General features: G+C 36.9%; 8 protein-coding genes across 19 annotated transcripts in view; 5 read left to right on the top strand and 3 right to left on the bottom strand.

The window, feature by feature from the left end:
- Window positions 1-583: 583 nt before the first annotated feature.
- LOC108667296 (E3 ubiquitin-protein ligase TRIP12-like) lies at window positions 584-7,702 on the top strand (the record flags this gene model as incomplete). Its single annotated transcript, XM_018154303.1, has 8 exons — window positions 584-881; window positions 1,092-1,620; window positions 1,849-2,040; window positions 2,290-2,436; window positions 2,820-2,915; window positions 3,283-3,423; window positions 4,020-4,098; window positions 4,880-7,702. Coding segments are annotated over 8 exons (1,679 nt in total), but the record flags the coding sequence as incomplete, so codon positions are not given.
- A 17,453-nt stretch (window positions 7,703-25,155) lies between these two features.
- LOC108667288 (tyrosine-protein kinase SRK3) lies at window positions 25,156-37,121 on the bottom strand. 2 transcript variants are annotated; one of them, XM_047885448.1, is made up of 12 exons: window positions 37,027-37,121; window positions 36,755-36,811; window positions 34,648-34,734; window positions 34,436-34,535; window positions 33,311-33,409; window positions 31,955-32,087; window positions 31,474-31,591; window positions 30,655-30,813; window positions 29,927-30,183; window positions 29,352-29,505; window positions 27,604-27,735; window positions 25,156-26,819 (listed from the first exon to the last, which is right to left on the bottom strand). In XM_047885448.1, the coding sequence occupies exons 1-12, from the start codon at window positions 37,070-37,072 to the stop codon at window positions 26,590-26,592; spliced, it is 1,572 nt and encodes a 523-aa protein (XP_047741404.1). In that variant the 5' UTR covers window positions 37,073-37,121; the 3' UTR covers window positions 25,156-26,589. The 2 variants fall into 2 exon arrangements, with proteins under 2 accessions (XP_047741404.1, XP_018009785.1); XM_018154296.2 differs by having other exon boundaries at window positions 34,654-34,734.
- Window positions 37,122-54,922: 17,801 nt separating this feature from the next.
- On the top strand, window positions 54,923-140,109 carry LOC108667304 (extracellular serine/threonine protein CG31145-like). Of its 2 annotated transcripts, none has more exons than XM_018154319.2 (10): window positions 54,923-55,163; window positions 100,705-101,598; window positions 120,222-120,352; window positions 121,211-121,289; window positions 123,880-123,972; window positions 124,273-124,416; window positions 125,543-125,703; window positions 126,508-126,641; window positions 131,785-131,924; window positions 135,839-140,109. In XM_018154319.2, the coding sequence occupies exons 2-10, from the start codon at window positions 101,021-101,023 to the stop codon at window positions 136,038-136,040; spliced, it is 1,662 nt and encodes a 553-aa protein (XP_018009808.1). In that variant the 5' UTR covers window positions 54,923-55,163; window positions 100,705-101,020; the 3' UTR covers window positions 136,041-140,109. The 2 variants fall into 2 exon arrangements, with proteins under 2 accessions (XP_018009808.1, XP_018009809.1); XM_018154320.2 differs by lacking the exon at window positions 54,923-55,163 and adding an exon at window positions 90,414-90,646.
- On the bottom strand, window positions 81,634-93,365 carry LOC108667295 (protein FAM133B-like). Its single transcript, XM_018154302.1, has 3 exons — window positions 93,345-93,365; window positions 92,258-92,619; window positions 81,634-81,817 (listed from the first exon to the last, which is right to left on the bottom strand). Exons 1-3 carry the CDS (start codon window positions 93,363-93,365, stop codon window positions 81,634-81,636), a joined length of 567 nt encoding a protein of 188 aa, XP_018009791.1.
- A 16,345-nt stretch (window positions 140,110-156,454) lies between the features above and the next one.
- Window positions 156,455-170,210, top strand: LOC108667310. Of its 2 annotated transcripts, none has more exons than XM_018154328.2 (15): window positions 156,455-157,077; window positions 157,860-158,295; window positions 158,508-158,621; window positions 159,106-159,249; window positions 161,687-161,808; window positions 163,697-163,838; window positions 164,126-164,309; window positions 165,101-165,214; window positions 165,586-165,699; window positions 166,157-166,216; window positions 166,541-167,018; window positions 167,341-167,429; window positions 167,721-167,934; window positions 168,245-168,497; window positions 168,691-170,210. In XM_018154328.2, the coding sequence occupies exons 1-15, from the start codon at window positions 156,472-156,474 to the stop codon at window positions 169,407-169,409; spliced, it is 3,789 nt and encodes a 1,262-aa protein (XP_018009817.1). In that variant the 5' UTR covers window positions 156,455-156,471; the 3' UTR covers window positions 169,410-170,210. The 2 variants fall into 2 exon arrangements, with proteins under 2 accessions (XP_018009817.1, XP_018009816.1); XM_018154327.2 differs by having other exon boundaries at window positions 164,123-164,309.
- Window positions 170,211-174,186: 3,976 nt separating this feature from the next.
- Window positions 174,187-188,609, top strand: LOC108667313 (G patch domain-containing protein 1-like). The gene is made up of 15 exons (XM_018154333.2): window positions 174,187-174,399; window positions 175,693-175,762; window positions 178,360-178,513; window positions 178,980-179,134; window positions 179,502-179,623; window positions 179,901-180,136; window positions 180,290-180,424; window positions 180,608-180,735; window positions 181,061-181,160; window positions 181,558-181,768; window positions 182,045-182,162; window positions 184,681-184,750; window positions 185,057-185,244; window positions 186,313-186,502; window positions 187,152-188,609. Exons 1-15 carry the CDS (start codon window positions 174,339-174,341, stop codon window positions 188,508-188,510), a joined length of 3,297 nt encoding a protein of 1,098 aa, XP_018009822.1. The 5' UTR covers window positions 174,187-174,338; the 3' UTR covers window positions 188,511-188,609.
- A 23,199-nt stretch (window positions 188,610-211,808) lies between these two features.
- Window positions 211,809-257,147, top strand: LOC108667293 (integrin alpha-PS2). The gene is made up of 22 exons (XM_018154301.2): window positions 211,809-211,853; window positions 212,750-212,854; window positions 226,532-226,653; window positions 227,760-227,848; window positions 231,518-231,635; window positions 232,500-232,561; window positions 233,048-233,096; window positions 236,916-237,214; window positions 237,725-237,833; window positions 238,494-238,621; window positions 239,216-239,310; window positions 241,336-241,489; window positions 241,865-242,040; window positions 242,662-242,804; window positions 245,149-245,300; window positions 245,763-246,607; window positions 247,265-247,496; window positions 248,219-248,430; window positions 249,761-250,049; window positions 250,369-250,902; window positions 253,495-253,788; window positions 254,359-257,147. The coding sequence occupies exons 2-22, from the start codon at window positions 212,850-212,852 to the stop codon at window positions 254,449-254,451; spliced, it is 4,200 nt and encodes a 1,399-aa protein (XP_018009790.2). The 5' UTR covers window positions 211,809-211,853; window positions 212,750-212,849; the 3' UTR covers window positions 254,452-257,147.
- A 1,806-nt stretch (window positions 257,148-258,953) lies between these two features.
- The window catches only part of LOC108667302 (carbohydrate sulfotransferase 8), a 26,323-nt gene continuing 17,185 nt past the window's right edge, over window positions 258,954-268,091 (bottom strand). For 3 of the 9 annotated variants that reach the window (XM_018154316.2, XM_018154318.1, XM_018154311.1), the window contains exons 4-8: window positions 263,298-263,425; window positions 262,905-263,018; window positions 261,430-261,654; window positions 260,211-260,304; window positions 258,954-259,685 (exon numbers count right to left, since the gene is read on the bottom strand). In XM_018154316.2, coding sequence (XP_018009805.1) covers window positions 259,584-259,685; window positions 260,211-260,304; window positions 261,430-261,654; window positions 262,905-263,018; window positions 263,298-263,425 — 663 coding nt within the window. In that variant the 3' untranslated portion in view covers window positions 258,954-259,583. Of the gene's footprint in view, window positions 259,686-260,210; window positions 260,305-261,429; window positions 261,655-262,904; window positions 263,019-263,297; window positions 263,426-265,726; window positions 265,812-266,179; window positions 266,249-268,091 lie in introns of those variants that run through there. The other 6 variants (XR_001930547.2, XR_001930548.2, XR_001930546.1 and 3 more) reach the window with 5 other exon arrangements.

Genomic DNA, 268,091 nt, shown 5'->3' with positions numbered 1-268,091 from the left:
TATGCTAATCTTGAGGAAAATAAACTTTCTTCTTTATGTACCTCCATTACTCATTTATTTTGCATCAAAACTGTTCAATCAGTTCTGCCCCACCCTGTATAAGCTAGCTAACACATTTAAATTGTATATTGTAATCAATATATAACAAATAGTCAAATAGTTAAAGACTACTTATAGCCTTATAAGAATTAGCTAAGCTGCTAGCTACGTACAAAGTATTGCACACTTGATGCCTCTGTACCAAAAACATTTAATTTATTGAAACCTAATACACACTAAAGGCAACAAGTTTATATACCAATTTGTCATTCATAGTACATTTATACTAAACCATGAATAACAATACCTCAGTATAAATTAAAGACTGCCACTTAATATATTTAAATATATGAAAAAATCAAAAAAATCAAAAAAATCGAAAAAATCAAAAAAATCATGATTTTTTTATAAAAAAATCAAGTGATTTAATCACATGATTTAATCATTTTGATTTAATCATTGCCAACCCTGTTTCTAATTCAATTTTTTTCATTTATATCACTGGTTGCAAATGGTTTGATTAACTTGTTATAATTTCCCATAGACGCCGCGTTGATTGGCGGCAGTTCAGCTGTGCTCGACTCGCTTCTTAGCAATACTCTGCCTGCCTCGGTGACTGTGAAAGATCCATGTTTGGAGGTTCTGGCGCTGGTTAGAGTGCTGTCAGTGCTTAATAGACACTACCACAGCCTCTATCCCCCTGCGCCTACCAAACTGCCTCTGCCCATGACGGACTTCCAGAACGTCAAGCTGACCGCTAAAGCGAACCGGCAACTGCAAGATCCACTTGTTATTATGACTGGAAATCTGCCCCCGTGGTTACCGCAGATAGCATACGCCTGGTAAGATCGATTAATTGTACTTAAGGCCAATGGGTATTCCAGTGCAATAAAATTTGCTCTGTAGCAAATAGGTTGCTCGCTAAAATTATCTTGCTCTTCGGAAATATTGTAGAACTGTCATTTATTGCGATTTTCGTTTTATTTTTCATTTTCAGATTGGTGTAAATGATTCTAGCAAATGTTTCTTTATGGTATTTTCTTGCTGTGCAGCCCATTCCTCTTCCCCTTCGAGACCCGTCAGCTGTTGTTCTACGCGGTGTCGTTTGACAGAGATCGCGCTATACAGCGCCTGCAGGAAACCAATCCTGAACTTAATCACGGTGACTCGACAGAACGTGTCACTCCTCGTCTCGATCGTAAAAAGAAAACTGTTAGCCGAGAAGACATCCTCAAGCAGGCGGAAAGCGTCATCAACGATCTTGTGCCATCCAAAGCTTTGTTGGAAATCCAATACAGTGGCGAAGTTGGTTCGGGTTTGGGCCCAACTCTTGAATTCTATGCCATCGTTTCCAGGGAAATGAAGAAGGCGGAACTAGAATTGTGGAGAGGACAGTCTGTTGCTGTTGAGGAAGAAACTGTTGAGGGATCTTCAAAAACTGTTAAATATGTCCATGCTACAACTGGTCTTTACCCAACGCCTCTGCCCAAGACGATGAAGTCTGCTGCCATGAACAAAATTAAACAAAAGTTCAAATTCCTAGGCAAATTCATGGCAAAAGCCGTCATGGATTCGAGAATGGTGAGTCGAGCATTATTATCTGCTGTCATGTATTAACGTTTTTTTTTCTCGGTAATTCACCCTCATTGAATGCGTATTATTTTTGGCTGGCCTTTGTGATGGCTTATTGACATGAAACTTGTAAATTGCTTGCATGTCAGTGTTTTATTTTTATTACAGTTTTAACGTTTTAAGAGGTGTGGCAATGCGCTGCAGAGCGTCGGCCTGAATGTCATGTTTTTGCCGCAGGTCGACTTGTCTTTGCACGAGTGTATGCTCAAGTGGATGCTGGGAGAGGAGCGTTCGCTTGGCCTAGCAGATGTGCTCTCGTTGGACCCAGAGTTCGGCGTTACGTTGAGACAACTGCACGCTTTAGTGTTGCAGAAGAGGCGCGTTCAAGACCAAGCCAGAGTTCAAGGTTACTCCACGCAGCAGCTCGAGGTGAGGACAATTTCGCAATGCATTTCATTTAATTCCGTTTGAGCTGGTATTGCATTTAATTGTCGTTTGCATTTGCGATATCCTTGTGTACCATCTACTATTCTCTACTAACAGATATCTCTTTTCAACATAGTAGGTGATCTAAAATTCTTTGTATTTATGGCTTTTGAAATTCATTTATTTTATTATTTCCATTATTTATTTAATGCCTCTTGTTTCCTTCTTATTTTTGTATCTTCATGCACACAGAACGATGTTAGAAACATAACTCTGGACGGCTGCAGCGTGGAAGATCTGTCTTTGAACTTCACACTCCCAGGCTACCCAAATATTGAGCTCAAGAAAGGAGGCGCTGACATATGCGTCACCATCGATAATCTCGACCAATATCTCCAGGTTTGCTACTTTTAAACATTAGAATCATCGAAACCAAATTTAGTTAATTGTTCTCTGAAGACAAAGAGTCCTTTTTTAGATAAATGCAGGCATTGCGTTCTGAAGAGTTTTGGTTTACATTCCTAGGCTAGGATGTCTTAAGTGATCATCAAATTCTCGGTGCTCAATTTCTAATTTAATACGACGGTGTCTTGTTTCCAGCATCAGAAGTTTTTCGCTAAAATCTTGGTATACCTCGTGTTCGCTTTGTTTAACCATAGGTCCCTAATTTGTTTTTGATACGTAATTTTAAGTTGATGAATTCATGCGTTTTTTTTACAAAATTTACTTTTCATGGTTACGATTGGAATCCTTTGTTAATGTCTAAAATTTTGCATTAACAGTTGGTTGTTGAGTGGCTGTTGCGGGAAGGAGTCTGGCGTCAAATGGAAGCCTTCAAGGAAGGTTTCGACAGCGTGTTTCCTATGAGCCAGTTACAGGTGAGCACTGAGCAGCTAAAGTAATTTAAATAATACAATCGATCAATCACATGATGATTGAATTTCACGTGATTACTTATACATGATAATTTTACAAGTGTGAAAAGTCCGATTGCACTATTTTTGATCAAGCTGGTGCAAGTGAAATACGTAATCAATATGACTTGAGTGTCACCAATTCAATTCTTTATTACAACTAAGGTACGCTGTAATTACTATATTAAATACACCTCTATCATGCCATCATTTCTTATTGCGTCGCACCTCGGAATGATAGAACAGTACAATTATGCTACCTATATGTTATGTTTTTCCTAATGTTACTTCGGTACCATAATGTAAAATCATTTTGTTCTGTTTGTTGCAGGTGTTCTACCCGGAAGAGTTGGAGCAAGTGTTCTGTGGCAGTAATGCTCCGTCACACTGGGACATCAAAGTGCTGGCCGAGTGCTGCAAGCCCGACCACGGCTACACTCATGATTCTCGGGCCGTCAAGTACCTCTTGCAGGTCGGTTTTTGCTTTAGTGAACTAAGGGAGGCGAGGGATGCATTTACATTAATATCAAAGCAATTTTTTATGACATAAAATATTACCTATATGCGTTAGTCGTTTAAGCGAATCGTATTTATTTTGTATGAATCAGTTTCAGTTTAATTCCATAGAAAGAAGTAACTAGAAGTGCTCAACATGTATTGTACCTATATTCATTTTTTATAGATGGAAATCTTGCCTTTCATCAATTGTGTAAAAATACGCTGAAATCTCGTTCATAAAATCGAAGCACATTGGCATTTTTGAAGCTCATTAATATTGAAGTAATATCTTGTGAATTTCCTAGTAGACAGAAATTTTTCGCACTGATACTTATATTTTAAGAAACATTTTTCACTAATGTTTTTAATGCTATAGATTTTACTAAACTTGTTGGATTGGTATACATGCATTTTTTAATGAAGTTGTAACCAAATTATTTAGAACGTTTAGAATACTGTTTATTCATGGAATACGTATCTCATGGCGCATTATTAAGGTGCGTAAAGTACTTTACATTGGATGTACAGTCTCTGAACATCTCTCATAATCATGATATGTTCGATGTGCAGATTTTGTCCGAATATTCGGCTAAGGACCAGCGGAATTTCTTGCAGTTTACCACTGGGTCTCCCAGATTACCTGTTGGAGGTGAGTTACGTGTTACTTATCTTCCATATCTGCATTTAAGCTTTAAATTTTTACTCCTTCTCTACATTCATGTTTAAATATTATTGGTTACCATATTAGCAATTAGCCATTGCCAAGCAATTTAAATGGGTGCTGAAAATGTGTTGCCATTTCTGGGTGAGATTATCTTACGGATCTTTTCTTCATGCTGGCTAGTAAGGAAGCGCTAATCTAGTACCGTAGTCATTTCTGTGAAATTTTAAGTAACCGTACTACTCACCTATATGTACATATGAAACTGTTTTTTGAATTATAACTTTTGAAGTACACGATTTTATACTGTGCGATTGATGACCAGAGAATTCGTTGATTTATATTATCAGGGAGTGGATCGGCGATGGCTGAACCCCTCATCTCTACATATTGGACTCCAGCTATCTATTTTCTGACTACCGGATTTGTCTGAACTCTGAAAGAATTTTCCGAGTAATTTTGGTTCAAAATTTTACTGTTGTATGCTATTTACATATATTATGTATTTATTTCCACCAAAATTTCAATATTTAATGATTCTTCTAACTTGAAAATGAATGTTAGTTGCATTCGAAACGTCGTTAATTAACAAAAACAACTTCCTGAAACTTGCCTTTTAATCTACCGTCATCTGAAGAAAAGTTCCACTCCCTGATAATATAAATCAACGAATTCTCTGGTCATCAATCGCACTTGTATAAACAAGATTTTATACTGACGAATGAATCTCGTTTTTTTAATTCTTATTCAACATTCTCTAATTTTTCAGGATTCCGAAGTCTCACGCCGCCTCTAACAATCGTTCGTAAGACGTTCGAAGCCAATGAGAGCCCTGATGATTTCCTGCCATCAGTGATGACCTGTGTCAACTACCTCAAGTTACCCGACTATTCTACTTATAAAATTATGAAAGATAAACTCGACTTTGCCATCAGTGAAGGGCAGCACAGCTTCCACCTATCTTAAAGGCATTTTTTATTACCAGGCATGTGTGTTCAACTGCTATCTAATGTGTTAAAACTTCTTATGGTTTGGCTTTGTCTTGTGTTATTAGGCGAACCTATATTAATGCAGAGGTTGAAAGATGAGTTGTGTGCAATGAAAATATTGTAAAATGTTGACATAGGATGTTCTAAATGACCGTGACATGTTTTGAATGTAAGTAGTTAGTATTACTTCCACTGATCAATTCACAAGGGGTTTCTGCTTCAATGTTATCATCGGAGGAGAAATTGCCTTTAAGGATTCAGTGTTGCAGGCACTATCGGTAGTGAACATTAATCAGCAGCCATCACTAGCATGTGTCGTCACTGTGGCAAGTCAATGCCCCATGTTTCCGGGTGCAGAAATTTATACGAAAACGAGAGAAATGGGTATTGTTTTGGTCTCAGCAGCATTACATCGTCGATTGAGTTCAGATGTTCCAAGTAGTATTAATTTTTGTAATTTACGATATAGTATTTGTTTTACTTGTGTACGGTTGGTTTCCACCTAGAAAGGATCTAATTAACTCAACAAAAGGTCGATCAAACCATTGCTTTTCGTCCTACTTCATGAAACTGGCATTTAAGTTAAGACAAAAATCTCAGTGACTTCAGTTTTTGCATCTCGTAATATTAGTGTGATTGTGGCAGGCTTCGTTAAGTCATCGTTACTTCTACCTAGTAAACTTTTGTGAATATTTAATCATGATAGAAGCAGTCACGCGTTGTACGCTGGATCTGCAATGTACAGTTCTTCATGCATTGTAGTGCTGTCGTAGACTTTTTTCTTCGCTTCTAAGTTGTGTAAATGCTGTAAATAAACTAGCATTAAAGTGTCTTTCAGTGCACCAGGATATTGGTTTACTGCCACGCACTTTACTCCACAGAGTTTAATGGGCGAGAAACTTTCTCGGTTAGCGAACTTCTTCTGCCTTATTCTCCATTGCCAGGCTCATGGTCTATCGCTTATGCGCTCGACTCGTGAACGATTTTTTCCGTCATTGCTGAATTCATATTCATTCTGTTCACAAAGACCAGCAGCAATTGATTCTATGCGTGGGTGCCTAAAATGGGAGTTGATTATAAATATAAATGAAGTCAAAATTTCTGACACGAAAGGAAAAGAAAGTATTCATTGTTTATTTATCATGGCATAGCTATTGTTTAAAACTATTGTGATATTTCATGTTGCTTCTCATTGTTCGTCGTTCTTAAAAACATTTTTTTTGACAGAAAATTTGTGATTGCTAATTATCATTGTCGGACGCGCTTCCTACAGGATTTGACAGCAACTCAAAGTATTGCAATGAAATTAAAAGCTACCTTCACTTGAGCTTTCTTAGCTTCATCTTATATGAATTGTTTGAACGACTTCACTATTATTTTAAAGTATCGGCTAATAACAATTTTTAAGCTCGGATCATTTTTTCATCGTACTTCACCGTGACTTCGTTTTCAAAATGAATTTTTCAATTCATTGTACGGCTTGTTTCAGAATCTCGTTTGCATCGTCTTTTTTTTCTCGTTTCTAATGCAGTTCCCTATAATCCGACGGTTGACTTCCGTTGCAGTAAAGATTGTGCATTGTAGCTTTCCGATATTTTAGTGTTTGTGGAAATATATTTTACTATCATCTGCAGGCGGTTCAGCCTGGAGTGGGTGGAAGCCTTGGCTAAACGGTTATCCACTACTTTTGCTGTCTAGCAAACAATGAAGTTCAGTGAAAATGGCCAATACTTGTAGCACTGTTGGCGTGTTCTTTCTCTTGAACTGAGTTAGCCGCACGAGTGAGTGCACTGAGGAGTAATGCGATAGTTTCTATTTTTCATTTTATTATAGTATTTGGTAGGATAACTTGAACAGGTTGAGGGATTCTTGTTCACGGCAAGTTTTCTACTGTCTGGTCTGAATTACGCAGTTTGAATTGAATTAGTATGGTTTTCCGGCTTCATTTCTGCGGATTGATTTTCAACGTTTTCCGTTATTATTTTCGTAAGTTTGCAAACGACTTCCCTCGCTGGCTCGATGCGTGCTATGCGTTCAGAGCTTGAACGCTAAAAACAATATGGCTCCAGCTCTAGTGTGTAATGCACTTGAAGAAAGATCGTTCCATTTCTTCATTTGAATTTCGCATTTTTGCTTATTTTGTAGAATTTATTTGAACTAAGTTATCGCGTGTTATGACTTTAACCCTGCTGTTGTATACTCGGGTAAACAGCTCATATCTATTAGTGCATATAATTGATGACAGCAGACGTGTCCCTTTGCATCTGTACCTTATGATAATGTAAAGGTGTGAGTAGCTTTTCTAGTTGTCTTCACCTTTACTTCTTGGTTACATTCGCTTGCATTATCACCATGTATTGGTCATCAAGTGCAACATGTTTTCGTTCATTTCAGAAAGTTATTTCGCCAGAGTTTTAGATTCCTTTGCCGTCTGGAAAGCCTGATCTTAGGCCATTCATTTGAATACGTTTTTGCTTTGCTGTTTGGCTGGAAGCGTTTACTCTTGCCATTTTACTGTGTTGGAATAAAATTCATTTTATTGTGTATGCGAATAGCTTCTGTTTGTATCTTTGGCATTACATAAATATACAGGAAAACTCTAATTGTTATTTTCATTTGTTGCATCCCAAGCTGGAATGAGAGGAGTTCAAAAGCCAATTTTACTATAGGTAAGAACTTTTATTTATCAACCTAGTAATAGCTATCTTACTAGGCAAAAAAATCATGATAATCAGTGTGAATCGGGGGTTTCGAAAGAGTAACTAAAGACGAATACGGTCTCCAAAACGTTTTCAGTGGAAAAACGGTGATTTTTAACTTTTGTTTTTGGATTATTTTTTAATAGGCGAGTCGAGTAATAAAATGATCTTAATTACATTTCAAGCATCGATTTTAAATGTATACATAGTCGTTATTGTTTGCATAGTTGTCTATAAAACACTTAGTCGCCTATTGCGCAGTAAATCGGTTATGAATTACGCGTTAACTCTTACCATCCATGGAGTTTATTCATGACCCGTGCAAAACTTGAATGCGGACGACGCTGAAGTGCCGGACAACTGATCAACGGATTTCCGCGGCGAAGCGAATTACGTGGGTACTGGGTAGCATCAGCTCGTGTCGAGTCGTATATAACATAGATGGTGCAATATTGAGGACAATCCCCTAGGTGAAACGAAAAAGAACGCACCTGATATGTGATATATATACATAAGTAGAGATCAAAAGCTGATACTATCCTGGTTCGGTGTACCTAGCACCACCAGGCCAATACAGCAATACTTTGCTCTGTCTAACCGTGCTTGGATCAGCACAACCCGCGCCATGTTTTTGAACACTGGACGCTTGTATCTCAGATGGAATATTATACGGAGAGTGCGGTTTGGTCAAATAACAAAGAAAAATTAATTTTTCACTGCATAAAGCCACTCCGATAGAGCAATACTTCTCACGCTCTTACAGTGATTATAAGACCAGAAGCACAGCCGCGTCGACTTTAAGGATTGCTCAAGTTACTTGTTGATTGGTTTGGTAAACGTTCGAAAAATTATTACAAAAATCCGCCGCTCCTTGGTGCACGAGACAATCACATTTGTTTTCATTCGTCACTACTCGCTCGTGGAGCAGCATGTATGTGTAGTAGGCTCTACAGCCTACACGGTGCAAGTAGCTCGAAAATTATTGGTCGTTTAAAGTTACTCACCCAGGTTACTAGCGGCTAAAACTCGCCCCGTGTACAGGCACTTTCATGGAATAATGAAAGTCGACGCGAACCCATACATGTGGTGCTGTTTTAAGCTCCCGGATCATTTTTTTAGCTAGGATAATTTTTTAGCTCGGATCATTTTTTTTAGCTCGGATCATTTTTTCATCGTACTTTACCGTGGCTTCGATTTCAAAATTAGTTTTTCAGTCCCGGCACACACAATTTAATATTATAGTGATCGCTGCAGTATATTTGCCCTTACAGGACTTGCCCATGCAGTTGGTACTTTCAATGATGAATTAGTTCATCTTCATCACTCCGTATTTTCTATATTACGATAGGAGATAGAATTGATCTTCCAATCACGTTGAGCAAGTGCCTGGTATTAATATAATATACGAAGTTGTGCTTAGTATAGATCTGGGATAAAAATGAAAAATAAAATTTAAAAAAGTTCAAAAAGCAATAAGTTGAAAAACTAAAATCCTTCCAAAAATCTAAGGAACCGGCACTAAAAAGACGTAAAGCATAATTACCTTCACAAGATTTTTATTATTGTTTAAACTTTAATAATCTATGACGATATTGTATGCTTGATCAAAATGTTCTGCATGCAGTAGACGATAAATAATACTATACGTTTAAAAATTACTTTTTAAAGACAACACTTCTAAAGAATCCAGTGTTTCCAATGTTACAGGTGTAAAATGAATTTCTAATTTTATTTTCGAATATTAAAAAAATTAATTTTTCAATTTTTTAATATATGAAATTATTACTTCTGTCAATTGATTCATGCATTGCCTCCAACTTCACACAAGTGTGCAAAATTTCAAATCAATTGGACAGGTAAAAGTCTGTCAAATACCAATTATAAGATTTGTAGCTGACAAAACTATTTTTTCAGTTTTTTTAATATTGAAAAAAATTTTTATTCCTAAAATTATTTATTTTGTCATTTGATTCATGCATTGTCTCCAACTTTACGCAAGTGTGCAAAATTTCAGATCGATAGGATAAGTAGAAGTGTATTAAATTTCGATTATAAAATTTGTAGCAGACAGACAAACAAGAAGTAAAGTTAAAGAGAAGTGTTGAAAAATGGAAATGTTTAAGTTTTAAGGGAAAGCCACCAACCACCAACGCCAAATAAATGATCGCCCTGGCAACTCGCTACAAGAAGCTCTTCAAAGACGATCAAGAAACGCCAGCTGCCGCAAGTTACAAGTCCATAAAGCTGAAGCAATCTGCCGCTCTATCGCCATATCGAAGCTCCATAAAATTAAAGAGCTCGCCAAGTAAAGAGATAAAGTTCAACAGATGCCTTCAGCTGTTCCAGGCGCCTATGAGACACGGAGCTTTTACGCGCAAAATTTAAGGCTCACCAATGCCGTCTCAAAGCGATGCCGAGGCGAGAAAATGGCGACAAACTGAGACATCGTTGTTAAGTTTTTGCGCATACATAACGCCGTAGCAAAGTGAACTTCTTTCTTTCGCCATATACTATTTATTTATACACCAGAGCCACTGGCATCTCGAGTGTATTTATTTTTTAGAAGCAATGGTCATTTAATAAAATTTAGTGCACTTTTTGATCAAAGGATTTTATTAATGGGGCCGTTTTTCGGACTTACCCATCGGTTGATGTACAAAAATGTGTCTTGCTGCGTTATTTGCTATTAACAAAATTGTATTAATGTATTTCCTTTCTGTGGTATTTTTTAAATTATGGATTATTTATGAAATTAAACGTTGACTGGTTTAACCTCAATTTCAATGATTCAAACGAAAAGACATGTAACGCATCTCAAGGGTATGAAGTGTGAATGATTTTTAAAAAAATACTATAGTCGGCTGTTGATTTATATTAAGACAGGTTTTAATTTTTGACAAAAAGAAGTCATCAGACGAAATCTCTCTGCTTGAATATGAGTTTCTTGAAGATCCCAGCAGCCGTCGACCTCCGGTCGTTTCGGATATTGTCTTGGAAAATCTTCATTTCGGAAACTATTTCCTCGTCCAAGATTTTCATTTAGATGTTTGAAGCACTTTTCAGCTCATGCATGGCTTACATTTATCACAAATTTAATTCTTGGAGAAAAATATTTGTGAATTATATACAATGGACTTGTCGTGAAATTTATTTGTAGTCAAATTTATTTACATATATTTGAATTTCACTAATTCGAAGAAAAATCGAATCCAAGCAGTCAATTGACAGAATTTTGCGGTCTTAATGCACTAAGGTTCTTGTCACTACAGAGATGATAAAATCTGCATCTCTCTGTAGAATAAAAACTCTGAGGGGTCACATATTTCATGACAGCAAAAATATGAGATTTTTGTACTAATTCTATAAGCTCTTGTTTCAATGCATCCTTCAATTATACGCACTAAAAATTGTTCCACTGAAAGTGCTTAAGGGTATTTTTGATAAACGCAAAGCGAACAGCTTCTACACGCGTTTCAAAAATTGGAACCTTTGCGCATGACGTCGCCTGTTTTTGGTAACGCAGGAAAGGCGAAATCATATCGACACAGAACTCTGGCCATTTGTTTCAAAGTGCAGCTGCTGGGTCCATGCAAATTTGTTCTTTCAAAAGGTCCTTTATTTTTGAGCCTTGAAGACGGTCGTACCGAAGGCTGCTTTATATTTCCGTGTTCGGCTCCGGGCCGATGTCCTCATTTACATTTAATGAAAATAGCCGACTGATCTCCTTAGATGTAACCGAATCTGTGCAAAACACTTTTCGTGGGAACGGGCCACGTGCTGTGACAAAAATCTGAAATTTGAACTGAACGTGTTGCGTAGATTTTAGGCTTCATAAGAGCGACGACAGGAATAAAAATTTGAAAGAATTTCTTTTTGATAAATGCTGCTTCATAATATTTTCACGTTAACGGCTTATATATCATTCAGGGCGCTCTAACTTTCATTGAATAAAATTATCGCAATTGAAGGCATTACTTATCTTTGATTTATAATCTCCATAGAAATAAGATGATCATAACATGAGTAGTTCGGTTCTAAGTCAATCTACCGGAAAAGGTAAATGTGTAGCGTCCTCCTCCAGCCATGACAAGCCAATTTGACAATATAAAATGTAGAATTGCCTGCATGACACCAATCAATATGACAATCAACATAAAATGTAGGATTGCCTGCATTAAACCAATCAATGACTTAATTAAACACAATTTGCTAACATGTACATTTTAAGCTCGTGTTCAAAACGTGTAAAGTGAAGCACATTTTTTGGTAGAACTACAATAAACTGTTACTATTGTACTGCTGCAAGCAATATAATCGAACAATTTATTCGTTATGTTTTCAAGTTCCAACACCAGCTGTTTCTGTTGTTAACATTTCACAATGTTTGTCAATAAATTTGAAATTTATTTTTCATTCACAACGCATTACGTACTCCTTCGACAACTGACATCTATGAACCGGAGAAACATCAGTGAACACAACCAAGTTAAAAAATATTCAGATATTGTTCTCTGAAATTTAAGTAGAAGTGATTTCTTTTCACGGATAATAAATTTCCATAGAGGTTGAAGAAAATATTTATCGTAAGATAACAAAAAAATACACTTTCAAGTATATGTGAAATTTGTCCGATCGTTAATGCGTTATTTTCCAATATTTGATAATATAACAATTACCCTACAAGGAGAAAAATTGAAATCGTTGAAATGCTGATAGTGTGATGAATATTATAGGACTACCTAACTGAAATTCTGGAAAGAGATTCATTGCAAGGCATTTTTGTTAGTGGGCCCAGAGGCACACACTATTTTATATTATAATGATCGCTGTAATTAAATCTTAAAATATATTGTTTTTTTTCTACGCTTAGGTTTAATTAAAGTTTTAATATTGAAGTTCGTCAGTATTATTTTATTGTTAGGGATTTATCTTATAGTGTAGATGTTAATAACAATGAATATGAAATTTATTGCAATAGCGATAAGCTTATTAAAACATTTGTACCTTTTGGTCACATGCGAGGCGCAAGTACAATGCAAATTTACATCTGATGTTCGCATGCATGAGTGACCAAATGTTTGTAATCATACACTGAATGACAAAGTAAATGAATATGAAAGATAACAAAGGAACGAAAGATTGTCAAAATATAATGTAAAGACTAGTGAATGCGAATGATTTGGTACGGTAAATGTTCACAATATTGGGTGAACTTAATAAAACAATACCACAGCTCTAATCGCGAGACAAAAAATTTCCGGATAAAAAATGATAAAATTACCGGACGTCGAGCCTCGTACGTCGTTTCTAATGCGTCCTGAGTTTTTGCAGTCATTTTGCTGACTCAGCAAAACCTTTCGCTAATTTAAAGTCAGTTGAGCACAGCATTGTGCCGGTGTCTTATAACTTCATTTTAACTGAGACACGACTCCTGAACTGGCAGTAATGTCCTGAAGTTGGCAAAAATTCGGGTAAGATATATTTGAAACGAAATTGCTCATGCAGGTAAATCTCTACCAATATTTCGGCGATTTTCGTTGCACGATCGTTAACGACAACAATAAAGTGTGTGTGTAAGGTCTGGAAATGGCAGAGAAAATCTTGTGCAAGTCCGACATTACTGAAAGCATCGTCAATTTGAGAAATAAGTTTACGTTCTAATTTGACAGCAAATTCTTCGCATTTAATTATTCAACACAAAAATTTGCCCCTACAGGAATTGCCCAGTTCAAAATATGCCAATGCATATAGTACATATTTGTAAATAATACGGTTAGTCCGAGCTAAATATATGTTTAATTAAAGCTATATATTTAATTAAAGCTTTTGTATATCAAAATCGAAATTTAGGAATTTCTTGTTAAATGCTGTGTACAATCTGTACATCTTTCGAGTTCGCCTAATAGACACGTGTTTCCTTCTTAAAACAGCGCGATTCATCAAATCCAGACATCGTGCTTGCATCATATTCAGTCATACAGTCGTAATGTTAATATTACAATAATTATCCGTGCACATGAATACTTGCGGAATTCATCCCTCTTCCTAACATGATAATTATTCCGCGCAAAAATCAACAACATGTTGTTAGCATGAAAATATCCGACCAACGTTCAGAATTTCCAGGTTCAGGAGCAGATGAATAATTTGCTCTGAGTTTCTAGAGTCCGATATGTTAGAGGGAGAGTCCCCGTACAAACGCTTTGTGGAGAAATTAACGTAGTAAATATATAATCATCATTATAAAAGTAGAACATAGGAACTGCTTTTTTCTAGGTTACTATGATGTGATACAAGGCTAAAAATGAATTTAGTTATGAAATATTCCGATATTTGTTCCATCTTCAGCAATTTAGATATAAAAATATTATGGAAGAATAATATCAAATAAGGAACCTGTAAATAAATAGGAAAGAGTAGAGTACAATATTGGTATTGACATGCCCAAAGAATTAATTGACTCCAACAAATAAGATAATACAAGCAAAACTATTTTATAAGTTGAGCTGGAAATGGTTTCATATAATGTAGCAACTTTAAAGCCAATGCAAGAGAAATCTTGCTTTGAAAGTCGATAGATTCAATTTCTACTTAGATGATTAGAAGTCATGTTATATAGACTGAACATAGAGTTTCGTTTTATTGCCATTCGAACGATTGAGCCTTAATCCGTGCGTGAATGCTAGATTAATTCTCGACATAAATTGAATGATGAGATAAGTAATTTATGATTACAATTTTCAAAAGAACTTCTATATCAATACCATCGATAATTAAAACTTTAAAAATATAATAAAGTAGATAGAGGATTGTTCAGGATAATTTTAAAACTTATAAATAGCAACTATTGTCCGCAATCGAATAAAGGAGTGAATAAAGTTCGAATTTTTTTATGCATTTTTAATACGCCGTATTAATCGTATACCGTATACATACACGGTATACGATTGCAGGGAAAGCACGAAAAATATTTTTTCATAACACAGGTGAACTTTGAATTGGCATGTATAACGTGAGCACAAGGACGACGCATTGCGATCGACGGATAACTACAAAATGTTTTCCTATCTGTGGGCAAAGGAGACACTCAAGTTATCGAGGAATATTTGGAAGTTATCACTATATATTGTAAGGTTATAGGCAAGAAGGGTAGTTTGGCTCTGCTCCAAAGATCTAGAAGCTCCGAGTTGCAATATCACCAGCCTCGCGCCCGTCCAGTTCCCCTGAAATACGAGGTACGTCCTATCAGCCACTTTAACTTAGCGCTTGCTTCAATACCAGGATGTTGCGTAGAACGCTCTAATACTGGTAAGAATGTTATAGGTTATAGAATTAGTACTATCAATTATACTATCAATTAATATTCTACTTCGCCATTAATTACATTTGTATATTATAATAATATACATGATATAAGGACTATCAGTAATCGGCATCTTCATATCACAACAAAGGTACAGTCGTGCGGTAAAGCAGTTGAGACAGTCAATATAACTTTCGGTGAAGGGGAAATTTCATTTTTCGGAAAAGGATTCTAAAAAATGACTGAAACTTGTCTTAGATTCTTTTGTAAAAATCTATATAGACGAGCTTATGCTAAAGTTATTGCTAATTATTTTATGCAGTAAATGTCGTGACGATGTGATGTTCATTTAGCAAGGACCTGGATAATATCATCCTGTTTCTCTAGTATACAATTCTTACGCTTTTGAAATTGGGATAAAGACTTTGCTTCCCGCAGGATATTATTTTTCTGGTGGCAAAATTACAAATTAATTAGCTTCGCGGGCGTTGCGCATGAATGCCAAAAATCTAAGATTTTATAAAATTAAAATTGAGCTCCTATATATTACATTGCTAGATTAATATGAATAATTTTTTTCATTTTAGAATAAAAAATCATTTAGTCGACGAGGGAACAAAATCCGCATTTACATCGCAGATTATTCTTCGATAATACCGAAAACATGAAGAGTGCCTTCATGTTTTGGCCGAACTGAAGTACGCTCGAGTCGATTGTTTGAGAGCAATTATCCGGACAACATATAGGGCTGGAGAGCACCTCTCGAAAATTGAACAAACGTTCCAAATATGCTGTCAACGCTTACTCGTTTCGTTCTTATTCAAACACAAATTCAAGTGAAGTTGCGGTTTATGAGTGAATAAAAGCAGCAATTTGAGCTTCTAGTAAAATCTGGATAACAAGTTTCATTTTTAGTAAACTTGATTTTTTGGGTCTAAATTGTCTCTATTCAATAAATAAAAGATTGAGTGAAAGCTGCTGTCGTTGTAGTGAGTTAGTTGTGAGACCAGCGTTCATTTTCCAAACTTAATAGAACATAGGCCAAATTTATTCAGTGGGAGAGCATGTTAGTATGCATAGCTTCAAATTGATATTTCTTGCAATATTCGCTTCCGAGAAGTATTGTACAGCTTCATTCTTTGTCATTATATTGCCATGCAATGTTATAATACAAAGTGTAAAGGCAGCTCTTTGAAAACAATTCCAACGTCTATGACCTATTTATTATCATTAAGGTAAAAACATTGTTGTGAGAGAGCTTCCAACATGTATAGGCTGTCAATTTCTGACGCGATAGTGATAATACAAACTTTCTGGGGTCTAGTGGTCAAAGTTTTATTGGGAGCTTCAACAACCTTTGCGTACCAAATGAAGGTAAATGTAAGCCCTCAACAATCAGACGTTAAATCGGCCACAAACACAAACCCAGCTCGCCTTATAGGAAATTCTTGAACCACAATACAAAGCGCATGCACCAACTACAAATTTTGAGATTAAATACCCGATTTTGCAGTAGAAGAATTGGCCTACAGATGCATTCTCGATAAGCGAAATCTCTTCGACTACCTACACGAAACTTGTGTTTCCGCCCGCATTAATTAAGTGTGTGCTCTTCAAATCTTCCAATCCATTGGGAAATCCAAAGTGTCTCATTCGAAGTGCACTTGACCCTCTAGCTAGTGAGTAGTTAAGTCTGATGCCAGCGTCCCTCTGAAATATGCTCAAAATACGCGAAATGAAAGATTATAATCTTTACCTAAATTCACCACCACAAAGACAGCAAACATTGAATAGGGATTCTATATACCAGCATTTAACCTATCATTGTTTCACGAAAAGAGTGCTACAAAACGACCGAGCTTAAGTCCTAACTATAAGTAATCGTGCATTTTCTTGCCTGAACCATTGGTGCACGCAAGATTTAACAACTATTGGTACTACAAGCACGTAAGCGATTATAAAACAAAGAAGCTAAAACCTATGCCAGGCTAACTTGTGAACCCGCCACAAAAAGGGAGTCCAAGAAACAATCTTTCAGTAAATTGAGCTCAACATAGAAAATTCAACAACGAGTCAGTTCGAATTTATTGAAATATTGACTCGCGTATACCAATTTCATAATTACTGTACAAGGAAAAATTAGGAGCCGGCCTCTCCAAACGCTGACCGAGACCAAACGGGAACGAATGCTGCACTTTCTACTCGTCATTAGCGTGAACCTGGACAACAATATACGAGAGTATAGCGCAGCTACAATACAACAAGAAAATATTCTACTACTGTAGCAAATCCATCACAGAAGGCAACGAGAAATGTGTTGCCATAACATCTGGCTTGTGCGAACAATGAGCGACGAGCGCATGTAACGTTCGGCACCCATCATCAAGATTGAGGACACTTCACGCAAACAATATTAAAAAAGTTGCCCATTTCAGCGAAACTTAGCGTCACTCAGCTCGTCCTGGAAATTAGTAAAGTCTTGCCACCAATCACGGCAATGGCATCTTGGTGTGCAGAAAACGCCGTTCAACTTGAGTACCATCAGAGGGACAAAGGCAGGTGAGAAACTAAAGACAAAGTTTATCAACAAGATGTTGCTGGATATTGATAATCAGCTTTCTGAGTACGAGGTTTCCTTTGAAGAAATTTTTGGTCGAGGCTTTCTCTTCGTAACATTAGAGGATTCATTTGAGAAAGAATACACGAAAAATTAGTGAATGCAGCAACAATATGTTGGTTGAAAAAAATAACACTGAATATTTGCTCTGTAAATGTTTTAACACATATTTTTCTCACTTTTTAGCCTGGTGCACATTTACACAGATTTAAATATAAATTTATGAATGTGAACCTTATTCTATATAAATTTTACTAGTTTAGTTTTCCCTCTAAGAAATAATTTTTTTTCGAATTCATGCTTTATTTTCACTCGATTTTCTGCACATCAAGCCCGTAAAATTAGGCCTCGAAATTTCGCGGTCTCACAAACTGCACCGAATACAAATTGAAAATCCATTGAGACGGATTGAGCACATGACCGCGCAGCACCACTAATTACGATTTTTAAGACCTATAATTAGCAGAGAACTTCAAGCTCAGCAAGGGTCCTCCAACTCGTGCCGCGAAGCGAGCAGTAAAATGCGATCGTCGGAATATTTCGTTGCCCAGCGACCAGCAATGAATCTTGACTATCAGAGGTAAATCATGATTTATGGGAGATGGTAACGGTCCCCAAACGGCGGCTTCAACTAGAAAGAAAGAAACGAAAGGGGTATCTTGAATCGGATTATCTGATCCCAAAAATGAGACCTTTAAGTGTCCATCTTTATCTATGGCTGTGGGAGAACTGAACAGGGTATTGCCTCACTATTAAATTCAGTAGTTTGACTGATGCTTCGGGAGGATTGCGTGCCGATGATCGATTTGATACTTCTCTTTTATTTATGATTCTATTCGGATTTCGATTTCGGTTTGTAGAGGCTTCTTATTAAATATTCATCTCAACCCTAAATGCGTTTCCGGATTTGTAGTTCGAAGATCGAAACAACCAAACAAAAGTCAGAACTCTACCTTATTACATACGAAAACACACATTAATCTTTAACTCATATATTCTATGACTTGAGTTCTTTGCACTCGGTTTTTCCGACAGTGCCGTGAGCTATATATATAGCGCTTAGCACTATCCGACATTCGAGTATCTATATACTGGGATTTTTTTTCATAATGGCGCCCACAAAATGTTTTAAAAACCACGCTAGCAGCCTCTTACTCGTTGTATTCTGAACTTGTCAACCTTATTTCTCAGATGTGAATGTGATAAGATTTGTGAGCCTCGACGAAAAAGTATCCTTCAGATGAGGCATAAAAACTAATCACATTCGTTTTGAAATGAATCGGGAAAACCATTCGTATTCGTTCCCTTTACTACCAAGCGAGTAGTGTATAATATCGAAGAATATAGCACCAAAAACTGATCCAATTTTTACAAAATTCTTGTTGGTGTCAATTTAATAAGTATTATTTTTAACATTTGTGCACAATAAAATTTGAACGTCACTGAATTATTTCACGATGTTTTTATGTGTGAAATTGCACGAGACTGCATTCACGAGACGGAATTATTCTTTTTAAACATGATCTGCTTCTTTACACAAAGATATAGTATCATGATAAATATTATACATTTAGGTAGAACAGTTGGTTGCATTTTATAAACTACTTATACTGTAGATAAATTAAACAATCTCCTCAGTCATGTCCTGCTGTTTCGATGCTCCGACACAGGCGACTGGCGACGAGGCTTTGCTTAAAGCGTCTCCTATTACAAGCAATTAATATTCTGAAGTTTATCGGGCAAGTTCTGCAAGGCTACTTAAGTAAAGTAGGCCTATCAGATCCTAAGTTGAACAATACTAGCGACTTGTGTAGGGAAGACGGTTTCGACGCTGAACAGAACGTAGCAATCTTGGTTCAGGGAGAAGCTACACCGAACAACACTAACTTGGTCGCTCTCACTTTGTGATTGTGTAATAAACCAAAGGGAAAATGTTTTCATATTATAGTGTCGTACAATCGTATAGTACGAAAATAACCGTTGTGAGGCCAATTATACATGATTTTTGAGCACAGTTATATGGACTAGTAATACATGTAAAGTCCAGACCAAGTCCGATTTGACAGTTTATGCTACTTGCAATCACATGGTCCATATTAACGGCAATGTATTACCGATAATGAATTCTATATTCAGCAGGCAGCAAGCCCCTTTCTTCAGCCAAGCTTGCTGCTGTGAAGCCAGTGGTGCTTTTTACTGCGCAAGTTACATCTCGATACGTATACGCACCCAAAGCAGGCTAATATTTTTATTTTCTTAGACATGCAAAAAAAAGGAAATGCCCTCCTGAGAATCTCCCGCAGCCAAGCATATATTCAAAAAATAGCTTATTTAAAAACATAGAATATTGTTTTTATTAGTGCTTTCATATTTATATCGGAGCCAGAGCTGATATTTAACGAAAAAATTAATTTCAACTTATGATCAGAAAGGAAGATCGTCCAAGTTGAAGTTTATACCCTACCCGAGTCAATATTTAGTTTCAAGGGATGTGTGCTTGAAGGGCACACGTTCTAAAGCTTTTCTGATGGCTTTGAGTGCAATTCAGATATGTTTACTCATAGTTTAGTTCATAGATAACAATTTTAACGTATGTGACGATTTCATTGTATATGGAGGTATATTGTATAAGCTCGATTGGAAGAAACTGATATTGTACAGCGAACATGAGAAAGATTAGGGAAATTTTTAGCGACTCGACCAATGGTTGTAGTTTATAATATATTCTAAAGTTATTATAGTTGAATTTATTTGAATCTGCATCGAAAAGAAACTGGTTATTCTAAATGTCTATATTCAAACAGCATTGAGTGCTGTACGTTAAGCAAAATATTTCACACTATCTACATAATTCATCTTTGGAGATGAACTCGAGTCATGCAACGCTCGAAAAGTTAGATTCTCTTTCAGAAACTTGTGCCGCAATTTGCTGCTCAAATTATTTCTAATGAGGAAGTAAAGCGGCGCCATCGAATTTTTCAAATAAACTCTGCGGGAAGTTTACGAAACATTTGATCGGACCGCGCCGAAGTTTTGCATAGGTGCCTTCGTGTAATCTTGGCCGGCGTTTCATGAGATAATTTCTTCTGATAGTGGATGATGTATGTTTACCGTGCTAAGAACATGAGCGTTTCTATCTAATTATAATATTTTGTTCACTAATCCTGCGCTAAAAAATCACTTTTGACGAGATTTTGTGATGTCAATTAAGGCCTGTTAGTGACACGTTAAAAATTGAGTAGGTCCAAAATTAGTGAGTAGCTGGATATTAGACAAGGAATATATAAATTAATTTTTTAGATATTCCTAGAAATGACGAAAAATTAATTCAGTAAAATCCGTTAATAGGAAGCACTATATAGCTATTCGTAATAAAATCTGACGAGATAAATTTTCAGGTCATTTCTTATTCCGTTTTACCCTTAAAATCTGGTCATGTGTTGATATTCACCAAGATCCCTGTTATATTGCCTGCAATTAATTATTAGTCATGATGTTGATTACAACTGTAGTAATAATGGGAACTTCCTGGACTGAAGTTCGATGTCAATGTTGCAATCCCTATTTGAGAAATCATATTGAAATATTGATGTGTTGCCATACCAAGTATTTTTTTCTGATAATTCAAGGCTTCAAGGTAAAGGTATGGATTTATTATTGTATTTAAGAGTGTGTAAATAGTACAAAATGTTTTAGTTCAGTAGAAGGAGGTCCAGAAATAATACATATTTTTGCAAACAGCTATAACAACTAAATGAATTGTGAAAAGGAGTTTGTCGGGTGTTTTGCTTAGAATGGTCCTCAGCATAATACCTAAAATATCATTCAGTCTTTATGAATATCGTCATTGTTCTTTAATGATCTCTTCTTTTGCCACAAATTGCAGAAGAAAATGATTCAATATTCAATATCGAGATAATTCATCCACATTGTCTTTTTTTTCTTATTACTTAGTTATTAGTACAGCTATTGTGGGGATCTGACAACGTGTGTTAGGTAACTTCGCAGGCAATAAAAAGCAAAGGAAATTTGTTACTTTATTAGTACATAAAGCCGCAGAGCATTTCCGGCGCTTGTGAAGTTTATAGAGGAGGGCTGAGATGCCTGGAACGGCGCCAGAAGGCATTTTTTCCAGTATCAATCTGTTTTTGGCTCACCTATGCTAGTTTATCATTAGTTTATAATCAGTATGAGCTTGTGGCATTCAAATAGAACACCCACATTTAGGTTTGGGAAGTTAATCGCCACCTGCTATTTTTCAAGCCATATTCTATCAAAAAAATGTTTACGTTATTGATGTGGAGAGCTTGAAGTGAAGTTTCGGATGCTAAAAAGGAATTTACTCGAAATGAATAACATTAACAGCTATAATGAATAATAATGAATTCTTATTATAGGATGTGGATGTCAATAACGAAAAAAGTTCTGGAATGTTCTGGAAGGATAAGAATACGTCGGATCTATCATGACGGTCCTTCATGAAAGTCCTGAGAAGAACGATTGTAGATTCTGATATCGCTCTGGTTTGCCTATAAAACTGCACAGTAAATGTTAGTTGATTCCTTCTCTGTACTAGGACTAATTCTGCACATGAAGAATACTTTAAAAAATATTGCCTACGAGGGTGCACCGAAAAAACAGACTGTTTTTTTTTTTAATTTATTTATCTATCTAAAATCTTCTTTTAAAATTTGCTGGAGTAAACTCCAACGTCACTTGGGACAGTTCCGCGAATTCGTCAATACTTATGCGTCGATATTCAGAAATTTTGCCACTAATTTTCACAACATTTTCTTCAATGTCGTAAGTGGAAGGACGACCTGAGCGAGGTTGGGCATCAATTGACATTTCCGTATTTTTTATGCGGGAAAACTACGCAAAAACTAGCGTTCTCCTCCTAGCATATCCTTGTAGGCTGTCTGTAGCATTTCCATCCCAGTTTTTCACTGAAGAAAACAAAATTTGATGGTAGTAAATTGCTAACGATAATCAGGCATCGTTAAAAAAGGACGAGCGCGCAAAAGAAGTGTCACGAAAAATTCGTGATAATGGTATACGGCCTTTTATAGGCAGCAATGCCATACTAAGTGAGGAATGTCAGTAGCATATGTACGAGTACAATTGCACATACTTGGAGAATGAATACCGAAACTTCGCCCACCACACCGGCAGTCGGTTTTTTAGTTGCCACTCGTGCAATTGAAAGGTAATTTGCAAATATGGAGAAACTAGGATCGATACTAACTCATATACTGTACATTAGCTGCCACCCAGTCGGTTGTCTTGTTGGGAGCTCGTTGTTGTATATGAAAAACTTTCCAATGAGAAGATTTACAAATGCGAAATGTTTGATTTTCGTTCAATTAATAAACTTATGTTGTCCATGTGTGGTTGCCCCTGTTGGGCAACAATTCATATCCAGATTGAAATTTTGATTCCGAAGTACTATATAATTTCACGGCAGGCTCACTGATTGAAATTCAGAAGGTGAATCTATGCAAATATTCTAGTCAGCTGAGGATAGCTGATTGCTTCTCTTCTCGACTTCAGAATATTTTTGCTCCTGAATTGATCGTGACGGCGACATTTCCCTGATTTCCAGGCTATAGAAAATATCATGATCCAATTTGTCTTATTTGAATAGTGCTGATAAGCTCCCAGTGATTGAATTATTTTAGATGAGCCAAAGTCTTCTGTTACGCTCTTTGAAATTTATAGCATGTAATTTGGCATGTCTTTCAAAGTTCACTGCGAAAATTCTCCTATTAATATGAATGTGAATGGTTCATTAATTGAAGGAAAATATTCAGTAGCTTTGAACTGATGGAAATGGAAGTTTTTTGGAGAAACTCGACAAGCCGACCAGTAACTCAGTAAAGAATTTTATATTATATTGATAGCATTTGTAAACTAAATTATTGAACGAAGTCAATATGAGAAAATAATTTGAAAAGGGAACCTTAAACGGAAGTGCACAGAATTATTAGTTTATATTAGTTCTGTTTTAGGAAGTTCTCAATATAGTAGTTTATTTTATTTTCACAAGGCCTTCCTTCTACCTCGGACATTTATTACCTCGGACAGCAATTTGGCGTCGGCTTAGTTTCAAAAATTGAAGTTTTATCTGTAATTGATCGCGTTACTTTTCATCCACATGGAGACCAGCTATGCTCATGGATTTGTATATTGTTAACAATTGTTGCGGGTTTAGTGACGCTTTCGTTCTGGATTATATCAGGCCTGCAAAATATCTCAATTCAATATACTTCCTTCGCATTTTTGTAATTGCTAAACGACAGAACTGAGACCATATACATCCGAATAACATCACACTGCATTTTCTTTAGAAATAATACAACTCTTAATTAAAAACGGAGTGGCCTCAGAATATAATCTTAAATACATGCCTAAATTACAATGCATTAATCATAATGATATTATCATATTAAATATTATATTATTAAATTTTTTTATGAATTATATTTATACATAACTATAACTGTATATGTGTGGAAGTTATTTCGTTCATGTTTGAAGGTCTGTTCAAAGCCTGACACAGTAAATACATGATGGTTATAAACTCGAGTGTGTATCTACAAAATTTTTCGGGTCGGGACATTACCTGGACCGACATTGTAATTATAGTGGTTGGATAATGAGACATTGCAAATCTGGGAGAGGGAAGAGGGAATTACGAAATTGAAAAGCGACTTTTCAAATGTACTTATGAATTCTGATAAAAAATAAGTTTTTATTATTTTAACATGGATGTTAATTGGAATTTCTCCTCTGTTGGTGTTAAATGCTTGCTAGAACTGGACATTTTTCAAATAACGCACGTTTGTTTCGTAATCGTTTACTTGTATGGGATGGAGGGATTCAGAACGACGGGATTCAAAATGAAAGAATTTCAAATGATAGTAATCGGGATAACGGGATTTCTATATTGAATAGAACAATTATATAGCTCGGGCAACACCGAGTTACCATGCGAGTTCATTAAGGAAGCTCCTTATTGATAACTTGTAGAGCCTTCAAAGTTTGATTTTCACTTAATGCACAGATCGCAGGTACACATTCCTGCATAACATTCTTTAGAAATGAATCGCTAAATGACTATATCGAAATAATGACTCGTACAGTAATTATATTAAAACACAAAGATTTGCTAAAAAAAAACACGAACCTAGCAGTCTCGGATGCTAGACTAAAACGAACTTAACGCTTTATAATTAATAATTTAACCTAGCAGGACAGAAAACGATTTAGCATTGACTTGTGCAACAATGGTATCGAATTTGATGCTAAATTAATTTTTCTGATTTCTTCGTTAGTAAGAGCAACCATAGTGCCGAGAGAATAGATATGATAAGTTGTTGAATAAATAAAGAACTTAATTTGCCAACGGATAATTAATAAACAAAGTTTTGCCAGTTTACAATTAGTTTATTTTAGCCTCTATAGACATTATTATTTAATTCTAAAGAATCATTCTAACAAAAATTACCAAGCATAACAAATTGATTTTTTCACTCATGTTTAAATACAAAGCTGACCTTTAGGTCATTACACTAGTTAGAATGTAACTAATACGACAATATCGTAAATTTTCAACAAGATGTTGAAATTGACCGAAAAAATATTTTGGATATAGTAAATGTACATTTGAAATTTGCATTCGACTTAGCAGCGTCACAGAACTGAAAGTATTTTATACTTTAACACCGTCATCGGGGATCCGGGGTGACATGCATCAGTGCATCCTCAAATTATTCATCAGCAGCCATCATGTAGCTTGAGTCTTGTAAGTCGAAAACAGTAACAGTGGCTAATAGGTAATGGAAGAAAATATGATGATATGTTTGGCCTTATCTGCATCACATTTTCAATGGCGTTTAGATTGTGTCGTAAAAACCTATTTCTTAATTTTTTTTGTTATTAGTGATTATTGACATTAAAAATTACTGATCGTCAATATTATAGGGCTTGCTCTAACATTAAAGTATTTCAATTACTCAGCTTAAATGAGGTGTGTGAAACTATCGCTCGACATTTCCCTTTATACGTCCAATCTTTAAGCTAAGACAAATAACTTCTTCAAAGTTCGTCAATGTTTACTTGAAATTTACACATGAAATTTCTTCGTTTTCAATCACTTAGGTCAATGAAAAATTGGATATTACTTCAATCATTTGCAACCATCAACATTTCTCTTCAAATCCCAAATCATTCATGATGCATTCGCAGTTTTATTGCAGGAGTTCATTTAAGTCGAAACAATTATAGCAATAGATTTCTTATACAATAGACAGAAAAATGAATTCTAAAATTGATTGCAATGCATTGTTTGCCCAGTCAATCAACGATATTATCAAACACTATTAAGAAAAAATAAAATATTTTTAAATAGTTAAACTCTATCATTACTTGATATTACAGTACCTTCAATGCACGACCGAAGCAAAACTATACAGGGAGTATGCCTACGTCTTCCAATTTTGTCTTATTCTCCGTGGGTATTTGTTTAGCTACAACTTTATGACGAATAAGTGTTTGATTCTTCTCCATAATTATAGTACGAACTTTCCATATTGATTCTCGCTTTGATTTGAATTTTTTTGAATTTGAACACATCAGCTCACGTTTGACTTTCAGCCTTTCAGGAGTGGAAATATATACATGTTCTTGTTAACCTTTGTTTTGGAGTAGAAATTCAGTTGATTTATAGTAAATTTTACTTTCTGGAACGAAGGTCAAGTGCGGCGTAAAGACTTTATTGTTTGAGAATACCAAATTACTGAGATGGCAGGTGCGTATTTTCAGCACAATACATTTGTAATAGCTTGGAATGTTCCTTCAAATAAAACAGCCTCATTGGTCAACAGCATTCTCCGGCTCATCATAATTAATGTCGGTACTCATATCCCATTCAGAGAGATACGTCTCCAGAAACTCGAACGTGGGTCTGTCTTCGATGTTGGGATATTGCCAACATTTCGTGATGACGTCGAAAAGTCCCTCGGGGCAATTAATGGGGTACGTTGGTCGGGGCATTCGGTGGCCTTGGGGCACTACTTCCATCACATTGTTGTTGCTCATTCCTTCAGATAAAAATCCGGTAATTAAATTTAAAATGTTTTGGCACTGAAACATGTTCGCGAAAATGTAATAATATACGTTTAAAAGTTACTTTTTATAGACAACACTTCTAAGGAATCCAGTACCTCCAATGTTAAAGATGTACAATGAATTTCTCATTTTATTTTTCAATATTAAAAAAATTAAATTTTCAATTTTTTTAATATATAAATTTTCTTTTTTCAAAATTATTTATCCTGTCAATTGATTCATGCATTGCCTCCGACTTCACACAAGTGTGCAAAATTTCAAATCAATTGGACAGGTAAAAGTGTGCCAAATATCAGTTATAAGATTTGTTGCTGACAAAATTATTTTTTCAATTTTTTTTATTATTGAGTAAAAACATTTTTAATTTTTAAAATCATCTATTTTGTCATTTGATTCTTGCATTGTCTCCAACTTTACGCAAGTGTGCAAAATTTCAGATCGATAGGATAAGTAGAAGTGTGTTAAATTTCTATTATAAGATTTGTAGCAGACAGACAGACAAACAAGAAGTGAAGTTAAAGAGAAGTATTGTGAAAATAAACGGAAAATTTGTCACATATAATTGAAATCCTAAGCATTTATTTGCTATGACGTTTGTTTTTATACGTTCGACACACAATAAAGTTTTGACCACAAATAAGAATGTTTCTGGATCAAGAGCATTGATAGTGCGTATGATGTCGGATTTTTACAATTTGAGTTTTGACTTTTTTATTATCCTATTCAATAATGAAAATATATAGATAACTCGCATACCAGGATATGGGTTTGCCCCCAGCGTAAGAACTTCCATCATGACGATACCGAAGCTCCACACGTCACTCTTGATGGTGTACTGCCCGTAGAGGCTGGCTTCTGGCGCGGTCCACTTGACAGGAAAGTTGACATCTGCAGTCATACAAATATGCTTATGCTGAGAAATGAAACACTTCAATTGTATCAAGAATTAATATTAAAGTATGTAAAAATTCTGGCGGGTTCTATATTTTACTGCGCTTTCTCGGAAATATTAATGGATCATACTGTACGAGTAGCGACACTTTCTGTAAGTACCACTGATGTGCACTCTTTCCGGATCGAATTCAATCAGGATAACCCATAAAAAAGTTAAAAGTCACTAAAAACTTAATAGCAAAGAAAACTCCACAAAAATTCATAGTATCTTTAAAGAAAACGTTTCGGAGTCCAGCTCCATCGTCAGTTCGAAAATTCTAGTACACAGATAAATCAGTGATTAGTACAGTCGATCAAGAATACAACGAAAATCCTAAGCTGCAAAACATACCTATTTACAATTTCAAGCGGTAAGAGCTAAAAGCTAAATTCAAACTAGGCCTCTTTTTAAAAATATACAATGATTCTAAAATGCGCAAATCAGAAACACCGGAACTGGAAGCTAAAACTTTGAAGTCACTGTCAGAAACTGGAACATCGTACTGCTCGGCGTGAACCCACACAGCCGAATGAGGTGGGCGCGACAGTAAGTTACCAGTTCTACAACTCCTGCCCCTATGTTCTGCGACCCTAGAATATAGATTGCGAGACGTCATCCCGACGTACGCAGATGCACATCGTGCACAACTATATTTATAAACTAGGGACGCTCGCATATGCACAGGGAGAGTATCTTTGTACCTAAAAAAAGAACCGATTTTAAAACGGTTGACCAATATGACACGAAGATTAACATTTGCGAAATACTTAGAAAACTTTTGTTTTCTTAATGACATTTGCGAAATACTTAGAAAACTTTTGTTTTCTAAGAACTTTTGTTTTCTTCACGACATTTGCGAAATACTTAGAAAACTTTTGTTTTCTAAGTATTTCGCAAATGTTAATCTTCGTGTCATATTGGTCAACCATTTTAAAATCGGTTCTTTTTTTAGGTACAAAGATACTCTCCCTGTGCATATGCGAGCGTCCCTAGTTTATAAATATAGTTGTGCACTATGTGCATCTGCGTACGTCGGGATGACGTCTCGCGATCTTTATTCTAGGGTCGCAGAACATAGAGGCAGGAGTTGTAGAACTGGTAACTTACTGTCGCGCCCACCTCATTCGGCTGTGGGGGTTCACGCCGAGCAGTGCGATGTTCCAGTTTCTGACAGTGACTTCAAAGTTTTAGCTTCCAGTTCCGGTGTTTCTGATTGGCGCATTTTAGAATCATTGTATATTTTTAAACAGAGGCCTAGTTTGAATTTAGCTTTTAGCTCTTACCCGCTTGAAATTGTAAATAGGTAGGTTTTGCAGCTTAGGATTTTCGTTGTATTCTTGACTGTACTAATCACTGATTTATCTGTGTTCTAGAATTTTTGAACTGACGATGGAGCTGGACTCCGAAACGTTTTCTTTAAAGATACTATGAAAGTTAACAGTGTATCGATATTTGAACAAATTCTCAACCATTTCACTATGTGAAGCATTGAAGATGAAATGCATCCCTACAATTTTTATGAATGAATCCCTACAAGTCATCAACGACATTTTCATAACTCCGAACTCACTAGAGTTGGGACTGTACTCTCCGTGCTCAACAATTCTGGCGAGGCCGAAGTCAGCGACCTTGCAGTGCTTGTCCGAGTCCATGAGGACATTACGAGCCGCCAGATCGCGATGAATAAGTCCTTTGCTCTCCAGGTGCGCCATGGCGGACGCGACCTAGAGGCGATAAATTCATGGTTAATATTCGAAGTTTTTGTACAACATACACTCTCTCAACTACTGATGAGAGTTGAGTGCTTTACAGTCTCGTCGGCAACAGACCTATATTTGGACAATTTCAAGAAGGAAGGACCTAATCTGTCTGGCAAACACAATTTCATTAATTTTTGCAGAGATATTTTTGACTCGATAAAATTAATTTATTTTCGGAAATAAATTTATTTTCATGTGATGAGCGTGGTTTCGTTTTATTCATGCGTGAGTTTGCATATCGAGCAAAATGCCAGAAGTTTGCATGACTTAATTTATCCACTGTTGCATTGATATTTATGATATTATTTGATTAATAATAAGAAGTTTGCAAATATTACGCAATAAAGACAACGTAACGTAAATACCGTCAATGATGAACTCTTACCTGGGTACAAATGTCTACCAAATCTGGCAGCTCAAGACTCTTTCCATTTTTCCTGAGCACATCGAGCAGCGCTCCCCTGTTCATATACTCGGTGACAATAAGGATTGGTTCCTCCAAGGTGCACACGGCGTATAAGATGAGAATGTTACGGTGACGAAGCTTCTTCATGATGCTCGCCTCCTGCAGGAAGGCTTCGGGTGACATCATGCCTGGCTTTAAAGTTTTGATTGCAACTTCCCGAGTACCGTTCCAAACGCCTGCAAACAGGAAAAGGCACTGACAAATAATATTTGAACTGCTCGAATATTCGAAGATTAATGAAGTGTATTTCCTATAACTGAACTCGTAGCTTACACAATACTCAGTGTTGCCTTTCAAATAAGTAAATAGTGGATAAGCTCAACTAAAAATACAAAAAATTAAAGTCATTGTGGGCGACTGGAAGCTTTCATTAACCGATGACGCACACTATTTGAAACACGAAATTGAGAGTATCTTGAGGTCACATGTATCATTGCTAAAATGAATAATATTAATTAAAATTTGACAATTTATGCAATGGTAGGAAACAACAAGTGTAGATTATTGTCCATAATTTTTTTTTAGCGTCCATGTAGGTACGTCTTTAGAAAAGGTATGCTCTAAAAATTGCTATAAAAATATAGAAAAATTTTCTACTTATTTTTGAAAAACCAATGACTTAAAATTATCTTAAGTACTATACTCACCATGCCACACTTCCCCGAAATTCCCCGCGCCGAGTTTTTCATCGCAAACGAGGGTTCGTCTGTCAATCTCCCACTCGTCTCTCATCTCCGGAGACAGGTCCCACTGGGTGGGCTTAGGCTTGGGGCACGCTTGCTTGAGCTTCAATGGTGAGGAAGAGGCTGTAAATAAGAATATTTTAAAGATTAGGGTGGTCAAATGTTTGTAGTTTCGGAAAAATTAAGCTAATTGACAAGACAAAAGACATTTTCAATTAATGTAAAGAGGGTTTGGCTTGGGGCACGCTTGCTTGAGCTTCAATGGTGAGGAAAAGGCTGTAAAATAAAGGTTGAAAATATTTTTAAGATTAGGGTGGTCAAATGTTTGCCATTTCGGAAAAACTATGCTAATTGACATGACAAAATAAATTTTCAATTAATGTAAAGTGGTTTAGGCTTGGGACAGGCTTGTTTGAGCTTCATCGGTAATGAATAGGCTGCTGTAAAACAGAGGTTGAGAATATTTTTAAGATTAGGGTGGTTAAATGTATGCCGTTAGTATAGGGAAAATGCTGCCATTTAAACAATCAACATGTCAATCAATGCAAAGCGGGTTTGCTCTTGTATCTTTTATTATAGGAAGATTGAAAATTAAAAAATTAATTTTTCTTCCTCTAAGAATTTTTAATTACTACTTGCTGGCGCCCGGATTGCGAGATCACTCTGCAAAAATCTCTATTACTTATTACAACTGGTTGGCTGTAGTTGTTCTTACTCTGAATGAATATTTTTTCAAGGTGCTATGTATAGAATTGGTCATGAGTATATACTCTATATACTCACAAGTGTAGAAAGTGATCATGTCATTCAGAGTCCGGAACTTCCGATTATTTTGTATGTAGACTCCATCGTTCGAATAGATTCGATGATGTTTCACGGATGACTTGCCTTCAGCGGTCACCTGGAAGCCGTCATAAATTTTCTGTCATTGTTGATCCTGAGAGGCATGTTTTTAGAACTCTGGTCTCTTGTTTAAGAGCAAAATCCACAAAATATAATAATGGTTAACTTTATTACATTCAACTACAATTATTAATTGTTGAAAATAAGCAATCATCAACTTATTATTTCCTTCGTCGTGCGAGGTCTAGTGTTTTTGACGAGGTCTAGTATAAGTTGTTCAATGGTAGACGCTTAAATGCTCATCGAAATTTGTACGCTCATCATTAAAATGATGGTACAGAGGGCTTTAAAAAACTAAGAATTTACCTTCAATTGGTCTGATTTGTGAATGACCTAATACTTATAACATTTTATTAGCTACCTTGAAGCTGAGCGAGTACGAGTGTACGCTCGACGACTCGGACTTTCGCACCAAGAACGTCCCGTTGAGCAGAGTCGGGTCATTTAAGAGCAACTTTTCTGATTCCTTGCGCGATATGTCCCCGAAATACCATCTTTTTAGGGGAAAATTTTTGGAATGAATATGCGCAAGGAATGAAAATAAAGCTAAATGGTTTGAACTCTGAAACCATTTCAGAGTTCATTCATGGATGGAAATTCTAATTCATGGATTAGAATTTGCAGGACGAGGGAAAATATAACATTAGTTTTTTTTAAATTTCATCTCATCATACATTGATTTGCGAACTTGAGATTTCTAAAAAACTCAATGGTATTGCTCAAAATTACAGTATCGATTACGGACTTCTTTTGAATGCTATTTCAAATCATGTGTGAATGGAAAATGTTTACACTGGCAAACTAATTTTCTCCTCATAATTATTTGTTGTCTTTTATGTGCCGAATAGGATCGTTCGGCATAATTTATATATTCATAAGTATAAATACATATATTTATATATATATATTTATAATTCCACTTTACCGGACTTTAATTAATTTTTTTTCTAAATTGCAAAAAATATATGAAAAAAACTTGACCTGGCTGGACTTAACCTCAGTAAAACGGTCTCTAGCATCCTAAAGAAGGGTTTTAGACACTTCAAACTCTAACCCTAACCTAACGAGGTTGGCGTTTTTTTGGTGTCCGGTAATGTAGTTCATTTATTTTCGTGTCCGGTTTTTAAGTACAAACTAATTGCAGAGTTAATTACCGGACACGATTTTGTCCGGTTTAGTACTATGTACTATGTACTATGTATATACAACTATATATATTCTATATTATACTATATAGACAACTATACAACTATACAACTATATTATCACTATACATGATATATACATAAATATATAAACTATACTATACAACTATATATTTTAGATTATATATATATTTTCAACTATATATATTCTATATTATACTATATAGACAACTATACAACTATACAACTATATTATCACTATACATGATATATACATAAATATATAAACTATACTATACAACTATATATTTTAGATTATATATATATTTTCAACTATATATATTCTATATATTCAACTATATATCTAGTTTATACATAAGAATAGTTGAAAAAAGTGCAAATTCCTATCCTATTTTTAGCGCATTTTCTCATTTATGTTAAAATGCACTATTGTGCTCGCCATGTCCGTCTGTCTGTCTGTCCGTCCGTCCGTGACCTCAAGTTTTCGTCGACGAGAAAATGCGCTCTCTATCACTCACTGCCCTGAGTACTGAGTTATATTTTTTACTTACTCCTGAACTTCCAAGGATGTTGCCGGCACAACATAGCCGGAAAAGGCGAAACCTTCAGCATTCGTTTTCAGGTTCCTCATCCACCACCAGTCCTCGTTGCTGTGAAAAATGGATTAGTGAATAAGTTACGTAAAATGGATTAGTGAATAAGTTACGTAGAATGGATTAGTGAATACGTTACGTAAAAATGGATTAGTGAATACGTTACGTAAAATGGATTAGTGAATAAGTTACGTAAAATGGATTAGTAAATAAGTTACGTAAAATGGATTAGTGAATACGTTACGTAAAAATGGATTTGTGAATACGTTACGTAAAAATTGATTAGTGAATAAGTTACGTAAATGGATTAGTGAATAAGTTACGTAAAATGGATTAGTGAATACGTTACGTAAAAATGGATTAGTGAATACGTTACGTAAAATGGATTCGTGAATACGTTACGTAAAATGGATTAGTGAATACGTTACGTAAAAATTGATTAATAAATAAGTTACGTAAACATGGATTAGTGAATATGTTACGTAAAAAAATGGATTAGTGAATAAGTTACATAAAAAATGGATTAGAGAATAAGTTAGGTATATTCCAAACTAAAAGAAAGATGGAGTGCCAGTTAATGTTATATTGATGCAAATTGTTAAAATAAATTCAACCGGAATAAAATTTTTTATGTATATTCGAATCAAGACAAAATGTGAAGCTCAAATTATTTTTACAGTGATGCAAATATTGACCAAACGTACTTCTCGTTTCCAAAACATCGCTCAATTAAGCCTTCTTAAAAAGTTTTGATGAGAAGCTTTATCCGGGATGGTAACGTTTTGTTTAAAAATATTTAGGATCGCGCTATATTTGATGTAAATTTTGTTCTCTCATTTGCATTCTATATACGTAATCTTCATCTATTGTTAGCATCACCAGAGAAGCTTCTAAACCAAGTTGATTCTGGTTGCGCGCCATTACTTACTATGTAAGTAATATGCTATTACTTACTATGTACGCCATTACTTACTATGTAAGTAATGCCATTACGCGCCCCATTTTTACTATGTCATAAGTTATGCATTGAAAACAGAGAGAATTTATTTCATGTAAAAATCAAAACAACAATCCGGTACTCACGGTTTGTCAAGGACTTCGAACCTCTCGCCCTTGTCGAAAGTCAACTCGGTATTGACACGTCCAATGTAAGAGTAAATGGTCACGACAAATCCCAAGCTCTCTGTACAATAATAATATTATTAATTACATGCAATAGAATATATGCGTGCGCATTAATTATAGAACAATATAATCAGCATACTTTATACCAAATAAGATACGGAATAACGTGCCGGTACTTCGAATTCGTCCATTGGCAGGAGGCTCATCGTCTAGCTTCGTGTCAGCACATCCCTGCGGGTCATCGGGAGCCGCCTCGTCTGTAGGATAAATATTTACGAAATATTTTCAATTCTGGGCCTATACTTTCAAAAAAGTTAGGAGATTGTAAGTTCATCAGCCAATCATTGACAGCCTTTCAAGCAAAATCCACCAATCATAGACAAGAAAATAGAGCGTAAGTACTTGCGTTCACTTAGCAAATTTCGAATGTATGGCAATGGCTAACTCTTCTGCAAGAGTTAGCTCATTGAGATATCGAATCAAAATAACTTGCCTTAATAAATGTGAAACAGTGTAAAAGGTATGCCGGTTTACGGCTTGAAAGTGCGTTAGGGATTAAGCTGTCTGTTTAAGTTAGGCTGTCATCCAAAATGAATGGTAGATTAATGAGTGGAGAGTGTTCTCGATATTTTCATTGAGTTTCCTGGAATTTTCATTACCATTTTCAAATTCATGGAAAATGAGCCAGAAGTCATGAAAACGGATTTTGTTTGACTAAACCAGTTCATTGTTATTTCCGGTGCATTTCATTAAGTTATCAGCATTGTTAGTGAGTTCAAGCTGATGATCTTAAATGGGAGCGTTCGCCCTAAAATTGAAAGTTTTCACTTTTTCGGTTTTTATACTCATCTTCTGAGCTATCCAACGGTACCAAAACCATCTCTGTACGTTGATTTATGCATTCACTACAGATCCCAAAAGGGGGGCGGGTGTCCGGCCCCCTTCAGTAAAGTCAAGGGAGTAATTGCACGGCCGTTCACTATAAATTATGGCCAATTATGACATTCTCCAGTTACTATACTCATCTTAAAGCTGCTTTTCTGACGCATTCAACGGTACCAAAACCATCTCTGTACGTTGATTTATACGTTCACTACAGATCCCAAAAGAGGGGTAGGGTGGGAGGTTCTTTAACTATTCCCTATGGAAGTAATTAGCTACCAAACACTTGAAATAGAGCGTGTACACGAACACGAAGTGCACCTCAGTTACCCAGCAGACAGCATACGGGGAGGTGTGCATGCAGTCGCTCCCACCACCCTTGAGTGGAATCGAGCTCCAGTAAAGTTTAGTTTCGGATCCTTGCTACATTTAGTGCCTGTTCGCATGCTCCCGCGACTTAGTCGTGTCCTAGTGAACACTCACACTTATTGTCACTGCAAACCTATCTCCTCCTACAGTTTTGAAGCTATATCAATGAGACATATACCGTTCGATTTGCAAAGAAAAGATCTACAAACTGGGCGTAGGCATTTTTCCAAGTTCGTTATAGTTCGGATTTTATTTTGCAAAAAGGGGGGAAAGTGGAGGTAAAATCTAGAATTTCGAAAAATTTCGGACAAAATGCTCCCACACACACACACAAAAATGAGAAATTAAAAAAAAACACAACCAGTTTGTAGATATGGTCTTTACGCATCGAATGATATGTGTTTTGATGTTGTAGCTTGAAAATCCTAGGAGGAGATAGGTTTTCTAAAGTACCCTTTTTTGGCCGTTTTCTAAGAATTTCACGTTTTTTTCAATTTTTTTCGAAAGATTGACATTAATAAAACCTGAGTTTTTTTTAGGGTTTACACATATGTACCAAATTTCAAACTGATCACTCTGTAAATTACCGAGATATAATTTAGGGTGAACGCTCCCGTTAATAACCATAATATCCTATTGAACTGTTCTAACACAAAGGATATATATCCTAATATCCTATTTAAACTGTTCTTTCACAAAGTATACTCATTTAATCGCATGAAATAAATTGCTCATTAGTGACAACTTTAATTTGAAACTCGGTTATTTTACTGCCTTTCTTGGTCGACTTTTTCTGTTACATGAGGGACTTAATATTATTAACATTATTTAACATTATTCTTTCTAAAGTTCAAACCTCAAACCTGAACAGCAGGTGATTCTTGTGCCTGTTGATATATAAAAAGAGTATTTCTTCCACAATTTACGAGCCGCTATATTTCATCACAGATTAGTATGTAAAGAACCATTAATTATATTCACACCGCGCACCACAAAAATTGCATATCGTGAAGTTTGGTCACTCACCGTAGGTTTGGGTCTCTTCTTTACGAAGCGTCTGTTCTCTTATAGCCGTGTTTTCTTCTGAAATTAAAATCCTATATAAGCTCGAATAGAAACATATATTAAGCAAAATTATTCATCTATAGTGTTTTCGTATATACGGTTATATCACTGTATGAGCTGCCAAACTATGAAAGTTCTTAATGAGAATTTTCATAAAATTTAAATGTAGTACAAACATGTATGGTAGTTTAAAATTAAATTATGCTTCGGAGGAATATGCTAGGATGACTCACCTTTACGTTTTTCTTTTTTCTTCAGTTTAGAAAGTGGTGGACCCATATTTGAGTTAATTTAGAATGATAACTGAAATCATACAATTAAGAACGCTTGTAAAGAAGAGGACATTATTTGATAACACATTCATGACTTCAAAAGTTCAGTTTGGCCAGGTGATCATTATTGTGATAAAGGTGGATGCTCTCGACATCATGAAACCTAAATCTCGACATCATGAAACCCAAATCTCGACATCATGAAACCCAAATCTCGACATCATTAAAACAAAATCTCAACATCATGAAACCCAAATCTCGACATCATGAAACCGAAATCTCGACATCATTAAAACAAAATCTCGACATCATGAAACCCAAATCTCGACATCATGAAACCGAAATCTCGACATCATGAAAACAAAATCTCGACATCATGAAATGTACAATATGTTTACAGATCGAATGACACGTGCTTTACATAGACGGTGTAAAGTAACACGTGTAATATAGGACGAACACTAGTAATAAATGCAATATTTGGACGAGCTCGATTAACACGAGCCCATAAATGAAAAATGATGAATGCGTGCCAGACATTGCCTGAGAAAAGTAAAATGAAATGGACAAAGATAAAGAACAAGGGTAACAAATCTACGAAGTAAAGTACTATTTAAATACACAGACAGGGGTACGCAACACGTGTGTGCAGGAATTGTGCCAATAAACTCAAGCAGTATGCATTGACAGTCCTTTTAATGCCTAGGGTAAATGCGTATGGTCTAATAACACATGATATATACGGACAAAGTCAAGTAACATTTTCATTACATACGCGACCTCGGGTAACAGGGGCCTTCCATGGGGGTTAATTAAAGTGAGAAATGCATGGACAGGGGCAAGTAATACATGCAATGCTCGAAGATAGCCAATTAGCACATGCAATACTAAGGTAAAGTCAATTAATACATTCAGTAGTCGAATATAGTCAATTAATACATTCAATACTCGACTATAGTCAACTAACACATGCAATACTCCAGTATATTCAAGCAACACGTGCAGCATATAGTGTAAAAACGCAGTATATAGTGTATATATATATTAGGAGCGTTCGAAGATCACGTACGCGGTCATGTAACATGAGCAATACATGGGCGGGGTTCAGTATCGGGTGGAAGACATATATATAGATATATATATATATGGTGGGGTTAAGTAAAATGAGCATTACACAAGAGGAGTCAAGTGACACGGGCAATATAAGATCGGGTTCAAGTATTACGTTCAATATATCAGCTGGGCTTAGTATGAGGTAGCATTTATTATAGGAAGAGTCGTTTAAAGTTGGTAATACACGAGCGTTGACCAGTAGCTGAGTTACTTGCTTGTATGCACTGGACGTGGAATAAATAGGCGGAGTTAAGTGAAGTAAGCGATAAATTAATGAAATCAAGTAACATGTGCCATGAAAAAGAGAAATAACATGCGAAATGATTAAATTTTTATACATCGAAGTCCTATCTCCCAGAAAATATACAGTTTTAATATAGTCAAGTTGAATTAAAAGTGTTTCTTGGGCTTGAACATTTTCACGAATGAGTATGATTATGACGATGCAGTTAAGCAATTTATTGACATTTTTCTAAAATCAACTCGAAATTTTCCCTTCTTTACAATAATATTTTAAAATTCGACATCGCACCAAAACACCCATCATTAGTAAGAAAGTAAAAAAGTTTTCAAAAGAGATATGCTAAATTTTTGTGGTGTTTTCTTCGCTTTTAAATTTCTACTAAACATCATTAGTAATTATACGTTTGGCAAAATATTCGATGACGGATAAATCCTCCAGTTTCACCGTTTGAAAGATAAAATATAGACCGACCGTCCGACCGACCGACTTCTCATCCTCTTGTCTCAAGAATAACTGACAAGTGTACTACTTAAAGGAAACGTACTGAAGGAAACGTGCATATCTCGAGTCTCGTATCGCACTTATTCTAGGAGCGGAGCTAAACCTATCGCCAAGCAACATCCGCTCGCTGCTGCTTCTCACTGTACATGTGCTGAATCATCGCTCCTGTAGTCTGATTGCCAGTAAAATGTATTCATGTGCTAAAAAATTGGGAACCATTTTTTTTTGTAAATGTCGAAGCTAAGATACAAATTTACAAATATTTCTAAATGCAATTTACAAATGTCAAACATACGAGACAACGTATGGTTTCGCTGGCTATGCAATTCTATTTTGAATAAAACACTTTTTTGCTAATTAACAAAATAATAAATGTAGGAATTAACTTAGTTATAAATGTTAGGAATTAACTGTAGCATGCATTATGTAATGTATTTCGTGCGAAATTCAATTTTTTATCTTCTAAAGGAATCGCCCATTACACCAAAGAAATTAATATACCGTTTTATTGACATTTTTAAGCTCCATAAAATCATAGAGCAAACTAATGAGTGTATAAATGTATTTTTGTTTAATATCAAGCTACAACAAAATATAAAACTAAATTTCCCAACAGCCAAAAAGTTTTATATTATGAAAAAATGGATGGATTCTATTTATAGGTAAATATTCAATATAAATTCTTGCGACGTGAGTGAACCAAGTTCTCAGGTGAACGCGAGGAACTTCGGTTCACCTGGTAACATTGTTTTCATGTGAACCTAGTTATCAGGTGAACCTTGTTATCAGGTGAACCTTGTTATCAGGTGAACCTTGTTAACAGGTGAACCGTGTTATCAGGTGAACCTTGTTTTCAGGTGAAACTTGTTATCAGGTGAACCTTGTTATCAGGTGAACCTTGTTATCAGGTGAACCTTGTTATCAGGTGAACCTTGTTATCAGGTGAACCTAGTTATCAGGTGAACCTAGTTATCAGGTGAACCTAGTTATCAGGTGAACCTAGTTATCATGAGAACCCAGTTATCAGGTGAACCTAGTTATCATGAGAACCTAGTTATCAGGTGAACCTAGTTATCAGGTGAACCTAGTTATCAGGTGAACCTAGTTATCATGAGAACCCAGTTATCAGGTGAACCTAGTTATCATGAGAACCTAGTTATCAGGTGAACCTAGTTATCAGATGAATCTAGTTATCAGGTGAACCTAGTTATCATGAGAATCCAGTTATCAGATGAACCTAGTGCGTACGGGTCGCCAGTTTTGGGGCATCTCGTCATCATTCTTTTGTATGCTTGGCAGCAGAGATTATATGTACACAGGACGAAAAAAATATAAATGCTAATTGCCTTGAAGACATCATGTCCCTTTAAAGTCTACGGAGTTTACTACATACATTTGATTATGTAAAATTCCCTCACATTTATTCGATTCATCTTGTAGTAAAATTTTAGTTTATTAAACTTTTGAAGAAATGTCTGAAAAATAAATGTGAGAAACGTTGCAAAAAACATGAAATAGGCAGTTGAGAACACGCAATCAGCCAACATAATATGTTCACCATAATAATAATAATGTCAGAATATAGGAAATATCAACGGAACAATTAGTTCACAATTTATCAATTTATTTCGCCTGACATATTATCTATAATGATTAAAATTTAACTCTTACGTTTTCTTAATTTTCATAAATAATTAAAAATTGCATAAAAAATATTCGTGATAACCCTTCAGTTCGAAATGGGTAATTAATTTATTTAGAATTAATTTTTTCTTCAATATGTAGTCAGACTGCAAATTTTAGGTCCTTTGAGAACAAGAAGAGCTTGGGACAAAACCACCTTAGTGCCGGCACAGGCTGGAGACGAGACTAGAACCTCATGAAAGAGCAATCAGCTGAGAAAGTCTTAACAATAAAGTAATTGAATTCGTTCCATACTACGGGACACATGGCAGGAGGATTTGGCACTAAACTGCTTTATGCGAAACTTTTTTCTCAAATAAATTTCTTGAAAGAATTCTTTAAGGAGTACCTATCATGTAGCATTTTTATAAACATTTGACTTTCCAGTAGTTATAGATTTTTTCTGGAATTAGGGAAAGCTGATGTGGGGTTTTGATGATTTATGTTGGACAATTGTACAAATGGTTGGTGAAAATTACGAAATCGAAAAAAGTATTCGGAAATTTTGTAGGGAACTTTTCAAACTTATCAGGTTTGACTGTTATAACTTATCAAAACTGTAAAAATCTAAGTATTTTAACAATTTTGTTTGAATGAATTTCTATGTATAAAAATAGGCGCGCAACGATCCATCAATAATTTGAACTGAAACATTGTACAGCGCGGGAAAATCAGAACAATAAATAATTATAGCACCCATTTTCTGGCTTAAATTTACCGTATATTTTTAAATCTTCCATTTTTTTGTTACTAAAATATGTATATATTTCTTTAACAAAAAGCACCATATCTTATTATTTCTCTTTATACAGGTTCGGGCTCGTGTTTGTAGCCATGGCATCGCAAAAATATATATATATGGGGGTTCTGGCACGTATCCAGGATACGGCTCGTGTCGAGGTAATACATGTGAATGAAATTATATTTTTTTATGTTGCGATAATTAGGTATTCAAAAAAACTGTTAAGAGATAATTCAATGAATTAATGAATGAAAGTTTCCATTAACCTTGCGTTGGTTGGGAGTACCATTCTAAATGTGGTTTCGAACGGGACACAAGCGTAAGTTAGATTAAGAAAATAAATGAAGCAGTAAAGAGGTGAACAAATAAATGAGATCGAACGTGATATAATTTTGGAAATTTTGTACATCTATACATTGTTTCCGAAACATCAAGGAAAAACAAAAAGAAGCTAGGTTGGTAGGAACTATACAAATACATATAACATGCATGTACACTGACTTACACATTATATTTTCAACAAACACATCTACTCTATCTTCATAAATCAACAAATTGTCTAAGAAATCAGTCAATAGCGCTTCTTCACAGGACCCCAGCAATGAGACTTTCTTCCTAACGTCTTGAAATCGGGCCGGTCCTTGTGTGAGAGAGCCTCCAGGACCCACAAGTCGGGCCAGTCACCCCTGTTGTGACTCGGTCAGCATAGCGACTAATCGGTCCAGCCACCCCTGTTGGGATTCGGTCAGCATAGCGACTAATCGGTCCAGCCACCCCTGTTGGGATTCGGTCAGCATAGCGACTAATCGGTCCAGTCGCCCTGTTGTGACTCGGTAAGCATAGCGACTAATCGGTCCAGTCGCCCTGTTGTGACTCGGTAAGTATAGCGACTAATCGGTCCAGTCACCTCTGTTGTTATTCGAACAGCAATGTGACCAATCGGTCCAGTCACTCTTGTGACTCGGTCAGCATAGCGACTAATCGGTCCAGTCACCCCTATTGTGACTCGGTCAGCATCGCGACTTTTACCAGGTGAACCTAGCAGCATCGCAACTATTCGATCCAATCACTTCTGTTGTGACTCGTGCAGCATCGCTACTAATCGGTCATGTGCCAGAGCGTTCATGATCTCGTCTTTAAAGGGACCGATCGGGGACCTTAAACTCGGTCTTCTCTTTGAGTGCGATCGGGCCGTCGAAGCGTGTGTTATTGCAGCCAATATGGCACAACTTGTGATGTCAAGTCGATCAGAAAGCTCGAAAATCTCATTATCCTGGAGCTAGTGAGTCGGGGAGCTGGAGGAACAATCGGCGCCTTTGTATTTTATACAGAGCATGAACCTTACAGCTAAAATCATTGTGTAGGAAAATAAAGATGATCTTTGATGCTTTATTATATTTATGCTAATTTTTCATAATTTGTTGTATTTATTTTCGTAGATTGATTGAAATAAGTAGAGATTTTAAGAGGGGAAATATAAAATTAAAATTCAAGAATACTTATAACTTTCTTTTCCAATCTACACTCTCAACTCAAAAGGTGTTCATTGTAAACAAAATGTAACTATTACTATTTAACATAATGAAGCGGGATTTGAAATTTGAAAAAATCCCACTTCAAAATTAAAAAATAATAATAATTTTTAAAACGGGCAAGTGAATAAATAAGATTTGAAATTGACTTTTATTTATTTAAAATTATGTGATATTGAGCATGAAAATTAAGAAATTATGTTTGAACACGGAGTTAGAAAATTACTATAATTATTACATTTCTAAACAAATTTTATTATGGATGCACATCATTATATTGGCTGTAGATAATAAGGAAAAGTGCTTGCAGTAAAATAATAATTTTCAACCAATGAAGAAAAGATCGACCTTTGATTTTGTTCTTCTTTGACAGACTTTATGCCGCGTGTGCTTTATCAAGATGCATAAAGAATCAATTTTTAAGAGTTGAGAATTGTCCAATTGAAATCCTAAAAAAATAAAGAAAAAATCGTGAATGTAATTAAAAAGAACATATCTAGTGAATGAAGCGGGATTTGAAATAAAAATTTGAGGGGTTCAATTTTGATAGACTCTTTCTCAACAATTACGCTCAATACGAAAAAAATGTAAAACATGAATAGATGTAAATACATAAAATTCGTAATTTCCACATTATGAGTCATGCTTAAGTTATGGTGAAAATTGTCCTAAAAAAATTCTCGAAATTCGAGCGTGTGTGGATGAAATCCCTTTCGCATCATTGAGGTGGAATATTTTAATGCCCCCAAAAAGGCTGGAGAAGAAAATTTAATTTTCTTATTGAACAACGTGTTTGAATTTGTTGAGTTAAAATAAGTGAAGAATGTGAATGCTGAGTGCGTTCAAACGGGAAGTTCAATTTAGGCGACGCAAAATAATGTGCAGGTATCGGCGAGCGACGTCGTAGCTTAGGAATGTTATCTGATGGTGCAATAGCGGCCAGCCGGCGCGATTTAAAGGCTTGCAGCGCGGAATGCTTAGAGAGCGATAAACCGAGCAAAAGAGCCTAATAAATTACCTGCTTCGAATACAAATCGCCGGGCACAGAAGCATGACTCGAGCGCGTTTGTAAGGAGGCTTCGATGCGGCCACTGAACTTGAGCGGAATTATTACACGACCTGCTGCTTCCTTGATGGTTTTTTTGAATGGGGTGTGGACAATGAAAAACTCATGAGTTTGTTGAAGTTTTATCGTATCAACACTCGAAGCTATTAACAGTCGGATATCAACTTGATGGAATTTAGAATCCCGTGATAAGGCGGCAAAGATAAAAATATAAAACAACCAATTCGTATTCCAATTATCAGCAATAAGCTACAGCAATTCCGTTGAGGACACTGTTAGTAAAATATAAAAAGTAAAATATAAAAAAGTAAAAAGTAAAATATAAAATTGAAAATAATAGTATCAACTGCCTGCAAAGCAGTAGTTATTTTGATTCTTAGAAATTAAATATATATTATTTTGCTAATGTTGTTTCGGGTTTTAGTTGAAATAATGTTTTAATTGCTAATAGACCACAATCGACCGTCCCTAAATAGTGGTTGAAGGCCTCACTTAAACCAATCGGTCTTTACAGCTAATTATTTTTAAACTCACTCATCTTAGGCTGGTTTTAACGAATTATATAAATCAAACTATGATACGCAAGAATCTACGCCGAGAGATTCCGATGAATAAAAATACGCTTTATTGCTATTGTTTTGCTTCGATTTGCACCGCGCCCACGCGGCGTTCTTTTCGACAGCTGCGAATTGAAGAGGACCAATTAGCGGACACCGAGAGACAATCTTCAGCCTGGCTCACGTCTTTTAGCCTTTGTTTAGAGACGGTAACTTTCGTTGCCTGGAGACTAGATTGTGCACAGCAATCCTGCATGCAGTGATCCGTGCACAGCAGAGGGTCCTGCAATTGCATTGAATTACCGGTTTCGCATCTCTTTTTAAAATTTGCGCATTTTCGTACATAATTTACTAATAAATTAAAAAATAAATACAACTTGAATTATTTTATGTTCTTTTAATAAGCTATGAATGGCAATATCAGAGAAATATTTTTCTGGTTCCATTATACGCATTGGAATTTAACTGGAAAATAGTTTTCGCATTAGTAAGCATGAAACAATTGAACAAATGTTTTAATAAGGCATCCAGATTTCTGAAAAAAATTTTTGTGTAATTCAAAAATTATCATGTGATATTGAGCATGAAAATTATGAAATTATGTTCCAACACGGAGTTAGAAAATGACTTTAATTAAGGGAGTGCCAAAATTAATTTTATTATAGAGAGATGTTTTAATTACAGCGTTTTTTCATCGATCGGATGCTCATCATTATCTTTGCTGTGGATAACACGGAAAACAACTTTGAATTACTTGCAGTAAGAAGATAATTTTTTAACCAATGAAGAAAAGATCAACCTTTGATTTTGCTCTTCTTTGACAGACTTTATCCCGCGTGTGCTTCATCAAGACGCGTAAAGCATAAATTTATAAGAGTTGAGAATAAAAAATTGTTTTGATCACCAAAAGAGTTAATTACATATCACTTCTGAGCGACGTTTCTTCATATCCATGTTGATTATTGCGAGGCGGACATGAGAGAAAATACTGAGTGTTTCCATTCCGAATAGATACAAAAAGATAAAGCTGAATCTGTATAAACAATTATCTAATGACAACTTAAAATAATCAGAAAAATTATATAAAATCTACACGGAAAGTCCGAATTTCAGACAATTGGCTGGCGACAGAGCTGATCCAATGCTTCATCGTACTAATTTCGAAGACAGACTTAATAAATATCAGAGCGGCTTAGCTGATAAATGGACTTGCATTGAAGAACCGCGTTTTGTTCCCAGGTGCCAAATTTTTCTGGCCACCTGAAAAATGGTTTCGTTCTGAAAGCGATTAATTACATTGTATTCAGCTGCGGTGTATCGCTCCCTAAAAATAATTGCTGTTCTTGTGATGATGGACGAGGGCTAAAGTTAGAAGCGGAGAGTGAAGGATGAGGGTTATAGGTTGATAAAGCATGCGACTTTTAAAATGTTTAATTCCACTTGAAACCTTGCTTGACTTTGATGATTTATGCTTCAGGTTCGCCATCGTTTGTTTATTAAGGATTTTTACCGCAAATTAACCAGAATAATATTGTAGGCCGTCTATTAGGTAAGTTTCTTGATTACCTGGTCAATGTCCCGAGAAGAAAACAAAACAACCTTTAACAATATTCTCTAAAAAAGGTATAATATACACATGATTTTACTCCAAGATCATGTAAACACCGAGAGATATTCAATGAAATAAATCCAAATTTGATTGATCTAATTTGAGAAGAGACATTTTATTCACAGTAATAAAATCAGATAAATTATTTTTTAATAAAACTTTGCACTTGCTTTCCACTTAATTCAACACGTTCTCGCATCTAACTGAAAAATTACCTTATTTCTATCGCAATAAAAAATTATTATAACACCTTTACGACGTGTGGGTATGATGGTGTGGTTGCGATGATGGTGGTGCTTTATAACATTCGAGGTTACGTGAATATGAGAATGGATCTTATTCATGTTCACTTTCAGTGAAAGTAACTAAATGTAGGAGCTTTGTTTTCTCGTTTAAATGCGCAAGAGAGTATTTAAATATACCAGTGAGTACGAAAATTGACGAAAAAATTATAAATAAATGAGAAAGGCAGTTTATTCACGAAGGACAGCGCCATATGTGAGATAGAGGGCTTGAATGTAAGAACCTGTTCCAACCTACGAGCAAGTGATTAAAACAGTGTGAAGGATTATGTAAATATATTTGGGATCTGTTTTAAATGAAGTTATCCGAGACTGTATAAATAAGCTGGAGATACTGTGTAGGTGTATGACAGAACTTTCAAATGTTTGACAGACACTGTATAAAATGAACGATAAAATATTTGATATGCGAGAATTTTAAAATGAACGAGAGGATGGATAAATGTGTGAGAATGTGAGTGTATTTATTATCGGGTGAGCAATGTGCGTTCTGGAAGCCTGATTGACATGAAATTATAATTTTTTTGCGCATTTGATCGTAAATTACTTATTATTTAGTGAAATTTAATTCGTATAAGAAAATCAGGTATTTTTATAAATGGATTGCATTTCATAACCCAGACATCAATAATCTTTCTGCACGCACGCTTGCTACGAAGACGCTTGCTAATTAATATTTACGGACTTGATTATCGAATCAAGAGATTAGTGCATTAAGTGATTAGTGCATCAAATGATTAGTGCATCAAGCGATTAGTGCATCAAGTGATTAGTGCATCAAGTGATTAGTGCATCAAGTGATTAGTGCATCAAGTGATTAGTGCATCAAGTGATTAGTGCATCAAGTGATTAGTGCATTAAGTGATTAGTGCATTAAGTGATTAGTGCATCTAGCGATTAGTGCATCAAGTGATTAGTGCATCAAGTAATTAGTGCATCAAGTGATTAGTGCATCAAGTGATTAGTGCATCAAGTGATTAGTGCATCAAGTGATTAGCGCATCTAGTGATTAGTGCATCAAGTGATTAGTGCCTTTAGAGTTTAGTGCATCAAGTGATTAGTGCATGAAGTGATTAGTGCATGAAGTGATTAGTGCATGAAGTGATTAGTGCATGAAGTGATTAGTGCATGAAGTGATTAGTGCATTTAGAGATTAGTGCATCTAGTGATTAGTGCATCAAGTGATTAGTGCATTTAGAGATTAGTGCATCTAGTGATTAGTGCATCAAGTGATTAGTGCATTAAATGATTAGTGCATTAAGTGATTAGTGCATCAAGTGATTAGTGCATCAAGTGATTAGCGCATCAAGTGATTAGTGCATCAAGTGATTAGTGCATTAAGTGATTAGTGCATGAATTGACTTCCAGGCGAAGAAGTTCAATTACCAAGCGGGCCGACTTTACTATGGAGATTTCCAAGTATGTTGTTATAGCGAGTTTCTGATGAAGTATGTCAACGTCTCATATCTAGGATGATATCGAAGAGCAAATGATAAAATTCAGAGTCATTATTATTGTTTGGAAGGTATAACAAGATTTGCTTATCCGTAAAGTCCCCATCGCAGCTAATAAAAAAGTTACGCGTTAACAATTTTATCAATCCTTACATAGTCGATTTGCCAACATTATTGCGTAAAAAAATGAATAATAATTGATGCATGATTGAATTATATTTTAAAATATTACCTATTTATTTATTCAGTGTATCATCACTAAATTAATTCACATCAAAATATAGTACTTCCAGATAGTTTTGGCAATTCATTCATTCAATTCTAATTTTTTCTTGTCAATTCACGTTTCCTTGCAACTCTGTGTGTGCTGGAGAGATGGTATTTTCATCTCCCTCGCTGACCCTACCTGGCAGATAATTTAGAACAGTTCTGATGCTACAAAGTTGCATCGTTAAACGCACGAAAGGAGAACCTTTTTTCCCTCGTGTTGACTGAGACAACACTGCTAGAGTCCGGCACAAAATACCTCCTATTGGCGGCTCTGAGTAAACAAATCTACGGAACCACTCCGCTAGACTCTGCCAAATGCCTGCCCCGAAAACAAAGAATTGCTGCACGCACGATGAAGCGATGATTACGTCAGAACTCAATGCTGAAGTTTTAAAAGAAATTCGCAATACAATTTTCACAAGCTGTAATAATGGGTTCCTAACTCTACTGCATTGCCTCATCAACCTTGATTGCTATAATATTTTTGCGGTTGTTATGAACCTTATTTCCAACAACCTCTAATTATTATAAGTCTTAAATTGATAGCTATATAGATTTCACTGTAGAATTATCCATGTTTTTATAAGTAGAATTACATTACATTATTACACATTCTTGAACAGTTTTGTGGTATTGTGCATGGAATAGGGTATCAACCATAGAGATTTAACCCGTAGTTGCTTTAAAAATGAATAACATTACACTTCATCTCATTGAAAGGAACAAGAAAAATATTTCAGGCACTTTAATTAGAGACACACTTGAATTATAGGTATGCCTTGATACACGCAACAGCCAACGTAAAATAAAAAATCTGAAACAATGCATGTCCTCGAAAAGTTTTCGCCATTATTTTTGGAACATTGTCGCTATGAAAAAGTGTAAAGAGTACGATTTTTGTCTAAATTGCAAATGCATTTTTACCTTAATTTGCTTTGTTCATCCTGACCGAGTTTGGTCCGGAAAATGGGCGTATCAGTGCTACGTTCAGAAAGTGTGTCACTATTATGACTATACAACCATTTAATATTTGACTGCGTTACTGGCACGGAGTTCATTCGTCCCCAATTCAGTTTTTACGAAAAAAGAAGCAAAAGTAATCAATAAATTTGCATGCATATGTGAGTCTAGTAAGGAATCATCGTTGTAAATGATGAAATGTCGGTGTTGAATAATAAATAAATAGTGCTGAGGGCAGATGTAAGAAACTGAAAAGAAAAATGAAGGCTGCCTGATTTTTTTCGTTGTCCGATGACAGAAAGAAAATAAATGACTTTCCCTCTGCAATATTTCATTGGCATTCAATACTACACTATAATGCCCGTGACTGACCAACACGTGCATTGATTTGATAAATTGCAACTTTCAAGGGAATTCACAGAGGAAATAAATCAGATTAAAAAATTCGTTGCTTTTCAAAGCATCGAACGTAAGATTTAACTGATAGGCATGCTCTAGTGGTGATGGCCAATTAAATTCGTTTCCTGTGTAATTAATAGGCATAACAGAAATATTTCATGCAGATTTTCTAGGGACACGTGAATTGTAGATCTGCCGCCATACACTCGTCAGCCATGACGCGTTGGTGGTGACTTTGTTCATATCAATTTTTTATGCGTTTGCTCGTAAAAAAATTATGTTTGGTAGTTTTCTGTATGTATGGTTGTAAGAAGTGGCATCATGTTTTGTTAATGTTGTATTTGGTTGACCGTAAAGAGTTTTGTTGTGTTGTTAGTTTCGTATATTTTATACTTTGGACAGTAAAAAAGGTTTGCTATGTTTCTTAGTTTTGTTTATTTTGCACCGTAAAAAATTTGCAATGTTCGTTAGTTTTGCATATTTCGGACCGTAAAAAGTTTGCTATGTTTGTTAGTTTTGTGTATTTCGGGCCGTAAAAAGTTTGCTATGTTTGCTAGTTTTGCATATTTTGGACCGTAAAAATGTTTGCTATGTTTGTTAGTTTTGTGTATTTCGGGTAATAAAAAAGGTTTGCTATGTTTGTTAGTTTTGTATATTATGGACCGTGAAAAGGTTTGCTATGTTTGTTAGATTTGTATATTTTGGACCGTAGAAAGGCTTGCTATGTTTTATCAGTTTTGTAAATGTTTCTCTCTTAAATTGAGCGAGTGAGTGGCAGGGCGGGCGTAAGCTTTTGCAATTGCATCACGGCTCGCGAACATCAAGCTTATCATCCCCAATCATGCCGAAAATTGAGCATCTAATTACATCACAAAGTTCGCCATCGTGCATCAGAACCGCGAAAGAAATTTCACGGCTTTTGACGGCCGTTCAACCGAGAATTGATCCCTTCAGTGAAAAATTTAGTTTGGTGTCTATTGTATTGGTTGATAAAAATCCATCTGTAAATTCCTGAATTCAATCATTGAGTGAAAAAAGTAAGTGGTTAAATTAATATGCTCACTCGTTTTACATTTCCATTCCCTTGGTTTCGATATTAAATGTAATTAAAGTTAAATATATTTTCTTGTGTTTTTTAGGGGTTCTATCATTTTTGTTTTGCAAGGTTGCTTATATATTGTATGACATATTTATTTGAAAAATATTTTATCGTTCGCAGTTGAAAATATCTGCAAACATACCTCGTGTTCCGTAATTGCTAGAAGGGTAAATGATGAGGTTCTAATTAAACCCTCTCTCTATAGACGGTATGGAGGCAGGAAAGGTTGTTTTTAAATGGTGTATTTTCTATAAAAATGAGAATCTCGTTGGCTTTAATTGTTCTGTGAGTTTTTTTTTTGCCGTGGACTAGTTTTGTGCACAATAATATATTTTAAATAATTATTGGTTACACATGATATTTTTGCAAAAATGTTTTATTTTAATAGAATTAAAAAAGGATAAGGATTTAGATAGAAATTAATTAATATGAATATCAATTGCAGTTCCTTTTGTTGTTTAGACTGAAGGCGAATAAACTTCCCGGCAAAAATGCATTAATGCAGCATTTCTGCATGTTAAACTTGTTTCCGTACTTCTGCCCCTACTTACGAGACGAGTATATTACTGTCAATACTGCCTAACCCATGTTGCGGTAGCAGAGCCGAAATATGAATGAATGTAAGATTTTAGAAGAAATCGGACCTGTTGCTTAGATGCATGGGAAAGCATGGTCATTGAGTGAAATTTTGTGCGTAAGGGTGGAATGTGAGGATGAGTTTTGGTGCGTAATGGAGGAGTGAATCAAATAATTGAGTACGTGATGGTTGAATATGAGGCGCATGAGAAAGAAAACAATTTTTGATGTTAGTGATTCTGAATGAGCTGGGGGGTTGTAATTACAAGTGGCGTGAGAGAACAGGTGAAGGGTGGATTACTGTGATTGTGGGTTGGTCAGAGGATGTAACTGCGGCTGTGATTAACATTGTGGAGATTAATAGGGGGCAGAGAGAGAAGAATGACACGAAATGATTCCTGCTGATTGGTGAAGAAAAAAGAAATACAAGTAAAATAGAGAACTTAAACCATACCAAATGTGTAAACTGTTATTCCTGTTTTTCTTCGCAAAACGTATCTTAGTGTCTCAGGATGTTAATGATATAGATAGAATGACGTAATGATATCATTATTTCTTAATGAATGGGTTTCTCTTTAACTAGAGAAATTTTTCGCTTCAGGAAGATTTACTGACTGAACTCTTTGAATATACGACTATGAAATGCATGGCTGATAAACGCAAATTAAGATCAGTCATGAGGTTTTTTGATATATCACATCTTCAGTTTAGACGTGGGCCATCGATCTCATACAACTGTAAATTCGATTATTATTAATTAGAATCACATTTCTATCCATGCGATTACAAATCCTTGTCTATTATGACAACGTATGACGACATCGTTGATCCATCATTGATATTTTCATATTGCTAGGATGTAATTTTTTATAATCTACAGGTATGAATATCATTAGAAAAGAAATCACTCAATAAAAGTTTACTTCCTTATTGATAGAGACTTAACAAACACAAATAGTTCTTTAATGGAGAAAATTCTTCAGTAAAAGTACTCTTTTATTTACTTAACATCGCGTGTTTTTTCAGCCGCATTGGCAATAAACGGTAAGTCATATTAGCAGGTGCCTTACAATAAAAATATACTCCGTCAACCTAAACCCACCAATCACAGCAGAGAAATCGGCAGCTACATGAACTCAAGTGAGTTTATACTTTCCCTGTTATACTTTCAAGAGACTTATACTTTCCCTGCAGTAGTTTATTTCTGCAGGAGAGTATTTTGGTAACGGATTCAGATCCTGTTCGCCCAGGCTTAACCGGTGAGCCATATAACACCAATAAAACACTAGAATAATTAGGATTGGATGATTAAGATCCTCCCGTTTGTTTATTATACCTCATTTCCTTTATATGGAACTGATCCGTCACGGAAATGAGGCATAATATTTTGAAATGAGGTACAATTTTTTTTAAATGAGGTATAAAAAAATTTTTTCCGTTAGTTATATGGAACTGATCATTGCTTGCTGCCATGCTTGAAAAGCCGTAGTATGTGTTAAACGTATTTCTTTTTAACAGGTCAAGCCTATAACGGCTGCACCTCCATTCCCACAAGTTCACATCTTAATTTTGTTCCGTGTCTTAGTTATTATTTTTATGAATTTGTTGTCTTCGTCTATATTGTTTTGTTGAGTAACTGATCATAAATAAATAGCATAAATTAATTTTGCATTGTAATCCTGCATACCACCCCAGATAACTAAATAGAACCTGCTTCCTTGACAATTAACAACGATAGTTAATGTATAGGGAGACAAACAGTATATGAACAAATAGCAGGCAATCCCATGCACTGCTTAGTATAGATAATCTCAGCTGTTTAAAAAAATAGCATTACCAGCTCTCACATTAATTCTAACATTGAAGTATTCTCACTGAGAGTAATTCCTGTTCAGCCCCTTATTTAATCAAAGAGCAATGTTCAACAAACGTTAATTTGAAAGTGAAATTTGAATACCTAATATTCTAATTATTAAATTAGCCTTTGAGTTTTAGGCTTAAATCAAGTCCCTAAAGAGTAAACTCAAAAGGACAGGATAATAATTTTGAAGTTATTACAGTGAGCTCTCCAGAATAGTGACATATCACAACTAAAGGAGGAGGAGACTTTGCAGGTTTCCTCCATTTAATAACCGTGCCGCGGCCAGAGTACAGACTCTTCGTGAGGGATCACTGTCCGTGGTAGGACCGAGGCTGTTTAATGCCTTGCCAAAGCGCTGAGAGGAGGGGAGTTTACCCTTGCAACATTCAAGAGACGACTGGTCAAGTGGTTGAGAAAGATCCCGGATTGTCCAGTAATGGGAAACTATATACCCTCAGCAAGTGACAAACAACAGCATCTTGCAACAGCTGGCCCAAAGGAGGGCAAATAGACGGAACACGTCCAACGTTACATCCGGGACCCGAGAGCGGGGTGACCTGCCCTAGCGACGACTCGGAGACAGAGGACGACGAAGGCGGCGCATCAGCGTGACCGGGGACTAAGAAGTCGTAAACTCATTATAAGGTAATAAGGTATAGGGAATATTAAAGTGCGTAGCCACCATGCCTTTGATATCGGGATATTATATAAATCTGACGTTATATTATCACAGGTGGAATCATCAGACATAAAAAATCGAGGTATATGGAGATTGGAGCACAAAACTGAAATGTGATTTTTTTATGGTTTCCTGTGAAATTTGTTAATAAAAATGCATTAAAGTTTTCCCATATCCAAATATTAAAACTGAAATTTTATACATGCTGATGACAAGTTTGCAAATGTCTCTTGTCAATAACCATTTTGTCAGTTGAATTGAAAAAAAAAGGATTATGCGAGACGGGATTAGGAAAAACTGGATAAGGGAAACGGATTATGGGAAAGGGATTTTTGAGGACTGGGTAATTAAATGTTGAGGATTATCGGTCAGGAGCAACGCCAGATTTAGCCGATTTAACCACTAGTCTTCAGTTATTTAAAATGTTCATGAAATGTCAATGAGTTCTCTAAAACCATGATCGTGAATTCATGGTATTATTGACCAGAGTTTTGAATATGATGGCGAGTGAATCATAACGAGATTTTTAGACCATTGCGCCCTTCTTTGCATGGCAACGAACGACTACGTATCGTGGCGCTACGACCTTGACCCTGCGGGCGTTTTCCAACTTTCAATTTATCACACTTACATACTAATATTAATTATGATGCGTCATAAAATGCGCATCATAAATTGTAAAAGAACATCTAAATAACAGTTCAGTCTATAATGAGAGCTGTTAGTGAACGTAGCCTGCTTACCGCTCATTATTAGTTCAGTGTGAAGGTAGGGAAAAGTCACTGGTTTGAAACTCAATAAAAACTTGTTCGTTGCGCTCACAAAACCCCCGACGTTGGAAGTTGGATCTCGCCAACTCAGTGCATTGCCAGCTTTCATGAGTAGTGGTTGTGCGTGAGTTGTCGCGGAGGCCGTCACTGTCGTGCTTCCGAGAAACCTTGAATTCTGCATACCATAGAACTTCTTAACCCAATGAGAATTAATAGCTTGAATCTCTCACGTAACAAATTTATGTCAATAATTTACAGCTGTGTTTCATTCGCATAATTTTGAGTTTGTTTATGAGTTTCGTTTAGTATTTTTTTGTGGTTTACTTATGTGTAGCCTCCACGGTCGAGTGCAACCCGTCAGCACTCAGCAGAAGGCTGATTCTCTCAAGATTTTATCACGTTTCTTCACATCCCGTGTTTTTCATTTCAGTTTTATTCGTTGAAGAATATTTGAGTCAACTTTCTTATGAGTGTCTTTTCTAAATAGACCGATGTGGGTTTTGTTGCTGCAATTTTATTTTCGGATAACTTCTGTTCAAAACTTTTGTTCCAAGTTCACTTAAGCGTTCTGGTTGGTAATCGCGCTTATTTGTTCATATAACGTTCTATTTTTCAGGTTCTGTGTTCGATTGTCATAAAAATTATACGTGATACGAAACAGACCTCGAGTTGTGCACACAGGTGAGTTCCATAACTTCCATTCTACCTTTTACTGGACTCATTTTAATTTTAAATCTCTTGGACGTTGTGTGTCTTTCCGGTCGTAGTCCGCATCACATTTAATTCAATGATGTCATAAGATGTTAGTGACAGATGCTTGTACTTGATTTGAATTATTTTCTATTTTTCGTGATTCTACGCAATTTTATACTTTATTTTCCTACTCTATACACATAGCGAAACTATTAACGAAAGTTTGCAGGTGGTTTGTAACTTACGTACGTATGCTGGCCATTGCAATTGAATTGGTTTTTGCTTATGATCAGTACGTGGTGCGGGATTGGTGTGTTGTGGGTGGCGCGAAGCAATTCGCCTTGGCTTTCAAGCTCTGACAGCATCTAAGCAATGAAATGTCAAAACCAGTTATGTACGCATGGTATAGTATTAATTTGACAATTTATAATGGGCATCTAAGTATTTTGTCTCACGTCACGCGTACTTGTCTCTTGATGTAGAATACCGGAATTTGTTCTCACTGGCGAATCTGCAACATTCTATTTACGATCTCAAGTCGAAAAGATCGAAGAAGTGACTTTGACACTTGAAGTTCAGTTTCGTTACCACGCTTTTAGACTTTAGTAACCGTGGGTACTTATAGTACTCAAAATAAATATGATGAACATTTATAAACCATTGGCTGCTTCTACTGTTATAGTGCCCGATGTTTGTTGAGGATATAAGTCATATAACACGGTTTGGCAGCTCAGTGAACCATTCAGTTACGGTCTTGCGGAGCTGATGCCTGAAGGACTATATATATAGGCCGGCAATTGCGTCTCGTTGAACAGCGATCACTCAATGAGACGCCTGTGCCTGACTCCGTACAAGGCTTGTACTCAGCATCAAACTTCTCTCACCCTATGGCAAAATGTTTAGAAAATTATTTAATTTTTAACATTGATATTTCTCATTGATATGCATGTTTTTTTTTATATTCAGTAATTTTCCTATGGAATGCATGAACTAGAAAGTACTGAGACGTTTGAGTTAATTCATCTAGGAGTACTGTAAGGTAAAGAATATAATTTTGAGTGTGCAAACACAAATAATTACAAATATTTCTTATGAAATTTCCATTACGGTAGTGGAACTCTCCTGCAGAATGTCATCGTTGTTGCCAACACTTTCATTTGAATTTTTCCTTTTCTGCGAGGAAGGATATCGGCGCCATGAGATTCGAGTATCTAACGACGTAATGTTGAATCATAATATGCAAAGAGGCGTCTTAATTATAAAGAAAAAAACGTTTAATGATTATTAAACGTTGCGTCTCTTGGTGGTGATCAGCGCCATATCCTGGTCAGGCGGCGCTGGCTGAACGCCGCTCCCTCTGTCGTCAGCTGCGTGCAGGTCGTTCCTCTAGCCTGCACATCGCCAGGTTCTGAACAGATGACATGGCGCTGCCAAGTCTGCTCCAGAACTCACGCGTGTGCAGGTCGTCCCTCTACCCTGCACATCGCCAGGTTCTGAACAGATGACATGGCGCTGCCAAGTTTGCTCCAGAACTTACGATGCGTTTAGAAATATAGAACGCTGCTCTAAGGCACTTAATATAGCCGCGTCTTGCAGCCTCATTAAACGTTTTCTGTATATAATCTAGTTCAATCGTAGAAACTTTGTTCAGTTTACTACCTATTGTTATAAGCATTGTCAACCAGGTACTTAAAACAAGTCAGTTATTAAAATATTCATAAAATGATAAAATTTATAGTCTAATGGTTATAAGTTTTAAGTGCTCGTCTATGTCTAATTCTAAAATTAGCTTCCGTTGTACTTATGGTTAATTATAACAGAACCGATGCGCTTCCTCCCGTGTACCTTGCAACTAATTTCGACGTTAAAATTCGATGGAAATTAGTATGCTTTTTCAATTTATTGGGATGGCTTTTCCATTTTTTTGTAATAAAAGAGACAAAAAATTTAAATATTTAATCGTTTTTTTTCGTGAATCATTTATTAAAAAAACACCCAATACTGCAGAAAATGCTACGTTGAAAACTGGACTACACTCTGAGTTTAATTACAGCAGCTCTTTTGAGTAATTTCCTGTGTGGTAAAAAGAACCTGTCAAGCAGAGTGATGGCTGCACAATTAAAGCTTCCGACTACAAGTCACTCGAAAACCCCACACTACTTATATTCTAAATCGAGAGATGGCATTTTGTTCCTCGGAATTGATGAAGCTGTTTTAAATTAGAGCACAATGCTTAGCACGATCTTCAACAATCACTGCAATGCTTCCGTGGCGTTTGTTTCTTTCAATCCAGTTTTTCGTTTTGTTCGACTACAATTAAGATTTCGAAAAATTCTAATAGGTTAACTTACAAGAAATCGAGAGACCATCATAGCATTTTGCAATAGAAGGTCATTAAGTACCTATACAATATACATATTCAACGTATGCGAAATTCCTGCAATTTCTTGAAACTAAAACAAGATTGCAGGTTGGAAAAAAAAATAAAAAAAAATTTTGGTGCATATGGTGAAACAACAGCTAAAGGAACAGCTAATTTTAAATTGGAAGAAGTGAGTTCAAACACCCCGAATAAATGCGTGCTTGTGGTTAATGGAAAAGTCTTAGCCTAAGGCAGTGAGTTCACAAGGCTTTCACCGCGTGACTCGTTGCTGTTTAATATAGGACATTAGCTAGGCTGTCCAAGGTACGTTCTATAGCTATAGCGCATATGCTGTATAGGTATATATGTTGTACAGCGTATATTAGTAGTCAGGCTGATGTGTGAAGGCTAGTTTCCTTTACGTGGGTTTGATTCCTTGAGGGACTGTAAATTGAAGAAAAATTATTGACAGACGAATAAGCGTTCTGAATAAGAGTTCTCAATCGAAGGTACATTTAGTTTGAAGCAACTCAGCTTCAGTATACTTGCTTGCTAGACGTAAAATGCGAGACTTAGGTTTAGGTTTCTTTTGAAGATCTTTACCGCAGGTTAAATTGTAAAATTTGGTTTCGAGGCACGATCAAAATAATTTACCTTGTATTTATATCTGTAATGCTGATGCCATGGAATTTATTCTGGTATTGACTTAGTCATCTGGACCGCCAAATAATCCAAATGTGTTTCCTTTTTATTTTTCCAATGCAACGACTCATTATATCATGATAATTAAGAGCGTGATTGTCGTCTCGTTATCGAGGCGCTGGCTATATGAAGGGACCATCACTAGGAACCAAACTCGTTATTACTGATGATATTGTGATCCTGATGTCGGCCGTGAGAGGCGATTGAGATACTCGATGGACACAACGAGCTCTTGCTCCAGTTCCTGTTCTTCTAAATACGCCAACTGCTTACAAAGACTCGGCATACTAGGCCACGTGTTTTGCTTTGCATCGACTGTTTTTGCGAACTCTGTGCGTTATGAGAGTAGGTTTGATACCTTTTGTTTTCACTATTGTTATGTTAATGAGATTCGTCCTATATCTTGTTGCCTTTGTAGGCGTTTTCTTTGCTGAAATGTAGATATTTTTACTTATTTTTTGGCGCAAAATAATAAGAAATGGCACTTTCTTATAACAAGAATGAAGGAAGAATCAACGTTTTAATGAAAGAATCATTCATTTTTTAAACATTTTCAAATTGTGCCAGTCCATCGAAAAAATTATTGTAAAATGGGATCAATCTCTGTCGAGGCAACAAACTACGACGTGTTTCTTTATTAGTGGACAAATTTCCAATATGAAAGCTTTCTCTTGTATCATGCTCTTGGTGCATAAATCTAATGAACAACTTAGCTTACTTGCTTGCCCCGTTTTTGTGTAACCTCCCCCCCCCTCCCCTCCACTTATGTGGATAGGGGTCTCAATTGTTATTGAACGTATTGCTGCGGTGAGGTAAGTGGTAAGTTCAGTGCGTGCTTGCCATTATCAAGCAATCTTCTTTCTGGTGGTTATTAGTCAATATAACAATAATGATGACGAATGAGTGTTGTGTATTTCATCATCGAGTCCAAATATTAAATGATAAATTTCCTGCAGCAGATGACGCCATGATTCGATATTAATCCAGGAACGAGTATTGCATGTATGTATATGATTGTGATTTTACCATCGATGCCTCTACAACAAGATTGTACGTCTTAAAAAATTAGGGGTTAATTGCAACCTGAGTGTTTATTTTCTGCTTGTGAAAGAAATAACACCATTAGTATGGTGTGTCCAAGATCAGCCATTTTCTGCTTGTATAAGAAATAACATCGTTATTATTAAGTGTCCACTACCAGCCGTTCAAAGCTGCCGTCTCCGGTTCCCGCTCGCACCGCTTTGTCATGCCGGGCCGGTCACTGCACGCGGTGGTCGACAACTCCGGTGTTCGACAGCTCATTTTCAGCGTTCTTTTACAAGAAATTTAGAATTTTATCTGCAAAAATGCGATGAGAAGTTTGACCGCTAGCGATGGCTGTGGCTGTGTGTGTCAGTTCTTAGCGTTTTTTAGGTTAAATGCTATTTAATAAAAATTTAGATGCCATGAAATTCAATCATAATTTTCTTTCTTTTTAGAGGTTCCAATGGGAAAAAATATATAATTTTACTAGAGACAGAACATTTACCCTAAAATCATTCAATTTTCCTGCGTTTACTGTCGTTGTAAATACTCTGCATAAATTAATTAATCCAAGAATAGGTTCAAAATGAGGTGCAGTAGAAAGGCAACGACGATGACGAGGCTACAGGCGTTGTATCGATCAATTTGATTGGTCGCTAGGGCGTTGTCTGTGTTGATGTCATCGTTTCTCGCTTTTTTTTCTAGCGCACACATAATTTTTCATCGAAATTAGCGTCACATGAAAGAATCCTAGTTATTTAAATTTGTTGAATTAAAAAAAATTTTCTGAACGGTATTTAACTAAAAAAAAACTGTTCCACATTACGGAAAAAATATAGTGGTGATTCTGAGCCGGCATGCAAGACATTTAGCGTGTCAAAAAAGTATAAAAAACGTATCCAACCATGCAAAAATCGATCATGGACAACAATTATGAACTTTTGTCCGTACTCCCTCTATAATGCAAATTCATATAGGCAATACATTCACCCTAAAATTTGGATATGTTGTGCATGAGAATTTCCTTAACGAAGGCACTCAGATTTGGTTAAATGTTTCAGAAATTAATAACGAAAATTAAAAGAGCTTGAAATTAATTGTGAAACTTCTGACACGGTTGACGTGTTCGCTGCAACGGCTCACCTTATCTAGCATTTGATCTCTGATAGGTTATCAGGCGTCGAGTTCTTATCAACGATCACACATCTCTTGGTTTCTGAACGTTGTACCCGGCACTTGGATACTAATTTTCACGTGGATCTTACTTGTTCTTATAATATTATTCTTTTGGTTTCATTTGAGAAATTTAATGCTGGCATCGGGCATAATTCTTTACAGAATTTGAATTTCTGCGTCATTTCCTTCTTACAACACCGTACCGGAATTTTCGATGGAAAACAACAAAAATACAATAGTAAAAAGAACTTATTGGCTATTGCATTTGCAAATATTTTATGCGTGGTTTGTCAAGTTCATCAGAAAAAAGTGTATGATGCCTTTTTCCATTCAAATTTTTATTTTTTTTTAATTCTGTTCAATGTTTACATTGTATTTCGCATCTTTTGCATATTCATGGAGAGATCAATACGATTAAGTGAATTTCCCCTTCTTTGTCAGAATGAAGTTTCTAATAGAAATGGCCCTCTAAACCAATTACATTACAAATAATTATCCGTTTTGAAGCAGCCATGTTGTGCAGCGAACTCCTTGATGATACCCCTTATCATTACGAAGAGGTGATGCTTGACACGTTTCTCTGATAATAATTTTTCACTAAGTTAGCTTTCAATTTTTATATGCTGTCTACTCTCACTCTCTCACTCTGATACCACGCGGAACTTATCTCTTTGATAACATTGTAGTAATTATTTTACAGTGAAAATTCGCTTCATGGAAAGCTGCATATCATCAATGCGTGAGACATGCATCAGTGACAAGATCTTCGTGAATACAAGTCGATCATCAATGTGTGGTACACGAAGCATGTGCCTATATAGCTGTTCGTGGACACAAGTCGATCATCGATGCGTGGCACATGAAGCAGCGCATGTAGCTGTTCGTGGAAACAAGTCGATCATCGATGCGTGGTACACGAAGCAGCGCTACAAGTCGATCATTGATGCGTGGTACACGAAGCAGCGCATAGCTGTTCGTGGAAACAAGTCGATCATCGATGTGAGGGTCGTCACGCATCCATTCCTCAACGTTCATTGATTGAATATTTCATGAACCCTCGATCAAGGTGCTGCGTGACCGCAACAAATTAAAAAAAATGCGCCCTCAAATTATGCAGCCTAGATGTTCAATCTGCAGGTATATTTGCCTTCAACAATTATTTAATTGCATAAGTTTTATTTTGTAATTTCATATTAATGTTTCAGTGATTCGAAGATTTTGATAAAATGATTGAGTTTATTAAGTTATGAAATCAGTACTCCTAGATGCTTACTTTATTTGTTATGTAGACATGGAATGTTAGGCATAGAAAAAAACAACTTTATTAAAATTAATCATTACATTAAATTTTACATTTTCTAATCGGTATTTCTTGAGTTACATAAAATATTTTCATTCTTTTTCTTTGTGGATAAATTGAAGGCACCAAACAGATAAACACTTTCATTTTAACACGCACCTTGAAGTTTAGGAGCCGCGCACATCTAGCTAATTTTAGGTTTATAATAATTGTATTCTTATCAGTTCAAATCAGTTCAAAGCACATGGAGAGTGCGAGCGTTAGGGCCAAACTAACATCTGATAAGATCATGTATGTGAGGCCACATCTTGTTGAGCACTCGGAACCTTATGGGTAAACCCCTTGAAGATGACGTGCTACTGGAAACTGCTGGAATACTGCCACCGTCCTTCTTTAATTTTTCGTATAAATAATTTATGATTTTTTTTGATTAACTAGACGAGATATTTTAAATATGAAAATTTAGAGTAATAACGCATCCAATGCATCACTAATCCCAAAGACCTTGGTAAGTGTCGTCTGTTTGCTCGTAATCTTTGGATATTCGCACCTGCATTTTCTGCTCTCGTTTTGTTTGAAATAGTATGGTTTTTCTGATTTCATTTAATGCATGCAAATATACATAAATGCAAGTCTTTAAATTGATGGAAATATGCATTCGAAACGCATAATTTGGTGTATCAAGTAACGTTAATCAGTAGAAAAATTTCGGTTTTGCATTATTTCCTTCTTAATCGCCGCATTTGCTTCCTTTACGTCCGTACAAGGTCAAAATGTAACGAGTTATCCGCCTTGCCCTTTGCAAAACGATTTAGTTCAGTTTTTTTCAGCTCATAGAAGGCGGCTTTTAAATCGTTGAGATCGTTTCTGTAATGTACGACCATTGTATCGCGATAGGCCGCCGTGCTGCTGCTGGCTCCAGCTAGGCTGTCGTTATCCAACGGGTCCAAAGAGTCAGCTCACCGATGGTTATCTGCCAAAGAGCTCCTGAAATTGTTGTGTCCTTGCCGTACGAATTTTCTCCTCGCTTTAGGTCCTTTGCTGCAGTCTCTTATATAATTAAGTACGACGTTTTTTTGATGCTCGGTTTATACGACACGCATAGTTAAGTTATTCATTTCCTTCGTTCTAGAAGTGAAATGATTTAATCGGTAATGTTTATAGTGTAATGGAGTCTTTCTCATTGTTTATTTAAGTAAGAGTCACCCAATGATATTCTATGTGTAACCGTTATACGTGACCTGTTCCCACAAGCGTTTTTCATTATAAATTTCCTCGACGAGACTTCTTAATATATTCTCGTGCAATATGAATAATTTTTCATTCAAGAATTACTGAATATTAGCATTATTAAACATTTTTTATGACACGTCTATTGATAATTATTTGCTGTGTATTACGTTATCATTCTATGTATACAGGACCTTATGAACTGTCCATACGCACAGAAAGGCCTATTCATATCTTGTTCGTATAAGTTCCTAAATTTAAGCCTATACTATAGTGAGCTTTTGCCTGTTGTTTAGCTACGTAACGCCTTTATCGATAAAGAGTTGCTTTTAAGCACTCATGCGAATACTAATTACACAAGCTGCGAATATTTTGCTATATATCGCAATACGTATTTAAACCTAAAGGTCTATTTTTTGTATTTGACGATATTCAGCATTGGTTGCTGCTTGTCCAATTGGCCTGAGTGCGTCACTTGGGCAAATATGCGCCTCTAAGTGTTGCTTTCAACTCAATTGTGAGTCAGCGCGGGAAAAATCACGTCTATTGCCTCTCAATGAGGCAAGAATGAGAAGCTTCACGACTTCTGGCTGTCGCTTGAATCTGCCCGATGTGGCCTGCCACTGCTGTCCAAAAAAATATCACCTGTATAGCTTTAGAGGCTCGTAATAGAGACTGCCAATGTCTTTCTTTTGACCTGCGCGCGAGAGTTATTGGGTGATAGAGCGCAAGAAAAGAAGAAATATGCTTGTTAAGAGCAGAATGCCAATGCGCAGCTTATTTTCACTCTCTGGCCCTATACTTGCGTGACACTTTGGAAGAGGACAATATGCATGGAAGTGACAGGTATTTCTATCGTTTCTGGCTACTTTCATCACTTAAGTTATTCTTTCTCATAGATTTGAGGTGTGTTATCTAGGTTTCAATAATTGATTCACGACTTTAAAGTAAAAGGTAGCTAAAGTTTCGCAAGTAATGATCGAACCCACCTATTGTAATGTTTTTGTTGTACTTAATTTCTCTTCCGTATGATTTTTAGTCAAATTCGTGAGTCATTAATGATTTGGCTCATTTTCCATGTCGTTTACCATGAATTAAATTTTTTCTGAAGCTGTATACTCCTATCCGTTTATATAATTAGTAATTACAGTTCGTTTCGAGGTGTTCAAGGATGCAAGAAAACAGAGCAATATGAAGTTAGGTGACTATGAAAACGTTGGAGCGAATGTAATATGAGTGGGAGTGAAAATGTTTAATTTGCGTCCTAAATATATAGTTTCCGCGGCTACAGGTGTTGGACCAAGTCTGTGCAGCTGCAGATGTTTGAGCAAGTATGTATATGCGACCGCAAGTGTGGCAGCGGATGAAATTTTGTGTATGAAATGAAAATGTTCAAAAAATGTGAAACATGTGTAAGTATCGTGTGTAAAGTCTGAAATAGCACAGTGTGGAAATGTATGGCTTTCCACGCGACTGGTATAAGGTTTTAGAAATGTCGAGCTCCTAGCATCGGAGAAAAATGACTGGACGTGAAGACTGCTACTCAACTTATCGTAATCGTAAAAATTTATTGGCAACTCTGTCTGATTACATGGCCTTTGCAGCGATACTCAGACGTCAGAGAGTGGAGCTATTGGATAGTTCCTTTTCTCAGAGCTACTCGGCTACAACTCTGTAAAACTCCAAATACTCTGTAAAGTATTTTATATGCGTGCAGAATTTCTGCCCTGGTGGCGAGTAGGTAAGGAGTTCATATATAAGGAGTGTCAACCTAAATTTCCATGGGGTGGCTTTAAAAGAGATGTGCCTATAAATTAAGCGCAGAAACCCAGGTGGAATCAGAATTAAAAATAGTATAAGTAGAATTGGTAGCGAAATTTTGATTCTAATTAATTGCGACCTGAATGTAATTGGTGTAAGCTGCAGTAATTATACGGAACATAATAATTTCAGCCAGTTACTTAATTGACATATACCACGCCAGTGCTATCTCTGTCATTACGTATCAAATATTTGACAGATTTCCCCGATTATGTTTCATGCTTGACTTGGTGCGTTTATCAGATAGAAGAAGTGTGTTGCGTAACAGTGCTACATTAAAGATAACTGTCTTTGCCGGTGTAGCATTTCACTATTTCGGACGCATTTCGAAGCTGATCAGCATTTTTGCGCTCATACAATGAGTCAATTTCTTGGAATCATCTGAAGAATTAGCAATATTTATGCTTGCAGAGTCCCCTATTATTTTTCGCTAAATATTCAAGTATTCATTTGCGTTGGTATGAGTGAAATATTGATTATTTTTCTTATTCTCGTATTCGTCGTTGACCTGACATGATCAAGGACCGCAGCCGTGACGGGACAGTAAACAACTGATCGATGACTGAAGTTTCTGATCCAGATGTAGTGACTTCTCCGGGAGTTGTACTGAGTCTGTTTGGCCTCATAAAATGAGTGTTGTGATGCAAAATGTGTATAGTACTTTTCATATTAGAACTCGAGTTCTAATCGTGCGTAAAAACGTCGGCACATTATGCCAAATATTAAATATTTTTTACATCATGCCAAAATATTTTCTATTCTTTGATTTAAATTGTAGCTTTAAACTTTAGGGATAGAATGGTGTGATTTTATCCATACCCCCATCAACTTTGAATAAATCTAAACCCTGGAAGTTATTCGGGAATTTTGCAGAAAGTTTGCAGCAGTTAGTGTGTGAGCATCGCTGTTTAAAATTAAGTTCTTGATTATCATAATTAAACAGTAACAATTATAATTATTAGTTCATTGTGCACTTTCGAGCACTTTTTTGCAGTTAACCAAAGCTTGCGAAACCTAATGCCAGGTTTTTGTTTGTTAATCAAACTACTCGAGGATTTAATGTTTACAAACTTACTCATTTTTGTCCCTAATTAAGCACCGATGCTCATGTTCCCACAGCTCCACATGAGTGCGGAAAATAAATAACTTTATTTAAAACAAGCTTATGAAAAGCTGTTTCAATTGATTAATTTACAAGTACGTAGTCGTTATGTAAATGTGAATGAGCAACCCATTACTTTTTGTAAAAAAACTAATTTTTACATATGATTTCAATGAAATGCTATCCAAGCCTCAAGTATTTATTAGAAAATAAACATAATATTCTCTCGTATGTGCTCTTCTATACAAATAGAATCCTTCGAATCGGATATTAAATTTCTTTTCGATATAGCTTGGCATTTAAAATCGTATACTTGCTTGCCTTGGATCCAAGGACCAACACATAAAGCTTCTTTCTATCATAGATCATATCTGATTAGCGCATTTATTTTCTTATAGTTTACAATAACAACTCGATGCAACGGTTAATTTTTATATAATTCGTTATAACTCCACTTACTTCTGAAGCAGTTATTCCCATTGTGTTCGTATTTATATGCCACTCGCTTTGTGTCGATTTAAGGGCTTCAGCTTTTTCTCGATCGTGCGTGTAACTATGAATTTAAAAAAAAAATTAGAGACTTTACCTCTTCATCAAGTGTTAACATATCGTTGTCTCGATAAATTCAATCGCCGTGCCGCTTAAGTTTATAATAGAAAACATTACTGGTTTACAATAGTGTATATGACTGGGATGTTTTTATGTACATATATTTGATTTTGATTTCATTTTGTCTATTTGCTTTGAGATGAAGTAAACTGACATCGTTACTTTCCGGCTCACCAATTATAGGCACCTAATAAATAAATGTTTATAATAATGAATATACAAGAATTTGCAAAAACATTAGCCATTTGTTTAGGTGGGATCAGGGTCGAACTATTCGCACTATACAAACACTCAGGAAAATAAATGGGTTGTATAGTGAAATATTGACGCTTTTGTGTACCCACAGCACTATAGAGCAGAGAGCGGACGCATAGCATTGATACGCCCATGTGCCAGGCTACACTGGGTCAGGACGACCCACACAAGAGCAGAAAGTGCATTGCAATTTGGACAAAGTCCTACTATGTTTATGAGTGTATTTAACTAACCGCCAGCATGAGAGGCAAGAAAATGCATTTCAAGCGGACTAGGCATCTCACTCCTGCGCACGCTCAAGAGCGCCTGCCGTTTTTCTTGCGAATATGTACTGATGCCGCTCTTTGTTTGCCATTACAGCTAACCAACGACTTTCTTAAAGGAGAAAACACTACCGTTGAGAGAGTCGCTTTACCTCAGGCGAGGTCTTCATATCGCTTCATCGCTAATGTCAATTCTTAAGATAATTTATTTCTTCTCTTCTTACATTGGCGGCCAAAAATATATTTGCGATTTTTTATAGGTATTTTATTTGTACATGGTATCAGAGTTATCTGTAAAATATTTCCGTGATGTGTGTGAATGTCATTCATATAAATGCACGCTGATCGTTTCTAACGTCTAATATTTAAAAATCTTAATAGTTGTGCTAATGAATTTTTAGGTTCAAATTGTATGGCATCTAATTGTAATAAAATTAGAACCCATAACATTCTGTGTCAAAAGGTTCAGGCTTCGTTTAAATCGTTCACCAGCAAGTATTCCAGCGTTTACTTGTTAAGTCTCACGCTGAACATGATATTTAACTTGAATTCGTTCATGACAATTTATCGCGTACGAAAAATAAATTTCCAGTGTTTGTGCAGACATTAATTTCACTCAATTTCCTCTCAATTGGTGTTGCTGTAAATAAATGAATGAATAAATTTACGCAAGAAGGTATTAGGTATTTTGTGGCCGCTAGTCGTATATTCTGAAGACACCGATGGAACTATGTTTAAATTTACATTCCAGATGAGAGTTGAGATGAATTTTTCTCGGAAGAAATTCGGTTGAATTCGGTTTGAAGGATTTTTTTAGCGAGATTGAGCAAAAAACATGGTTATTCATTAATTAATTTGGGGTCAACAAGTTAACACAGCTTGATTGCAGACTTGAGAAGATCGGGAAAAGTGATCGTTCGACTGCAATTTCTTTTATCTTTTTCCTCCATTGAGAACGTTTCACTTTTTGTGTCACCTTCATGAAGGCGAAGAATGGAACAGTGTGTGTGACCCCCGCTGGCAGACGACGTTGAATCGACCGTCCTTGAGGTTTTCTTAACATTTTTGTTACCTTGTCTTGCATTTTTGCGTCGTTTCTTCCTTTGATGTTAAGCTTTGTTTCTTACAACTCTGTGTCTATTTCCCGTGTTGCATGGTGGCCTCCGCAGTGTGAAGGTGTTTCCGGATCACGTTTTCGGGACGCATGGGCGTGTCTCTCGCTTGATGATTTCGAAAATCCTTGGTCTTAAGTTTGATACACGATTCGTGAGTGTGATGATAATTATCATTCAAATTTTGTTCCCTAATTGTTGATAATTTTTTTATTCTTCATCTAAGAACTTGACTTTCACTTTTGATGAAATTATTATCTCCATGACGGTGAAGGCAACACGAGCTTGGTGAATTTATAACGTTGTTGTACAGCCGCTGATTGATTGCGCGAAACAATGATTAAAATTCTTGTAGTACTCAAGAAAAACATAAATTTTGTTGGAAGGAAATAGTACAATTAAACTGAATGTTGATTACGTATGTTTATCTTGTAAATTATTATCTTCGATTAATGTTTATCTTGTAAATAATTCTCGGTCTCGCTCATTTTCTCATTCAACACACGTCCTCAAATCTCCTTTTGAGGTGTTTAATTTGAGTGATTTAGCAGTACTGTGACTAACTTCAATTAAATATATTATCTTCTGACCTAGGCTTTGATTTGTTCAACCTCCGCATGCCCCTAGAATTCAACACTATCTACCTCAGCTCGGGATGGCGCTTGCCTTGCATTGTTTGCAAATAATTCACCCATGAACAGCTTCTATTGCCTCGTTTATACGGCAATGCATGCTTAGGATGCACGTATTAATAGTTACGATGGACACTGCGCAGTGGTAATGCGTTCGAATTATTAAGTTGTTTTAAAGGTGCGCTGGTGCACTTTTTCTCAGAAGACTTTCAATGTGTTGCATGCTATAGTTTCGCTTTTGTATTTTTGAAAGTTTCAAATGCGCTTTAAAACGCATTGTAGGAAAAATGTTTTTGTCATAGTTAATGGTATTGCTGTGGACATTGCTTAATTTGGTATAAAAACGCACAAAACGGTTAGCGTAAAGAGATCTTTATTAACGTGAAAACATAATTGTAATCATGGAAAATCCAACGATGTAAATGAAATAATGAACGAGGAATTTTAGTCGGTTTGGAAGCAAGGAATGTGATAGATAAATGTCCTTAATTTTTAATATATTCGTGATATACAGACGTATGATGGAATGTGTTGTGGCCTTTTTAGATGGGACCCATGGTTGAACTATTTTATCGTATCAGTTCAACCATGAATGGGACCCATTGTACTGTGGCAGCAGATGGGTTTAATATAAATGTAGGTTGACCCTGGCGGACTGAAAGGAAGAAAGATGAGTGTTTTTTTGCTCGTGATGGAAGTGAGAAAAACTGCGCATCCTCTGATAAAGGGACGTGTAAGCATACAAGAAAGGGAAATACGCCGATGATGGAAATGATTCTGAATGAGATAGGTGGTAGCAATGGCGTTTTGTATGAAAACAATTGCCTATGAATATTATAAGTGACAAGAAATAGGAGCTATCTCAGCTGGAGTGACTGTTAGTATGGTTGTAACTGAACAGCCACGTGATTATCAACGAAGTAGATAAAATATAATAATAATATGTTATATATATATAAAATATTTTACCACAAACTTATTTCTGTTAAACTAAACTCGCCCTATCCTTGCTGTGATGATGTTGGGTTCAATCGATCGATATAAAGTTTTTATATTTATTCAAGAACAGTTTAGAATCGCGATCATTACTAGGTACACTATTAAACTACAGAGAGACTATAACTATAGAGAGGAGAGGGACTTCGCTCTGTCCTGCCGAGACAAACAAATGACACAAATAAATACACGTCGAAATGTGCAATACAGAAAGATAATTCAATAATCCAAAATACAATAATTCATAGACACTTAAAGAAGAGCACTGATCCAAATTCACTCGTACCTGAGAATAGCGTACTGCAGCCTATAATAGCTCAGTCAGCCTCACAAGGACACGCAGAGACAATTAAAGTGCTCTAACTTGACTGGCTAGGCCTTACAACAGGTATATAAGGTACTATTCCGACAAGTAGTGCGGATAACCTTCTTACACTTGCCTTTTCACATCCCCCCTCGTTCCCCCTCGTGGTACAAAGTGAGCTTATGTGTGTACTTACTTTTGGATATGCGTGTGAAAATAAAATAATATATGCTGGCGCGTTTTTCACATATTTGGTATTCTAGAAAAACGATTTGTTAATGATGTGTCCAAATGACTGTATGCCTTGAGCACTTAAGATCACCAGGCCATAAATCTTGGCTTATAGGCCTTGCTGTTAACTTAAAAATATGTATTTCTCTAATGGCTGTTCAAAGTTTCGTGCAGTATTATGCATAATTAATGATACTCTCAACTATGGCGGGTCACCACAGATTACATTATCTAAGTGTGACCGCTCTGGAGGTGTAACCAATATTTTTAACTTTGCGTTTATATAGCTACTCAGTAGCACGTACTGCATTTACTTTATAGTATTGATATGTATTTATTTTCCTTATTATTGTCTTTATGGTAGGTCAGGTCGATAGAAAAGATTTGCTCTTGCAAAAGATCATATTGAGACATATCGCTTGTGCGAATCGTTGCACAACATGGCAATTTTTTTATAAAAGTGAAGGTGAAGTGGGTAACATGTACTGGTGTATTTTTACTGATGAAAAGAACTTGCTTCGAAAAATATGATTATTCAAGCTTACGGAAAATTAATAAATTATCCAATAATGTGATCATATCTTCTAAAAAACGCTTGCACCGAGCACACAATACCTCACTGTCCCCGTAAAAGCTTTTTCCTATGACGAAAACAACGATAGCATGAAGCAATTTATGAAAACAACGATTATTCATGAGGAAAACAATTATCAAAACAATAAATAATTATTTATGAAAACAACGATTTATTCATGAGGAAAACAACGATGGCAGAATACGCAGTACTTGATTTATTGTGAGACCCGTTCCCCTCGACTCCTTGTGCGCTGAGCACGGCTAGTGTCCCGTCTTAATCTATTAATTTATTCATAGCCGCAGGATGTGAACGGATGCCGCGGCGTCCTTTCGCGGCGAAAATTTTGACCTCCTATGTCAATTTTGAAGCAAATCTGCATAAACGTTAACTTCCCTTGATCGTATCGCGCTTCAAAAATAACCACGCTCCGCTTGGTGATTTTGTAAAAATCGTGTCGAGAATCAGCCGGTTTTTTCTGTATTCCTAAAATTCGGGTCTTGACTTAATTAAGTGAACGATCTTTCATGACTTACGCATGCATCGTTGCCGCGTTAATGTGCATGACTTGCGCACATGCCGCTAAAGCGTAAATGACGCTACTCCTAAAGCGTGGATCATGTGGATGACGTTGCTCCGGTTTCTTGAAATTGCGATTTTCTTGCTTATCGCAATTCCAAACAAGAAATTCCGCATTTTCTTATTTCTTTCGTTCAGGCAATAGGAAGTGTTTCATCACAAATCTAATTGTCGCACTTCCATATAATGGAAGCACTTACTAGTAGAACAAGCTAGAACATTAGAAGGGAATAGCTGCTAAATTTCCAGTTTAACTCGTATAATAAAATTAATGCGTAGAAACGTTTTGTGAAGGTTCTGTTGATTACGATTAGCATCATCATCATCATCATCATCATTTTCGAGGGTTGAGTTTAACCTGCAATTTGAGAGAATTATTCTGATGGCGTTCGACAAACCGCGGTCTCCAACGAACCATTGAACGCACTTCGATCATAAACTTTTTAAGTTCTTTTGGCAAGGAGTAGAAGGGAAATTGAACAAAGTGATTTTCACTTAATTAGGCATGTGGGCTGAATAAATGTTTTTCATTAAGTAATTAAACTTTCATCAGACTTATGACCCAAAAATCATGAGATTGCTGCTTCAAATCTAAAAGCTTTATAGTCAGCATCGCCATTTTGATGTATTTTTCCATTTCATTTCCTCTTATCTGGTCTGAGCTATTGAATGTCGTAAAGATCTTAAAATTTTGTTATCTAATTGTTTTACTTCAAGCTAATATTATTACATGTATTGTATAATATATTTAAAGAATTTTTCACGGAGCATACTTCTCCCGCGCACATAAGATTTGGACCTACTATAGGTAGGACCAGAGTCGACGAGCTTTGGCAAAACTCAGTCTCTCTAACCAGGGCCTATACTTTAAAAAAAGTTAAGAGATCGTAAGTTCATCAGCCAATCATTGACGGCCTTTCAAGAAAAAATCCAGCAATCATAGACAATAAAATAGAACGTAAGTACTTACGTTCACTTAGCGAATTTTAAAAGTATGGCCCCAGAACTCGCTCTAGATTGTTCAGCAAATTGGTACGTTAGTATTTACTTGCGTTATGATCATTTTATTGTTTGTTTACCGCGATTATGTTCTCTGTATTGTTTATAATTTCGACTACCCTCAAATTTGTTTTCAAATTGTTCATTCCTTTCAGAAACCGTTACAATGATCTACGAGTTTTAATTCTGAACAATCCACCGAATACAAATCCACATTTTCAATAATAATATATAATATTATTCAAGCTAATCGTCACGAGTTGAAATATTATTGGACCTTTATTAAAAGAAAATCTGCTCTCGCTTTAGGAGAGCATTAAACGCTGCAAAAATAAATGTATAAAGCTTTAATTATTTTTAATATGCAGAGGCCCATATAGTTATTACTTTGTTAGTTGTTACAGTTCTTTATTTTTTTCACGTCACCACTTTTTAACAACTTTAACTTTATATTATGAACCCAACGTTAAGTTGATGCAATGAGCATCGCTTCGCCTGATGCACTAGCGTACCGACACGGGCGTGTGTTGCTCTGAGCGGCCGACGAGCGGTCGGAGCTACCGTTATATTCCTGCTGCCTGCGCGCAGCTTCATTTAATTCTACCGCCAACTTCAACGTCTCCGCTGTAAGATCAAAAACAGTTTACGTTCATTCGGTTCTTAAGGGGTACTCTGTTTTTTTTTTGTAAGATTTATTCAAATGTATTTATTATATTTTTAAAAGAAGGAACTGTTTGGCAGTAAAGCCTGCTTCACATGTCAACCTTTACGTGTGGAGTGCGACAAAAATAAATGCAGACTAACTTTATTCAATATTCAACGAATCGTGCATTGTGTTAATGCGTCCAGAAGTGGCCGTAATGCCTCATTAAGTAGAGCTGAGCAGTGTGATGGCTTGTTTACGACATGCAAGTGAAAGGATTGACAATCTGGGCGACGGTTTCCTTGCTTCGACTGCAGCTGCACTCACAAGGGAGTGGCTTTCGATCAAAGAGCGCTGAATTTTTTTTTACGTTGCCTCCAGGTGTTCGCCATTGACCTAAGTTATGCTAACAAGAAATATCTTGATGCCATAAATCATGGTTATAACTCAGCCTCGTTATAGCGAAGCATGACGACAATTGAAATTTCTATATACCTTCAACCTTTATTCCGTCGTGACGATCCGAAGTATGAAGCCTTCAGAAAAAGAGTACCTAAAGAAGTTTTTAATTCTCTCAGATTCAAGAACCGAAATATTTCCGTACTACCGTTCCATGTTTCATTCATCAATCACAGCTTGAGCTTCGCGTTTTTTCCGCTTTACCAGGAGCTCGCACTCCTCGCATATTTTGTGAACATACTATATGTTATATATCATGCATAGTAGAATAATGTGCACCTAATTGTATATATGACAGCCGTGGGTATAATTCGCATGTGTATGCTCTAGCCGACGTTATAACTGAGACATCATAGCTCTGTCGCCGGCTTGCTTCAACTATTTCAGCTCAGCGCTAAACATTACATCAGCTGTAAGGAGCTGCTATGCGTTCTCTGTGTATACCAACGAGCTGACGGCAAACCTGCTAAATGAGATACCAGCCTTGCAATTTCTCTCGCTAAATGCGTTGGGAGGTGAAGGTCTTGAATGCATGCATTACAAATAAAATGTTATTTTTAGCTGCTTGATTTAACTATTTGATTCTAGAGCGTTAAACGTGACAGAGCGTTAAACGTGACAATTTTTTTTATTTTTTAGCGGACAAGAATTCGACATTGTGTCTACGTTCCCATCTATCCTGAAAAGTATCAGCTAAATTGTAGGAATGAGTTGTTTCGCTTCATAGTTTTAGTGCTTGTGAATGGAGAAGTGTTTCATATATCGAGTACGAAACTCTTATTTATTTGTATCGGTAGGTAACGAAAATGTTTGTCGTCCAATAATAATTGTTCGTTTTTATCGTTTGTTCAGCGTAACAAATGAACAAAGACTCGCCAATACTTACATTCTTCACTTTCACTGGAAGCAGCACACGCTGTGCCTCGTACAGCGCCATCGCGGCCACCTACGCTCCACTTGGCTTAGTAAAATTACTGATTTGAATTTGTCGTCAATTTCTTTCTTCAAAGATTTATCATTGATGCAGAATATCAAATGCAACTCTTACTTAAATAAGGTTCGTGATTAGAAATTGTTCTAATTTTTTTTCTCAAGATTCAACTTAGCTTTTCATCATGCATCTGAGTTTCAATCCTGTTGAGAGCAGGTTTGTTTTTAATTGATCAAGAAGCAGAATTGTTACCGTGGTACCGTTTTAATTATAGTTCGGACATAAATTTATTAAGGTTTGTTATATTGTTGATAACTTAAATGAGCCATAGTACTGGTAATAAAACAAAGTGTTGTCAAGCGGTTAGAGCAAGCGAATAATTAATTATTATTATATTAAGTAAGTTTTTAACTACGTAATTACTAACACTCAGACTGTAGAGAAGAATGTGACAAAGGGCCCTTTAGTTTTAAACGAAAGTTTACTACGAGGATTTGTATGAAGAGTGATGCTAAATTATCCAATTTTGTCGACCACAAATGTTCACATGGTTGTCATGAATAATATTATTTCAGTAACTTCTACGATCAGACCGCATTCTCATTGATCCACTATATACATGTATAATGCTGGTTAAAGACGTCAGCCATTTTTGTTCAGGTTCTGTAGGAACTTCCCTTTCACTGCAAGCTTGCCTCTCAGCATCGCTAAAGGGGGGTATATATTTTTTGGGTTGGGAGCTCTCTTTAACGACTGGCAGTCACGCAGATGAACTTTTATAACACTAGATTTGGATTTTCTTCTAGTTATTATTTTGTTGTATCTAATTTAACTTAAGAATTTTTGAGAAATTTGTCCAGTAAAAGCTCCACGGAGAGGATATCTAGAAATATTTTTCATCTATTTCTATTTACACGGACTGGAAGACTAGAAAAAAGTATTTAAAATTTTTCCTTTATTTCTATGTCCACGTGCTGCGAGAAATTGTTTCAAGTCCATTATTCTGAATTGCATTATCACCTCCCCTCGTTGAAACTCTACCTCAACTTCGTTAGCCTTCTCCCACTCCTCTAATTAAGACTGTTGGTACCTCGACTTAGGCAACCTCCCCTAACTTAGACAACCTACCCCCAACTTCGGTAAACTCCGTCAACCTTAGCTCGGCTTGGTCACCAATCCCCAAAGTATCTTTGAGGGCATTTGCTTACAACGATTTTTCTTGAATACAAAGGCAGGAGTCGGGAATTTTTTCACCAGCGCAGGAGCAAGTGCTTAATAAATGTAATCTGGGTGGGCACTCAAGACGTCGCTGCTTTATGAGCCAGTTAATTAAGCGAGCATCTGATGAGGGGTGCCGGCCGGCACGACAAAACTTTGCATGCGCTGCTTTCATTTTTCCAGTTTTCGCTTACGAAAACCCTGGGGGAAAGTCGTCGATCCTTGACATTTCGAGATAGTTTTGTCTTACAACAACAGTGTTTGATTTCGTTTTGTTTTTAGTGGTACGGTACATAATTGGGAGTGTGATGAAACTGTGAATATAGTGTTACTGTAAACAACAAATTGCTTCACCATTTTCCGTGGACTGTTTTAAAATATATACTGTTTTTAATAGAGTTCTCGCACATTTTAAATAACTGCAATAGGTACGTACTTGTTGAGGAGCTACGCATTTCTTTGTGTTAAAAAGTTTTCATTCTTTACAGCTTGAAATACTGAATGCGTCTGCGTCTGCATTTCTCTAGTTTTTACGTTTTTACAATAAATGGAAAAATAAATAAATAGTTGTTCCCATGTTTTCGTTCATGAACGGTCCTCAGTGCGTTTGAGTTCCTCATGCTACTTAGCCTTCTCTTCCACATTCCTCTCATTACTCATAGTCTAATACTAATAGTCATCTAATAGGACTAATCTATACTATACTATTCTCGCCAACTAATAATACTCAGAGCCTTCATCTTCCCCCTGTTGCTGGTTTATCTCGTGCCATTAATGGCTGCTCCTCGATGTGTTCGGTACAATTCTCCTTCTCAGTTCTCGTTTCCACGTTCCGCTCATGGTTGCAACAATTACAGTCTCATCCTCCCTTTATAGCAGCGCTCATATAATGTAGTAACAAAGGCTCCACAACGAATTTGTGTCGAGCTGCATCCTAATCAGGCTCTGCATATGTAGTGGTTAAAGGCAGCATCTTGCGTCCCCCATTGAACATTGACGGTGACAATTAGGTCTCTCGGTGCGTCCCATTGCCTTGCTTGCTGGCAAGAACGTGCCGCTCGGTTCCCAGTTCCCTCAATAATAATGAAAATACCTTATGCTCACGCTCAGTTATGATATGTATCGCGTATGATAAATTCATTTAAAATTTAACCGTTACTTAATTTGGTTTTGTATAGAAACTCATACCATACAGCTGATACAGATATCTCTTTTCAAGACGTATGATCAATTGCTTTCTATTTCAGCTAGGAACTGCCCGTGTAGACATTCCTGTCCACTGTACCGGTATACACCTTCAAGACGTATGATCAATTGCTTTCTATTTCAGCTAGGAACTGCCCGTGTAGACATTCCTGTCCACTGTACCGGTATACACCGTAAATCATTTTTATGCGGTAATCTGATGGGTTTTATTTAGGCAATTACCTTCAACGAAGCTTGGTTGATCCGTTTCATTTGGGTGTCCCGAGTGTACGAGAAGCATCCTAGTTAAATCATTAAAATTTTGCCCTCATTAGGCCATCTTTTGTTGATGCGACGAAGAGTCGACTGAATTGTGTGGTTGAGTTAAGGCTTGAGCTGTTTCGAGGTATGGAATACTTTTTTGGATTATAAGGAGGAAAGTTTGACAGGAAGCCAGCTTCACTAGAAAATAAAGCATTTCCAGGACAGAACTAAAATTAATTTCCAGAACGCAGCTAATTTTTTCAGGTTAATTATGAACAAGATGTAGTATTGAAGACTGCCTGCTGGATTTGTATTTCGGCTACCCCAGGAATTTCGGATGGAATTTAGTCGTAAAGAGGAAATCCTGAGCTCTGAAAACAAAAATGAATTAGAGTAAATAATATTTTTATTTGCACTAATCTGTTAATTTCTTGACCGCAGAGCTCGAATTAAAACGCTCTTATAACCTCTCAGCTCCATTGCTGTTCGGATGTACTTTTTCTAGTCCGTTTATAAAGCACAATATTGGATGTTGGTGCCGGAGGAATGCGTATCTAGATGCGACTTGGTAACTTCTCTTGTACAATTCTGCGTTATTTCAGTTAAAATTGGAAAAATTTACCATAAAATAAATATTTGAACGTATTCTATGTTAAGTGCCCTAACGTTACCTCAGTGTTTGCGCTACTTTTTGCATTAATAAATAACTTCTCGCTTAGATCAAATTGCTTTGCTGACAATTTCTCAGTACCTCATTAAAAAGCGAGATTACTTTGGTTTCCTGCAAGTTACCTCGCCAGACTCTGACCTTAGCGACGAAGCTCTCGCGACACGTTCTTAATGGCTTAATAAGATCCGAGTCTCGGGTTCCTGATAAACTCCTTCGCTTCCTTGCATCCCACGTTGAAAATTAGAGCGTTTATTGCTATTGGACTTAAGGACATCGAGCGTTAGTGTATTAGGCAGTAGCCAAATACTACGAAAATTAGTGAACAGTAATTGCTCTGAATTGAGAGGTGATTTGGAACGCTAAACTTTTGATGAGTTAATCTAACCATAAGCATGGAAATGACATATTTTTCGAATAATTTGAATGACGTTCTCTGGTCAGGTTTATTTGCCTTTGCTTCTTCAATGTACAGCAAGAGATGCTTTGGGAAAAAAGAGATATTCATGAATATGTTGCCTATATGATTTGGTTGTCTCAGTTGCAATGCGAGCATAGTGCCTTTAATACAATATGATATTTGACACCGACTCCTTTTATTGAGATTAAAGGATGTTCTTTTTGGTCTTTATAGACTTATAAACTTAATCGGAAGCCATTATACTTGAGGGTCTAACTGTTAGATGAATATTTCAAAAAATGCCTGATAACTTATTGACGGATTTTATTTTTACTGTACATTATATTGACTAAGAAATATGATCATCATTCGAATTCATTATTGTTTGAAGCAAACCTGGCATACTTACCTCTTATCAACGTGCGGCCAGAGTTTCTTGGGCAACGATTCGGAAACAGCCGTGTCTCGAACAGTCAGCCCGTTTTACGTCCGACGTATTCGTCATCTCTGTCGTGTTTGTTGCGACGAATTTTGATTTTGAGTAGTTTTATTGACAGTTTGCAAAGCCATCATCAGCCTTTTGCTCCTCTAGACTGCTTCTATGGTAAATAGAATTGGATTTGTCAGGCAACAAACGGCATATGGCGGACTGGTCCGTTTGTTGAAATTTTCATGTCAGTGTCTCATGAAATATTTCATGCAATGTTTTTCGCCAGTGACGCCGTGCTTTGTCTCGATGTTTTTATTGACTACATTAATATTTTGATGCATGACATGCATTGGAAACATGATCTGATTATGAGTGCAACTATCTATATCAAACCAAAAATACTCAAGTGCATGTCATGTAATACAGAATCTGATAATCTCAGATAATTGATGAAAAAATATTTTTTCATCAGATAATTGTTAATAATCAAGAGTTTATTATCCCATGGCATTGTTAGATTGCGCATTTTTTGGTGACACCATAGGGGCTTCTATGTTGCTTGATGATCAAAGTTTGAATTTTGTTTATTTTTTTAATTTTTGTGGTCGCATGTTCATCAAGTCAAAACGTTGAAGTTTTCCCTCGTACACATGAAGGCAGTTACGATGTTCTCACGTTACCGTAGTTTTGACAGTTGAGAAAGGCGCGGAGGAGACCACAAAGAACATAATTCTTGCCAGCGACACTGCAGTGCAGTTCTTAAACTGACTCACTTGGGTCCCTTTATGTTATGCGCCGTGATCATAAACTTTATGTTATGCGCCGTTATGTAGCGCCGTAATCATAAAATAATAAATTGTTAATTGAACAAGCTCGATGTCTTTATATTTGTATTAGTATTCTTTACCTTTAAATAGAAAAAAATGACATGGATTTACGTGTAAAAGTTTTTTCCGGCCTTTCCACTCATTATTTTAGCAGGATTTGTTAGCTTTAAAATGAACTATTTTACCTTGATATGTAAGGGTGATGGTCTTTTCTGGTTTTTCCACTCAAGAACACCGATGAAAGAATGTGTCGTAAGTTGTATTTACGATTTTAATTAGGCAATAGGTTGAGTGCAAGAGTTCCTGTGCGCATGAGTGTCATACGCTCTCCATTAAAGTTTCACGAAACGCCAAATGACTTCATCGTTATAGGAGATAGTGCTAGTGCATCATGTCAAAGCATAAGCTTGAGGCCATTAGTTCGGTGGGTGTGTTGCGGATGCATTAGTTTTTCGCCAAGGAAGCTAAGGAACAACAAGGCTTCTTTGAGGCCTGCGTCGTATCTACAGAGCAGTGCTCTCAAGTTTTGTCTCGTCTAGAGTGAACCTCTGCAAATTCTCTCATGTACTCGACAGCTCTGGCATCGTTATGTTGTCGTGATTACTTTCATATGGTTGTGCACTTACAGTCCTTTAGTACTTTATCTTATTATGTTTCTTTCACTGTTTGCCGTCCGAGGTTTTTTTCTCAAGAAAAAATCGGTGCAATACAGAAAATATAAAAACTACTCTTTCAATACAAACAGCTGTAAGCTTGGAATACAATTCATCTAACCAGTTTCACTTCAGGTCTAGTTGGAATTCAATGATTTTGTAAGCCATCGTGTAATGAAGTAAGAATACATTTTTGTGAATATTTTGGTTCCATATTGGGAATGAACCTTACTTATTCCTTACCAAAGATATTTTAATTTCAATGCATTTATTTTCCGTTATGCATTGAATGCATTTGTTTCGTGAAAAAGTATAAATTAACTCTGAAAAATTTGTTTTGGTCTATTGTACCATTGTAAAGCTTCATACAAAAGTATACCTGCTAATATATTAATCATCTATGCTCTGTTTTGGATGTAAGATTATTTTTTTTAGGCTTCATTACGCAGTCATATTTCTCTTTAATATATTTTCTAACAGTTATACTTTCCAACCGTTCCCGTAAGCTCATTATGAACAATCAATGCAAATAAAATCTTTCACCGGGCAATGAGCCGATGCTTGGCCAGACGACCTGACCTTGCCCTTTGTTCCACATTCAAGTGGGTGCTGTGCGGCTGACGGTACAAATGTGTACTAAGACGCTAAGGGCACAAATGTGTGTGAAGATACTGAGAGTACACATGTGTGTCAAGACGCTGGGGGTACAAATGTGTGTCGGGTACAAATGTGTACCAAGACGCTAAGGGCACAAATGTGTGTCAAGATACTGAGAGTACACATGTGTGTCTGGGGTACGACGTGCGTCAAGACGCTCTAGGTACAATATGTGTCGAGACGCTGGGAGGTACACATGTGTATCAAGATACTTAGCTGTGTCCGGGTCCGAGCCTCATACCGTCTCCTCTGCATAGCGGGCAGCTCAGTGGAGAGATCCTGGAGCTCGACTGCCTCGACCTTTATGTGCCAGTTCTCTACATGCTGGCAATTCGAATCTCTGGGGAAATTCCTTCATAGGTTCTATTGTCGCCTAAACCTGGCATACATTTAATACCTCATAGCATACTGCTCGATTCTCTTAGGTCCGGCTGAAAATGAAGTTACTGATGAAAATACTCTTCCTCTGTAAGTTCGGGTTTGGTTTTCGCTGATTTTCGTTATTCATGAAGAATCTTGACCTTGTTGTTTTATGATTACATACTTTTTAGTCTCATTCTTATACCGCTGTTAATTTCGCCTCATGACTCAGCATTGTTCGCTCAACCTTTCAACGAAAGAATAATATTTATTATTTTTCATCGTTTAATCACGATTGCAATAATCAAGATATCAATCACGATTGCAATAATCACGATATCAGTGCAATTATATTTTGCGCTTGTTTCTATTCCAACAAAATACTTGGTCTACTTCCTCTCAACCCTTCTGAATTTCTCCATCCTTAAGTTTCCTAAACTAGGACCAAAGTGTGTTATCTTGGACGTCTTTTGGCTGCAACTTGTCGACTGCATTTAGTTAAACACGCAGCCGATTTCCTCGATCATTGAGAGCAAGTCTGTGGAGGCTCCAACTTTTATCCCCAGCGACTCAGCGACCGACGCTGATTTGGAAGCGACTTTTTGTTTCTCTTGCTGCGCCTCAATGCGGTGCAGCTGCTGCTGCTGCGTTTCGATGTCGCAGTGGCTTAGTCCCATCCTTGTGACAACAAAACTTATAGTATATAACAAATCAAGGAAGTTGTAGTTCCTTGTGATAACAATTTTCAACAACAATTCATTGTATATAACAAATCAAGGAACTTGTAGTTCCTTGTGACAGCAAAATCATTGTTTAGAGAATTATATTTTAATAAGAATTCTACAGTATAGCATTAAATTATTGGCTGAAATTCGTATTCAATCTTTCAGTCACTAGAATTTACGCGAAGCAGGATGTCAAATGCTTCAACGATTGACTCTTTATTCAATATAACGCAAACAGTTTCTGAAATAAATGAATGTAAACTATACAAAATAATACATTGATTGATACTAGAACAATATATCAACAGAAATATTTGAAAATAAATATGTACATGTTCATGATAGACAAATAGTCCCTTACAATACAGTGTGGGCACCATGCTGTCGCAGTAGTCGGAAACCATGAATAGAGGACACATTTATCGATCCAACTAGGCCTCGCCTACTTCTTCTTAGGATATTTTAAGTAGTTAGTACTGAAGACTAAATATCAAAATCTGCGTCTGCAATAAAGTTAGAATGTTCGTTTACTTGAAACTACGGTCACTTTGTAGGAAGAGTAATTTGGTTGGTTGGGATTGTATTGACCTTCAATATTTTTGTTGTTGAACTTTTAATTCTTGAAGAAAATATTGCATACTATTCTTTCCACCCCTCTTCTCTTGGTATTGCTTCATTAAGTGTACCTATATTCATGTCGCAAAAGAGTTGTTGGTTCAAGTATTATTTCTTCTAAATTATTAATGAAACGCAAACAGAAAAGTTTCTGAGAATAACAAAATTATAATCTAAATTTACATTAAGAAATTTGCAAATTCAAAAATAATTACGATTTTTAAATTTAAGTAATAGCATTCCACTCAAGTTTGATTTACTTTCTTATTTGTTGTTATTTTCATAAGGAGCCTGACCATTGAAAATAATTCGTAATGACTGTGCGAGCTAAGAAATGTTTCGATATTCTCGTCCGAAATTGTAAAATTTTGCTCTTGAGTGCAGAGGGCTTTTATCTGTTGATGTTGCGGCCGCCATAGACGAAACATGAGAGACACGAAACATGAGAGGGTCATGAAACCGGACACCTGATGCCGTTTCAGAAATTGGTGTTCAGTGGAAGCCCTTCTTCCTTAATTTATGGGCTCATTTGAGCCGCACACTTTTAGCATCACCGACCGAGGGGTGGAGGGCAGTGACAGAGTGCTGGTCTGTGGCCCTCAAGCGCCGAGGGCTCCAACTGAAACGTTTGCCTGGCTATCAAAAAAAAATAGCCAAGAAAGTCCGACTGCCTTTCATTTGGGCAAGAGTTTTCGACTGTCTTTTATGTCTACTTAGCAAAATTTTGTGATAAAAATTTTTGTGTCGAATCAGGATTAAGAGATGTAATTTTAAAATCATTGCGCATTTTCAGATGAATTTACGACTCGAAGTATATAAATGAGAATATCGAGTACTGGTTAGAATTTTTATGATAGAATCCTACTCAAGATATCATCTACAAGAACTGATGATGTAAACGTTGCAAAAAAGTTATTTGAGGCTGTTATTATAGTTCAGTTAACATTATTCTAGAGGACTGACGGACCAATGAGAAAAAGTCTCGAAATCACTGAACTTTGCTAATCACTTAATTTATCCCTATAGTTATTTCGAAACTTATGAAAGTACCAAATAATTTATTTATCACGCCAGAACGACGAAGCCCTTACGTAAATTAATACAGCAAAGTTGCTTCAGAAAAACCATTCGATTCAAAATATGCAGATGATTACATTCGATAAAAATTATTACATGTTGGTGTAAGGAATACAATGTTGCGAAGAATCGTACAATACAATACAATACAATACGATACAAGGTTGCAAAGAATCGTTTGCTCAATTCAATGAGGATCAGCACCATACAGTGCAAAAAACGATATGGGCTATTGTCTAGAGTCTAGACTCTTTTCGTGCCTAAGATTTGCGTGTGGCGATGCATTGATCGAGCATCTGCGATGCTTAATCAAGTTTCTAGTATGCCTTGAGCTTATTCAATGCCTCTGGCTCTTTCTACCACTTCCACTCCTTGAGCTTCTGGATTTATTTATCCAAACTCTCCCATTTGACGCTCTTACAGGACGCTCTGACAGTTTTTTCCACTGCTATGGTGACAGTCACTCTGCATTCCATGCATAGCAACGAAATAGCGTGCTCTCTACGTTCGTTTTGACGTTCGTTTGTTGTTTCGATGTTAGTTATAACTTTTGAAGTGGTACTTCACTCTCGTCAACCAGCCTGTAAATTCTGAGGCTTTACAATCCTGATATTCTTGAGTGCTTAAACTGAGAACTTAATTTACGATTTTTGTTGGCTTTACTTCACGTATTTGCCGCTAAAGTTCAAAGATTGTATTCTGCGTGAGGCTCAAGGCAAAACTAAGTTGAAAATTCCATCCTAATTTTACTTTGTCCACTTTTTCATAAATTAACTCAACGAACGCAATGCAACGAAATTTTTTAAATAGTTGATTTACATGTCATTTTTTCTTATTACAATAAAATGATTGACTTAATTACTAGTTTAATTGTCTAGTCAGTTTTTGCTTTGTTATTTCATAATATGAAGTGAAAGGCCATTGAATTATTAGACTCACAAAAGAAGGTAGTTGTTGAATACGAATTGCATGCCAAATCGACATGGTCATTTTACTATACGAAGATTATCAATACATGGACCATTGGTCCGTCCCGCCGTCTGTGCGTTTGATCACTAACAATTACAATAAGAAGATGAAATACTATTGGAGAAGCTTGAGAATCTCCTAACATCGTGTGTTGGTTAAATGCTCATTTGTCTGTAAACTACTGAGCAGGATGCAATGAGAATGAATCCCATTGTATATCGTGTTATTTTACGATTTGAGTCTCATTGCAAATCGTGTTATTTGACGATGATAGTCTTAATGCAAATCGTGTTTTTTGACGATGAGAGTCTCATTTCAAATTGGGTTTTTTGACGATGAGAGTCTCATTGCATATTGTGTTTTTTGACGATGAGAGTCTCATTGCATATTGTGTTTTTTGACGATGAGAGTCTCATTGCATATTGTGTTATTTGACGATGAGAGTCTTAATGCAAATCGTGTTTTTTGAGGATGAAAGTCTCATTGCATATTGTGTTATTTGAAGATGTCTCATTGCATATTGTGTTTTTTGACGATGAGAGTCTCATAGCATACCGTGTTATTTCACAAGAAGAATAAGGATTACAAAGGACTGTGGTGCTAAGTGACCCCGCCCACGTCATCTGATATGCATAGCTGTGCCAGAGCTGCGCTTCCCTGCATGCTGATGCCCGCGCAGTCATCTTTCATTGCATTGTTTTGGTGCGCTAGTGACAGGCTGACCGCTGATTTATAGAGCGTTGTTGGCCGAACAAAATAGCCAGGAAAGGTTCGCTCGGCAGCGCTTCCTGTCATGGAACTTCATTTGCAAATACCGTGTGGTTATTCCGGTCACTTTTGCAGACTCCGTGTCTTCGCTGAGTGTTTGGTGTCTTGTTGCGACCAGATCGTTTTTCAAAATTTTCTTTGCGCGCTCTGAGTTAGTGGATTTTGATGCTACTGTGATGATGGTCTTCGCGTTTGAATTGTTCGGGTTGTAATATGTTGCGTTTTCCTGTTTAAGTATTCTATTTCGTTGAGCGGTGTCGAATTTTTTTACAAAATAATAGAACATAAGTCTTTGAAGCCTGCTTTCATCAGAAAAACTCTGTTCTGTATTGTTGAAGTGCAAAGTTATTGAAGTATCTCATAAAGCTTGTCATAAATTGCATTCATAGACTTTATTCATTTGATTGCGTTGCGTAAATTTCAGCCAACCATGCAATTGTTGCAGATTTAATTTTTTCTCCTCATTTTCATTTAAGAATTAAAATCCTACATTAAATTACATCGCGCATGAGGCGTCGACGGTTTAAGCATATAATCAGCATGCCGAAACTTCCCGCGCATCCGCAACGACCAGGGATTTTTAAGCTAATAATCAACCATCCGTAAAAATTCAATGTCATCACTTCTGCACACAACTCCAGGTATTCAGATATTACAGTGTTGAAAGTACTCGTAATGGGCGTGGGTGTGTAATTTGCAAGTTTATTTATGACAAAATAATTAAACACTTCTCAAATTATTGAATAATTGTGGAAAGAAAAAATGTCAACTTAAAATTTATAGTGAATGGATGCATGTGTTAATATAAAAAGTTGTAATACACCTGCAATACTACTAATTTCGAATAATTTAACCTTGTAGTTTGTATAGCTTTTTTTGTACAGATACACCCATAGTTCAAGTTTATACGTTACGCCTGAGATTAAGTGCGTTAGTTTTGTTCACGAGCGGCACTTGATGGATGGTGCGACCCCTAATTGGCACAGGTTATTGCTCATTTAATTTATGAATGACCATATTTGACTTCCCAGCTCCGGACGGCGAGAAAATTTTTCCAAAAAATTTGCCAAAAATTTGCCAAAAAAGTGTAGTATGTTGAATTGGAATATTTCTGTGCGATTTAAACGGACGTTTTAGACTATTTTAGCAGAATTAATTTTTCAATTAAAGGCACCTAATTCCTAAAGATATTCGGCAATTTTTTTCTGTCATCGGCTGTCCGCATCTTCAGAAACTTTGATTTTTTTTGCGCTATCCGTTCCTGGGTACCTTCATTCGATAATTATTTATCAGCCTAAATTTATTTCTACCTCCAAAGCCCCATGTGCAATTTAAAGTCCAATAAAAGGATTTTTTGTTTGTTTGGACCCATCCAAAGGCTTAAATGTGATTTCTAAGAGCCTTAATAAAAATTTTTGATGCTATTTTTTATACTATTAAGGAATTTGAATACAGGTGCTCGAAAAATTATTGTAAATCTGAAAGGAAATCCATAACTGTTTTGCTGCAGTTTTTTTTATTTTGCCTTTCACCAACTGTCACTTGAAGTATCATTAAAATTTCGAGCACCAAAGCCATCGCGGTAAGCTTGCACCAAATAGCCGTGTGGTGCAATGCGTAGGGCGCGCACGCTACGCACCACTAAAACGTGCAATGTTTGTGCGCGCACACGCTACGCACCACTAAAACGTGCAATGTTTGTGCGCGCACACGCTACGCACCACTAAAACGTGCAATGTTTGTGCGCGCACACGCTACGCACCACTAAAACGTGCAATGTTTGTGCGCGCACACGCTACGCACCACTAAAACGTGCAATGTTTGTGCGCATCCTCGCTCGCCGGATAATTGATGCTGAACATTTTACGGCGCTCAGCGTATCCGGCCTCTCCGCCCTCGCCACAGCCTCTGGGGGTTTTACAGGCCCTCCTTCTCAAACGTGACTTGTGCTCTCCTGACCTATCGTTTGCCTAGTAAATTAATATATTTAAAAGCAGGGTCCAAATGTTAGAATTAATGCGCTGGTAGTTAAGTGTTTCTGAATTGTAAGTACATTTAGAAATAAACAATATATATATATATAAGGCAACATTCACATGTGGCTACATTTCATTTTGAGATGGGCAAGAAAGATGAAAATATATCTGAGTTACACCGCTTTTTTTCGAGCGTCATTTTATTTCATACAGATATGGATCTGTAGATTTAAAAACTTTTTAGGATTAATCATAAGTTCAACATGTTCAGCCTATGGATATGACATTTCCAACTCTAATGCAAAGTTTAATATCTCATCCCAAATTATTATTTTTTTGTGAGCAAAGAATATTACGCATAAAGGTGTACGCCCCTCTTTTTCGTTGGGACTAAGCCTGCTTTTTGTATGTTTTCAATAACTCTGCCTGTTAAAAAACAACAATAACTCTGCCTCTGCGAGATTTTAATTTAGCATTAAAAGCAGTTCAAATAACGTAGACGTTCAAATTCCAATCATTGATGTCCACAATTCATTACTTAATTCATTAATTACAAAAAAAATTTCGTTTGAGGAACGAAAACAATCTAATTAGAGCTAGCATTGATTTTCAGCTCTGAATAGAATGCGGTTCAGGGATATTTACCGTTGGCTGCTTCGTTAAGATGGTACTATACTATATACATTTGACTAAAAGCTCATTAATTAAGGAGTATGTATTTTTCTTGTTGTTGAGTTCTCATTCTCGCTCACCGTATTTTTTCAGGCAAAATAAGTTCAGGTTGTTTTTGTATTTGACTCTGCTTTTATAGAGTTTCCTATTGATCGCCATAAATACTTGAATTAAATAAAGGATATTTATTTTCATATCAGCAAAACATGGCAAACCTCATAAAATATTTATAGCCTCATCAATTTATTCGTAAAATTGCAAAAGGAATTTAATCCTAATTTGAACTGAGTATATTTGTTAAATGTCGTATCAGGTGAATTTCAAGGGCACAAATAAGATAACAATGATTCCAAAAATGCAATTGTTTGATTTGATGAACAAAAATTTAAAAATTGGGAATTGCTCGAAATATTATGGGAAATAAATGCAATGAATAAATATCAAAACCATTTGATCGGACGAAGGCATTCCATAGAAAGGGCTCTAGCTGCCGCTTGCGCTCCACGTTGAAAGTTTGATCTCGGTATTGTCGGCTGCGAGAATTGTTTTAGAAAGTTTACCAAAGTTCGATGCGCCATGACATTGCTAAGACCACCTTACTTTTTTTTTTTTTTGCGGTGAATCCTGTATTTTTTTCGAGTACCGTGCAATTCTTCTACATGATACATGTGTCGACTTGCTCCAGAATTTCATGTTTTTTATCTACTTTTCAATCTACGTATTTTATATTTTTACATAATTAATAGGAATTAACTTAAACTTCTCAATATTTACATCATTAATTGAATTCGACCCATACTGTTACTTATTTTTTTTATTTCTTACTTATCATACTCTTTGGCCAAGAATATTTTCTTAACCTCATCATCAAGACTCTATTCTCAAGAATAGAGTCTTGATGAATAGAGTCTTGACAGAATATTCTATTCTGACCAATATCGCATGCTTTTGTCCTGTAAGAAATAGGCCTTTTTGCCTTTTCCCTCTACAAACACCATTGACCGACAAAGCCAACAAAACATGCCAAACAATACTTGTGTTCACAGAGACTCGCTAATTGTGGCAGTGGTCGTAATGAGCCAGCTTGTCTTTTTTTCTGCATCCGTAGCGGAACAACCAATAAAATTGTTTATAGAACTCGAGGATATCTTCCTGGTATTGATGGCTGGGATTTAAAGTTCCACCGGGCAATGGGAGTTTTTTTTTATTATATTCGGTACATTTGTTAATTGGCATTTCCTAATTTTTTCCTGTCGGTAACTGTTATTTATTCAGCTCATTTGGCCTTATGTTGTTAAAGGTAGAATATGTACCTGAAGGTTTCTACCGCTTTACCCTAAAGCGTCGCTTTAGGGTAAAGAAACCTTCGTTCTTATACATATGAACAAATTAGAGCTTTAAAATCCCTTGTTTGCTTGAATCGCAAGTTAATCAGGAATTTAAAAGCAAAGACAATACCAGAAAAAAATCACCATATCTTTATAAGGGAAATCGACGATGGAGCTGGACTCCGAAACGTTTTCTCTTATTAAGATATGGTGAATTTTTGTGGTATTGTCTATGCATTTAAATTCCTAATTAGAGCTTTATATGGCTGAATCATTGGGACCTGCTGTTGTTTCCCTACACTGCTGGAAGACGATGATACCTTGCATGATAATGAACAGGTTTTGCCTCTTATTCGCCTTGGAGATGAGGTCTGCAATTATGAAAGGGATTGACGCGCAGGCTAAACGTCTCTAAGCATATGAGTTGTGAAAGTCGTCTCTAGCTGCGAGTGACCTTAGAAGCTATTGGAAAGGAAAAGTTATGAATATATTCGTTAAACTTGAACATCTTTGAAGTTACGACTATCACTATGAACATTATTCAGCACAAGTCAGGGTGTTCTATACCACACCTCGCTGTGCAGTACCACACCTCGCTGTGCAGTGTGTAATATGAAGAAATTTGTGTTAAAAATCCTTACTAGCGTTGAAGGGTGATCAGCTGAAGAAATTTTGCACCAGTGTGAGCGAATAAAATGGGTGTACCGCGTAAAAATACGAGAGCTTCTTTCGAGGTCGCCCATTTAGTCCAAAAAAAATTTTATTTCATTTTCTGGCATTTCACTTTGATTTTGACGCCCATAGTTCAACTTTACTAGCTGGCCCTACCTTGTTTTTGCACACGCATATTCTTTAGAAAATTTAACCCAGTTTAATGTCTGATTTTATCCATTCAATCGTAGCTATTTTTTTCTCTATTTTATTGCCGAGCTAGGGCATGGCTGCGCCCACGACGTGATTGTGCTCTTGCAACATGACGGAGATGTGGCACATCAGCAATGCGCGACTCCAAGGCTACATTTGGCATTCGCGAACTGTGCCAATGAGTGCAGAATTTTTCGCCTTCACTTTACGTGATTTGTGTGTGATACGTTGATTAAAAATTATGGGAATTTATTTAGTGGTGTGTCAAGTGGCTGATATGCCACGTGTCAAACTATAACCAGCGCCTCTTCTATATTTCTTTCATTGTTCACGCAGGGAAAACTGCGTTGGCACCCATATAACTAATGGAGGTTGCCATAGTTTGGCAAGACACCGAGACTCGTCGCATGAACGTCAATTGCTGAGGCATTTGTTTTGTGGCATAGATAACTATTGCGAAATTTTAAGCCATCGTATCGCAATCCAGTGTCTCGGGCGACCTATACAAAAGTGGTAAGACCATTTAAGTTCGTAAGTTGACCTCCTATGACATTCTCGACGACCTCCTTGCTGAGACCCAATAATGGCATGTACTGCTACGGTAGAAGCAAGAAGCCTGACTTTACTATTCTAAACTGAATTAGTGTGTCAATTCACAATTACAGAGGCCTGCGATTCCGCCTTCAGGCGTTAGAATATTTAAAATTCTGCATTTTGAATTACTTTAGCTCTCTGTAGACCGTGTTGAGAAATTTGTGTGCTTTGCGCATACTTTGCATGCCAAACAAACCATAGAAATATTCAGAGTTGTTTGGTCATTAGATGTTCAATTAGAGAAAGCCTGTTAACTCTTCGTAATAACACTGTACCATAGTCACTTAATCACTATTTAATACATGAAAGTAGCCTCTCTGTGACTTTCCCGGCCAAGATGACATGGTTTCGTCCAGATTCTCACTCGTTATCTCCTTTTTGCATCTGAATTTTGAAGCAGCCTGCCATTGTTGACGATTTTCTCCCTTGAGATTCACACGGCTGCAGATACTTCGCGCGCTTTCAGTTCCTTAAGATCACCATTCATTACAATCCAATTATCACGTATCTTAATTATTCACTAAATCACTAATCCGTAAGTTTGCCATTCAGAGATTTCTGTCGAAAACATTAATAATGGCTTGAACTTCTCAAGCTTCTTAGGTATCTAGGTGGCCCAGTGGTTATAGTGAGAGGTGCGGGTTCGATCTGTGCGCCAGTTTCTGGTCAGAATCGGCGAGGAGGCCGGGCGGTTAAGCACAGCAGAATTGTAGCAGCGATTTGTGTGTTCGAGACCGCAACAAGCTGTGAATGTTCTGCGATGTTAAGAATCGGTGAAAGGCCTACGACCTAATAAACGCTGAAACCGCTATTCTATTTTATTCTATGAGAGACTCAACACTGGTGCCCTCTGTCGTCAGCTGCGAGCAACAAAACGCAATCGCTCTAAGTGGCGTCACTTGAGGCACTTGCTGCTCTGCATTCCGCCTCACAGCTCCTCAATGATTAATTGCGCGTCGTCCTCGGGGTGGCGTTGGTGGAAACATTCAAGACACACCAGCACAGTCGAATATATTTGACCTTCATTGTAAGGGAACTCGTCCGTTCAAATAGTGCGTTACTAAGACGGGGTTCATTTCAAACTTGCTTTAATTTGTGTTCAGATGTTACGAGTCTCAATTAAACTGTAACTTCCTTTCTTTAATTTCACGTTTCACAAACGAATCGATTAATACCTGAATTATTTTAACACGCGTAGAAATTATTTTTCGCAAGTTGTTTTAGTTTTGTCATTTCAAATCATTTACATTACAAGCTTGCGAAACTAAAAACCTAGAAATATGAACGTTGAAGGGAGCAGTCTTGTAACTGTAGCACTGCGACCATGACTATCACATTTGAGACGACTGTGATGCTGGTGTGGAATTTTTAAATTATATCAGGAGACGTTAGGAAATTGAGCTTCATGTTCGTGCATGCAACGTCATGGAGCAAAAGTCAACAAATCGAGCGTCAGCTGATCGCTTCCTCTTGCGGCACTGAAAGGGAAACCTCGGCTTGACCTTTACGTATTGTACGTCAGTCACTGACGCTGACTCGCGCTGTCTGCGCCGCTGACGCTGACTCGCGCTGTCTGCGCCGCTGACGCTGACTCGCGCTGTCTGCGCCGCTGACGCTGACTTACGCTGTCTGCGCCGCTGACGCTGACTTACGCTGTCTGTGCCGCTGACGCTGACTTGCGCTGTCTGCGCCGCTGACGCTGACTTACGCTGTCTGCGCCGCTGACGCTGACTTGCGCTGTCTGCGCCGCTGACGCTGACTTGCGCTGTCTGCGCCGCTGACGCTGACTTGCGCTGTCTGCGCCGCTGACGCTGATTGCGCTGTCTGCGCCGCTGACGCTGACTCGCGCTGTCTGCGCCGCTGAAGCTGACTCGCGCTGTCTCGCTATTGTCCTATATATTAGAAAATAATGTTGACGTTTATCATTTATAAAGTAACTTCTTTTCCGTTATTCATGAATTTCCAAAAGCTTTAGTTGGCGAATAAATTTCTCTTAACGCAAGATTGGTTGCAATAAGGAACCGTCTGATTTACATCAAAGAGATAAATCTTTTCTTCTCTAAATAGAGTGGTTTCATGTTGGTTGTATACATTGAAGAATTTTGTCGAATTTTATTATTGTATTAGAGGGCGTTAAGAAATATAGTCGGTAATATTGATCGTATTGAAAAACACAACTATGGCAAGCAATTAATGTGCTCTTCTTTTTACCCTTGCTGGTGCTGATAAATTCACGATTAATTAGCGACTAATTTATGGTAACTATTTCATAAACTTTAGCTTTGCTGCAGATATTCGTGGAAAGCCAACTCTCTTAGATCTTTCATCGCCCGCGACTGTCTTTGCTGTCGTTCAGGCAGACAACGATTCAAATCTCAATTTATCAACACAATTCAGGCTGAGGGACGGATGGTTCCAAGCTGCCGTAGGATTTGTTGTAACCTGCGAGGGTTCTCTATGATATTATAAAAAGCATGCAACACGCCAGATTTAATTAATTTCAGTGAACATAAATTGTCATTGATCCTAACATTAATTGGTTCAGTGGCTTTAGGTCAAGTTCACACGTACCTAACTTTAAGTGCCTATCACACTGAGCTAGCAAAAAGATCGCTACGTGGAGGGCGATCGAGGTCATCGTTGCAGATGGCGTGGCTGATTGAAGCAAGCAGAAAAACTTTCGATTCTTGAATACTAAACCCATATTATACAAGATTTACGTTATGTTGAATTAGAATAATGGTTGCGATTTTTTGGAGATATGCTTCCGTCATCGAGTCATATATATGTTTTTTTTTTCTGACAAGCATACGGCCGTATTTGACCTAGCGCGGGACAAACATTTCACGAAATTCTTGTGTTCTGGCGTGCAAAAGTAGCAAAGGAAATTAATGTAGAGCTTTTTATTATTTTGGCAATGAGTAATGCATGGTCAATCACGTGAATGTTGTATGGTCACTCACATGAATAATGCATGGTCACTCACGTGAGTAATGCATGGTCACTAACCTGAATAATGCATGTAGACGTAAATAATGGTCATTCAGTAAACACGAGTCTCATGCTTGGGAGCTTAGCGCCTTCTGTGTTCCATGATGGTTTGCACAATGACCAGTACTACAGTTCGCTCGTGTACTGCAATGACCAGTCGTTGTACACGTGCGATGAAACTGTCTGGTTTAATTGTGTTCAATAAATAAGTCGTTCAGGCCTGACTAAGGGGGTCCGTCATCAAAACTTAGGTCATTTGATTTGAGTTTTGTTCGCAAACTTAACCACGCATCAGCGAACTTCGTTGACGCCACTCAAGCAGCGTTTGATGGCGGACAAGAAGAGGACCTGTGTGCCCAAAAATCATAGCGAATTTAAGATTGTATTATAATAATAATTTGAATAGAATCTAGGTAACTGTAATTTATATTTATCTTTATATAAGTGCCAGGTTTTGAATAAGTATGGCAAGCATGAGATATTTTCAGAATATTTATACCTGCAATTGTTGAAGCTTTCAACGATTTTGAATTTACCTCGCTGTTTTTTCTCGAAGTCATATCGACAGTAATGCTGTAGATCGGTTTTCAGTTAACATATTACTAGTTTTAATGTTCCTAGTAAATATAAATAATGATAATCCATCAATCTGGATCAGGCAAGACGAACGTCCGACGAATTGATCCCCGAGTGATGGCTCTGTGTTTCTTTATTCTGTAGGCATGAATTTAATCCTCGTAATGAAAGGCTTACCACGAGTTGTACTATTGGTGCCAGCCAAATTTTAGTCCCAATTAAATTATTGCGATGATTTGTAAGCCAAACATTCAACAGTATTTTTGTTTTCTATGCATCTAAGCGATAACGTAGTTGTCATTTGGCATCGTAATTGTTGCTCCCAGACTGGAAAATTTAAGATAGTTTTCATTCAACGTTCTAATTCAATTGATAATAATTTGAAGGGGTCCTTAAAATTTTTTCGATGTGCCCAGTCTTACCATTGCACAAGTCGCGCTTTTCACGTCCATCGAACTACTTTTTTGACGATGATCTTATTGCAGACGACGAAGTTTCTCGATTTTAACAACATTATCTCTTATTTTATATAATAGACAATTCTAAATTGATATCTTTGTTTCTGCAGTACCCATTTCGATTGCTTCTACATAGGAATGATGAAGCGTTAGTCTACGTTACCATTGTAATTTCACGCCATTCATTTGCGTGTTCACGGAATTGGTTGCTAATTTATCTAATAGATTCAAGCTAGTCAAGTTGTTGTTCTTTCGATCCATTCAAACAAAAGAGTTCGTCTATGCCTAATTAGCGATGCACTTCTTGCCTTATTTGGGTCATCCTGACCCAGTTTGGGTCGGCATAAAGACTTATCAGTGCTTCGTCCCCTCTCTACTCGTGCTGTGGGTAAGAAAGTGTGTCAGTATTTGGAGAACTTGTCCCAATTATTTGTCTGAGTGTATCCTTCCAAGTGACCACCATTCTTTAAACCGCAACGAAGCGGTTAATTTTAACCGTAGATGCAATGTAAGTGAGGCAACAAATCTAGCATTTATTGCATGCAATAGGAATTGATAAGACTGGAAGGAAACGAACATACGGGTGTTAAACACAACTTTTTTAAAGTGACTCTTATAATAACTCCGCTTCCCGAAAGGAAATCCTTGACAGTATTGAGCGTCTTTCCGAATGAGATATTCGTACTGAACGTTTTTACCGGCACACTTTATTTTTCAAGTTGAAATTATCTTTAACTTTTTTCCTGAATCTTTTTCGTGGATTGGGTGCCTTCTCTCCTTGACAATCTAGCCCAGCAAAGGTTATCAGGATACCAAGGATACCATAATGCAAGGATACCAACTGCCTTCTGCGCGACTGGCAGGATTGGTAAATTGATCATTATTATAGCGCAGATTAACTCGAAATCAATTATAAAGATTGCAATTTTGGTTGGTTGGTAGATTTCAAAATTGTTCGTCAATGGGTTATATAGGTGCAGTTGTTTTTGAGAGTTGTATTACAAAATTCTGCATTATTTTTTATTCAGCAGTGGGGATCGTGTTAATTTAAAAATTTATCCTCCCTGGAATTTTCTCGCGAAATCCGAACCGTTTTATATTCGTTCAATATAATTATAATCAATATGAGTGCAGTGAAGGAAACTAATCATTATAACTATTATTTCCTTAACTATACATATCGTAAGCTAACAAACAAAATCACGAGAGGGATTCGAGCATTCTTATACAGTTACCACACGTGACTTCCCCAAAAGCTATTTCAGTTGCAATGTCTAATCTGGCAATGTGTTCGGACTTATAATACGTTTCTTTAGTGTTGGCTATCAAATCCAGCTCTACGCGACTCGCCTATGAAATTTCCTATGTATGTATTATGGCTGCTTCCGACGTCACTAAGACTACGTTTTATTGCAAGGCTTGACTGGTAAATCGGTTGCCCTAAATTCAACTCGCTTGGCCATCAATATATGCTCGGGATTTAACTTGCGTTACCAATAGTGCAGAGGCCCCAATTATGCGGTTGCACGGCAGTCATTGTTTTATTGCCCAGCTCGAACATCCTCAACTGCTGCTGAGTATCAAAATGAATAGTGTTATGGCTCATGGAAATGTAGCGATAATGGGGTGAATTATGTTATTTATATATGTTTTAAACAGTTGAACAAATCACATGATTTGAAAGGATGAAGATCAATGGGACGTGTTTAGTATAAAATTTTCTGCCTTTACTGTTATTTTTTTTTTGGATATATAAATTTGAGAATCTAAATCTGATAAAAATTTAAGCAAACATTTTATAGAAAATTTAATTAATTGGAATCATTGGCTGATTTTGCTTAATTTACCTCGTACAAACTTCAGAGCATCTCATTGCTGTGATGACGAGAGTTAACTGGCATGGTAGATTTCGTTTTCGTGTAAAAATCCAATTTTAAATTGATTTAATCCAATATACTCCAAGTAATGTTAGTGTTCACTGCAGAAAGCTTTCAAAATAAATACTTCTATTTTTTCCCCTATGATTATATGCTACTCTTCTGGAACTCGAACACTCAAGCATATATGAAACGCTGTTATCGGTGATATTTTTGAAACGAATTTAAGATTAAATCAATCGTTTACGTTTCAAAAATACACCATAAAACTATACCACATGAATGTTTCTGTTAAAATTGGTACAATTTATCTTGATTTCAATTTATAATTTTAATTAAATGGGATTGTTTGATCCAGATATCACATACATCGGTTTTATAAGTTGCATTTCGAGTAAATTAGCTTCTTTAACTCGCTCTATCAGGTATATTTTGGTATCTGACCCTCACATTCTAACAGGAAGGCTTATTCCACTAGCTGTCATTCCCTGCACCTGTTAATTTTGGATTACTAATTGATTGTACACATATTCTAGGTTTGTCGAACTCACAATTGATTTGGACTCCGAAACGTTTTCTTTTTTAAAGATATGCAGGTTTTTTTCCATTTTCATTGTTTTTACATTACTGCCGATCCCATTGGAATTGGCAGGTTTAACCTATCCCATGAGGGTCTCACTCGTCACGTAGAGCGGTGGGTACCTTGCATGTATTTGTAGGTGATGACATCCACCGTTGTTTGTATCCTGTGACGTGGTCTTATCTGCCCTGACTTGGTCACATTCACTTCAAGTTATTTTACGTAAAATCCGCCTTGTACACCCGCAAATAGGCGTCCTTCTAATGACCAAAATAATATTTTTATTTTGAAGTTGTTTCAACTTATTAAGTTAAATCCGCCTTGGACTCCCAAATGTATAAGGAGCTCTTCTATGCCTGAAATAATTTTTATTTTGAAGTTGTTTCAACTTATTACGTAAAATCCACCTTGGACACCCGCATGTAGGTGCTCTTCTAAAGCTCACCATAATTTTATTTTGTTTTGAAGTTGTGTGCGATTTCGTTGTTTGATTAAATGGATGTTATTTCTATTTATATTGATATATGCAATGCTGCTGCGCATGTTAATTGGTGCGTCATTCTTGATATTTTCAAGTCTACTCAGTTCACCAGTACTCGACTATGTCGCTATATTCTTCAACAATTTATTGCAAACACGGTTGGTTTACAGCTACGAGAGCACAATTTATTTTATGATCAATTTAATTGTTTTATTTTCGACGACTGGCTCAATACTGATATTCTTAAGCAGTACAGGGTCCGCCATATTTATGGCAAGGCATGTTTTTTGTTATTTCTCATTGAAACAAAAAGGTGCATTGTTTTTTTTTATTGGATGAGCTAGTAGCCAAGAATTACCTAAACAATTCTCAGACATATTTTTTCAATATGACCACCCTTATTTTTAATGGCGGCCTCCAATCTACGCGGAAAAGCTTCACAGGAGATACGCAGCATTTATTGAGGGATCAGGTCCCACACTGTTAGACAAATTACCGTTAACGGTATTATACCGGCGTTTCAGTGGCCGTTCGGCACGTGAAAAAAACACCGTTTCGCCGTTTTTACTCTAATTTAACACTAGAAATCCGTAAAACATCTGATAAAAACGGTAAAACAGTTTATTTTCACGGGGCGACCGGCCACTAGAACGCCAGTGGGACCGTTTTTTTCACCGTTTTTTCTAACAGTGCATTATCGTGTCAATTTAGACTTCAAACTATCCAAAGAATCATGAGGTGTTCTGCAAACCCTACTCTCTAAAATTGCCCACACAGAAAAGTCGAGAGGATTCAAATCAGGGCTTCTTGAGGGCCATTCATTTTTGCTAATGAACGCTGGGATGTGACCCTGAATCCAGTTTTGGGTCATGTTTGAGCCATGTGATGGGGCAGAGCCTTGTTGAAAACTACATGGTGAGCCGTTGAAGTGTTTGCGGGCCTAAGGTAACAACACAGCTTCCAAAATGTCCGAAATGTATCGCTGACTGTTAAATTTCACTCTTGAGGGGACAATAACGAGTGGGGACCTCCCTGTGGCGGTTACCGCGGCCCAAACCATCACAGACATGGGATTTTGACGTCGTGTTGCTGTTCTGGTTGCCACAGATCCACCCGAGTTAACGCTTTGTTCAATGTCAAATTTTTTCTCATCACTGAACACCAAGTTGGGCAGCGTGCCTTTCTCAATGAGATCCAAAATGTGCTGGCATCTTTCGAGCCTCATTCGTTCATGACGGTCTGTTAGTTCATGCCTTGTTGGCATCTTGTAAGGGGAGGTTTTGAGGTCATCTTTGAGGACTCTACGCATTGATGTCTGACTGACTCCTGCTTCTGCAGCCAATTTTGCCGCTGAGCGACGAGGGTTTCTCCGCAACTTCTCCCTCGTGTTTTTGACCAATTGTTTTGTTAGGATACTTCGTTTCCTACCTTGACCAGGTCGATTACATGTTTCAACAGTTTCCTTGATTTTTTTCCACCTTCCACACAGTTTCACGATGAATTTGTAGTTTTTTTTGCAATGACTGAATTACTCTCGCTCTTCTCATGAAGGGTTACAATTGCATTTCTATCTACTGCCATAAGTAATAGGTAGTAAATTTAGACACCTTAGATTTCTGCACTACAAAATAGATGAATTAATAGATGATATTAAGCTTCATTCTAAAAGTAAAGTCTCCTAAAAACCAATTTATTTTATATAGCAAACATCCGTTGCCATAAATATGGCGGACCCTGTATTTAATAATTACCATTCAAAATGTATACATATTAACAATTTTAAAATTTATGTCATTTTAAATGGAAAATTAATATCCATATACGTTATATCTCTTTTCCTGGTATTATCTTTTATCTTGCTATCATGGACTGTATATGATATTCATTACAAGTTTACGGGCCATGTAATACTTTTTTGCATCTTAATACTTTAATACTCTCAGAAAAACTTTACTTTCATCGTGTTTGAGTGATGCTGGAACACGATTCTGGGCCTGTTGACGTTAAAGTTGTTCATGCGTTCATGACTTGCGTAATTGGAGGTTTTAATATGCCTTAAAGTTAATATTTCGTTTCCGTTATGATATTACTGATAAAAATAACAGCTTGATAATTATTCCGGTATGTGCTGGAGTAGCATAGATCACAGTGTCTAACATTGATGATTTAAAAATTTTTTAAATAAATATTGTCAGTAATAAAATGTAACGTTTTAAATGCCGGTTCTTTATTGTTTAGTGCGACCTTTGGCCGGATATGTAGTGAATTTTTCTAAACATTCACGCGTTACTTGAAATATATTTTTTTGCTCATTAAAAGACAATTTACCTATCAACTTACAATTGGCTGTCCAGTTTATTTCTATGATGAACGCGTTGTTGTATTTTGTTATTGCGATTGTAAGGCCATCAAGTAGCAATCGTCTTTATTGTTTCTACGTTGACAGCAAGGTTATGTTGTGGTCACCCTTTCAAGACCACAAGTGTAGGTCTTGAAGTGGTCTTCCTCCGCTTGTGCAGTCAGTATAAGCCCCCGTAACACGTTCCTTATCGTTCTGACCGTTCGCTGTAATATATTCTGATGGGTTCGCCGGAGACGATAAGCTCTGTAGGCCCTGCGACGTATTTGTGCAGTTGGACAGCTTGGTCTGTTAGAGTCCACTTTGTTGTTTTAAGACTCACAAATTGGTTACGTAATATTTTATTGATTAGCTCCATATTTCTCTTGATTGTAAATTTGTTAATCTGTTGTAATTGAATTTTGGTAGGAATTATCATGCATAATTCACTGAAATATTTAAGTAAACCTAACTAACTATTATATTATAAAATTAAAATTTTTTTATATGATATTTTCCCAAATTACCATTTATTTTCTCTGAGGGTAAATTTATATTTTATCAGAATGTTAGGAAGCTGATCAGATATTGACGAAGGAAGTTAGGAGCATTAAAACTACTGTTTCGAAAAAATTTATTCTAAAACCAACCTAATTAATATTTATTTTCTTTTCAGATAAACTCCACTCCCTCGACCACACTACCCCACACTGTAAATTAGGTCACACTAGACTATGACAATTACTTGAATTCCATCGACAATCAAAACATTTCGGCATCCGACATAAGAATGTGAACTTTAGTGCCAAATTCTGCCTCTATGGTTATTTTAAATTAATTTATGGTTGCCTATTTTAAACCTACTTTGACCACAATGCGCGTCCGAATGCGGATGTTGCACGTACAATCTTAGAAACTTACTGATTTGGAAGTTCAGCCGCGATTAATTTTATTGATATTCCACGAGGGCGTGGATAGAAAAGGGCACATTCATGGCCTGTCCGTCGCTCTACAGAGCCGCGAGGAGTTCTTCTTTAAAATTCACCACAATGAAACTCAGAGATAGAGTTATTTTCTCTGTAGCAAGCTTCCTAGTCGTCCTAACCATATTTTTAGTATTAGATATAGAAACTATGTTAACGGGATCAAGATCTTTTCTAGTAAATTACAAAGTGAAAAATGTCCAGCCTTCGAGAGGGAGACACACTTTTATACAGAGACATTTACAAAAGACCACAAATGGGTCCAGAGAAAACGGCAGCTATGGATTTGGTCCTAAATATCCTTCTGGATACTTAAATAATATAGAAAGCGCAGGCGAAGGGGAAAAATTGAAAGCAAAGCCCATATCCTCATCAAATGGAATTGACTACGACAACCCTCCTGATGGCGCACCTCAACCTCAACTTAGATCTACTCACACCTCATCCACCACACCCACACCCCCACCAGATCCTTTCAATGATCTCATTGCCGTGGTTCTCAAAATTGAGAATGTCAACCTACGCGCCAAGCAGCAGTACCAGCATTGGAACCCTAACCTCGGCGAGCTGCTTGGTCTCGAACTGAGGTGAGTATAGCTTTACTTGATGTTTTTAGTCCTAAAATATCAGATCAAACATTTGATATTCTAGTTCAATCACTTAGCAGTTAAAAGTTCGTTTGTTTGACTCTGAATTCTAGGCTTATAAGTTATCTGCGGAAGTTTTGTAATAGTTTTTTTTTAATGAATAAAAGCAGTATCGCAATGTTGCTGTGCGTCCCTATTCGTACTTTCTAATTCATTTTCTACTGTGTCGAAATTCACTTCAACTTAGTTTCCTATTTTTGAAGAATCTTCTCAAATGCTCTCGAGTGAGTCGGGCTCTTCGTGTTCACAATCTGGCCTAGAAACTCGCAGGACCTAAAGCTACTGAGTACGATTTCTGGATAAAAACCTGCTATACGAGTCTTAAAGCTATAAATTCAGACAGCATTGTTTCAAGTAGCGAATTTATAATTTTTTTTAACAGATATTAACGTGAATTCAACTAATTATCTTTGGTTCTACCATTTAATCCTGAATGTTTCCAGTCGATATTATTACAAATTTCTGATTTCTGGATTCTTTACAAAATTTTCGGGTCGCGTTCACTGGGCTCGGCGTGAACGCTGCTGGTAAAAAATCTCGCGTTGAGGCCCCTTGGGAGTCGCGGCATCGGTTACACGGCGTTCTTTTTTGACCTAATACACGTGAGAGGCCAACGGGATTTTCAGCACAGGTTTGCATGCTCTGCTTGCGAGCGCGCTGGACGTTGTAGCGAGCTCGCCGAACACGGGGCTGTCGTGCTTGTAAAAACGGTGCGCGTAATTTCTGTCAAACAAAAAGTTATGCATTTCATTAATTTGGCGCGTATGTGAGATGTCGTTAAAGAAATGTGTCCCAAAACTAGTTCATATTATATTCCTTACTATTGTCTTCGCACTTGCCACTTGCAACCTCTATTTCTATTTCTGCCATATTCATAGCGCGCCCGTTCGTTTATGCATTATCTGCGAATTAATTTCGTGTAATTACCTGATAATATTTGGAAGCATCAAATAATTTCCGATGCTGCATGTCAAGGATTATTGACGCTGTTAAATGGTTGTGAGTAGATTTTCCTGTTCTCTGGAGAATGAATAATTTTCTTCACTGTTCCTACCCGTGACATAAAAGATACCCAGTTAATCGGAATAAATATATCATTATCTGGCAGCATCTTTGAAATACAATTTAAAAAACTTATTGTCTTAACAGTTCTGAAATTCTTTCAACAAAGTAGGACTGTTAAACACATATGAACGTTATTCTTCAGCCAACAACATACATGTCTCTTCAATTGTAGCTCAAGAGACACGAATTTTACCATAAATTCAGACAAAAAGAATACTCCGATATATGATCAATCTCAAGATAAACGCTGACTCAGCCACCGATTCTGTCTTTGTAACATCTATTCTATAAAGCAGGCCGCATGCCTGCAGTGTAATTTGGTGCGCGTGATCGACTTGCAGTTTCTGTGAGCGATGGATGGAAAATGTGCATGTTGTTCGCTAACCATGCATGTGGCGCTTAGGTGTTTAAAAATATTTAGGTAATAATATTTTTGACATTTGAAATTGATAATTTAAGTCTACATAATATTTTTCAGGATCCAATGCATTGGTATTTAAAGGAAATATAAGGGAGGAAATATATTTCCTCACTTATTCGAGGAAATTTTAATATTTATTTATATGACTATTGTGAATAGTTAACCATCTATATTGTTTTCTTTATTATATCACGTATAAATAATATTAGGATATACTCATAGTCAACAAAGTCGAGTCATAACAAAATAACTAGAATACGCAAAAATTGAGCGTTACTATCAGTGAAGCTGATGCCCCTTGCTGAGTTAAAATCGTTTTATGAACAAAAATAACAATGCACAAATCGAATAACTGAAAATGAAAGTATCATCCCACTCCCATTGAGCTTGATGAGAGGGGGTATTGTTTTGCTGCAATTTTCCATTAAGAAAATTCTTGTCTAAATTCCAGTTTGTACGTATGAATGTTTTCAAACGCTGGTTTGTACCTCTGAATATTTTCAAACTCTATTCTGTAACTCTGGATATTTTCAAACTCTAGTCTGTATCTCTGAATATTTTCAAACTCTAGTCTGTACCTCTGAATATTTTCAAAGTCTAGTCTGAACCTCTGAATATTTTTAAACTCTATAGTCTGTACCTCTGAATATTTTCAAACTCTAGTCTGTACCTCTGAATATTTTCAAACTCTAGTCTGTATCTCTGAATATTTTCAAACTCTAGTCTGTACCTCTGAATATTTTCAAAGTCTAGTTTGAACCTCTGAATATTTTCAATCTCCACTCTGTACCTCTCAATATTTTCAAACTCTATAGTCTGTACCTCTGAATATTTCAAAGTCTAGTCTGTACCTCTGAATATTTTCAAAGTCTAGTCTGAACCTCTTAATATTTTCAACCTCTTGTCTGTACCTCTTAATATTTTCAAGCTCTAGTCTATACCACTGAATATTTTCGCAGGTACTCTGAATATTATCTCCAGTCTGTACTTATTTTAATGATGATCATCTCTGAGATGAGCCCGTTAAAGAACGGCGAGCTCGCGCGATGACAGCCGTCGATTATTCCCCACAGAAAACTCTTAGCTGGATTAGAAGACGCCTCAGCTCTGACGATCTATTGAGTCTCTTGACTTCTGCATAATATGGCTGTTATGTAGCGGCAGAGCTTCCTTTACTGGTATAAAATGTAGCTGAAAAGTTTGCGTCACGAAAAATTTAAATAGACTGTTGTAAAACCACATTTTGAAACCATATATTCGATATTTTGCAATCCTTCCGCTAGTTAATATAAATTAGCAACGTCGAAAGCTGCTTGCTCCAAATCATCTGCTTCGATCAAGTTTAGTTGGCATGTGACTGAGTTCCATGAAATCTATTAATTTTACCTTCATTTGTATAATCTAGGATATGCCAATTACTTGTTATTTTCGTAATTTTGACTTCGAATTTCAAGTTGCAAATATCAGTTCGCCGCGTTGGTCAGTCTGTAATTAATAAAAACTTCCATCATTATTAGAAGATTAAAAATTTTCAGACAAATTATTCATCGTTAACTAAAAATTTAAAAGCAAAGAATAGTCCACAAAAATTCATATCTTTATAGAAAACGTTTCGGAGTCCAGCTCCATCGTCAGTTCGTAGAATCTAGAACATACATAGAAAGTCACAAGTTAATACAATTGAAAGCACAGAACACAATTAGAACCTAAATTTACAAGTAACAGGGCATAAAAACCTATCTATTCACAATTTCAAGGGGATAGGAGCTCACAGCTGAATTTAAACTGGGCCTAAGCTTAAAAATGTACAATGATTCTAAGATACGCAAATCTGAAGTACCGGAGGTAGAAGCTAACACCCTAAAGTCACTGTCAGAAACAGGCACATCACACTGCTCGGCGTGAGTGCGCACAGCCGAATGAGGGGGGCGCGATAGCANCTTTATTCCAGGATCGCTGAGCATAAGGGCAGGAGTTGTAGGACCGGACAGTTGCTATCGCGCCCCCCTCATTCGGCTGTGCGCACTCACGCCGAGCAGTGTGATGTGCCTGTTTCTGACAGTGACTTTAGGGTGTTAGCTTCTACCTCCGGTACTTCAGATTTGCGTATCTTAGAATCATTGTACATTTTTAAGCTTAGGCCCAGTTTAAATTCAGCTGTGAGCTCCTATCCCCTTGAAATTGTGAATAGATCTATGGCATACGTGAACTACTCATAGATGTGTATAAGAGACAGGTTCTGTGCTTTCAATTGTATTAACTTGTGACTTTCTATGTATGTTCTAGATTCTACGAACTGACGATGGAGCTGGACTCCGAAACGTTTTCTATAAAGATATGAATTTTTGTGGACTATTCTTTGCTTTTGAATTTTTAGTCAACTTGCGATTTAAGCAAATAAGTGACATTAATACTTTAATATATTCATCGTTAATAAACGAGTAAAACTTACATTTTTCTTTATCAAGCCGGCTGTGTACTTTATTTGATTTATATATAAGATCTCGTGTTTCGTGTTACTTGTTTGTGGATCAAGAAAAAAAAAACGCAAAAAAACGCCCTCGCCATTTGCGACATCATAAGAGTGTGCAAAAAGGATCAGTGATCGAAGATGTTTCTGGAATCACTGGCAGGAGTGTGAAGAAAAAATTCTCTGCGTGTGGGATAGCAATTAGTTTGTGTCGCCCTGACGCCGACGCGACTCTGCTTGAAAAATGAACGCTGGTTCAGCAATGTCGCCCGATACCCGCCCGCGACCTGCGCTGTCGTGTCTTATTGACTGCCGTGCTTACGAGGCTCAGCTTCGACTGTCGTGTCTTATTGACTGCCGTGCTTACGATGCTTACGAGGCTTAGCTTCGACTTTCGTGTCTTATTGACTGCCGTGCTTACGAGGCTTAGCTTCGACTGTCGTGTCTTATTGACTGCCGTGCTTATGAGGCTTAGCTTCGACTGTCGTGTCTTATTGACTGCCGTGCTTACGAGGCTTAGCTACGACTGTCGTGTCTTATTGACTGCCGTGCTTACGAGGCTTAGCTACGACTGTCGTGTCTTATTGACTGCCGTGCTTACGAGGCTTAGCTTCGACTGTCGTTTCTCATCGGCTTCTTATCCAGTATTTCAGTCTCTAAGACATTAGGACCGACGTGAAAAAGACTGTAGTGTTTTATTGGTTACAAAACTTGTTTATATTTTTAATCTTCTGTCCGACCATTTATCATTCATCTCTGCTGCAATACTTCATTGGCTGACTCACTTTCTTCTTTGCTTTGAGTGCCGTGAAATAATGTCTACGACGGCCATCATTTTAGAGGAGTGACTGCAAGATATTCGGCTAACATTCGTCATTTAGTCTTCATCTCCAAGTACCGGATATATTTTGATTTATTGGCTGGATGCAATTCCTAAAAATGGAACATTATTCGCGCGTTGTTTGACACAACATTATGCAACATACGCAACAAATTATGTTCTAAGGATGAACTATATAATGCACCTTATCTGAAAATTATTCCTCTATGACAGCTCCCAGAAACAACTCAAATACGTGACAATTTATTTAACTATGTTTAGTAAATTACGCGAGTTTAATATTGCAGCTGAAAGGCCTGGGCTCACATTTTCCCCACAGGAAAAGACGTGGCCATAAGCGAGCTGTTCAATTTTTCAAGAGATATGTTTTGTATGCTGAGAAGCATCACAAGGGCTACGGTGCAGTGGTCCAAGGTGGCCATTGAAGCGAGGCTGCATCCTTCAGAAGATGCTTTAAACTCTTCAAAATATCAAGCTTGCGAATTCCCTGAACTCAAATCCACAAACATTTGTTCAGAACGAAGCCCGGTGCTCGTGCTAAGGAAAGAGCGAATTCGTGCAGCATCTGGTGGCTGCAAAATCTCTGGAATATCTTTTTGTTCGCAGCAAAGCTCATTGGAGGCGCGTTATTGTACGTCTTAAGCGGCCAGTCTTGTTGTCTTTGGTAAACGGTGGTCGCTCTTCTGCCGCCGCTGGGTCGTTATTCGGCCTTCCGCCTAAAAGCTTTCGAAAAGCACGACAAATCAGAGTTGCCGATATGGCCCTCGGCTCTTTTGGGTTCGTTTTTATTATTTGTCCTGCAATATTTACTTATTTCTGAGGTATTCTTTGATTTTGATATTCTGGTTTTCCCAGAGGCGTCTTGGCCGGTTCTATTATTTTTTTTCAGTCGTTCACTTGCAATATCAGCGGGCTGTACATTTTTGGTTTGTTTAAATATTCCGATTCTCAGAATGAATACTTCTCATTTACTTTAAATTCAAGCCACAGTTTAGTCTTGCTTTCGATTCATGCGGATTCTTTAAATTTTCGAACTGCTTTCGGGATCTTTGAAGTGATTAGATATTTTTTTAATATTCAATGCTGATAATTAATGGCGCTTTATGGACATTTCTTATGCTTCAATCAACGAAAATTCTTCAATTCGAATGATTCAACAGTCTGAATCGATCTTTTCCTTAAAAAAATTGATGGCAGATGTTGGCGAATTGCGACCCGCGGGCTGCATGCGCCCCGCCTGAGTGGCCCGAATGTACGTATAAATTGTGATTCTATTAAGATCTTTTTGAAAATTTCAATGTATTTCTGTATTAGTAAGTTTTCACTTCGTTTCTTATTTTCACCGAAAGTTGTTCATATTAAAGAAAAGAGCGGGTTAAGCGTGGTCATCAAACTTCATGCTCGCCTGTATTATTATCATTCATTAATATGTAAGTCACTGTAAACTGAGTCGAACTTTAAATCTATCTATGTACTTCTCTGACAATAATAAAGTTTTCAATGTCGCCAGCCGTCGAAATAGTTTTCCCAACCCAGATTTAGCTTTTTTTACACTTGCACGGAACAAGCAGCTAGTGGTTTGACTATACGTAGAAGATTCTGAAAATCCGGCTTGTTATAGCTAGCACGCACGTGGAGTCATAACGACTGACTAATCTACTATAAATTAACATTCAATCTTCTGATTGGCTGTCGTTTCATTTGCCATAGAAATAGATGCAAGGGATCCGTTCAAAAAGCCCTTAAATAGATGTATTTTCTGTACACCCATTTATCTCGTCCTCAGCGGTCGATACAGTGTGTTAAAAGGACCAAAGGCGCGAAGAGAGGCGGCGTTTAATTGTGTTGAAGTGGATCATAGAAATTCAGGGACGAAAACCGGTGGCCATGCAAGGTGGCGGTGGTAGCTGGCGTCGGTATCGCGTCAACGGTTCGCGCTGTACGCTTTATCGGGGCGAGTTTTTTCCTTTGCCAGAATTTGGGTCGAATGCCCTGTATGATCGCTTTGTCTTTATCACTTGAACCTGTAAAAGAGCGACTAGTTGACGAGCTACTCATCTTAATTGTTTTTTCTTCTGGATGCTTGATGATAAGGTTATATGTTCTACTGGAAGATGTGAAGTTGCATTGAACTTCCTTAATTTTGTGCCTAAGCCAATGAAACGGGTATCGTTTCATTGTTTTTTAAATAACCAGAGATTATTTATCCATGGCCAGAATACATTTTTTCTCACAACTCTACCATGAACAGTTTATAACCGTTTCCTCAGTTACTTCGTGTTACTTGTCGCTCCCAAGTCTTGAGCCGTCAGCTCTGCTGCAGACAAGAAGGCTTTGGGGGTTCCTATGCAGGACTCGCAGCAAATGTATACAAATGGAGGATCAGGCACGCCTGTCCCTCTGACACTCGCAACTGTCTACCACTTCATAACCTCTCGCAGGATGACACAAGCATTTATGGAGACAAGACAACTGCAGAGCTGCGCACCATTTGGGAAGCTCTAGCAATCTCCCACGGCTCCAGACGCCGCAGCAAATACATTGTGTAGTAACCTTCGCTGTCTTGTCATCGTACAGAAAATAATATGTGGTTGAACAATCGTGGTATAATTTTGAGAGTTTAATGCAGGTTATAGTATATTTTACTTATTACTGTGCAATTGATGCAAGACCGGAATGGAAAACTCTCAAGATAAATTAAGTATATTTTTTATATAAGTAAAACGTCTCTGAATTAACGGTAAATATTGTTGAAGTTGCATCCAAGAACATTATGAAGCTCTTTCGTGGAATAATTGTTTCAAATTTGTATTCATTTTATTAATGATGCACATATATCAAAGAAGAAATATTTCAAATTTTTTTAAAATAGTCATGGTTAATTTAAGCCTTAAAAATGAACTCTAAATTTAGACAGTTACTATATTTGCTTTTCCTCCTGCCAAGGTTTTTGAGATCTGAATCTTGTCAAATGTTCTTCATAGGAGATATTACGCTTCATTTGACAAAACATTTTTTTGCTCAAATCTCTGCAGCTTTGATCCAGTGAGCTCTGTCTGTAAGGAAATTGTAGTTTCGTCTTATATTTTGTGTAGAAATACTCGGAGAAATTTTTATGACCACGCGCTTCGAAACTCCGAAAGCTTCCGAAGTAAAAACTGGCAACGACTGAGGCGACTTGGTTTCGATAAAGCCTGCAACTCATTTTAGTTTTTAATGGCGCAGGTTTGTTTTAGTGCTCTTTTTTTTGGCTCCACATTAGTTCAGAAACATCTTTCATGTCTTGTGAAATTTAAATGTTGATAAAATTCTATCCTTGTTTATCTTTACGAACACAAAATGTATTTATTGCTCTTCTCGCGGACTGCTATGACTTTGCTGGTCTCGATCTGAACAAACTTTTTTTTTTAATTGTACTAATGCAGCATTTATTACCAAAGAACGTGGCTTCTGGTGCAAGATTGAGCCTGTCATGTACGGCGAGCTTTATTGTTTATTCAATTGCCTAATGGATTAATTCAGTTGTATTCTTAATTCAATTGCCTAATTGATGTTTATTCAATTGCACTGCCTAAGTGATTACTACATTAAACATTTACAAGAAATGTATTAACTGTGATTAATTCAATTGACATGGACGAAAGCAACCTGATTCAGAATACCAATTGTGCCGGAAAAAAACGTTTATTTGAAAGCTTTAGCTCACAACAACTAATATTTTCTAAAATTTATCTTTTTAAAATCTGATATTCACCGTAATTATACTTCCTCAATCAACTTTTCCGTTAGATAAAAATGAGCGTATAAACATTGGCGGCATGAGAACCCGTGGGCGAAGAGATTCGACCCTCTGCACTGGTTTGTCAGAGGACCAATCCTATCTTTGGTAGCTCAAACCAGATAAAAAAAAAGCATCGTGGTTCAGATTTGCCGCTACAAAATCATGAAAAACTCCCCCCACGCTGCTCGACCTGCTATATACCAGGCCGCCTAAAAACTTGTATAGCCAGCCCGCTGTTGGCTGACTTTTGAGGTCCAGGGCCATGCTATTATTTTGATAATGCGGTGCCAGGCTTAGAGCTTGTGCTCCATTTCATTTCTTTATTCTGATACTCGATTTTCGACTAGCTTTCAAGTACACAGACAAAACTTGATAACATTTACACAAAGGCTTGTTTTGTCATTCCTAAACTACATTCTTTCATGTGGTGACATTTTAATGTGAATATTGCAGAATTTTGTAATCCTAATTATGTAATTTTAGTTCGTTTCAAAACTGTCTCAAATAATATGTTATCGACATCTTTAACTTGCATCTCTATAGTTATCAGCCGACATTTCTATGCCCAAGAAAGATCTATTGCAAACGTTGCCATATTTATTTTTCTTCTTGTTGAATTTGGTTAAACGATTCATTCAAGCTAGCGAACGATTCATTCAAAAACGAACAGTGCATTCAAGTTCAGAGTTCCTTGTGGCTCACATTTGCGTCTCTCGCACAGAAAGTTTTAGGTGAAGACCTTTGGATTTGGAAAAGATTTTGTTCACCATTAATTTATCAACACTCTTATTTGTTCCCCTGAGAAGACATGGAATTGAGTTAGTCTGAGCATTTATTGCAGATCAAATACTAATCAGGAGAAGCTTTTGAATTGGTTCGTGAATGAACTCATTCGAAGTTTGTTTTTGTTGCCGAGTGATATCGACGGAATCTGTGCATACTTTATTAATGTTCGATGATTTTGGAAGGCCATGTCATAGATTTTTTACCACGCAATAGATGCTTGTTATTACAGTACGAATTATTCAACTAAATTTAAGCAAATAGGTCAAACAAAAAGAACAGTGACTGTCTTGGCGCTTATAACGTTTTGGATGGATTGTATCAAGTAAAACACTCTCTTTATTCACATCAAATGCCATCCAAGGCAACTTGACGAAAAGCGAATTTCATGTTTTGAAAAATGTTTATGCTTCATCATTTCATGTTCATATTTTGTCCTTGTTTGCAACTCTAAAGTTTTGCAGCTAAATTACAAAATTATAATATTTACTCATGTACCGCGAATGCAACTTTCAGAAGCGAGAAGAAAAAGGTTTTAGATTAATGGAGCTGCACAGCTCAATATATCGTCTCCGCTGAGTAAACGATGCAATTCGTGTGAGCGACCAAAAAAATTCAAGCTCCCGCTACATTGATGAGATAAAGAAAGCTTTTTTCCGTTACAAAAGGCTGCCTGGAGTGCGTGGCTTTATTCTTGCTTGTTAGGAAAAGAAAACTTGTGTCAGTCTGATAATGAAGGTCGTGACGCGAACGCTCATCAGCGTTGTGTACCATCTTGAATACTGATGCTCAATTGTTCTCCGTTACAGCGGTATAGTCACAAGCTTATGTACAATAATCTCATTCATTACTTAACCTTGTTAATTTTAAGCCCCAATTAGGTTGAAGTGTTTTCTAGCATATACTGTTTTACGTTGAAGAGTTTATAAGCAGAATGTTCTTTATTCAGAAATTCGTGGATGCAGCTCTACTAATTTAAAACATATAAAGCGCTATGTATTATGACAGGGTTCAATAACAAATGCTGTAAGTCATTATAATCAATTTCATCAATTTTCGTAAAAATTTTGTGAGATTTCAATCAAATATCCACAGGGTACTTTTTTTAACATTGCAACGTCAGTAAACGTTCATTTCTAACCTATATACGTATATATTGGTAAAATTCTTTTGCTCGCTCTCAGTTTGACTCGTCATCGAGATCATCTTAGTTGAATTATCGCTCGTATAGAGCGTATTAATAAACAATAATAAATTTGTAAGTATTGAATTTAATATTCGTTATCGTAGTTTTCGAACCAATCAGCCGTTTCAATTGGCCGCGTGCAAACCTCAGCTCGGGCGGTATGTGCTGAGGAGCCTTAATGAGCCTCCATCAAGCCCTGCCTAATTGCCTAGCTTCATCTTAGCAGGCAATCGAAGCCTAACAAATCTTATCGCATTGCCTGAACAACGATCCAGTGATAATATTTATCTTCTCAACGATCCAGTGATAATATTTATCTTCTCAACGATCCAGTGATAATATTTATCTTCTAAACGGTCCAGTGATAATATTTATTTTTTCAACGATTCAGTGATAATATTTATCTTCGCGACATCGCGGTGATCGTTACGCGTACCGAGGTCGGCGTTTAGTTTTGCATCAAGATATAGAATGCAATATGGCGGCAAGATTCGATTTTGAGCCTCGAGAGATTTTGATTGCAATATCCGTACTGATTGAAATTTGTGAACCGGTTCGGCTTCTTACACTAGCTTCAACAAATACCTATTATGCGACATATTGCTAGTTTCCGATAAAATTATCTTCCGATCTTTTCATAATCAAAAAATCTATTTTTTTGCTCAATCTAAGAAGTTCAATTATGATGTTTCGTATTTCTCAATTCACTGTAGGATTTTTCCGTTCCCATGTTTCAATCTATTCATTTTTGGAATATAATAGGAAGTATATTCCGTAAAATCTCAGTGTTTTAATCGCTCGATAGCTCGTTTTGTTCCCGGTGATACGATGATAGAATACAACCAGATTGCTGTTATTGCAAAAGCGTTTTGTAACAAACAAGTTTTTGTCTGTCATTTCCCGTAAAACTCCATTATATAGCATGAATATTTACTATTATAAATTTAAGGTTTTTCCCGAAACTCGAAAAGCACGAAAGAAATAGTCTTTTAAACTCATAAGCTTTCTGTTGGCGGATTTGAAGATGTTGACCGTTAATAAAAGAAAATAAGAGCCGTTCATAGCTACATCGAGAAATGCAGCTAATTTATTGCTTTCACCCCTCTGATCTATACATTTTAATTAATGCATTCACAGTTCAGAAGATACCTAACGAATCTGCATACAATGATTTCTCTATAGAATTGGGCATCAAATGAACTCAGCTTCAATTCCATATTCTATTGTTTTCAAGGACCGTGAAGCAAGGACCATACGAGCCGATACAGTAGTATAGTGACAAAGCTTGCTGGTGTAGGACGTTCATATAACGAAATTGCATAAGTACATATCATAACTTCCTGAAATAACATATAATTGAAATAGTTCAAGTCTGAACGCTCTTAGTGTCTTTTGCGGTCATTAAACGTGAAATTCCTATTTAAAATTGAATAGATCGACGTGACCGATGTTCCTTTAATAAGGGATATGTAGAAATGTTGAAAAAGTTCACCTGTCAGGATAACCTAACACCATCATGAAACGGAGATTCGCTGTTTTCCTGGTCATCTTAATTTGCCGGATTAACCGGTGTTATTTTCTAGGACTCGTAGCGGCACATCCTTAATAATATGAAGACGAAAGTACCGCCTCTAAGGAACAGCAATAGAAACTAAGATTAAAACTCCTGGGCATGTAGGTCTAGCCATTGGGTGTAGCCCGTGAGAAACACGATAAATTAATCCGGCTAGCGGAAAATATTGTTATCTATTTCAAATATCAATAAAGAGGCACCAAAAAAATATGAAGCTCCGAAATTATAACGAGGCTGACCTGTCGAACGAACTTGATAATTACAGTCATGAACTTTAACATGGATGGTTGTATTAAGAAGGCCGTTGCGAAAAGTCAGACGTATTCCTTTCTCCCAAGGTGGAAAAAAACTTGTGATTTCATCATACAGGTTTACTTGAATGAAGAACGCGAATGAATACCAAAAATAAAATGAAGAAAATTGGAGCCCTAACTAATTGCAAAGCAGGATACCTGCACAAATTCATAGCAAGCTACAGTAATTAGAAATTTAAACATTTGCTTTGAATTTCCGGAAATGGCAACAGGAGGATGACCACTCCTACAATCGAGTGTCGCATGCTAAACGCAAAATACTTGAATTGCCAAGTGGGTTCTATGGAACTAAGTCCAAGTGTAATTGCAGTGAAACATTGATTATCAGTTTAGTTTATTCTTCGTCGACTTTTTCACGTTGTCTACAGTATTTTCGAATTACTTGCAGGTGAACTATACTGTTCATTAAAATTGTATTTCCACACTTACCTCCCTCGAGGATGATGTACCAATCTCATTTATTTCCCCGTGTCTCTTGCCGTCAGTTGCGTGTCATGTGGTGAGGGTTGCGCTGCATTGCGGAAGCCATGCCAGGGGCAGGATACGCAATTATGGCCACCGAGCTGACTTTTATACTAGCAGAGATAGCGGAGATGGCGTCGTCGTGGTGCTCTGGGTGCTCAAGTCTCTTCATACGATCTCAGTTGTTCAAGTTGCAAACTGTCGCTGAAAGTTTCGTCTTCAAACGTAAAGAAGGCAATAAGATAAAACTATTCATTCCGCTTCTACTGTTAATTTTTTGCCGGTGCCGAAATTTATGAAGGTTTCCTGCGGTACTCGCACGAGACAGTAGTAGTAGTTCGGGAGTAGTTTAATTGAAGTGTTCACTCTCGACTCGAAATTAATTGATGTAGAGTCACGACTCGTATCAATTCACGAGGTACAGACTCACGATTGTAGACAAGGATCACATAACGAACTAAGTAAAGAATCCTCAATTGCTCCAACAGTGCAGCCTTGGATTCGTTTCAGCACTACAGAGGACCTCCGTTGGTTGACAAAGAGCTCCATTGTAACGACCTTGCATGCTGCTGCCCCTGCGGCATCCGTACGCGTACTCTATTTCAGTGTGAAAAGTTTCGTTCGTCATTAACCATGTTGACCGCTAAGTGCAGGCCCTTGAATTGTTATTTTCTGTGGTCAGATGCCATTAAACTTTATGTGATTCAGTGTGCAATGGTAATAATCGTACAAAAGTTATGTTTACGTTGTACGTAGGATTTTACCAACACCATTTATTTTATTTGCCATTTTATTTTACTGAATAACTATCAACTAAGTTACAGATACGATTAAATTGGTTCTTTCAATTCGCCCAACCAGATAGCAACATGCAAGCTTCTATATTCATGGTTTAAATTTTCACCGCATTGTCGATGGTAATGCGTTTCGAATTTCGATCACGTTGCTGCTACGATTAATTATCAAACCAACTCATGAATTTGTGGGTGGGAGACCCACTTAATTTAACATTTTTATCACTGATTATTTTTAGCTTCCTCATCCACACGCAAGTCTCAAGTTTATTGCTGCTCCTCATATTTTTCTGGGAAGATGGAAAATATATCGGAATGGAAGTATTCTTTGTTGAGTTTTGTGTACTTCACGTTGGCAAACAACCGGGAAATTTTTTTGTCATTAGCTGTCTCGTAGGAGCTTGCTGGCAACTGGCTTTACATAACTTGTAAGGCTCCATGTGATCAGTCACTAGGTCATTTGTGGTGCCGTGCATCTTGCTTAATGAGTCTCGACCGCGGTCGCGTACTGAAGCCTAACAATTTCTCGGTTGAACGCATGTTTTACTCCTGCTGCCATGAATGTGTTGTTCAGATGGCTTACAGTTCCGTTAACTTCATTTTTGTAGATTATGTGAAGCCTGCAACTACTGTGATTTTCTTCTCACATGTCTTTTGAAATAGATATTGCATTGATGAGTGATATATTTTTTCACCGTTTAATGAATTATAAATTATTGAATGCTTTATAATAATATTTTTTGTTAGTAGAACTAAAATGAATGATTTAATGAAACCTTAGTGATAACCACACACTCCTGTACCAGCTTGTCTGTGTTTCGTCAGCTTATCTGCATCGTGCAGACAGAGCTCCCTCTAATAAATTAACGCGCTTATCAAATTATGTTGACATTTCTACTATGGCGGAAGTTGCCCCGCTGCACAACGAGCTGTCAGAGCGAGGGAGGTAGAGACCAGAGCGACTGACAGGCAGGAAAGGAGGGAGGTTCGAACAAAAGAAAACTAATGGATGGAAGGACAGTTGCATCAGAAGCAAAAGTCCCTAGAGGGAGACTTTGACAGACCCTTCGTGACACGGCCGCCCTGGAGTGCCGTATGGCTGCGTGTCTCTGCCCACGCCCTCGCGCCACTCAAAACGAATTACGGGAAAATCTATCATCACGTACAAAATGAAAATAAACGCGTATGTTAGTGATTTGGACTTGAAATTTTCTAGATTATTATATTACGATAATAAATATGTTGTCATTTGAAGACGATGTGCACTTGAAAAATATATTAAAATAGGCATCGCTATATCCACTCACAGGATTTAGGCATGAAATTGTAAAAGCATCACGATATGGAGACTTGCTCTAATTTATCTTGGCTTGCATGATTGCATATATTTTCAGACAACAAGTATACAATTTGAAGGCTTATGTGTATACATACAACTCAGTGGTCAGTTCTGAGACCGCAGTTGAAATGATGTGCGGCGAGCGTTATCACTTCAAGGGGTGATAACGCAAGTGTAGCGGCAGTCTTCTTCCTGCGACAAATTATACCACTTGCCATCATATTTCCTAGTTTTAGGCCTAACTTGAAACTTGTATTCCTCTTATTATGTTGAGCATTGCATGCATTACGTCAAAATTTGCAAACTTCTAAGTTAATTCGCTATGGTCCATATTACTATTGATGACTCACGCTTCTTATACGAGAGAAATAATATGCTGGGTACAATCCATGGTGCTGTAAACTGATACATGTTTATGTGAAGAGACCCAGATTTTTTGGCTCTCAATCCTCAATCAGGCTTACGGTGCGTTTAAACTGCACTGTTCAGAGAAGTGAATATGCTACGTTCCTTCAATGAATATCCGTAATGTTCTTTCATATTATATGCGGTCATTTAATGATTGATTACCATGAATAATCATTGTACTTGATTTTTACTACATTTTTACGTACCAGGAGGCAGGAAATTTTGTAAGTTATATGATCACTTGTAGTGCAGAGACTTGCCCTGAAAATCTCAATAATATGCCACGTAAGACAAGCACAACAACCTTCTGAAAATCCAGCGATGTTATATACATGCAAGAAACTTACAATCTAGTTCAGTCTTTCCATGCTCAAAAATAACTCACTTTCTCTATAAATAAACAAGTAAAAATTTGCAAGATTCTTCGTTAGACTTGAGGACCACGTTATCTCAATAAAAGCTCTTAGTGTTGCGGGGGCCTAGCTCATGAAATTCGCTCTCCACCCCAGTTAAAATTTTGAGCCGAGACCGGCGCCGGGTTTAGCCGGGCTGGTCGCGCTTTAGCAGGATGGAGCCGTGAAACAATAACCGGCCATCTATCCCTAAAACTGCGCTGCGCCATGGCTGATATAGAGACAAAATTCTAGCAGCTCGGCAGGGCCGGAACTCTGCGCTGTTTTAGCGCTGGTACTTGGGATTGTCCGGCAGGGAGCTGTGCAGAGCAGCTAGCAGGCCGTGTGGGGGGGTTTTGAGAGAGGGAGGAGAGGTAGGGGGTGGAAACAGTGACGAGAGAATGAACTTCATCCTCCATCTAGTTCATTCGCATAGCACGATATTTTGGGCCAATTTCCGGTGCCATTTGTGATATTTATTTCACGTCAGTATTTTAATACTTCGAATTACGTAAGAATTTTATATGCTCTTCCAGTTTTAACACTCTAAAGCCCCGTCCACACGCTCAAACTTATCGTCAGTCTTGCATGTCATGCCAAGTTTGACGACAAGACGTGATCATACGAATGGCTACTTTGTTGATTTTTTTAAAATTAGTGCATTATGAATAATATCTATCAAGTTCAACCACAAATATAGCTATTCCCCGATCATGGCGAGTCATTTGTTCCGTATTATAGTTAAGTAGTTCATAGAGCCTAAGTTGGTAAGGTGTCCGCGCGGTCAACTGGTACAGGCTTGAACTACGACGCGGAGAACCTGCGCTCGAATCCCGGAGCTTCAGTCGACGTTTTCAGATAGTTCATAGCGGTGAGTACTTTGATGTATATATTTCCTCGATAATTGAATATGTTCGATTCTAAATTACGTTGCTAATGTCAATACGATGAGAATGTCAGTAACCCATGTCAATACAACCTGTCACTGCAAGAGAGAAGTCTAGGTGAGCTCAGAGAGAGAAGGAACAAATTTTTTCAAATCGTTGTTGACAAACGGTGACGCGTAACTGCCGCGTACACTGCCAGAGCCGCCCCAGAGCAGGCGTTGGGCAGGTTTGAGCAGGCGGTGCTCACTAAGGGCTGCATGACGGCAGGACAGAGCACACCTGGGCAGGTACTCAGAAGCTAATTAGCGCTGATACGCGGCTGGCGATATCGTCTCTAAAGCGGACATTTCTGCTCTATCGCTGCTCTGTCGCGTCTCTACGCCGGCTCTGCAGCCGGCGACGGCCTGCTCTATTCCCTGCCCTAAATTTTAACTGGGACAACCCATACAGGGTAGGGCGACCGGGCTGCCGACGCTATACATATGCCCTCGCCACGACAGGCCACTTTACTCCCGGTGTTTCCGACATGGCCGCGCGAGAATTGGCCGCGCCAGGCCAACTTGTGCCTCCAACGGAAGCTTTTCGTCAGGCACTCCTTAATTGGGCTCCGCGATAACGAACAATCGCGGGAATTCAGCTTAACTTACGAGTTACTTGGTCGACCTTGCCTGCCTTAGTCGCGACCGCTGCATGCCGAGGAAATGGAGGCAAGCTCGCAAATGACGCGAACTGCAGGAATGCTACGATGCCTAAATTGTTGAGCATCGCTTGCGTGTACCTGATAATGCATGTATCAGTTGTTTGAGTCTCAGGTGGGCAATTTATGTGCTAGAATTTTCTTGAATAAAATTCTTTTATGGGTTATTATTTATTAATGATGTCGCTGACTTATTAGCCATTTCCATTTACGTAAATTATTGGTTCAACTTGTTACTCTCAACATTTCAAGTTCGATCACTGAAAGTGGAAAATCATTGACTCCATTGTTAACTCTTTATATCAAAGCTCGGGTCCTGATCGAGAATACTGTTGAAAATATCTCGTATTTCATTATATTTGAAAGCAATGAATGCAAGAAACCGTGTACACCTCCTAACTGAAGGACTGTGTTGCTCATGCATTACCTGATTTTATCTGCACTTCCCTCGAGTCCAATCAGGCGATTGCCAATTTTTTAGCTTATCCTGGTTAACCGATTCACACGAGCTCAATATCAGCACAATTTTTTGCTATATTTCATTTAAAAAATAATGTGAGGGCACATTTTATTGTCTTGATGCATCCAATACCTCACTATTATTTAATATTTAAGTAATTTGTTCTACTCATATATAAATAACTGCTGATTGCTCATGTTATAGACTTGCTCCTCGTTTCTGATTGTGCATTTTAATTGTGCAACATTACACATTATTATTATTATTTAGGTAGAACTACCTCTTTCACACCTTTTTTTTATGCTGTCGAAGAATTTGTATCAAAATCAAAACGCTCGAACTAAACGAAGTTTAACCTGTTCGGTTTAAAATAGCAGACACAGTCTTACATCTACAGATAATACCGAAAATTTTCAGAGTTCAGCCTCAATTCTTCGTCTATGTTACGGGGCTACGGGTACGGGAACGTTTTCGAGTTAAACCTCTTTCGCGAATTTGTGATGCATTTAAGCCTCGAACAAAACGAGCTGATGATGACAACCATGTCTCGCTTATTGAGTTATCAGCTCGTCCTTCGTGGCAAAACTAGACACTTGACGCAAAGGTTGTGTCCTTGATATGAATAATTTCTTTGGCCTAGTTACTCTTTTGTCAGTGCGTTTTCTAAGCTGGTTTTCTGTTTGTTTTCAGGGATGACTCGTCTCTCTGGGACAGATTTCATTTACAAATCGCCAGGGATTGGCTTTATCCTCCTCAAGACCGCGATGCTACTGTGGATCTACTACTCCAGCACACAGTCTCACAGCCAATTGTTAAAATAAGTGAGTTCGAAAGAAAAATTCGCGAGAATTCTTCGTTGTATTGCGGAATGTTGACTTAACATCTGTCAGCACGCGTAATTAGTTTGATTTTCCATCATAACACAGCGCTAACACCATTTTTAAAAAATTAAATATCTATTTAACGAGAGAAAATAACATCTGCGGTACATCACAGCTTTGATTCAAAAATTTTTAACAATATTCAGGTGCAAGATGCATCAAATTGTCAGAAGAAAAAATAGTATAAGTATATAAATAAGTATATAAATAGTAATATACTATTATAAATAATAGTATATTTATAATAGTATAAATAGTATACCTGAAAAAATTATTTTATTCAAGAAAGGAATAAGTCACCTCGGTAAAGGATATGAATACCTATTTTAATATTGGTTATCACCTTAATTTTAGCGTGTTTCGGATGAATGAATATTTCGAACCCATGCACATAAAACAAATAGTGTGCGCCTATATAGCCTGGTCTCGATCAGTCACTTGTCGCACTTCCCTTCATTTTCTTTATGCACAAACTCTTTGAGATGCCATTTTGTTAAAAAATGCTCGGTTTTTATCCATCATTCTAGTAATTTTGTCAGTTACAAACACCATTAGACAAAGTGTTCTAGCTTGCCAATTCATGAATCTCATTTTAATCACCTCGTAATCTTCATCAGTGTAGATAGAGATTACAATTTACTAAAGTGTACCTATTCGTGTTGGGTTGTCGCTAATTTCTTCCTGTATAATGCTAAATTTAATTCAAATTATTTTTATTCCTATAAATGATTGATATTTTATTCTTGAACCACAATAATTAAACAATTTCTAATGAAATGTCATTAATTATTTTTGCAGCTCAAAAGGAAGGAGGTACGCAGCTGAAGCTCATCATTGAATTCGCTGACGGCGGTCATGCTCTCTTCAAGCCAATGAGGTAATATTGGCTTACAACTCATTATTACAATTAACGGTAATTAGATACCCACAAATTTATATTTCTCAACTCACACATTCATTTGATGTCAGCGTTGCCCAAAATATTGATTAGAAAAAACATGCTGGTAATGTTTTTTTTTATGTTTATAATGCACCTTATTTTGCTGCGCCATTCTACTTATTCAAGCCAATAAAGTTCTCAAAAACAATTTTGATCTTAAATACTGCCTTATAACTGTATATAGCATATCTATGCACCAGGTTTTACCGTCTTTGTAAACTGGTAGCATTTACAAAATGTTAAAGTTATTGGAATCCTAGATTAACAGATAGAAAATATCAAGAATAATATTTATTATTTTCGACATATTCTTGAGATGCAACAGGTCTAACTTACGAGACTGATTTTGATAAGACGCTTCAAATTTTCGATGAGCTTAAGATATTCCCTATGGATGCAGTCTGTGTCTTAATGGTGTATTCCAGCTTACGTATTCACTTGTACGTTCACCTCCCGATTTCTTTAATGTGGCGATCCTATTTTAACCACAAATTAGCGCTGCGTTATAGATAATAACAGCTTGCAGGTTTGAAACTTGACAATTTTGTTCACCTCTAATTTTTCACGTCGAAATTCGTGTTAAAATCAAGTCTCCTTCACCCGCTATAGCCTGCGATCTTTTCATCTAATTTCCCCCAAAGCCCAAGAAATTAATGATCGTATAAATCACAGGAAAAATGTGATCACTCATCATTGATAAATTATTCAGGAATGAAGGCCCTGTCGCGCCGCCAGTCTGTAAAGTATGTTCCGTGACACAGTGCGCGTGACGTTGGTTTATTATCTGTACTTATTTTCATGATGATCTGAAGGAAGGTTTGAACTCACGCTGTAAAGTCTAGCTAATAATTGATCGTATGTGTGTAAATTTTACAATAGCATCCATTATACCGACGCTAGATCAACAAATCCCGATTTTTGTTCGCGAATCCGTTTGTTGTTCGCGTTAAAAATACATGAGATGGTAATGCTTGTATTAAATCTTTCTCAATATGTTTTGGGTATAATGTAGTTAATTCCTTGAAATAAAAACAATGATAAACCCGTGTGCAACCTGTTTCGAAATCCGTTTGCAATTTTTATCACACACTTATTACGCTACGTAAAAGCTCGTCCGTGCAGACGAAACTTTTCACTTGAAGTTTTCAACTATAATTTGTTCCTCAGGGAATAAATTGTCACTTGAATTGAAGGTGCAGTAATTTATTAAAAGTTATTTTCCCGCTGTACGCTTCGTTTCTGTGTTTGTGTGGCCGAGAACTTTCCATGACGCTGGACTGCTATGTTTTTAAGCTGTGCAGTTCATTATTCACATTCCCCCACTAGTATGATTGCTGGGGTAATTATATCTACAACTTTCACTTTCTCTACACTTCCAATATCTGATAAATTACCCTCTCCGTATCGGCGTTGTTTCTGAATGAATGGTGTGTTGACGTATGTTTCTCTTCCATTAAAGAATTTACCGTAGTTCAACAATTGTTGTTTATAAGACTAATTGTCACTCAAGTGAAGCGGAGATCAAAGAGTGAAGTATAAAGAGAGTGAAGTTACTTAATCACTTTTGTTTACTGGAAATTACTATTCTTACTCTTGGAAGTATTGTTTTGCATGTAGGTATGTAAGATTGAGACAAATAGTTGTCTTTGCATCTAATCTGAATCTCGTCTATTTATATTCATTACGAGTAATCATTTAGTTTAAACATCTGAAAAAAATTTGATTGAACTTTGTCCTTTTTTCATTGGGAATATAAAAATCACTTATGAACAATAATTTGTAAGCTTGAAAAATATACAATTTAACTTAAATTATTAATCGCATGCTTGCTAGTTACGAATCTTCCTTGGCAGCTCCGATAGATGCTGCCTCCGCATAAGTGCGCCTAGTTCGCTGCAAGAAAATAATGACGCTATTGTTCATGATATTATTGACCTTGTAATTCAGTTCAATTGATTGTGGGGTGTCTCGTGGGTAAAAGGTTTATTGTTTGCAAACCTGAGTTGCATCATGCAGTCTCGTGCAACCGTGTTTTGCAACACAAATAATAATTTCGGTCATTTTGTGATGGTATACGTCAGCCTAATTTCTTTTTACTTCAATGAGTCTCGTATTACCTCCACGATCAATTATACTAAAATTCTACTAAAATTCAATTTCCAGCGCAGCATGTAGAGTTTCTTATGAAAATTTCGAGGATTGATTTGGGCAATCAAGTTCATTAAATAGGATCTGCATCAGAAGTCTTGTAAAAATTCAATATTTTCTTTGATTTGTTACAAACTTGACGATGAGATTTAAACGAAAACATTGTAAGAGTGTGTTACCACTATTAAGTTCTTATACTTATGATTCCAACAGGCTGTCTTACAACTCCAATGTCCTGTAGCCTCGTATTTGCCATTCCTCTTAAGAAAATATATTAGCTAAAATGTTTTTCACCTGAACATGAGTTGCGAGTGAAAAGCTTAGAAGCAAAGCTTAGAATTTACACATTTTATAGAGCTTGTCGCTTTGTTCGCTTCAGGTTCTCCCGCGAACAACAGACGCTCAAGAATCACTTCTACTTCACCGACTATGAGCGCCACAACGCAGAGATAGCAGCGTTCCATCTTGACAGGTGTGGTGCCGAGGCTTGTCTCAATATAGACAATTTATTTCTGCTCTACATTCACCCAACAAATGGATTAAATTTCGCCGGGTTCACTTGCTATTGTGTGTTATCCAAGCATTTAGGAAATTTTAAGTTTTCTTTATCGTTACCGACATCGCTAAACATTTCATCGGTCATCAATAAGCACCGTCAAAGAGGTCCTTTATCTTCCCATCCTTGTTATTGTTTGATTTATTCCCGGTATCTAACCGCAATCAAAGTTATTCAAACTATTGCACAATTACTACAACCTGCGATGGCTCACAGGCTTCTCGGTTTTCGGCGCTCGGTGCCCGTGGTGGGCCGGACGCTGAACATGACCAAGGAATTGTATGCTCTGGCCACCGGTGACCTCCTCAAAACATTCTTCATCTCACCCGACAACAACCTCTGCTTCCACGGCAAATGCAGGTGAGGGTCTGCCATGTTTTTATTGTGATTTAGTCTCAAAATTTTCTGAGAAATTTCTGACGGGAAACGGAAGATGAAGCTTTATGTGCTTCAAAGTTCTTAGCTTTCATTGATTTTCAATTGATTTGGCTAAGATTTTTCCTTGGCAATGTTTTTTCTTTAGATTCCAAATTAATTTCATTACCTTTTGTACTCGAGTTGCTTATGCACTCCTGGCTTTCTTAATTACTCATTATTAATTTCAAACGGTGTTAATTGCTGCTACAACTCGCCCATGTCTGGGTTTTTCGCGGTCGTCGTTTGTCGAGGTCCTGGCTTGTCAGGCAGTAAATTAATGACGCGGAGAGGCGCGGCGTCCCCTGGGAGGCTGCTGGACGAGCTGCAGACAGCTTCGCTGGCCTCCTACCCTAACAAAATTTAGAGTCGCCCCAGCTTCTGGTATTCCAAATCAGAAGCTGCCGCGTCTGTAAATTTTCACTGGGTAACAAAATTTAGAGTCGCCCCAGCTTCTGGTATTCCAAATCAGAAGCTGCCGCGTCTGTAAATTTTCACTGGGTATGAAGCCCAAGATTGTCTTCTAATTTGCATTCGTTCAAACCTTCGCGCTAAGACTGCTTGTACTATTTCATGGTGCGCTTGCATGCATGATATACGAAATTACATTTTTGAACTCAATGCAAAATATTTTTGTTAGTTTTCTTGTTGAGATAAATTATTAATATGGTTGAAAATGAGTTCATTATGCCTGGCCAATATGGCTCTTCAATGCGGTTTTCATTGACTTCATTTAAATAACTTTTTGAATAGTTCACTTTAATATTGGATTTCGTTAAGCTTTATTATTATTTAAGGTGTTATGAAGCTCAAAAATCAACATTCGTAGTAAAAAATCAACAGCACCATGTAAAGAAATATATAATATTTCAGTCCATTCGTCTATTCGGGCTTCGATCATGTCATATTCGCTCTCTCCATCGGCGCAACTTTAGCTACAAATAGAATGTCAATAAATTTTGTCCGTCCTCCTAACCTCGGTCATATTTGGCCTGCTCATGCTCTAAAGGACCATAAAAACTTCATTAAAATGCCGTCCGTAATACTGACCCCGTAGTGATGTTATTTTCAGCTATTACTGTGACACGAGTCACGCTATCTGCGGCAACCCTGACCTGCTGGAGGGCTCGTTTGCGGTCTTCCTGCCTGGCAAAGAAGCGGCGCCCCGCAAGGTGTGGCGACATCCCTGGCGCAGGAGCTACCATAAGAGGAGGAAGGCGCAGTGGCAAGTCGGTGAGTTTACCGCAGCAATTCTGGTTTTGCCTCGTGTTTACCTCATCAATTCTTGCGTTGCCTCGTGTTTACCTCATCAATTCTAGCTTTGCCTCGTATTTACCTCATCAATTCTTGCTTTGCCTCGTGTTTACCTCAGATATTCTAGTTTTGCTCCTGTCTACCTCATCAAGTCTGGCCTTGCCTCGTGTCTACCTCGTCAATTCTTACTTTGTCTCGTGTTTACCTCATCAATTCATCTTTGCCTCGTGTTTACCTCATCAATTCTTGCTTTGCCTCGTGTTTACCTCGTCAATTCTTACTTTGCCTCGTGTTTGCCTCATCAATTCTTGTTTCGCCTCGTGTTTACCTCATCAATTCATCTTTGCCTCGTGTTTACCTCATCAATTCATCTTTGCCTCGTGTTTACCTCAGCAATTCTTGCTTTGCCGCGTGTTTACCTCATCAATTCTAGTTTTGCCTCGTATTTACCTCATCAATTATTTCTTTGCCTTGTACCTATTTACCTTATCAATTCTTGCTTTGCCTCGTGTTTACCTCAGCAATTCTTGCTTGTGCGCACATGGCACAATGGCTGAAAGATGATATTTTGGCTCTTGAGCGATCCGTGCTATTTTATTGGTTTACGTTGAGGTAATAATTGAGACTGAGATCACCCCTGGAGGCTAAATGTAGATTGATTAATTCTGAAGTATGAAAGTTTGAAGGAAAAATGTTTTGATAATTAAATTACGTTCGAGCACGCTTTGCTCACAGGTATCTATAATTTATATAATTTATAATTATAATTTCTCCTCGTTGCAGACGAAGCTTACTGCGACCTCGTGAGAGACGTGCACCCGTACAGTGAAGGCAGACGACTGCTTGACGTCGTCGACATGTGTGTCCTGGACTTCCTTATGGGCAACATGGACAGACATCATTACGAAACTTTCAAGGTACGTAATTCTCTTCAATGAAATTCGAGTCAAAGGTGTAATTAATATGTTTTGCTTCAAGTTTTGCCTTTGTGCTGAATATGCTTGCAAATTTACTGGAACTAAGATTTGATTTTTTGTGTAAATCTTATCCTTAGTTAGTGTTTACGATGATAATTACTTTGTAATGAAGTCTGAAAGTGACTTCAAGCGAGTAATCATCGATGCATTTCGAGTATAAATTTTCCATTCAATTCAGTATAACTACAAAGTAAGGCAAGTTTTCAGTAACAACGAAAACAAATCTATTCAGTAGATCACATTTTGCGAAATGTCCACGATTACATTACGCATTGCAGAAAACCAGCTTGAATTACCAACAATACCAACAAAATACTTATAAACCGTGTTCGTTCAGAATATTTTACTAAGATACATCCGTTTTCATTCGAGATATGTCCACGTATTTTTTCACGTTCGTGTGGTGGCAGCAGATGTCACTTATTCTCTGGAATTTTAATCTGGACGTCCATCTGTTGTATCTGAAAGCCTCCCTCTCGCATTGTGAATTCGCCCCCTTCTTCCACGCAGGTGTTGCGTAGGGAGCGTCACTGTGTCTAGCATTTCATGGCAAAAAATATATATTTTGTGAGGAAACATTCATGTTATGGCATCAAAACGTTCGCTTCGTTGCAGCCTTCATCAAAGTGGTCTCAGTTATAGGTCTCATTTTTGGCCCCCGATGAAAAACTGACGCCATATTTTTCTACTGTGAACCATACAAGGATGCGTTCTTCAATGTCGGTTTCGCATCAGTGGGTTTTCACGCCGTGTTCGATGTTGGTGCTCATTTTTAGCAAAAATTTATTTCTCTACTCGCGAATTTATTTCTTTAAAGTTTTATGCAGAAATAGGTGTCTACTTGATGAGATGTGTTAATGATATAATACAGCTTATTTTATAACGGTTTCAATTATTACATAAGCTACTACTCAATATTTACTATAGTTTTAACTACAACTCCTACTGTGTTACGTATTAAATTCGCTATCGGCTAATCGTACCGAAACACTATAAAAATTATGCACAAACCTTTGAATGTAAAATTGGATCGCAAATTTTAGGGTTTACTAATAGAGCCGGCCAAAATTCCTGTCGTTCATTTCACATTTCGCCTGCCGTATGTTTTGCGTTGCAGAAGCCTAATTCAAGATTTTTTCTTTTCGAAATATTTGCTCAGCTCCAAGCTTGCTCCTGCAAAAATGTCTTTTGCTGCTGTAAAAGTTGCAATCGACTGTAGTTTTTACTAGCTTTGGAATCTCGGGGTGTCATGATTACTTAGTTTGAAGTTTGATTTTTAGTGTTAAAATACCCTCATGTAATTTCAGGATTACACTATTGGCAACATATTCAAAATAATATTTTGGTAAACTTTCCAAGAAAAACTATAATGAATTTTAATTGTGATATTTATTACCTCTTAGCAACGTAAAGTACACAGGCAGTACCTGTGTATTTTTTTCCGATCTCCAATGACCATTTGTTATTAATTTTAATGTTTAGAAGCAGTGAGTAATAATTTTTTTCTCATTAATATACAAATTTAGTTTTTGAGCAAGTTTACATAGCATTTCCTCATCCTATCATACTGAGATACATCTTATATAACTGCAGTTAACTTTTCAAATATTAAATATACTTGGCTTAATTGGAGATGAATTAATTAGAGTCGATCAATTAATTAGAGTTGATTATTGTCATTCAAGTCCCGCGGGCCTAGCTCGTGGTGATATATACACTGCGTACAGCAGGTTTCGTGACACACCAGACTTTTCGTTTGCTTATGGTGCATATAACCTTGCCTAAAAATCCATGCTTGAATTCAATACTGGTTAATTGGCGGCTTCGCCCCTATTTGCGCAATTAGTTGGCCAATGACGGCTACACCGGAGTTTTTTCTTCCCTCACTCTCGTAAAATTTCAATTATATGAAAGCATTCTGCCTTTATGACCTGGAAACTGCTAGCTGCCGACGTAAATTCCAAAGGCTTGTATAAAAAAATTCATTTCGATGAGTAACATGATTATGACTTCTGCTCCTGTTCGTTGATATCCTTAAATTTTTTAATTAATTTTAAAAATGAGTGCGAAAATTTGCATATGACAAACGGTGCCTGAAATTTCAGACTTTTTTTATATTTTTGCATTTATAATATAATAGTAAATTTAATAGTAATGGGATCCGATAGTTTCCGTAAAAAATATTAAATCACTTTAATTAAAATCAATTTATTAAATAATCACTTTACATATATGATGAATTGACGAGCATCCCATTCATATAGTTAGATGACCTCGTCTTTCTCATCGAAACTGTAAAAGGACGAGGAAAACTGATTAAATTATCTTCGCTTAGAAGCGATGACCGGCCACAACTTGAAGTCCTAGCAGTCTTAACTTCCGTCATTATGTGCGATCAGGCTCGTTGTGCTGGCCAGATTGATGCTTTCTCCGGCACCGAAGACCTCCTTCCCGCGTTGCACGATTTCCTATTGCTGATGTAAAAACTCCGTAGAGTTAGCCGTCCACTTTACGACTTCGCATGTGATGAAATTTTTTCCCCCTACCATAAAATTGTCTGCGATAATCTGGCTCTTTGCTCGAATGCTGCTGCGCTATTTTGTGCCTTGTGAATGGTTAGCATATTGCCAAAAATTTCGCCTCATTTTTGGGAGGCTTGGAAGAACTTATCCCCGAGTTTAGAGGTAATGAAGACATGCGAGTGCCGTGGTTCGGTCGAAATACGATCATTGTACCTCCAACTGTCGACAGTTTGTGCAGCATTTGTCTTTTAATCTTCATCTGCAGTATTGTTCGGCTAATGATTCAATCCTGAGCCGAATTAGCTTCCATAATGTAGATTTTTCATCACTTCTGAACGAAGGAACCATCTCGCGGTTCTGGGATTTTTTTTTTTTTTGGAAATTACTGTTATAAGTTTTTTTAATTTAACAATTCCCTGGAATTTCTAGCCTTCAGTACTCTTTTTTTCGGTCCCCAACTCTAGCAAAAATTGGCTTAACTTGCTGCACGGACATTTTCAAATTGAGATGTTCGGATTAATTGAACATAACCGACTTTCATGTGGAAGAAATACTCATTCGCTAAATCTCTCATGAATTTTGCCTGTCCTTCATCAGCAAGGGATTCTGGGATTGGTCTTTCGAGAATCATACCCAATGACCTGTGTCGGTATTCGCTTCTGAATTTTCGTTGGTATTGTCCTGCATGTTTATAAGCATCTAAAGGTCGCATGTAAAAGTTGGCGTTCACATATTTTACTTCCCAGGAACTCTTTCAAATGTTTTTTTTATCAGATAGTTAAAATCAAATATTCGTCTCAGAATTAGTTTTATCTAATTTGTACGGTACTGATGTTGTAAATTCTTTATTAGAAGAAATGAATTCACATTGCCACAGTGATCTTCCTATCTGGCGTATACTTGGCAAGAAGAGTCGATTTACTGAAAGCTATCTCGCTGGGGCTCGTTCTCTAGTCAGAGTTATTTTTCAAGCAGCAGCCCTCGTCCTCCGTCTTCTGAATTTCCCCTAAGATTGTAATGCAAGCGAAGTTTCACCGCCTGGTCGCTCATGGACCAAAATTTCGACAGTGCAAGGATTTTTTTTTCTGGCTCTTAGCCTTAAAGATTTCATATGAGATTTTATATCAGGGGGAGGCCTTTCTTACGATGACTGTTATTCGAGATATTTTGGAACGCTATTAGATGATTCCAGGGACATTGGCTCGCAGGCGAATTTATTCGGACACCGCTGAGCTGTGACACCCGCGGCGACATGCAAGAGGGAAGGAGCGCCTCCAGCGCTGCTGATTTACTTGGGGCCACCGCAGCTGCCGCCAACATCGACGCAATATTCCAGCCAGTCTACGATGAGATGTTCGAATTCTGGCTGCGCGCTTCTCTCTGCTCAACTTAACATTTGCGATGTCAAGTTCATTTTCATTGAAGCTCGTAAGCTTCATCCAAGTTCATCATAGGTGACGTCACTCAAGTTCGTATTCGAGAGACTCGTTATAACTTGAATATAATTTTAAACGAATTATTGGAGCTATTTTGTCTTGTCTTTCGATGCATCAACAGTGATAAATTTATTCTCGAGAAGATATCACTTTGAGTTTCTTATGCTCCGCTGCGTATTAATTCTGGAATAAATATCTTTTGCATTATTCAATAACGTACACTTGTCTAGTGTTCCTATATTCCTGTGGGATTGCACGCGAGAACACTGAACATTGAAAGATAATTTTAAATTACATTTGCCTCGAAAAATTATTCATAGGTTAGCGTATGAGTTTTCATGAGGCCTATTCACTGGTCAATTCATTGGCCTGCATTGGAAAAATTTACAGCGATGCATTCGGATGAAATAAATAGTTTGTCTATAAATGAACGGGCTCTCTATATTTCCGGAATTATGAAATTTTAAAATATACCCATATTGTTTTTTCTCACTTTATTAATTCATGTACGGGCTCGCTCTTATTGATCTTCGAAACACTTGTGCACTGAAAGTTAACGAAATTTTAAAAAATTAAATTAACGAAATTTAAGCTTTAATTAAGGGATTGTAACGAAACTAATTACACAAATGAGTTCAACTCGAAAAGTAAAACTCAAACCTCCCGATCAGATTTGCAACAACCATTTTTGATTTGGAGGCATCGTTTCTACACATTGAACTTCGACATGTAAATTCTGAGCTTCTTATAAAAATTCGTGCTTGTCATTTTTTCACTATGTCGTTAAATCAACCGAAAGAATATTTGACGATATTATAAACTCTTGAAACAATTGGCAATGTTTCAAAAAAGATTAATTCTACTCAACGCCTGTTAGCAAGTTGATACCTTATTGCATGACGACGCGTGAATGCCCTTTTTAGCGCATTTTCTCATTTATGGAAAAAATGCTCTATTGTGCTCGTCATGTCCGTCCGTCTGTCTGTCTGTCTGTCTGTCCGTCCGTGACTTCACGTTTTCGTCGACGAGAAAATGCGCTCTCTGTCACTCACTGCAGTGAGTACTGAGTTATATTTTTTTGTAATTCTCCCGACTTTTGACACGAATTATTTCGTCTCCTCGCAGATGTTCGGCAACAACTCGGCGCCGATACATCTTGACCACGGCCGAGGCTTCGGGAAACCCTTCCACGACGAACTCAGCATTCTGGCGCCGCTGTATCAGTGTTGCGTCATCCGACACTCCACTCTCAAGACGCTGCTAGGGTGAGACAAATTCTTTGTTTATTTCGCGCTTTTCTCCGGAAAATGTATTTGCTGGTAAGAATCTTTTCGCGTAGTGTGTGTACAAGTAGTTTGATGCTGCTAATGAAGTTTGTTAATTTGGAGATGAATTCGGAAGAGTGCCATAGATTCAGACACTCCATTCTCGAGACGCTGTTAGGTTGGACATTCCTCTAGCTTCTATTTCAAATTTCTCTTCTGAAGAAGTCTTTGCTGATACGAATTTTATCGCGTAGTGTGTACAGGTAGTTCAATTCTTCTAATGGGTTTTTTTGATTTCGAAATTAATTTGGGAGAATATCATAAATTCAGGTAATACTTATAATATGTTTTCACAAATTGAATTAAATCGTGTAATCTATATCATGTCGCTTCGTTAGCCTAATTTTGGACAACTACACGCATCGAACAGGCCTGTTCGCGGCTTGTTTCTTGGAATTCAGTCTGCTGAAATTGACCGCAGCCACACAAAAACTACCAAATTAAATGCTTTATCGTCTCAAGGAAGAAAAACAAATAATTATTTATGCATGACCTAAGACATAAATCCTCGTTTTTAATACTATATCTTCTATGAAATATTATATCAAAGACTTTTTTGCCACCGATGCCTGGCTGCATGTTGCTTTTTTTGCTCCATTGGCACCAACACTCAATTCTAATTTGCTCCCGATGACGCTGTATTTTTGCTAACCCACTTGTCAAGCTGTCAGTTTTTATACGCGCATGGGAATGCCATCAAAAATCCTACCCAAACGGCTCACTTATGCTAAATCTTTTGCTAATTAGGTTTGGCAAACAATTTTTAATTGGCCTCGCTTAGAGTCGAATTTATGGCCAGTGTCAACTTTTCATTTTGACATCCAGATGGGAACATTTATTAGCCTCATCATAGCCCTTTAGCGTGCCTGTTGAATCTATGTATAATGATCAAATAAAATATTTATTCGCTATTGTTGTAAATAGAGACCCAAAACATCAAAACGTGGCATCAAACGTTGAAGTATTACTCTTTAAATTATGCGCATAGGGGGCGATGCAGATGTTAAAAAAGTTCTTTGCTAACATTCATATGCAGAGGCGAAGATCCTGTACAAAGCATAATAAATGTACTATAAAAATAACAAACTAAATATACTTTGCACTGTTCTCAGAGCCGTACAGAAAAAAACTGTTATCTTCCTATCAAGTTGGTATCCGATGGATTCCAACCGAATTTTCTCGTTATTGAAACGTCCTATAATTTCCGGCGGAGTTAAAATACATGCATTTCTATCGTGCGACTCGCTCTTTATCTGATTTCGAGCTCACAATCGGAAATGAAGGTATCCGGACAGGATCCTAATCTGGAAAGCGGATCAGAGCGCTTGTTCTCTCCTCCCTGTTTGTAATGAACATTTATTTGAATGACCTTGCAAGCTAATGACTTTCCAATCTAGTCCGGAGATATTAAAAGCGATCCAATATTACAACAACGCCTTAAATATGTTCCTCCATTAAGATCTTGTCCGAGAACGTTTAGATAAGACCCGAATTATACAATGTTTTAGATTATGTTCGTTGCCGCGGTTCATTATTTTTCCTTAAGAATGCGTATTTTATTTTACTTGTAATGTTTCAATTCAATTGCATCATATTTCGCGTTCTTATGTACATTCGAGCGTTCCTTTGAATACAAAAATATTGTTTATTTTTTACTTCATTTTTCAGCCATAGTTCAAAAATTGATATAAACATTTCTTACCTCTTTTTTGTGAAGTTTTTCGTAGTGCGTCGTTATGTTTGTGCCGCGTTTTCAAACCAGACGCATGCTATCCTGTATCCGGTGGCCTCTATCAATCACGAACGTTTTCATATGCCACCAATTCATCGTCATTTCTTGGAATCACCTCGCTGTGGAACACATAATTACAGGGTTAATTGTTACGTTCACTTTGTTTACCTCTGAGGGATCATCACTGTTTTCCGTGTTCGTTGACATTAATGATCAGTCACTCAGTTGACGGCTGGCCCTTTGAAAATGAAGCATGCCACTGCATAATAGCGAATCGGCTTTCCCTTTATTATGTACTCGGTTAAAGCTAGGAACAATTTTTGGCAAAACGGAACTCAGAGTAATCATTGACAAACGATAAACTGGATTCAGTGCAGGCTGCCAAGAAACTAGATTTATTCATGTCTGACAAAAATTTCTGATAATTCTTGGCAGGCGGGAAGTTGAAAGAATTATTTAGAGAGAAATAACCTGGAATATTTATCGCCAGTATTAAAACGGGATAGAGCTCGACTTCATGTCAACATACTCGTACTTTTGACGTTGTGATCGGATTAATGCTAAGATCAATTTCTTTGGTGAAATGCATTATAATTTGCTTACTATACTTTGACGTTTTTGCCCTCGTCACTTAACCCATACTTGTTTATTTTTGATCGAGCTGTGTTTAATGTAACCATTATTTCCAATTGAATATAATTTGTAAAAGGGTTTAATGCACGGAGGAGTTTCTGTTTTTAAGTAAATGTCACGATTGTTTTGATCAGTTTGTATGAGTCCAAAACTGTTTTCACAGAAGCCTTCTCGTTTCGCTTTCCGTATAAATCTTCATTTATTTTAATGCGTGAATATAAACACGGATAGGAAAAAGTGGGTGAATAGTTGATTTTATCAACCCATGAGATTGAGTGATAGGCTTTTAAGCTCCCGTATATAGAGGCTCGTTATTGAGTTTGAGTCTGAATTTTCTCGCGCTTTATTAATTTTATTATTTGTATTCCAGTACAAATGAGAAAATTATTTACGGCAGAATATCATCAATTCAGTTTTTTTAATTTCCGCATACGTCTAAAATTTTGTTCTATCATTTCGACCATCATTTTAAAATAATTTCTTCTGTTCTTCAAAGTTTGTTCGTGGTTTGTTTCCTGGCGTTTAGTCTCCTGAAATTTACCGCAGCCACACAAAAAAGCTACCAAATTAAATGCTTTGTCGTCTCTAGGAAAACAAATGCCGTTTAAGAGAAAAATCTCTTTTGGGCAAAGAATTGGCCGAACTCCACTCAAACTTTGGGCTGTGTTATTATTTGCACTTGTGTCTTGTGTTGGAAACGATCAGTTGTGACCCTATATAGGATTGTGGACGATGCTTCTTTCTTGAAGAAATTGTTGAGATGAACAAGTTTCTAAAAGAAACGCCAAAGTATATTATTTAATTTTTTCAGTATTAATCGAGGAATTTATGAATTTGTTATGTTTCCCTTTGTGTTTAGTGTTTTTCGTTTTACTAAACACTTCGCTCTCTGAAATTTCTAATATATATGATCTATGAAACACTATATTTTTAGATATGCAAACCTTCTAATAAATAGATAAATGAACGCTTCACTTCAGGTAAAATGAGCACACATTTATACTCTTATATTCAACGGAAAGTGTTTTTAATGATTTGCTGATGAATCTGATAAAGAGCTTTCGAAGTTTTTCGTCACATTACTTCCCTGAGCGGCTGATGTTAACTCCTCAACTTACGATCAAAGCTTACTTTCATGGCCGTTCGGTGAGTCGTTACCCGTTATTTGAATTCTCGGTCCTGGAACCGATATTTTGTAAAAAATTAGAAGTTATAGAGTAAAAAATAGAGGACATTTACTTGTTTATTTAAACTTGGTGTCTTTTTTTCATTCAGATCGGGTTAGCGATTATCGTCAAAATTTTGAATTCTATTCTTTTTTCAAGGCTACAATTTTCTTACTTTATATTAAGAAGGCAGAAATTAGAACGTTGTTGACACTCAACGAGTTCGACGTAATTCAAACATCCACGCTTTGAAAGCACGGATATTTAACTTACAACTGTTCATACTATCATTAATAACTGTGGATCTAATTTCTCTATTGCAGATACCAACTTCACAGCAACACGCCGAATTCTTTGAGCAATTCTCTGAATCGCAGTCTTAGCGCGGACCCGTTGACCCCGGTGCTGTGGCAACCTCATCTCGACGCCGTTGACAGAAGACTCGCCCTTGTATTGCAGGCTGTCAGACTCTGCGTCGAAAAAGCTGACGATCCTTCTACTGTCGTCGTCGATGATTTCCACTGATGATTTCATTGAGGCTTGATAACTAACTAGTATCCTCCCCACATTCATTTAAATCCGTTGGAATGGGTCGCTAATATTCAAACATTGTTGCTATTCGTACGTTGTTGGTAAGCTTTGTCGCTGAGAATCGTCGCTATAAGAACACGAGCAAAATTACGAGTAGTTTCCATGCGAAAATCGCTGACTTTTTACGAAAGCAGCTTATTGGGATTAATGATAACTTATTTATCTCATTATATTTTCTGTGTTTTCGACGATTTTTCATGCGATCCATCGAAAAAAATTCTCTGAAATGGCGCACATTGTTTATAAAGTATGAAGATTTACTCCAGCATAGTTACTACTTATTGTTCTAAATCCCTGAAAATGATACTCTGCTAAGCAGCATATACTGTGAAATGTTTGAAGTAGGAAAGCATGCAATGGCTTTTTGATACAAATGTACAAGTGGCCTGTTTTGTTGGGCAGTGGCTAGAAATTAAATCTTAATTTACTGACTGATTTGATATCATCTGTCTTAGAACTGTCTTTTACTTCGTTTCATGCCATCTTTAGTAAAAAAAATCTCCAGCCCGGAATGTTCATAAAAAATTTCTAGATAAATGTTCTTAGAGATATTTTTATCGTAAAGTACAGACCTTCTTTTAGCTCCACTGTTGTGCAACGAATTATCAGTTCGACATCCTCTCCATAATTTCTTGAGGTTTCCAGATTTTTACTATTTACTTTTTACTGTAAATTAACATGGAAAGGCTCTTTTTACGGAATATTCTGGTTATATTGTAAGATAAATCTTGATTTTAACTTGCCTCGTTATCAACTTTAAAGTTATTAATTTCTATTCAGAATTATTGGTTTAATTTTAATACTTGTTGAAGGTTCTTAAGATTTTATTGCAGAAATAGCATTTATGTTTTATTTTTATAATGTAATGAAGTTTATTTTGAGTGTCTTATTTAGATTATTTTCTTTGTCATTTTTGTTACTATATGGTACGAATTGTCTCTCTAATGGTTAATTGGCGTAATGATTTGCAATATATAATGATAACGGCCGAGGTTTGCAAACTTGATGATAGTCCGTCGTTGTTTCTGTTAATTTCTTATTATTGAGTATGAAATTTGAAAACTTATTAAGAATTTTGTCTGAAATAATTGAAGCCACATTTCAAATTTATAATGATGTAAACCGACAAGGAAAACTAAAAGATGACCGCCGATAATAGGCATATGAAAATTCAGTTTCAATGTATTTTCAGTTGTTCGCGGTCGCAGACTGAGCGTATAGTGAGTAAATTAAATGCTCGTTTTATACTCCGTAGACTTAGTTAACTCTTCGAACCTCTGCTAGCATGGCAGAATTTACAGCAATATTTCTTTTATAAACCACATTAAATTCGTAAAAACAAAATAATTTGAAATTAAATTGCTGTTATTTTTATCATTTTTATTTGTTAACGAACATTACGTTTGAAAGAGATTTATGATCATTGGTGTTCATTTGCCAATCTGGTTCTAATTATGTCGCTCAACGCAAGAAACAAAAAAATAACCAATAAATAAAAATAGAAAACATATTTCAACCATAAGTATTTTTGGTCTTAATGATGTTGTTTTTGTCATGACCAAGAATTCAGCGTGTCATGATTTTTTTATGGAAAAAGTCGACCACTTAATTTTATCTAACCTGAAAAATATCAAATGCCTCGTACTGTTGATTAACGACCGGGTTTTACACGAACGGTATTTTTTCCATGACGACAAAGTTCCTTTTATTTATATAGAATTTTTTTCCCTCTTCAGTCATGTTTACTCAGATCCAAAACCTCACAACTATTTTTTTTTCGTGAAATATATATAAATTTTTGCAGTGGCTTTCGAAACCGAAAGAGTTTTTAAATTTGTTTAAAGGTTCTCGAAAAACTTTGCATAAGTTTTGGTTCAACTTAGGAGTTTTGTCCTAATGTGTTTTACCATTTATATTTCTCCAATAGTTTCTTTAAATCGACCACATACCGTAGTTTTTCGATAATACTAACTAATGTTCTGCGTAAAGATTTCAGTACTTCTGCCTTGCATTCAGGCAAAGTTTTTGTAATCGTGATAATTTCTATGTCTTACGAATATTTTTATATGAATGATTTTTGACGCTTGAGCTGTGCATAGATAATGATAAATAAGCGTATCTTGGAGCGTAGGTTTCACTTCACTTCCCTTATCTTTTGAAATTATATTTTGTTATTTTGTGATAGCTTAATAAGATCATGCTAGCAATATATTTATTTTAGAGCGAGTGTGAACTCTCGGCCTATATCTCGTTTATTTACAAGTCAAGGTTTCCTGGGATTGCAATTCTTGTTAGATCAAATGCTACAATTTTTTTCAGCTCTAGCAAAAATTGCTATTATGTTTGTAAATCGCAGAAACAACATGAGTTCTTCTGTTAGAATTCAATGGAAAATTTAGTTTTTATCACTAGATCACTCTAACTTCTACTTTGTTATCACGTTACCTTTTCAGGAATTATCTAACATTTATAATATCCTATCACTGGACAATTTTATTAAATTTATTATTTAATTGTCGCATCGCTTCAAAAAATCAATTTAATCCCCTGAATTAAACTGAATCTATTCACTTTTAATTATCTTCGTTTAGCGTGAAATCTAATATGAGAGAATTTAGTCTTGAATCTGAATGCGTAATTATATATGTACTCTGGAAATATCGTGGTAACTCGTAAAATAAAGATTGCTGAGCGTGCGGCTCTGGTACAATGTTAATGCATTATACAAGTCTTCCTGTACATAAAAGATGTTGACATGTTCCGCTATGTTAGTGAGGCGGCTGGTGCGTGATGTCATGACTAATGCGTCGTGATGTTCCCTCATGCTTGAACCATGCGAGGTTAGTGCAAGAATGATCGGTTGGAAAAAGTTACTCTTTCTATATTCAGTTGCATTATTTCTGATTTTATTGCCCACCATTTCTTACTTTTTAATCACAAGAAGCAGAATTGTTTATTCATTTAATCGTTTGACTTTGAATTGAATCCTTATCTAGATGGCCCAAGAAAAAGAGTTTAATTGTATTACTTATGCAAGTCTTAAATACTTTCTCGGCCTAAAAAAATTAACCAAGTCCGTAAGAAATTTTCTCCTGATCTCCGTTGAAGTCAATGACCAGTCATGGCGTCACGCTCCAGCAGTTCGTAGCAAGTTGTTCACATTAGCAATCAAACGTACTTTGTCGTTGCTAGTTTGCGTATTAGCAACTGCTGTCGTATTACGTAGAGTATATATTAGAAATGAACGGTGGTATTGTTCCATGACCGCTTCTCGGGTGTATAACTAGTGCGCCTCTCGCTGAGCAGAGTTCTTCTTATTTCACTTGCGATGAGGCTCTTGGACGACGAGGCAATAAGCAAGTACCGTCCCCACAGCTCCTAGCATTGGCGGGTGTATGATATTAATTAATATAAATTAATGATTTTCCAACTGATTGCGAATGTAGATTCTCGTTTACACAATTTTGATTAAGATTCAATGAACTATTATTTGATATCTATTTTTAAAGTTCAATGGAAATTAACTGGTGCCTGCTGCTGTTTTATGACTAAATTAATTCTATCCAGTGAGTTATTTATTTAGTTTTCTATGCGAAGCCTTCTGTAGGGTAGGTGTGATAAACCGAGCAGTGTTCGTTGTTTGGAACTCACCGTGTGGTACACTACGTTGATGTGAAGAGATCTTAGCTCTCAAATTAAAACATTGATGAAGCCAATAAATTATTTGTGATGAGAACATCGAAGTGTGCCTGTTTGTTTCATAATGTAATTAATTTAGGTTTCACTTTAATGAAGAAGGCATGCGGTGCATCCTCTTTAAGTTGGAGCTTAGGAACATTAATTTTTCCATAAGCTGGATTATATTGTTATGATTGCTTGCGTGGAGAAGGGTGCCTAATAAATCTTTCAAATAAGTGTATAGCAATTAATATTGAAATGATAAATAATGGAGCCAAAATATGACAGTCAAGTGATAATTTTTACGTAAACTGTGAGGAATGAATTGTTTCAATTATTCCCTCTTTAGTTCATAAGATGCGGCGACCTTATTTCTATAATCCTAGTTTTTGTTCATTAGCATAACCAAAATATCAAATGAAGTTAACAATAAATAAAAATATCATAATCTAATAAATACGTTCAAATGTAAAGTCTGACAATTTTAACAAATGGAAATCAATTTTAACTAACGTAAAGTCTGAAAATTTTAGCAAATGGAAAATTAATCTTGAGGTTTTTCGAAGAAAGAAAGCATAGAAGAGTCAATAACCTCAGATTCTCCCCGATCAAAACATTACGGATAGACTTCTCCAGAAATATCCTTTCTACACCGCCTGCTGTGGAAGTAATTTTGTCTAATGAAAATCTACATTCCGGTTGGAGGAACTTCAATATCTCCAGCAACTTTCTGAACTACAAGAAAGACTCAATTCCATTTCAGACACGACTCCAATGTCATGTTTCATTTGCCTTGAGGAAAAGAAAAGGCTTTTCTTTCGTATCCCGAACACCAATATTTTACAAAATTTAAAGAAACGAAATCAACGGACTTTCATATGACGAATAAAATTGTAAAGGTTTTTTTTAACCCTTTAAAAAGTATTCGAAGACCAAGTATGAAAAACATTCCTGAAAGTTTTACCCATAAACGTTTTTTCTCATGGAAGTCCAGCATTTGCAGCTGGAAAACGTATAGCTACATTTTTCTTCCTCAGTACTGTTATTTTCCTCCCATAACTTCATCACTATATCACAATGTAAACCTTTCGCTGGTACATCGTTTTAATCCATTCATGTGCATTCATTCTAATCGTACTGGCTAATAAATTATTTATTGCCTCTCTCAGGTATATTACGTGAATTAGAAAAAGTATACCAATTTCATTGATTAGAGAATAAAATTTTTTGAGATTCATTTGAAATTCAAAATGTTTCGCGAGCTTGGGATTGGGTTGTGGGCCGATTAATAGCACAGATTTGTGTCCGGACCAATTCCCGAAGTGAGTCGGAGCAGCAGTTTTTGGGCACGATTGTAAGGCATGATTGCATGGGCCAGAATTTCCAGTCTGGCGTCGGTGGCAGGTCAGCCATCAGGCACAGCGGCTCGCTGAGTCAGCAGGTGTGGCGGCAGTCGTCGTGATGAAGCAGAACGTAATAATGCGGAGGACTCGCGCCCTCCGTGACAAAATATTATTTCATTTCAATCGCTCAATGGAAACGCGTAATAAAATGAATAGGCATCGTGTTTACTTCGGTGAGATCCAAAGCTTTGCAACTGAAATTAAGTATAAAGCTTTCGCTCTTAATGATTGAAATTTATTCCATTTCAAATAACACAATTGAGTTAGTTGAAAATTCAACTACACCTCTAGTTGAGGCATAATACTCACATTTACTTAAATAAACTAGATACTACGATGGTCATGATGTTAAAGTAATCGCTCCGATTCGAACCCTGTAGCCATTCTCGCAGGAAATAAAAGGCTAAAAATGACATATTAAAGAAGACGTTCTCGTCAACACTCGTTTTTGGGAACACCGCCGGCCTTATTTGCTTTACAAATGGCAGCGACTCGCTGAGATGGATTGACGATGGACACAAGACGGCGGTAAACTCAACACAGCTTGGATAACCTGCTCCGCCCCAGCTGTTCTTTTTATTTCTTTTAGAATGGAACCATACTTAAAAAATAATTGACAATGTTACTGTTCAGTGTGTGATTATATAACGTACCAACGATAATATGAACAATTTGTCGTTAGAAAATATAATAAAGTATGTTAACTTCATGTATGTTTCATCGATAATGCAAACATGAATTTCATACTCAGAAAATTCGATTAATAAAAAATTCGCGTTTTTTAGGTTATTGCGAGAACAATCCAATTCACTTTCAAGAATATTTTACCTCGGTACTTACTTCCCTGAGCTCTAATACTTTTCATCGCCTTAAAAACAAAATCTCGCATTACAGAGTTTCTACATTTTACATCGATTTATGCAATTCTCTCGTTGACGCTAACAACTGCTTTTATCTATTGCTCTAAATTACCACTGGATTAATCAGTTTGCTCTATTGCTGCGTTTACCGCTTGACCGAGTTGGACGATATGGACTTCATTTCTGGGCGAGAAAAAGTATTTGCACACGAAAACCTTGACACTGAGTAAAGAAAAATCAGCTAATTACTCAACGAACTCTGTAATGAAACGATGAAATTTTGGCTCGTGATGTGACTCGTTCACGCGAAAAGCGGCTAATTAAGGCGTTTGAGTTTAGCGTTCATCCATTTTCTGGCACCTTTCTTTGAAGGCAGTTTTAATTTGAACCTAGATTGAGTGATATAAAACTGGTTGAAAATTATTGACATTCAGATTATTTCAAATAATTGTGTGATAATGTGCATGCAAAATTTGTCTGAACAGGCTTAAAATTATGATTATATTTCAATGCAAGTATGGATTGATTACAGTTATTTATATTTATTTTTCTTTTATATTCTATTTTATAGAAACTTAATTTCTTCCATTCTATTTGATTGTTCAGTGATGATCAACCGATCAGTGGGCTATTTGCACGAAAATCATTGGTAATCCGAGTAATTTACTGGCATTGAACAATAATTCCCTTTCGTGTTGAAAATATCCATAATTTAAAAAGTTCACGTGGACGTACTTAGCATTTTATCGATGACGGAGGGGCAACGAAATATTTTGCAGTGGCCACTGTTAGCGTATAACTCATGTGCGCGTATCTGTTGATTCTCTGTATACATTCTCTGTATACATTCTCTGTATACATTCTCTGTATTTTCTGTATACATTGTATACGTATCTGTTGATTCTCTGTGGCCCAGTGTTTAAAGTTCAGAGTACCAAGATTGGAGCAGAGAGGTGCGGGTTCGATCCCAGCTCTGTGCGCCAGTTTCTGGTCAGAATCGGCAAAAAGGCCGGGTGGTTAAGCAAAGAAAATTTGAAACAGCGAGTTGCGAATTCAAGCCCGCAACATGCTGTGGATTTTCTGCAATATTAAGAATTGGCGACAGGCCTGCGGCATAATAAACGCTTAAACCGCAATATTATTATATATTATATTATTCTTGGCCGGGCTTTAATATTTAGTGGTAGAGTCATGAGATAAAGGGGCAGTCGTATTTCTGAAACCAGGTAGCACTCGCTGAAACTTATGCGACGACGCTGTTGTATCAACTAGACTTAAAAGATTAGTGAACCCTGGGCAAAGTTTAAATTGCTTTTTATGGAACCTCCTTTTAACAAACTTTACAAAAGAGGCGTCGGCAATCTTGGGTATAAATGGATCCTAAACAAGAGGTGGTTAACATGATACGTAAGTATTTTGAGGTCGCGATAAAAAATTCAATACAGTGAAAGATGTTAAGTCCAAATATCGTGGATCAAATATTGACTTTTTGGATAGTGGATTGACTTTTCCCTATTTTTGGGATAATATTTTCGCAATTCATCGTGGATCAAACACTTCAAAATAAAGCGAAAAAACGTATATGGCACAACAATTTGTTTTTCCTTCGAAGAGAAACATTTTGGGTAGTTGCTGCCACTTGAAACACATAAAATGAGTCGTTACTCACGGGATATCCAATTTGGTCTACATTGCATTTTAGATGCGCTCGAGATACTAAAGCGTTCCCAATCTCATGGGAATTCCGAGTGAAGCATTTCAACAAATGAAGGAAAATTAAACAGGATCTGTTGCCATGCAGATCTGTTGCCTTGCTTTGACATTTGAGAACTGGAAAATACATAAATATATATTTTTTCTGATCAATGAAGATGATATAAAATTTTTATCAATTTGAAATATTTTATTGCATTGCCCGTGAAAAATGTGGATTTAAAAAAATGCAAAATTTCTATTTGAGAAAACCCGCTTATAGAGACAAATTTCTATTTGACAGAATGAGCAACAAGACATCCAAGCCATACGTCTCAGCTTCCTGTCAGAAACCCGTCCAGCAAAATAACTCATACGTCTTGAGTGCAAATTTCATCGCTAAAAATGGAACCTGAGAGCAACGAATTGTGCTAATAAACATTCGGCGCCCAGGATACCCAATTTCGGGTCCCGGAGCACAAACTTGTGGCGCCATCTCATACGAAGCTTCAATACGTTGCAGGAATGGCAAAAAGTCGCCGTGTCTGAAATGCGAGCGAAGAGGAATTGATTTCCAGACTTGAGCTTGTATTATCGTTTTTGGAGATATGAAATTTCTTCAACACAATATTAAATTCACGTTTTCACCAAAAGTTTATTGGAAAATAGTTGCGATAGAGGAATAAGAAAACTTGAAATATTTATTCGTGCAAACCTATTAGGCAGTGATGAGCAAACTCAGTTTATGTTGGAAGGTGCGGTTTAAATGTGACGTTCCAGTACGGTCCGCGGGCTGTTGGTTTCCAATATAACAATTTTGTTTCATTTCGAGAAATTCTGTCTGGAATAATTCAAATTTGAAAATTTATAACAGGAATAACTGATGAAACGTTCAGAATGCAATATAAATTTGTTTCTGCTAATAAAGGTAAAAACTATTTAGCAGAGGCAATTTACGATCGCATGTTATGTTATTTGAAATAATTACAAAACTCCAGTCGCCTTAAGATTGGTTTTTACAGTCATCTTCTGATGTGACAGTGAAAAATGGCCCTCCATGATGTTTTTATTTGTTTTCATACGAATTTAATATCTCTTGGACTGATTAACTTCATCTCGTTCCTCTTCGCTGTCTCTCTGAAGCTAGTTACAAATTAAGGGAAGTAATGGCATCATTCCTGTAATTAAATTCAATAATTGCTGTATTTCCTTATAACCAAAGTACTCTCAATAATCACAGCATAGATATAAATATAGAAGCGTCCAAAGTCACAACCTTAACTGGCTATATGTGCAAGAAATCGCGGAACTGTAAAGTTCCTGCTTGCTAACCTAAATTTTCCTTCACGTCGCGAGGTTTCAGGAATATTTATTTTACATAATTTCAGCTACTACATAAAAAATTTAGGTGAATATTATACGGCTAAAGTAATAACTAGATAATATTTGCGTTATAATGTATGCAAGCTTCAATCAATTATCAAGGTAGTAGTGATGCAAACGAGATGTAAAGCGAAATTAAACTCCATTTATCAACTACTCTGGTTTAAGCCATATGCTATGAAAATATTTACCTGATATCTTAAACTCTAGACGGGGTAAAATAATCTTATTATATAAAAAATGATTAGGGAATTACGGAGTGCGTTGCCTCTATCCTATGGTAAGCACCTGCTAAAGTTCTGATTCATTTTAGTTTGAGCTATAATGGCGGCCACCAAATCTCAACCGCAAGATCCTGAGTAATTCCCTGGCTTGTCCTAAAAGCCGATAAAAGAGAAGAGCGGCATTTGCATGCTGCCATTCTCGGCAAGTCAAACTCGAGAGAAGGACTAGGAGGCCATCATTGCCAAGTGTTAATGGTGCGCACGATGCGAGAAGTCTTGAAGAGCGAGATAACTTCTGTCGCACCCTCAGGGCGCTCTTTCCTGCCCAAATGAATGCAAAGCTGTCTTCGTAATTAATAGTTCATGCGTTGCTGGAGACATGAAGTCTGCCGAAGCTAAGCCCCGCAATTATTTGATGACTTTTGTCTTAAAAGAAGGCGATGACTAGATAAGTTCATAAGGAGAGAAGTCATAGTGATTAGAAGCGATTAAAACTTATCCTGTAAATCGGGTTGATCTGGGCTCTTTGAGGGAAACTAGTGGACCGTCTGACGCAGTTGAATACTCAGTTATTATTTGCATAAAATTTAGACTTGCATGGCTCCACTTCACTGATGATATGCCTTCTCATTTCAATCTATTATCAGCGATCGGTTTATTAGTTTTGTTCAAGTAGTTATAAAAGGAATTTAAACATCTTCTGTTATTAACCTGCCGAGTGAGCGTATTCACAGAAAATATGACATAGCCCTGGGTTATGTCATGAGAAAAAGGCAAAACAACATACCATAACTTGTGTTTAATTATGATGCGCGAAGAAGCGGCTAAACTGAGAACTGGTTGACATTGCCGTACATTTTACAAATCGTTTGCCAACAGACAAAACAAAGGTTAAAGAATATTAGAATGTTAAGAACTTAAATGAATTAGAATTTAATTTTTTTTGCTTATGTAATAATTATTGGCATGATAAATGCATATGTAAATTAAGATATTCTTTCCCAAAAATTCTGAAAGTTACCTTTTTCAGAGTTTCACTGAGGTACGTAAATATCTTTCAGCCACATGACGTTAACTGAAACTATCACACAGTTTGTTGATTATTTTCTCATTGATCTGAGTCCAGAATCTACAGCCACTAACAAAAAAATCGCAAAAAACATGGGAAACATCAGGGTTGTAACTCGTACATTAAGTTGCTAAAATATGTCTGGTTTCCGGGCGGACGTTGCATTCGGAGGTGATCGACAGCCATTCGGAATGGATTTGTGAGACGATGTCGGACCAGAACTGAACCGACAGAGCTTGAGGCAGTCGGGAAAGAAGGGCTTATCAGGCTATTTTCCGCGCAGATAAGGACCTTGTGATGGTGTAACGCATTAAAACTTTTCTTCCAAACCAACCCTCGCCTCCAAGATGTGGGATACTCTTAGAAAAATCACGCTCCAAACTATGATACTTTCGAAGAGTTGCGTGCCAATCTGGGCTCGTATTTTGGCAGCGTTATTTCGAGTGATGAAAGATACTTATAGATAAATTTTCCTGTAATGGGATTCTGAACAATATAAATTTATCAGGCAATCTAAAAATTCAATCATATGACTGGGAAACTCACTAAAATAAGCTAATTTTAAGTAATTTTATCATTTGGAGTCTGTTATCGGACTTCTATATTATTTTGAACGAGGTTTCGGTGAAGACACAAACAAATGCTCTTTCTAGTGACTATTTTCCACACTGACATTTGAAGGTGGTTATATTTTATTCTAAAGAGACCTAAATACATTTTACAATTACCTGTGCAGGATAAAAAATTTCATTCTAAGTGACAATTTTTCGTGCCCTGTCGAATTTGTTGGAACAAAATTGGAAAACCACGAACATACTTGGTCTTAGACTGAAATACAATCTATCTTGCTCTTTTCGTGAGGTTCCGAAACATTTATCGTAGATGGCGCTTTTGTATGGACTTGCTCGACAAGTATATACAACATATATAAGAGCTCAAAATAAGGACTTATATTGGGAGCTTCATGCAGGCCTGGACGAGTGGGAAATACCCAATCTAGAAATTAACAAATATAGCTCAAAAAATATTATAGAAACTCAGTTTATGAGAATTGTGCCTCGCACAAAATATAAAATAATGCAACCATTGAAATTGTTAGTGAGACACGAGTATCACAAGCGAGCAACCGAATACGATGTCATCACAAGTCTGCTACTCACCGACAGCAACAGAGCTCTCCTGACTTGCAGATCTATCAACACTTGAATCGTCAGGTTCAATACCAGGGAATCGCTTTCAGACACCGATACCCCTCAGCAGCTCCGAGTAATGTTTGTTCTGCAGTGGAGTGACTGCAGAACTCGAAATGAGGTGGTGCGGCAACTGCGTTGCTCCAAATTAAACTATTATTTTGTTGTAACGAACAAATTCAATAAATTAACGAATCTCATCCAATAACACATTCAAATTTTAGACACAGAATTTTTTCCATTGCGTTTGAGTTGGTCCACGGTTTAGTCTATTAGGTTTTTCGTTTATTGTTTCATTGGTTCATTCGTTTATTTTGATTATTTCGTTTCAATCATAAGTACTCAAGTGTATTTGAATCAAATGTTCTTGAAATTCATGAGAAACGTCATAGTGATGACAAAAAAACGATGGATCTCCTATGGAGGGGAATTCACGAAGCCCACCACTCCATCACTGACATTAGACGCGCACGTGTCGCGGAGGACATAAGAAAAAATTCATGCATAAAATGCATCATTTTGCCTACATTGACTTTATTATATGATTTCCATTCGCTGAATTTTTTTGAAAGCGATAATAGCGATTTTTATACACTATTAAAATCGGTTCTAAAAAAATAATGGTAATATTTTTCTTTGTTCTGGCTATCTATGTTTATTAATTTTTATTTACAGAAATATATTTCTATATGAATATGTAGAAATATATAATTAATATATCTGCTAAATATTTTTAGTTGGTTGAATTCTTAAATAGCAATGCACTTTTTGCTCCTGTGTGGGTCACTCTGACACAGCAGAGCGCGATTGTCAGTGTTACGCTTGCAATTTGCTTGTGTAGCGGGTAAGGAAGTGTGTCACACTGTCTGGACTACATGACACATTGATTTTTCTGAGTGTAGTAATGAACGTTGAGACCAACGACATTATAAAGAGTATTTTAATTAATTTCATTATCATAATGAAATTTTATAATCATAATAATCCGCTTATATAACGAACCTTAAAAAATGTTTTATCTATGACATTCCACACGCATAAATATTTCTTTCTTTCTTACATATTTATTTAAAATTAAATTCCAGTATCTCTTACCTTTTGACAGCAGCACGCGAAAGCTGATTTATGAAAAAAAATAAAATTAACAAATCAGTCGAATCTGCAAAGCAAATTCTGAGTATAAATTTCAGTAATTCGTGCATCTTGAAGAAATTCATTTTAATGACTTCAATTTCAGGACAAAATTCGTTTAGAAGTCTTTTTAATAAAGTTAAAAAAATATTTCTTCGGTAATGTGGCTACAGTGAGTAGGATAATAGCACACATTTTCTTTCATGTATTGATTATCTTCTTCAGATGGAAAAACTTGGATAGATTTAACAGGCGAAATTAATATTTTAAACTCCAAAAATGCAATTTTTTGAAACAAATAACAACATTCATGTAAAAATTAGAAAAGTTACTGGTTATTTATACATATAGCAAGATATCCTAAACTTTGAGAACATAGAGAGGGAAGGCAGAAAGCTAGGGGGAAATTCGTAGATTTGCGATGGATCGATTTCTGGGCTGGACGAGAGCCAGCTCGTCGAGCGCTCTGATGTGACTGATAATTCCTGGCCGACCGGCGACACCGTCTCGGGAGACCTGCAAGTTGATGCATGCTCCATGTTAGTGACTAATATAACCATTGTTTTTGCCATAATATTATATTAAAATAGATATAATATGAACAAATATTTTATTAATTATTCATAATAATTAATAAAATATTATTATTAATTAAAATAAAAATATTAATTAAATTATTCAATGTACATTAGTCAATAGCGACCATAATGATAAAGAATCACGAATACTAAAGCTTTCTATTCTAACTAGTGAGCACACGTGAAAAAGATGTGCCGCAATAAGTTTACATTCATTTCAATGGTGTGTGAAGAGAATAATTTCATGTTGTGAATCACGCATGAGTAACGCGTCTGCTAAATCATTATTAAACTTAATTTGAAATGTATCACGACCTTGACAACTTCAAGTGCTGTTCTTTTTTGTACTGTTAGTATGTTTTGGGGCACGCCTACATCCATGGAATGCAAAATTTTGATCTGATATAGCTGGTCATACGATCAGTCGAGCAGGAGTAATTCTGAAGTATTGTTACAGATACGATTTTTTACTTGTCCTTACTATACAATTATGAAATTGAAGCTGTTAGAACTTGTAGGCGGTGGAATGAGTCAGCAAGATCCCCGTGGGCGTAGGTTATTTAGGGCAAGTCACTCATCTGTCATCAGTTGACTCGTTAGATCTGCTTCAGAACAAATATCGGTACAGCAACGAATTAAGATAGCAAATTTTTTTTAGTTTTGAAGCTTCTGTTGTTTTTCAAGTCTAAAGAGAGAGGCTTTGAGAAGGTTATACATCCAAACAATGAAACGAGGAAAAATTTGGTATTTGAAAATTTCCACAAAAAATGAAAACTATGACATGACTTCATTTTTCTGCTATATAGCTTGATGACACCGATTGTGCATGTGATGCAAACGCACAAATCGATCGTTTTTAGCTTTGTTGATTTAGAACGTAGCCATAACTTCGTTAGCCCATCGCACGGTCTAAGGTAATTCAGTTATTATTCGGTTACGGACCACGCAGCAGCCGAAGTGCAGATTGTTTGAGAATTATGCGATGAAAATGCAATAATTTACCTGGATAATGTTGACCTAAAAATTTCATGTAAAAAATCGATTTCATGGAATGTTCATTGATTCGTGTCATTCTCAAATTCTGTAGCAATAGTTCACGTGAGAGGTGCTCGTACCTAAATAATTTTCACGCCTCGACTCCAACTGGGACGCTAAACAAGAGCCTAATGCTCAATCCGTGGCCAAAAAATGAAAATCTTTCGTATTTCTTTTCCTCATCCTCACCTCGACTGTTCCTAATATAATCCAAGTAAGGTTCCAAATTATAAAAATATTCCCAAGTCTGGCCATTGGAAGGACCATAAAACACGGAAACTTCCAAACTTGGGCGCTTGTCAAAAACGAACGAACTTGGATGGTAGCCAGCCAAGACCTGGTCGGCGCTCGGTCCCATTGTCAAGAGTCCGGCGGTGTCGGTGCACACACCGCGGGGCTGATGGACGCTCCAACAATAAACGTGTCCAATGTTGCTCGTGTGGGAACCCATCACAAGATATTTGGTGCAAGTCTGCGTAAAAATGTTTCCGATTTATTACGAGATCGCAACAATATTTGGTATTCGTTTGTTGTTGAATACTTTTCGCCTGTTTAACTTCGTTGCAACTCGATGCTGTATTGGAATTCAAGTAATAACTGGATAGTAGTTCATTTTACTATTTGTCACTACAATCTTGGTATTAGTTCCTTGATGAACTTTTTCTAAAAACTCAGTGGAATTTCCTTAGCATATCGTTTTATTTCTTGCCGCCTTTAGATAACCTGATGCATGACAAACAAGTATTTTCTTCTTACCATCGTAATGTAAATAATGCATGCCAGAATCTAGGCAAGCACACGGTTTTTTAACCACTGGCCATGAGCTATTGATGCATTTTATTTATTGAGCTTCATGAACGAGTCTGTAATTGGTGCATAACCAGTTTCTCGTAGCCGAGAAAATTGCTGGAATAAGTCGGTCGCAGATTCCTCTCATTGGATCCCATTAGTGCAGGGAAATATGATGCAAATGGCCAGCAAATCGATTGGAAGCTGTCATCCCATGTTCTAGGGGGCGCTCTACGAGGAGTGTGTATTGTTTCCCTCCCCCGTCTTTTTCTGAAGAAGCTTCAGGAGGTGAAGGGCGATGATGGATGGAAGAGCAAGTTTACGGATCGTCTTCCGGTGAGTCATTAGGCTCGCCAGTCGGTGGGGTTATAATTAATCCAGCTCCTGATGCCTAGCAGTATCGCATTTTGGATGAATGATGTGGCGTAGATAGAAGATCGATCTAATGAAAGACTAAATTTGTCATTTTGTGTGCTTACGATACTCCGTATACAATTTAATCTCCAAAAGATTATCATTTAAGTTTGCGGAATAAATTTTAAAATAGCTAGGGACCAACATCTGTTCAATACAAGGCAATCATTACTAGAGATGATCATATATATTCTAATCGACAAGCAGAAAATAAATGATCCGACATTTCATGGGTAAAATTAGAGTAGGTAGTACATCTATAAATCTTATCTACCTGTCTTTCGATGGGCGGTCAGTGTAATTGATTTTCAGCGACTAGCAGGCGAAACAAGGACAAGCAAGATGGTCAATGCTCTAAATACATTTTCTTCGTTAATGAAAAAAAAATGTTTTGATGACATACTGTGGAAAACTTTTGATTTCGAACTGATGTCCCTGAGATCGCCGTTATTTATTAAGATATCTAGCTGCGAAATTGGAGACATTGTTTCAATGTTTGTAAACGAGGATTTATGGCGAACTAATAATTAATTTAATTGAATTACAACGTTAATCTTGTACTATCTAAAAATGGAGTAGCTACAAGTGTTAGGGATGAATAAACAGAAACACTTTTAATAGAATAGAATAGAATAGAAGTGTCGGCGTTGAAGACATAGGCCCATGGCCTGTTGCCGATTCTTGAACTTTTCGTGACTTGATTCACAAGGGATCCGGCCTTTGGAACCCGATCTTTCCATAACTGACGATTGATTGAGATAGCTGCTGGACTTATTGCCTGCTCCGTAATTTGCTAGGCATTTTAAGACTGAACATATGCTCCTGCATAGCTTTGTCTTTGGCAAAATCGAGGTACAATGCATCCACTGGCTCCCTTTCGTCCAGCAGGCGAGTCCAATCGTTCAACGTAGATAATAAGTTAGTGGTACAGGATCTGCCGGCAATAAAACCATGTTGACAATCTGATATGAGATGGTGAGCAGTCAGGTGATCGATAATCCTATCCCTCACAACAGATTCCATTACCTTGCAAACGACACTTGTCAAACTGACAGGGCGATAGTTGCCCAGGCAGCTTTTGTCACCTTTTAATGTTTGCAATATGCAAGCACCACATATACTTGAAGCACCCACATGAAAGGCATTGCTGATCGAATTCAAGTTTATGTTTGTTATATGATGACTTATGTTTATATTTGTTATATATATATTTTTAAAACTTGGTTATGGTGTAAGTTAGTAATTTTATTTTATTGGATTGGATTAGCGACATTCATTAAAAGGACAAAAATTAATTAACACCATCGATATAACTGTCAAACGGCCTTTTTTTGGTGACATCCGAATACACGTTTGATTTCTGAAATCTTTGAACCGACTAGAAACATTACTTCAATTCTAATTAATATACAGATATCTAATCTTTAGACTATAATTCCTCAGTGACGGTTAATTTTTATTCAAGACGAATTTGAAATAAAAAAGAAAGCCCTTACCTGGCTACCGCTCAGCATCAACCTTATTTTCATCAAATGCAACAATGCCATGAATAATTAGTAAATATGCAATTGAGGAGTCATACATGGAGTTCTAGTGCGCTCTTTTATAGTATGTAGGCAGTACCAAATTCTTTCAAAAAATGACCTCGTTTACCATCATGCTGGTGATACAACAATACACGTGCTTGTCGAGGCAAGCGTCAGTTTCCTCCTCCTCCTTCCTCTCTTCTCAAGGAGAGTCAGATCGCCCCCCTCAGTCAGGTGGGTGGGGGTAAAAATCCCTCTTCAGCCCGGTGGGTGGGGGTTATAGCGCCCCCTCAGACAGGTGGGGGTCAGTGACGCCTTTGTACACATAAACCAGAACTATCCAGTTAATTCTGCAATCATCGGCCTCTCTTGCTGACAAGACATCCCGGCTATAACAGCAGCCTTCCTGAGAGTTGAGCATGCAAGCAGTATGGCATTGTATAAAAAAAATGAACGAGCGTTAAAAACACTTACCGATAAATTCCTTTTACTAATTTATTGAGAGCTTGGGTAAAAGCATGGTTGAAATGTGTCTTCCTTGGGAGCGCTCGCATAACAATATTTAGTGATATTATCTGGAAAAATTTTCATTTTGTCTGTAAACGAATAACAGGTTGATAATACCCATTTCAATCGATAAAAAATGAAAAATTATCACGAGAATGAGAAAAAAAATTTGATTCAATGTTTGAAGAAGTTTCCGGGGTAATGTTAACTTGGAGTTTAGTTGACAGTCAAACAGTAGATACAAAGATTGGGTTTCCTTCTTCAGGACCTTGACACATGCATTCTTGGGCTCGTTTTACAAATAAACCTTGAAAAATACGGGAAATTTCAAAGTCAATCGTCAGTTTTGCAAGACAGATTATTTTTTTTTTACTTCTGTGACCTGGATTTTATATTTTAAAATCAGTTTACCAATCAATATCCTAATAATCAGTTATCGAAGCCATTATGCTGAAAAATATTTGTTCTGATTTTATATTTCGAAGGCTAAATTTTTATCGAGACGCGCCATAATAAATGCACGTCAGTTCTGAATGCAACCAGGCCACCTCCTGTCTTCAGTGGACACCGCGCACACGCTAGAAGGCAAAGGAGGTGGTAACGAAAAATTTTCTAAGTGTGAGGGAGGATAACCATTAACCAACAATCAATGCAAACACATTGGTCACCAATGATAGAAACAATGGAATGAAATCAATTTGATAAATTCTGAAAATGTAATTTCCTGGCATCCTTCAAATTAGTAAATGAAAAACTTGTCGCATTTCCTATTAAGTAATAATTTTTTTATCATCATTAATGAAGCATCCGCCATCTAATATTTTTTGATAAATAACGTCAATACAATAATTGAGAAAGTTTAAGTTCATCAGGATGATTTAGATATCATTCCTCACGTTGACTTTATAAGCCACAGTTTCGCACGTGGTAGATGGTGAATGAGCTACGGTTAGGGAGAGACGTGCCAAAAGCGCGATCATCTTTTGCCGTCAGCCCGTCACGCGCAGCTATTTATTAGAAGTTTGCGTCGTTTGTGCTGGCCGCAGATTAAGAGCTAAACAATTATTAAATCAATTAATTAAACAAAGACAATAACAGGGCCCTGTACTTGTAGCTAGCCTTACTTGATTGCGACAAAGTTGGCCCTCTAAGGAATGAGTTTATACAACTCGAATTTTAATCAAATTCAACGTCATAGAATACTGCTTTAAAAATTTTGGTAGTATTTTACTATCATTAACTAATATAATAAGGCAATACATCATAGATATACTTATAGCAGATGAAAATATCTGCAAGTTGAACTCTTACGTAGATTAACATTCACTCTGTCTCTAAAACACGAACGCTATAGAACTGGGTAGACTATCAGTGACGCATGTGCATTGCCAACACGCATCAGCTGCATGTAATAATCATAATTTCTATCATATTCCCAAAATTTCAGCAGCTAGGTTGCAGATTCTTACCAATGCAACCTCTTTAATCTAAAAAAGGCCTGTTTTCATTCATGCGTAGAGTTATCGTATAGTGGGCCCTTTAGTTTAGGACTTGGATAGGTACACTTTGCAAGCACCCGGCGTGCCGCAGCCTATTTTTGTAAGACTGAATGTAGCAATCAGCTGGCTGCTCTTTTTCTACCGGACTCTCTCAAGTCACTCTCTGACGACTGCGGCAGGGCGGGCAGGCGGCTTACGGGCATTAGTAAGCTGCTCGCCTGCGTGTTAAGAGGGTGTCGTTTTTCGTGAAGTCGTCGTTGCTGACAGCGCTTCCCAAGTTGATTGTCGTAGCTTCACAAAGTTTCCGAGCTAGATTCCAAAACACCGTTATATATTTTATTTTTAGGTGAGCGGTAGAAATTTTTTATACTTGTTGTGGTGTATTTTGTAGAATCGAGAAGCATTTTAGTTGGAGAAGGACTGTTCCCTGATGTTGCATCACAATGTGAACTCAGTATTGATCTTCTTAAGTGAGATGACTTTTGTCCTGGCATGACATAGGATGATAGGTCATACGGGTCATCATAATAATTATTGAAAGAGATTAGTATACGCATAGGTTGTGTTTTGGGACACACAACTGATACATCTCCAACTCCCAATAATTGATAAACGTTAATAAATTAAAACAAATTTGGGTCCATACTCGCAGAGTATATATCATGAAAAAATCGAAATTACCTAGATCATTTTAATTCAATTACTGCATGAGATACTGTAGTTCACAGTAGTTGATAATATCTCCAGCTGTCAGCAGAATGATCACTAATAGACTGATCGAGTAAGATCGACGATGGACCAATAATCTACGTTCTACGATGTTCCACTTATGAAATTCAATCGTACTTACTTCCATTGTATACAAAATGTTTTTTTGCAAAAAATATTGCCATTGAACTGATTTTTTCAATCATAAATGCTGTAACAGCAAATCCTTATCGTATTGACTAAATATTTTATCATAAATGCTCATCGTTGATTTATATGCAAGTACCTATGTGTTGAAACATGCAAAATAAAAATGTTCATTCTTCGTGACTTCAGCATTTTGTAAAAAATATTCGTTAACATCACGTCTTGCACCTAAGATTAGTAAAAAATCATGTATCAATATAATTTTTATAGAGAGCTGTGAAATGAAAATTCTGCAGTTTCACGAGGCTGCTTCGTTTCCCGCGCATAAGGTTATTGAACTAACGCTAGCCAAAAGCTGAGGGTCTGTTGCGTCAGCCGTTATCATAGCGGCAAAAAAACATTGCGAAACAACGCGTTCAAGTTGGTTGTTGAAAACTTCATATTAAAATTGCTCGATAGGATTTATGTAGTTAAAATATTTTAATCGTCGTTTTATCTTTCTTTATTTCTTCCAGTGAAGTTTAAGTGGGAAATGGGTAACGAATTCAGAGAAAACGGGTACCAAACTCATGGTGACTCGGAAGGCCCAGCCAAGACGCACGCAGACAATCTCATTCTACCTTTGTCTACTGATCAATGTTTCTCAAAAAAAGGCGAACAAATGGCGGATGGAATAACTGCCAGAAGCACAAATGATGTCATAAAGGAAAAATTTTCAGAATTTGGATTAAGTTGTTCACATTCACGCGATGCATGCTCTTCTTGCTCCGCCAATGAAGTCATGAGCTCTCTCGAGAGCCATAATTGCGTTAAGCAAGAGCCGTCTCATTCGTATGAAGGTAATCATGGCTACATGTCACCCTCCTTGGAACCAATCCCTGAAAATCAAGTCTGGTCCACACATGTAGATGGTCCTCGGCCTTCGGAAAATAATGATGCTCAGGATGGATTTCCTGCCATGCAATACTACGCTGATGAGAACTTTAAGGACAAGAAAGATAATCCAAGTGAATCTGATCTTACACCATTTCATGCTGCCGCAAATAAATTTTGCTGTGATGCTGCAAACAATTTGAATGCTTCAGAAAATTTTCAGGACCCCTCTTCATTGTCGCAGTTTGACACAGAGAAATCAAAGGTTAGTTAACGTATTAAATTTTCACGATTTTATTTATTTTATTTCTAACTAGCCTGGTTAGCTCGTCGTTGTCCAGACTTGATAATTCGTACAATTTTGGAATCGCGCTCTTCCAAATCTCGTCATTCCTGTTATCTTTAGTCCCGCTGATAATAATTAGGTAAGCTTATTTGTCATAATTAAATAAAGATCCGTTAAACTCGCAGAACCTATATAGGACTGCTATTTTACTCTTGTTTCCATAATATGGAATAACAATCTTACGCCTTTTAAAATAAGTTATATGTACCAATTGCAAAATCAAATTTAAATTATCGATGCAATTCTTTCCCAAATAGAATTCCAATGTTTATGAACTGAACAACATTTACATTATTCTTCTTTTTGGCTTTCAATACATTTGTGATCCATTTGCCGATAAAACAGGCCGAATCTTGTTTCTATGCCTAGCTGTATAATCAATCGTAAATGAGTTAACCTAAACATCGAAATAATTAACGAGTAGTACTAAGTTGCAATTTTTTAGGTAATCAGTGATACTTAATATAACAACGAAAATAATAAAGTCATGAAATATTCATGTCACAATTATTAAATGTTAGTAACTAATGCTTTAAGAACTGAGCAGAAATAAATTTTAATGCAGTCTTTTATTTTTCAAATAAATCTTTCCTATGACTACCAATCTATGCATCTATTTTAGCACTAAATTGACTGTTTCCTGTGCAAACACTGACTTAGATGACCAAAAATTATATTACGTCAACACCATTTACTTTCAGGCAGAAGATTGTCTTCGTGAAGTAACAACACTACACCACGATGGAAGTAAAACGAAATCTTTTGACTCTCCATCTTGGGACAAAGTTAGTTTCCTGAATGTCAATTTAAATTTGAATCAGCCGAATTTGAAAATCAGCGTACCAAACTTTCCTGCATTGGATCATTTGGGGTCGTTCCACTGGAAGTCACCGAATGACAAACCTGGAATGCCGTCAAGAATTGCGACTCACAACGAAGTCTCCAGCAGATGTCAGTCATGTCACTGTAATGCAGATGCGGGAGATGACATTGAAAAAGAAAAACTCAAAACTGGCGGAATAATTTATGAATCAAACATTAAAGTTGCACCAAAATACAAGCCACACCCGGACGTCGACCGAGGATATGCCTGGGTTGTTGCTGTTGGAGTCCTCATTTCGTTTGGTATTTTGTCAGGTAAAACGAAAAAGGATTTACTCCAACGGATGCTACAGTATGTCACACCATGATAGATATTAAATGTTTAGAAATATTTCTGTTCATTTGTTTCATGATTAACAAAGAGATGCAAATTTCGAGATGATATTTGATTCGATTTATTGCATTAAAATGAACTTATTACTTAAAACATCTTGGTTACCACAGCCCATTACATTTTGTTTACACAGGTTTGCTGTTCACTTGTTCGTTATATTACACCGAAATGCTGAAGGAATTTGGAGAATCACGAAGCTACACCGCCTGGATTGGATCGCTTGTCAATGGATTCTTCCTACTCGGCAGTGAGTGTGTCCATGTGAATTTTTAAACAATAAACCCGGAAGATATCAAGCGATAGAATCAAATTTTTCATTGTTGGACCGTCCACATTACAATTAACTGGAATAATTGTAATTTTTTAGTACAACAATATCGGCCATTATAAAAGTACTCATTTTCATACCTACATCTTGCCAGTTTCGTGTTAGGATTCGTGATTGAGGTGACTCATCGTTATAAATTTAATATGATTGGAAATTAGTACGACTTCAAACATAAATAATGCAAAATTGTAACTCAAATCGTGTCAATGTCACAAGTAACCGGTCCTCAAAATTGTCAGGTATAAATCGATCGTAATCTTTGCATGAAATAATTTGTGAAATATTGAAATACTATTAATGCACTCTGAACTTCTAATATATTAATTTTCTTTAGTATTTTTCAGTCCATAGGTTTATCATGCCATGGTATAATAATATGATAAACTATCACTCACTATTATAGGCATGGCAAGTTCGGCTCTCATCCAGAAGTATAGCTGTCGCGTAGCCGCCATGTTGGGTTCCCTTGTCATGACCGGAGGTTACCTAGCGTCGGCATTCGCCCCAACCCTGCAAACTGTTTTCATCACTTACGGAGTTATAACTGGTGAGTGTTTTAGGAATGTTTGTGTCCTTTATGGTATTGCAGTGATTCTATTTTGATGATTGGTGTCTCATGCTCTAGAAGACTGATTATTCTGCGTACAGTATTCTCAGTACTTTTTTCGACTCAATTCATAAATACTTATTGCAACGGGAAAGCTTCACCTGGGGCTCTCAATGATACCGAGAGTGAGATTTTTCATACCTAATCGGAAATAATAACTCATTAATAAGTAAGTCTTTTGTACCAATCTTAATGTCCTCTTTTACAGGGTAACATGCCATATTTTATTGATGTTCATCTGAATTCATCTTTTCAGGTAATGATATATTCAGTGGTGAGCCGTGAGGGTGCAGCTGCGTTAGAAGCATTCATCATGTGAAGCGATTTCCAATATCTCTTCCAGATTTCCCAGGCTACATAAATGAAGGGCAATTCAACTAACCTCACTTCCTATGAACGACTCTGAGTCGCATTGTTTCAAAATGTCTGCGAATTCCAAAAATTTGAATCAGACTTACAAAAACCTTTGATCAGATTGATAGAGATTAACGACTAGATTAAATTTGTCAAAATGACTTTACAATTGATCACGCAATTTAATGGTCAAGAAGAATGTAAGCTTGAGAACACACATGAGTAATAAAGTCATAAAGTGATCAGGCCTCGTCATTGCCTGCTGTTGGCTCAGCCTTTCCGAGTCAGTCATAGCAGTAAAAGTAAAACAGTGCCAACTCCCAATGGTGAACTATTATTTCATGAACCAGACTCACATCGGACTAGATTGCTTTATATTCTCATGGTTTTTGCAATACCGTTCACATTGAACAGTAAATACACTCACAGTATCGCACTACTGACAAGCAATTGGACAGGTTTGTTGCTGTAAGAAAGCTGTCAACCGACGTTCCGGTTGCAAGGTGTGTATCAGGATTGTACAATTAAAAATATGTGACTTAATTTAAATTCCCTTCCACACGAAGTATGTTTTTTTTTGCTTTGATGATATTGAGTGACGAATTTAAAGTTTCCGTGAATTTAAAGCGTGATTTTGAAATTCAAGTTGCAAATGAATTACAACTAATATGGAGGAATCTGTACTTCGTCCCCTTAATTTTACAGAATCAATATTGCGTGGGTACAGAGAATATTTTGCATTGAAATGCGTGCCAGTTTCTGTAATATTTAGACGCATGAAATATGCAATTTTTCAAATGACCTTGAAATTTATTGACTATTGAATATATTTCTGCTATTCCTGCTCTTTCATCACCCAATTTCAGCTTCTCCAGTCCTCGGTACAGTTTTTACATCACCGTATACCCAGAGTTTTTTTTTTAACTTTGTTGCACATTGAAGAATCTTTCTTGCGAGTACCGCCCCTATCTGACCTGATTTTCTGGTGTCTCGTTGGCTTTTGTTTCACTTCGGTATGGATGTTTTTTCGATAAATTATTTTTTTTTTCATTGGTACTCCCGCATGAGATTCAATTATTTTATTTTAATATTTTTCTATTAAAAGTCTTGCAAATTTTTTAAGTTGATACTTGCATTTACAGCAGCACAAATTTTTGGTTTTATCAATGATGTGGAAATAAGTAGTCATAATAAGTGTTTCAATAACTCAGTATCGGGATAAGGTATCATATTTTCTTAGTGAATGTTGGTGATTAAAGAGTTTGATGCATTCTCAAATGTCAAAGTCTTAGGGAACATTACACTTTGATCAAATTTCAGCATGATAGCTATTTATTAACCCATTTCAATAATTATTGGTTGTTTGTTGCTGTGGTCGCCGGTCGGTCCCATTTCGTTTGTTTGTATGAGATCACTGTAATTCAAGTTAAAATGCTGAAGAAATGATGCTCTTTTTCAGAAAAGATCAAATACGGAATGGCTTCTCAGTTTTTTTAACTTCGTGAATATCTTATATGTTTATTATGAATATGTATTCGTCTTTCATTAGATGTTCAACAAGCAGATAGTGGCTTGAATGAAGGTAGTGTTAGATTTTTCACTCTGCTCTCTATTCTATAGTTCCATGAACTACATTTTTAAACTCAAAATTGATCGGCTAGTTCAGTGTAAATCGAACACCAGAATTTTGCTCCAGCTCAATAGTCTTGATTCTTTCTTTATGGGGTTTAAGTTTTTCTCCGTTTCACGTTTTGAATTCTAATTTCAATCCTGGTATTCGTTCTACATAATTTGAAGAATAATTCGGCATATAGTCATAATTTGTTCCGTCTACAAAATTTTCATTTTGCGTTTAAATCACTTCTTGTGTTCTTTGTGTTCCCTCCTCTCGCAATCAAGCGCTGTATAGAAACTCAAAACATTTTCTGATATTCGGTCAAATTAACGATTCTGACAAGAATTTATTCTCTCACTTATATTGTAATCCCTCTAGTTGATTTCTGGGTGTCTCTGTTTCACTCAGCTTCTGGAATGAACTTGGTTTTCTCTGCGGCTGTCCTGGTTTTGGCTCAATACTTCGACAAACGCCACTGCCTCGCCACCACCATTGCCATGCTCGGCAACGGACTCGGCGTTCTCGTATTGGTAAGAATTTAATCTAAATTGTTAATTAATTTTCTCTATGTAAATGTAAATGTAAAACTTTTACTATATTTAAAATTAAATTTTTACGAAATATTTATAATATATCTGCTAGGTAGAGTGGTTTAAGCTGAGAGCAATATTAGTGAGTCAGTGAGACGTGGGTTTGACTCTAGCTGGCTGTAAAAGTTTCGATCGAGATCTATCGGAGGTCTAAGTGATTAAGGAAAGCAACAATGAAGAACTGAGTTACGGTTTCAAAGTTCCAGCAGCTGCAAAAATTCTATGATGTCTAAAATCGGCGACGGGCCAAATTTGGCTTAATCAACGCCGACGTCGTTATTGCTATTGCATTAATATTACAAATGAGATAAATATTAAAGCACCTAACATTTTCAATTAGGCCATATAAGTATTTAATTCTTTTGAGAATTCACAGTAGCACATTATTGTTGAACATAATTTGCTCTTTTTACTAGCGCGAATGTTGCACTGTTACTTATTTTGTCTTAATGCCTGCGTAACGGTAGTGTATACGTGACCAATCACAAATTCATTGCACTGTAAAACACTTCTCTATTCTCACAAAGTCAGGCTCAATTATAAGTCTGGCATTGATGCTGAATATAACCGTGGGTCCACTTTATCTTGACTTCACACAACATGATACTTGTACAGGGCGGCAGAATTTGTTCTTTTCAACAAGTTTGATTGAAGACAAAGATCGGTTATTTTCTTATTATTTTTTCAATATATTGGACGTGATATATTGGAAAAAATAATGTTCGATGTTTCGAAAAAACTGATATGAAAATTTTCAAAGAAACAGGATGGCTGTACGAATTCCTTAAATAATGTTTTCGGTGTTTAGGCTTCTTTATTTTCTATAACGATCAATTCAATATATTTACTCTTCAACTTTATCAGCTGCTTCAATGATCATGATCGTTTTAAGTAAGTGAACATCGTGAATATTTCCGTTAGTAATTATTGATTTGTTTTGTGTTGTTCCGCCACCGGGATGTGTGAGACGACATTCCTGCGCAAAAATCACCATTACTATACATACTACTTTTCCATAAATTTTCATGGATATGGAAAACCAAAATGACAATGCAACACTAAAATGCTTAGGAGTTCAGCATTGAGGCCCAATTGTAGTAGTGCATTGAGACCCAAGGTTGCTCGCACAGAGCGTGCATTGCATGCGAAACTATCACACAAGGGAGGCCTTGCTACGACGCACTTAGAAATTAGATTTAATTATCTAAAGACTTATGTTAGATATTAGACCATAACATAATATTCATGTCGAGGCAGTGCAGCGAACTTGACGTGCCATCTTTGTCTTTGGATGAGTCTGTAGCTCTTTCATTTCAAAATCATTGTATACAATTTAGGGCGCTGCGGAAAAATTAATTAATCTATTCATCTCAGTACAATTAAGATGTCCCAGTAACAATTAAGGATTTTAATTTGTCGCTGCCTTTGCGAGTTTTTATCTGATCTTAGTTAACGTAAATTTTCCTAGTGCTTCAGCAGCCGTGGCTCAGAATAATTTTGAGCTCTATAAAGCTTTTACAATTACTATTGTTCGTCGGTAACAAATAAAAAATAAATTCCAGTATGTTACATAAAAACTATTAATTTGTAAAATTACTTATTGCAGCTTCTCTAACTCTTACTTATGCCAAATTGATCATTGCAATGATCATACTTAACCCAAAATTCGGGTAAATCGTTTCGTCCGGTGTAAAATATTATCAGGAGTACGTGTTATATTTCTTAAGTAAAACATATCATTCAATAATCGAAATAAAATATGTTTTTTATAGATCTAGGATTTGTTACGAATATATTTATATATGACGCGAATATGTTATATTCGTAGTCGCAAGTGATGGAGCAAGTGATCATGGCGTATGGCTGGCGCCTGTCTTTCATCGTGTGTGCGGGCATCTCGCTGCAGTTGTGCGTAGCTGGAGCCTTGTTCTGCCCACTGCCGCCCTCTGCACTGCTACAGCCTCCCTCGGGTAAACTGCGAGTAGCCTGGTTACAGTCATTTTTCTTAACGTACCTATAATTTATTAAAGTGCTAATTGATTGACTAAAGTCAAACGGGAAAAAATAGCGGCATTCTAGTATAATTATGAAATTTGTTTTGATTATTAGGTTTACAGTCAGCACTTGGGGCCAAATTCATTATTTTGCCCAAAGTTTTACTTTGAAGTAAGTTTTTCATGCGTTTTGTTGCAATTATATTCTACTGGGAATGCATCAGCATTTTGATGTTATGCAATTTACGTTATTGGGACAGCAGAAGACGCTGAGAACCCGAGGACAAGCGATCACAGAATTGTGTCAGAAAATGAGTCATCGGAGAATGAAGATAATTGTGGGAAGAAAGTCGCCAAGAACGATAGTAAGAAGAGACGGAAAGCACGTGAACGTAACTCTCATCGTATCTGCCACCATCCGTACTACCGAACAGAACTCCTCGACAAGTGAGAATTCAAATCTACAACGGTTATCTTTAGTCATTTACACTCGTATGAAGTTGTGAATGCTATGAAATATTTGCTCCATGAAGTGAAAGCGTAGTTATCTGTAAATTTATTGTTACTAAAATTATATTATACCAATTTATTGTTTGTTTCGCCAATTGTTTCGCTTTGTTTCCATAAACGTGAACGACATCGCGCTCTAACGATGATGCTGCAGTTTTTCATTGATCAAAGTGATGTTAACAAGTTCTCAAAGTTAGCATAACAATCCGTTTCAATTACCCATCAAATTAAATCAATACAATAATTATCTGGAATCACTACTGGCGATATTTGTAGTTATCTTTCCTGTAATACTATTTCTTAATAAATTACGTTGGCATCTGTTTTTAGTTTTCAACTTATAATGTTATACTATTCCGTACGTGGCCCACGGACCGTTCCGGCAGCCAGACTTGATGCACCGGGGAACTTGGATATTATCGATAGTCCCTCGTATTTCAGGTCGTAACCGTGAAACTAGGAGCTTATAGATGGTCCCTCGTATTTCAGGTCGTAACCGTAGAACTTGAAGCTTATAGATATTCCCTCACATTTCAGGTTGTAACTGTGAAACTTGAAGCTTATAGATATTCCCTCACATTTCAGGTTGTAACTGTGAAACTTGAAGCTTATAGATATTCCCTCGCATTTCAGGTTGTAACCGTGAATCATGGAGCTCATCGATGATTCTCGTATTTCAGGTCGTAACAGTGAAACTAGCTGCTTATCGATGGTCTCTCGTATTTCAGGTCGTTTTCGTCACTGGTGCTGTCACCACAAGCGGGTTACTTGTCTCATTCTCTAGCGAGCCTCGACCGCAGATCGTCGTCTGTCAACACCTGCCGACACCACTACAATCATAGGTCAATAATAATCATTGAATCATAAGAATAGTATGATCATTATTGTTGCATCATTATTATTATGGCATCTTCATAATTAAAGCATAATCATCACTGGTGAACCGACGTACGTCATCATTGTCGTAGCATTGTATGTTATCATGACCACCGTTGAACTAAAACCTCTACAGATTTAATTCTGCATATGCATGGAATAAAGATAGAAATGGAAAATTTTTTGACATCATCAACAACAACGAGTGAAAATGTAATATAACTACATCACTGGCAACGTTACAAATTTGAATAACAATGTAATAACAATTTTAATTAATTATTTTTGTCAATCCTATAATATTGTTTCTTATTTTATAAATTTATTGGCCATGCAGCGCGTCATGCGGTCACAGATCCAAGTCTCGTCTGGCGCGACATCCCGACGATGAGTTCACGCGCAACGACAGCCTTTTATCTCGAGGTTCTTCTTTCTTGCCTGCATTTTTCAGGTGGGCTAGCAATATAATTCATGTTGTAGAGTGCCAGGTTAATTATTAGTCCGATCGAACGATTTTCATTGGTTTTATTTACTATGTGTGTCTTTTAAATAATTTTTAAATTTGTAGGATACTTCTAGAGTAAATCTCAACTATAAGTTCGGTACGGTCGTGTAGCCTTAAAGTTATTGCGATGTGTAACAGTGGAGATAATTAACGCCTCAAGTCCAAGTGTCTTTCTCAATTCAAGTGTGGCCATCATGATAGAGCTAATGCCATTTTCCTGCAATTGTCATACTGTCAATTTCTACTCGCGTCGGCACTAGCAGATGTCTGCACCAGAAAGATTCATTGAAAATTAAACAGCAGAAAAATGTATGATTGGTGTACTTGGTATAATAACCTTGTACCGTTTTTAGGCATCTTGTTTCCAAAATTTTACAAAGTGAAAAAAAATTATTTTCCACAGACGAAGTCAGTTCAGTTTCAGCAGCAAGCTGTCCTCAGCTCAAGTTTCGCTGGCTGCAAGGTGAGCGATGAGTCTCGAAATTATTTGTGTGATTATTATCAGGGTTTGTAATTATTATTGCTTATATTATTGTGATTATTATCTGGGTTTGTAATTAACTATTAAAAAAGTTACGGCGTCATTTTTCAATTTTCTGTGTTATATTATGTTGTCTACAGCTAAGACTAAAAGTTACTCTACTAAAAAAAAGTCCTGTGAAAAAAGTAAAAAAATGTTATCATCTGAACGCTACAGGTTAAAAAGTAAAGTTTTTTTTAAAAACGGAATTCTTAAAGTAATATAGATTATTTCCTTGCTTTAGAATTTATTTAAAACTTTTTCCAGGTCTTCACAGCACAGCAGGATTTCTCTCAAGGATTCCAGATTGGATCTAATGTTCCAGGGCATTAAGTCGAACCCTCACAGCTTTTCACTTCGCCTTCCCACCAGCAGCCAGCTTGAAGAAACCGAGAAGCTTTGTTCGAAACTGGACGATCTTTTAGAAGAAGAAAAAACTAGTAGCAGCGAAGATGGGTCAAAGGAAAAACTTCGCCACGGCGAATCCAATTCCTGTAGTCTTCAGCTAGCGTCTGAAAAGTGTGAGCTTATGAACGAAAAATGTTATTTAGAACAACGATCTTCTTCTAAAATAGAATCAGAAAAGATGGATGGTGTCTTGACCACGGAGTCGATTGCTCATAATAATGTACCCGACAAAGTGAACACCTCTGAAAAGAAAGCATCGTTTCTCATCAGCGGAGGAGACTCTGAAGACGACGATGGTGACTATGGGAGTGATGATACAGAATCAGCCTCTTCGGATGTGAGTTTTGCTACATCTGTGGAAACAAGCTCTCTCTAGTCCTTGAATTGATATTTTAGTCATGGAAAATGTGTTACTGCAGAAGCATTTAATTTACAGTCTCATGTATATGTGATAAGGTGTGTTTAATGTTATATCATGTAAAGACCGTCAGATATTAATGTTATCTGCATGTTTGATAAGTCAGTTTCACCACTTATCGATTCGAATATGATTAATTAAATTATTTATATTTGGTGTCTTGATTTTCGCAAATGAAAATGTTCCATCGCACGCTGCTTCCTCGTTGTAAATATAATAAAAGTTTCCTACATTGTAACAGGTTGGGTCAGTAACTGTCCGTTCAGAGACCTTGATTGCGAGACTGAAAAAGAATTTCCGGAGCCTGCGGACATCCTGTACACCTTTCTGGTGAGGAAATGCCCATCATATCTATTTTAGGATCATATCTCATTTGCTAATTGTTTCAAACACCAATTTGCTTCTCTGTCTTAGGGGTTTGATAGTAGTGATATAGTAAATATTCGCTAAATCACGATGAACATGCTTGCTGTCCTAATTTTCGATATATATTGTTAAATTGATGGTCGAATTCATGCATGCTATCAGAAAAATTCCAACTAAATTCAGTGTTTACAACAAAATAATTCGGTGGAGATCAGCATTGCAATGATCTGACAAATTATCCTCTACGTTTTCCAGTTTTTCAACGGACGCAGTCTTCAGCAATCCAAGCGTGTGGTGTTTCGCTTTCTCGTATTTCTTCTGTTATCTCGGCACCCTTACCATCTACGTCATCTTCACTGATTTTGCAAGAAACGCCGGGGTAGGAAGCTTTTCATCCACAGCAATGAGCGCTGCAGGCATCGGTGACATCATCGGTAGATTTTGCGGTGGAATGCTGGCCGTTGGAAAGGTGAGCCCTAAATATAGGTATTCAAAAGCATCGGGAGATGTTTTTTCCCATGTATTAAAAAAGGAAACTTAGATTCGAAAGAAATATGGGCAAAGTTTAAGATGAGGGTAAAATTTTTAGCACTTGAGTAGTGTTGTTCCTAAGCTCATTGTTCAGAAATGATGTTCGTGTCTTCTGATCGATTGATCGATCAATAACGCGTTCAATGAGAATTAGCAAATTCTTACTCGAGACCATTTTATCGAATACTTAGATACACTCATTTTATAGATATGCAACTGTAAAGGTGTTTAATTATTTCTTATCGCAGGTCGGTAATACCACGGTGCTCTATGCCATCTCTATGCTACTATCAGCCGGGCTGCTTGGTCTGTTCCACTTCATCTCTAACGGCTTAGTATTCGTGGCAACAATGGCATGTTACGGAATAATGTTCGGCGCCCAGAACATGTACTTCGCAATCACGCCAAAAATTTTGTTCGGCAGGCAAAGCCTCGCACAAGTTTTCGGACTAACTGTCTTCTTAGCCGGAATAGGAGCTCTTGTCGGATCTCCTCTAGCTGGTGAGCTGAGAAAGTTATAATCGAGCTACATATATTTATGTGGTTCCAGCTCAGTTTGAAGTCATTAAAGAGCGTTTTGCTAGTTTTTAAACGAAAAATTTTCTCATTATTCTATTTGTACGTCGAAGATTCATCACGTTTCGGTGTATTACTTCATTTACTTGTGCCAGATTTTAATTGTACCTTTTTTTAGGTCTCATCATCGACTTCAGCGGAGGTTATTCATTAGTCCTGCTGAGCGAGATCACTTGTTGCGTTATTGGCAGCTGCCTCATGTTCTTCTGTTACTTGAGGAAGCGACGGGAAGAAACCTGCAACCGCAAAGAAATTGAAAACGATGGGCATCCCGATGGGATTTCTTCAAATCTCGAATCTCTGAAAATGAGAAACTCAAAACTAAACGACAATCGTTGCCAACTTATAACTGGTAGGTCTCGCGTCCGCAGAAAAAGTTTGCAAGTACCCCGTGGAGATTGTGCTGCGTGCGCATCGAGGCACCTCAACTCCGATATCTCATTACAATCATCAGCTGCAGACGGTGCTAAGATCCCTAACTTAGTCAGGGGAAGGAAAGTTTGCTGTTCTAGGACTCTGGTGGATTTGAGAAGAAGCGTAACTTCGTTGCCTCCGCCACACCTTCAAACCCGCGCCTGCGCTCACTCTTTGAAGAGGACAAATACTTACGATGTTATTCATCACGGAGCGCCAATGCATGGCGCCACACTTTTCCACGTAACAGGAGGCGGAGGCCGTAGATACACCATGAGCAGCACTCAACCGTTTCACCATAAGAAAAAGTCGCCGAGCTTATATGAAGAAGTCTTGGGTAAAACTTTTGATCTCCGGCAAAACTCGTGTTTGCGTGACCATGAACTGGGTTCGCGACCTGAGAAGGCGAGTGAAATCGGGTAATTGATGAGCCATTTTTGATATGACAGTCAGCAACCATTACAATACTTAATTTCATTATCTTATCGGCCAAACTTTGTGGATCTGATTCCTTTACTGAACGCACGGTTAATTCTTTCTTCTTGACGTGAAGTAATTTCTTTGGTTTGTATGTTTGACAGTGAGCGCAATATGTTCGGAGTACAATTGCTTAATAACTAAGATTATATGTACTACTGTAGAATTAAATCGTATTTGAATAGTAACTGGGTAGGCTACGTACTTTTTGGAGAATTGCTGTTTGTGGTCTGATCATCTATTGTTCATCATTTACAGCATAGTTTTCCATCTATTTCTTCACCTCAGTATATTTAAGTATGAAAAGTGTTGAAGTAATATATTTCAACACCCTTAATAGTTCGCTTTTACCATGAAACTCGAATAGATTCAAGTAATGATTATAAAATGCATTCCGTGAATGTCTATGGGGGATTTAATGTTAAATTAATGTTGTCAATGACCGTCCCTCGTCTCCAACATCAGCGTCTTCAATACATTGTCAATTATAATTATATTGAACTATTACGCCCATTTCAATTGGTGATGTAATCGTATCGACTTTATTGCTATAATATGCATTGGATTTTTTAACTATAAATACATTATTCGATTTCTAAATTTCTATAGTGATCACTGACTATGCTTTAGCCACATCATTTTAATTTGATGTTTCACGATATACTTTTTGCATAGACTACTTGTAAGGCTCAAACTAGCTCATAGTAAACTGTTCCACGAACAGCACAACTAAACGTACTTCGTTGACACCTGTGTATCATTCAACAAATGTTTTTAGAACTGAAAGTCACTCCTCTATTACTTAAAACAATTTTAGACGAGGAGTTGGTAAGTATTATCAGTCTCGTGACCCGAGGTCACTAGGCTCAAGGTTAACAAACTTTGAAGTACAAAAAGAAGTACTCGAGCTTCTGATTGCTCTGAAGAGCCATGTGGATCTTACGGCTTCCAACCCAAACTACTAGAAGAGATTGCGACAATGCTTGCCATTCCTCGACCTATATTTTTACCTTTCTACCACGAACGGAATTTGCCGCCCGATTAGAAAGTGACTTATGCGACGCAACTCGCCACCTTCTTCCATCCATCGACTGGCTCTACCTGCTCACTTGATCTGCCACTCAAACTTCCTGCAACTTACGAGGTTAGGTTAGGTCCGCTCAGGTTTGTTTGGCTTGAAGAAATGTTACAGCTTGAGTAGGCTAGGCCGGAGTAGGTTAGGCCAGATGCAGTATGACCGATTGACCATGCAACAGGCCATGGGCCTATTTCTGCAACGCCGACACTTCTATTCTATTCTATGCTTAACTTTAGGATGCTTAAGCTGTGATTGTGGCCACACAGCGCCTTGCTTTAAAGCACTTGACTTAATAGGCTGCTAGGTCCTCCACGAGAAGTAATATGAACTAAAGTGGGAAGTAGATATAGCTGGCCATGCGGCCCCATTTTATTGTTGGTATTGTCTTGTAGCGTTAAGATCACGTTTACTTGAAACGACTCACCGGCTAGCAGAATGGGATCCAGTGGATGCGTGGATCCACCATCATTTCGTGTAAGCGTTTGGCATTGTCCTGCGTGAGCGAAAAGTGAGTTATTAGGAGCCGAATGAAATGGTGTTGGTGTCTGGTTGATGGTATAGAGATGACCTCACTTCAGGCCAACTATGACACCTGGACATGGTTATGGTTGGTGGACTTTCAGAACTTGCTTCAACTTGCAGTCCTCCGAATGAAATGTACTCTAATGGATCACAGATCTCAAACCAAGACTTAAACGGTTCAGTGTCAGAATGGGCAGCTGTGAGCCAAAGAAAAGCGTTTCCAGTTCAGTTTTATTCGTTATGTTTATGAAAGAAATACACGAAGCAGAGCCAAGATTGTTCTCACTGAATTTGCGATGACGCTACACAAATTTATAATACAGTGAATGCGATGTTAAGAAGTGTAGAGCTGCAGTATGCTTTTGGTAGTATTATTGGTGAAGTCGATGTGTAGTAGGTGCACGTTACTGATGTTAGCTATTCATGAGGAGACGACCGTATAATAAACTTTTGGAGTGCACGTTAACAAAAGACGTGACGTTGTACAAACATATTGAAATGCAAGTTAGTAAAATGAATTTTGTCTAATGGGAATGATTAGACATTCTTACGAATGCTTCGATGCATAAACTCGAAAGCTAACGTTTGCGGCCAAACCTGAAATTTGGAACCATCGTTTATCCACCGAAACTTAAAAACGACAAAAATTTAGTCGAGAGTGTTTAAAAGCAAGCAACGATTTTCTAATGATGATTCCTGATGGCAAACTTCATGAAAACGTTTATAAGATTGAAGATGAAGTTCACAAGGAATTTAAAAGCAAAGAAAAGGCCAAGAAAATTCACCATATCGATATTGAAAACGTTTCGGAGTCCAGCTCCATCATCAGTTCAACTAAACTAAAAATGAATAAAATCACTTTAAAAGTCAAAATTCAAAGACAAACATAAAACCTAAACAAGACCTAACATTATATCGAAATAAACAGGACTAGTTATGAACAACTTAGTCCTAGGGGTACGACATGAATATATAATCCTAGCGATTTACTATTTCCAGATTATATGAGCTAAACGCATTATTGAGACATGGTTTTCGTTTGAAGATATGTAGAGACTCCAAAATTCTCAAATCCGAGCAGCCAGAAGTGGAACGGAGTATCCTGAAATCACTCTCAGATACAGCCACGTCGCACTGTTCAGCATGGAGGCGCACGGAAGAATGAGGAGGCTTGGCGAGAGGCAAGTTAGAACGATAGCTCCTGCCACGGTGTTCAGAAACCCGGATGTAGAAGTTACGCGACGTCATTCCAACGTACGTAGATGCACAGCGTGCACAACAGAACTCATAGACCGGTTTGATCGCATCCGAGCAGGAATAACGTCCTTATACCTGAAGAAAGAACCAATTTTGAAATTTATTCATTTTTAGTTTAGTCGAACTGATGATGGAGCTGGACTCCGAAACGTTTTCAATATCGATATGGTGAATTTTCTTGGCCTTTTCTTTGCTTTTAAATTCCTTGTGAACTTGCGATATAAGCAGACTAATGATAGAAGTACTTATGAAGATGAAGTTTTTTAGTCTATGATATTGCCGTCTACGTGGCGATCTCGGTGCGGTAAATGAGTATTCTCGAGGTTTATACAAGGTTTTGGCAGAGCGCTCACAAGAGCAGACTAATTATTTGTTGCTGTCGTGCGCCCGAACCTAGAGTTTGGAAACGTCGTGTGGTCACCGAAATTTGAAAAAGGACAGAAATTTAATAGAGAGTATTCAAAGACGCGCAACAAGGATAGTTCCGAGCTTGAAGGGAAAGTCCTGTGAGGAAAGATTAAATATTATGAAGTTTCCAAGCCTCAGTTATCGACGTCTGCGTGGGGACCTCATTATAGAATAGAATAGAATAGAAGTGTCGGCGCTTAAGAAATAGGCCCATGGCCTGTTGCCGATTCTTGAACTTTTTGTGACTTGATTCACAAGGGATCCGGCCTCTGGAACCCGATCTTTCCATAGCTGACGATTGATTGAGATAGCTGCTGGACTTATTGTCTGTTCCGTAATTTGCTATGCATTTTAAGACTGAAAATATGCTCCTGCATAGCTTCGTCTAGTCTGTTTTTGAAGATGTTCATACTCGGAGCGTCAACGATGCTATCAGGTAGGCTGTTCCACATGTCAGTGACTCGAAGCGAGAAGAAATGTTGTCGCATGGATGTGTTCCAACGCTGTTTTTTTAGTTTATAGCCGTGGCCCCTGGTGTTGGTTCTTGTTTCAAATTCTAGTAATCCTTCTGGGACCTTGTATAAGTCATGAGTATACTTGTATACAGTACTTCAATGAGGTCCCCACGCAGACGTCGATAACTGAGGCTTGGAAGCTTCATAATCTTTAATCTTTCCTCATAGGACTTGCCTTTCAAGCCCGGAACTATTCTTGTTGCGCGTCTTTGAACACTCTCTACTAAATTTCGGTAAAATTGAAGCATACAAGTATACTCATGGCTTATACAAGGTCCCAGAAGGATTACTAGAATTTGAAACTAGAACCAACACCAGGGTCCACGGCTATAAACTAAAAAAACTGCGTTATAACACATCCAAGCGACAAAACTTCTTCTCGCTTCGAGTCACCGACATGTGGAACAGCCTACCTGACAGCATCGTTGGCGCTCCGAGTATGAACGGTTGAACGCCTTCAAAAACCGACTAGACGAAGCTATGCAGGAGCACAAGTTCAGTCTTAAAATGAATAGCAAATTACGGACCAGGCACTAAGTCCAGCAGCTATCTCAATCAATCGTCAGTTATGAAAAGATCGGGTTACAAAGGCCGGATCCCTTGTGAATCAAGTCACGAAAAATTCTGGAATCGGCAACAGGCCATGGGCCTATTTTCTTCAATGCCGACACTTCTATTCTATTCTAGACATATTAGGATAGATGTTCCTTTAACCTTTCGGTCACGGTAAGATTCCAGTGTGTTTTTTTTAATTAAAATTTATTTTGAAGTCTATGTCCACGCATCAATATGCAATGCGTGGCTTACGGCCGTTGTGAAGGCGGCAAGGCCTGATTCTGGAATGTCCTTTTTCAGTCACCACGTTCCAAATCCAAACCAATTTCTTTCAGCATTTTCCGGTAGAACGGATTTCTTCTTGTTTACGTACTTCCGGATACATTTTTCGGGAATCTTGATCTTCACTTAACTTGATGACTTGAGCCGTGTGCGTGTGGTCCTACATGGTGGACGACTTCATATCTTTAAAATCGGATCGACTACCACCGCCCATTATTAATTAACAGTGCGCACAATCGGTTAAGCAAATTCTCAATTATGAGTGATGACGAAGACGATTTTGCTTTTTATGGCACTGCTGTTGCTCAATTGGATGAAAGTAAGTTTGACGATATATTTTTATTTAAATAAATCAAAATTTTAAACTTAGTGCTTCAAAAACTGCAGTCAAAAATTTTTTCCTTACTTAAGTATTTATATAAACATGTGTTGCTGTTTATTTTATATTGTCCACTGACTCCACTCACTCCACTGTCCAGATCCTCTGAACTTCAAATGTGAATGATGATGTGAAAATTTGTGAATCAAAACACAAAAAATTATTTTCAAAATGATGAAAGCTGATTCTGAACTTTTGAAGAATTAGTATATTGCAACCAAAACTGGAAAATCAAGCAGAACTGCAGTAGCCACCTGGGATTCTAGCCTAGGAATGAGGAAAAAATTTAACTTGGTACTCACAGCAGAGTGCAGACTGCAGTGAGTGACAGAGAGCGCATTTTCTCGTCGACAAAAACTTGAGGTCACGGATGGACAGACAGACAGACAGATGGATGGACATGGCAAGCACAATAGTGCATTTTTTCCATAAATGAGAAAATACACTAAAAATGTCTGCTTGTAGACAATTTAACACATTTCAATAGCTAGTTGAAAAAACAAAGCAGCATAATTTTGCCTGTAATTTTTTCAAATTTTCTGTGCAATTATAGCTCATATAGTATGTAATTTTTGGGAAACTCCATCAGTTTTTCAAACTTCTAGATGGGAACTTGCAACTAATATGAAAAATGCCTATTATTTTTTGAGCTCTGAGACAGTGAGTCTGACTTGAGTTTAATGCCATTTTTGGAAAAAACCTGATTTTGGCTAGATTAGTTATTTCCTATCCTATTTGGGAATAAATTTACATGGTTAAACAAGGAGGTTTAAAATTCACTTGAAATATGTGACTATGAAGCAGCCAAATTTTTGTAAGAAGTCGTCATTCATACTTTTGGACTGTAAATATTTTATCATTTTAGGACCAACTGTTTGCATAGTGCATTGTAATTGTTAATAAAGTTTAAAATTTATAGAAATAAGTAGAAAATTAGCTAAAAAACATCTATTTTCTCAAACCAGTCTTATTACACAGCAGACTTCTTCTAATAATTTTTTTTAATTTTAAATTATTTTAAAGTGATAAAAATTATCACAAAGCCATAAAAATAATAAGTGTTACTGTGGTACTGCTATGTTTTATAAAATGGTATGAAGTGGACTAATAGTTTTAATTCATAATCTCATTAGAAAATATTAGTGAAGTTTAATTATTTTGAGGATACAAAATTTAATTAGGATACAAAATTTTAAGCTAGATTAATTAATTCTATTCATGTAATTTTTTCAGATGACATTGTTGCAAAGAAAGCCCCTAGACTGGAGGACCAAACTGTCGCAGATAAGCAAGGAAGGCGACGGTGAGTTTCTACAATCTTATAACATCCTCATCCCAGCTTAATAATTTGCCACATCATAATTATTCACATAGTTTAGGTACTTTAATTCTCAAAATGGAACATTTTATTTTTATTTACACTCAGATATTCAGGAAATGCCAGAAACAATCATCAAAGTTTTGTCTGAGCAATACTTACTTCTTTTCTCATGTTTATAGTAGTCATATGAATCCAATATATTATTGTTACAAATAAGTAATATGTATATCAATGTTACCTCTCTCATTTTTAGCCTTTTTTGATTGTGATTAGCATTAACTTAACTATTTTAATGAAAGCTAAAGGATGCAGCAGGAAAAAATAAAACAAAAAAACTATTCCACAAATCAGTTTAAATAATTTTGGATGCACAGATCACTGTACCAATTTCATTATCATGCTGCTCTGAAGATTGCATCTATCAAAAGACTGTGGTCATTGTCTAAGCACTGTTTGAGCATATTATTGAAGTGTCAAGCTTTACCTGAAGCTCATCCAACTTCATTTTAGTGACAGAATTGTCAAATATTTCGTCACTTTGTCAAACACATCAAGTGTAAAAACTGCTCATGGTTGATTGTTGTAGGCAATAGGCATCAAATAGTGCCATACTAAGAATTGGAAATCAACCAAAGTAGCCAAATCTTTAGAGCAGTGGTTCCCAAACTTTTTCAGGCTGGCGCCCCCTTTGGCCCCCTAGTGAATTTCTAGCGCCCCCCACAGACATACGCCACTCTCTTGAAATTTAGTATGCTGAAATTTTAAAAGATGAAGGTTAAACACAAATGTGTATTTGGCAAATAGAACCCCATTTAGTGAACCAATATGTTTTTCAGCTGTTTTAACTGTTTCAGCACTAGAAGCCAAGGACGTCATGGGCAAATTTATGGCCGGACTCGTGGCCGGTCTCACGACCAATCTCCAAATTCAATTATCAAGCAAATATCTCCCAAACAAATGAACGCAGCTCTATGAAACTTGGAACACGCATTCATCAGAACCTAACGGTGATGTTTAGCTTGTAAATTTCTTAAATTTCACCTTCATTCGTGAGTTGCGCGTATATTGCGAAACAGGCCAAAATTCGCATTGATCAAAGAATTTCTTCGAACTATTGAACAGATTTGAACGAAATTTTGAATATACATTCCTAACTACCAAGCGGTGATTTTTTAGATTATAATTTTTTTTCGATTTACCTTCGTTTGCGAGTTTTTTTCATTTCACCGTCATTCTTGATTTCACACTTCCTTATATTCGGCCCGTATCGCCGGGTAATTTGTCTCTTAAATTCGCGGCGATCAAGAAATTTCTTCTAAAATACAGAACGAAACTTTGTATAAAAATACATAACCTCTCAACAGTGATGTTTAGCTCGTGACAATTTTTCCATTTTGCTTTCGTTTGCGAGTTAATAATAATCTGTTCAGTAGTTTGGAAAAAAAATTCTTGATTACTGCGAATTTAAGCACGAATTGCTGCTTAAATCACGAATGAAGGTGAAATGAAAAAAAAAAAATTGCGAACGAAGGCACAATCGAAAAATTTTTAGTTAAGACTGTAAATTCAGAATTTCGTTCGAATCTGCTCAGTAGTTTGGAAGAAATTACTTGATCACTGTGAATTTCAGCCCATATTGGCATATAACTATGGCAAAAACGAACGATGGCAAAATTCAAACAATTTTCACGAGCAAAACATTACCGTTAGGTCCTAATGAATACGTGTACCAAGTTTCATCAAGTTAAGTTCATTAGTTTGATATATATTCTTTGATCATTGAATTTGAAAATTGGCAGTGAGACCGGCCTTGAGTCCGGCCGTTAATTTGTCCAAGACGTAAACCCAGGAGAGCTAGGTTAAAAAAAAAAACAGAAAAAAACCATCGCTGGGAGTCATGTGCTGCACGTGTTGTGTACAAATCGTCTAACAAATGTTCGAACTTCTGACATTGACTTTGGACAGCCGCCCCCCATATCGCCCCCCTACCGACCTCTTCTTTCTTATCGCCCCCCAAAATCTTTCCACCGCCCCTAGGGGGGCGATATCGCCCACTTTGGGAACCACTGCTTTAGAGTATTCAAGGGAGGTGTGGAGTGACACTTTCCCTTCCCTTATCACTATGGGAGTGACAAGGTAGCCAGAGAAGTGTTTCCCAAACAATTCTATCATGGCTGATGATGTAATGGGCCATGGCTTCATGTTGTTGATACTACACATCCTTGACATTCATTTCTGTCAGATGTGGAAGTAAAAAGCCTAAAAAACCTTCCTGTATTAAAATACATTCAATTTTGGTTTGGTGAAGTTAACTTAAATTTTCAGTACTCCCTTGTAGAATGATATCACTGAAATACTAGTGACTCAGTGATGCAAAGATTAAAAAATGTACTCCAACAGTGCTTAGACAATGGCAGCCTTCATTTGATTGATGCAATTTTCTGGCCTGATGTAAAGGTTTGCTCTGTTATTATTGTTATTGTTTATACTTTATATGTAAATGTTTGCACCATAATTATCACACAAATTATCTTTATTTACAATAAAACTCACAAAAGGTTTGTTTCTTATATTTACAGATTCCATGGTGCATTCACCGGAGGCTTTTCTGCTGGTCACTTTAATACAGTGGGTAGTGTGGAGGGCTTCACTCCATCAACATTCACATCATCCAGATCTGAGAGAAATAAGGATAAAGTGGCCCAAAATGTTGAAATGTTCATGGATGAAGAAGTGAGTTTTAATCTTGTAAAGCTATATAGGTATGCCTTATAACAGTAGACCTGATTTAAATTGCTGTTGCTCTTGATTTTGTTCTCTGAAAATGTGAAATGCCATGTCCATAGTATTCAAACTTTATTGTTACAATTGGTTAAACAATCACTACCTAATTATTATCACATAAACCTCATTTAATGCTGAAGAATTAAAAAAAGTTGGATTTTCTGGCAATGACAGAATGGCTTTGCTGATGTCTATTCATAACATCTACAACCTTTGTAAACTGTTTTACGATCTCCAATTCAGTGTTCTGTTGAACAATGATGATGTCTGGATTTCTGCTAGAGAATTCCCTGCCTTATGCAGTAGTAACTTGGGTGCTTTTTCCTTTTTGTAACTGGAAAATGTGATATTTTTATGTGATTGAAATGATGAATGCTGCAACATTTTTAAATTAACTAATAACAAAATTTTGCAGGACATGAGTGCTCATGGCATTGCAGCGCAACGACTTCAACCAATAGCAGATTATGCTGGTGGCAGCAGCAGTGATGGCAAGAGGAAGCGGATCATGCCCAGCACAGGACCAATTCCTGGAATTCCTGTTCTGCTCGACATCACCACTGATCCATGGTAGGGTCTGGGCTCAGAAACTGCTTAGTCATAAAGGTATTAAATTTTTGTTCAACATAGTGAAAGATATTACTGGTATGTTGTGAGGTGATGTCAGTATTCTTTATAATCATTCTCGAAACAATGGATAAATTTGGATAAATTTTTAATGTCCGGTACCCTATCAATGAAATGTAAAAAACCCAGTTTGCTACTCCCATTAACTCAACACTGATTATCAAAACCCCAATGTAATTTGAAATACACTCAATCATTTTTAAAATTAACATTCTGATTTCTGAAGCCCTAAATATAACAAATTACCATTCTGTTAATGTAAATCCAACGACGAACCTCACAATGGGTGAATTAATATTTTTTTATACAGCAAAAGTGTGGGCGTTCGTCTCCTACGCAGCTTGGGTTGGCGAGAAGGACAAGGAGTTGGGCCGCGTCTTTCACACCGAGAAAAGAAGAGGAAAGGCAAAAAATTTTCACATTCTTCTGCAGGTGCGTTTACAATTCTTACTTGTTGATCACAGCGTCATCACCCACTATACTTCTAAGTTGCCGGTACCAAAATGGACAAAACACACACAATTCTTACTGGTGTCAAAAGATAGTTACCCAGGCAGCTACTCTTTCAATTGATTCTTGAGCTGGAAAGGTGTAGCTGTTCTAATAATTTAAAACACTTGATATCTCTATTCCAATGCCTTCAATGATGAATGCATTTCGACTGAAAATTCACCGCACTTCGCAGTTTATTTTGTTTAATTTCTAACAGTGGATGGTCCCGGAAATTCGGATTCCGACTCAGAGTTGCCTGCCGGCTATTCCAACGTGACGTTTGCCCCCGAAGAAGCAGGGTCTGCTCAATTAGCTGTTTTAGAAAACAAGGACAACACTTTTGGATTGGGTTACAAGCCTTTGAGTCGCGATAACATCTTGGGGAGAAAAGTGCGCGAATCGCAGCCTTTTTCTGTCTCAGAGAAGAAGAAAACAATGACCATCAAAGGACAGGTAACTGCATGAATTATTACCTATATTCGGGATTTCTTCTAGTTGTGGTTGGTTAAACGTGTTGTTCGAATATCGCAAATTTCATCAGTTGTCTCATATTGGCTTTAGTTCTCTGAATTCACTTGGTATCTCTCATGCACCTAAATATTTTAGGCGTTTGGCGTCGGTGCCTTTGAAGAAGAAGATGAAGACATATATGCTCAAGAAGACTTATCTGACTACAACTTTACATTGGGTGGGTCAGCAACTGCCGTTACAAAAACATCGAGCACAAACAGCAACATCAGCGTGAGTTTAAAGGATCGATGTAAAAAAATGCTTCTCTTAGATTTCTCGACAATTTAATGATTGAATTTGCAGTAATTAAACAATGTAGATGGTGGTTGAAATTACTTTCCATTCTAAGATGTTTTTTAGCTATAAGAAACCGGTTTTCGTTATCCCTTACGATTAAGTTGCTGTATCGCCTAGGTTGGGTCTGTGTGCGAAATTCTGGAAGGTTTCGTGCTAAGCAAGTCCTCGGAAGCACCTCCGGCTGAACCTTCCTTGCCGGCTTTACCTCCAGGGTTTGTGCCTCTGCACAAACCTCTCAGGAAACGGTGAGTTCATTTATCATTGAATTTTATAACTTTGCCTTGACTTTTCGTGAAGGAAGATATTTTTCAACTTCCTCTGACGTAACTTGGATATCTTACTTCGAAAATATTAGAAAAACTAATGTCATTTGCGAGATTACGAAAAAGTGGTAGATGCAAGCACCGTGTGTTAAAGCATCTTGCTTCTCAAAAACAAGCCACAGCGTTCATATTTGTTGAATAATTAATGGGACAAAGAATCAATTACATTAGCGTATATTGACAATGGAAGATACGTAACATCCTTTTAAAATTTGTGCTCTGAATCTAACACTCTTGATTTTCCTAGGTTTTCAGGTCGTAGTCACGAGCAGCGCGGACTGGGACGCCACGACTTGACTTATCACGACCGCTACCGCATAATGGCGGGCAGCGAAACTAGTGTCGAGGTCAGAACCTATCTTCCTGGGCCGTACTATCACAACTTGCTTGAGTAACTTAGCGGTCTAAGTACACTTGGCGGTCTAAGTACACTTAGCATTCTAAGTACAGTACACTTGGCGGTCTAGGTACACGTAGTGGTCTAAGTACACGTAGCGGCCGATTTCTCATCGTTGAATGGTGGGCTTGGCTTGAAAAGCCGTTAGTGATTGGCTGAAGGTTTTCCTATTTCCTATTTTTTTACAGTACGACCCTTGATGTCCATCGGCTACATTCAGACTAAAATTGTACCAGATGTGAATTGAAAATTTGAAATGAGATACTATTGACGATGTGACTTATCAGCGCTTAGCTGAATTTATATTGCAGTGATGATTTACTTTTTCCGGCCATTTCACTCTCCAGGTGAGAACTGGCGTAAAGGGCGCACAGCCTCCTGTCGTGAGAGCCTCTACGCCTCCTGATGAAAGAGTCTCATCGCCTCTTCCTCCTGAGCTTTTCTCAGACGAGGCCCAGCCTTCGAAAGCTGGAGCTCAGTATCAGCCATTCAGCAGCGATCCTCAAAAGCAGAAGAGATACGAGCTCTTCCTCAGGATGACCGAGAAAGGCCTTAAAAGTAAGTATGTTTCTTATTCACACCCAGAGCATGCATGTAACAGCAGGGCCAATTAAACCGTACCTTTACGCTTGCACGTAAGTAGGAGTGTAACTTCAGATTTGAACTGATGCTTGCGGTAGTAATAGTTTTTGTTTAAAATTTGTACAATCGTTATTATCGCTTTAAAAATTGATAGTAATGAATGATAAGTGACATCTTTTTTGTCTAGCCCCGGACTTTTTGTATTTTTTTTTCAGTATCACGTTATTCATTAAAGTGTATTATTTGGCGCAGGTCGTTACAACGAGACGCAGCCTGCGTCTTTGACGGAGTGGGAGCGTGACCGGGAAATTCAAGAATTTGAACGCGCTGCTTTACTCTACAAGCCTCTTACGTTTGCTATGGCAACAAGGTAAGGATGCGTTTTATACTTGTCAAAAATGTGACCCTTTCCAATGTCTGCATTCGTTGACTTGCAGTCAATAAATCATTTGTTCGATCTATGCTGTCTAGTCGAAATTGACACGTTGTCTGATCAGGGGATGAAAAAATTTATCCTTAAAATATCCCTCACATACAGACAATAATCCGCTCTTCCCTGGCGTAAAAGCTATGTGATTTTTTACCACTGCAAAACATCATTAAATATTTCAAGATTGTATTATATAATAACCAAGACAATGTTCTTACTTACTATAGCATCGTAGCCGAGTTTTATTAATATTTTCGTTTAAACTTCTATGACGTTTGCCATTGGCATCTCACTTCTGCTTGAAAGAATTTCATTGAATAAATGTTACCAGAAAGCACTCGAAACGGATGCTAATTTCTCGTGCTAGAATCCGAATTAGCAATAGCTATATTAATCGAGCTATCTCTTGACAAACGTCAGTTAGCTTGCAACACAGGAACGCACTCCATAACGTCGATGTCAGTTACCCGTGGTAGCCTCAAAAGCAAAGCGATCTTTCAGCGCCCGAGAATCAGGCTTGGCAGTTAACAGCATTTCTCCCGTCAATTTGTCAGTGCGGCGATGCTCTTTAAAGCCCAGCGCTCATCAACTGCCAATGCCTGAGGACGCCTGTCACTCGGAGAACCTGTGTAAACACATGCCTTAGCTGCACCGCTGCCTGCGCTCTCTGCCTCGTGCCTTAGCTGCACCGCTGCCTGCGCTCTCTGCCTCGTGCCTTAGCTGCACCGCTGCCTGCGCTCTCTGCCTCGTGCCTTAGCTGCACCGCTGCCTGCGCTCTCTGTCTCGTGCCTTGGATGCACCGCTGCCGGCGCTCGCTATCTTTTCCCAAACTTTCTTACCGCGAGCAAAAGCTCTTTTCTATTACTTACTTAAATGCCTTACTTTTAGTATTCGCGTAAATGTAAACTGATATTTTCGTTAACTCTTAACTGTGAATGCAGCCAAGCAGCTCTGTAATATTTCCACAGACAGTGATTACACGTGGCATATGTCTGCAACTACTCAAAAATTATTTTGCAAATTTTTTGTGTTCTGAAAATTGGTCTGATCGTCTTTTGATCTACCTCACAAACTGCCATTGCTTCCAATTCTTTATTTGACTGTTGGAAATTATCATTAGGATTTTAATTTTGTTAGATAATTACTGTCTTCACCTGGGAAGCGTCTCGGTTAAAATGGGTAGATATTTCTTATATTACATGAAGAGGCGTCGAAAGGATACATTGACGTGTTGGTTAGTTATTTCCCCGTAATCATTTGAATTTAGTAAACCTTAAACTGGTCTGAATAAAAAATTTCTCTTTTACTGGAAAGTCTTTCGTGTGATATTGTTGAAACTTCATTCAGAGTGTTTTTAGACCAATGCAAATTCAGTTCTCTGAATTAAAATTTACCTGTGAAAAACGTAAAGTACGGCAGGCTGATTTTTAAGCGCCGTGTTGTAGCGAGACTCAGATATGAATAATACGGCGAGGGAAGCTCCCCTATTACCAGTGTTTTGCTGGCTCTCACGCCTGCCGCTTACTGATGGATGGCTGTACGTAGTTATTTGAAACGAACGAGGGCCGTGGACTTTACTCTTACTGCATGGTATTGATGAGCGGCCGTAACTGCTAGTAAATATTGCTCATTAATGTCACTGAAATGGCTGTTAGTTACTACAGAAAAATTTTATGGAGTTTTTTTAAGATTTATAAAGCAAGTCACGACAAAAAATGAAGCCCGTTCGAGACTTTTAACGACAGGAAAAAATACGATTTCAAATGATTTTTCATCGTTCTTTCATTAAGAGTGGTGCGATCTTTTCAATTAAATGTTTAGTTAGGCATCTCAAAGTCGTTGTTAGTTTGAAGTAAAGTTTCTTGTCTGTAAGGTTAATTAGTCCGTAATTGTTCATATTTACTCCTGCGTTCTCATTAATTCCTCGAAAGGAAATTTTAATTCCTCGTCCATGTCTTATTGGATTAGGTTGATGCTGTTCCCGTGACCTGCATAAGTAAAGGCTGTAGCCGCCGAGTTATTATGAGGGTGTGGCTCTCATTAGCCTGCGCTGCCGCAACGCTTTGATGCTCAACGTATTGAACGCGGCCTTGATTTACCCTTTAATCCTTACGTCGTATACTTGCTTTACGTCAGCTCGTAGCTCCTCACATGGTCTCATTAGCGTTTTTCTATTTTTTTTAAGCATATCGTTAACCAATCGGGCAATTACTGGAAAATTTACACCGAAGACAAGTGTGTTTTTCAAGGATTTTTAATTTTCCCTATCACTGGCTATCAGCATATTTTGATAGTTGGTTTGGACTTCAGACGAAATTGGCATGTAGTGGCAGCGACTAATTGTAAATAACTAATTGAAAGGTTGTTCAAACATATAGAATAATGCTTGAATTGTAGTGATATCAAGATATTGCCTGCAAATCCGTCTAATCTCATTTTGACTATTTGCTAATTTCAGATTTGTCTCGAGCTCTGTGGGAGAGAGTACTCCGTTGTTGAAAGATGGCCTCAACATGAATATTAAAAAGGTGGGTAATTAATACACGAGGCCTCACGATCTAAAATACGCAATCACTTGCTAACATCAGACATTTGGTTTTATTTCCAATTTACGGCCAAAAAATTGCTCTTTCTTTTCCACAATTATGAGTTAAAATATCACATTCAAATTCTGTTTTTCATTCTCGCGAGACGTCTCGTGTACAATCGATAGACTAACTTAACTGAAATTTGTTTCGTTTTTCTTAAGTACAGGTACGAAGAGATAAAATTGATACGTTTTCCGCGTGTACAGTTGCACCTTGATAAAATTTGTACATTTTTCGCGAGTACAGGTAAATCCTCAGCTGACGCCGAAGCAGGAGTCTGTATTGGAGGACACCTCCACTTCTGCCGCCAGCAGTGATCCGCGTATGCAAGCTGCGAGCAACGCCATGTTCGGTAAACTGACGCTCTCCGTGATGCAGTGGCATCCTGACAAGACGCTCTGCAAGCGCTTCAACGTGCCACATCCTTTCCCAGAGTGAGTGGAATACGATATATTTATATACGTTTGGTTTATCTTTATAGTTCTAGTAACTGGGTGGCTATCGGTGGGAATGATGGTTTTAGGAACATGGGTGATAATCGGTGGGAATGATGGTTCTAGTAACTGTTAATTGTAGTAACTGTTGGTTCTAGTAACTGTTGGTTCTAGTAACCAAAGGTGGGCAGTAGCGCGCTACAGTAGCGGCCGCTACTAGTGGCCGCTACATTTTCAGTAGCGGTAGCGGTGCTACATTTAATCAATTATAGCGGTAGCGGTAGCGCCCGCTACATATTCAAGTAACGATACGAGGTTTTACCGCTACAGCGCTACCGCTACATTTATAGATAAAGCCTTTAGATTTTACTTAATAGTATTAAATATTATTTAAAAATCAGCAGATACATACATAATATAAATTACAGAATGAAACTGTACGAAAGATTTCAGTGTAATGTTGTCAACCTCAGCCTGTTACTAGTGTCAACATGTTAGTTGTTAGTCCAGAGGTGGGCAGTAGCGCGCAACATTTAAGCAATTGTAGCGGTAGCGGCCGCTACATTTCAAAGTAGCGCTGCCCAGCTCTGCTAGTAACTGTTGGTTCTAGTAACTGTTGGTTCTAGTAACTGTTGGTTCTAGTAACTGTTGGTTCTAGTTACTGTTGGTTCTAGTAACTGTTGGTTCTAGTAACTGTTGGTTCTAGTAACTGTTGGTTCTAGTATCTGTTGGTTCTAGTATCTGTTGATTTCTAATTCTTATCTAGTTTGTGAGCCTAGTGACTTTGAGATGAACTGCTTGTTCAATTTGATTGTTTTGATTTGACGAACTCAATATTGTAATAAATCGATGTCACCCAAATGTTCCTCGCCTCGCATTCATTGTTCTCACACCGTAATCACATCTCCTGGGCCTATACTTTCAAAAAAAGTTAGGAGATCGTAAGTTCATCAGCCAATCATTGACGACCTTTCAAGCAAAATTCTTCAATCATAGACAAGAAAAAAAGAACGTAAGTACTTACGTTCACTTAGCGAGTTTTGAAAGTATGGCCTCTGATCGCTTCAGCTCTCGCCACGTTGGTGTGATGTCTTCGTCTGGCAAGAGTGGCACAAGAGACGGGCTTGATGTCCTGCGCGTTGCGTCGCCCTCACGACCTCCGCCGGTCGCTGCCACCACGACCTCTTCAGTCGCCGCTGTCACGGTCCCCTCCAACGAAGATCTGGAGCCTGAGACGCCGGAGACTTACGGCTTGAAGGTGGGACGAAAAATACAAACTCATCGAGCGGTCAGCATTGGAGCTGATGTGTCATTAGCCAAAATTTCACCAAATATCAAATCAAAATCATCCGAGAACTTCCGTGGTTTGAGAGTGAAAAACAATGGTTATTTTGAAAACATGTCGCACTATGAAGCTAGCTGAACAAACTGAAACGTACGGTTGCAAATGAAAGTAAATATCGCAAACATTTATTTGTTTGCGAAGGATTCCGTGATGACCTTTACGAAAAATTTTGAAATTTGTTCATAGGAAACTGAAAATTTAGAATGATGAGAATTTGTTTTACTAGTAAATTCCATAAGTGATCATCGTAATTACCAAACATTATATTCGTGTTATGATGCAGCATTTTTGTGTTAACCATACCTTGCTTTAGCTGCGAGAAGTTTGAAGGAAAGTTCCTTATTATAGATAATATTTATAAAATGTATGAAATATTGAATTTCTATTAAAAATTTTCTAGCTTCATTTGGGTTGAAAATTACACTCTGTAAGTCGCAAACTCTCATGCTCACAGAAAATTAATTATATAGTGCTAGATTTTTTTTCGTTGATGATCCCTCTCCTGACGAACATAATCCCTCTCTGACAAACAAGCATTAATTCAGTCGTCATTATTCTCCAGGTATCGGTTACAGGGCCTCCGACTATTGACCTCTTCAAGGCTATTTTTCAAGACTCGTCGTCCTCATCGAGCGACTCTGAAAGTTCTGAACCAGAAAATAAAAAGCTTGAATTGCCAAATTCGTCCAAGTCTCTTCGCAATGCTGGTGAAAATGAACGAAAATTGGACGAACCATCGCAGCGAACTCGGAAGAGTCGATTTGAACCGCGTGATGAAGATGATCTTGAATTTCAACCTCCTAAGCAAATTTTGAGCAATGAAGACTCTGGCGACAAGGGAGATACCTTGATTGTACCTCCAAAACACATATTTGTGTCTCAGAAAAGCAAAGGCGACGGAGATGATGCTAAGATTGAAAACGGTTCTGAAAAGATTGATAAGAAGAAAAAGAGATCGGCGTCTGTGGTTAAATCCAGTCTTAGTTTCGTGGTTGAGTCTGACCACAGCGATGAAGAAACTGCGAAAAATTCTTCCATCCAAACCAGCAGTTCCAAACATTTATTGTTATCTCGGTCTGAAAAAGATAATGGTGATCGAAAGCAAATGGCTTTACGTGAACACTCGGACCCTGACAGATATCCAACGATGGCAACAAAATCTTCCAACAGCGAGCATGCTTCGATATCGGCAAATAACAAACAAAAATGCAGTAAAAATAATGTTGATGATGAATCAGTTAGAACGAATTCGGAATTTCATTCTTCAAACAGAAGGGGATTCGAACAGCAGGCTACTGATGCTGGTATGGGCCATGGTTCTATTTCTCGCTCAGGCCAAACTTATCCACACGAGAAAAATGCGGCTAGTAACTCCAGGTCTCCGTCGGAGTTGGTGACGAAGCCTACCCAGTCTCGAGCAGGTGGAATTTTTGCCAACATCGATTTTGCAGAACTCAACAAGTACCGAGAATTAATTTCTGATCCTCCAGATGATAAGGCCTCGATTGATAAAACTGAGAGCCGAGATAATCCTTCAGATAAAAGCACAAGAACTGAAACTAGGCCACAGATAAAAAGTACGTCCGAGTCAGTGCGTCGAGTCCTCGAAAGCTCGTCTGACGACTCAAATTCGTCTGTTGACTCCAGCGACGCGTACGGCGCTGCGCTGCCGCCAAATTTTGTCAGTCCGTTGCAGGTTATACGTGAGGGGAAGAAGAAAGCTGTTCCTGGTATAAAGAAATTTGATGACACGAAGCTCGTTGAAAGAACTAAAGAACATGCAGACCACAAAAAGAAGAAGAAGAAGAAGAAAGAAAAGAAGAAGCATAAGCACAAATCCCGCAAAGAAAATAAAAAATCTTCTAAAGAGAAGAAAGCGAGAAAAAATCTAAGTGAGAGCTCGGACTCCTCTAGCGAATAAGACTTGAAAATATCAATGTAAAATTTTGTTCTCAGCTGTTTATTTTGAGTGTGACGTATATGATAATTGTCACTGATTAATAAACTCCTGAAGTCCTTTCAATTATATATCTTTACCTACTTATTAGAAAAAACTTCGGCAGCTCGATGAAGAAAAGGATGATCATTGCTCTGCAAACCTTTTAAAATGAAAGCATTCGCATTTAATGGTTCAAATTCACATGGCACTTTTGGCGAAAATTCCATAGCGAATTGTTGCGAATATTTTCCATTTATCTTATCTTAATCAGCCCCAGTTAGAAGGTATAAAATGTTCTCGCTTCTAGTCAGATTTTTTATGTTTCTTTGTTATTCAATACATTTTTTTCTAAGCATAACTTTTTAAAAATTGATTTCGTCGTAGCCGCTCAGCCGGGATTTTATTCCAACATATTCTAATTCATTCAACTGTCAGCCAATCATATAAGTATGACCTTATCATTCATACCGATATAAAAGGCAGAACAAATAAGATTTCTGCGATGACTTCCTCGTCTTCGCATCTCTGGCCGCAAACTTGGAACAAATAGAGTAGCGTGGGAGCAGCAGTCGCCGACAACACGATACTCGATGTCGCTTCAATAAATAGTAAATGTTCGATTGCACTGATTTTAATCCGTTTATAAAAAATTTATGAATACAGCGCAAAGAAAAACTTGAACAACAAAGTTGAGTCGAACTTGTGGGGTTGAATGCGATTACTGTTTTAAGGTATTAAACCAACATTGCCGCCGAGGAATAAGGCACTACTCGACAATACAACTAACTTCGCCACATATCACCGGCCTTCAAAAGAAACGATCAATATTGTTAACAAAACTAACCCACAACTTTCTAGCGCGATCGAAAAAGATTCGTAGTTATTATGTGACAATCGAACTCTGCAAATCGTAATTCTGACAACCATTATACGGCTTTAGTGACGAGCGGCGAGGTAAGTGAAGTATCTGCAGAGTGGCGACTTATGTATCATTGAAGGCGACGTCATTTTTAATGCCCTAATATAAACGATATTTTCCAAACAACTCGACACCTCGCGTTCTTGCCGAAAGCTTCCCAATTGTATCCTACCTGATCTTGTATCCTACCTGACCTTTCAGTCTATTGTATTGTAGGACCTGACCTTTCAATATGTAAAGTCCAGTAAGAATTCTGCGATTTTGAGATAACTAACATCGGCAAGAAACTTTGCAATATCAAATACGAAAGTTCATCCATTGTATCTTACCTGATCATTTTACAGCCATGTACCCAAATAGAAGAAGCAAACAACTTCACTATTGAAAGCGTATGCTTTCTACAGTCAAACAATAGACTGTTGGGAAAGTTGCTGCTCATAAATTTTTTATTCACCTCATCTCACAACATGATTTAGACTATGCAGTATGCACTATTCCATTAGCACATACCGCCAAACGGACAGTAAGAATTATCTTAAGGTAGAGATGACGTCCATCTCAATTGAATATTTCCAGCAGTTGTCCTTTGTTCATACGAGCAGCGCAGCTAGCCGGAAAGATCGCTGCTCTGATTATCAAAACACGAGCCTGCTTCTGTCGTGTGATCAGCCAGCGATCTTACCACAGCGCATCCATCACCCAGGAAGTTGTGTGGTGTCGAGCCTGCTTTTGTAGAGGGGACGAAACAACAAGGGAACTGTTGCGCGGTGCTAGCTTGGCCGCTTCTCATGCGCGAGGATAAGCAGGCCGACCTGTACGACTCGACGATGGGAAGAAAATATATTTCCATGCCATGACCTAGTCAGAATAAATGTTTTATGCCTATTTGTTGTCAGAATAAAGTCGTTTTACAGATATGTGGTTTTATCCGAAAATACTTTTAGAATTATTTTTCTTCCCTTTTTGGTTAACCGTGATCGAAGTCTTTTCCCTAGCTCGCCGTATACAATTACGTTCGAAAAACAGTAAATTTTGTTAACATCTGCAGTCACCAATTTCAATCTTCGACATTCCCCGCTTGTAATTTCAACTCTGTTAAAAATTTCATTTCCGTATCCGATAATTTGCTAGAATCAGTGATCAAACCTGATTGCATTCAGGCCACTCAATTGTTTTAATGTTTTTCATCATGTTAACCATCACGCAGAAAGGAAAAGACTCGAAAAAATCAACGACTGCTAGTGACTCTCTTTGGTCAAAGGAATAAATTACTGACGGGTGGAAATCTATTTAGTTAATTGATCTATTTTCAAAATTGCATTCCAAGAGCTTGTCCAATTTTCTGCATGGATCATGCCTTGCGAACGCATTTACTATCGTGATTTTTCCCAGCAATTTATTTCGCATTAAGTGTTGTTGGGAACGACTAGAAACTTGTATAGTAATCATTTCTGTGTCACTGGCGTCAAGAACTGTTTGAAATAATGTCCTTCCAAATTTTCAAGTTGCTCGTGCTTCCTTTGGAACAATAACAAAAAAAAAGGACATCAGGTTCACACAGTTAAGGAACTTATATTTCGATGAGTGGCAAGTGGTGGTCCAATTGCTATGCTAAGCGTAATTGATCCAGAATCAAGTCCATTCCGTCTCATCGAACGCAAATATTTTTATAAACCGAAGTTTAAGCGTTTACTTTCTTAAAAATCCTGTTATTGATGTGTGATTGGACCTCTTTTCATACTTAGTCGGATGGCAAACAAATCAATCAAATTTCTAAAATTTCATCCGTCCACAAAGTTTTATTCCCCCCATATATCTATTTGATATTTTTTGTAAAATTTTGCTACCTTTACAATCATGTAATTTTCAAATGCTACAGCAATAATTGTAAAGTCTTCACCAAATTAACTCTGTACAGGCAATATTGAACATCAAACCATTCACATGGTTCACTGAAAATTTTATTAATTAAGTTTACGTGCGAAAACATGAATTTAGGCAGGCGTACGTAACATGACTCGCAACTCGAGGGCAACCGCAAGTATCTATTTTAAGCTTTGCTGTAGCTTGAAAGTTTTAGCCACTGCTAAGGAACCGTCAGAATATGAAACTCCCATGCATCAGTTTTTGAACGCTGAAAATCGCTCGTTTAAATAATCATTACCATAGAATCTAGGTCTGATATGAACTGTCATCGTAAACAATGTAGCAGTTGTAGCTGAATCTCAGTCTTGATTTTGTTTTAAAATAAATTTGACTTCCAATTGCACCAATTCGAACACGTGCAAAAAGTTATTTCGTCTCGTACGTATGGGGCTTCAAGCTTTAGGGTCGTGAATGTCCAGAATGTAGCGAGGACATTATCTGATGAAGCTGACTCAATGACTGATATTTAAATCATATAAATTTACGAACGCTAAGAAATAGTCTTTTGCAGACGTATACTTGATTTAAAAGCACGCATTTTTGCTCGTTCTTCAATTCCACATCGAAATTGAGAAGGAAACCACGTTCTGATAAATAAGCCGTTTGTTTTATTCGTTCAATCCTATCTCTTGTTTCCTATCTACTGTATAAAAGATTATAAGATCAAGTCTTTCAGCTGGTTACGACGCAAATTTAAACATCAATAAGTGCAATAAAAATAAAAACGACTGCAGGATTAATTAATAACAACGTATACTCAAAGTCAATAATTCAAACATCACAATGGGGCGGTTATTATAGAGGCACAACAGCATAAATGAGCGTGTCCCTCTTCTCGTTTGTTCTGAATTTAAATTGATCCATCAATCTGAATTCATTTCGTCCCGCGGCAGACCTGCCCGACCTTTGCCCTTGGAAAATATCTTCATTACTTTACACCTTCGATCGTGATCAAGATGTTTTATTGCGAGAATTTTTGTATTAATTTAAGGGGTTGAAGCAAAAATAGTAATTATTGCGAACTATTAAATGGTTATTATTACAAATAATCGGAAGTGGTTTACGCAAATATTAAATAAATTTGTAAGATTGTCTTCTCGAATTTCTGCTTGAATGTACTGTTGGGAAGAATTCACAACCAGGCCTCCTGAAGGATTACGATTAAGAAGCAGTGTTCGCTCGTCTATGAAAGACCGAGCCGCGGTCGTCGGAATTACATTACATTAAGTGAGATCTTAACCTGCGTTACCAGCGCTTCATCAGGCACCGGCCTTAAAACTCGTGCCTGCTTACCTGTTCCAGTGTTAATTCTTGGTGTCCCGTAGCTTCCTTTTTTTTCTACTCTAATAATTTTAATTGATGTGCACAACCCTTGATAATTTATACTTTAATTTTGGGTGCCAACATTTTTCACTTCTTGTGAACGCTTTGGCTCGCCCGCTAAATGTGAATGTTAGTTTATTTAAATAAACCTCAAATTAAAGTGAATTTACTTTGCGAAGATAAACTTCAATAAGTGCTGTTCAAACGGTAAATCTATCCAGTATCTTTTGGAAACTTAATCCGGTTTGCAGGTCACGCTTTAACTCTTAACTTTAACTCTACTCGCCTTAATTAATTGCCTAAGTGTTTGAGCCTTTATCTATGGTGCCTTCAAATTCCGTATCTGTGGCGACTTTTAAACTATTGAACTAACGCGGGTTTCAACAGATTGAAGTGTGGCCGCAATTGAAAACTGTGTATTATTTTCACTCGCGATCTCGCAAGTATGTACTGATCGACCCTGAAAACACTCCACTGAGGCTGTGAACTCATTTTTGCTAAAATAAGGTGAGTAGTTTTCCTGAATTTTATTTGTTACATTTCCATAGTTGAATGTTTGAACAATGTTCGACCTTAGCGCGTTAGTAATTCAATTAATTTCTCGTACAGTATATCGTCTTTCCGTCCTGCGTGCCCGCCTGGACCGTAAAATAGTTCTAATTTTCGATAGACCTACATTAAAATCTGGGACCTTCAATGCTGAAGAACTCCATGCAATGATTAAATCTGATTAAATTATTTGAATCATCATCGATTTGTTTTGATCCATTTGAAAGATTAGCAATTGTTCAATATTAGAAGAGGTTTACCTCCAGCGTTGGGAGTAATTCCCAACACGACACGGGTTTGGCATTCGAAAGGATTCATCGAGTCTGGGATGATTGATGGACTTCTACACAATTTATGAGCTTCTTAATCCATCAGTTTAACTCCAGGAACAGTCCTGTGCTCGTTCAGTTATCAACACATTTATTATTAAAGGATATTAAAATATGTCAATTATTTCAACGGTGACTAACATCTTGTGTACTTAACAATATTTGAAAACCAAGCGTAATTAGATGTCAATTATGTACTAGTGTGTAATAGGATTTCCCCGCCACACTCGTCATCGGTTTAAGATTTATAAATTATTCACATATTTCTAATACAATTTCAAGTTTCTTAGATACTGAACAGTATTGCCACTATAAAGTTAACGTCAGATATCCGCAGCCCTAATACCTACATTTAAATACATCGCCTCGACTCCACCGGTCGTGGTATCGGAAACCTCGAGCTGCGGCCGACGGTTGTTTTTGGCAGGCACAAGAAATGCTGTACTTGCGCCCAATTTATTTACGCTCAGACTAATAACTGGGACGCGTGACTGCCCCTCGTGACAGTCACGCAACTTCCCCTTGCTTCGGTCTCTCCATTTCCGGTGTAATCTTGTAGTTCCTACCTTCTTCATTTATTAATTAACTCGTAAATGATCATTTTCCTTGATTGTTCATTACTTTCAGGGTTTTGATGAAATGGTTGATCGTAAATGGCATGATGAAAATAGAATTCCGATCTTACGTTTAATGAAAAATGTTTCAAATTCCAATCTTACCTTTAATGATAAATGTTCATCGGGATATTATCTAAATATCATTTAAATAAACGCTGGGCTTCGTTACATATTTATAATTTATTCATTCCGTTAGTATTTCTTTATTGTCTTACATTCCCTTCCCAAATTATTCTCTTTATTATATGCCTATAATTTAGCTTAGTACTACTAAGGCCATTGACTGCGTCTGCGTCTTGTGACGCAGCCATTACCAGCGTCCCTATTCCCTTTCCTGGCTATTTTGTTTGTATCTTGTCCAAAGATGCGTTGCTTTGGTTGAGTTTAACTTTTCAAACTCGATCAGATGGATAACAATCATCTGAATTATTATAAAAAAGTAGTATGAATACTACATCTACTGGTAATAATAATAATAAAAATAATAATAAGAAATATAATAATACCGAGAACAATGAAAAAAAAAATAATGGGTTGACTTTCATGTCAAGCACTTTCATATTGACTTGCCAAGTATAAACCTAAATAAGAGTTAATATTGCACAGTGGTCTACAGCAGCTCTATCAGACTAGATTACATTATAATTTTTTTAGAATGTATTCTATTTTAATTCCTCAATGATTGCAAACATGCATAGGAAACCAAGATGGCTTGGTTACTGTTTTGATAATTTAAGGCCATATATCATCTCATACGTATCTGATCCAGCAGAGATCTGGGTAATGAGATGAGTCCGGGAAGTAACTGCCCACGACATCCAGCTTCTTCACCTCCCTAAAAAGATATTGAAACAGAATTTTTCGATATTTGAGACGTTAAATATTATTATTAATATTATATTATACTAATATTATATCTTATTAACATCTCTCCATTTTCGCAAAGCTTCCGGGCTAAAATAGACTGCTCAACGTTTGGACTGATGCGTACGTATAAGTATAAGTGTATGACAGCGAACGGCAGTTCCGTCGCGTATCAATGCAACTTCTCATACACATCGCAGTCCTACAACTCTACATTGAAAGGATTGGCGAGTCCTCGTATCAGCTTTCAGCTTCTATCGCTACAGACACAAATGAAAGAAGCCATACACTTCACAGACAGCACCGCTCGACTTCATTCACCCTGGCATATTGTGAGTGACCGATAGAGATGTGCATCACAGAGTCTATCTTGAAATAAGACTTGCTTACTATGAACTCAAATATTTGATCTGCTTGTAATCGTAAGAAAACCATCAGCGTGAGCGAGCTTCAAATCAAATAATTATTTACTGTAATATGAGAAAATGTATAAGTTTTCAGACGAATTTTATTGACGGCGGAATAGAATCAGGCGAGCTAAGAATTAATATCTTAGAATATGGAAACGAGAATAATTAATTTGAGAGGTTTAGACGATTAACATTCAAATAATTGAAAAGTCGACATTTATGATCAACATTCGCATGCCAAAGTGAGTTTCAAATCGAGATTTTACTAGAATGTATTAAAGATAAAACCATTTAACCCGGCTATACAACATGCATTGAGCGATATTGAGAACATCGTATTGTACATGACTTTTAAACTCTTTCAATTACAATTCTAATGATCATCCGAGATATCATTGGCAGGTATAACTTCCTGTAGGCTGAATCTCTTATGCACTTAATTTAAGGCCCAACATTACTGAGTAAATATCAGGTGCCTGTGCTGTATGCGTGCCATGACCGCCTGCAGAGTTAAGGCGATGCTTTTCCAACAAACAGGCCTTCCGAGGTCATTCTTAACCGTGACCGCCGTGCCACGGCATAATGAGCCCGATCACTCCGGAACATTTCTTCAGAAATGCAACAACCCTTCTTAAGTATTTGGAGTTCAGACTGTGTTCACTTCTATCAGTTGATTAGTGATCATTGCTTTCAACTTTGTGGAAAAATAGAACTCAGAGAGTTTCTGAGAAATAGGTGAGTAATACAGGCATACAGCACACACTTCATTATGCACCTAATGTTAACGTTGTGGAATGATCACAAGGCAAAACCGGAAGAAAACAAGATTTTATTACGATTAAAATTTCAGATTAATATACTTGGCAGTGGAAATTTTGTAAAAATTTATATTATTTCTGCCATAACTGCTGAAAAGTTCCGAATAAAAGTTGAAAACAATTTGAACGGCACCGATGAAGATTGATATTCAAAGCACTTCTGCAATTTTCTAAGGTTATAAATTGCTCTTCTTGGGATAAATCCGATAAAATTGTTTATGTAAAGCTAGTTCTATTCAATGTTCTGTAAAATGAAATATCTTCAGCATTTAACGTATCTCTTTCTAAACAAACCAACTCGCGTCCTCAGACTGGCAAGACGAATAATTCTCAGTGGTGTCCAAATACTATTCGTATTTGAAGGCATTAACGACCGATTTTTGTCCTTTCGATTTTGCGTGCTCATTACCTAAATTCGGTTACAATGACAACTTTCATCACTAAACAAATGGTTAACCAATCATAAAAGTTTATTACAACAAAAATGAGCAACTAAACCTCTAAAAAAATATATGACATAAAGATTCCGAAAAAGTTACCGTTGCATTATTATTATTAAAACAATTATTATCTATTACGGTAACTCTTAAAGTTACCGCTGCATATGTTGGGCACTTTGGACACATCTAATGAAGGCAGTGACAGGTCACCGTTATTATGCAGAGCTTGTCACCGAGCTATAACGAACTAAGCGCTGAGGGCACGCGTCTACCTCGTCACAAAGACGTTCTTGTGACGGTCGTGAGCTGTGTTAAGTGCATAGCCGGCGTGACCGTGAACAGACATGCGGTTGTGCGCGTTTGTTCTATTATAGAAAGTCCAACCCACTTAGCTGTTCACTGAAAGCTGCTGCCAAATTACATTTTCCAGTCCATAGCGTTTACTTACTTACTTCATTATTTTTATGGTGTTCTAAAATATTTATTGGCCATTAGACGGTCAAGGGTTCTTTATAACGGGCTTGTAACTATATTATATATAACTATTACTCACCTCACAACTCTTACACTAAAGAGATCTTCTCATGGTTGACATTTAACGACTATTGGGAACCATTTTATGCCTCGTAGTTTGTTCACTGACGATGTCTGCTTACAGTTGACTTGTAATTATTATTTGAAACTATTTGCCTGTCTCACAACTGCAACGGCTATTTGGGACTATTGCTTTCTTTCTTTCTACAGTACTATTGCAGTACTTTTTGCAGTACTCTTGCAGTATTTTCTGCAGTACTCTTGCAGTACTTTCTGCAGTACTATTGCAGTACTTTCTGCAGTACTATTGCTCTCATCAAGTACATACGAGTTCGTATATAATAATGTATTGGTTAAGAGCTTGTAGAAAATTAAGGTTTTAATCTTGTAGAGAAATAAGTATCGTTACGGGGGGGAGGCTCTCAAGAAGTGCACGACGCTCTTCAATCATGCTACCATGACAGGCGTTCTCTGTTGTGACTGAGAGAAGCTCCTGCGTAATTAGCCGTAAAAATTAAGAGTAATGATACCATAACTACTTCGACGCTTATTAACTTCCGTAGAGTTTTAAAATTCAGCTATTTGCTCAGTAATTATATACTTGCGAGTAATTTTCGAATGACCAATTAGTCGAATTTGTGCACTATAACGTTGGTAAAGTCAGGTTGCTAAGAAATAACTAGTGGAATTATATTCTATTAGAATGAGTGAGTTTTTTACAGTACAATTTATCTATGTAAAAGGGATTATTAGTGAACATTAGTACATGATTGGGAATTAAAACATTCAATTAAATCCGCTTTATTCTGGTTTTAATGAAACTCGAACACAACGTTATGGGTGACAGTTTGATCCTTACATACATTATATCGCTTGTCAAATCGTCCCTCATATATTAAAACCAGTATATATGAATTGATGAGATACAATTTCCTCAACCTCGGCTCACATCCTAGATTGTTCATTATTATAGATACGTAAGTTTAATCCGACGTCGTTATGTATTTCGTGGTGCGAGGTTGAAAAACGAGTTATATAATAAATATAATGCAATACAAGTGAGCGAATTTTTTTCACTTAAAATTGTACGGGCGAATGATATATTTCATGCATAGGGTTTGAAAAAAATGCAATACAATTTATTTCATTTGTTTTTATTTGTTTTGGGGAAAATGAAACAACAATTTTGAGGAATTATTGTTGCATTGCTGCTTCATAAAATAAGTCCCGCTTTTAACAGAGCATCGTCTGATTTATTTAAAATGAACTGCATGATCAATCCAACCGGTGAAGCATTCGTGTCCTCCACGCACGAAAATGGACATAGAGTTTTCTCCTTGTGTAGCTATGAATCTATCGTTGTTCTGAACACACGATCTTGCTTTGTGTTTGCTCGACCTCAAGTGCAGAAGAATAGAAAAACTGATAGCACGTTGATGAGCAATTGGAGCATGTGAACGAGTTTCGCGGTTCCCCCTTTTAAGTTGACTCCATTATTCTCGGAACGATCAGGCTATTAAACTTTTGGCAAGTTACCCTTTACAGCGCTCGCCTTTGGAAGCTTAACAGCAGCAGTTAATCGAGTAAATCGATGTCAAAAGAAAAGGCAATGCAAATGTGACTCTTCTTTTATGGACCGACCGGGCCTCAGAGAGACAGGACAAAAGGTCCGAGAGGCCTTAGATGGAGCTTCTAGGGTCGAATTTAAGGCCACGTTCTTATGGTAGAGGACGAGACGTCTCACTATGAAAAAAAATCCGTACTAAACGCAAACAAAAGAGAAGTAACTGGCGATGAATGGTGGTGGTTCTAACTTCTAAGCACATAGCTAACATGAAAAAAAAAACTGAAAAAGTGGGTTTAATATCTTTAATGGGTTTAAAAATCACTCCAAAAATGCATTCCACACGATCTATGGTATCGCTTTATTCTCGAAAATTTTCAAGAAAAATGGAGTTGTGTTCATCTTTTTTGATCACTCAAGCAGTTTTCTGCGAACGGATGAAATGATAGCAGGCAAATCAATAAACAAAACCCCACAACAATGCTGTGGAATAAACAAAATTGGGAACAATGTGGATCTCATCGCTCCTTCGTAGCCTAATTTGATGACAATAGGAACTTCGGGAAGGATTGCTGAGAAGGGATTTCTAGAACATTGTCGTAAATTTAAGGAACACAAATAAGCGGTAGTTGATTCTCAAACTCCAAACAAAATATTAATTTGTTGAATTAAATTTGCATTATTTGAATGAATTTCTCTATTTATAATCAATTTTCGTCAGTTATGAATGAATCGATCATAAATGAAAAGTGTTTCGTTTGTATCTTTGGAGTTCCATAGAAGCTGTCCAGGATTTTGATAAAACATGTTAAGTCCATATTTGTTAACATAAGTGAAAAAATTAATTATACTTAACAATCTGGCTTCTGCTCTTAAAACACACTTAAATGAAAGTGCAGCTAATCTGCTTCACCCTGCAAGTGAGTGCCGGCTGCTTCACCCTGCAAGTGAGTACAGGCTGCTTCACCCTGCAAGTGAATGAAGGCTGCTTCACCCTGCAAGTGAATGAAGGCTGCTTCACCCTGCAAGTGAGTACAGGCTGCTTCACCCTGCAAGTGAGTGCCGGCTGCTTCACCCTGCAAGTGAGTGCAGGCTGCTTCATCCTGCAAGTAAGTACAGGTTGCTTCGCCCTGCAAGTGAGTGCAGGCTGCTTCACCCTGCAAGTAAGTGCAGGCTGCTTCACCCTGCAAGTAAGTACCTGCAGGTTCTCTGTGCGTGCGAGCCGTGCAGGTTCTGATGAAGCCGCAGGAGCGCAGTACTCGCTGAAGCAGCAGCAGCAGGAGTCCCACAGATGCAGCAGAGTCTGACCGTACAAGGAGCGCCAGGCATCCCTCCACCGGTCGCTCGCTGGTGAAGGTATAGCTGTGTGTCGCCGTATAGACGCATAGATGGTAGCAAGATAGGACGGTGCAAATTAGTTCATGTTTAGTGCATTGTTCTACGTTAATTGTTCGTGCAACAATTTTAGTTTTCGCTCGTAATTACGTGAATATAACTCCAGGTTGTGCAACAATTATTACTAATGGTTTGGAGGCAATTTGGAAAGAATAGTTATAAAATTTATTTATTTTTAATATCTACGAAACTGTAGGTTGTGGAATAAATATATATTATTATGCCTGAGAAGAAAATGAAGAGGACAATTTCACATTTTATATTAAATATTTTTATCATAGCAAGTATTTTGAATCAAAATTTAAGGTAGCTGAATATAAACAAAGAAATAACCTCTTAATTTCGTGACATAAGTTCTTAAACAAGTCCACAAATAAATATAAGTTCATAGACAGCACATAAGTAAAGGTAAACAAAATCAAACAGGAGTTGCGCAAGGAGACAAGCAACAAAATCATACAATTCATGCATGGGCGACCGACAGACTACGTTTGAGGAAGCCGACAATCATATTCCGGAAATTAATCTCAATATTGACACGCCTTTTAATTTTTTCAATTACCCACGCGAGAATTAGGATCCACACGAGAGGACATAATCAGCGGGCGCTCGGACTCGCAATTACGAGACAAACCCACGGAAACGAGCAATGCGTCGATCACCAGACCTCCATACGGAAATATGTAGCATCATGATATGTACGGCAGACTTTTGAAGGCAAATCAACTATCAGATCAAGTAAGAATTAACCATTCTCCAAATCATAAATGCAATGCATGGTAAAGTTGAAATATTTACGAAAGTGTTTGCATTTGAATTCCAATATTAAGTAAATTAGAAAGTTCCATCACCTCGCATGTAGAATTATTTTGGAAAAAATTCTCTTTATTTTTGGGAATTTTGAGGTTTTCGAATTTCTTACTATTTTTAAAATTGTTCGTTGGATGTTAATTATGTGAGCATAAGAGTCCAATTTCTGGAAGGATATAAGGACGATCATGCGTTCGGATGATAATGCGTTCGGATGATAATGCGTTCGGATGATAATGCGTTCGGATGATAATGCGTTCGGATGATAATGCGTTCGGATGATTATGCACTCGGATGATAATGCGTTCGGATGATAATGCGTTTCAAATTAGAAGCTAAAAGAATGAATTACTAACAAACGCTTGAATTGCAACCTTCAAAATTTATTTGATTTATAAAAAAATTGCCAGTAGAGAATTGGGTATATCCAGTGCATTTTAAACTAAAGTTAATACCTTAAGAGGACTGTTCGATTTTGAAGGAAGATGTGCGCGGGTTTTACACTGATCTGTCCTGAGTTTTAAGGTAGTAAACCGAAGTCAAACGTCGATTAGCAATCCAACAAAACAAGCGCAGAGCGTGACCACGCAACACGTCTAAGTCTTCTGTCGTCCACTGACCGCATTTCTTCATTTTATGACCTGACAAAATATTCCACGAAATCTGCAACGCATCGAACTACGGAGACCTTATTTAATGTTAAATATTTTCTTGTTACCGAAAAAAATACGAAAAAAATCAGTTGTATACAAGTTGAAGAGTAAAATGTTCTATATGCATATTTCCTCTTTGGGAAAAAATTTGGTTAGTTTTTATGAGAAGTTTATTTCTGGCTTTGCCAAATGAAATTGTCATAACTTTTAGCCTTTTAGGTAGAATAAACTCTCTGGCAATAAATTAAGGGATGAGAAAGTTCTAGGAGGGAGAGAAAAAGGGTTAATGCGTTCTGCCCTAAAGTAGTAAAATAACGCAGATTCACATCAAGATAATCGTATTAGGAAACCTCAACATAATGCAATTACGAATAAGTTCATAAAAACACCAATTACATAACATGATGAACAAACAGCGAACTCGTACCTGGGAATAGCTCTGCAGCCTCACAGCTCAATGTGCTTCACAAGCACTCATGCGACGAAGTGTTCTCGATGGCTTGGCTAGTCCGTATATCCGGCAGGTTCTATAATGTGCCTCAGTAATTCGGAGGACATCTTCACTTTTTTTAAATAAAGTTTATTATGTTCTGGAATGAAATTTATGTCAATTTATGATTTAGTCACCTGGTTAAGAGTTAGTTAATTACAGAAAAGATTGCATGACATTATTAAAATTATAAATTCAAAACCGTGTCCACTTATCTCATAAAATAGTAAATCCTCTTATTAAGGCACGCAAAAACAAAAATTCTTTGACATTCTCGTATTTGCCCAAAATGTGAACTTAAGCGCCGTACTCAGAATTTTTGGAAGTGATCATAAATTAGGAAGAATGAAGGTGAGAAATCTAAATTATTTTTGTAGAGGATAGACTTGCGGAAACTAATTCAATGGGATTATAGAAATTCGTTGCGTAGTAACCCCATGAATGACGTACGGTGTTTGCAGTATATATGATGCAATAAGCTTATATTTGGGCATTTCCTAATGTTCGTCAGTGACGCAGCGGCACGTTTTTCATTTCCGTTTAAGCCGTGTGCGTTTGCTCACGACCAAAACGGCTTTTCCGTGGCGCTGAAATTAATCTCCGCCGGCTGTCGAAAAACAATATTTTCCCTTTACGCTCTGCATAGCACAAATTTGTTTAGTGTGCCTCATAGAAATTCAAGAAGGTTTATGTTGCACCTGCCAAAAATATGGCTTGCACGTACTCGATCAGGCAGCAGACCCTGTATCTCAATAGTGATTCTTTAAATTAAAATTAAGTAAGAAGAACCTGCTAAAGTTACAATAAATGACACTTTCTCCATCGTTTATCAGTACCTCACTTTTAGTTATCATCTTAACGCAATTATTTTGAAGAGACAAGTGATCATAAATAGTCCAGTTAAATGCGTCTGAGGCTGAAGAGGTCGAGCCAGATTTTCCCTTATCCCACAACCTGATCGCAACTCGAGCAGTGCTGTCGTCACACTTCCATCTATAGCAAGGCTCGAGTCGAGTTTTTACTTCTCCATGATGGATGGCAGCGTGATCACTCTAGCCCTGCTCGACTTGGTTGGGCACATCAGTCGAAAATATTTAAATAAATAAAGAAGAAACTAAGTGTATTGTCCGTACATTGAACCAATTTCCAAACAACTGGTCAATGTTATCGCTGATGAATGGTGAGCACTAGAAGGTTCCAATAATATCTAAAGTTCATTTATTATCGTAGAGAAAATTGGTCTATTTAACTCCGATTCAAGTTCATTAAAGATTGTGTACAAATTTTAAAAATCGGGGGACAAAAAAGTAAAACACCTTGAAGTAATGAATTATCAATAAATAATGTTGAACGACGTGCAGGCATTACGCTCTCGGAAATTTAGAGCATCGCGAGTTTGTGGGTAAAAGCATGAAGTGCGTTCAGACACTTTTATGGTTTCTTAAATTTATTTTATTATATGCCATTGGAACTCACCTTACTTAATCCCGAACTGTTGCTTTATGCTGCCTTTTCACGTGCACGTTGCACACGTGCCTTGAGTACATAATCCAGTCTTGTGCTACTCTTTAATTAATTAACAGCGTTGATGGTACAGAGATGATGGCGCTACGATCGATCAACAAACAGCTTTGCGTCAGGCCTGAAATCCGGCAATTTATTTGATGTGTGGTCATGAGACCGCATCAGCTGTGGCAATTTGCAGCCCATATTCAAAATTAATCTCATTTCGCTATCAGTAAGTAGTTCGCTGAAATCGTTTTCGCTATTTAGCAATAAATTTAACACTTTGTTCCAAAGTAAATATAGATCCTTCACTTTCAGCCCGGAATATCAACCCCAAAAGGGATCTAATAATGGACAGCTCGGACATAATTCATGGCGGACCTTTAATATTATAAAATTTGCTCGGCGTACCAGTTTTTTTCAGTTTCTCGAGTAATACTTTGGAAAATGATTGATAGCAGCTTTGTCAAGAGGCCTGGATGATTTTACTGAACACTGATTTAAAATCTAGTGTGTTTTTCAAGTACATTTTTAGTTAATTCGCTATTTTGAACTGGGGGCAGAAGAGAAGAGTTGATTAAATTGGGTGCAAAAATTAACAGGTGAGTCTGCATCAGAAATTATCAAAGGGAGTAGCAGCGAAGAAAGTAGTTCAACGTAGAAACTGATTCTGAGGCATAAAATGGCTAATGATTCGAAATAAATTAAATTACATCTGAAAATTTGACTGAAATTATTAAAAAATAAAGAAATAGCGACTTAGTTTCAAGTACGAGGTAGTAACAGATTTGCCACGCAAAGAAACGATTTCTGAAACAAGAATTGATGGCAAGAATTCGTAAATGAGAAAATAGATACATCCGAGCATCGCAAAATTTCAGAGAAATGAGCGCAACACAGCACGACAGAAAAGTCTTACGTTCTCGCAACGACTCCTCAATGTTTGGGGAACGATTGAGACGCTTTACCTTCGTGATGGGGAGTCTGGGGGAGCTGATTAGTTCTTCAGAAAATTATACTAATAATCAGAAGTATGTATTAAAATTTCATAATAGAATATATGGTATTCGGTGTAGAAAATAAGTCTGATTAAAGGTAACATGAGGGAATTTTAAGTAAGATTTATTGATTGCATTTCGGTTTTGAATTTGATTTCTTATTTTATAAATTAACCCAACGTGTTTACTGTCTCCGTATCAAAACAGTTTATATAGAGCAAAAGAGTCGATTTATGATTTTATATTAGTTATTTTTAACATAATCATCTTATTAATAAACCATGCCTACTTATGGCACTCAGTATAAATGTAAATAATTATATTAAATTTAATATTCTAAAATATTTCATTTAAACTTATTTATAATTAGCGGAGGGTTGTAATGTAAATTGCTTACATTTATTTCCAATTATATTCTGCTACATAAGAAAATTCAGTATTCTGATTAGAAATTAAAATGTAAAACTCGATGCAAAAAAAAAACGCATCCACAGAGTTGTAAATGAAGCGTAAAATGAAACATTAATGTGGGTATAATAGTCATAAACCAACAATTTTGATAACCTTACTAAAGAATCTCCTGCTTCACGAGAAAAATTTCTTACCAGCAAAATTTGTAATTTTTTCAAGATTATTACGATTACGGAGTGAGAATCCAGTATTCCAAGCCGCTCGTACAAACAGTACATACAATGTCCTATTTTCCTTCACTCATAACCATTTTCTCTTCGTATTTTTTGCGTAGAAAAAGCAACGCTCGGCGTGTTTCGTGGTCTAAACATGAGTTGTGCGAGATGAGACCGCATACTGGCAACCTAAGATTTCTGAAGTACTCAATGCGGCAACTCATAGCGTGAATTAGAGTACCATAGCATCACTAGGTAATTTATACGGCCTTATAAGTGCCTGTGCGATCACGCGACGCAAGTCCCAAGCACAATTGAACTTCGAAGAAAAGGTTTGCTGGCCAAGCCTTTCCGGACTCACGCAGTGTGAGAAATTTCCACATTCCTCCTCATCTTTTTACACGGAGTTAGGATGTTTTTACGCAACGTTTGACCATTGAATTTATCCGAACAGCATCACGCTGAGTATAGGCAAATGGTGGTTTTCGGGACGGTTAGCGCCTTTGAGAGATCTGACCATGATAAGGTAATGAGATGCTGGGAAAAGGCATGCGGCTCTAAAAATGAGCCATATGAGCAATACTGGTTAGTTTACGACTTATTACGATGCAACTGGCATTTGATCTTACCATGCAATATTTTTCTTTACCTTTATTACTGCGTTTGACAAGTGAATGTGCACAAGGCTGGTACTAACGATAAACTTTGTAAAAAGGTATATTTTATTTTATCTTGAAATTATAAGCCAATTTTAGTTTTTAATTTTCATACTTCAAGTATAAGAAGACATTTCAGATTTGTCGAGCCTTTTCATGCTCGATCAAATATCTAATCGTCTGAGCAGCCATTTGACCTCCATCAGTCATGGTAAGGGAAACACCGATATTAGCAGCAAATGGTCCTAAGTCGACCTAAAACGAGGTTCTAAACTCATTGATGAGGTTAGAGGTTAAGGTGGATTATTGCAGTTGATTTTATGGTTTTTCGTTCCAGTCTGCTTGCATTCCAATAAACCGTGATCTCTGAAATGAAAGTTGGATCCTGTAAATGGGTGTTTGAGCAGTGAAAATTTAATGTGGTCCGGCCTGCAATCATTTGATGTGTGTTTAAATACTCTCTTCTAATAATATAAACTATTTGACAGTTCTTATTTCTGCACAATGCCGGCAAATCAACTGCAAATATTTTACGATCCTCATGCATAAATGATCGACCAAAAGTTAATGACGTAGAAAGTCAAATCTCGGCTGTCAAGGCAATTAATAAGTCCACTCACCAAAGATATAAGATAGAGCAACAAAGATGCACACAGCTGGACCTTGCCACAACCATGAGCTTTGATATGTATATAATCGCTTCCTGTCTAACACCATCAAGATGCAAGGGATTTTTGGGCTACGCCACCACAGGAAAAGATTTTGTCGACTTTGTGACCTGATCGCCTGAGTTTGGATGGATAATCTGTGATTTGGTGTAGAGTAGAGGATCGGTGCTGGAGTGGTTACATTAATTTATACAAGATTTTGTTGCATTGTAACATCAAGCAAATGTTTCGTACATTGATCTTGCGTCCATTCGTAGTATGATCACGAATGTGATTGATAAAAATGTTATCTATATACTGATATGTAGGTATATCGATCTCGCTTTCATGCATGGTACGATCACGAATGCGATTGATATTAATTATAACTATACATACACTGAGATGTTCGCCCGAAGCAGAAAAGTTCACTGTAATTGATGATGAATATGATGAATTTTTACTACTAATAATAACCACAATGCAGGTAGGTAAATTACTGCATAAAAATTAAGTACAGGAAGTGCTTAAAAGCGCAACTGTTTTAGCGATATCTTTGTGCAGTTTCGTCTTGTGAAATTGGGCAAATATGAATTAATGCTTATATAACATGTTTAATAATGAACAACGTGGGCATTAATCATGTGTCTCAACTAGCAATTAGACAGAAATATTTGTGCCAGGTCATTTTTCGAATCGAAGGCTCCCCAAATAATACAGCGATGCAACATCGTGCCCGCGCCAGTGTCATGACGGTGAGAATTCAATAAGTAAAGTTCGTAAACGAGTTTTTGATACGAACAATTGGTGGTCCAGGATCTCATCCTGAAGAGTCATCTCTTTCAAAGCACGTGGGGATAATTCGACTAGAAGCTCCGCAATTTCAAGCACCCTAAGACTCGCTTAAACCTTAATTGTAGATGGTCACAAACGCAACTATTTAAATTTGGGCTACAAAACTCGTTACTGGCGTCTGAATGCTGGCGAATTTTGAGGAATAACACAGCTTAATCGCGCTAGAAGTATCAGATGAATGTTATTTCCAGAGGACGTATAATCAAGAGACAAGATCTGTTTTCAATATCTGAATAAAGCTTGATGCTGCTGAACCTATGGAAGTACAGCTTTCATGAACGCTTTGAATACCGTCAAGATATCGAGTTAAATATTATACTTGGGCAAATTATCTTTACCCTTGACTCGTTTCATTCAGAATCAAGACCTTCTTTAATCCCCCAAAGGGACATGGCGGTCAGCTGCCGAGAGATGAATGACCTGCCTTTGCGTCTCTTTAAGAAATATTGGCCTTTGACTGGGATATTTATTGCCTGGGCCCTGCAGTCCTAGCCATTTAACCTCATAGCTGCCGCCCATTCTGAGAGCTCTGCACAAAAGCGCTAGTAATCCTGAGCAATGGGAAATTAAATGAGTTTGCATGAATCCGTTTTTAACTATTATTTTAATAAACGCAATTTATGTTTTTTTGCGTAAAATGTCCCTATAAGTTCAAAGTAAAAATTATTCGAGCCAAATTTCGTATGCTTAACCAATACAAAACTTGTGTTTATGTTTCGCGTTACTGTAATTGAGCTCGACTTGATTCCTTGTTCTATACCCAGGGATGTGAATAATGAATAATCCCTGGATTAATAATGAATAATAATAATGAATAATAATGAATAATCTTCCAGATTGTAGAACCAAAATATGAAACGATATTTAAAAATTATGTGCAAAGTGAAATGTAAAATAATCAAATATAATCAAACTATATGAAAAAATGTTGAGTGCATTGTTGTAGAATTTCAGTTTAGAAATTAGTAATGTTGCTGATAAATACAATAATTCGTTAATTTAAAAAGTCGTTGTTAATTGGACCAAGCTCGGTCAACTTTTAAACTGGAGAAAAATAGTAGAAATGGTTTATTTCCACAAACTTTTACAATATTGGTCACTTAAAAACTTAACAGAATATTTTGGACAAAAGAAACACAATTAAAGTGTTTGCTTGTGAAAGAAAAGTGAAGCTATAACTGGAAAAAGCCACAAAACAGCGGAAAGCACTCAGGTCTCGGCCGTCCTATTGCCATCAAAAACTTACTGGGTGAACTATACTCAACGTCCAGGTCCATTTGCTGATACAATGTACATGATTGCTTGCTGACAGTTAAAAGAATTCTTACATAGATTTTCCCAATAAATCTTGGATTGGCTGCGCTCGATGCAGTTTAATGTAGATTTAATGTTGCGTATATTAAGTGCTTGTCATGTAAAATTGCCCCCAAAAAGTGCTTGCCATGCATAATTACCTCAAAAAATTATAAGTATAATTCGCCTCCTGAATTTGGAACGTTCAATAGAGAGTTGATTATATCACGAAAAAGATTTGGAAACATAGAAGCGATTGGACAAGCTACATTTTCATTGATCACAATTGTTTCTATAAAATTTGGTCTATTGCCTTACAGCTCATAGGTCCAGGAGAGAAGAAAAATATGATAAATTCGCTATGACAATGAATTTTTTAGAAGGTTTGTTGAAATGCGATTTTATGTCACTGCAAACTCTAATGTTATTCAAAAGTTTGTTTGCAAGTTTACGATGTAATATCGCCATAGCTCAGTCCTAAACGATAAGAAAAATAAAAATGAAAATCTGTTAATATGATGACGTTCAGCGCAAATACCAAAAAATGCTCTCTCAGGAACGATAAAAGTAATTGAAAAACTTTCTCGACTAGTCTTGTGCTTGTTGCAACCATTTAATTAAGCAGTTAAGGGGTGGAAAGCTTAGTGAAATACAAAAATTTTTTTGGACGACTTAAACACTAATCATGTTGTTATTTCTGATAGGAAAATAACTAACGTATTTTATAAATAAAAGAATGAAAATTTACGACTTTCTAACTTTGAATCTATATCACTTTTATTCCGCTCATCTTGTAAAAAACTTCGATGGCCAAATGAGACGGTCGCCTCTACTTCAAAACCTCATTAGTCATTGCTCGTGAACCATTATCGTGTCTCTCACTGATCTTGATTTGGTTCTGGCGAAATCTTCGGGAAGAAGATGCAAGATGCTATAGCTAGTCAATTCTTTACTACCGGGTTTTCGCAATTCAGATGATATATATTTTTAGCTGGCGTATTTCTGCGTTTGTTTGTCTGAAGCCCTACTTGATAAAATGGATGTAGGAGGGGTGCGTATTTTACGCGTCCCTAGCAGGAGCAGTTATTCGGACCTTACGCATATAAATGTTGCATGAATTCCCATAAACATTTTTAATATTTTGGGATTTTTGTCTATTCAGATATAAATCTGAACTTTTTCTGTATGTACACATCATTTTCGTACACTTACTATACAGTGTAAACATTGTCGACATGTTCCACGTTAATTTTTAATAGATTTTCAATACAATTTTCATACATTGACCTGCATTTTCATGCATTTATGAAAAGAGAACAAAATTCTACTTTATAATTTGATAATTTTTGGCATTAATATATTTTAATGAGCTTTTAAAGAATTCAATTATACACAGAAATGGTGTTAGTAAAAAATTTCATGTCTATGGCAATCATGTTTTTGAGAGCTGCAATTAACGGTTCTACTGCAAAGAAAAGAAGGCACGTATACAATATTTGTATCAGTCTTGTCAACCAGAAGTAACTATCATATAAATCGGGTACCTTTTAGTTAAACCACTTATTAATAGCCAACAATAAAAAGCCGGTAATTTCACTGCGGTTCATTTATGAATCGAGTGGATTGCAGAATTGGAAAATGACTCCGCAAGTTATTTTCTTTTTTTCTTTATTTTTCAAACTGAAGCACATCTCGTGAGACTTTGAACCCAAATACAGAGTTGCCTAACTCGAGTCTCAGGAGCAAAGATCGAATGTTGACAGAGCTTCGACTGTCCAAATACTCGAGAATGGCGACTCGGTCAACAAATCTGTCCGCTATTGCAATAGACAATGCAATGAACAAGAATTTTGAAGCTAAGACGATCTTATACAATTTAAAATTAGAGGGGATATTTCTGAACAACTATAGCAAATGCGATAAAAACAATGTGTATAGCCAATAGCCAAACGAAATACACAGCACTTGATGGTGCATTTTTTTTTCTTGCTGTTCTGGAGAGGTGATAAGCGACAAATTCGTTTAAAAATTTATCGGGGAAAATAGTCCGTATATTATGTATTCTATAAATAGTAAATGTCGTATAAATGCGTATATGAAAATAAATAAAATAGTGTCGTATAAATGCGACACATAGACAGTACATCCTTACTATTAAGTGACCAAATCAATTTCCGAATCGAGCTGCTGTTTGCATGTCTTTCCGGTCATAATATATCTAACTGATTATAATCTTAACTATAGGCACAGAACTCTGGTAAGGGAATTACGAAAAAGTGAAATTAGAAAAAATGTAGTTAAGTAAATTTATTCGCGCTCCAGAATTACTGGTTGACTAAAAACCCTTGCTAATGTTAAACTTGAGGGTAACGTGCCCTCGAAGTTCATTTGAACCAGACGACATAATAATAATAATAATAATAATATTAATAATAATAATAATAATAACAATAGTAATAATAATAATAATATTAATAATAATAATAATATAATTATATTAATTTGTATTAACTCTGTCGGACATATTAACCGAAACTTTTTTGTTTTTCAATCACCTGTTTATCTTCGCATGATGGTCGTGATGGCGCATGCCGAGACATAATTTTCGGCTTCATTATTTGGTACTTTGGATACCTCAAAATTATGAAATTTCGTGTTAAAACAAATATTTTTCCGTAGAATACTTCGCGAATCCAATTTAATGGTGGATATAGTGATCTTTAACCTACCGAGTTATTCGATACTTACGCTTAAAATAATGTTAAGATATGGGATGTTGAAGCTGTTCATTGATAGCGAATTTATTCATCTTCAACTTAAATTATTACAGGATCATGTCGATTTGACGCCTTTCAATTACAAAAAAAAAACATTATTCAATCACCCATATCAGCTTGTAAAAGTTCTGTTTAATAAATGAACATGAGGATAAAATCAGTACTTGAAACTCTCTAGCTCAGCAATAGTAAGCACAAATAAATTAGGTTTAGTAATTATTTCTCTAGCTAATTTAGTTATTTCCTGGTGAACTCGCTGCTTCTGTAGTGAGTCTCGGGCGCCTATACTCCAGTTGTGACGGGCCTCATCTGAACCAAGTAACTAAGTAAGTAGTCAGTCTGCGCCGGAATGTGATGGTGAGAGGATGTGCAGTTCTGCTCGGGTGGTCGACTGAGAGGGGCGCTCGCGTGTTGCAAGCTTTCACAGTCACGCCCGATAAAAAGTGATCAGCGAAGTCATAACTTTTGATAGCATCTCAAGTGACTGCATGATAGACTCATCCATCTCCCACGTGGGTGGAACGAGTCTTAGCAGGACACACTAACCATCACGGCTAAATTTTGAAAAAAATTTCCCTCCGGAAATCTGATGGAAAAATACTTCCCTCATAAGTCTCGTGAAAGATGGATTCATTGATCGTCTGTTACAGAAACAAGTTTACTTCTTCTATTAAATATCAGAAATACTCAGTTCGGTCTTGTTTTAAACTGCCTTTCCGTCTGTAGTCCTAAAAATTTAGAAGTGTGGAATTTGTGTTCACTGCAGCCTACTACTAAATTAGTACTGTTGGATCATCGATGAAAACTAGGAGAATGCAACTTTAACCATGGCGCAATTAAGGAGTGATTTGTGCATTATTCACTTGCATAAAGGACGTGACACTTTCAGCCAAAAAACAGTATAATTTTTCCATTATCTCATCTGACCATAAACTTCTGAACAATTAACTATCATTATCTTCTTTACAGGCAGGCATGAGCTGGTTCTATCCTTGGTTATTCCCATCTCGAGGAATAGCGTTATTGCCTTCCAAACTTGATGCTTTTTCTTCCACTTGTATGCAAATATTCAAAGCTTAGCTCATCCTACAATTAGAACGATGCCTCACATCACTTTATCTTTCAAATATTTTATAAATTTTCTTACTGATTGCCCAATAATCAGGTTCATCAAGCCATTATCGTCGATGATACCTCTTCTTATTCTGCTATGTTCTTCTAGTTTCGCCTACAATTTCGATACGACGAAGCACGTTATTCACTCTGGACCCAATGGCGGCAAGTTCGGCTTCAGTTTGGCCCTCCACAAAGATGCTGAAAAGATGTGGTGAGCATAGTTTACGATTCCATGCATTTATTTGTGTATAATCTAATTTAATTTATTATTGTGATTTATTTATAATATTGATGCATATTCACGGCTAATACTCGATGGTGTCTAACAATATACTCGATGGTGTCTAACAATTTTTGTCATTCATGAGGGTATGGCAGCTAGTGCGGCTATGAACAGTCGCACTACGTTAATCTCACATGCATTCTGCAGTTTAGCAAGACCGAAATTATTTCTTCGGTTGCCTATCTCTTGACGTGAAAGATATCCTGAAAATGAGCTTTCGAAGAATCTGAGGTTGCATGTATGTAATCAGAACTGGGCAGCGCTACTTTGAAATATAGCGGCCGCTACCGCCACCACTACATGCTCTAAAATCTAAATGTATTGGGCGCTACCGCTACATTACTTAAAATGTAGCGCCGCTACCGCTACTGCTACTGAAAATGTAGCGCGCTACTGGCCACCTCTGGCTCACAACTAACATGTTGACACTAGTAACAGCACTAACAGTCTGAGGTTGACAACATTACACCGAAATCTTTCGTACAGTTTTATTCTGTAATTTATATTATGTATGTGTCATGCTGGTTTTTAAATAATATTTAATACTATTAGTAAAATCTAAAGGCTTTATCTATAAATGTAGCGGTAGCGCTGTAGCGGCAAAACCTCGTATCGCTACTTATAAATATGTAGCGGGCGCTTTACCGCTACCGCTACATTTCTTGAAATGTAGCGCCTCTACCGCTTCCGCTACATGTAGCGCCTCTACCGCTACCGCTACATGTAGCGCGCTATTGCCCATCTCTGTATAAAATAATTTTTTTTCTTGGGAAATAACGTCATATATGTAACCCCAGATGTTTCAAAGATGTTATTGGGGGCACCTTTAAAGTCAAGCGAGCTTTGGACCGAAATATATTTTTTTTGTACCCGCTCAACTGCCATCTTGCAATCGACTGTGAATTGAAATGAAACAAATTTAATGTGCAAAATTATGTCCGCACGTTTGTTTCACTCTTCTTTCGTGACCGATGGGCACGAAGAACGATCGTTAATAAGTTTATATTTCGAACCCGCGCGTGCGACTAGAACGCAATTTTCACACATACAGTGGGGGGAAATAAATATTCGTACACTTGAAAAATCGTATTTTATTGTATGTAAGTACACAAACTTAACAGGAAAAGTGATTTAAATTATGTATAGAGACGCATAGTATTCAAAAATACTATCAAAAGAAATTAAATCTCAATGCAACAAAAAACAATTAAAATACGTTAACTATGGTTACTGATTACATTAATGGAACGTGCTACATGTTTCTAGTACATTCTGGAATGTTCTGGTGTGAAATATTAGTCAAAAGTTGTTTTGTACGAATACTTTTTTGACCCGAAGAAGTTAACATGTTGCATTAATTTTTGTTGCATTGAGATTTAATTTCTATTGATGCTATTTTTGAATACAATGCGCCTCTATACATAATATAAATCACTTCTCCTGTTCAGTTTGTGTACTTACATACATTAAAATACGATTTTTCAAGTGTACGAATATTTATTTCCCCCACTGTAAATCAGGTTGAGAAAGTCGTTAAAGGAATCGCGTTGGTGACGAAAAAAAGGAAAAAGATTTTCCCCTAAAACCCAATTTTCCCCTTAAATTTTTTTTAGTATTAACCATTTGAGAATATGATGAAAATTTATATAGTTTGCGAAATATTGTTACTAAAAAATGGCGGTTCCAAACTGTGGCACGCTTACCTCGTACCATGCAGTGGTCCTCGACGGCCATTCAGGTATTCGTGAACTCCCTTTCAATTTACAAGTAATGTTGACTGTCTCCCACAAGATAATCTTACTACTATTTGCAACAGTTGAAACCCGCCATACACTTGGTTCCATCGACAAACCTTCTAATCTAAATGTTATACCCACTATAAGCACTAATTGTAAGCGCATTAAGTAACATGTATGTTAAGCAAGTAATAAATTACAGCTAGCGGCTTTTTGTAATTGTTAGTATAATCGTACGTAATTATACATGGTAGCATACGGAAACTGTACGTCTTCCCTAAATTTTGGGGATCACTGCTCCAGAACTATTTTATTTTCTATGAAGAATTCATGTCATTGAGGAGAGAAGACGTGTCCCCTCTACACAGTGAAGTACAGTTGTCCTGTATTGATGAAAATCTGAATAGCATCCTACTTCATCCTAGCTGATGGCTATGCTGACGGGTTCTGCAGATTATCGAGAGACGGGAAATGTTTTGCTGCTAAATCTTCTGCCTCTAGCTGTTGTGTTTTTGGTATCATTTTAGACTTCAACCAAAATGCGCCGAAAGATTCTGTCCTTTAACCGTCACAAGAAATGTTTCCTCGTGATAAGTCCATAAAAAATCTAACTTTTATTTAGCTCAGAAACTATACAAGGCATCGAGCCTGGTTTTTCCCTCTGATCTCTTAAGATTCCCCAAAACAAAGCAAATTGGTGTTCTTAGAAACAGGAAATTGGATAATAAGAGGGTGGCGTTCCTCGTATTTAATGGTTGCTAGATCGTCTTCCTTTCCCTGAATCTGAGCTCCCTTGGTGCGTTCCCGATTCCCTGTTTTTGTTGCACGAGTTCGTAAGGCGGTTGTATTTTTGTCCGTAATAAAACTTCACATAGTCGGGCGCGGTACGTACAAAGAACTTGACGGGAAACTGCGTACGCATTGATTAGGTTTGAACACTCCTAGAGTGACTTCTCGAGCGAATGAAACACTCGTTAGTCAAAGCCACGCGGGCGCTGCTAGTATTTTTTTACGTCTTGGACCGGTTCTCTGACGAACATCCTTGAATCTTTTGCAATTCTAAAGCCCAAAAAGGAGAACAAGGGTCGAAGATTTAAGTGTTGGTTCAATGCTTGGAAGTAAGTGCTTTTCTTTACCATGAGTGGCAAGCTGATATTCACCCTTCTTCGTTTAAAGATGCTCTTTATTTCACCTCAAGTTCAGAACACAATATCTTCGTGAACCTATGACCTATTTGGTCACACCTGAGACTGTTATGATGCTTTAACAAGTCGAAATCCTGTTTATTATTTACGTTGTTCGGACTCAACAATGGCGTCTGGAGGTTATGGCTAGCAGGTTGCTGGCCCTGCCTGGCCCTAAATAGGCTGATGTGATTTTGTTTGTGTGCGCTGCAGCGGTTGTGAGTGGTCGTGTTTGTTTGAAGAAGCTTCCTCTTGAACGCCTTATCTTGACGGCTCTGAAGCAAGCGACTGTACAAGTCTGTAAGCAAGAAAACGCATCCAACCTCATCCCGGAAACGAGGAAATTTTTTTGCAATCAAAGCCTCGATATTTGGGATTATGCTCTAGTAGTTGACAAGATCGTACTGATCTTGTCAACTTGACTTATCAAATTTAGTTGACAAGTGGCTTTAAATATTATTGCCGCTTGACAATACTTAAAAGACGAATGGTTCAATGAGAATGCATTCATGGTTAAGCTTCAGCGTATCTACTGGTTATTTTTTTCATCACTTCATTCTGAGCATCACAAAAGAAAAAAAAATTGTTGCTAATGCGCTCATAAAATCCGAACGTAAGTTAAACTTGCTTACTTTGAGTAGGTAGGTCTGATGCACATAAGTGTACTGTGTACATAATATTTTGATACGTATTTTCTTTCTCTCGTGTGTTTACCTCCGAAATTTACGTAAACGAAATAGTGCAAATCATCTGGCTTAGCATCGCTAGGTGTTTGCAATTTTACTTTGTTTCCTCTTATCACAAAATTAGAGTGTAGCCGAAATTGTCCTTTCACTTCTCATGCGTTGTGTTCCTCTGTGAAAACATTATCAACAAAAGTTTTAAAAATAGAGTGAAAGTGTGGCTAAAGCGACCGTCCAGAACTCAAGTGCTAGCCTGTGCGAAATGAGTTGCAAAATTTAAATAAAAAGTAGGCTAACTGAAATTGTAAAACCCAACCATGTCAAAGAAAGCTTTTTCGTTTTTTAAGTCTTTCCTGCAGAAAATCTAAATTTAAAATGGTACGATTTCTGTTGAAAACATTGTTATCACTAATAAGAATGCTAACTGTAATGATTTCATTAGTGTAAAACGAATGTGAGCTAAGAATTGATCTAATTTTTTTGTATCGCGAAACTTACCAACATATATTTGACTGGCTAATCTTACTGCAAAAGCTCCGCGTCAGAAGACGGATGCATTGCAAAGTTCCTTGCGCCCTTTTAAAGTAGTTTTCGAGTTTGAGGGTATAGTTTAACTGAGATGTTGTAGCTGTTCTCAATCTAAATTAAAAATTAACAATTACGCACGTGCATGCATGTGCAATAATGTAATGAATAACGTCAACTATCTGCAGGACTTCTCTGGAGTTCTATCTTCACGCGTTGCGCAACATACTGCAGCATCACCAATAGCAGCACCAGTTGAAGCATTAACTTTGATGCACTGTGTAGCGCAACGACCCCAGCACCACACGCAGCACCACCCTCACCACACTCCGCACCACTTTCACCACACTCCGCGGCACCACCAGCATCACACGCAGCACCACCAGCACCACCAGCACCATAAGCAGCACCAGCAGCACCACCAGCACCACACGCAGCACCACCAGCACCATGAGCAGCACCAGCAGCACCACCCCCTGCAGCATTATAGGAGCACAAAGCGGTCGTTGTGCCTGCGCGTCTTAGGACGTGTCCCTCACGTCCAACTCACATCCGTCTGCAGCTCTCTTTTAACTGCCATCTTCTATCATTTTCTTCTACCGTATAATGCCATGTTTTACTTAGCCTAATTTATACCTTTGTAAAGTTATGCATTTGTTAGATTATTGTGACCTTCATGTTTGACGGCCTCAACTGTTTACTACGTACAGAAGAGCTAAATAATTTTTTAGATCATTAAGAACTCGGAAACAGACTTCGGCTTACAAATCACATAATTTTGTTTTCGTTAAAGATATTTTTGTTCAAAGAAATTCAGCAATCATGAAAATTTATGAACGTTTGATATGAACTAGAAACATTTCTGATATCCCTGCCTTGTGCGTTTTCAATTGTACGTACAAACTCATCATCTTTCAGTGATTACACTTGTGTTTATTTCAGTTCTTTGATGGCGTGCGGACGCTTACGGAACCCGACTGTCCCGGGCCGAAGGTATCGCTCCCTTCCTATGGTCTATAAATAACTCAGTCCCGCTGCCCCTTTCACTCTAATTTATCTATATATATATATGCTCGTAAATAGCATGGAGACTGTCAACACAGCAGCCGCTAAATCAATAAAACACCTAGGGGCGAAATTCTTAAACTTTTATTCCAGGAGGATTTAAAATCAACTCATTGACATGATGAGTAAGTTTTATAACATTTATATTGCATGTCTATGGTAGTGACGAGGAACGTGAGCTATAAGAGAAAAGCCAAAGCGTTTCGGTGCCACGCTTTTAGGATCTCATAAAATCGGTGCTAGAGCGATTATCAAAAGGAAAATCCCGGCTATTGATTATTGAAGTTTCAAACAAAGATAAAACTCATAATGACTAACACTACATTTCATATACATTGCACAAATAAGCATTTGTACTTCATTGAAAAGAGACGATAAGTCGTGTTTCTGGCTTTTCAAAGGGGGACATGAAACCAACTTTTTTTTGCGCACAATCGGGACATTAAAGTGAAGCTAACAGCACGCGCGACTCGTCTCACGGGCGCAAACATAGCATTTCTGGGTCTATAATTGCTTAATCACATAAACGTGATGCGGCGCAAGCTGTATTTTGCGCTGGTCGACGCAGCGCAGCAAATAGAAGAAGAAATGCAACACTCCGGCAGAGATCGTGAAAACGAAATATTTTTATGATCCGATCATCATCTAATAGATGCTTTCTTAGTAATAACGTGGAGTGGGGAAATTAATTGGTACGAACATAACGTCGATGTTTAAATTCCTTATCTACTGCCTCTCCATCTGCAATTTTAATTCTCCCCTGCTAATTCCTAAAGCTGTTGTGGAAGAATTTTTTGCTTCAGATATTAGATTGATGATAAAATAAAATGCTTGTGATTGAGCATTGAAATTTCTCGTGAAGACTAAAATGAAATTTCATGTAAATGTAAAACTTCTCTTCCCTTTTTTTCGAATATTGAAAACATTGTTGCTTATTTTCATGAAAGAAACGTGACAATTTTTAATTCGTTAGAGTTCAACATTAGCATAGAATTTTGTAAAGGAAAATTTTTATATTCCTTGCGCTTATGCAGGCCAAATTAAGCTCGTTCGCCGAATACCCCATTGCAGTCGACAAAACTCTGAGGATGTTGTTGCTTCATTCACCTCAATAATAAAAAACATTTCCTTCTGAAGAATAAACTCTTTTGATTTGTTCTAGATTTCATCCTCAAACAATCACTTCATGATATATAGTTCTTTGCTTATTCATCAGTGCGTTTTGCTTATTCTTCAATGAGTTACGTAGATTTTTCGTATTATGAAGTACAGAAATAAAGAATTGACAAAATTAATTTCGCCTAAATTGTAACCGTTCTCAAGGGGCGTAGTGCAGTGTACATATACAGCATAGTGCAGTGTACATATACAGCATAGTACAGTGTACATATACAGCAAGTATACAATGTTATGTGTGAAACAGAACAGCCGGTAATGTGACTCCCTAGAGAAGCCGGCCCGGTTATGACAGTTTGTTTGTGCATAGGGTGTTGTCGACGGATTGAATTTGTGAAGCAGGATAGTCAGTATTGTTATTTCCAAGAGAATCCAACCCGGATTTGAATGTCAGTTTGTGAATTAAGTGTTGTTTAGGGATTGTTTGTGAAGCAGAATAGTCAGTATTTTAAGTTCCGTGATAGCCAACCTGGTTATGAAAGTTTCCTTGTGCATTAGGTGTTGTTGAGGGATCCTCGGTTCTTTTCATTTGGTATTCGGGAGCCCCGGGCCCTTCCTTCCGGCTCCCTAATGACCTTCTACCTGGTCTGACCTGCCGGTTCATGCAGAGCGGAACCTGCTGGTCTATAGCGACCGCCTTCCTAGGACCGTGTGCTGTCTGTCCTTACATGCATGTTTCGTTTCCAATTAAAAATATTATAAACTGATAAGGGATAGCCGAAGAATACAAAGTGATTGATATAACTCAATTAAATCCATCAGTTGTACAAGAGTTGAGACACATTCTTGTAAGAAATAATTATCGTAAAAGGGACTTTCAACGTCGTATTGAAATTTGTTTGATACTACAAAAGAAAGTCCATGTTCTCGCTAGTACCTTTTTCCAACATAAACTCGTGAAAGAATTAGGGACGGCCATCTCAACTGATGAGTGGCCATCAATGACTCGCCTAAAATTCACTGCCGAATGTTTGATCCATGACAGTTCATTTGCTCTCTGCAAGGTTATGCGTGTTTCGGACGGCGAAGAAATTACGTGCCGTGATGATTATTATTCCGGATATGAATGATATGCATGTTGATGCTGTATGAGCGGCCTTCACGACATGGTATTCCACTTAGGTAAAAGGTAAATTACTTCGTCTTCCAGGTGTGGATAAAATACTTGATTATCACATATGACGTTGAACGCTGGTTGAATACAAATTATTTTCTTGCTCGTTGTGCACATTTATTCTAATTTCCTGTATACCATTTATTTAATAATGTGGAGATGCAATGAAGAGCTACCGAAGTTCAGCAATCACGCAAAACTATATATTGATTTAAATGCTCTTAGCTCAATTCGTCGGTTAACCTGTCTGAAATTCCCTCAACATTATATATCCTCAAGATGAAACTCGCGTCTGGTCTCAAGACGCTTATTATTATAATTAATGAAACCATACTGATTATTATATTCTCATTAACGAGGCTCTATTCCCATTATTCTATTATACCCATTAACGGTTGTGGCTGATTATAGCGTCATCATTTCCTTTGGTCCCGCCATGCGTCAAAGTTAATTGGGGGACAGGAAAGATATTTTTGTTCATAACTCTAGACTTAACGACTAAGGCTGCCGTTTGTTCAAGGATTAGAAAAATCTCTTTTGTTGAACATATTTTTGCGAGAAGAGATCAACCAACAAAGATTAGTTTGCTAGGGACTAAATTAATTTTTTAAATTTTTATTTTATATATCTGAAATTCAAGATCAATCACTGACGTCATAGAATGCGACAAGATCTCCATTAAGTCTCTATATTTTTTTCGTGGAAAAATCTTAAAATTTACGCTATATTTATCTCGATCTTGTCAAGTTTGTATTGGGAGTTGTCCGTGTTTGGGCATAAGTGTAGCACCTGTTCAGCTCCTGGACCCACCTCTCCACACGTGTCTACCTGGCCTTTTTCTGATAAGTCCTAATGACGCTTTCGTTGTATTAGATACCGCCGCCCTACATCTGTCGTCGCGTTCCTAATAGATTTGATCAATTAATGGACCATGAACAGGCAGAAATGAACAAGGTACTAGATTTATTCCGATTAATGACCAGTTAAAAGTTATCTCACACACATACCAGCAAATGAAGTTCGTTCTGCTATGTTTCTCTAATTAAAGGATGCCTTTTTCATTCATTTAGTCGGGGTTACGTGGCAAATGAACTAAGATCGTTAATTGATATTTTTGAAGCAAACATTAATTGATCAGAGCCTCCATTTTTCTAATTTATACTGATTATTATGTATTTATATATAACATCTATTATGCTTCTCTTATGTATTTATATAACATCTTGTCAAATAAATTTATTGCTATGGTTTTATTTATCTCTATCTCCTAACTGAATCAGCTAATAAGTGTTAGCCATTGCAATCGTTGAGGCTCGTAAACCTCCCAAGACCGGCCATCACCGTCCATATAACTTGGTTATTAATTACTATTCACCTCTTGAAACCTCGTTCGTGGTGTAGTGTCAGGATTTTATCACCTCTTTTGATTACATTTTGCTGCTTGTCTAAGAATTTACTTTTACGTTACAGGAACAAATTAAATTCAAAACAAATTAAATTTTTTGCTCCTATGAGAACATCGTTTTTTTAATTCGTCCACCATATACTTTAAGTGCCCTATTCTTGATTTATCAATTCGAAACTACAATTTACAGCCTCCATTAGTGCATCGAAATTTACGGTAAATTCATTTATACTCGTACTTGAATATTAATAAGGAAACAATTTATTTGACGATCTCATCATACCTACATATATGCGGTTTTTTCAACGTAAAAAATACGTTTTGAAGTTTGTCAAGTTAGGCATGTGTGGCAACTAATTGAACAATTAGTCCTTGTCCGCACCTCGTGACCCAGCGGCCGGTCAAAAGTTTTAATGAAGGACCTCAATTTGTTGCCACGAACCCTGGCGAATTGCTTGCAGCCATGCGAATGCATGCACTCATTTCAACACAATATATAGTACAATGTTGAATAGTGTACAAGTATTTTGAATAGTGCATGCAACAGATATGAATGTGTTTTTTTCATTACGAAAATGTGAGTATCCGTTATGATTAAGTTAATTTTTATTATTTGTGACGCGTCTTTTGTAATCAAATTAAAGCACCTACTCTTTTCTACATAAATGTTTCTCTGTATTGTATTTTTTTTGCATTTAGATTTCATCTCCTACAGGTAGACCCCCGCCGCATCTTTATTATCTCCATATTTATGTTAAGCTAACAACAATTCTCTGTTTTCCTAATATTATAAGGAGTCATTCCATAACCTAAGGAGTCATTCCTGTTGTTCCCATATCCTTTAAAAGTATCCTGGATTTAGATTAATCTAGGAGTAATATTATTTTTCTACTCGCATAAGGAGTCATTCCCTAAACAATTAATTCTTATATGTCTTATATCCTTTAATAGCATCCTGGATTTAGACTAATCTAGGAGTAATATTTTATTTTCCTACTCTCATAAGGAGTCATTCCATGTCCTAACCCAGCTCACCTTTCCTTGGCCAACCATGCAAGCCAATGCCCCAGATTCTGCCTGGGCAACAATATGCTTTTATGGCTACCCGCCACATTTGCTCGTTAAAACACAGTCCGTCTGACCGCACATCCCTGGCCATAGCTCGAGGCTGACCTCCCTCTGGCTTCCGTGGTTCTTGGCTGTTCATTGCCCAAAGAATTCCTCGTAAAATGATCAAATTCTACCATCTTGAAATGAAGGACGCAATGGGATTGTCAGATTTGTGCGAATAGGTTTTAAATTTTGTAATCTAACATTTATTCTTCTTTGAAACAGAGTATTAAACCCCTCGTGAATTCTCTCGCCTACTAAAGAATCCGTTTTAAAGCGTTTCGTTCATGAATTTTATAACCAAGGATCTTGAAAAAATCATGCGCCAGCAATAAAGTTTAATGTTGTCTCATTGTTGTTCTGCTTCGTTGGTCCTGATGGAGTAGCCGAATTACAAATTAGTTCAATATAGCGTCAAATATCAGGCGACATCGAGCCAGTTTACTTTTCTTTACATTCCATTTACATTACATTTACATTTCTCGATTTCAGCGTTGCAAACGGCATGTGTTGACGATATGACAAATATTTTAAATTTTAAGCTTTGCAAACGTTTTGAAGACAACGCAAAATTTTTTATTTCAAATTCCTTAGGTAATCATTTTGTAGAAAATGTGTGTAAGATAGCTCCGATTATACATTTCATAATGGATAATTTCAACCACAATGCTCGCGCATTTTCTTATCCGGATGTAAATTATCCTATCTAGAACGTGCTCTTAAATGCGCGGTCCCTAATTTGCCCTCAGTGACACTCGTGCATAACGCGCTTGAGTGAAACTAATAAAGGGAGTTTAATCCCGTAACACAGCACAACAACATGTGGTAATTGCTGCCCTCGACAAACCTGTACGAAGCGAATAAAGCTAACAAAATGAACGTATGGCAACTAAACGTTCATTCCAAATCGAGTGTGTGGTTGCAATGTTTGTTTGTATAAAAGTCAAGACGCCCGAAGACTGTATAAGTCTTCGCGTGTTAAAATTTAATATGAGTATTAATTAATGGAACATGATTTGACGGAAGTGAAATTGCTCGGGTAGCACGCAAAATTAAAATGAGCTTGATAATTTTTTTTAATTTAATTAAGATTGAATGGTTCCACATTGACATTTTTTATCATTTTGTTTACATTACTTAGTAATAATTAATTTAAAATTGTTAGTGCATTTAATAATTATATCATATTGAAGTAAATATTTTTTACCATTAATGTATTCAATTGGCTGCTTAACTCGCGGTAAAGAACTTATTTATTAATCAATCTACGCAACACGATAACGTAAATGTGCGAAATAATTAACTGTAAACGACAATTATTTTATGCACTGAATGTTTATACGACGATTACTATGTTAGTGACTGTGTATTATTGTCAATGTATCTTGTATGCATGAATGACTCGACCATTAGTACACTTTCTGTAGTTAATAACTTTTTATCAGTGGCAATGCATATTTTCGTGAGAACGTGTGTTCCATGGTCATTAAGAGCTCTATATAAAAGCGTTCACAGAGCCGCACTTACTGAGGGGATGCGGATCATGTATACGTTCTTGTATTGATCCTCCTCTTCTCATTTCAAGCCTTAAGCGTATGTTTCTCCTCTTCTCATTTCAAGGCTTGCGTATGTTTCTCCTCTTCTCATTTCAAGGCTTGCGTATGTTTCTCCTTCTCATTTCAAGCTTTGCGTATGTTTCACCTCTTCTCATTTCAAGGTTTGCGTATGTTTCTCCTCTTCTCATTTGAAGGCTTGCGTATGTTTCTCCTCTTCTCATTTCAAGGCTTGCCTATGTTTCTCCTCTTCTCATTTCCAGGTTTGCGTATGTTTCTCCTTTTCTCATTTGAAGGCTTGCCTATATATGTTCGAGTCACATGAAGTGCAATGCTGTAGAATACACCACAACTGTCTGAATATCACGTTCATATGAAGCCTTTGTCCATTACACTCTGCCGGGGATAAATGATTTTGAAAAAAAAATTGTTCAGTATATTTATATTATATTGAAGACAAAAATTGTTTAGTGTATTTTTCGGTCATACAATTTGGAAGAGCCTTCTTTAATATTTGACCTGTGACTGAAATCAGGCATATTTAAGTATCGACACGTACATCTCATCCAACTGAAGGTTCAACCAAATTTGTATGGTTTCAAACTCGTTTACATCGTTGATTCCACTACATGCCATCTTCCCTTGGAAAATATGGTTGAAAAAAGTACGATCATTTTTGATCGAGCAAATGTAAGTGACGGGCCAGTCTTATATCTTGATAAGTAGAAGGAAAAAAGCGGCGTCTTATTACCAGACCTGAAAACCTCGTCGTGTAAAATGTGCAATTCATGATCAAGGAGGCGACGGGGTTGCGTCAATATCGGCACATCTTCACGGGTTATAATTACTTCGAGATGGGCTTTGTAGAGAGAAAACAATGAAGATGGCTACACTATGCCTTAAAACTGGATTGGGTACAAGGAACAGAATACTACGAATTGTTACTACCTAAAAACTTATAATAATGCTTTGATAAACCTATACAGTTAAACTGGTGAATAACTCTCGTAAGCCAAGTGGTATTCACGTTGTCAAACTTTGGATATGGCAGATTGAAAGGTTCATTTCTGCTTTAGTTTTCCCTTCTTTTCGTATGGATTTTTACCTTTTTACGATCATTTTATAGAATAATAGTTTTTATGTTAAGTTCACTTCTGGTTTAATTACTTTTATTTTTACTTGTCAAAGAATTGTGATTTGATCGTTTCCGTGTTTCGTAATTTTCTGCAACCTCAGCTATATATCATCAATTGAAAAGCGAACGCACAGATGTTCATTATGTAGGAAAACTAGTATATCGTAATATTTCTATACACAATTGTTGTTATAATATCCTATATATCTCTGGCATTTGGTGCCAGCAGAAAGCTCAGAATATTCCAAAGTCAGATATGGCAGGAACCCTGAACATGAGAATGACCATTGAATTTTGTTCAAGGTGCACCACGCTGATCTTGTATCTGTGCGCCATTTTAGTGATTGACTTTTTCAAGGGTTACGCCTGTTCGTGTCCGTGTGCTGGCAGTCTTTGGTCATTTTAAAATCAATCATGAAGTACGAGATTTAAAAAGAAGCGTGGGCGCGCCTGTGCTTCTGTCACCTGCAGAATTTCTAGTTGACGCCCTCGTTATGGCCAGTCGAAAGCCGGACCAGTCGTGTTATGCGCCTGCGCCGGACACCGAGTTGACGGGTGGCATGCGTCGTAAAATCAGGCTAGAAAATCTTGTTTATGAGTCGCAAGTGTTTTGAATTTGTAATAATTTCATAAATTTTTCGGTAGACTGTGAATTAATGCATCCATTTTGCGATAGAATTATACGAGATTCCGGGTTCGTAGTGAGATTTTTATGGCCAATGAAATGAACTTAAACGAATAACTATTATCTATTAAATGTTAATTGCCCAAAAGAATAAGCTCTAATATGAAATAATAGTAATTTCAAAGCATAACTAAACGTGTTTATAATCATGCAGGAACCAAGTGAGATTTTCATGGCCAATGGAATGAATTTAAATGAATAATTATTATTATATTAATAATTATTAACGCGCAGGGTTGTGGTTGGGGCGCCCCGGGCTCAGACGGACGCTCCAGGCGTGACGCGCGGGGGCGCCGTGTACCGCTGCTCGCCTGTCGTCGCCGGCGACTGCGCGGCTCTGCCCTTCGACACGCGCGGTGAGGGGGACTGCTCTAGAGTAGGACATGTAAACTCTAGAATTCGTTTATTAATTACGTCATCTAGAGTTGTTGCGCTCCATTTAAAAGTATGAACTCTGCCTAGTACCATCTGAAATTATGATCTGCATTTACTAGTAAAATTACTTTATATATATTGACCAGAACTTCGTCTTTCATTCAATAGGATTACATCACGTATTCAGCAAAATTCAATTTTTCTTCATGAAATGACGTGCTGTGTTTGTCCATATATTTGCTCTCATTACCTGGTAATAACTCTGATATTAAATTGCGTCCTCTCTTCCTTTATATACCTGCTTTCAATTATCGTATTTGCATTGAATTTTCCCCTTATTGAACTTACAAAATATTATTATTCCTTCTCTTTCAATTGCGTTCCTTTTTCCTAGAAATTCTTACTTCAAATACATTATTAATTGATTTTCGTAGTTTCTATATCAAATTGTACACTTTTTTTATTTAGCTACGAACTTGTTACATGCATTCAAAGGATCAACTCATTACTTATGCAATTAATTTATTTAATTGAAATCTTTGATAGTTTGATTTCATTTTTTTCACTTAAAGGATGTATATGTAGGTACTTGTTTCACTGAAATATGTACTTTCTTCGTTTAAATCGTCAACACGCGCGGTATAGCCATCGTCAACACGCGCGGTATAGTTTAGCCATCTACATTTAATTGGGTATTTTTTTGTTAAATAGTTCAGTTCAAATGTTGAAAAACTGCTGTCCTTCATGCATTAGCGTACTATGTTTATTGATTTGCAATAAATGCTTGATTTCATTTATAGAAAAAAACTATTTAATTAGTTGAATTTTCGATTAAAGTCTCTTCTGTAGGTATAATTGAAGAGATTTTTTTCTAGTTCACCATTTGTTCTTTGCCGAGTACAATAACCAAAATGTACCGTATTTCTTCAATCCTTGTCACTCGGCAGAATTTTACGCTACAATCGTACCGAGCGTAGGCACAGTCGTGCCTTTGCAGTCCTACACAGTGTGCTAACCAGTATTAAAATGAAGTATCGTGATTCAATTACATTTGATTAATAGATAACAAAAACATACTAACGATCAGGCAACAGCTGGGAAGGACAACAACAAGTGGACGACAAGAGCGACCAGTGGTTCGGAGCGACAGTCGTGAGCAAGGCCGGGGTGCTCGTGGTGAGTTACTAACTCATTATATTTTATTAGAATATTTGGTAAAAATGTAGTTTGATTAAGAATAACTTTTGTCGTCGACAACTCTTCGTAGTAACTTCATTCAAATTTAGGTCAGTTTATTTTATTTTATCTTATTTTTTTTGTTCATTTTTTGATGTGCTGCATCCATTTTCAAAAGTTTTACATAATCAAACTTATTTCAATTGGTAAAAAACAAAACGGGAGCAGATAAGTTTATTTCATTAGCTTTTGAAAAATAGAACTAAGTTTGCAAGCTTACATGATCTGACCAACATCATTTGTCAAGCCCAAAGTGTATTTTTTCAATTTCGGATATTGTAATGAACTAGATAACTGTGTACGTAGAACGTAAATAATTGTAATAATTTATTAATGAAAAAATACGAAATTTCAGGTTTGACTACCTTGCCCTTGTTAATATAAACGGAATATGTTGACCGCACTTGACTCAATATGCGAAGGTATTAACGTTGCAACGCCAGCCAAGCAGTCAGCTGCTGCTGCTATACGGCTTCTTGCTCCATGTGGCGAGGAAATATTTATTTATTACTAATTTATTTCTTAATATTTTTTTCTTTATTTTAAATTATTCTCGTTGACTTCCAAAATATTGAGTACTATGGGATACATAAGTATTATGGGATAATCGCTGTCTTACCACAGGCTATATTGAATTCACTCATTTCCACTCATAAAAAATAATTTATCAACGTGGCTATATAATAAACAATGATATACTAAATTATTTCTCATTCATTTGTTTAGTCTTGCTTGCAATAGTATCACATGTTGCCAACAAACGGCACGAGATATGGGAGGTGTGCGTGTAGCAGGATGCATGGGATGAGTGCACTGCTACGTACATTACCGCTAATGCTTGCTTCCGTTGTGTACGATAGTCTCACTGCAGTCAATGTGTGTAAAGTTAACGGCGTGTTTCATAGCTCTGTTCGGTCCAGTTCGGTGCATTCCCAGTTCATGCCAAAAAGGAAACAACTGGAGGAATTTATAATCTTATTCAATAAATAAAACAAAAAGCTTGGGCTTGATGGTTAGCAAACTAATCGGCAAATCAAATGCTTTTATTCGCAAGCGCTCCTATAGCTTCTCTGCAATGAAACAACGTGCATCCATCCAGAGTTACTTTGTTTTTAATGCAAACAATTAAACATGATATCGTAAGCTGAAATAACACACAACATTCAGAAATTAAAAAAATATCATTTTGATATGACTTCATGGTATGCAAATTTGCAGAATAACGCTTTCGAAAATTGATGAGAAGAATAAAAATTAAAGTCTTAAATCTTCGCTCTATTAATTTGGGTTACAGTTGAGCAAACGCAGATACGCTGCGTTGCTGATTGATGAAATTTTCAGTTATTTTACAGCAACTTCATAGTTAAATTATTTAATAGTACAGAGATTTTTTTGTGTGTTAGATATAAAACTCGTATTTTAACATAATTTTGACCGACTCTCCAAGCAAGTTTAAAGAAGTAGGTGTACAGTTTAACTAGACGCTTGCAGAAGTCTATGTGTAGGTATAGCGGTATACGTTTCACAGATAGCTAATTGCTTCTGCTGTCTCTTCGTTTGGTCACTAACGAGCTGCAGATAGCGTTCATCAGACAGCATTTTACCGGCAACAATTCTCTTCATTGTTTAATTTAGTTCTGAATAATCAAATGTTTCTTAAAGTTTCAATCTACACTCGAGGAAAACACTAAATTCCATGTATCGAGGTCAGCTGTATCGATTATTGTTATCTAAAACTTGAGGTTATGCCTAAAATTTTTACGGTCGTTTACCACGTTTAAATTTGACCGAAACGCCGTAAACAATGGATACGTTAACAGTCACCAATGTTTCATGTATTTAAATGCCACTTTACTAGAATTTGCGTTTGTTGATTTTGGGTCGAAACATGCTAGAAAACGAACGTATAACGAAATGAAATAGGAAACTATTATTTTTTTAAGAAATGTAATAAAGTGTTTTTACCGCTTGACTTTGATGATGTAAAATGAATTTACAAATTGTATCTTAGCTATTATTTAAATCGCGAGGAAGGGTTTGTATGCTTCTCTTATGCATGCTAAAATAATTAAAGTTTCTCTCTAGAGCTGAGATTGTTTGGCTCAGGGTTGGCGCAGTTCTGTGAGAGCTTCTGTACTCAGTGTTGACATTCACCAGGTCTAAAACTTAATGGACAGCCGCATACCTTGAGCATGTGCGTGCTATTGTTATTCTGATTCTTTTGCTGATCTTATCGTAGCATACTTATCCGTAGATAAAGGTAGAAAACACAGCTCTACTGAGTCTTGTGAGAATATTCAGTGTGAAATCAACTAACCTGATAGCAACAAAATCTTGAGCTCTTCCAAACGCAGCTAACTCTAGTACAAAGCTTGCAAAAGCAAAATCTGATCTTGTAGATTATCACCGCCTACATCAAAGCTGAATCTCTATTTCTATTAAATTCAATAGGTTTTCAGAGCTTCCGAGGTTCGATTTGACCCATTGAAAGAACAGTCAATACAAGTGCTTCTATATTACTTACGGTGCTTATCTTTGTCTAAGCATTAAAAAATCATCCTATGTATTTCGCTATGTGTCTTATTTAAATGATTTTTATGCGAGCTTTATCCCTTGCCAGGCAAAAATTGAACAATGTTATGGATAAATAGAAAAGATCTTCTGTTAAAAGCACGCCGATATGTAGGGCGAGCGCTTCAGAGATCTGATATTGCATTTTTCTCAACGATTTCGATAGGTGCCCTTCTGCCTTAATCCAGTCCTAGTCATGCCCTTAAATGAGACGCAAGCGACAATCCTGATCAGGATATCAGATTTTCTAAAAAGCGTAATCAGACGAAAAAAAGCATATTCAGACGAAAAAAGCGTATTAGACGAAAAAAGCGTATTTAGACGAAAAAAAGCGTATTTAGACGAAAAAAGCGTATTAAACGAAAAAATCGCTGGTTGATAGAGGATGGGGTCATTTTATCAACTATGTTGTGTGCTGGACCCTTTTAATTAAATATTAATGTTATTGTACTTGTACTTTTTCACACATTTAGTCACGTTTCATCATATCAGGCAGCAGCTGGCGTTTGATATCCATGTTCAAATTTAGTTCAATTTGGACGAACGAAATATTGAACAAAATATTCGCTATGAAGATTCTGAGTTGGAAAAATATTTCGAAAAACTTAATTTTGCTACAGCGTTCATTCATTCCGCAATGACAGAATCTCCAGACGAAGTCACTTGATCTACAATACCTCTTTTCTTTCACACTCGGCCTAAACTTTGATGCACAAAAATTAATATGATATTATTTCAGCCAGCAAGTAGCTGGCGAATAGCCTCCCGCCGGTTATGTTTGGCGGTCCTGGCAGCTTATGATTATATATCTCCTTTGTTCAGGTGAAATACTTTAGGATCATAACACTTTGTTTCTATTATAAAATATACCTCAGAAATATTGGTTCAATGGACGTAGAGGTTTTAACGAATTTGTTTATTGGACCGGAACACTATGTTACTATTGTAAAATATTTTTTCTACTGTAAAATATTTTTTCTACTGTAAAATGTTTATTTCTACTGTGAAATGCTTTACAATGTATGTTTAATGCTGTAGTCGTGCGCTCCTCGCTACGTGTGGTTCAGTGTGAAGAAGGACAGACGTGAGCCTGTGGGGAGGTGTCTCATCCAGACCATGACAGGCACACCTCAGCTCTACGCCCCATGCATGACCGGTGGGCCACTTCATTTGTGTATAAAATATTGTTTATATTATATATAATGACATTTAAATGTTCTGAGAGTGCAGATCTTAATTGTTTATAATTCAAATGTTTATACTATGTTGTTTATATTATATATAATGACATTTAAATGTTCTGAGAGTGCAACTCTTAATTGTTTATAATTCAAATGTTTATACAATGTTGTTTATATCATGTATAATGTCATTTGAAGGTTCTGAGTGTGGAGCTCTCAATTAATGTTTATACAATGTTGTTTATATTATGTATAATGACATCTGAATGTTCTGAGTGTGGAGCTCTCAATTAATGTTTATACAATGTTGTTTATATTATGTATAATGACATCTGAATGTTCTGAGTGTGGAGCTCTCAATTAATGTTTATACAATGTTGTTTATATTATGTATGATGACGTTTGAATGTTCTCTTGTGGAGCTCTCAATTAATGTTTATACGTACAATGTTGTTTATATTCTGTATAATGACATTTGAATGTTCTGATTGTGTAGCTCTTAATTCAATGGTTCTTCATCCCGACAATCTGGATCATGTAACATGCGAATAAATTATGTTTCTTGTCCAAAAATTGCTTGCTTGTTGTTATGATACTAATTCATAGGGAAATTTGATAAACAGTGATATGGTTGATCTATTCCCACATGTTTCATACCTTACTGATTTTTTTTAACGATTTCCACTGATTGATTTCAAAATTTATTTTATTAATAATTTAGTGATTTTTCATATAATTTCCGATGGTTGAGTCGAACTTTCATTCGATTTAAGATCTCCTTGCTCAATGATTTATATATAATTTCATCTTATTAATGACATTTCCATATCACCTCGCAGGAGCTTGGGGCTATCACCGCCAGGGGTCCTGCCAAGCGGGCTTCGCGGCCACACTCACCAAGGTGACCGATTTTTCATCCTGTTGATAAATGAAAACGTGCAGTTCTTGCCCGTTAAACTGAGTGATTTATTTCCTCTATTTTAGTTCTGAAGCTTAGACAAATAAGCTCTACTCAAACCTTGCAATGGGACTATTTTTAAAGAGAAATATTTGTTTCTTTGCTATTTTTCTTTCTCCCCAAAATTAACGTGAAAATTTCTTACCTTTATGAAATTCTTTGGAAGCTTGCGATTGACGAAGTATTTTGCACTTAATCTGCAATACAATTCTATTTCATTGATTGAATTACAATCTTATTTTTTTATCCGAATTCCATCAGCTAAAAAATTCGCTTAGAAAATCGCTAATAACTTTTATGAATTTTTTCGTGTCTTTACGTGTCTGGTGCTTCCTGTCATTCCTAGCTTTATTTCCAACATAAATAAATAAATCTGATTAGTTTTTATCATAGATTCATGTGCGGCTTAAATTTATTTTCCGTGTGCAGAACGGCAAGCAGCTGTTTGTTGGCGCCGTCGGCAGCTGGTATTGGCAAGGTGAGTTATCCATGTTAGCACTATTATCTAGCAAATTTTTTTTCGAAAAGTATTGAATATATAAATACAGTTTTTATTGGCCTAGAATGTGCCAGAACGGCTGGGTTGGGTACTGCCGGCCTAGACCACGCTATCGCTTCGTACAGTGCCTACACCTACCTCTGTAATTATGTCAGGCGCTATATTAAGCGCCACCCCACTTCAGGACACGCATTCGTTGACTAAATGCGTAAGGGATAAGTAAGCCACCATCTGTCTAGAGAGCTTATCTTGAGTCTGGATGGTTATACATGAGAGATACGATACACAGGTATAGGCTAAGACATCGACCGTTAGGTCGGAGTAACTCAAACGGAAGTGACATTGCGACGTGCTCGTTAGTTACTGGGGGCCTTACTAAGGCTCCCTGCCCATTTATAGACTTCGCACCTCCGTACACCAGGTTCTTGTCCTCGTGACATATATGTTGTATAAGCTGTCGACTCAGCGTCTGAGTCAAGCTCCCAGTGACACAGTGGACTCATAGCTAACTAGGTCTGCTGGTAAACACATGAGAATTTGTATCCATAAACTACTCTCGGACAATTACGAGTTTCTCTTATTTTGTGATTGTCTAGTTTTAGGCACAAGTTTTTCTCAAAAATTTCTGAAAGTTATTTTTTTCGCATTCCTTGCATGTTGTAATATACTCATTGTGCCCCAAGAAGTTGACGTATTTAAATATTAGTCACCGTTTTAAATATTAGTCACAGTTCTAAATGAAAGACACAAATTCCGAGTTTTATACTTATTTTACAGTTTTTTGCTGCATTGCCGCAACCGCAGAACTCCTTAGATGTTATTGCGTGGTCGTTATTATGTGTTGAATTATTAATCAGATATTAATTACCTTTAACCACCCGAGCCGGGCTCTAACCTAAGCGCCTAAGCTTGTCGTTTCGTGTAGAGTTGGAAATCTTTTTTCTATGCGCCATTATTAGTGTTCAATTAAACAAACATTGAAAATTTTGAAGCTGATATAGTTGACGTGGAATCTTGTGGAATGTCCAAATGAAAATTGCGATGAAATCGTATTTTATATTTAAACCTGAATTGAGCACAATTTCTACGATTCCGAAATAGGAAATGAGCCTTAAATTTTCGTAAACAGAATGGCATGCCTGAGGATAACAAGCATGTACCGTGTCCGTGCTGTGAGATATTGCAATTTGTGCTCTTAGTCAATAATTGGCCGCAAAATAGTCAGTAATTAGGGCTTGACTATGCGAGACTCATTATCTGGACGGATCAAATCACGTACCATGTTATAGACGACCTAATCCCACTAATGCTGCCGTCTCGTTAGCCCTGCGGAGATCGTATCCTTCGTCACTCGTAATGCAAACTTTGTTTTCGCTTCTGCGGATCCTAACCATAAACGCATCACACTAACATTCTTCTATTTTCTTTGCAGTAGTGAGCATTTCTATCACAATCAGGTTAATTTTTGTGATGGAATCGATGAAATTTTTATTCTCTGATAAAGTCGGTCGAAAGTTCAATAAAAATTAAAATTACGTTCATGCTTCTTCTTGACTAATCGATAACTCTTATTGAATTGTTGAGTTATGGATAAGCTGAAGATGTTTTAAACTTGAATCAAATGGAGTTGATTGGCCACAACCTGACTGTGGTGTTGACAAAATCTTCTACTATAGAAACCCAAAGGTAGTATTTAACTAAAAAATACTTTTCGTTGAAATTACTACTTCTGTCTAAATTCTTATCCTAAAAATTCTCAAAACATTCTAAAATGTAAATTTTATCTATATTTAACCTTTGTTTACGTTAACTCGTCCAATTACGTGAAGCTTTTCTTAATTGTCAGCTTCATGCGAGCTCGCTAAGTTCGGCCCCTTCGCTCATCTGAGTTGTTGTAAGGGCGGGGCATCCCGTGTGAGTTATTTCATCGAAGGACTCCTGAAATGAGCTGACACCGTCGAGGGCTGGTAAACACGCTTGCTTGGCTAGTGTTGAGGGATGATGACAGTGCGACGATCTCTGGCACCGCTAGTCTCCCTCCTAGAGCCACAGATCTAGACCTCGACTGGCGATTCTAGCGCCGCTTCTCTCCCTCCTAGAGCCACAGATCTAGGCCTCGGCTGGTTATTCTAGCACCGCTATATAGTCTCCCTCCTAGAGCCACAGATCTGGACCTCGACTGGCGATTCTAGCGCCGCTTCTCTCCCCCCTCCTAGAGCCACAGATCTAGGCCTCGGCTTGTTATTCTAGCACCGCTATATAGTCTCCCTCCTAGAGCCACAGATCTAGGCCTCGGCTGGTGATTCTATAGCGCCGCTTCTCTCCCTCCTAGAGCCACAGATCTAGGCCTCGGCTGGTTATTCTGGCGCCGCTTGTCTCCCTCCTAGAGCCACAGATCTAGGCCTTGGCTGGTGATTCTAGCACCGCTAGTCTCCCTCCTAGAGCCATAGATCTAGGCCTCGGCTGGTGCGGCTGAAGACGTCTACATGTTCGCACTGAATTATTGGCGCCAATAATATCCGAGTTTTCGTTGCGTCTGCGGTTGATAGCAGACACAGACTGAGTGGATGTAGTTTCGAAGCGATGATGTTTTGCAGGCGTGATTTAATTTTAAAGCTCGCGTCAAGAGATTTGATTTTAATCATAACAAAGATGCATCGTTGATGAAGCTTCGTTCGAGATGCGAGCAAAATTATATTTTTATTTTAAGCAGTTTCTGTTGCGTACGCGATGTATTTTCTGCTAAAAATATAGTGTTGTTAAACTGGAGAATAAATGCAAATTCATTTAAAACTAAATTGAGGTTTATTTATGTTGCTACCTGCCCTGAACCTGCGACAGTATAATTAATTGAAATAAATGCTGGTTCATACTCTGTTTTGTTGAATTAACTACCACCAAACTAGTTCTGGACGAGCTTTGCATCTCATTTAATCGAGCATCTTTTGTTGTAATATTTAAAATGAATGCTCCATTCGAATTCATTCTCAGCCTAATGAAGCCAGTTAAAATCCTGATATTAATCCATCTACCTTTTCTATGACGCAGGGCTAAATTTTCAGAGAGTAAGCTTAATACAGATCATTAAAATAAGCTTTGTTCAAAATCAGAATTTAACCATGTTGAAGATTGGTTTTCTTGCAAAAATTTTATTATTAATATTGATACTCGTCACGACAAAAAAATTGTGCTGCACAAGAATATTGCATAGAAGTTGGTAGAGTTTTTGGCAAAATGGCAAAAACAGAGCGCGATCACGACTTCCCATAAGCTTACCATAACATCCGTACAAATCTTGAATTCAGTTGAATATAATTATTTTGGTTATATTTAGAATAATAGTATCTAGGAATAGGCTTGTCGTCGATTCTTTTAATTTTATTGACTTGAAAATAGATATTGGGTTAAAACATAACTCAGACAAATTTACCAGGCTGTCTAAGCTTTTCATTTTTTTATGCTTCTAAGAATCAGAATCTACAGAAATGATCATGCAGCATTTCTCTTTAATGTCCCTTTCTTTCCAAAACATTATCCGACTCCCAATGATTAGTACCTAAACTTAATTGCGGCAATCTATTCCTACGGGACTGGTGTTACAACAGAATTTGCTGAGCCGCCAAAGCAAGTAATCGACAGTGGAAGGGCCGCAGTCTCAGCACACGACCCAATGGCGGTATTCTATTCTTGTAGGGAAGGTATTCCAGCAGAATTTACTGAGCCGACAGGACCAGTCGTCGACTGTGGAAGGGCCTCAGTCCCAAGACACGGCCTAATGACGGTACTCTATTCTTATAGGGCAGGTATTTCAGCAGAATTTACTGAGCCGACAAGACCAGTCATCGACTGTGGAAGGGCCTCAGTCTCAAGACATGACGTACTTGGGATACTCAGTCGCCAGCGGTCGCCTGGGAGGCGCTCTGTCGCCACCCGGTCATCGGGACACCGACAGCTACACGACTGTAGGCAGCGACAGTTTTGATGACGGTGCCACCGAAGACATCGTCATAGGGCGGCCTAGAGGTGGAGAGTTACGTGGACAAGTGCAGATCTTCAATGAAAGGCTGACCCTTCTCTCGAATATCACTGGTGATCAGGTTAGTAGGTAAATGGACCTGCATGTGACACTATATATAATAGGTGAAAATGTGACACTGGTCATAGTGGTGAATATGTGATCCTTGATATACTTTGTGAATATGCTTTTGAATATGTGAATAATGACATGATATAGCAGCCATGAATATTACGAACTGATGATAAAGTTCAGGCAGCACTCATAAGGAGTCAAGTAGTATGCGGCTCTACTGCCGAACATAACTGATCCTAATTTGCTGGAGACCTCAAGGAAATTGTTTGTCATGATAATAAAGTTGAGCATGAGATTTTATAAATGTTAGAAGTGATTTTAGAACTTTAATAAACAAGGCGTATGTCGAAATAAATTGGGCTAAAATTCGTAAATTGCTTGATGAAAATTGCTCCGTAAATTGCTTGATAAATTGCTTGGACGGCTCTGAAAGGAAGTCCCGTACTGAAAAAATTGTTTTTCGTACCGTTATGTTCAGCAATCGTGAACCAGATCGCGTTTTGTTTTACCACTCCAGTTGGGCAGCTACTTCGGCTACTCAGTAGCGGTGGCAGACGTGAACGGGGACCAACTTGACGACATCATCGTGGGGGCGCCCTGGTATACTGGGTCTGCCTCCGCTGAGGGTGAGACTCTCTAGTGTCATAGATAGAATGGCGGTCTCCCTTCTATTGTGGTACTCGGATTAAGTAGAATTCTCATTACGGATTTTCGAATAAGGGAATACTCCTATTATGGTACTCAGATTAGGAAAAATTCTTATTACAGATTTTCGAATAGGGTAGTACTCCTATTGTTATACTCAGATTAGGTACAATTCTCATTACAAATTTTCGAATAGGGGAGTACTCCTATTGTGGTATATAGATTAGGTACAATTCTTATTACAAATTTTCGTTTAGGGGAGTACTCCTATTGTGGTACTCTGATTAAGTACAATTGTCATCAAACATTTTCGAATAGGGGTGTACTCCTATTGTGGTACTCAAATTAGGTACAATTCTCATTACAGATTTTTGTATGGGAAAGTAAAATCGCTGTTCGTAGTATTTCTATTGTCAAATTCCAGATGCACAACTAAGAAAAGATTGCTATATTTCTTCCATGTGACAAAGCTGATATAAAATGTTTTTTAACGTTTTACTATTTGTCTCAAAAAATGGTCTATTGTCAATTTTACTATTATATGACTCTATAAAAGTGCATTTTTTAACTGAAAATAATTCGCTCGAAGTTTATTCGTCGAAGTTCATATTAATTTATGCATGCTGTATCATTTCAAACAGGAGCTCCTTTCGGTTCGGATTTTGACCTTCGTTCGACTAGTTCCGGTAAAATGAAAAATGGGCAAAGATCTTACGTTAAAAATAAAATTGAGAATGGAATGGTGGCCACATACCTTCAGACACCGCAGGTAAATCTTAATGATTGATTATGTATCTGTTAATTTTTTGACTAATTCACGATAAGTGATTTTTTTATTAATTACTTATCACAATAAGTGATGAGTAATTTTCATCTTCAAGCTTTTGTTACTCCGTAAACTATTTCCTAAAATATGATCTTAGTTTTTCTTTTTAACCTGGAAAATTAAAGTTAATTAATTGAGTATGAAATAATTAAATTTGACTGAACATTTAATTTGCGTAATCTCATCTTTAATTCGATTTATGCGAGTTTGTTATGAATGTTCCTATCATTATTTAGTCTTCAGACAATTCATTTATACAGGTTGAATACAAAATTATTTTTGTGTAGAATAACCTCTTTCACTATTCATATATTTGTATGAATATCATTTTAATGTTGTATAATTTTGCCCGATTGCTTTTCATTTGTCGCCTTTTCCCCTTTTTTTGCGACCGTTACGATTAAATTAAAAAAATTGTGCTATTATTCTTCTGATTTGTATGATTATTTTACAAATGAAAACTTTACACTTATTAATAAAGTTTTTGCGTTGAGTGTTCGCTTGTAACGTAGATTTTTTGTATGATTGTTTGTGCAGCACAACTTCGTAGCATCGACGCGCGTGTTCGGCCCGTACTCTCGCGGACACTTCGGCCTGTCTCTGACCAGCCTGGGTGACATCAACAGAGATGGGTGAGCCTCGCTAGTTCGGTCTGTCTCCGACCAGCCTGGGTGACATCAACAGAGATGGGCGAGCCTCGCTAGATCGGTGTGTCTCTGACCAGCCTGGGTGACATCAACAGAGATGGGTGAGCCTCGCTAGTTTGGTCTGTCTCCGACCAGCCTGGGTGACATCAACAGAGATGGGTGAGCCTCGTTAGATCGGTGTGTCTCTGACCAGCCTGGGTGACATCAACAGAGATGGGTGAGTCTCGCTAGATCGGCCTGTCTCTGACCAGCCTGGGTGACATCAACAGAGATGGTGAGTCTCGCTAGATCGGTGTGTCTCTGACCAGCGTGGGTGACATCAACAGAGATGGGTGAGTCTCGCTAGATCGGTCTGTCTCTGACCAGCGTGGGTGACATCAACACAGATGGGTGTCTCGCTAGATCGGTCTGTCTCTGAACAGCCTGGGTGACATCAACAGAGATGGGTGTGTCTCGCTACATTTGCCACCCTCGATGTCGCATGCACGCTTAGCCTTTTAAACACCTTCGTAAATTTTTCTTCTCATATCTCTGGCTAAATTTCCCAACTAGATGTTGGCTGAACTAGCTGACTAGGCAGCAAACTGGGTTGGTTTCCTTAGGATGGTTGGTTATGTGACCATTTCATTTACACTGCCATTTTGATAGAATAAAATTTTAAATCTTTTATTTAATGAATTGGACAGTCATGTTCTTTGCTAACCCGTTTCTCATTCGCTGGAAATAAGAATGTGCATGCCGAAAAAAAATGCCAGGTGTTTCATTGAAGGTCGAGTTTCTTCATCGAACAGTTGCACTGGAACCACAATCAAAACTAATTCCAAGAAAAACAAATTTCAGCCTTTCCGTATTTCAGTAAAACTATAAAATGATCTTATCTAGATAATAATAAAATTTTTGGAGAGATCATTATAAAGATAATATTATACTAATTATCGGGTTCACAATTTAACTTTCGGCTTTTAAGAAAGTTTTTTAAGAAGCTTCAAAGGAGCAGAAATTAATTGACTGACGATTGCGCCTATTCAAGAGATGCCGTCACACAAGGCGCTGCGTTGCCTAGTTAGACGCTGACAAAATGCATAGGAATTTCTCGCAGAGAGCTTATGCCGTGAATGCCGTCGTATGCTTTGATGGAGATGGCGCAGTTATTCCGTAACTACAGCCATTACTTGATCACTGCGTGGCCATACGGCACTTTTTGCCAGTGCCGAATTCCAGGTGTGGTCTTGCATTCCTATTTTTGGCTTTAAGAAAAACTTTTGCTTATGTGGCAAGAGAAATACAATTTTTTCCTATGCCGATGACTGGCCGGAATTTTTGTATCTTTGACTGGTAAAAGTTTCACTCACAGATGTATTTCTATTTCACGGATGATAATTGACTTGATATTGGACTCGGCTATTTTTATTTGTCCAGAATGTGCATCAAAGCATTATTAAAGCTTAAAATGTTGAATAAATATCCACAATTAAACTGCGTTAATTCAAATATACCAAATTAAAAAAAAAAGAAATAAATAGAGATACTGGGTTAAATTTGATCGTGTCCATAGTATTTGTGAATATGGATAATACAGTAAATTGGGTAGAATCCGGTTAGAATAATATGATCCTTTCATTATTGAATGTGTAATTTATGAATAATCGACTCTTTGGCAGTGGGCAATTTCAGGAATGAATAATTCGACCTGGACGAGTGTTTAACCTGCTCAGCCTTTAAGTGTTAGGGATCTGGGACGTACGGGTTAGATTAGAAAATACTATTGAAAGCTCCTGGGGTTAGGTCGTAGTCAGGTCAAGTTTATTTGTAAAAAATAATAAAAATAAATTTGATGTTTTTCCCTAACCCCACGATTTAAGCTTTTTATCTTAAACCTGATTCTAACGTCCTTAATTATCGATTTTATGAATAATCTGACCCTCCAAAGGGTTTTATTATTCACGATCAGGTAGAATGAGTGGGTAAAGATGCGTGGCTATAGTAAGGACGATGATTGTTTGCTGCAAGGTATGACGACATAGCCGTTGGAGCTCCACGGACGCAGGCGCCCAGAACAGAAGACGGCGAAGGAAGCGATAACAGCAAAGGTGGGAGCATCAGCACGGGCGCTGTATTCATCTACCTCGGCTCAAGGAAGGGAATCAAAGCTACTCCTGCTCAGGTAAATGATTTTTTGCAATTTTAGTTTATTAATTGTACAAAAATTACAAGAAAGAATTATAAGTCTGTTAAATTTCAACATGCTTGTTTTCTGCACTCAGCTGAGGTCACGCGTTCTCTTTGAACTTTATTATCAAGTTGTTTCAAAATATTATAATTATCAAGTTGTATCAAAATATTTTTCCCAAATTTGCACTATATTCCCATGAAAATAACATTCAACTATGCTAAATAGCTTGACGCTCTTTTGAATTTGATATCTGCAGGTCTCTTAAGATTTTAATAGTATCAATCTGTTTCAAATCTTGTGACCGACGTTTATTACCTTTTATTATATAGCATTGTTCCATGTAGACGCGGTATCCCTGATACGTAGGTGTTGTGGCCGGGTGACCTGACTCGCGTCGCGGTGCACTCGTTTGGCTGGTCGATTGCTGGCGGACTCGATTTGGACGGCAACGAGTATCCCGACTTGGCCATCGGGGCCGAAGAGTCTAGTTTGGCCTTCGTTTTAAGAACGAGGCCCATCGTGAACGTCTCGTCAACGCTATCGTGAGTATTAGGGCATCTAACTTCTGTACCTAGTTTGGTCTCGAAAAAAATTCCGCTCCTAAAATTAAAACAAATTTACGGATAATTATAACACTTCTCTTTAACTTCACTTCTCTTGTTTGTTAGTTTGCCCGTCTGCCACAAATCTTATAATTGATATTTAACACACTTCTACTTGTCCAATCGATCTGAAATTTTGCACCCTTGCGTGAAGTTGGAGACAATGCATTAATCAATTTCCAGAATTAATAATTTTGAAAAAATTATTTTTTTTATTTTAAAAATAAAATTTAAAAACAATTTTTTTAATATTTGATAATAAAATTAGAAATTCATTGTACGTGTGGAACATCGAAGGCACTGGATTATTTAGAAGTGTTGTCTTTAAAAAGTAATTTTTAAACGCATATTTTTTTTCTCACTTCAATGGTGAATAAAAAAGAAATACCACCTGCCAGTGAAGACTGGACTAATTTCTGTTGGATTAGAAAATGCTATGACTTTGATTGCCAACTTGCCGGTAATCGCCGGTTGTCACTGAGTAAATATTATGCTCTCTATTAACAATATTGCTTATTCTGTTGGGATATGACTCTAATTCAACATTGACCCTGTCGTCAGTTTCGGCACATCTGGCGGCACTGAGAATTCAGGTTTTGACCTGAGCAGCGAAGGTTGCAGTTTGCGGGACGGTACATCCGTTGCTTGCTTGCCTCTGCACTATTGCCTTCAGTATCGCGGCACTAAGGTGCCTTCAAGCATTGGTGAGTGAAAGTAATAAGAGGCTCTCAAGCATCGGCCGTTGATTATACTAATCATCCATTGACATGATGCTAGATGATACTTACCACCCAGAGGCGTAGAGGATTGATGAAAATAATTACCAACAGAAATAAGTGACTGATGATACAAATCACCTACAGACATGGGTGACTGATGTCCGTGAGCATAGGTGAGAGTTTATGCTAACCTGCTCCTGAGCAGGTAGTCTCCATCATAGTGAGCATGGAATTTCAAACAATGGCACATTTCAAGTATAATTTGATTAAACAAATGCGAAATCTGCCGTAGCTTGGAGCATGGAACTTCCAAGTCGATTATTTTGTGTCACAAGTAGTCTCTACTGATTATATTTACAACTCGAAAATCATGTGTTGCTGTCAAGGAAACAAAGACGAAGCAGACTTCTGAATACTTCGTGAAAATTTCTTTCTGCATTTAATTTCAGTTTTGACGAATTTTTCATGACTTGGCTTCTTGAGAAAATTTCTCAAGACAAGATGGAGACCTAGGAGTGAATTTGCATTAACACTCAAGACTTACTACATTCCTGTAAATGATAAAAAGTACGGTTTTATTATTTGTACTGCCGGATCTTGATGGATTGTTATTTCATCGAAAATGTTACGCCTAAAACAAAAACAACGAAAAGTTCTTAAACAAATGTATTCTTGGAGAGATCGAGGGGTGTTGGATTGAAGGGAGAGGAACATGTAGGCATTGTCGTGCGTTGTTTTGAGGCGTGTCGTCGCTTGTCAACACGAGCTGTTACCTGTCACAGAGATAAAGGCATTGTCATATCTATTTGGCTTCGAGTCCTATTCCTACCGAATGTATTTGCTTTGCCGACATATTCATGTGTTATTTTTCTGAGAATAATTAATTTTTTACCTATAATACTAAGACAAAATAAGTTTTTGCATAAGAATAATTATATTATATTGATAGGTTATTGTCGGGATTATTTAACTAAATTACATTGATAGGTTAAATTCTGGATTATCACGTAACAAAATAATTTTATGAAATATTGAGTTTCTTTTTTTACCCGCGATACCATGCGATAATGGTGCCAGTGGCAGACCTGTTCCATGAAATTATATGAAAGTATAGATATCGAGCCAAGCTTTATGAGATGGAAATATATTTCATCTGTATAAAATAACTCAAGAATGCCCTCGCCCAAATATATGAAGCAGCTTCCAAGTTTAACCCAAATTTACTGCTTGAGAACACCAGTGTTTACTTATTAAAAATACAAATCGAAATCCATCATTTCAAAAGTGTCTCTTATTCTGCCAGCGCTTGATAATGGTTAAAACTTGGTGTAATTATCGCTTTCGAAACCATGTAGCTCCTTACTTTAATGTTGGCGTCGAAGTTTATTCTGAATCACACTTTTGAATGAGAAGAAAAATACTATTTAATATACATTTATCAAAGTCCGGCTGACAAAATATCTTAGAATTGACGCACGTGTTGAATATTGCCGCGTATACCCGAGGGCGCATTAGCATACTCGGTAATGGTAGACTCGAGGAATCATTTGTGAGGTATCCAGTGATTTATATGGAGGAATTGAAGGAGTGATTTGCATCAGACATTGCGTGCCTGGTTGGCTACGGATTATTGTCAGGACAGTTAAGACTCGCCCGTTCCGTTAAGTCACTTTACCCTTTATTTTCCTGGATGATTTTTTCATTATAGGAGTGAAATGCACAGCCTTCTGGTCATTCTTATCATAATTCACATGATCCAAATAGAGCAAACAGAATCGAATTTTAAGAGAATGTGCTCAAAGCGAGTAATTTTCTCAAACTGCTTCATAATACGTGAAAATGTATTACAAATCGCTCCAATATTCTTAAAAGATGATGTTGATTCTTGCTGCAGTTACCTAGAAATCCTTATAAATTGAACAAATGTTTTTCATATTCGAATTTACTGCTGACGTCTCTCCAGGCGAAAAATCCAATTTGGTGTTACTCACTTGAAATATAAGATTTAATTATTCCATTTCACTTGAAATATCTTGAAAATTAATTATAAGTTTGTTAGTTGAATCGAATGTTTCACTCACTACCATATGATGGATCACCTTCTTGCTGGAAGTAGATATTCAATATCACAGTTAATAGTTAATTCCTTAATTTTCACGAAATCTCTCTAGATTCTAGTAACGGTATTCTTACGAAAATTTCAGTAGATTATCAGCATTGCTTGTACAAAATAATTCATTAAAACGGGCGGAAATGCATTGCTTGTACAAAATAATTCATCAAGACGGGCTGAAATATTCATCTTTCTTCACGGTTTACTGGTTCTCAGTGCTGGTGGTGGAGCTGCGGCTGGACAGCGGTCCCATCGTGGGGCTGCCGCGGCTGTTCTTCCTGGCGCTGGAGGGCGCGTCGTCCAGGACCTTCCATGTGCAGCTCAGCGGCGGTCGACTCACGTGCGACAGCGACTGGGTCTACGTCTCGGTGAGTTGCGCATCACTGTCATCATAAATGATTAATTAGCATTGATTAATTGACGTTGATGTCTATTCTAAATAATTGTTGTGGATATTGTGACAGTTCTAGCGCAGTATATATTGTGTTCTCTTTGTGAGTCACGGTATTTGATGTAGACCTTGGCTTACAACTATGGGTATTAGGCATGATACCAAATTGGGTTCCAGAAGATTTTTTGAGTATCATGGAATCAATGCCTCAGTTTATTTCAAACGATTCATTCGTTTTTTAACAGAAACCAATGCTTTTGCCAAAAACTCCATTATGATGAATTCCTTGAATTAACCTAATTTTGTAATTAATTCAATTCTATTCTTTGTCATAATTGGCGATGAATAATTCAAATACAATAGTTATATATTTTTCTCCACTATTACAGTTGGTTTTTCTGTGTTTATTCTGAGATGGCACTTTTTATTTCACCATTAGCCTCAAATCCAAGACAAACTGAGCCCTCTCAAGGCCTCTCTTACCTACGAGCTCCTGCACCGCGAAGTTCCTCAAGCTTCTTACTTTGAAACTCCGTCCGACTTCAGCTCGCGTCCTCCTGTTGCTGCTTACGCCGCTCCAACCAACTACGGTGCAAACTTTGCCACGAAAGCGTTTCGTCCTTCGATCTTGAACTATAATTCTCTGAACACCCCGCTAACAACTGATTCTGTAGGTCATCCTGACGTTAGTTTCTATAAAAATCAAAATGGCAAGCTTCGTGCGTCCAATTATCCTCAGTCCAATATCAATAATTATCGAACTGGTCAACAAAGTAAAAGTGAATATCTTGACCAAAATTACAATCGTGTATTAAGAATACGGAGGCATACGGACAAATCCTCTCGCAAATCTTCGGTTAACGTTAGTCATTTAGAAAACTATAATGGTTACCATAACAAATCTGTTCATGAGGATCGAGAAAACAACGCTCATGAGCCTTTGAATTTGGGCGGAGTCAGATTGACTCGAAAAAAGAATTCACGATTTATCGAAACCAATGCTGGAAATCCCAATTTTAAATCTATTAATAGAGAACTTAGCGTCCGACATAAGTTTTCAGAAATTTCCGGTGGATCTCGCAGAAGTGCTCGCTTTCGTCGGCAAAGTCCCATCGTTGAAGACTACAGAAGTTTTTCTCAGCCCCACAACGCGGGAGACTTGCCCCCCATATTGCCTCCTGACACAGCAGACAACCCGCGAGCTGTGTCCGCTCTTGTACACATCCGCAACAACTGCGGCCAAGACGGCCTCTGCTTGCCTGATCTGGGGGCCATGCTTCGACTGTAAGTTTATCGTTGTTAATGTAATGTGTGCATTTCATTTCAGGTCATGTAGTTGTCAAAGTATGAGTTCAGTTAAGTGGATTTTGGTGATAAGCTTACCTTCGCTTTCCTAGTCTATTTTATTACAACACTTCTCTTTAACAGTTTAACTTCACTTCTTATTGTTTATTTGTTTGTCTGCTAAAAATCTTTCAATCGACATTTAACACACTTCTACCTTTCCAATCAATTTGAAATCTTGCACACTTGCGTAAAGTCGGAGACAATGCTAGAATCAATTGACCGAATAAATAATTTTAAACATTTAATTTTTTAATATTAAAATAAATTTAGAAATAATTTTTTATATATAAAACTAAAATAAGAAATGCATTCTAAAATGCATTCTACATGTTTAACATCCGAGATACTGGCCTCTTTATAAATTTTGTCTTTAAAAAGTAATTTTTAAACGCATATCATTTAAATGCTATATTCAATTCATAAATGTATTTTTATGACACTCTATTGTGCAATCCTAATATAATTTCTTCTATAAGTTCTAAATAATTATCCGAGCTCTAATTAATGTGTTTGTATTGATAGTATTCTCTAATTTGAGGCTTCAACTTGTTTGTCACAAAATTTTATTTATCTGCAAAGATTTTTCCCGTACAGACTTGGAGCACCGGAAGGTCCGCGCTACGTGTCCGGATCGAAGGCCCCCCTCTCGGTCAGCTTGACGATTACAAACTCCGGGGAGGACGCCTACATCTCACGCGCCCTTGTATCGCTCGGTTCCCCTGGCGTGCGCTTCAATAAATTCGATGTAGTCGAAGCTCCTGCAGAAATCACACCTGTCTGCACTGCAGCTTTGGTCGAGCTGAGGCTTGATCACCACGTCGAGGAGGTACGACAAGAATCGCAACTGTTTCTTGTGGTTATCAATTTGATCTTATTCACATCCAAAGTTTTGATTGTATATTTCTGAATACTCTTCTGATTAAAAAAAAAAACTTTGTTAACATAATGAGCCCATATAACTTCTGTTTCAATGTGCATGCAGGACTTCGTTTCGATTCATTTATTTGTGTTCGAATTCTTGGCCATGTGTGATGTAGGCCGTATTTGAACAAGTTAGGAAAAGCTTAATTGCTGGAGCACAAAATACTTTTGGCTCCCTTGAATGAATTTTTGTGTAATTCACTGCCATCTTATTTGTAGGGGTCTTATAAAGGCTAAATGCTATCATTCCTATTGAAGTCGGTGAATATTCTCTTGACACAGTTCACACATAACTCCAACTTATTATTTCCACTATAACAATAATTATTCCTTAAAGAAATTACCTGCCTTCATGTGAAATAAGCCGTGCTTTGCTATTTTCTGCCTTAAAGGTCATTTACGGATCGATTCTTGTTGTCATTAATCATTCCTATGCTTAATTCGCGAATAAAGTGAAAAATTAGCACTAAAATAACCTAAGTGTGGGACTCACAAATTTACGTAATTTTCCTAGTATCACTGTTTTTAAGCGCTTCTAATGCTAGTATTTTTAATTAATATCCTTCCCTTATAATACTACCGGAAAGTAACAATTATATCGAAATTACGAACTATAAACTTCTGCAGATATCGTGCGAAATTGGAAACCCGTTCCCGTCATCCGGCCGCATCGTGCTGAACCTGATGTTCCAGCCCATTCCAGACTTAATTTTATCCTCCGCACTGGAGTTCCAAGTGACAGTGAACTCCAGCAACGAGGAGCCTATCAGCAGCAAGAGTGACAACTCCGCTAAACTGATTCTTCCTGTCAAGACGCTCGCAGATGTCGAAATACGAGGGTGAGGGTTCTGACTTTTATTGTGTCTCTTTTGCGTCAATAATGGAGATTCTTGTCAATTTTACTTGTCACCATGAGATAATTACCGGTTAGTTGTTGAAATGCATTCCACCACAGGCTGGATTTCTGAAATTGTGTGGTTTACATTGAGACTATTGACTGTTTATACGATTGCCCATAGGTCTTAGAAATTCACTAGACACTTTTAAGAATTTGAAATGAGTTAAAAAAATCTCTTCGCTCAAGTTTGTTGGTCTCTTGGTGTTTTAATTAACTCAGCTTTGAAGATCATGCTAATAAGTCAGTTTTCAATTAAAAAGAGCAAGAAACACACAGTTAAAAAGCTTGAACATGGTTACATAAAAAATGCTACTTCAGACCGTGCAGTATTTGCAAATTTAATGCGTATAATGACCGTAACTGAATGAGCATCTGTAATTGAAAGTAATGTGAAGGCCTTACCGAAGCACCGGATGCGAGATCGATTTTTAACGAGTGTTTTTGGAAGCCCTTTAACTAATATATAATTTTGGACTGCTGAGTATATTGAGGACACTTCGTATTGATTTGAATGATGGAACTGGTCTACATTGCTGTCCAGAAGCTCCAACGCCGTTAAAAATATGAAACTAAAGTACGTTAATTAAACAATTAATTATTTCAACTCATGACTAATCCCCTAAACCCAAACTATGGCATTGGAAGGAAATATTAATTTGTAATATTATATTTTTATCGTTGACAATCGCGCAATCCCGTTAGCAATTTCCAAACAAAAGTGGAGTTTAGTTAAAAAAATATAACTCAGTACTCACTGCAGTGAGTGACAGATAGAGCATTTTCTCATCGACGAAAACGTGAAGTCTCGGACGGACAAACGGACATGGCGAGCACAGTAGTGCATTTTTCCATAAATGAGAAAATGCGCTAAAAAGAACTTTTTCAAAATAAATCGCATTCAACATAAAACTCCCATTTTACCTCCATCTTTAATTGTGAATGAAAAAATTATTTTCGATATTTCAAATTAGATTCAATTATGCCAATTTGAACATAAGATTTTGTGTTTCGATCCCACCTTCTTTTCTTTATTTGAATTGCTTTACTATGCCCCAACTATATGAACAAAATTTTCGATTTGGTTAGTGTCCCAAAACGCATATTATTGTATTTAACGCACAAATAGCCCCTATCTTACCTCGTTATTCTCATGCACGAAAACGTAATCTGGCTATTTATCAAATGAATAAATGCCTCCTCATGCATTATCATAGTTTAGTGTCAAGGTCACATAATTCACATTGCACTTTTAAACCATAATTTCTCCACAGAATTTCATGGCCGGACCACATTATGGTCTACAACAAGTCCCTATTCGGCGTGGGTCTACTCGGACCAGGTCGCAACGTCTCCCATGAGTCCCACATCGGCCCGTCCGTGTCCCACGTTTACGAAGTGACCAACCGCGGCCCGTCGCTGCTGCGCCGTGCACAGCTTCTGCTGCTGTGGCCCAGCCGAACATTTGGCGAGAAACCGCTTCTCTACCTCACCAAAACCCCTGCCGTTGAGCCTCAACTCGAGTGTCTTCCTGTCAATGATCTCAACTACCTCGACATCGACGTTAGTGAAGGATATTTAGAATAGAGGAATATTTTATTAATAAATAGACAGATAGTGTCTTCCTGTCTACGATCTCTATTACCTCGACATCGATGTTAGTGAAGGATTTTTATAATAGAGGAATATTTTATTAATAAATAGACAGATAGAGTGTCCCTGGCAACGATCTCAATTACCTCGACATCGACGTTAGTGAATGATATTTCGAATAGAGGAATATTCTATTAATATATAGGCCAACGTAAGGGCCCCTCCTGTTTCTAAAAAAGCCTGTGAAGTATCAAAAAAGATGTTTTAACAAATAACTATTATTTTTCAGATAATGCCGTCTAAAATTCGACGATCAAGTGACTATTCTGATCGACCAGCTACTCAAGAGACAACCAAATCCTACCCTAAAAAGTTGACTTCGGATAGTTTAGGCGGTTCTGAACACTACTTAGAAGATTTTTTGAAACTTTCGAGTAATGTTTCTGATAACTCGTTTAGAGAAACAAACTTTCCTCCAGTGGAAACTTCAGAAGTGGATTCGAAATCACCCTCAAATACGAACACTTCTTTTAGATCACTCGGTGAATTTGCCTACTCTCTTTTATTCAAATACTTACCTTTCCGAGACGCTTCACAATCAAACCTGCTTCCCTTAGTGGATTCACCTTCCGTTGCCGGTTATGTGCCGCTGTTGCAAGATTCCTCGCCATCGCATCGTGGACGAAGAGACTCTGAGATGGACGCGTTATCGTGCGGTGCAAGTAATTGCTCCAAGATGATCTGTCTTGTCCGCAATCTTGAGGCTGGAGAACACATCGTTGTTAGGGTCCAGTCACGGCTCTGGATCGACACCATTGAAGAGGTGAGCTTTTTCTTTGAAAGATTATATTTAACGGTGATTTCTTCGCTGGAATAAAAATTTAGTGTGCAATGTTGATTTTCTTGTTTTCAAAACGTATTTTGTCTTGCAAATGTAAAGTAATTTATATTGACTATCGTAGGAGCTGCTCAAATTCCAAGTTATATAATTAATCTTACAGCCTTTTTTTCCCGCTTCTTCTAATGATATTTAGGAGCGAACCTTAATGCTTCTATTTGGCCCTAAATTGAATTTTTCCTCAAGGTTGTATTAAGAAACATAAATAAAAATTCAAGTACATTTCACCAGAATAAAAACTGGTGAAATATACTTGTCCTCGTGTATGCCCTTAACCTAAATTAATTACTTAACAGTAAAAGTGAAACCTTGACAATCAGTTTCTTTTATAAATTAGTTTTCATTTGTTATTTTTAATCAAAGATAGATCGATCATAGCTCCCGCTCGGCTGTATGCCGTACTGTTTCCATCCTTTAATTAAATACATTTTTCATATTACCCACTAGCCTGCTAACACTAGCCATATCGGATGCTGCTACTGTGTCTTTTAGTATACTATAGTATCTTAGGCGTTGAAGAATAGGCCTGGATAGGCCTGTCGCCGATTCATGTACTTTTCTGTACTAGTTTTTACAAGACTTCTCTTTAACTTCACTTCTTGTTTGTTTGCCTGTCTGCCTGTCTGTCTGCCTGTCTGTCTGCCTGTCTGTCTGTCTGTCTGTCTGTCTGCTACAAATCTTATAATCGATATTTAACAATCTTCTACCTGTCCAATCGATCTGAAATTTTGCACGCTCGCGTAAAGTTGGAGACAATGCATGAATCAATTTACAGAATAAATAATTTTATAAATTAAACATTTTTTTCATTATTAAAAAAAATTAAATAATAATTTCGTCTGCTAAAATCTTATAGTCCATATATGACACAATTTGACCTGTCCAATTGATCTTAAATTTTGCACAATTGCATAAAGTCAGAGACAATGCATGAATCAATTGACAGAATAAATAATTTTGAAAATTTACAAAACTTTGATATCTTAAAAAATTTTTGAAAAATAATTTTTTTTTCACCATTTGAAAATAAAATTAGAAATTTATTGTACATGTGTAACATCCAAGACACTGGATTGTTCAGAAGTGTTGCCTTTAAAAAGTAATTTTTAAACGCATATTTTATATTCTAAGGTATACGTAATATATTTAAGTCTGCTATCTTTTGATCGTTTTCACAAGCAGAAATTGCTTGTGTTCAGTTCAAGACTATAGTAAAATGCCCGGTAATTATATATTCTAGGGTATAATATATTAAAGTCTCTTATCGTTTGATCGCGTTAAGTAGAAGATATCGCTTGTGTTCAGTTTAATATTATAGTAATAAGCCCAGTAACTTTTATTTTATATTATAAGGTATAATATATTTAAGTCTCCTATCGTTTGATCGTGTTCACAAGCAGAAATTGCTTGTGTTCAGTTCAAGACTTTAGTAATATGCCTGTATAATATATTCAAGTCTCCTATCGTTTGATTGCGTTAACTAGAAAATATCGCTTGTGTTCAGTTTAAGATTATAGTAATAAGCTCAGTAACTTATATGTATTGTAAGGCATAATATATTAAAGTCTCCTATCGTTTGATCGTATTCACAAGCAGAAATTGCTTGTGTTCAGTTCAAGATTATAGTAATATGCCCGGTAATTTTTTATTTATTCCAGGGAATAACATATTTATGTCTACTATTGTTTGATTGCGTTAACTAGAAGATATCGCTTGTGTTCAGTTTAAGATTATATTAATAAGCTCAGTAACTTTTTTATATTATAAGGTATAATATATTTAAGTCTCCTAACGTTTGATCGTGTTCACAAGCAGAAATTGCTTGTGTTCACTTGAAGACTATAGTATGTAATATGCCCAGTAATTTTTTATTTATTCTAGGGTATAATATATTTAAGTCTCCTATCGTTTGATCGCGTTAACTAGAAGAAATCGTTTGTGTTCAGTTTAAGATTAAAGTAATAAGCTCAGTAACTCACTTAGAATACTTCTCTTTAATTTCACTTCTTGCTTGTTTGTCTGTCTGCTACAAATCTTATAATCAAAATTTAACACACTTCTACTTATCCTATCGACCTGAAATTTTGCACACTTGCGTAAAGTTGGAGACAATGCAAGAATCAAATGAAAAAATAAATGATTTTAAAAATAATTTTTTTTGTGATATTACAAAATGTAAAAAATAATTTTGTCAGCTACAAATCTTATAACATACTTGACACACTTTTATCTGTCCAATTGAACTGAAATTTGGCACACTACTGTAAAATCGCAGGCAATGCATGAATCAATTGACAGAATTTTGAAAAAATTTATAAATTAAAAAAAATTGAAAAATTAATTTATTCAATATTCGAAAATAAAATGAGAAATTCATTGTACATCTTTAACGTTGGAGACACTGGATTCTTTAGAAGTGTTGTCTTTAAAATGTAATTTTTAAACGTATATTAAATGTAACGTTGTGTGGTTACGTCTCCTGTTATAAATTTACTATGTTCCTCCATCGTTTTGCAGCTCGGGATGAGCGAAGTCACTATTTCATCACGCCTCATAGTCCGCACTCTGCATCCGCGTCCGGGTTTCGTTAACGTCGAAGATGACGTCACCGGAACCAGCGTTCCTGATTGGGCGGTGGTTGCTCCAATGGGGACGGGGGACTCCACGGTGCAGATGTGGAGCGGGTCCGTTAGCTCCATGGTGCGGGCGAGCGTCGAGCCCTTCCAGAGCTCCATGGAGTGGATCATAATCTTGGGGAGCGTCCTTGCGGGGCTCTTCGTGCTAGCGCTTCTCATCCTCATCCTCTGGGCGGTAAAATAAATAAATCATCTACAAAATTACTCGATAAATAATCATGTGAAATTATTCTCAATATGTAACGAAGCCAAACGAGTGTTGTAGAAGCCTAAAATCGGTCACATATATGAATTAAAACTACCCATGTCACCATGTGTATAGTTTTTCATTTCATGAAAACAAACAAAAAGGTTCAAGACTACCAATTGTGATGAGATTACCGAGTGTTCCAAAAATGAGTAAGAAAGAGAATTGGATTTAAAAAAAACTGAAAAATTGTTCACCTTTTAAACGAAGGAATGACATGACAAAGAAAGATGAGGGAATTGAGACCACTTCTAAATTGAGGAGTCCAGAGAAACATTTTATCAGTCAATACCATTCAGACAAGTACCTTGTTATGCGATCTTTTATTGTAAAACAATTCAGTGGTTTCATGTACAAAAATAAAATTAAAATTGTATATAAAATTTTTAAATCATTTTCTTTTATATTGTATTCTTGTATTTAATTTTAAATCGTACATTTTTAAATATTTGTAAAAACATCAGTCATCATTAATCTTATAAGAGAATATATTTACAGCTTGGTTTCTTCAAGCGCCGTCGGGCACCGAACGACGCATCGCAACAAGAACTTCTGCGCAACAATGGCGCCGCTCAAACCACGATCACCTAAACCTTCATATTTTACAAACAATTTTGATTTAAAATATTTCCAGTGGCATCGTTTTTGTCTCTTTACTTCAATCATTAACTGAAATTAAAAATTATAATGCGTCAGTTGGGAATGCGTTTTTGAAAAAAGTAAATGTAAAAATTCCAGGCTGGGCGAAGAAATATCACCGATAACGTAAAAAGAGCAGCACAATTACGTCTTCTTATACTTACATTATTTTTAGCATAATATATCCCACTATTTCAGCACCAAGTGCAAGTTCTAGCATAATAATTTGGTTTAATTAATTACTAACAGTGTGTTATCCTCCTATCGGGAGTTATTGTCGTACTTTAAATATTTTTGTTGGTCATCTTCGTTTTATATTTCAGTGAACATCAGTCAAATCATGATTCTACTTATTTTGGGTATTTTCTTACTCTCAATGAGTCATTGTTGCTCGTTTTTAGTTAGTCTCTTATCAGAAGAAATTATTTTGTTTTTAAAAATTAATTTCGACGTTATGTCAATAGAATTTTGAATGTGAATGCCTGTTATTATTTTTTTACTGTTGATCGAATTTATGTAACGTCCAGTCGTCCTTCGTCACTTTCTTGTTTGGATCGCGGGGCAGAATGTGTTTCAACTTGTTGAATGTTTGTTGAAACAATTTTGATTAAATCCCATGTAGTTGAAATATTGGACTACATCTTTAATTGATGTTCCATTTCTTGACTACTGTAAATGCTTCCTGGAAATGTATTTCCAGTTGTCTACATATTTTCGAAGAACCTATCCAAAACTGTTGCTCAGACATTTTAGACCTAACCTAATATTCTTCGTTGTGATTTAAACCCTATCGTTTTCTCGTGTCCATAGCTAACAAGCGGACTTTGTGTGTTACCGTATTTTGTTTGCCGTCCGTATTTAATGCCTTATGTAGGTTCGTCACGCGCTGTTACCCTATAATATCAACATAACTTTATAGTGAAGACATATCGTATCCTTCTTTTTCGAGTTACTTGTTCCCGAAGCATGGCAGTGACCGCACAAAAATGGATGAGGTGAAGAGTCTGGTTTGTGATAACTTTGTATCAAAGTTCATTTTAAATTTTCCGCACAAGCAAACGGGTTAGCTTAAGGTATATGGCAATCTCAAGGTGTTGTATGAAATGCATATCTGGTAGTATGTTTATAAGAACTGTGTATAGTGTAGGTTAGTACGCAACGTGTATAGTTTGATGTATTTTAAGATTAACTAGAAAATTCTTGGCTTGAACCAGCGATACGACGCCGTTCAGTTTTACGAAATTTTACGAACGTTTAACAGACGCAAAACTTTGTTCAACTAGCGGACATTTATAGGGTTCTCAATTTTCGTTTAACGAGGCAATGTTTGCCATTATTGACTTTAATCCATTGGTAAACTATTTAATTATTAATTGATATTTCATTGAAGTCCAACTATTAAAATTATATTTTTATCGTCTTTTTATCCAGTTAACATTTGTATGAAGTTATTTTCAGTAAGCCAAATGAAAAAGGTCCGTTCCTAATTGATAAGAGGTTCCTATGTTTTTCTCCGCAAAACAGTTTTAACGCGAAACACTTTTAACGCGAAACTGTGTAAACGCGAAACAGTGTAAACGTGAAACTGTGTAAACGCGAAACTGTGTTAACGCGAAACTGTGTAAACGCGAAACCGTGTAAACGTGAAACTGTGTAAACGCGAATCCGTGTAAACGCGAAACTGTGTAAACGCGAAACAGTGTAATCGCGAAACAATGTTAACACGAAACCGTGTAAACGTGAAACTGTGTAAACGCGAAACTGTGTTAACGCGAAACTGTGTTAACGTGAAACCGCGTTACGAAACCGCCTATGAAGTTATTTATGCAAATTAGTGTGAAAACGCTTGTGCTTAATTAGTATATTAGTCATAATATATAAGTTAATTTAATATTTCAATCCCACAGCTAGTCTTTTTCAGCCTGACTTGCACTATGTCCCTTATTATGAAACTAAGAGAAATGGTGAAAATTTCGCTGCTATTTGGTCCGAGTCAGGCTTTACCTGTGTGGTGTAGACTCACTAGTAAGATGGATTTCCTGGTAATAATTAAGATGAATATTGAATAATTGTAGACATTTTTAGTCCAGACTGAATGTAAATCATCAGTTTGAAGAAGATTGTAAATGATTTTAGCTGACCTTGTTGAATATTAAAACCGGATTGCTGCCATTCACTGCAAAAACTTTTTTCTCATTTTATTTCTTGATTAACAACTGAATATCTCTTGTTTCTGTACTGATTAATACTGGAGTTAGCACCTATACTGCAACCTAAGTTCGTCAATAACATCTAATATTTCAACTGAGAGAAGTGATTTGTACAGAAAGTTATGGATTATCATGAAACCGTTGTTATGGTTTTTCCAGGTTGGGAAATGGTTATGTATTATTTAGGCTCATTGAAAGAGCATGGAGGTAGAGCGATCAACTAGCATGTTTCTTTTATCCATTAAATATTGTTGAAAATCTCAATGTTTCAGGTTAAGTAGTGATATGCTTTAGCCTTTAATAAGTACTTAATAAGTCACAATTAACGTCTCTTCGCTATCAAATGCATTGAGAATATATTTATCGACGAAAGATACAATTTTAACCTAAAATATTTCAAGTGCCATTGTCTTTTGTCTTATTTATTTTAATAATTAACTGAACGTAAAGATTGTAAAAAAGTTAGGAATGCATTTATTTGAAAGGAAATTTTTTAAACTGAGGCCCACTTCAGAGCACGCTGTGTCCGGCGGCGAGTCTCAGTTGTAGAGCTAAGTTGTTGTGTTGGCAGGATTACTTGAATTTCCCTTCTCTGTCACTCTCGTCTCGGCGGCTGACGAGACAGAGACGAGAAAAACATTGCATTCTCTGTCACTCTCGTCTAGGCGGCTGACGAGACAGAGACGAGAAAAACATTGCATTCTCTGTCTCTCTCGTTTCGGCGGAGAGACGAGAAAAACATTGCATTCTCTGTCACTCTCGTCTAGGCGGCTGACGAGACAGAGACGAGAAAAACATTGCATTCTCTGTCTCTCTCGTTTCGGCGGCTAACGAGACAGAGACGAGAAAAACATTGCCTTCTCTGTCTCTCTCGTCTAGGCGCCTGACGAGACAGAGACGAGAAAAACATTGCATTCTCTGTCACTCTCGTCTAGGCGGCTCTGTCACTCTCGTCTAGGCGTCTCGTGTAAGCGACATCTGCAAAAGTGCCTGGGTTGTTATTGTTATTCATCTGCCACTCCTATTTACTTCGTCTCGTCAAGATATGTATATCGCACAGCTTTTTGCAATCTTTGGATGGATGTCTACTTTATATATCAGACACCTCGAAGGTGATGAGAGTTTAATAATAGAAATATTCGACAATCTTGAATTCCATCTTGAAAGCGACATCTATTTTAGAATTCCTGTGAGAGATTGTTTCCTAACCGAGACGTTATAGTAAAGCCCCTGGCCGTTAGACTACTACTTCAGCTTGAAATCAGGGAAAAGTTACTTTTAGGTCATACTGCTGTATATTTTTTTTGCTGTTAAGTGTATTAAAGTATGCTATATTTCGCTGGAATATTCATGAATACATTTAAATAAAGTATGCAGCTATCAAGTATCTACAATCATCATTATCTTTTCCTTACATAGAATCGAGTAATTATAATTACTATTTTAATCTCTTGTACTTTTCATAGAAATTGTTCAGCGCACGGAAGTATTGCAATATATTTCAGGAAACGCCGAAGGGATCTTCATACTTGAAAAAGCCCTCAATGGGCTCAGGGACTACGATTCATTGTGCTTTTGGCTGCGTTATTTTTGCAACGTGTGGAGTAAATTGTCAAAAACGAGCGTGGAATCAAGATTGCGATTTTTCAATAGATAATGATTGTGAACAGATGATACAATATTGTTGTATTCAAACCTAACTCCGACACGTGCATTTCTTATTGTGCTTTTCGACCGAGCATTGAACATAGATATTAACTTTATATTGATTCATGCACTCGTTTTGCAACTATTTCCTCTACATGGACAGTTAACATATATTTCTGCTGAGGTTTCCTCGTGATTATGTAATCACAGATCTCACGAGTTGTACTGTGTATAGTTTGAGACGAGCACTCATTATTTAGAGAACGGAATAGTTATTTCCGAATTCATGGTTAGTCTAAAATTATGGAAGATCAACCCACGGAAAGTGCTATTATTTGTTAATACCCTTAACTCAAACTTTTTTATTTTGCAAAAGTCTTGCGAATCTGCGACTGAAATGCTGAACAAACAGTAATTTCAACCATAACCTTATGTGATGAACCAGCCTCTGACCACCAATCGCCGGTAACCTCACTTAACGGTTCGTATTGACCATAGTTGTCTCACCCACCAATTACCGGAAGCTGAATAGGTTAACAGCTATCCAATTGGCTACGAAGCAATGCTCAAGGCGTGACGGGATTTATAACAAATGCGCAAGTTCAAGGTTTATTAACTAAGAAGTTCAACAAGTAGCCTAATGTTGTTGAACTAAGACGCGGAGGAGAGAGAGAGCGAGCTAACTGAGGGACAAAGCTCTTGATCCTAGAAGAGAAATAAGCATAGTAAATACACTGTTAATTAATACGCCTAATGTCTATTCTACCAACGGCTTTTCATGACGCCAGATTAATTATTTACAATATAAGCCACCTATAGTAAACACACACTAAGGCACAGTAAAATTAACACGGAACACGGTAACGCATAACACAGTAACGGTATTCAACAGTAACTCTAAATATAGCTCACCTAGGCGATGGTCAGGTAATCCCCTGTAAGCGAGGCACCAACACGCAAGCCGGAATTGACAAGGCTACTATTACCATCCTCGGCCTACATCAGCACCGGTATACTTAATCTCTATGGTCTGAATACAAGTAGGGAATTTGCAGCCTACATACAACATTACACCTTATTACTCAATTTCTTGTGAGAAAATCGAAGAGCGCCGAAGATTTAATCGGTAACAGATGCCAGAGATTTAACTCAACTTTGTTGGGATTATAATAACGTGAAAAACATGAAAATTATCTGTGTTTTTCTTTCCATTAACAAAATATCAAACTATTTATAAATATTATAAAAGCCGTTAGGGCTATAACCGAACATTTCGAAGTCAGCGAAGTATGCCGAGTACAGGCTGCTGATTAAGTGTGGTTCGACGTCCTGAAAAATAAAAAATCAATTTTAAAAATTGATATTTACCACAATTTGAGCCCAGTAATGCTCATATCAATCGATCCTTACTCCGTTAAGTTTAGGTATGAAATATGCAACTCGCATCAACATTCAATCTGAAGATTAAGCCTAATAAGTATATGGCTTAATAAAACGACTACAATTTAAATAATTAAATATGCTTCGATAGAAATGTTCTTCCGCGTGGAACTAAGATTCATTACACTGCACACAAAGTTGTGGAATTTCAATAATACCGTCTTATTTAATTAGTACAGTGGAATTGCTTAGCTACATCTCTTCAATGAACTCGATGAGACTGGACGTTATCATAGGCGGTAGTTAGCAATTAAATCGGTGAAATCTAAACGAAAGAAGCAATGATCTGTCATATTAAAATAAAAAATGAATGGTTGTGTATTTCCTTCTTTTGCTTCATTTTTACAAATCGCTTAACAAGTTTTAATGTAACTCCACTAACGAAAACTTGCTTTATTATATATTACCTCGTACCTTAAAATATTCGAGTGCAACGTGGGTGGCATTAGAAGCATTAATGCGTTCGTTTTCTCTAAAAGATGTGAAATTGAAGTTTTCTAGGACGAATCTGAAATAAATAAACGAAAATTATAGGGAGAGATTATACCGTTCAATCCGCACATGAGACACGTTAATGTCATGCCTAGGACGCGGAAGGCCTCGTGCAACTTGATATGAGCGTTCATTATTTATTGCCTTTATTGAGAATCAAAATGTTAAAAACTATCGGTTATTAGCCAGTCAAGATATTGACGTGGAACTAATGGCTAAATTTTTTAATAATGTTACAAAACTAAAAACAATGAAATAAAACAAATAAAAAAAAATTTGTAAAACCACATTTTCTTAACGGACAAAAAAGAAACATTAACCTTTTTCAGTGAGTTGTCCTAAATTTTATTCTTGACCTAAAATCATTTTTAAAATTTATTTTTTCAAATCATATGCTGAGAAAACACAAAAAACGTGAGGCGGGCTTTAAGACATCCATTACCCAAGTTCTATTCATAATACTTGCTCCTCAAAATATTTGATATTTAGTTCTTCAGAGAGCCTGCCCCACGTTAATTGTGTTTTCTCAGCATAAGATTTGAAAAAATAAAATTTATACTTCATTTTAGGTCAAGAATAAAATTTAGGACAACTCACTGAAAAAGTTAATGTTTCTTTTTTGTCCGTTAAGAAAATGTGTTTTTTTTTAGTTTTTTTCGTTTTATTTCATTGTTTTAGTTTTGTAACCACCAGCAAAACGTTATTTTTAAAAATGTTTTTATATTTATTAGTTCAATACTTTTAATAATTAAAAGAAAATCTCAGCAGTACGGCACGCTAAAACTCTGGTTGTTCGACAAAAAAAAACTCGATTCCCAAACGAGAATTTTTTCTCTCCATACGAAAGTCAGTTAATTAATCTAACGATTTTTACCAATAAACTTATTACTTCTGATGATCAAATCTTGAATTGTTAGGCAGCACAAGCATGCATGTCAAATTTTAAGTTTCTAGGATCTTCCAAAATGCTCTAAATTAAGGTTTGAATTTTTGATGGCAGACACAGATAAATGTTCGAAAATTTAACTACGCCTTAATCCAGTTGTGGAAAGCTTGTAAGTTTAAATAAAATCTATGCTCTTTATAATCAATATTACGTACCCTTTCGTCCAGAAAACTAAATAAAATGAATATTTTTTACCTCACATCATCCTGCCAAGATTCCATCTTGACAATGAAGTCGTACTTAATATCACAAGGCGCGCAGTTTATGTAATATGGCAGCCAGTGGCTGTCGATGTCGTTAATGAGCTGGCCGCGAAAAGGTCCGCTTTCTGGGATTGTGCGAATTAGAAACTCGACGAAGGCGCTAAAGCTGCGCGGAACCGACTGCCGAGTGAAGCCATACTTGTAGGCGTAGCAGGCACTGAAAAGTTGATTGTTTTGAAGCCGAAAATAACAGAAGACGTTGTAGAAATAAAATATCAAATTATCATGGCACATAAACGAGATCCATTTCTCAATAATAGCATGAATCACAACGGAAGATTTAAGTGTGTTCGCTTTGCTAAAAATATCTACGTGTGTGATGATGTAAATTGTAATCAATAAATCTAGGTAAAATCTGGAGTCGTTTCACCCAAAAATCTAGGTGAAGGGTAAAGCCTTTTATTGAAAAACGAAATTTTATCCATCAGTTACAGTTACGTCAGTCGTCACGCCAAGAAATTTGAAGGTAATTCAATGCATTGCTATTATGATTATTTCTTTGGTTATTTAATGTCTCCAGGAAAATTCCGTGAAAAGTTACACTGCTTCAATGTTACAATTTAAGCAAAGCCCAGGCTCTTTGTGCATAGTAATAACTTTTGAAAAAAAGTGTAAGCTTCTTTTCAATTCTCCGCGTAGAAATTGATAACAAGTGTAAGCTGTTTTTCAACTTTCTATGTATGTAGAATTATTAACACGTTTAAGCTGTTTTTCAACTCTCCATGTAAAAATTGTTAACAAGTGTAAGCTATTTTACAACTCTCCATGTAGAATTATTAACAAGTGTAAGCTGTTTTTCAACTCTCCATGTAAAAGTTGTTAAAAAGTGTAAGCTATTTACAACTCTCCATGTAGAAATTGTTAACAAGTGTAAGCTATTTTACAACTCTCCATGATGAAATTGTTAACAAGTGTAAGCTGTTGTTAAACTCTCCATGTAGAAATTGTTAACAATTGTAAGCTATTTTACAACTCTCCATGATGAAATTGTTAACAAGTGTAAGCTGTTGTTAAACTCTCCATGTAGAAATTGTTAACAATTGTAAGCTATTTTTGTTAACAAGTGTAAACTATTTTACAACTCCCATTTAGAAATTGTTAACAAGTGTAAGCTGTTTTTAAACTCTCCATGTAGAAATTGTTAACAAGTGTAAGCTTTTTATCCATGTAGTAATTGTTAACTGATGCCTAATAACATTATTTATTTGGTTTAAAAACAACGTCAAAGTCTAAAACAAATTCAAACAAGAATCACTAATCAATATTTATATGCAAAGCAGGCAGCATATATTTGAGAATCTCGTGTAAGTATAAGTAATCTCGTAATAAGTATTCTAGTACAAATAATCTTGGAAAAATCTTATGAATGATGTCCAAGGAGTTTCTCTAATCTTTTACTCTGCTCACTCTTTGTCGACGCAGGACTCTATTTTGTCGCGGTATGCCGACACAAGTCGTACGAACGGGTGTCGGACGATTATAACGCTGCGGACGCTTTTTAGTAGTTCGGGTCTCTCGAAGCTGGAAAAGTACAGTAATTATGTACATAATTTATATCTTAATGAATACCGTGTTAATTATTCTGTTTCAATAATAATAATAAAAATCTTATTGAAGCAGATGTTTATTTGTGCAAAATAAAAAAATGATATATTTTTGTGTGGCAGGTAGGCCTCAAAATCAATTAATGATGACAATCAAATAATGAAAGACAATTAAATGATGCGTAAGAGTATCGGCACCAAATTAATAACATGTTTTCAATGCATTTAATATTAATCTTGTCCACAGTAGAAGCACCTGTAAATTGTTGGCGACAGGCCGAGGACGGTCTCGGCGATGAAGTGTGGGGAGCGGTAGGCTGTCAGCAAAGGTTCCCCGTCAAAATAATCCTGCAGCAACAAGTTCACCCACCACGTTGATCCCACCTGCAATTGCACTAAAAGAAGTTAAGAATTATATGAGATGCGACGCAGGATTCAGAGAGACCCTCTCCCACGAAGAATTGGTTTACAATTGTCAACGAAGTATTTTCTATGACATCCGTTGATTAATTTATTGTTAGATGAACTATTAGATTACCCCGATTTCCGATAGGTTTTTATTATTGCCCATATGTTATAAGAAGGAGAATGAGATAGCGGCAACGCTTGGGGTAATTATCAGATAGGTTGGTTACAGGATGGGGTATATAACAGTAGTTCAGAAGGTATAGTTAACGACACGACCGCGATTAGGAACAGCGAGTGCCGGAGCCGATATACGTGGTGGATGCGTCTGAGGTTAGGCTGCAATTAATGGACTGCAGCTAAGAGGTGTTGCATGGTCTATGACTGACTGGTGGTAAGCTTGAAGAGCTTATATAGAGGCTTACTACAATGACGTCACGGAAGGTGACGTGAGAGATGCTACAGGGTGGTGACGTATGAAATTTGTCACCTGACATGAGTGTTTATTAGGGTAGGGTGCAACAAATAAATTTGTTTAAAACAGAGCTTACTCACTGCTTACAGCTACTGTTCTTGCAGTGGAAGAAATATCAGCCAGAAAAGTATGTCCAAAAACAAAGTACCAATAATTTCATGAAATTATCAGCATAGCGATAAAGAATGTCGAATAGAATCATAATTGACCTGTATTATAAACGCGTCTGAGGGATAAATTTCCTAATCAATATTTCAGGTTTTAGTTAAGTATTTTGGTTTCCAATCATCATATGTTGGTTAAACGCCAATATTTAGCTGGCAAGTTTATTCTCCTGAAGGGTGCGTCTGGGAAACTTATGCAAGGAGTTAAAATAAATCTATTTTTGTCCATCATCAAAGCCATGTATCGTCGCATGATTGCGACTGTCAGGGGCGAGAACAAAATTTCAAAACTTACACTCTTGGAGGCGTTCTCATCGAGCGTCAACCCTACACTTCTTGCCTTTTGGCGAATTGGCAAAATAACTAAGTTTTTTATTTCACTTAACGGGACTTGGACCAATTTAATTAATCGCATAGGAAACACTAATGTACTGATGCTGAATTAGAGCAAATATGATCTTAGTCGTTCAAGAATCTACAAACAAGTGAATTGAAGTCAAAAACTACAGAAAAATACAAAAAATTATCGAATTCTTCTCGGAAACACGAGTTGTTTAATTTTAAGAGTGTCCAAACATGATTGAAAAAATCGGAAAAACTATTTGGGTAAGAAAGTATACAGCTATTGTGTTCATATATATAATGACGCTTCTGGAATGATTAAATACTGATGGGTTGGAGAGCAGTTTTATTTTATTTTTGATGCCTCAATGCCCTATAAAACTTTGGCAACCGGTTTTCTCGACGCACCGTAATGGCAGCACAGTTTTCTGTGCGGCTGACCACTCAACAGAAGCTAAAAAAATCATGAAACACGTGTTATTTCTATTCTTGGACCAGCACTGAATTAAAAAATTTTCAGTTAAAGTTTTCGTTGAACCTCAAGTTTAATCGTACGAGTACTAGTAATTTTTTTACGAAGTTTCCGCTATTTACCGCAGAGTTTTCTCATAAAGGGGTGGGAATTAAATCTAAAGGAAAAATAGTAGCAATTTATCTTATAAATTCGTAAATTTATCCAGTGTAATTACAAAAATAAAGTGTGAAGATGTAGTTTCTGGACACCCTCTCACAGAAAAATATTCCTGATGAATTTATTCAGACGCTTGCAGCATCACAGCTAGAAATTACTTCACATTTCACCCAAATATACTAAAAGAAGATTAAGGGTAATTTCTCAACCAAGGTAATTTAGGTTAGCTTAGATTTCTCTCGGTAATTTAGGTTGAATTAATTAGGTAATTAGGGTGCTAATGATAAGTATTACTCTGTTTAATCTGTGCATTTGTCACCTCGATTCTCACCGTTCGTCCCAGTGAATATCAACAGAGGAAAACTCAGCACAATATCCACGTTCATATTGCAAGGAATTACATAATTAATATCGTTTCAGAATGATTCTCGTACTTTACCTATGGATAATGGGAACAGCTACTGTAAATACCCCCTCAAATTGATAAACTCATTCATCACATTGGTATACATATTACAAGCCTTATTGTTAAAAACACGTTTCCATAACAACCAAATTATTGACACACGTCATCATGCTAACCTTATTGTTGACACACGTCATCATGCTAACCTTATTGTTGACACTCGTCATCATGCTAACCTTATTGTTGACACACGTCATGTTCATCTCGTCCAGGCTCGCGTATTTAGACGAGTTACCCAGCAATTGGCAGGCTTTCTGTGTGTGTAGTCGTCGGTGCTGTTGCTCGACCTTCGGTTCAGTTGAATTAATCGCATGTCAAGATTTTGGATGAGAATTAAAGAGTTCAAAGAAATTAATGCACGGTATCAACAAATTAGGCTTTTAAAAACATGTTGTCTGAAGAGCGATTCAGAAGTACTGTTATGATGGGGTAACTTAGTCAATAAAGTTATCCGTTAAAAAGATTCATATGACCTTACAAGATCATGCATTTCAGTATACTTTAATTATTAGTTTTTAGTATTATTATAGCGGCTAATGTTCACTACCAGGAAAGAGTAAAGTTATTACGCCGAGGAAAACATTTAGATAATAGTCTCATATAATTGCACACATAGTTTACTGTCATCAGCCTTTTATTTAAAGTTTTTACTTACCTGCATTTTAGACCGCCAGTCAATGCCAGTCTCTATCTCGTTGAATTGCAACCAGGCCGGGTCACCATTCTGGGGCACGAATATTAATTATTATTTAAAATAATAAACTATATAAGAAATTATGAACATATCGTTCGTAAAATACTAATAAATACCTGGAACAATTGGCACTCCACTAACTCTTCCAACTAGTAAAGTGAAGAAAACAATCCATAAAAAAAATATTTTTGATATGTGCGGAATTTTCTATTTGGGCTAGCAAGTATTTATTGAAATTTCGTCAGTGGATAAAAGCAACTATTTATTGACTGCCAAAATATGTTAGTAGTTTATTTAAAAAAAATTATTTATACCAATGATGGAAAAATTCAAAAGTCAATATGACTTTATCGTATTGTTCACCTGAGATCATATTACCTTTAATATAAAGAAGACGAATACAGAGAATATCCATAGGAGTGTTACTTGAAATTTGATACGACCCATCTTCTCTTAATAAGCGATTTCTTACCTATTCCTACGGGTTACTATGTCAACATGGGTGCCTTAATTTAACACTTCCAATTTGAAAGTAGCGATTTCTCCTACTCGTAAACAAATTAGGATGCTGACATTCATAAGAAGTACTATTAGAGAAAAAATTTATAGAAAGAATGTCGTTATGTTCTTGCAGACGGGATGAGCGAAATGAGGGCGTCGAGCCTATCTGTAAAATCATTTTCGCTGCAGGGATGCAGTGCAATGAACTTCGCTGCACCTGACAGGGTTTAGCGATGATTCAGATTGAACTACGATGATTCAATTCATTCGGAACTGAATAAATTAGATATGTTATTGTAATTTATTTAGAATTTAGAACATTTCTGTTACGATTATCGTAAAATTTGACGCTTAAAGCTTGAAATTTAAGAACTATTTTATATGTAAAAAGTTAATGATATATTATTTATTAATTTCAAAATAAAAACTAGTCATTTGATTGCTAGTTCCTGAAATTTAATATTACATGGGTTTCAGAAATTAATTATTTCAAAGGATTTGAAGAATTTTTTTACGAATATCAATCAATGATTCGAGTTAAAAATTTTTGGAAGCAAATGACAGCTTTGGATAACATTTTAACACAGAAAAGTTACGCTCGATGTTACTAGGATACAAATAAACCGTTTCACTTCCTAACAAACATGCTTTACGAATGAATTGAAGAAATAAAATAAAATTTCGAACTTTCATTTCATTTTCCATCTTTGCCGAAATTGCGTGAGATGAACTGATGCGATAGCCGAAACTTGGAAACGCCAGTGAACAGTGAAATAAGTTTGGCCACACTTGTTAACGTGTTGGCAGTGAAATCAATTAAACTAGTCGTACAAATTGATATTTTTAGTTACTTCCGCATAGCAAGAAGTAGAGCATACAGCATGTCACCCGACCCGCATGTGAAGGCAGACTGCCGAGACTGGGCTTGGAAATACAGTATTAAAGCGCCCATTGCCTATAGGGCAGTGAGTCTATATCGCGCCTCGGGCAGGGCAGGTTGCTTGGCGCTGGATGAGTTTATAACTGTTGCGGTGTTGCGAGTAAATCACTGGCATGTGTGATTTGAAACTGCGCTGAATTGGAGCAAGTTGAAGCATCTGGGGCCATACTTTCAAAAAAGTTAAGAGATCGTAAGTTCATGAGCCAATCATTGACGGCCTTTCAAGCAAAACCCACCAATCATAGACAAGAAAATAGATCGTAAGTACTTACGTTCACTTAGCGAGTTTTGAAAGTATGGCCCCTGGACATCAGTTCCTGAACGTATCGGACCAGTAGTAAAACAAAAGCAACCAGCCAAATCAACAATATCTTATCACTCAAGAGCTTCATAATGCGTTATCGTAAAACGATATAATTATCCGGCGATTAA

The sequence above is a fragment of the Hyalella azteca genome, unplaced genomic scaffold, assembly GCF_000764305.2.
Source record: "Hyalella azteca isolate HAZT.00-mixed unplaced genomic scaffold, Hazt_2.0.2 contig17970, whole genome shotgun sequence".
NCBI lineage: Eukaryota > Metazoa > Arthropoda > Malacostraca > Amphipoda > Hyalellidae > Hyalella > Hyalella azteca.
Note: the sequence above shows the minus strand (reverse complement) of the source record. Positions and strands in the feature narration are given on the sequence as shown.

Coding starts and splice junctions, on each gene's coding strand:
- LOC108667288 (XM_047885448.1), bottom strand. CDS start 37,072: ATGGGTCCACCACTTTCTAAACTGAAGAAAAAAGAAAAACGTAAAG. Junction 36,812..37,026: donor GAAAAAAGAAAAACGTAAAG/GTGAGTCATCCT, acceptor TTTTAATTTCAG/AAGAAAACACGGCTATAAGA. Junction 30,184..30,654: donor TTTCGGGGAAGTGTGGCATG/GTGAGTATAGTA, acceptor TCCTGTTTGCAG/GCGTTTGGAACGGTACTCGG.
- LOC108667295 (XM_018154302.1), bottom strand. CDS start 93,365: ATGACCTCGATCGCCCTCCAC. Junction 92,620..93,344: donor TGACCTCGATCGCCCTCCAC/GTAGCGATCTTT, acceptor TCTAATATATAG/GACAATAGCGAGACAGCGCG. Junction 81,818..92,257: donor CGCAGACAGCGCGAGTCAGC/GTCAGTGACTGA, acceptor TGTTGTCACAAG/GATGGGACTAAGCCACTGCG.
- LOC108667304 (XM_018154319.2), top strand. CDS start 101,021: ATGGCCTGTCCGTCGCTCTACAGAGCCGCGAGGAGTTCTTCTTTAAAA. Junction 101,599..120,221: donor CTGCTTGGTCTCGAACTGAG/GTGAGTATAGCT, acceptor GTTTGTTTTCAG/GGATGACTCGTCTCTCTGGG. Junction 123,973..124,272: donor GCAGCGTTCCATCTTGACAG/GTGTGGTGCCGA, acceptor GATGGCTCACAG/GCTTCTCGGTTTTCGGCGCT.
- LOC108667310 (XM_018154327.2), top strand. CDS start 156,472: ATGGGTAACGAATTCAGAGAAAACGGGTACCAAACTCATGGTGACTCG. Junction 163,839..164,122: donor ACTGCTACAGCCTCCCTCGG/GTAAACTGCGAG, acceptor TTATTGGGACAG/CAGAAGACGCTGAGAACCCG. Junction 168,498..168,690: donor TGTCGGATCTCCTCTAGCTG/GTGAGCTGAGAA, acceptor ACCTTTTTTTAG/GTCTCATCATCGACTTCAGC.
- LOC108667313 (XM_018154333.2), top strand. CDS start 174,339: ATGAGTGATGACGAAGACGATTTTGCTTTTTATGGCACTGCTGTTGCT. Junction 180,736..181,060: donor CACAAACCTCTCAGGAAACG/GTGAGTTCATTT, acceptor TGATTTTCCTAG/GTTTTCAGGTCGTAGTCACG. Junction 181,769..182,044: donor GACCGAGAAAGGCCTTAAAA/GTAAGTATGTTT, acceptor TATTTGGCGCAG/GTCGTTACAACGAGACGCAG.
- LOC108667293 (XM_018154301.2), top strand. Junction 237,215..237,724: donor CGAATATCACTGGTGATCAG/GTTAGTAGGTAA, acceptor TTACCACTCCAG/TTGGGCAGCTACTTCGGCTA. Junction 253,789..254,358: donor TCATCCTCATCCTCTGGGCG/GTAAAATAAATA, acceptor ATATATTTACAG/CTTGGTTTCTTCAAGCGCCG.